General features: G+C 40.9%; 3 protein-coding genes across 7 annotated transcripts; 2 read left to right on the forward strand and 1 right to left on the reverse strand.

Moving 5' to 3' along the window:
- Nucleotides 1–2446: 2446 nt before the first annotated feature.
- taf11 (TAF11 RNA polymerase II, TATA box binding protein (TBP)-associated factor) lies at nt 2447–16178 on the forward strand. Its single transcript, XM_072563320.1, is given in 5 exon segments — nt 2447–2650; nt 2652–2837; nt 10950–11037; nt 12723–12819; nt 15013–16178. Coding segments are annotated over 5 exon segments (687 nt in total). The 5' UTR covers nt 2447–2465; the 3' UTR covers nt 15144–16178.
- A 558-nt stretch (nt 16179–16736) lies between these two features.
- On the reverse strand, nt 16737–141824 carry bltp3a (bridge-like lipid transfer protein family member 3A). 3 transcript variants are annotated; one of them, XM_072563302.1, is made up of 21 exons: nt 141645–141824; nt 108433–108595; nt 107708–107746; nt 106491–106582; nt 83670–83859; nt 80154–80291; nt 74395–74565; nt 64984–65161; nt 64067–64153; nt 63202–63372; nt 57610–57758; nt 56093–56234; nt 53602–53795; nt 48799–50351; nt 41080–41270; nt 36148–36323; nt 35659–35809; nt 33530–33786; nt 31350–31458; nt 28497–28663; nt 16737–23380 (listed from the first exon to the last, which is right to left on the reverse strand). In XM_072563302.1, the coding sequence occupies exons 1-21, from the start codon at nt 141686–141688 to the stop codon at nt 23264–23266; spliced, it is 4479 nt and encodes a 1492-aa protein (XP_072419403.1). In that variant the 5' UTR covers nt 141689–141824; the 3' UTR covers nt 16737–23263. The 3 variants fall into 3 exon arrangements, with proteins under 3 accessions (XP_072419403.1, XP_072419402.1, XP_072419404.1); XM_072563301.1 differs by having other exon boundaries at nt 16737–23383; XM_072563303.1 differs by lacking the exons at nt 16737–23380; nt 28497–28663; nt 31350–31458 and having other exon boundaries at nt 33584–33786; nt 35606–35809.
- Nucleotides 141825–206627: 64803 nt separating this feature from the next.
- ilrun (inflammation and lipid regulator with UBA-like and NBR1-like domains) lies at nt 206628–286429 on the forward strand. 3 transcript variants are annotated; one of them, XM_072563323.1, is made up of 6 exons: nt 206628–207020; nt 230614–230768; nt 240421–240618; nt 245957–246285; nt 258077–258178; nt 264399–264947. In XM_072563323.1, exons 1-6 carry the CDS (start codon nt 206866–206868, stop codon nt 264525–264527), a joined length of 1068 nt encoding a protein of 355 aa, XP_072419424.1. In that variant the 5' UTR covers nt 206628–206865; the 3' UTR covers nt 264528–264947. The 3 variants fall into 3 exon arrangements, with proteins under 3 accessions (XP_072419424.1, XP_072419422.1, XP_072419423.1); XM_072563321.1 differs by lacking the exon at nt 258077–258178 and having other exon boundaries at nt 206631–207020; nt 264401–264947; XM_072563322.1 differs by lacking the exons at nt 258077–258178; nt 264399–264947 and adding an exon at nt 286163–286429 and having other exon boundaries at nt 206779–207020.
- Nucleotides 286430–288358: the final 1929 nt, after the last annotated feature.

Raw genomic sequence — 288358 nt, forward strand, 5'->3', positions numbered from 1 at the left:
TCCTTCCGTCGTTAGCAAGACTCGATGTGCACAAATTTTCCACTTGACCTGAGGCTTCAGAACAACAAAACCCACAGAGCAATAGACCTTCCTTCACCGGTCTTAATGGTCTGATGAATTCTGAGGAGGCGGAGATGTGAATTAACAGCATTGAACCACAATAACCCTGCATGGTTAAGAACTATGAAGAAATCCATTTGAATTTTGATTTTTATCTAGAGCAGAAATGGAGATATACCTCAACACCAGGGTGTAATGTCCATAAATACTGCCCCATGAATCTTTGAAACCCTCCAAACGGCAGAAACATGACATTATCGATCACAAAGTATATTAGGTCAAGCAATTTACTGCAAACTTTGAAATAAAAACGCAAAACCAGCTTGATGTTCATCACGTCCAGCTATTTGTAGCATACAATATTTTACTTTATTTCAGTCCAAACAATGTGTGTTCATAGAATCCCTAGTGTGGAAACAGGCCATTTGGCCCAACAAGTCCACACTGACCCTCTGAAGACTATCCAATCCAGACCCATTCCCCTAACCTATACATCCCTGAAAACTATGGGTAATTTAGCATGGCCAATTCACACAACCTACCCATCTTTGGATTGTGGGAACAAACCCATGTCTATGAAGGGAGAATCTGCAAACTTCACACACAGTTGGCCGGAGGCAGGAATCGAACCCGGGTGCCTGGCACTGAGAGGGAGCAGTGCTAACTTAATAAAGCCAAAGCACAAAGGGATCTGGGAGTGCTAGTCGAGGATTCTCTAAAGGTAAACATGCAGGTTGAGTCTGTGATTAAGAAAGCGAATGCAATGTTGTCTCTTATCTCAAGAGGGTTGGAATATAAAAGCAGAGATGTACTACTAAGACTTTATAAAGCTCTGGTTAGGCCCCATTTGGAGTACTGTGTCCAGTTTTGGTCCCCACACCTCAGGAAGGACATACTGGCACTGGAACGTGTCCAGCGGAGATTCACACGGATGATCCCTGGAATGACAGGTCTAGCATATGAGGAATGGCTGAGGATACTGGGGTTGTATTCGTTGGAGTTTAGAAGATTAAGGGGAGATCTAATAGAGACGTACAAAATAATACATGGCTTTGAAAAGGTGGATGCTAGAAAATTGTTTCTGTTAGGCGAGGAGACTAGGACCCGTGGACACAGCCTTAGAATTAGAGGGGGTCATTTCAGAACGGAAATGCGGAGACATTTCTTCAGCCAGAGAGTGGTGGGCCTGTGGAATTCATTGCCACGGAGTGCAGTGGAAGCCGGGACGCTAAATGTCTTCAAGGCCGAGATTGATAGGTTCTTGTTGTCTAGAGGAATTAAGGGCTACGGGGAGAACGCTGGCAAGTGGAGCTGAAATGCGCATCAGCCATGATTGAATGGCGGAGTGGACTCGATGGGCCGAATAGCCTTACTTCCACTCCTATGTCTTATGGTCTAACTCCTGAGCCTCAATCTTAAACAGGGGGGAATGAGGTTGCAGGAGTTCTCTCTCAGAGTTCACTGACAGGAGGAGCCGTAAAACTGTTAACATTGGAGCCAGAGGAAGGAGCTGGAGCGGGGGATGGAATCGGGCTGAATGGCCTGGTCAGCTCCGGCCCTGGGGGGGGTCACAGGTTTTATTTGTAAAGGGCGGGCAGAGACCAGGCGCGGTTTTGAATTCGCGATTTGTGCCTCAGCGGCGACCCGTCCGCGGGCTCCCCCTCCCCCCCGCGGGCTCCCCCTTTCCCCCCCCCCCCTCCCCCCTCCCCCCTCCCCCCGCGGGCCCCCCCTCCCCCCTCCCCCCGCGGGCTCCCCCTCCCCCTCCCCCGCGGGCTCCCCCTTCCCCCCCCCTCCCCCCGCAGGCTCCCCCTCCCCCCCCCCCCCGGGCTCCCCCTCCCTCTCCCCCCGCGGGCTCCCCCTCCCCCCCCCCCCGCGGGCTCCCCCTCCCTCTCCCCCCGCGGGCTCCCCCTCCCCCCCCCCTCCCTCTCCCCCCCCCCCCGCGGGCTCCCCCTCCCCGCGGGCTCCCCTCCCCCCGGGCTCCCCTCCCCCTCCCCCCGCGGGCTCCCCCCCCGCGGGCTCCCCCTCCCCCCCCCCCCCCCCGCGGGCTCCCCCCCCGCGGGCTCCCCCTCCCCCTCCCCCTCCTCCCCCCCCCCCCGCGGGCTCCCCCTCCCCCCCGGCTCCCCTCCCCCCGCGGGCTCCCTCCCTCCCCCCCCTCCCCCCGCGGGGCTCCCCCCTCCCCCTCTCCCCCCGCGGGCTCCCCCTCCCCCCCCCCCCCCTCCCCCTCCCCCCGCGGGCTCCCCCTCCCCTCCCCCCCTCCCCCTCCCCCCGCGGGCTCCCCCTCCCCCCCCCCCCCCTCTCCCCCCCCCCCCCCTCTCCCCCCCCCCCCCCCCTCTCCCCCCGCGGGCTCCTCCTCCCCCCTCCCCTCCTCCCCCTCCCCCTCCCGCCTTCCCCGCGAGGCCGGCGCCATGGATCTGGAGCAAGAGCCGAAGGTGAAAGTGGCGGCGGCACCGGCCGAGCCGCCCAAGGCCGGAGAAGCGGCGGAGGGTGAGGTCAGCCCGCCGGACAGTACGGCCGAGCAGCCGGGGCCCAGCGGCGCGGAGCCGGCGGCGGTGAAGGAAGAGGGAGAGGAGGCGGAGGCCGGCGGCGGCGGACAGGCCCCAGGCCCAGGCCCAGGCGGACAAGAAGCCGGCGGCGCCTCGGGAAGGTGGTGCCGAGGAAGAGGAGGACGATGAGGAAGGAGACGCCGTCCATCAGGCCAAAAAACTGCGGGTGGAGCCCGCCAGAGACAAAAAGGACAAGAAGCAGAAGGTGGACGAGGACGAAATCCAGAAGATGCAGTGAGTGCGGGCCCGAGGAACAGCCCACTGTCCCCCTTGTTCCCTTCCTGTCCTGTCGGCTTCCAATGCATCCCACCCAATTTTCAAACATTTACACTTCTCATTAGCAATCCACCTAACAATTAACTCTTTGTGAGCTTATCAACCTCTCTGCCTATCCCTTCCCCCCCCCCCCACCTCTCCCACCTCTCCCACTCCCCCAACTCCCCCCACTCTCAGCTCCATCTCCATGTACTGTACTCTCTCCCCCAACTCCACCCTCTAAACAGATTAAATTCCACCCTTCCTCAGCTGCCTTCAGTTCGGACAAAGGGTCAATGAACTTGGAACATTTATTTTGTTTTCCATCTATAAACGTTGCTGACCTGCTTTATTCCTTCAGTACATTCTGGTACAGATCATCTGGTCTCAAAAAACAAATGTGCCAAAACATTAAAAAGCTTTTAGCACTGAAGTTGGCGAGGGTGAGGGATCAGATTATCTGGCAAATCAAACAGCAGATGATTCTGCTCAAGCTGTGCTGATCAAATGATCATAAAATAGTAACTTGGGTTCCAAGTTACCAGTTTTGGTATTAGTGTCGTGGGATTTGATGGATACTGCACTGCTTTATTGATCTTGACCTTTTCATCAATAATTCAATATTGATCATCTCATCCAATTTAAAAGCAAGATTGATACAAACATACAGAAGGAGCTGAAATGGGCCGTTCTGGTCTTTATTCTGCCATTCAACAAGATGACAGCTGATCTGTTTGAATTTCACATCCCTATCTGCCCCTGATAATCTTTGATTACCTTGCCTAACAAGAATCTGTCCACCTCCACTCAATGATACTTAATTTCCACCTCCTTCCTAGCTAGAGAGTTCCAAAGTCTCTCAACCTTAGAAAAAATATTCTCATCTGTGCTCTAAAAGATCAACTAAGTGTCTTAAACAATGGAGTGGATATCCTTCCCGTGTCAAGCTGTGAAGACCATTCAAGATTTTATAAACTTAATCTAAATTGCCCCTAAAGCTGAGTGAAAACATACCCAGCCTGTTCAATTTTTTTTAAAAAAGACACTCCTCCCTATCATCAACCTAGTAAACATTCTCTGAGCAACCTCCAGTGTATTTGCATTCTCCTTTAAACAAGGGCCCTCACTATTTGAGGTCTTATTTGTTTGTGGGAGCTTAATGACATTATCTGACCATGTCACATTTGGAAACTGCATTCTTGGAAGAGTGGGCAATATATGAAACAGAAGGAATGTTGGCACTACAAAATATTATTTGTTCTACTTGAACAATAGGAAACAATCTTAGGATTTTCCTTTGAGTCTGGTTGATAGACAGTGTCCAGAGGTTGGACATGATGTAGTTGACAATGATGACGATCACTGGAGCATCAGGACAGTAACTGACATTGATTGTATATTAACTGCCAGCCAGCAGATGGTGTTTTGTCATGCCAACAAGAGAGTATCTTCAGGTCAGATCATCTACATAGGAACAGAAGTAGGTCATTCAGCCTATTGGGATTGCTCCACTATTTGATCATAACTGATCTGTTTCTCCACTCCATTCTCCTGCCTTCTCCCCATAACCTTTGAACCCCTTATTAATCAAGAACCTATCTACTTCTGTCTTAACTATATTCAGTGATTTGGCCTTCTCAGCCTTCTGTGGCAATGAGTTCCCACAGATTCACCACCTTCTGGCTGAAGAAATTCTTCCTTACTCTGAGGCTGTGCTCTCCTACTAGCAGGAACATCTTCTCCACATACACTCCATGAGGGCTCTCAGTATTCTGAAAGTTTCATTGGGATTTCTCCCACTCCTTCTAAATTCCATCGAGTACAAACCCTGAACCTCAACCACTCCTCATAAGTCAAGCCTTTCATCCCCAGGATTGCCCAGTCTCCTCGCCTGTCCTTCTGCAGGCTCCTTGCTTCCTCAACATTACGTGTCATCTGCAAACTTAGCAATAATGCCCTCGGTTTTTTCATTCAGATTAATGTATAACATGAATAGAACAAAGAAAGTTTACAACCCAGAAACAGGCCCTTTGGCCCTCCAAGCCTGAGCGATCCAAATCCATTGTCTAAACCTATTGCCCAATTCCTAAGCATCTGTATCCCTCTGCTCCCCATCTATTCATGCATCTGTCCAGATGCATCTTAAATGAATCTACCGTGCCTGCCCCTACTACCTCTGCTGGCAACGCATTCCAGACACCTACCACCCTCTGTGTAAAGTACTTGCCACATCTATCCCCCTTAAACTTTTCACGTCTCACCTTGAAGACATGACCTCTCGTTACTGAATTCCTCACCCTGGGGAAAAAGCTCATCTCTATCCACCCTGTCTATACTCTTCATTATTTTGTAGACCTTAATCAGATCTCCCCTTCAATCTCCTTTTATCTAATGAAAACAATCCTAACCTACTCAACCTCTCTTCATAGCTAGCACTTTCCATACCAGGCAATATCCTCATAAACCTTCTTTGCACCCTCTCCAAGGTGTCCACATCCTTTTTGTAATATGGCAACCAGAACTGTACACAGTATTCTAAATGAAGTCCGATGATGGCAAACATACCATTTGCCGCCTTGACCACTCTATCCACCTGTGCAGTCACCTTCAGGGTACAGTGCACCTGAACTCCCAGATCTCTCTGCTCATCAACTTTTCCCGAGGCTCTTCTTTACAGTATAGTTCGCTCTAGAATTAGACTTCTGAAAATGCATCACCTCACATTTGCCTGGATTGAACTCCATCTGCCACTTCTCTGCCCAACTCTCCAGTCTATCAATATTCTCCTGTATTGTTTGACAGTTCCCTATGCTTTCTGCTACTTCACCAATCTTCGTGTTATCTGCAAACTTACTGCACTAAATTTTCTGGGCTGTAAACTTTCTTTGTTCTTTGTTCTATTCATGTTATACATCTGCAGATCAACAATGCCCTCTTCCAGATCATTTATATATACACAAACAACAGTGGCCCCAGCACTGTCCCCTGTGGAACACCACTGATCACCTTTCTCCATTTCAAGAAACTCCCTTCAACTACTACTCTCTGTCTCCTGTTGCTTAACCAGTTCTTCATCCACCTAGCTAGAATACCTTGCACACCATGTGACTTTACTTTCTCCATTAGTCTACCATGGGGAACCTTATCAAACGCCTTACTAAAGTCCATGTATATAACATATACAGCCCTTCCTTCATCTATCAACTTGGTCACTTCTTCAAAGAACTTTATTAAGTTGGTAAGGCATGATCTACCCGCACAGAACCATGTTGCCTATTACTGATAAGCCCATTCTTTTCTAAATACAAATAGATTTTATCCCTCAGTACCTTCTCCAGCAACTCTCCCACCACTGACGTCAGGCTCACTGGTTTGTAGTTGCCTGGAATATACCTACTATCCTTCTTTCTGGATTAGTGGTGCTGGAAGAGCACAGCAGTTCAGGCAGCATCCGAGGAGCAGCGAAATCGACATTTCGGGAAAAGCCCTTCAGGCTCTCTGCCTTTATTCCTGATGAAGCGTGGAGAGATAAGCTAGAGGAGGGTGGGGGTGGGGAGAAAGTAGCATAGAGTACAATAGGTGAGTGGGGGAGGGGATGAAGGTGATAGGTCAGGGAGGAGAGGGTGGAGTGGATAGGTGGAAAAGGAGATAGGCAGGTCGGACAAGTCTGGACAAGTCATGGGGACAGTGCTGAGCTGGAAGTTTGGAACTAGGGTGAGGTGGGGGAAGGGGAAATGAGGAAATTGTTGAAGTCCACATTGATGCCCTGGGGTTGAAGTGTTCCGAGGCGGAAGATGAGGCGTTCTTCCTCCAGGCGTCTGGTGGTGGGGGAGCGGCGGTGAAGGAGGCCGAGGACCTCCATGTCCTCGGCAGAGTGGGAGGGGGAGTTGAAATGTTGGGCCATGGGGCGGTGTGGTTGATTGGTTTGGGTGTCCCGGAGATGTCCCCTAAAGCGCTCTGCTAGGAGGCGCCCAGTCTCCCCAGTGTAGAGGAGACTGCATCAGGAGCAACGGATACAATAAATGATATTAGTGGATGTGCAGGTAAAACTTTGGATGTGGAAGGCTCCTTTAGTGCCTTGGATAGAGGTGAGCGAGGAGGTGTGGGCGCAGGTTTTACAGTTCCTGCGGTGGCAGGGGAAAGTGCCAGGATGGGAGGGTGGGTTATAGGGGAGCGTGGACCTGACCAGGTAGTCACGGAGGGAACGGTCTTTGCGGAAGGCGGAAAGAGGTGGGGAGGGAAATATATCCCTGGTGGTGGGGTCTTTTTGGAGGTGGCAGAAATGTCGGCGGATGACTTGGTTTATGCGAAGGTTGGTAGGGTGGAAGGTGAGCACCAGGGGCGTTCTGTCCTTGTTACGGTTGGAGGGGTGGGGTCTGAGGGCAGAGGTGCGGAATGTGGACGAGATGCGTTGGAGGGCATCTTTAACCACGTGGGAAGGGAAATTGTGGTCTCTAAAGAAGGAGGCCATCTGGTGTGTCCTATGGTGGAATTGGTCGTCCTGGGAGCAGACACGGTGGAGGCGGAGGAATTGGGAATACGGGATGGCAATTTTGCAAGAGGTAGGGTGGGAAGAGGTGTAATCCAGGTAGCTGTGGGAGTCGGTGGGTTTGTAAAAAATGTCAGTGTCAATTCGGTCGTCATTAATGGAGATGGAGAGGTCCAGGAAGGGGGGGGAGGTGTCAGAGATGTTCCAGGTAAATTTAAGGTCAGGGTGGAATGTGTTGGTGAAGTTGATGAATTGCTCAACCTCCTCGCGGGAGCACGAGGTGGCGCCAATGCAGTCATCAGTGTAGCAGAGGAAGAGGTGGGGAGTGGTGCCGGCGTAATTACGGAAGATTGTTCTACGTAGCCAACAAAGAGACAGGCATAGCTGGGGCCCATACGTGTGCCCATGGCTACCCCTTTGGTCTGGAGGAAGTGGGAGGATTCGTAGGAGAAATTGTTAAGGGTGAGGACCAGTTCAGCCAAACGAATGAGAGTGTCAGTGGAAGGGTACTGTTGGGGATGTCTGGAGAGGAAAAAATGGAGGGCTTGGAGGGCCTGGTCATGGCGGATGGAGGTGTAGAGGGATTGGATATCCATGGTGAAGATGAGGCGTTGGGAGCCAGGGAATCGGAAGTCTTGGAGGAGGTGGAGGGCGTGGGTGGTGTCTCGAACATATGTGGGGAGTTTCTGGACTAGGGGGGATAGGACAGTGTTGAGGTGCTCCTGATGCAGTCTCCTCTACATTGGGGAGACTGGACACCTCCTAGCAGAGCGCTTTAGGGAACATCTCCAGGACACCCGCACCAATCAACTACATCACCCCGTGGCCCAACATTTCAACTCCCCCTCCCATTCTGCCGAGGACATGGAGGTCATGGGCCTCCTTCACCGCCGCTCCCCCACCACCAGACGCCTGGAGGAAGAACGCCTCATCTTCTGCCTCGGAACACTTCAACCCCAGGGCATCAATGTGGACTTCAACAGTTTCCTCTTTTCCCCTTCCCCCACCTCACCCTAGTTCCAAACTTTCAGCTCAGCCCTGTCCCCATGACTTGGCCGGACTTGTCCAACCTGCCTATCTCCTTTTCCACCTATCCACACCACCCTCTCCTCCCTGACCTATCACCTTCATCCCCTCTCCCACTCACCTATTGTACTCCATGCTACTTTCTCCCTACCCCCACCTCCTCTAGCTTATCTCTCCACGCTTCAGGCTCTCTGCCTTTATTCCTGATTTTGCCCGAAACGTCGATTTCGCTGCTCCTCGGATGCTGCCTGAACTGCTGTGCTCTTCCAGCACCACTAATCCAGAATCTGGTTTCCAGCATCTGCAGTCATTTTTTTTAACCTACTATCCTTCTTGTAGAGGGGGACGACATGAGCAACCTTCCAGTCCTCCGGCATCTCACCTGTATTTAAGGATGCTCCAAAGATATCTGTCAGGGCCCCAGCTATTTCCTCTCTCGCCTCCCTCAGCAACCTGGGATAGATCCCATTCAGTCCTGGATTTGTCCACTTTAATATCCCTTAGCCATCTTCCCTCCTTATGTCAACGTGATCCAGATTAAACGAACCTCTATCTCTAATCTCAACATTCATCATGTCCCTCTCCTCAGTGAACACTGATACAAAGTAATCATTGAGAATCTCACCCAGTTTTTTCAGGTTCGACATACAACCTTCCTTCCTTATCCTTTAGTGGAATATTTGTAGTCCCAGCACTGATCCCTGCAGAACTCCATTAATCACTAGCTGCCATCCTGAAAAAGACTCCTTTATCCCGACTCTCTGCCTTCTGCCAGTCAGCCAATCCTTTATCAATGCCAGTAGCTTGCCCTTAACACCACGGGCTCTTATCTTATTTAACAACCTCCTGTGCAGCGTCTTGTCAAAGACCTTCTGGAAATCCAAATCGATCATCTCCACTGGTCTCCTTTATCTAACTTGCTTATTTCCTCCTCAAACAGTTCTAACAGATTTGTCGGGCATGACCTACCCTTGATCAAGCTGTGCTGACTCAGTCCTATTTTGTCATGCACTCCAAGTACTCAGCAATCTCATCTTTATTAATGGACTCAAATCTTACCAGCAACTGAGGTCAGCCTGAAGTTTCCTGACTTCTGCCTCCCTCCCTTCTTAAACAGTTGTATTACATTAGCCATTTTCCAGTCCTCATCTGCCCACATGACTCTCTTGAAGACCTGGTATGCTGTTGTCTTCCTTTATGAAAATGGATACAAAATATTTAGTCAGTACCTCTGCCATTTCTTTGTTTCCCATTACTGTTTCTCCAGCCTCACTCCTGTCTACTCCTGCCTCTCTTATATGGCTGGTTGATAACAGATTTATAACCTTCCTTTGTATTTCTAGTTAGCTTGCTCTCAGATTTTGTCCTCTCCTTGCTTATTGCTTTTCACAACACAATCTTGAGTTCAGTTTGCAAATCTCATCCAAAAAATATGGCATACTACATTGAGTGCTGAAAACGTAGTTACATGGTGGGTGGTTAAGAATGTGAATTTCTTTTGAGCTGCATTATGTCAAGGCACCCAAGTTTGATTCCCCTGGGGGTAATATTCTCCCTGTGTCTGTGTGGGTTTCCTCCAGGTGCCCCGGTGTCCCCCCTCAGTCCAGAGATGAGTGGGTTAGGTGGTGTAGCAGTGCTAAATTGCCAATAATGTCCAGGAATGTGCCGTGGGAAACGCAGGATTACAGGGATAGGGTAGGGGCGTGGGTCTGGGTGAGATGCTGTTCAGAGTGTTGGAATGAACTTGATGGGTTGAATGGCCTGCTTCCACGAGGGATTCTGAGTTCATAAATTTAAGTAAACTTTGTTTTTAAACAAACTGTAAAATAATTTGGGGAACAAGTAGTGCAGATAGTTTATATTTAGTATTACTGTGAACAATAACTATGGAATCAATGTCAGTGTTTCTCTTCACCAACTGGTGACAACTCTAACACACCATGCGTGCCACATTTTCAGGATCTTTTACCCTCCCTTTTGTTTAAACAACAGTTGGAAATCTTGCAACATCTCAATTGGTGTCACTAACTCATATGGCACATTGCAAGTCTTAGAAATGGGTTTGTGCAAATAAAAGTTTCTTGTTCCTATTCTTAATCTGTTGCTCCAGGATATTTACTTATTTTCTTCTCTCTGTATTACAAGCTTGATCCACAGCCGTAGCATTGCAAAACGTTACTACCTCATCTGATTGACATAAATCTTTGAAACCTCACTCCTACAGCAAACCAGATTAGGTAGCTAATTCCGTTAATGGATATTAAACGTCGATGAGTGAAAGGCCACAAGGCAAATGGATGTTGTGAACTAATTGGTCAGTTGTATTAAAATGTGTATGCAGGGGGCTGTTCCATGTTTCCTTTAAATTTGGTTCACTTTGACCAATTGTTTTACTAAAAGAATATTCAGAAAATATATAAAGCTGGATTCGCCAAAAGGTGTTTGGATTTTATAGTGCAGTTGGATGAAATAAAACTTAGGAGAAAGTGAGGACTGTAGATGCTGGAGATCACAATTGAGCGTGTGTTGCTGGAAAAGCACAACATGTATTTAAAAAAGTTCTTTTATTTGAACAGGATCTTGGTTTCATCCTTTTCAGAGGAGCAGTTAAACCGCTATGAGATGTATCGTCGTTCTGCCTTTCCCAAAGCTGCCATTAAAAGGGTTGGTTACTCTTCTTCAGTCTGCATTTGTTAGATTTGCTGTCACTGATTTTTAATTTTTAAAAATCCATTCAAATGAATTAGTTTCCATGCAAATACATGCCCATAATTAGAATATGAAGAATACTATCTAAACATTTCAGTGATTGGATTTTTTTCCTCCGACATCCAGTTTTAAAATGTTTAATTGAACCCTTCTTAAATTTGTGTGGCAGCAGAGAAACATTTAAACAAAAACAAAGGTAATTTTCTGTGCTAACCCAATTAATTCAAAGGATATTATTGATCTTGTCCTGGTTATTTTATGACTGGACAGTAAGATTGCAATGTAGAATCTGGGATGTGAATTTTTTCCAGATTTATTGGCTGAGGGAAGAGTAATTTTGTGAAGCAAAACAGATTAGCATAGTATAGACTAGGTATTTCGTTGCTGAGCACTCTGCCCCTTCATGTGGGACATGGATTCAGTTTCAGTCCAGACTTTTGTGTTTTACAGATACAGGGATGGTGATGGCGGAGTGGTATTATCCTATTAATACATGTTCTGGGGACTTAGGTTTGAATTATGCCAAGGCAGACTATAATGTTTGAATTCAATAAAAATCTGGAATTAAGAGTCAAATGATGACTGTCAATTATCAGAAAAAATGCTGTTACAGTAATATCTTTTAGGAAAGAATCTGCTGTCATGACCTGATTCAGCCCACATGTGACTCCAGACTCTCAGCAATGTGGTTGACTCTTGATTGGATTAGGGATAGGCAGTATATGCTGGTTTATCCAGCTGCACCCTGATCCAATGAATTTTTTTAAAAACATGGGTAACTTTATTTTATTGAGTGTGGACTAACTAGAAATATGAATTGGCACATACATGACTATGTCTGACATAAGTTGTACAGTCACACACCAAGAAAGCTGGCTTTGCTTAAAGTAGATTCTGTATTAGGATACCATTGGAATTAGGGGTTAGGGCTTTTTTTACGCTCCAGTGCTAATATCAGTGCATTGAGTTAACACTATGCTAAACATGTGGAGTGTGACCACCCTCAGAATGAGGAGAAAGATTGAGAGACAATCCGTATCTTGTACCTCTTTGCAATGTGCCAGGTCAGTTTCAGAGGCCATGAAGTTGTGCTAGGAGAAAGTGAGGACTGCAGGTGCTGGATATCAGTAAGAGTGTGGTGCTCCTTATACAACATATTTAATTATTTACTGGGAACTGTGTGGCTCCTTTTTAGGTTTATAAAACTAAAGGCCTAGACCAATTTGTCTTCATTTGAAACTAATACTTGGCCATTTTGTTTGTATATTATTGGTAAGTCAATAAAGCAGTTTGGAGTTTAGCATTTTTTGGATGGAATATTTGTTGCATTATTTGTTGCCCTACAGGCACAGGGCCAGATTCATTTATAGTGAGATTTAATATGCATAAAGTATTATCCTCTATTGTAACAAGAGTTCACCCATAGAAAGTGGATTGTAATATAAGGTTAAAGGAGCATTCAATTTGGAAAGAGTAACTGCAGCATTTTAGAAAGCATGCTGGAAGCAATTAGTTTTTAAATGTGTGCTCAAAATTAACTATTCTATGCAACAATAGATGTCTCTCTATAATGGATAATCTTAGACATACATCACATCTCCTAATCCAGTATTTGAGATTTTGCCTGTTCTCTCTTCTAGCTAATCCAGTCAATCACAGGCTGCTCAGTATCTCAAAATGTCGTGATTGCCATGTCCGGTATTTCCAAAGTGTTTGTGGGCGAAGTGATGGAAGAAGGTGAGTTCAAAGAGTAGAGGTTTTAAATGGATCAAGAGCAGACATAACAAGGCCAAATTTCAGAATTTATTTTTCAGTGGTTTGATGTCGGATAGTCCATATTCAAAGACCAGGTATGAGATTAGGTCAAATTTACTTATTCACTTCACTTTATTAATTGTACTGTTACAAAACTAATGCATCTATGATTATTGACGAGAGCATACAAAACCATATTTTTCCTCGATATAAAACATTGAAGGCTGGAAGCCCCAATCCAAAGTACATTATGCCAACTGTACCTGCTTGAATACTGAATTATGCTTGGCATATTCCAATGTTTGTTTGACAATTGTTTTAAGATCAGAGTATAATCTGTCAGGAAAATGTGATATTTGTTGGGAGAAATATATTTGTACATAAAGTCCTGGCTGACCATAGTCAGGTGGTCTGTTCCTCTGCTTATACTCGTGTTTGTGGCGGCTATTAAGTACATAACATGGTACAGGACCTCAGTTACTTGAATGTTCAAGAGGAGATTTAGTCTCCTGAACAAAGCTTTTAGCAAAAGTAAAACAAAGCTCATTATGATCTTCACTGCTTCTGTTGACGTTTTTGAATCAACCCATTCAGGCATGTTATTACACACTTTGAGTGGTATTTGAACCTGGGTGTCCTGGCTCAGAGACAGTGACATTACAAGAACCTTCCCTTCTGTAAACCTTTGAATGTATTTATAGCCCCAATGCCTGACTAATTAAAGAGCGGTGCAAGGATGAAACATGAAAATACTTTAAATATAATTGAAATCAGACGTATCTCAAACTCTGCTGTATTTTTAGAAACCACCTGTGTTTTTCTCTTCTTATGCCAAATTATGTATCATCTTATGAATGGAATGCTGCAGAATAATGGCATTTGTGGAGGAAAAGGTTCAACAGTTGAGTTGTTATTTCTTCAGAACTGAAAGGGGTTTGAAAACCTTTTTTTGCCTGATTCACAAATGCTGAGTTTCTCCAGCATCCTCAGTATTTTGCTTTGATAAGTAGAGAGTAGCATATTCATTCTAACTGCTGTAATGATTGGTTGCCAGAAAATGAATGCACTTCTCATTTTCAGACAGTGTGTTCAATTCCTAGGATTTTTCTCTTCCTAGGCAGAGAAGAAAAAGAGCTCCAGAAACCCGAAGTGCAGAGAGGTCATTTCTAGGAAATGCACTGCTGTATTCCTTTACAATATTCATTCAGGATGTCGGGTGTTGCTGGGGAGGCCAATTTTTACAACCCATTCCCTGAAACGTTTTTTTGTGAAATGAACTGTGATTAACTGAATAATTAAATGAATTTGCAAATGCCTTTCCTGGCTGTCTCCACAAATCTGCCTCTTACTGGGCACTGGTGTTATAAACTTCATTCTTGATGAAGGGCTTTTGCCCGAAATGTCGCTTTTTCCTGCTCAGATGCTGCATGACTAGCTGTACTTTTCCAGCACCACACTCTTGGCTGGGATTTTGAAGCATAGTTATGAAGGGATTACAACAATTGCTGAGCATCTTATTTTCAAAATGCCTTTCTTATTGCTTTAGGTTTTCAGTATCTTATGTGTCCAATTGTATACCACATATTACTAAGCAACACTTTTTTTGCCCCTGGCTATTGTTTGAGGACATAAATACATTTCAAAGGTCTACATTGCCTAATTGTGAGGAGTCTGTGTGGCTAAAGATGAACATCTATCAGCTCCATCTCCCAGCCTCACCTCTTTTCTCCTGTCGGACCACACCACCCCTGCAATTATTTCCATGTCAGTGCTAATTGGCAGCTTAGGAACATTGTATCAGCTCTTATGATTACAGTACTGATTCATAGATCCTAAACTTTCCAGCAAATGCAATCAGTAGAAACCAATAATGTGAGAGTGCTATCAGAGAGACATTGAATGTACAGGTGTAAGAATGACTAGATTGCAGGAAGGAGAGTTATATAAACATATCACTAAAAGGATGAGAAATAATTTTGCTTCGTCTGTGCCATAGAGTTAAAGTGGTATCTATAAAACTTAGTTGGAAAAAGTGAATTATGAATACCAGTTGAATTAATTTGACCGCTGAACTATTCAGGTTTTAGGCATCTATGAATCCTCTGGGATTCTGGATATGATCTACAGTAGAATGTTTTGTTTAAATTAATTGTTTTGACTTTCTTTTTGAAAAAGCTCTGGATGTCTGTGAAAAATGGGGAGAAACTCCACCTTTACAGCCAAAGCACATGCGGGAGGCAGTGAGAAGACTTAAGTTACGCGGACAGATTCCAAACACAAAGTACAAGAAGGTTACATTTTATTAACAAGAATCCACCATTCGTGAATATTCAAATCTATACATATTATGGCAATGTACATAGAATATTTTGACTTATTGGGGGGGGGGGGGGAGAAGCTGGTTTTCCTTCTCGATTGACCAATCTTAAGTACTCTTACTTGAAACAGATTTCAAATTATTACTTTACTCAATGTTTTCAAATTTGAATAGGAACCAGAACAAATTTTGTGGTAAGCAATTTTCTGGAGTCTATTAAATGTTCAGCAGGCTGTTGAATTTAGTATATTGAATCTAGTATATTGAATCACATTCCCATGCAGCAGACACTTAATCTCTCACCTATGCCCAATTGCCAGTGTCTACTCCTTTACACACAGCCACGGAACGAGATCCTAAAATCAGCTGTTTAATTTCTCTATTTAGATGGCTGAAAATTTGTAAGTTTGAAAACTACAAATTGGATATGATTGTACAAAAAAACTAAACTGCCAAGTGTTTTGGATAAAATCAGTTGAGTTACATATTTATGTACTGAAGTAACAAACAAGCTGTTTGGTGTTTGTTTCTCCTATAAGTCATGTATAGTATTTCATTGTTTGAGGTTTTGTACAGATAAGAAATCATCTTGATAATAAAGCTCATACAAAATTATCAATAATAGCATGAATATTAAGTATCTGCTGGATAATGTGTGCAATAATATTCATAATTTCCATCTAAGATGGATAATAAATGTGGAATAAAATTATAAATGCCTTGGATAGGCATTACACTCTTAAAAAAAAATTAAGAATTTTGTCTTTTTGTTCCAGGCTGCAATTATATTAAATACTTACTAATATCTACTTTAGATCAGTTTATATGAAGTGCATTTTAAATACTGTTATGACTAACCCAACACTTGTGAATAAATTTGAAGTACAGCACAGTTGCAGAAGGGAAAGTGGATAAGTTTTACTTAAATAGAAACAAAAAGTAGGCAGTTTGATTCCTTCATCCAACTTTCTTGTACATCTTTATAAAGAACTTTGTAAATTTGTCAAACAAAATCACTGACCCTACTTGATCATTTTACAATTTTCTAAACTTCTTGTTTTTGTTTCCTTAATTCCCTTCCTTTTCTTTTGTTCGCATGAACGAGTTGAACTGAAGGGTCTGTTTCCATGCTGTACAGCTTACAATATTACCATAATGGCTATCATACTAGTTTACTTCTGTTTTATCATTTCATCTAAACCAATATTACATGTAGAGAAATTGGTCTTTTAATCATTTTCTCTTCAGTGATTATTTGTTGGTGGATTCTTTTGTAATTTCTGTTCCTTCCTGTCAAACTATGGTTATTACCAAATCAGGCACATGTATTTCATCTTGTTCATTCCTTTTCTACTTTTCCTTCATTTGAAAAATTTAGCAGAATCTGTCATCTTTATGAAATAAAATGTAACAGGAAGCTTGTTTGACTAAATAAAATTGCATCAATCCAAAGATACCTTATGCAGTAAGAGCACTCCAGTTACATTTAATGAATACTAAAGAAGTTATTTCAACAACCAGAAACAAATGTATAGATGTTAATTTATTTCAAAAAATATTTAACAATACTGATTCACAGAACCAGCCAGCCGGTCAGTCATCAACATATATAATAATAATGACTGAAAATGTGGAACTGAAAATACAGAATTTCAACATAAATGCCTCAAACACACATTTTAAACCACTTTACTGGTAGTTTTACCACAGTGTTGCAATGCTCATGCATTCTTAACTGTACAATATGAAAATACTTTTGAGCAAGAAGTTGGGTGTGCCTTTCACTCAAGCATAAACGGTTTAATCAAGTTTCAGCTGTTTACATTACATTTAGTTGTGACTTCTAAAGACTTCTGTACATCAGTTAAATTACACAAATGAAACCTGGAATGATTAAAACAAGTTTTCATTACTACATTTGCTTGCACTAGACTAAGGCATTGGAAAAATTCAGTATTACAACAGTGAAGAGATGCTAGCTTCTGGTACTGACAAGAAATGATCATCAAAATACAAACAGCAGATCATCAATCCTTTCCACAATCACAGTAAAAGAGCACCAGAAAGATCAAAGGGGCAAGAAGTAAAATTGATCATACAAGTTCTATCTGCAGTTTTACAAATGTATGGCACAGGAATATTATTTTTAAATGTTCTAAATCTCAAAAAAAAATGAATGAGAGAAATTGACCTGAATTTAAAATGAATAATAAAAAGTTTGCAGTTGTCCCAGTGAAGTCATTACATTATTTAGCAAAATGAGAGAGATGGACAAAGAATAGATAGGAGAGGAGAAGAAAGTAACTGGAATTTAAAGTAAAATAATCACTTGAAACACATGCATATTTTGATTGGCATTTTAAGTTTAGAGTCTTGGGGTCAAGTTCTTCCACATGCTCAGAGCCAAGCTCAGTTTGAACATTTGGGCCACTGCACTGGAGGTTTGTATTTTGGTGCGGTTTTCAAAAAGCATGTCAAAATTACATAGTCTCTGAGAGGAGACACAAAATGTTTGCACATATTCGGTTTATTTCACTAAAATGTTTTTTGAAGTAGTTTGTGCCGCCTCAAACTTTCTGATGAAGTTCTAATTTAAATAAACTGCAATTTTAAAAGCAAAACAAAGTGTGGCACACATTAATAGTTGTACATATTGGAGAGGATTAACTAGACCAACAATTAATATGCAAGACATATAGAAGGAAAGTCAGAATTTAACACTTCAAATTTACTAAATCAATTGTGCTTTTGTATAGATAGCGCATAATATAGCATTGGATTACAAAAGTCAGTGGCAGTATTTAAAACAATTCTGCTAAATTTCAGTCCATGCACACAAGAAAATACTTCACTCAAGCAAATAGTAGAGTTCAGTCCTGGCTGTGACATTGTTTAGAAGACTTTTGACTGCCAGTAAATCAGTATAATAATCCATAAGTCCTTGACAAATTAGAGCAGGGTGGTATTACTAGGTCAGTGTATGGTGGCAGAATATGCTGGTGCATGGGATATATCCACTATTCTTCAATATTCAGTGTTCATGGGGAAATGTTGTTCCAAATTGAGGGAGGAACAAAAAGTTAAAAGAAAAAAGTAGCCAGTCGTGCCAGTGAGGGGAAAGAGGGTAAGTTGTAAGATCAGATGGATGGTAAGAGACATTTAGATCACAATAATTTGGCTTTGAGAGTTATTTTAAACAATTCAATATGAAGACTTGTGCATGTTTTGATGGAGATTAAAAAGTTACTTATGGACGCGTATTGCATTCAGAGACCCGTTTACAGAATATAACACCAGTAATGCTACAAAATGAAGTAGTGATGTGTTAAAGGCAGATTCATTATTTCTGGTCAAGGATGAGAATGTCTTACTTCACACCAAGCAATTAATGATTCATTAAGAGATCCACCAACAACTTTGTTTCACAAAGTGCAATAGTCAAGGATGTAAAGCTTTACATTGCACTGCAGGCGGGAAAGAAAAAACTAGTACAATGATATTTTACACTCTTAAATACCAAATACAGCGAGATGCTCTTTTGCCTCACATGGACTGTTGAAATGAAATCAGAAAAGAGTGACTCATATCCAAGTTGGGAATCAGCATTTCAAAGCCACTATAGTTAATAAATAGGAGTAAGTACTCACTTTACAAGTTGCTCAAAACAGAATAATTACGTATTCAAAGTTCGTGCTTTTTTAGTTACAAGTAGAAAAAGCTGGAAACAGATAAACTTCAAATTAACAAAAGGTCAAAGCCAAAAAATTGTGTTCAAAGAGATGAATTACAAAAATAGACGGTATTTGTATTCCACATCTGGGATTTAATCCAAGTAACAAAAGAATGGTTCAGTAATAAATTCAAGTTGGCAAGACTACTTTGTTATTTAACGTTTAAGATTTGAAACAGACACTCCTTTCTTACACAGTCAGTATTCAAATATGCTATCAGGCACAATGTAAACACAATGAAAAAAATTACTTTGTTCAGTGTTAATACAAAATCACTGGTTTAAACCAGGAGGTTCCAACCAGTGAAATTCCACTGGCTGCAAGTTACTGTGGTTAATACTGCTATTAGATTAGTTACTTATTCAGACAACAAACTGCAAGTGCATTTCAAAGTTAGCTGTTGCATCTTCCAATCCTGACTACATAGCTCTTGGTAGACAATGATGTCCATGTTTTTAAGCTTACTTCAATATATAGAAAACTGAATTTGCACAAAAGAAAAGAAATTCATAAATCTATTTATCAAATTAATTAGTTCTTTCAGTGTCACAGATTGAGCCTGATGAATGTAAATGGCAATTGCTATTTCCAACCTCATTTATGAGTAACAGGATAGAGAATGGTGGTTTATCCAGCTCAATTTTCAGATGAGAAGCAGATTTACAGTGTGGGAATGCAACTCAAATCTGAAGTGAAAAAAATGGCAAAACTGTGACAACTGGCTAACATCTAGTTAGAGATTTTGTCTCCTTTATTTACTACACTGCAGCAGTCAGGAGAGCACGCTACTTCAAATAGTGAGCTCAAGTAGTGACAGCTCAGTTCTAAAACACAATTTAGTTGTTCAAGATTCTTCACCTCAACAATGTAACAGAAAGCTGAGCTTTATAGAAGAGTACTGCATACCCCCCCCAAAAAAAGACAAGAAATTTGTATTCAGTATGGCCAAGCTGAAAAGTCCCACTTCTAAATCACAGTGGTTAGAAACAGCTTATTTGTGGAAGAATGGACAGTGGACAGCAACAAAGAAAATTAGAACATTGTTATCATTCCAAAATAGTGTTTTGCTCTGTAGTCACCTGAGCAATGAAATACACCCTAGGAATAGGAAAATGAGATCATGGGCTTAAGAGGTTTCCGCAAAGAGGAACAAAAACATAATCTAAAGTAGTTATTGTGCAACGTGAAAAAAACTTAACTTCCAACACATTCATAGCCAGCATGGCTACATAGGCACGGCATCCTTTCAGTCTTAATACAACACTATAACGTTCACACTATCCAAGCACAAACACCACATTCCCCCCAATACCAACCCAAACAGCCACTCATGTGAGCCAAGACATTACCTGTCAATAAGTTACTCAGCTTTTATGGAATCTTAGAGAAGCACACAGCACCCAACATCATCACGCACACACTTTCATTAGAGTCAAGCTGAGAAAGGAGTACACACTGGAGCTCATTTCTTTCTTTCCCCACCCAGTCAAAAATATGATGAAAATTCATCCGCAGTTTGCTAAATTGGTTCAGGTTACAAATTCTTCAACTTGTTTCATCGTAAACAATAAAAATATTTTGCCAATTCTGATTGTGATGTAACACGAATTAAGTTACAGTACCTGTTACAGTAGTACGAGAATGAAAATTAGGTAACAAAAAAAAAAATGGTCACTGTCTCTAACCCCCTCACATTTATTTTAATAGCGAATAGTGACTTTCCTCTTCTATTGTTCATCAGTTGGAAATTGATCCAAACATTTTGTTGGCACTTCAAATCTGAAGGAATGCTTCATCCTGGAACTTAATACTAATTGTGGAACAAAACAGTTTCGGTGAAGCTCTAATGTAATAAACTGACAAAAATAAAAAAGTCAATAATTACTGTAGTGAGAAGTTCAGTTGTTCCAAACTTGCTGAAAATATTTGTTGATTGTGTAATCAACCAACAGTCAATTGAAACAGAGCAGGCAGGAGCACCACAGAATATCTAGCTAGTCAGAAATCAAACATATCATAGTCTTGTGCTTCATAAGAGGGTGCCATTTTTTGGCAACACCTAATACACTTCAGGATAACTTTTAATCCAAGTATTGTCCATCTAAAGAGGCAGTTCACCCTACACTTACTATAGAACAAGTTTGAATAACTTTATTTCTACTTCAACTTGATGAAAGTGGAGAGATTCTGGTGTTCTGATTCTGGACAGGATATGGGGATACAGTAACTAGGCCAAGTCTCACTACCTGCAAGAATGAGTTCCCTATACAATTTGTTGGCCAGAGCAATTTTGACTCCCAGGATTTTGGAAACAGATAAAACCCAAAGCATCCTGGAGGAGGTTGGAGTGCTGCTGTATTTTCATAAAATGCTCAGGCAGCAATTAATGCTGATTTCAGAGATTCATAACTATTTAACTTGCCCACATTGGTAAAGAAACTAATCTACAAAGGTGATTAGTAGGTTTTTATCTTTGAAAAAAGATAAGTTGGTACTCCAACATGCACTGCTCTCAGAACCCCAAGGAAACAAAGAACAGTCTCATTTAACTCCATTGAACAGTTATGTTTTAAGATTACAGAAACAAAATCACAATTTGAGATGGCAACTTATTCTGGGAATAACTGTGGATATCAAAAAAAAGGGGGTTGGGTATGCACTGCAGTACCCAAAGTCAAGACTTGGCCATCGTGTATCAAACAAAAGATTCAGAGTAGCAAGTCAAGCTCAACATCTGTTATCACAATTCAACTACCGATTCAGAGTATCTAATGAGATGTAGGTTAAAAAGAACTTGCTTCCATGAAGAAATTTGGATCATGAGCAATAATGTTTAGAAAGATTATTAGTGAAGTGACTGAAGTAGGTTGAAAGTACCTAAATGTACAGTACAGTACATACATTTGCCTTTAACCATTTCCTATTTTACAATGTAAATGTTTACGCCCTTGTGTAAGGATAGCAAAAATTTGGACAGTAGTGTGCTATACCTCAGATAGCAAGCACAACATTTGTTCAGCACTGAGGTTAGAAATAAAATTATTTACACTAGCTTGCTGGTTTTACTTGGCAAGTGTTACAAGTAATTCAAAGTACCAATGTTGCATTTTGTCAAATTTAAATTTTAGCAGATTTTATCAAAGTACAAAAGATCATTTGCACCTAGAGTTTTTTTGGGGGCAAAAAAAATAGAAAGACCAAAAAAGGAGAAGACCAAGTAACAGTGTGAATGCTGGATTACACCAGAAACCTGATCAATGTTAAGCTACAACAAGTCAAGTTGTAGAGAAGCTGATTTCCCAAGATTTTCCATCATTGGTCCTACCCATGGTGGAGTGTGCAATGATCATTAACTAGATGGTGGATAAGAAAATTTGGCTGAAACGATTTATGATGAAGCAGTGCAAACCAATTTGCATAACAATTATTCAGTACCTTAAACATACTGCTGTCCAGCCCAAAAGGAAGCCCTTCACAAGGGATTCTCACCAAAGCAGATTAGTTATATTGTTGTCTACATCAACAGTTGCTCATAATTGGGAAGACTGGAACACTCAGAGATAACTCCAAAAGTTAACAATGTAAAGAGCTCAAAATATTCTTCTTTTTAAAAAAAAACTGTGTTTCAAATTCATTGGCTAGTTTTTATTTTGCTGGCAAAATTTGCAACAATAGCCAAGAGTACACCGGAACTGCTTCACAAGTTCTCCAAAAGCATACTTGCATGGCAGTTGTCAGAGGTTGCAAGTGATTTCAAAAGGACCTTATAAACCAGCTCTTATGTAAAATGTGATTAATATATACACAGAATATAAATTAGGGAGCACAAGGTCACAAAGATGCACCTTTAGTTAACTTGCTGGTCCTGAATTAACAATACTGGTATCATTCAGTTGCTTGTATCAGAGTAAACCAACATTCCCAGTCAGTTATACACGCTACTAATTCAACATTCCTCTCCATTCTTCATTCAAACACACCAACCAAAACTCTGCTGCTATCAGAGGCCTCAAGCAGTAATACTTGCAACCCATTTATTCCAGGCTTTTTTTTTAAAAAGGAAAGGTGGTCATCAATTTAACAATCTGAAGTTATAGTGCAATCTTATAACCACCATAATCACACTTCAAAAGTGCTGTGTGCAACAACCAAGATATTGCCATCTTGACAAATTAATACAAAATATCACTGGAACTCAAGAAAGGTCTCTTCTGCACAGATTGACAGACCTTGCTCTTGTAACCATTGCTGCTGGACTCACTCGGTAACTCAAGTTTTATGCTGATCTTTCCAACAATCAATCAGAAAATACTTTGTTCTTATCAGTGTGTGTTTGCCCTGTTAGCAGCAGCAACAGTATGCTGGGCTGTAGTCACTGTCAAAGCTTAAAGTCAGGATTCAGTTTCTTGACTTCTTGCAGCAATCTCTCCCGATCTTGATTTGCCTTGGTCAAAGCTTCCTTCATGCTGGCAAGTTCCTGCCTAAGGATTTCATTCTGCTTGAAACAGAAAAATACCCAGTAATGAGCACTATTAATCAACTTGGAAGAGTCAGAGCAACAGAAGTGTTAACATGCAACAAGTGTTAAAACCTTGCCCTCTAGAACAATGAAACAGTGTTAACAATCTACATTTTCTCAGGACATGGACTTTGCATAAACCACACTTGGTGTTGAGGCAAGCCATCACTGCACATTTGAACACCAAATTCCCTCTAGCTTGAATGTTAGTACTTGGAATTTTACTAACGGAAAAACAGAGCAGGCACACAGTCTTACCAGCATCAGGTTTGTCTTGTATGAAACAGAATTTCTGTTGTTATAGCCAGACAAATAGTCACACCTGCTCTTTCAATAACCTCTTAACATGTAAAATTGCCTATTGCTGTGAAAAGACATTTTGTTGGAGATCTTTGTCTTGTACTCCAGGCAATTAATAAGAAACATCAACTTAAGGGAAAAACTAACATTTATACTGCATGACAGGAAACTGATGATTGACCCCAGCAAGTGGGTTATAAATGAGAGAAGCATTACTGTGCAGAATGCATCCATGCAACGATTCACAGTTAACCTCCTGGTTTGTTTACATTTTAAACTAGCTAGTTAAAACTCTTTGCCCTGGAAAGCAAACCAATGTCCTGATCAATGAATAACTATCACTGATTAATTGCGTTGAGTTTTCAAACAAACCTAGCAGTTAACTGTCAATCAGTATTAACAAGAACAAAGGCAACACCTCAACCCATCACTTGCTGACCAATTAATATTCTCTTGTTATGCAGTATAGATATTGATTCATGACCGATAAACCTAAATGCCATTTTCCTGCACTATCCTCATATTTCTCATCTTTATTATCTACAAACCTAAATTTCCATGCTGCACATCAATGAGTGAGCTACAACAATCTTTAGCGAAAGACAATTCTAATCTATCATAAATCCATGTTGACTCTGGCCAGATTACCAACCCCCATCCAAGTGTCCAGTAAAAAGCAGATTTGAATATTCCCCCAATTACAGAATTCAGACTAACAGGTCTATGATTTACATTCTCCTCTCTCCCTCCTTTCTTAACTTGGAGATTACATTTTCCAGCAGGCATTATTCCAAAATTGACAGAATACTGGAAGATGAAAATTTTGATAGCTACCTTTCTCAACACTTTGGGGCATGGATCATTACATAATGTTTTTTAAACTAGCAAATTCTTTCACTTCATTTTTACAAGTCCCTTGGATCTCTGGGAGGTTCCTTGCATCTTCCTCTGTAAAGACGGAGCATAATTATTGTTATAAACTGGAGGTTAGCCTCCCTTCTGAGAACTAAAATCAAATCACCCAAAGGGGAGCACCTCACCCTGTAAACTGTTAAAACAGTGTGAGAAGGGGTGTAATCTGTTTAGTTAGCAACTCCTAGTAGGCAAGATTTGGAGATGCTAGTGTTGGACTGGGGTGTACAAAGTTAAAAATCTCACAACACCAGGTTATAGTCCAACAGGTTTAATTGGAAGCACACCAGCTTTAGGAGTGCCACAACCACCTGATAAAGGAGCAGCGCTCTGAAAGCTAGTGTGCTTCCAATTAAACCTGTCGGACTATAACCTGGTGTTGTGTGGTTTTTAACCTAGTACATAAGTAAGAGATCCCGGATGCTCATTTTACAACCCTCAAATGACAATTTATCCAACTCTAACAGTGAACAAATTAACTAAACTATTAACAGACTAAACAATCCCCCTCTAACTACTAACTATTCCCAAAGAACGCAAGATTCTAATAGCATGCTTTTCCAATTAATACAAGTTCCACTTATATAACAATAGAATTTAGCCCCTCAAAATTACAGCCAGATTACACAGCTTCTCAAACTTTGTGTCCTCTCCACTGATCCTTCCATCAGGAAGTTCTCTCTGTAGATTCTTCTTTCAGAATTTTAGATGGTGTGCCGCGGTGTACCATGGTAAAAAAGTGGTGCTTTCTCTAAGAGCAGAGAGCTGTTATCTCTTAACAGATGGCAGTTGGCCCTCTCCTAATTTTCCAAATACCCATTTATGCCCTTGATGACCTATCAATTTTTGGTTCTAGGCTGTCAAAACCATCAGACTTAAATTTAATAGGTTTTTAGTAGCCGGGGGCCTAATTTAAATTGGCTAAATTTAAAAAGACTATCTTGTTAAAAACTGCTACTTGGTCTTTCAATAAAAAATGTTTCAATACAGGCTCTCTCTGCTCCGACAAACTTTAAAGCAGTTCACAGACATTCATTTGAACTCTAATCACCGAAAAACCCCATCTTTTAAAGAGACCATGCAATGCTTTCCCCATTTTACAATTTCCCACACACCAACTTCGCAACATTATTTAGCCTCTCTACCACTTTCCTACTTTCCCAGCTATAAATATGTATACACAAAAGGAATGAGTCATGGTTAATGGGTCTGGGAGAATTAACATCAGTTAATGGTGACCATAATAAGTTGGCAAGTAGTTGGTTGTGATAGCCCACATGATGAAAAGGCCTGGTTTGTGGGAGTTGGGGCAAGGACATGGAAAGTGGTACTCAGGCCTGAAAAGTACTGCATTTTTGTATAAGGATATAAAAGAACCTAATACTGATTTATAGAGGCCTTACTATACTACTTACTGGACATGTTGCATGAACATTTCATCTAAACTGGTTTTATTTCTAAAGCCCATGTCAAGATTCAAGTCCCATGATTACTCTAACATCTTTACTGCAAATAGTTATAATAAAAAATAAAAGTTACTGAGGACAATGAATTACTTCCACTCATCTTTTCTGCCCTTTGTTATTGCTCACCCCACCCATACTGATGCTGTTCTTGCTGTTTTTAGCCAAGGTCCTTCCTCATGACTGTCATGTCATTCTTCAGAGTTAAGCACCAATCCCAAGTTCTCGACTTGTATCTCTTGTCAATGCATGGTATTCTGGAATAGCGAGATCCTAAACTCTGTTCACCACTCTAGTACATCTTCATAATTGTTACCAGATCCAACTTTTGTACCTCTATTGAGTCAATAATTAATCCATCTTGGTTAGAAAGACTTCCCACATTCAGATAACAGCACTGTCAATTTTAAGTTTATAACCACTTGATTTTATCCCAATCACCGATGCACTGTTCCTGTCACAGACTACATTTTGAAAAGAAAAATCAAATAACTATGTCGGTCTTACTATTTCTTTGGATTTTTAAATTCTCCCTCATCTGTTAAACTTAAGATCTTCTCTTCAGCTCAAGTTTGTCACTTTACCAAGGAACTGCTCTCAGTATGAAATAATGGAGCTCATTCCAACAAAGCAGCTCCCTCCCCCTTAAGTACTTTATTAGCATCCTTTGAGTCAAAGTGCTGTCTACTACAAGCCACAGAGTCAATTCTAATTTGTTTAGCACAATTAGCATGTTGCTCAAACAGCAATCCAGTCATGACCATCTTGGGAGCTCTTATTAAATTAGACACTGGCTCCTCAAAGTTCCTCGGCTATTCCTGGCTCCTGTTAGACCATAACAACTGGATCATGCCCCTCCCACTCCAAATTAATCTCCTCTAGGGAGGAGACATCCTTAATGCTGGTCAGGCATGCAACAAGAACGAACATGACTATCATCTAATATAAGCACTGTATTGGTTTATTCCTCTCTATTTTTGATTGTGGACCAAAATGAGAAGATAACTGGTTTAAAAGCCAAAGGCGGTTGAAGGATTACTGCAATTTTTTAAAACATTACCTGATACGGATTGTGAGCAATTAGTAAATGGTTGTTGGTTCATGCAGTGCGAAAAGCCTAGTTACAAACAAGCTGGAGCCAGAGGGCTGTGTGTGAATGGAAATTTAACTGATAACAAGCAGCTGAATGGTGTGTGAAATGGTGACCAATATTTGATGACAAAGTCCTACTGCAAAAATGTGATTGTCGCCCACAGTATCAGAGCAGCGTGGGGTGTAAATATTTGGGGCAGAAGCCATCAGACTTTTGAAATAAAAAGCATTGCCAAGCTTGAAGATAGTCTGTTTATTTCCCGTCATCAGTTGCTATGATTTTCAATTATTAAGTCAGAGACCTTTATAAAAATGTAAATGAGCCTTCTTGTGCCACATGTAAACAAGTACCTAGAGAAAAAAGTAAGTTTGAGATCCAGAGGTCTCATCAACAAAAGGATTATCTCAGCAAACCCTGTGAACACTGTCCACTGAAGCAGTCTTGCTGGTCTTTCCCTCACTTTGTAACACCCAGGATTTGACTGTCCATCTGAACCGGTCTGTATGTGCATAGGGAGGACATTTACTAAGTTGATTTATGTTTTAATTAGTGAAGTTAAACGCAGACAGTTCATACTTGTTTATCTGCAGTTCAAATCAACTTACTTGTAATAAAGTCATTTTAGTCAAATGCAGAAACCTGGTCCATGCTTTCTACTTACTTGGGTCTGAAAAACAACTAAATTTTGAATACTGTGTAGTTTTTAATAATTCATTAACTTTGGTAGTGACATCTCCAGGAGTAGCAGGACTTCATTTCCAATGCATGACCTCAGTGAAGCAGAACACTAATTTCCCATCACCTAGTAACCAGTGAGCAGAAAATTAACTGAGTCAGCCACACAAATGCTACAATTTCCAAGCATTGTACAGAGAGTGACCCACCTTCTCTCACCATCCAAAGGCATAAAACTGGCTGTGATGACATCTTTTCCACACGAGCAAAATTCCAACAATACAAGAATCTCAACTTCATTAGGACACTATCCACATTATAAATGTTTACTTTTACCAAAAAACACTGGGTCTCGCATGTACTATCCACAAGATGCATTGCAACAACTCACCAAGGACAGCAAACCCTTGAGGTTCCCCTTCATGTCTTTCCTAAGTGGAAATTTATTATTGTAAAACTTGGTCAAAATCCTACAAGATTGCAAAATCCATAGGAATAACTTCACGAAACAAAATGCATGCTTAGTGGCAGTGGCTCAGTAGCACCTTCTTAATGTAATAGAAGTTGAGTAAAAAGTGCTGGCTTGGGGAGCAATACCCACATCCTGTGAAAGAATTTAAAAAAACTAAATATGACTTCGTATCCATACCATGTCCTTGGTGGTGCTGATGCCCAGATCTGATGGACTCTGGCTCTCAGAGAGTGACTGCATTCCCCTATTTTTGATTGGTCCAAGTTGGGTCTGATGTGATCCAGTGGTGACCAAATAATTCTCCAATTTTGTCAATACTGGCTCATTTTGATCTGTCTGCAACGCTAACACAGGAAGTAACAACAAAAAAAAAAATCAGAACTACCAACACCACAAATTACAAACTAAATTTAATAATACTAGATGTTACAATATGGAGACAGATAGGTGAACCAAATCAGACGTTCTGCCTCTGCACTGGCAACACAGTAAAATTATAGCAAAGACCTCCCCAAATAGTTACTCCAACGGTTCATAACCAGAGTTTGCAAACAATTATGTTTCTAGACATTGGTTTTGTAGTTAAAGCATTTAACTACTTATTAAATACACACTAACTTTAGCAAAGTGAAAACCAAACATGACAAGCTGAAAGGTATCTTTGCTTTAAACCCATTAGCTCTCATTCAAAACAAAAGAAAGACAGGTAGATAAATAAATATACAGTTAGGGGACAAGCAAAACAACAAAACTGGCCAGATTACTCAATGGCTTTCACTAGTGTTGTTTAACATGCATATAAAAAAGGACTCCATGGCTGCTTTTCCCGAAATGTTGATCAAAGTTACCTTCAGTTCACCCAACAAAGGCAACAATACTTCAAACGCAGCTTTCTACTGAGTTGTCAGAACCTAATGTATCACATTAGGCAAGGAGCTTTCAACTTTTAATACAATTTCAGTAGCAGCTCAAAACTACTCAAAGTTGAAAAAGAAACTTAAAATTCTAGTTCCACTTTGATAGGCTGACCAACTCAATTACCATTCAACAACCACTGTCTGCTTGAATTATAGGGTCTCTTCCAGACTTGGAATCCATCCCCAGGAATTGATTTCATTAATAGCCAACTTCTTGAACATAATGCTTTTCCCAGGTTACTCTATATGTTAGAACTTTTCTGATCAAGGATCAGCTCGCAATTAGCTTCCAGGCCACGTCTCACAAACAAAGCTTGTTTGATCTGTTCTTCTCCTTTTACGAATTGTCCTAAAGTCCCCCAGTAATTTCCAGTTCATAATTCAAAACTGAAATAAGAATTAAACAATGAAAAATCATTGAGGGCTTTAACACAGGCTGCAGTGAATCGAATACGACTATTTCCCTGATCAACCATTTTTCTTTCAGTGAAAATAGGGAAAATGTTGATTAATTCACATTAAAGACCTCTAATAATTGGTAAGGTAAATACTAGTTAATGATACCACACAAATACCACAAGACTTCAAATTATAAAGGACTACAATTATTCTAATGTTCTAGTCATTGAAAGGTAGTGGATATTTGTGAATCATTGAAATATATCTCGCATGTGAAAGGAGGTTATGAATGTTTTTACATTAATCAATTCCTTATCACAACCAAGACGCTATTTGCTTACTATCTGAGAAGGCCAGCAATTTCTACTGGTCTCCTATCCTGAAGGCAACGATCAGTGACAAGAATAGCAATATCTAGGCTTTTCATCCGTTAACAATTCCTTGATATTAAGTAAAGATTCCCCCATTTCGAAAGAACAGTTTGACGCCTCTCTTTCAAAAACAAATACACCTTGATCTCCTCCATCATGCAGACAACCAGATTTCCAACCTACCCTTCTTTTCCAAACTGCTTCATGTTTTGACTGCAGCCCAACCCTCAAGACATGAACCCAGTTTCCCTTAAACGCCAACGTGATTCTCTCCAGTTTTTCACCAGAGTCAACACTGAAGTGACAACAAAGATCACAAATTGCAGTCCATCGTAAATGTAACAGCTACTCTCTTTTCTTGCAGCCCCCAACACAGTTGACCAAAGTATCCTTTAACACCACTCTGATACCATCCAGCTTGGCAACACTGCCCTCACTTGGCTCTACTCAGCAATTTGACTATAGCAAGAACATCTCTAGCGTAATACCTGCCAGCATTCTGAAAACAAAACCACTAGCCACAATAATCTGTTGGCACAATAGCCTGAAGCTTGCTTATGTATCCAGTTCCAAATCTCTGTATAATTAATTCTCAATGGTTCAACAGTTTCCACTATCAGGTTATGTGTTTATCTAACATTTGGTGTTTAATTCCCTACATGCAATATTACTGGATCAAAGCCACCACCTTCAGACTGCCATGACAATTTGTGTACATTTCTGACTGATAATATCAAACAGAAGCAGACTATTTTCACCTCAGCATTCTATTCCAAAATGAAGTTCCCCACTCCGATCCAGCACTGAGCTCACCTCTTTTCACCTCCATGTCCAACTATCCCTATAGTGTGGCCATTCAGTCCATCAAGTCCACAACAATTCTCTGAAGAGCCTCCCACCCAGACAGCACCCTCTCCCCTAACCCCACATTTACTGTGGCTAATCCATGTAGCCTGTCCATCCATGGGCAATTTAGCAAGGCCAATCCAGTTAACCTGCATATCTTTGGACTCTGGGAGGAAACCGAAACAGGTACAGGAAACCCATGCATATACAGGAAGAATGTTCAAACTCCTAATATTAAATTTCTCTGCTCGATGATTAAAATTGTTCATTGCATATCCTGTCAATCACAGCTCAAACATCTGCCTTTTTCTAAATTAACATTGCCACTTAAATGCACTTCTGAGAATACCAATACTTAATTAAGTTTTCACTTGTGTATACAAAAACCAAGTCCAATTCAATTGGACATTCTAGTAACTAATTCAAGTGTAGATAATAGGGATAGAGATGTAAAGATCTCAAGCACACAGACTAGATTCAAAAAGTTAACGACTTACCTCTTATACAAAAAGTCCCATCATCAATCCGCTGAACCATAAGGCGATCAACATCAAGATGCAGAGGTACAGGACCAGAAGATGTTGCATATATTCGTGGGCCATCATCCTTTTCATAAGAAGAGTTTAACGCAAGTAAGTATTTCATATTCCAATAATGCTCATTGGTTTAAATTTACAGAAAAAAGCAGATTGTAAAGCAGTACCAAGTATACATTGATTTTACTACAATTTTACTACAATTTCCTCATCGGATTAATAATCACTAGATAAAAAGGACAGTCAAACCTAGTGTTTATATTCCATGTGAGTGTTCTCCCATCCCTCTTCATCTAACTCCATCAACATAATATTCCACTTCTTTCTCCCTCACGAATTTAACTAATCTATCCTTAAAACACAACTTAAACTAATCACCACAACTACTCCGAAATATACACAGTGTCTTACAATCTAATCAAGGTCTGGGTGAAGAAGCTTTTCTTGATTTATCTTTATTGAATTTATCAGTGAGTAGTATCTATTCTCCCAGCTTTGAAATCACCAAGTAGAAACATCAAACTCTTCCAGAATCTAGATGAGACCCAGACAGTTCAATTTTTGCTGATGGGTATTCTCAATTCTTGTGGGAGCTTAATAAAGCCTTTCTTGCACTATTTCACAACTTTTCCATAAAATGGAGACTAAAATTTTCACTGTACTTGATGTGGTCCAAACCAAGGTTTGACAAAATCTTAAAATAATTTATCTGCTTTTCAACTCTGACACTCTGGAAATTCACTCCTGCTTAAGCAACAGGTCTTATTAATCTGGAATCACAACTTTGATTTGTGAATCTGTGTCCTAGAGGTTATTTACTGTAACTAAATTATACACTTATTTCCAAGGTCTGTGTGACCTTATTCTTTCTACTATCTTTCTTAGCTGTACTCAAGTCATTTGACAAATGCTTTAACTGATCAAGTTTAATGTCTTGCTCCATTTTATCACAGTCTTGACTACAACTCCTAATTTAGTGTCATCCGTAAAACCTTTTAAATCGTAACTTTTGGTCCTAGACTCTACATTCTTCATGTGAACAACAGTGGTTCCCATTCAGATTCCTATGAACATCACTTCAACTAATTGCCATTTGAGTAACAAGCTTTAGCCCCAACTGTCTTTTCTGTATTTTTAAAAACTTGTTATTTGCCCTTTGACTCATGTCTGATTCGTAGTTAGGAGTCCTTTTTGGAACTACTTTAAAAAGCCCAACTCTACTAGCTAAATTAGATTACATTTTGTTATTTTTCAAGAGAATTCAAAATAGAGCCAACTCCAATTTTCAATGCTCTGACCAATAAAGGAAAGCATACCAAACACCTTCTTCACTATCCTATCTGCCTGCGACTCCACTTTCAAGGAGCTTTGAACTTGCACTCCAAGGTCTCCTTGTTCGCCTAGCACTCCGCAGGACCTTAGCATTAAGGTGTATAAGTCCCACGAAGATTTGCTTTCCCAAAATGCAGCACCTCACATTTATCTAAATTAAACTCCATCTGCCACTCCTCAGCCCATTGGCCCATCTGATCAAGATCCCAATGTAATCGGAAGTAACCTTCTTCACTGTCCACTAAGCCTCCAATTTTGGTGTCATCTGCAACTTACTAACTATACCTCTTATGCTCACATCCAAATCATTTATATAAATGAAGGAAGTAGTGGACCCCGCACCGATTCTTGTGGCATGCCTGGTCACAGGCCTCCAGTCTGAAAAACAACTCCCCACCACCACCCTCTGTATTCTACCTTTGAGCCAGTTCTGTATCTGAATGGCTAGTTCTCCTTGTATTCCATGAGATCTAACCTTGCTAACCAGTCTCCCATGGGAAACCATGTTGAATGCCTTACTCAAGTCCATATAGATCACAGCCACCACTCTGCTCTCATCAATCCTCTTTGTTACTTTTCCAAAAAATTCAATCAAGTTTGTGAAACATGATTTCCCATGCACAACGATTAGCAAGGCAGAACCATTTTTTTTTGGGACGCTGATGACACTCAATACTTGCACCTGCTGGATGATTTTCTGTTGGAATTTTGATTATAGAATTCCATTATTTGTCGTGTAATGTCAAGTTGGAATCATTCTGATTCCCTTTCAAGTAAAATAAATAATTTAATTGATAACTGTCTCATACCTTCAGAGTTAATCTACAGTTAAAAAGTTCTATCTTCATTGGAATCACTTCTGGAATGGTCTCATCTTCCAAGAACGGGCCCAGATTTGTGAGAGATGACATCAGCAGCTCTGCATTGTAATTATTGATGTGGAATTCCAGAAATCCATTCTTGACAGCAAGGGGAGAGAGAACTGCTGAGTGGGGACCTGATTCAAATCTCAAACACACAGCAGGTTGGGTTCTCTTGGACTCCAGAGAGCACGCTTTCTGAAAACCTGTTTAAAAAAAAAGTTTTAAAAAATTGAAAAATCTCTCTGTAAAAAGGAATGCTTCAGAACTTTATTAGATTGAAGAGAGAGATGTTTAATAAAGCTAAAATAATCTGACCATCACTGTTTATGATGCAATGACCTGGAACTCTGATAGGAACATAGACTGGTGACTTCAAAAAGGAAATCAGATGACCACTTGAAGACTAACTTGTCAAGCTAGCAGGATAGAGCCAAGAACAAAAAAGGGACTAACTGATTTTCTGTATGGAAAGCCAGAATAAACATTTAGCTTAAATGATTGATAACAGCACTAAGAGTGATAATCACTGGATTTGACATTACTGATAATAGTTTGTATGTGTGCACCTTTAACTAATCTAAGAACTCTCCATGTCTCCCAAGGCACTAGCTCTGGCTAAGATCCCAGGACATGTGTCATAAGATCTCCTGGAAAGCTTGTCCTGCTTATAACATGAAAATACATATCTTTCCAAATGTGGAGTAGGCATAGACTTTAAATCACTGAAGTTGACATTAAAATCATATTTATTTAGTCACAAATCACGCAACACCAGGTTATAGTCCAACAGGTTTAATTGGAAGCACACTAGCTTTCGGAGCGATGCTCCTTCATCAGGTGGTAGCGGACACTAGGTGGCACTACCACCTGATGAAGGAGCGTCGCTCCGAAAGCTAGTGTGCTTCCAATTAAACCTGTTGGACTATAATCTGGTGTTACGTGATTTTTAACTTTGTACACCCCAGTCCAACACCGGCATCTCCAAATCATATTTAGTCACAGTAGCTAATTCACCTGAAAACAAGTGCAATAGATATACAAAAGATAATCATATTAACAATCAACATACTATCAACAAACATCCCCCTTCATTTATATGTGACATAATTTGATTAAATATTCAAAAATAATTCCAGAGTAAAATGAACAATTTGGATTGTGTGAAGTAATGCAACCTAAATAAAAGGAAATTAAAAATTAACCTTGTGTTGTGTTGTTTTGTAATAGGTTCTGGGTATTTTCAGTGTCAAGATCTTTTTCAGTTTCTGCGAGCTCTTTCTATAAAATGAGCAATTTAATGTGAACTACTTCTCCATAGCCAACAGCTTTATCCGAATGCCTAACAAATTTACCAAAAATTCATACCAAATAAGCAAATGTTTACTGTTGCTTTGCATGAAGTGGAATAGCAAAGAATAAGTGTTAAATGCCAAGTAAACAAACTATTCATTAAGAATTTTATGTTTAAGATTGATATTAAAAAAGTGCAATAACTGTTATGCCAGTAAAGAGATAGTTAGATTCACTCCTATTAAAGATGGTCAATGCTAGGCATTTGTATGGTGGGCATATCACTTGCCAGTTGCCAGTTTAAACCTGGATATTGTGCAGGTCGTGTTGCATTTGGATACAGACTGTTTCAATATCGGAGCCACCGTGAATGATGCTGAAAGTTATTGCAACAGTGAGCATCCCCACTTCTGACATGATAGCAGGAAGGACATTGATGAAGCAGCTGAAGATATAAAACTTCTTTGTGAAACTATTTCACTCTGCAGAAGATTTAGGAATTCAAGTGGTCACTTCAATTCAAAGAAGAAATGCAGAAGGAGGACCATCGACCTTCCATGTTGGGAATGAAGGTTTGTCCTTCCAACTACAATTATAAATGGCTTCATAGAAGATGAACAATGAATCTTTCAGTAAAACCCTGTCATTTTTTTTCCCTTTTGATTTAGCTCCTGAGTAGAATTGTAACTTAATCAAAAGAGCTCTAATAAAATTACTAGAAGATTGAGTTACCATAACTACTATTAATTGAATTATTAACAGCAACTCTGCTTCGTGCTTCTCACCAGTTGTACGGCTACTTAGAAACTGCTGCACTCCCAAGTTGCCCAGCTGATCAGGAATCACTTCTTTTGCTTGAACACCAATGAAAAGATCATCACCTTTTATGTCAATTCCACAATTCAAGTCAAATACCTTCAGCAACAATACAGAAGCCTGGAAAAAAAGCAACAAATCAGAGTGTGAATTTTAAAAATGTACATGAAGAACTTGAACCATGCACCAAGCAATTCTATATTCATTCCATTGTCAAAGGTTGCTAAGTATTCGGTCAGTGGTAGTTTAAGCATAGAATTATACATCACAGTAGGTGGCTACTTGGTCTGTTAAAAAGGATCCAATTTGCCACCTGTTTCTGCTATTTCCCTACAGTATGACCAAATTTTCAATATTTTCAACTTAAAAAAAAACTTAAATCCGCGATCATGACCAAGAACAAAACTTCAATCAAGATAAATACCAATGTAAAAAGTTGTATTGAAGTAGACCCACACCTGTTCAGCATTCGAATCATCCTCACTTTGAGTTGATGAGTTTGTCATTGTGGAAGGTTTATGAAAACCTTGTGCTCCATGTCCTCCATCTACACATTCTGGTAGACTCCGATTACTGCCCATTTCACATGCTGTATGAATATTGCTGTCTGGGGGAAGAGATTCCTGTCCAGATTCTAAGAATTAGAAATCCAACAATAAACACGACAGTGCAATTGAAGTATTATTATTTAACCTGTTACTCTAAATTTCAATGCAAATAAACAGCACAAACCATTAACAACACGTGATGCTTAACATTTTAGACTCAAGAGGATTTCTCTTCCATGAAATCAAAGTTCCAAAGGCTACAAACGTTTAGAGAACCTCAGCAAGAAAGTACCGCCATCCTTTGAATTTGAACAAACTGATGTTTTCAATTAACTCTTTAGACCATCTGCAAAATTCCAAGTCTCTCAAAATGAAGAGGAGATTTTTTTTTTTAAGAATGGTATAACAAAACTTCTTCTAATCAATTTGGATATAGCTACACACAAGTAGCCAAAACTGAGATTTTATGCAGCCAGGGAACCAATGTGAAGGAGTCAGCAATCCTATTGCAATTCTACATTCAAAAATATAGTTTTAATCACACATTAATAACTTAGTTATGTGAATGGTGAGCGAATAGGGATCATAAGATCCAATACGGTTACTCAAGTTTTGATGTCCTAAATGATTGTTCATTTATACTTGAAGGTCACGACAATAAAGAATGGTGGTGTAACGTCAGTAGACAAACATACTGAAAGGAGGCTCATAAAAAGGTGCCAGGTTGCAACAATGATCTGTATACAATTAGTGTAACTCAGCAGTGGAAGCGTAGGAGGGTATCATAATTGGGTAAAAACAATGACTGCAGATGCTGGAAACCAGATTCTGGATTAGTGGTGCTGGAAGAGCACAGCAGTTCAGGCAGCATCAGAGGAGCAGCAAAATCAACGTTTTGGGCAAAAGCCCTTCATCAGGAATAAATCCTGATGAAGGGCTTTTGCCCGAAACATTGGGTATCATAATTGATCTAGACATCCCGCACAAATAATACAGGACAAAGCTTCATTTTAAAAATCAACTGTGTATCCTAATACAGTTGTACCCAGTGATTCATGTTCAAAAATGCTCATGGAAATTAACAAAAGCATCAATCTTTCTGCAATGCCAACTTGAAGATCCCACTGAGATTTACTTTCTCAGCTCAGACACTGGCACTGAGTACTTGGCTAGTCAGGAAGGGCTGACAGAGGTTGTATAGCTGCCATGGTGTTGAGCTGAGGTAGGCCACACTGACAAAAATGGAGCATCAGCAATGTTTAGGCAAAGGCTGTCCACTTAAATCCACTTGGAAATTTTGATTAACTTCACGGAAATAAATTGTAACAATATGGCCCCTCTGAACTGGAATTATATATTCTACGTCCATATAATGGCAAAGCACAGCAAGAGGGGTTTAGGCTCAAACAGGCTGCACAAGTACAAGTATTCTCCTATTCCACTTCCAAAATCTCAGTGTGGCTTTGCTCTCATGTAATTGTTGTGTTTCCCTTTGGAAGTATCCAAGCAATTTGCTTCCACTTTTTCTTGTGGCACCAAGTTCAACATTCCAACTATTGACTGAAAATGTTTTTCACTTCCCTATTGGATTCAATGGTAATTACTTTTAACAAAACATTTGATAAGATACCACAAAGTGCCATTGTACAAGATTAGGGCTCACAGGATTAGAAAAAATATAATAGATTAAGGATTAGCTAATGGACTGAAAATAAATGTTTCAAATGTGAGGGTGTGACTCTTGAAGAGCTACAAGAATCAATATTTAACTGTGATAATTACAATATTGATACATGTCTGAGTTAAAGGAACTGAATGCACTGCATCCAAATATTAGGGGCGTGGAACGCACGGTCTGCAACAGTAGTAGACTCGCCAACGATACAGGCATTTAAGTGGTCATTGGACAGGCACATGGATGAGAATGAGTGTAGGTTAGATGGGCTTCGGATTGGTTTCACAGGGTAATGCAACATTGAGGGCTGAAGGGTCTATACTGCACAGTAATGTTCTATAAGTTTGCAGATGATCCAAAGCTGGGAGAAGGACACCTACACCAGAGGAATTTAGACCAATTCAGTGATCCAAGTGATTGGCAAGGAAGTGACATAAGTTTACAAGAGAATGTGAAGTTATCCATTTTGGCATGAAGACTAGAATCAGAGTATAAAGGAGATAGACAAGTAAACGTCAATGAAAGTTTCCAAAAATCCCACAGGTTAACAGGTGACTAAAGCAAGCAATTAAGATGCCAAATAGTATGTCATAGCCTTAAGTGCAAAAGTCAGGAAATCTTGTTGCAGTCACATGGTGTTTTACCGAGACCACATCTGGAATGCTCTGTACCTTTCTGGTCTCCTTCCCTAAGTAAGGATAAACTTGTTTAAAGAATTTGAATGTGTTGCACATGGATTCCTGGTCTGAGAGGTTTACCCAATCAGCAAACAATAACAATGGTCCTATATTATTTTGAGTTTAAAATCCCACAACACCAGTTTATTGTCCAACAGGTTTATTTGGAAGCATTAGCTTTCAGAGCACTGCTTTTTCACCAGTACCACCTGACGAAGGAGCAGATTTCAAAAGCTAGTGCCTCCACATAAACCTGTTGCACCGTAACCTAATGTTAGGGAATTTTAAACTTTGCCCACCCCAGTCCAACACCTGCCCCTCTAAATCTTTTGAGTTGAGAAGAATTAGAAGCGATCTCATGAGAAAATGCAGAAGTCACAGAAACCTTGGTGAGTCAATGCAGCAACGCTGCTTCTCTTGACTCAGAAGCCCTCACTAACTGACGCTGTCTGAAGATTATGCAGTGGACCCTCGGCTGAAACAAGTATATTGACCTTGCCAGTGAAGCTCACATTCCAAAACTCAAGGGATATTTTTTGACAGGGTGGCAGAAATGAGTTGATGCAGAAATTGAGCAGCACAGTGGCTCAGTGGTTAACCCTGCTGCCTGAAAACACCAGTGATCTGGGCTCGATTCCAGCCTTGGGTGACTGCTTGTGTGGAGTTTGCACATTCTTCCAGAGACTGCTTGGGTTTCTGAGGGGTTCTCCAATTTCTTCCCAAAGTCCAGAGATGTGCAGGTTAGGTGGAACGGCCATGATGTAGTGACTAGTGATTATACCGGCTAGGTGGATAAGCCATGGGAAAGGAGGGGTTTCTGTGATAGGATAGAGAGCTAGGCCTGGGTGGGATGGTCTTTGGATGGGCAGCACAGACTTAATGCGCCAAATGGCCTCTTTCTGCAGTGCAGCAATTCTGGTTCAGTTATGATATCTTGACAGGAAGTTCAAGCTCAAAAGGCTTCAGGTTCTTGCATAGCTTGTCTGGTTTCTGAAGAAAGTAGCAGGGCCCTGTTCAATCTTTTCCGATGCTGTTATTGGTTTTGGTACCATCCCAGTCAATCTTTTTTGTACTTTCTCCAACGCTTCAGATCACTAGAATCGCGTGCAGTCTGATTGAGCTCTGATCAACTTTAGCATAATCGCACATTTCTGCAACCTATATCTCAAGAAATAAATTCCAGTACTTTGTTATCAGTTGAATGGTTTTGTTCATTTGCAACACGAATTGTAATAATTTGTTCAGCTATATGCCAGATTCCTTTGGTCTATTTGATTCAATTTAATATTTTAAAACACTGGTGTTGTTTCCATTTTTCCTCCCTAAGCACACCACTTGCCATCCATGCTGTGGTTTATTTATCATTGAATTATTCTCTTGAATATTTCTACAGTTTTCACATCCTACGTTACAGTTGCCAAATTAGTTATATCCTAAGTGTGGTACAAACAACAAATTTTGCTTGTGAGTTACTTGATCCGAAGGCCAAACTGTTGAACTCACAATGGTTCCCATTATTGACCAAAATGGGACATCAATTTCAATACTTTTCTCATCTGAATAATTAACCTTTGCCTGGACCCGATGCATTCAAATTTTTTCAATTCATTTAAACATAGGAAGAATAGACCATTCACCTCTACAAGCATGTTCTGCCATTCCATGGGATCATGGCTGATCTGTGGCCTAACTCCATCCACCCACCTTGAGTGAATATCCCCTTAACAAAGAGTACCTATCGCAGATTTAAAACTAAGAACTGATCTACCACAACAACTGTTTGGAGAAGAAAATGCCAAACCTTCATCATCCTGTGTGTGTAAAAAGTGCTTCCTAATATCGGTCAACATGGGTACATTGAGCCAAAGGGCCTGTTCCGGTGTTGTACTGCTCCATGTTCTATGTAACATTTCACCTGGATGGTCTGGCCCTAAGTTTTAGACTATGCCCCCACTAGTTCAAGAATCCCCAACCAGTGGAAATAGTTTATCTTTATCCAATCTGTCTTTTCCTATTCATATCTTGAAGACTTGGATCACTCCTTAAACTACTAAATTTTGAAGAAAACTGGCATAATTTAGAAATTTCTCCTCAACCTAACCTCTGAAGTCCAGGTACCATTCTTGATTTGCCATCCATCCAGCTAAAATGTCCTTACTTCACATGGCCTAATCTAGATCATGAGTCAATAATGTGTAGCTTCTTAAAGGCCTTTTGCAGTGTCACTTTGGAGATAACAATGACAACTCAAAATTAACGACCCACTGAGAACCTTTGCATCTCTCTGATATATTTGATTCACAAAGTGACAATGGTGTTGTAATAAACAATTTTTTTCTGCTTTTGCTTAGAAATACTTCTTAGATACACTGATAACCTGCAATCCCAACAAAAATGCAAGTTAGTTTCACTGTCTATTTGTTAGTTAGTGCTGAAATCAATAAAACGTATGTTATTTTTCCTCTCTTAATTGAAATTAAAATGTTGTACCTGCTTCCAGGAGGATAACATACTTCTCACTGCCGTCACTATCCATAGATATGCGATCTTCTGTCAGGCTTCCATCAAGAGATGCAGTGTCAAGGGAATGCTGAGAGTTGGTACGCTTCATGTTTAAAAATCGCAGTTTAGTGCTGGATAATGAGGAGGATAAACCATCTTCTCCTTTTGACAGCTGTTCTCTTCAAAAACAAAATGCAAACTTGGATTTAGTCAGGAGCAGCAGCAAAACAAAGAAATGGTGTAACAAAATCCTGAAGTTAACATATAAAAGCAGTTTTTAAGAGAGCAGAATAACAGAGTCATATGGAACAGTGCTTCATTATATCAAAGATATATATAAACAGAAAGTTTAGTTATGAAACCATCGAGTGAAGAAGTTCACTTTGAAAAAGTATCATACGACCTCAGTCAACTTGTCACAGCTCTATTATCACTTAACTTGCTCAAAAAGGGATCAAAAAAAGAGATTATGTGCAGGGAGCACGGTTGAGGGATTAAAATATTTTGTTGCTCTTTTTACCAAGGAAGGTGATTCTGTGCAAATCTTGGCAAAAATAGATAGCTTACACAGTTGAAAGGTTTAAAAATTGGTAAGGAGATGGTAATTGACAGATTGTCTGTAGTTGAGTACTTAAAGTACTCAATCCAGAATTAAAATTGCAGAAGCACTACCCATAATATTGCAAACCTCCTTAGATTGAGGGGGGCAGCCGGAAGACAGGAGGATTGCAAATGTCAGTTTTAAAAAAAAAAAAATGTGCGTCAAGATATGACAGACCAATGATAACAGGAAGCTTTCAGAAACACAGTAATTTGGAACAAACGTAATTAACCTAGATTCATCCAAGTGACTAGCAAATTGTATGCTGATAAGCGTTCGGTGATTAATTTTGGTAGGAAGAACACAGACAATATACAATAATGGGGACAATTCTAATGGGCATTTGGGAGCAGAGGTACCTGGATGTAAATGCAGAAAAATCATTGAACATGGCAGGATAAGTTTAAGAGCACAGTCAATAGAAGCACAGACATCATAAGTAAGGTGTAGAACACAAAAGCAAGGAAGAATACAAAAACACTGGTTCAACTGCAACTGGAGTGGAGTGGTGTGAAAATTAAGGACATGTAAATCCTTTCTGCACTGTTTCTGTGCCTTTACAGGAGTCATTCCAGGGATGAGTGACTTCAATTATGTCGATACAAGGGAGAAACCACCAGGTTTAAAGGAGACTTGATAAAGGAATTCAAAATCACAAGGGCCTGGGCAAAATCAACACAGAAATAGAGAATCTGAAGTCATTCTTGGAAGGATTGAGAACCAAAAAAGCAACAGCAACGTGATGAAAAGCTTTTTCCATGTAATGATTAGTATATGGAATTGCCTGCCTGAGACTAGACGAAGGCAGGTTCAATCAATGCAGTCAAAGAGGACTAGATTATGAGCAAGGCCATCGGAAATAGGCAAGGGAGTAAGTTTTAGGTGCACTGTTCTTTCAGCAAGCCAGCACAAACAAACAGTGAGCCAAGTTGCCACCTTCTGTGCTATCTATGAAATAATGGATATAGTTTCTATCTACCTCATTGGTTTCCCTTTGTGCCTCTAATTGCAATCAAAACCTTCCTCCAACTTTTAATCTCAGTCCCTATGGGACACAAGCAACTACTGCCAACTAGAGTACCTGTCCATTACTTCTATTCTCTAGCTCCTGCTGCTCAGCCAGCCAAATAGGTTAATAATTTGCCCTCAATTCCATAACAGACAGAACTAAAGTTGATGCTTAAGAACTTTAAAATCAACAAATTCTGTACAACTTCAAGTTAATCAACCTCAATTTGACTGAAATCTGGGGTACTGTGTACAACACAAAAAATGGATTAAAAAATCAAAATGGTAACAAATGAATTCCCACCAGAATGGAAAATGCAAATCACACATTAATTGGAAAAAACATACTTCAAGTTGATATATTTAAAACTATTTCCCAAATGTCAACATAATGCTGAACCACAATTTTGAAGGAGGAAATGACTTCAACTGTTCTCAGTAAAAAAGCTCAACTCTTCCCTCAAGGGAAAGTCACAGAAAACGAAACAATAGTGATTCATTTGATTAGGTCATGTGTGTCACATGGCTCCAGACAGATTTCACGAGCAAATCATTTTCTGTGGTCCTTTCACATTGTTTATCGATCAATCCTTAAGCTGGATGTTTTGTGGGTCGTAATGAACTGCAGTATTGTTTTTCTGTTGAGAAGTTATGATCCTTCACCAGCTACATTTACTTGCAAACTGTAGACACTCATCAACTGGAAATTTTAGTTGGAATTTAGATTCATTTTGAAGATGCAACTTTTCTGACTGGTCGTTTCACATTCTTTTCCCCCCAGAATCTCAGTTACATATTTAATTCATAAAAAAACCTATATAGAGAGGAGGAAAAAAAGGAAAGAAAAGTTAGGTGTAGTAGTCATGGGGGATAACATTGTTCGGTTAAGTGATACTGTTCTCTGTCGCAAAACCAGAGTCCCCAAGGCGATGTTGCCTACCTGGTACCAAGGTTCAGGACATCCTTTCTAGGCTAGAGAGGAACCTGTAGTGGCAGCAAAAGGATCCAGTTGTCAAAGTTCACTTAGGTTACAACAACAATCGGTAGGACTGGGAAAGAGGTTCTGACTTCAAAGTTTGGGAGAAGATTTGTAGCTCGGGTGCTCATTGTGGTTCTGTTCGCCGAGCTGGGAATTTGTCTTGCAAACGTTTCGTCCCCTGCCTAGGTGACATCCTCAGTGCTTGGGAGCCTCCTGTGAAGCGCTTCTGTGCTGTTTCCTCCGGCATTTATAGTGGCCTGTCTCTGCCGCTTCCGGTTGTCAGTTCCAGCTGTCTGCTGTAGTGGCCGGTATATTGGGTCCAGGTCAATGTGTTTGTTGACAAGATGAGACACAGATGACAAGCAACATGAATTCGACTGGGACAACACTACCATTATAGGATAAGCCAAACAGAGAACAGCCAGGGAATTCCTAGAGGCACGGCACTCATCCACAGACTCTATCAACAAACACATCGACCTGGACCCAATATACCGGCCACTACAGCGGACAGCTGGAACTGACAACCTGAAGCGGCAGAGACAGGCCACTATAAATGCCGGAGGAAACAGCACAGAAGCGCTTCACAGGAGGCTCCCAAGCACTGAGGATGTCACCTAGACAGGGGACGAAACGTTTGCAAGACAAATTCCCAGCTCGGCGAACAGAACCACAACAACAGAGGTTCTGAGTGATTGCATGCAATTCTGGGCTGAGCTAAGCAGAATCACAAAGATAACTCCTCAGCCATATGCAAACTAGCGTAGCATAAATAAGATAAGGAGGGTAAATACATAGCTCAAAACATGGGTGTAGAAGAGATGAGTTCTGATTCACGGGGCATGGAACTAAGACTAGGGAAAGAGAGAGTGCAGTTCTGTTGGAACAGGCTTCAGCTGACAGATGCTGGCTCAACTGTCCTGAGGAATCATCTAATTAGAGTTGTAGACAGGGCTTTCAACAAATTATATGGATGTGGGGAGTGCACCTGAACAAAGAGTCCAAGGGGTGCAGGTGCATAGTTCCTTGAAAGCAGAGTCACAGGTAGACAGTGTAGGGAAGGCAGCATTTGGCTTGCTTGCCTTCGCTGGTCAGAACACTGAGTATAGGAGTTGAGACATCTTGTTGTGGCTGTACAGGACATTGCTCAATTTTAGTCACCCTTCTTTGATTTGATTTATTACTATTAAGAATATGGAGGTACAATGAAAAGTGTTGTCAGGCAGATCGTACTTGGCAAGTGAGAAATCAATATTAACAGTTAAGAGGTACATTTGTTAACCTTAGAGGATTTTGCTGGGATGTTGCTGGGACAGCAGGGGTTGGGTTATAGGAAGAGGCTAAATGGAGCATCGGAGGCAGAGGAGTGGCTTTATAGAGGTTTATAAAATCATGAGGGGCATGGATACAGTGAATAGCCAAAGTCTTTTTCTTAGGGCAAGTCCAAAATTAGAAGTTTAAGGAAAGAGGGGAAAGATTTGAAAAAGACCTGACGGGTAACCTTTTCACGTAGAGTGGTGTGTGAATGGAACAAGTTGCCAGAGGAAATGGTGGAGGCAGGTACAATTACAACATTTTTAAAAAGGCATCTGGATGGGTATATAAATAGGAAGGGTTTAGAGAGATATAGGGCAAATACTGGTAAATGGAACGAGGTCAGACTGGGATGTCTGTTCGGCATGGACAAGTTGGACCAAAGTGTGTGTTTCCATACAGTATGGATGCAAGTGATAATTTAACATTAACCACATGGTGGCACTGTTCGAGTTGGTGAAAAATGCTGAAGGATGCATCACATAAACTGCATCACTTCTTGCCGAGCTTGGGTATTGGTCACTGCTTCTTTCTGAAATGGAGGACAGGACAGGCAAGTCATCTCAAGTTTGTCAGTTTGCCAATGCAGTGAGAGCTTTAGAATAATTTACACAACTTTGTTACATTGGCTTCTCTACACTGATGGAAGATAAGGACATCTTGTATTCCTGGTTCATCTTTTTGACAGGTCTTCTGTCAGAATAAACAGTTTGATTGTTTGCGCAGACAGGAGGTGAGTGGGCTAATTTGGTAACGGGTCACTACCATTACCTGGGACACCTGTGCCAAAGTAGGTTTGCTTTGCAGTTTAGAATCATAGAATCCCTACATTGTGGAAACAGGCCCTTTGACCCAACAAGTCCACACAGAACCTCTGAAGAGTAATCCACCCAGACCTATAGGATAATATAGGATTCCTCAATTATCCTATATTTACCCCTGACTAATGCACCTAACCTACACAGTCCTGAACACGATGGTCAATTCGCCTAATCTGCACATCTCTGGACTATAGGAGGAAACCCACGCAGACACTGGGAGAATGTCGGTGTGGAGTTTGCAGTCGCCCGAGGCTGGAATAGAACCTGGGTCTCTGGCGCCGAGAGGCAGCAGTGCTAACCGCTAAGCCACCATGCCCCCCGTTTCTGTTCTGATGTCAGAAAGATCCACTTGGTTAATGTTCCTTTCATTGCTGCCTATTTGCGGGTTATATTTGCTAGATTTTGAAAATTTGATTTTCCACTGTCTTAGTCTGAATCAATGGGGAGAAATAGATTACTTGTTCTCAGAAAGTGTTACTGGACTCAAAACATGAACACTGATTTTCTCTCCAGATACTGTTTGAACTGATAAGTTTTTATAGCAGTTTGTTTTTATTTCAGATCTTCAGCATCTATAGTATTTTGCCTTAATTTGATATATCAATTAGGATCGGTATATATTTGTTATGTCATGACCCGTTCTGAGCTCATGAGCCAACGACTGAGAAGAGGCTCCCCTACAGAGTACATCTTTGTAGATTTATGATTCATAGAGAAGCACTGAATAACCTCGAAACCAAAGAGTCTGAAATTACTCGAGGAACTGAAGTATTCTGCTGCTGCCCTTAACCTGCAAACTAAACATTTGTTTCCGAACACTTTCCCTCTTCAATTTGACTGGATTACAACCAATGTTATTTCCTGCCAATTAAAGGGAGGTTCAGGAATTAGATACACAGGCAGTGGATAATGACAGTAAATTGTTCATATTTAGCAGATTCTGCCCTTGACACTGACAGCAAGCTAAATCTTTTTGTTTGCTGTGATAAAAGTTTGCTGATTAAAGCAGAGTTGTGTTCAGCTCAAGCAGAAAACATTGAAAATCATGAAATAATAGCATGAACTTCTATGGAAAATTTCAAGAAACAGAATTCAATTCTTTGATCAATCCTCAAATATTGTTTTTAGATAATCAGAAATTAAACAGAACTGAACAATGCCAAGCAAAAAAGTTACAGCGCCTCAAGATTAAAAATAAAACAATGACTAATTTTCAAAAGTCCACCTGTGGCATTTAGAGTGGGAGTGGAGTGAGTCACTCAAATGTACCAATTAACTAACCCAAGATAGTTCTACAATTAAAAAGTTTTCAGAGTGGAAAAGCAGGTACAATGGTTGTCCATTTAGTGGTCAAGGATAATACAATTACCACCTAAATGATCGTTAAATGCTACTGAACAGCAGAGCAGTTATTGGAGAGCAATAGACCCAGGTGTTGTCACTTATCAATTCACTATGCTTTGAAACAAGCTGTATGGTACAAAAGATCAGATAAGCCCAACTATTTAGCTTGAACCTTCTTGTGCAATATCACCTACACTGAATATTTAGGTTGTACTATTAAAATAAAAATATGTTCTCTTATTTTGCCAGAGCTTAGGATAAGAGACAGATTTTGATTCGATTTACTAATGAGAAAGGGAGACAGATGAAATCTCACACATGCACACATATGGATGGGACTCCAAGTTGCAAGTGGCAAGACCTTGGCAGACAGAAGTTTTGCCACCAACAGTGGGATAGAGCAAATGTGAAAAAACATCCAAGATCAGAATCAGAAGATTGAAAACTGGAGAAGTGAGAGCAGGGAGGTAGCAAAATTAAATGGATTAAAGCCAAGGATAAGTTGAAGACCAGCTTTTGGATTTTAAAAATTTGAAGAGCAGGGAACTGGTTTTGAACTTAAGTGAAGGCATTCAGTAGACCTAAAGTGCAATCATACAACCACTCCTCCCAAGTGTTGAATAATTTAAAATACCAGATAATCCATTTTATTTGAGCCGAAATTAACTGTACAATGTGAGTAGGTTAAAGGTTTAAATGGACACCAAAAGCAAAATCACTTGACCACCCTGAAATTTCAGGAATCCTAACAGCCACATGCCCAATTAAAAACAAAATATACGAAACCTTCTGTTTGCTCATCATAATAGACTATTATTCAGCCAAGAGCCTTCTTGAATAAAGAGGGTGTGGTAGCAGGATGGTACAGTCTTCAAACTGTAGTTCATTTCCTTGGAGCTGATTTCAAATAGTCTGTTAAGGCTTGGGTACAGGGCTCCACATACAAAAATCGGAGAATGAACTACAGAATATCACGCTGTGGGAAACAGTTATAGAAAGCACGCTGTAGAAGATCATGCTATGGAAAACTCAACCGTTCAGCAGAAAACTTGCATAATGCAAGCAACTTCCACAATTCAATTGCGTTATAGCCAATTAGTGCGGACACGAAGCTCTAACCCTACCTCTTCATCCTTACATGGTTGATGGGAAAGCAATCACTATTTGAAACTTCATTTTGAGGGGGAAAGGGAATAAATTGGTCATTCAACCGAACAGGTTCCAATCAGGAATAAAGAATTTGAAAATGCGTTACTCCAAAGCAGCATCACATTACCTCCTTTTAGTTTTGAAAGGTACATACATGTCATGAAGATTGGACAGGGTACGGAAGAAAAACTAAAAAAAAACAAACCCTCAAAATTTATTTTAAAAAAATGTTACAAGGTGTACTTGTTTCAACCATTCAGTTCCTACAGTTTGCATTACATTGCACAGATACAGTGAAAAATCAAACAACAATTCAAAAGAACTTGACAAAGAGGATGGAATTGGTGTCTGCTGGGCTCCCTGAAGTTAAGACTTTTGCAAAAAAGAAAAGCAATAAATGCCTTCGGTTTTATACTTAGATCAGTACTCAGAAATATTTATGTAAACCATTAAGATAAAATAATGACAGCTTGAAAACCATTTGAGCCTACCTAGAGGACGACAGAGAAAGCATCTTTTGCATTGTGCTCGCCATCTTTTCCTTGCTGAGACTGAAAGCATCCTTTGTAAGACAAACTGCTTCTTTCGTAAAATCCACAGTTATAAGCAGAGCTTCTTTGGCAACATCCTTTGTTACAGTCAATGGAGTTGAATCAACATCCTCAAATGGAACAGTATCAGCCGGGACATTGCCACCAGATGATCTGCTCTTTCTTTGTGGGTCTAAAATCAAAGATGTGCTTGTAGCTAAAGTGGGGTGAGAAGTAGAGTGATCAATGACATCTCCAGGACGTTCAACCTCTAGTGACTCCACTGCTTCAAATGCTTCCTCCACAAGTCCTTTTTCTAGTGTTTGAGTTGCCATCTCTTCACTGTTAGAAACAGGAGCACTGCTCGCAAGCATACCGTCTTGTGACAAAACACCAAGATCTAATGAGGTTGCAATACTTAAATCCCCATTGTGAATCCCACTGTCATCCATAGAAGTAATGGTATCGTCCAGTTGATCAGTTGTTGCTCTGTTCAAAGGCTTGAGCTCCATGGTCAGACTCTCTTTACTTCCAGAAGGTGAAAGTTCAGACTCAGCCAGACTTGTGCTTTCAGATTCCTGGGATTTGGCATCATCATGTCCAGTTGGTGCAGGGTGAAGCAGTAAAGCAATTTCTGCACTCTTTATCAACAGCCCTATGCAAGTACTGCCATATTTAACTGGGTTTTTAGTCCATCTTTCCACATCCTGATTGAGGTCCTCCTGTAGCTGAATGAGATACTCCTTCAGTCGGAGTAGAACAAGGTAATGGTAATGGTTTATATGTGCTTTTACATGGGCAGTGCTGTACACTAGAACATGTACATCTGCCTCAGAATCATCCTGTTTGCTGGCTTCTCTCAATTTCCCTTCCTCTCCAATCCCTTTAGAAGATCTCAGCAGTTCTGCACCCATAAAATCTTGCTTTGTATTAGCTTGCAATCCATTTCCAAGGGATTCTTTGCAGCTGGACAAATTCAATTTATGGCCCAAACTCGTGTTGCAATCCTCTAAATCAATGCGACATTCAGATGCTGAATGACTGGATAATTCCTTAGCTTTCTGAAACTTAGATGGTTGAGACACCCAAATGGAGAGGGGAAATGCATCCACAAAGTTCAAAGGCTTCCCCTTCGAACTCTCCATACCCTCAAAGTCCAACCAGAGCAGAGAAAAATGGAGCGACCAAATATCTGCAGCTGACAACGTCTTTAATACATCATAGTTGCAGGTTTTTTGAGTGTGTATTCTGTCCATATTGATTTGTTGTTCAAAAGCATGGTGAAAGAAAACATTTTGCAGCACATCAAAACTGTCTGCACATTTGGGGAACTCTTTATATGACACATGAAAGAATTCAAAGTCTTTGAAAGCTTTTAGCACCAGTTGGAGATCGGAGTGTGTGCAGTTTAGTGAGTGACGGGTGTTCGTAGCCACAACATCTGAAGTCTGAATGGTGAGGTATTGTGGTCTGTCTGGATGAGCAATTATCTTCTTGTCCACTGGAATAATGAACTGCAAAATATACAGAAAAAGTATATGATTAATTGTTTATGGATTAAATTATGAAGTCAAGCAAATTCTGAGCAATGGAGCACATTACCTTAATTTCTACTGTATTACAGAAAACTAGTCGTTTAATTATTTCAACTTCCCTCTTCAACAAAATCCTTCTATTCAGAGGGTAGAAAGTCTTGCTTTAAACTCTAGAGTTTTTTCATCTATTTTGAACTTTACAATAAACATGAAATTTTAATAGTGAAGCAAACAGCAAAGCAAAACTTTCCACTGGTAAATGTTCTGTTGGTAAACTCTCATTACAGTTCTGGCAAATTGTGATTTACTACCCATCCAAGCAAGTGAGAATGTTATGATCATTTAACCAAACTGCATCTTTTTAGTGATTTAAATCCAGAAAGCCCTTTGTTATACACTTTGGAGAATGTAATGTGGAAAAATGTGAGGCTTTGCACTTGGATAAGAAGAGGGCTAGAGTATTTTCTAAATGGGGTAAGGTGTCAGAAATGTGAAAACATAAAAGGGACTTGGGAGTCCTAGTTCAGGATTCTCAAGGTTCACATGCAGGTTCAGTTAGCAATTAGGAAGGCAAATGAAATGTAAACATTCATTTTGAGGAGGCATACAAGAGCCGGGATGTACGACTAAGGCTTTGATCAGACTGCATTTGGAATATCAGGAGCAGTTTTGGAGATGATGTTTCCACTATTAGGAGAGACGAGGATCCAAGGGTATTGCCTGAGTGAAGGGATGACCCTCTAGTCCCAAGAGCAAGAGAAACTTCTTCAGCCAGAGAGGTGTTAAGCAATGGAGCTTATCATCACATTGGCTTTGGAGTTAAAGTGATTGAGTGTAGCAAAAACAGACAGATAGGTTCTTGATTAGTAAGGGCATCAGGAGTTACAGGGAAAAGGCAAGAGAATCAGATTGAGAAATTCCTCATTCCTGATGAATTACTTATGTCCGAAACGTTGATTCTCCTACTCCTCAGATGCTGCCTGACCTGCTATGTTTTTCCAGCACCACACTCGCAACTCTGATCTCCAGCATTTGTAGTCCTCACCTTTTTCGTGAGAAACATATCAGCATTGATTAAATGGTGGACCAGACTTGATGGGGTGTGTGGCCTAATTCTGTTCCTATACCTTATCGATCCCTTAAGGAAAGAGTGTATTCTTAAAAGGTACAGTATCAGGGCTATAAAGAAAATTGCTGCCTATGTAGATTTCTCAGGAGAATGGATTGTGACTGAAATATGGTGAACAGTTGACCGAAGTGTTATTTAAAAATGTGAAGATAAAATTTTTGATTATGAACAAATGATCTTCAAACTTCGAGTGCCATGAAGCAATTAAGGTTAAGAATTGTAGGCTTTGAATCACTTATCAAGCAGGTTTTATCGTACAGTTGCTGGCAGTTACACCAGATCATGGCAAAAAAAAAAAATGACACTTCTCAGAATACAACACTTCAGCAATGATTCAAGAACCTACATTACACTGGGACCATGATATAGTGTAATGTATTGTAGTGTAGAAGTCAGTATACTATAGGTCTGTTCTGGACCCAGAAGTTTTATTTAAATTTCTCTTTGCAGAACATATTTAAAATACTACAGAAGTATAAATATTATCAAATGACAAAAACTGGCCAGATCATAGATTCACAACCAACAACACTGTAGTCTCATCATTAATTCAATTCACATTCAATAGCATATAAATACCAGTCAAACCTGCACTGATACCTACACATTCTCTAATACAAAAATACATGTACAAAACTGTAATAAAAAGTTTAGACCATGGTCCAGAAGGTGAAAATCATTGGTCAAGTCAAGGAAGCTTCTACATAAGTATTTATTTTGAAGAGCATGGGGACCACAGAATCATCCTTCATGGATGCTTGGACATATTGAGAAGAATATTCATAGAGATAGATAGGAATCTAGCAGAAAGAAATTCAAAATTTTGTTCTCATTTTGGGATTTGAAATTGGTTTGCTTATATCATTTCAAATAGTTCAACAGTCTTCTGATCCCTAGCAACAGACTCCATCCCTCTGAGATCAAGCCAATTTGTTTGCAACCTTGGTATTGCATGACTTTGGAGAGGAGCTTCTCTGTCATGTGTTTATAGTTCGCTGAAGACAAATATTTTGTCAAAGCATTTTAATCTTATAATCAGAATAGTTCACAAGAATACAAATTTAAGGGGAAATAAACTTTTATATTGCACGAGTGGACAATGCTGATTAGTTGACAGTGGACTCTACTTCGGAGAGACGTTTAAGAGAGACATTGTAATAGATAACGTACCAGTTAACAATAATTCACAGTTCACTGCCAGGCTGTGTCTATACTTTAAGTCAGGCATGTTGCCCTGACAAATAAACCAGTGAATGGCTGTCACCTATTTTATTAAGTTAAGTTAAAACAGGCAAGTACATAAACAAGTTCTTTTTGTTTGCAAAGAACAGGGCCCTGTGCATTAATATGTACCCTCCAGTATACGCAAGTTCATCACATTGCCAGTCCAACTGAAGATCTAACCTTCGTCACCAAAAGAACATTACGCTACAATCAGGTTATTTAGAAGTTGTACAATTATAGAACCAGATTAATTTTTGATACTGTTGAGTGTGTCTGGCTGGGTACCATCAGGGCCTTGCTTGCTGCAAAAAGTCAAAGGGATATGCCATTGGTAACAATCTGCCAGTTTTTTTGGGAAACATGGCCTCCATGCCTGGCATCACAGTCTTTGCATTTTCCTGTAATAATTCAACAACTAGTGACGGTCATTACTTGCTTATTCCTTGACTAGTCAAACAACTTAAACCAAGCTTGGCAGGTAACTGTTAATCATCATTAACTGGTCCATTTTCCCCAGCAATGCCTCACACCAGCCAATCTTCTGACCAATATAAATTGTGGTTTATCGTCAAACTAGTTTTCTTAATACCCAATGACAAGTGCAAAATATTTTTTGTTGATAACATTCAAGTGCTATACTTCAAAATGGTCAGGCTATATTGACTAAACCAAATCTAACATATGAAACAAATTTAAATAACATGTTAACAGAACTTGTGGAGTTAACCATAACAGAACTGAAAACTTACTCCCTCTATAACGGGCCTCAGCAACCCTTCCCCTCCACCCCAAATAAATCATATTCCTACAGGATTTCATAGCATATTCTTGTCAAGTTTTAAACACTAACTTGAAAAATCTTTGACAGCAACTAACCTTCAACATGAGTCCATTCATACAAAAGTCAACATGTTCATCCACTTTCACAGAATTATTCAGTTTATAGATGGCTTTAAACTGTTGTAGTGTCTGATACAAATCCAAAAAGAAGGAGTTCATCCACAGCATGCTGACTGGATCCAGTGTTAATTGCAAGGTATTGAGATTTACATAAAGATTAGGAGAAGGCACTGTAAATGGGACAAAAGGATATAAAAGAAAAGCAAAGAATAACATATTGCTTCAAGCTAACATGATGGTAAAATACAGAATCTAATGAAAACATACTGTCATATTCTGATAAAATGTCCATGACACTTAGTGCACCCAATAGTTGGTACGTAAACTGTTCCAGTAGACTAGTAAACAAATACTATCAAATACAGAACAATAAAAGGTGCCCAACATGTATGCACCATACAGGTATGCTTTTGTGTAAACTAATGTTTCATATCCACAATTGCCCTTAAGTCACAAATATTACAAGTTGCTGGCATAGCCTGTTTCATACATAGCCTGAATTTGAAATGTGAGACAAAGTTAAAACAGCTATTTCCAAATCAGTTTGCTCTCAAAACACTAAATCCTAATTTACACTGTAAGCGTAAATAAGAATAAGCATAATTAAGAAGAAATGTAAAAGGTTGATGGTTAAATTGAAGGGTCAGGATTATAACACATGGTCCTCAGAGGACAGCCAACATTTCAATGGGAGGATATTAAAAGGATATCCCTCAATAACCTACCCTCCGCACTACCTAAATATCCAGAATAATTAGATAGTTTCTATTGGCAGTCCAACCTTTGGGAGAAGATGGCAACATTTCCGTACAGATTATCAAAAATCAGTAGCCAGACAAAGACCAGTGTTAGAAGGCATAAAAACATTAGGGAGTGTTGTTGAACAAAGAGACCTTGGAGTGCAGGTTCATAGCTCCTTGAAAGTGGAGTCACAGGTAGATAGGATAGTGAAGGCGGTGTTTGGCATGCTTTCGTTTATTGGTCAGAGTGTTGAGTACAGGAGTTTGGGAGGTCATGTTGCAGCTGTACAGGACATTGGTTAGGTCACTGTTCGAATATTGTATGCAATTCTGGTCTCCTTCCTAATCGGAAAGATGTTGTGAAACTTGAAGAGTTCAGAAAAGATTTACAAGGATGTTGCCAGGGTTGGAGGATTTGAGCTATAGGGAGAGGTTAAATAGGCTGGGCCTGTTTTCCCTGGAGCGTTGGAGGCTGTGGGATGATCTCAGAGGTTATAAAATCAGGAGGGGAATGGATAGGATAAATCGACAACATCTTTTCCCTGGGGTGGGAGAGTCCAGAATTAGAGGGCACATGTTTAGGGTGAGGGGGGAAAAGATATAAAAAATACCCAAGAGGCAACTTTTTCACACAGAGTGGTACGTGTATGGAATAAGCTGCCAGAGGAAGTGGTGGAGGCTGGTACAATTGCAACATTTAAAAGGCATCTAGGGGACAGGTATATGAATAGGAAGGGTTTGGAGGGATATGGACAGTGTGCTGGCAGGTGGGACTATATTGGGTTGGATATCTGGTCAGCATGGACAATTTGGACTGAAGGGTCTGTTTCCGTGCTGTACATCTCTATGACTCTATGATTAGACAGAGAACACGGTTAACAGATGATCGCTCAAAACTAATTCACCCACACAAACTTGTCAGCTGTTGATGAATTATGTGTACAATCTTCAACCAGTATGATTTCCATGGAATATTTCCATTCTCTTCAAGACACTACCTCATAAAAAGGAAGCATCTTCAATAATTTAGTTTCTTAGGGACACTGCAGCATCTTTAGACTGGTCTAAAAATGGGGTGATGCAAGGCTAATGTAATTCACTGCTGAGAACTTACAATCTGGAACACACTGCCTATAAAAAATGATGGCAAAAACAGACTTACAAAACAGAATTACAAAACAGAATTGGATTTATGGTTGTAAAAGAACAAATGTGTATGGCTATGAGGAAAAGACAGAAATGAGATGAATTGGATAGCTCTTTCAAAAAGAGATAAGAGTTGAATTTCCTCCTGTGCCATTTCATGATTCTGTAAAATGCCTCAGAAATACAATCATGCAACAATTAACGTTGCACAGCTGGCAGATGAACAAACATCTTGAAAATATTTCTCCAGTTGCATGGTGCACACAAAATGGAGTGAAGCTGCTTGATCTGTTCACTTCAATTTGACGTGTAGAGAGGCATAATATTTATTCCTAATCCATTACAACTACAGTATGAAAATCAACACCAGCTTGTCCCATCACTGTCAATTTGTCAATCTCCGTTCTGTTTTTATTTCTGCGATAGGCATGTAACAAGATTGTAACCAAATTTTACCAAATATGCAGTGCAATTATAAAACAGGACATATTGTACATGACAAAGTGATGTCAAACGAGCGATGAACAAGATTGCCAAATTCACTATGTATTTGGTGATCTTACTATTTATAATAACCTTACCAGGAAATTCTTTACTGTCAGGAAAATAGTATTCAGTGAATTCAATATGAATTGCTGACATGCCAGCTGGAAGATGGTATGACGTCCTGTTGCAGGAAAGTAATGTTGTTGGCTTCTTACTGTGCTGACCTGCAGCTGAGACCTTAAATAAATTAAAGTATCAATATTCTATTAATCAAAATATCCAAATGGATCATCTTTTCTCTTTATTAAACCATTTCATTACAAAACCGTCTCCAGGATGGTGGTGATTTAATGAATCAATAAATGAGTGACATAGACAGACAGAAAGCATGATAACCAATGATATCAACAGATATCTTCCCAGAGTACAAGAACACAAATTCTTCCACTGATTAGATTCCAAATTTGATTGATGTGGAGCAACCTGGAAGGAAAGTCTGGATTGTAAACAAAAGTTTCACCACAACCCAAACTACTGCCCACCATTCAATCAAAATAGACAGTAGGGTGCTGGGAAAAAAAAAAAAAATGGAGTAACTCAAAAAAAAAGAGTATTTTCATCTGGTAGTCACCATCCAGTGCAGGTTCTAAATTACACTTGCACATCCTGGATCACACCACTGACTATATTGAGAAACACATCTAGGAGTGATAAGAGTTACTTCCTTTCATCACTTAAAACCGTCAACAGTTATGTACTTCTTTTCCCAGAAGATAATCAAAAACAGAGCTTAAAAATGTGTTGCTGGAAAAGCGCAGCAGGTCAGGCAGCATCAAAAGGAACAGGAGAATCGACGTTTTGGGCATAGAAGGGCTTATGCCTGAAACGTCGATTCTCCTGCCCCTTTGATGCTGCCTGACCTGCTGCGCTTTTCAAGCAACACATCTCAAAAATATTCAATGTCAGTTAACAAAATAGACAAGTAGATGCCAGTAGTATTAATGGAGATCTTCAAAATCAGGCACCAGCACCGAATAGAGCTTAACAAGCATGTAAAATGCAGTACAAGCCTATCACAATCCCAAAGTCACCACAATACTATCAACATACAAAATGTCTGGGATCATTACTTCTTCAGATTAATAACTCTTCAGGGAAAGACCTATTTCAAAACTTTAGGTCTTTGTGACATTAAGACTAGGCCAATATAACTAAAATGTTTTATCCATCAGCTGGAGTTTGCTATTAACTAAGGTTACCAGACAAAACAGAACTGGCAGCAATTACAATTTTCCATTTAAAGTCATTACCTAAGTCTCTTCTAACCTGTCCTTTGCTTCTGCATGGTCCTCTGAGGTCAGTCTATGGCAGGAAACTCCAAACTGGAAATTAATGCTGGCAATGACACCGCAGGGTACCGCAGTGCTATGTGGCTATGTGGTTGCATGGCAGAGGGGAAACGCCGGTCATTACTACCACAACAAAAATTAATAGAAAGGAAATGTTCCCTAATTTGAAAATTTAAGTAGCAATTCCCAAGCTCATACAACCAACAGACATGTTGGTGTCAGCAGCATTATACACAGATCAAAATCAAACACCCGCTCCTTACCTGATAAACATCCAGGTCATCAATGCGGATGACCACGCAGCTGGAGAGCAGCCTGTTCCATGGGGGTTGCCGAGAATCGGAATTAGCAACTGATGCCGACTGATCACTTGTACGTCTTTTGCCAGCATCTACCTTTCGTGTTGGTGACCCTGATGTCAAGGAAACAAGAGAGAACGGCAATTGCAATAAATCAGTATTTTATCCAGTGTCAAACAAAGTAAGTCATAATTGTTTTAATTGTTAGAGACGTTACAGAGCATTCTGTCAAGGTGCAGTTCAACATGATTAACTATCAAAGCTGTTCTGGATACAAGTTTTACTTTAATTGCATGTTTCTACTACCCATCCATGGATTACCAGTTAACATTCAATACTTCATAAAAAAATGCTAATCCTTTTGGATATCAGCTATTTACAATCATTCATTGCTGAATTCAGCACCCTGTGCCTCATTCATCTGAGGCCCTGCATCCAATCATGTAAAGCTATGGTGAGACCACACCTGGATTAGTGTTGGGTCCAAGGAGGAAATACTTGCAATTGAGGGGGTATGAAGATTGACTCAACTGATTCCTTGGAATTCTGGATTAGTGGTGCTGGAAGAGCACAGCAGTTCAGGCAGCATCCAACGAGCAGCGAAATCAACGTTTCGGGCAAAAGCCCTTCATCAGGAATAAAGGGCTTTTGCCCGAAACGTTGATTTCGCTGCTCGTTGGATGCTGCCTGAACTGCTGTGCTCTTCCAGCACCACTAATCCAGAATTTGATTTTCAGCATCTGCAGTCATTGTTTTTACCTTGTTGATTCCTTGGAATGCAAGGATTGTCCTGTGAGGGGAGACTGAATCTGCGCTCTAGCAGTTTAGCTGAATGAGAGGTCATGTACTTAAAAAATACTAAATTCTTATAAGGTGCAACCAGGTAGATGTTGAGAGGACATTTTTTGTGATTGAGGAGCCTAGAACTACGCCATCCGGTTTAATTCAAGCAGTCAGCCATTTAGAACGCCAATGCTTTACTGAAATACTCTCTTATTTCATAGGTCTGTGAAAGCTCAAATCTCTAACTTTATACAAGTGTTAGGATTCCAGCTGATATTAATCACTGTACATGGAGATCCCAGACTGAAATCTGGCTTCAAAAGATAGAATTTTGTTACCTATTTGATATCAGAATGCATTCATAATATGAGCAATGGTGAATTTTTGAGTATAGCATCCAAATAAAAATAGGTTCTTCCACCCTCTTAATACCAGAGCTGCCTTGTGTCAATGAGAATCACCTAATTTAGGTATATCCTCCAAGAATGCAAACTTTAGTCGGACAGTAACCAGTTGTAGAGTACAGTATCAATCTAGGAGCAAAATCAAATCCATGCTTCTCAGTTCTATTTATACTGCATTGAAAACTTTTAATACTTGGTGGGTGGGAAGGAAATGAACAATCTTGTTTGTTCAAGTTCTCAAAGTCATTAAGTTTCTTTTGATAGGGGAAAAAAGCCTTTGCTCAGACCACCTGAACTCAAATCAGTAAAACACTGGAAAGATGACAGTCTTGTGATCTGTCAAGACAAGCAGCTTCATTCATTTTTTAAAAAAACATACTGACATCTGAAACCCCAGTTATTTACTGAAACAGTGAAGCCCCAACATTTTGTATTTAAAACAAGAATTTTTAACAATGAAAAAAATCAAACAAAGCAAAGCAAACTTCAAATATTAGCTTTGATAACCACCTACACTCAGCTCAGAATCAACATATATTGAACATGAATTTGTAGGAAAATTCAGTTACTTGTACACAAGTTACACATTATAAATGAAACATGACTAAGATAAGTCTTGCCAATTAATTAGATAGTCCACTCTGCATATATATATATATATATATATCTGCAACCTCAGTCACAAAGTATTCAATTTGGATGTGAACATAGGAGGTATAGTTAGTAAGTTTGCAGACGACTCCAAAATCGGAGGTGTAGTGAACAACGAAGGAGGTTACCTCAGAGTACAATGGGATCAGTTGGGCCAATTAGCCGAGGAGTGGCAGATGTAATTTAATTTAGGTAGATGTGAGATGCTGCATTTTGGAAAGGCAAATCTGGGCAGGACTTAGACACTTAACGGAAAAGTCATGGGGAGTTTTGCTGAACAAAAAGAGACCTTGGAGTGCAGGTACATAGCTCCTTGAAAGTAGAGTCGCAGGTAGATAGGATAATGAAGGTGGTGTTTGGTATGCTTTCTTTTATTGGTCAGAGGATTGAGTATAGGAATTGGGAGGTTATGTTGCAGCTATACAGGACATTGGTTCGACCACTTTTGGAATATTGTGTGCAGTTCTGGTCTCCCTCCTGTAGGAAGGATATTGTGAAATTTGAAAGGGTTCAGAAAAGGTTCATTAGGATGTTGCGAGGGTTGGAGGATTTGAGCTATAGGGAGAGGCTAAATAGGCTGTGGCTGATTTCCCTGGAGCGTCTGAGGCTGAGGGGTAACCTTGTAGACGTTTATAAATTCATGTGGGGCATGGATAAGGTAAATAGACAAAATATTTTCCCTGGGGTGGGGGAGTCCAGAACTAGATGGCAGAAGTTTAGGGTGAGGTGAAAAATTTAAAAGGAACCTACGGGGCAACTTTTTCATGCAGAGGGTGATGTGTGTATGGAATGAGCTACGAGAGCACGTGGAGGAAGCTGGTACAATTGCAACATTTAAAAGGCATCTGGATGGGTATATGAATAGGAAGGGTTTAGAGGGATACGGGCCAAGTGCTGGCAAATGGCACTAGATCATTTTAGGATATCTGGTCAGCATGGACAAGTTGGACCGAAGGGTCTGTTTCCATGCTGTACACCTCAATGACTCTAATATCATTAAATGGAGAAAAACAACAAGTAGTCTTATGGCAGCATTTCAATTACATTGTCCCAGAAAGTGGCCAACATTTATTCTCCATCATTTGATAAAACGATTGATTTATATAATTCACCGTTTATGGAGCAATGTAGTATGCTCACTGGCTAACACATTTTCCAAAAGAACTGAAATTCATTGTGCTGTGTACAGAGAGCTCCTAAGATGAAAAGCCAAGTCTACTCCAGTTATTTTGAAGGAAGTTTTTTTAAATCAACAATTCATCCGTTCAAAATAGGAAAGCTAAGCAGCAGTAAAATAGTAATTTAATGCCAGTAAATTTAGTTTGTGCATGTGAATTGAATGCCTAATAATTAAGGGATTGCTGTGTAGAAGTGAGTTTCTTTTTCTGTATGCTTACTTATCCAAGGTTATCGAAGTAGTGGTCCTATTTACTTGTTTCAGTTCATCCCACAACTGTAAGATCCCAAAGCATTATCGATAATAGCAGAAAACGTGCTGAGTGTTCTGGGTAAAATTTCTTCAATCAATGTTAGGAAAAAAATAGACTTGATCAGTGAGCTTATTTGTGTGATCGTGCTAGCGTTAAATGTTGCTGTACCTACTTACTACACCCGTACAAATACTCGCTTTTTGTGATACGTTTCAGCTTCACCCACAAATTCCAATGATTGAAATATAACTTAACAAAAATTCAAAATCCAGTCCACAATATAAATTTCCTTTGTGTTACGTTGTTCAGTTTCCATAATAGGCAACACAATGGAATACAGTTAGATAAAGTCAAAATATAAACATAATTCACAATTACGTTACCTAGATTGAAACTTAAAAAGGTAGAGATACTAATCGAGCGTAAAAAAGTTTTAACCCATATTTCTCATTGATGTGCATACAAAACTGAGAACAGTGGAAGAAATTAAAATTATGAGAAATTAAGGGAAGACTCATATTTACACAGATGTCCTCTGGTCATGAAAGCTGCTAAAATGCTTTATGATCAAAAGTAGATTCAGAGACTAGTTACTGCTGCAATATTGGAAATGCAGTAGTCAAGTTGGGCAAAGTGAGGTACCATTAAAAGCAACGTGATAATAACCAGATGAGTTTTTTGTGCGAAGTTAATATAAATATAAATATTCACCATGACACTGGTGATAACTTACATGCTCTTTGAGACAATGCTCTCAGGTTTTCTATGCCTGCCTGAGGCAGCAAAAATGGGAGTCTCAACTTAACATCCCACCCAAAAAGATAGTAACATCACAGATAGCACCTGGCATTGCAGTACACTCTTCATCCTGTTCAGGAGTAAACCTCTGGCTTAACAAGTGGGTGAAATACCAATTTAGGATGGCTAACGCAGGCACCCATCTTGGACAGATTTTCATGCCTTCACCCTCTATTGTTACAGAAAACCTTTCTGACATTACCAAACTTTAACCTTTGTTTTGTCTGTAGAATCTGTTTGCAGTTCTTTTTCAATCACTGTACCAGGTTCACAGGTCATAGTAAAGCTATCGAGTTGTCATGAGCTCATGCTCACAAATGCTCTATCAACAGGCAGGCAGCCAAATATGCTGCAAAACTCCAACAGCATGATGAATTTGAATGAACAAGACCCAAAACAAATACATTATCTCTTTACTTTCATTAACAAAAACACTACATTATTTTAGACACGATGGAAAAGCAGAGTGAGACACTGAACACTGACCGACATCGTGGTCAAAGAAAGAGTGAGAGATAATACAAGTTAAATTTATAAAGGGAGTGCAATCATACCAAGTTTCAATAGTGCATCTGCATGAACCTTTGAAAGTAGGAGGACATAATAACAGGCCCTGAAGGCGGCACATGGGATCCTGGGTTTTAAATTTAATAGTTTTAATGCATGGGATTCTGCACTAGAATACACAAAAGCAAGGGTCATGTACTAAACCCACATAAAATATGAATCCTGCTCCAAATGGAGTATTGCAACCATTTCAGGAAAAACACGCAGGCTTTGTAGAGGATACAGTTATTGGCGTATTTCAGAGATGACAAATTAAGGTTACATGTTTTGGTTGGAGAATCTGAGATTGACATCTTCGTTTTGGAGGCCAAAGTAAAAATTACGGTATTTTATATAGCGTTTCCAGATCCTCAAGCACCATGAGCTAGAGATCACAGATTTAATATGATTGGCAAAGGAAGCTGAAGGGAGATGGATAAAAATTTTAACCAACAAGTGATCAAGGTGAAGAAGGAATTTGTAGAGATATGGGACACAGGACCAAAGAGACTGTTTAACAAAAGCTAAACAAAAATTGTGGTTTATCACACCACAACAGTGGCCTGGCTGACAAGTAGTTACTTAGTTGCAAAGCACTTAATGACAGCCTGAGATTGTGAAAACTGTTCTAGAAGTCCAAGTCACCATTTTCTTGGTTTGCATAAATATCATCCTGATGCAACTTGGGTTTGAACAGATAAGTTAAAATAGTCAAGTGAGCCACGAGAGGTGGGCAGTGGTGGGAGGGGCAAGAAGAGAAAGTAGTGAAAAAAAACTGGACTGAATTACTAATAAACTCATTTAAAAGCTTTGACCTCGACATCCCCTTCCCCTCTATTTAATTAAAAAGGTATGGATTATAAAAATACAACAGGATTGTTCAGAATTTCAGACCATTTTGGGAGTTCATTTAAGAAATCTAGCTTCAAAACAAAGTCACATACCCTTTCTTTTGCCAGGAGATTCTTTTGTTGGCGATCTGACAGCTGTTAGACCCTCATGATGATCTATTATTGTTTGCACTTTGGACTGAAACTCTTGAAGCAGGTCTTTAGCCCAGCGTGATCTCGCTTCCATTGTTTCACAATGTCGAACCCAATGTTTGCAACTATCATCTGCAAGCAGAATAAATTAGAATAATAAATTCATAATCACTTCAGACTGAAGCCTACAATGTCTGGAGTACTGCATATCACCTTCTAGGTCATGATAACGTCAGACTATGACTATCATTTGGAATCCTACCATCAAATCAGTACCATACCAGACCAAACCAACTTTGATATGAAAGCTCCTACACACGTTTGGCTAAAGTCACCTTGCATGACTACATGGCACAGGTAAACAGATCTTCAAAGTACATGTTTGCGTGCACATGCAACTACTTTTCATTTTTTTCATTTGTCCAGTTCTAATGTGGATAGTTAGAGCTAGGGAGGCTTAGTCCTGCTAAAACGTTTTAAAACTAGTGGGTAAATTCCACAACAAGTGTGTGTTAATGTATACGGCCTGGTACATACGCAAAGCAATGGCAATCTCAAACAAATTTTATACAAGCTCTTTCCTAACTCAGAGGCTCATTATACTCTTAAAATAAAAACAAATCTGAGCTATTCTCCATCTTGAATAGGATGAACAAAGCAGCAAAGGCTTCAATGACAATTTTCTCAAAGTTTTTTCATTTTGTTCCCATTTGAGCTTTTTCCCCCGATCCTGAACTACACCCGAATAGTGAGTTACAGCTCCAAAAGTCAAGTATCTAGTCACTTTAAATATACACCAGTTCTTGTAGCAATAGAACTCACTCACTTGCCCAGTGGAAGGGATAATAGTCGAAGCTCAGGTTTCTGAATGTTAACTGTATAGCTCCTCCAGCAATTCGATGTTTAGACCCTCCTGTGCAATAAAGGCAAAACATACGTAAAGAACCAACTGCAGAGATGGAAAGTTAATTGGACAGACTGAAGCAAGGACTAGCATACAAGATTAACAGGCATCTGGGAGGCACCTTACACCTCCAACATTTGCATTTTTTTCCCCTTTCTTCTCATCTCAAGCACTTGCGCACAACCATGTACACCACTTCACTCTCTACCAAATCATATCTTAAGGTCAAAAATAGCTTTTAACAAGATATCTTCAGCTAAAGTAAGGCTTTTTGAAAACAAAGCATTTGTCTTTTATCTCCTTTCATAGCACATGAATGTTAGATTAGATTAGATTACTTACAGTGTGGAAACAGGCCCTTTGGCCCAACAAGTCCACACCGACCCGCCGAAGCGCAACCTACCCATACCCCTACATCTACCCCTTACCTAACACTACAGGCAATTTAGCATGGCCAATTCACCTGACCTGCACATCTTTGGACTGTGGGAGGAAACCGGAGCACCCGGAGGAAACCCACGCAGACACGGGGAGAATGTGCAAACTCCACACAGTCAGTTACCTGAGGTGGGAATTGAACCCGGGTCTCTGGCGCTGTGAGGCAACAGTGCTAACCACTGTGCCACCGTGCCGCCCCCATTATAGATGTACTTGTAGTGCTTTGCATCCTTGAATGAAAGCTTGTCCTCCCCCAACCAAGAGTCAAACCGGAATCATAGTAATTCACTTTACCATTTCACCTACACTCAGAGTAACTTCTGGTATGCACAAATTACATAAATAGATCAGTAAAAAGTCATTTTCTTTCCCCAGGTGTAGGCATCAAAGATTGCTCATACCTTGTTCCATTGAGGCGCCATCATCACAAATGTGCAAATCCAGACGTGAGATCTGACTGTGATAGGATGATTCTTTCACATCATACATATCAAAATACTGACTAATGCTGTTCAAACTGTTGCTTGAGGAAGCTGGTTGCATTCGCGTCTGATGGACACTAGGCACTGATCCACTTGTCTGTAGAGAAGGCATTTACAAAAATAATTTTAAAAAAGGTGAAGTCAACTACAGGTAAACTTGCAGGACACCTGAAGTAGAGTCAGATTGCACAATGCTCAAAAGGTCTTAATTAAACAGCTTTATGTGAGACCTAATGAAATTCAATGAAATGTGTAAGAACAATAATTAACCTTTTAATTATCTCCTCCATTACCACTTACAGTCTTGCATGTATTAGCTATGTGTTGCATATTTAGGAAAAACCAAGACACCCCAAAGTCTGAAGCTAGAGCAAGGTTAAGAGTTCTCATATTTGGGTACAAATTCCATGCAACCTCAGGCAAGGCAAGACGGACAATTAAATACTAAAATGAAAATAGTTCTTTCAGACATACACTATTGGTATTTTGTCAAGATTAGAGTGGTACTGAAAAATCACAGCAGGCCAGCAGCATCAGAGGACCAGGAAAATCAACATTTCGGGCAGGAGCCCTTTCATCAGGATTTTCCTGCTCCTTGGATACTGCCTGACCTGCTACGCTTTTCCAGCACCACTCTAATCTAAACTCTGATCTCCAGCATCTGCAGTCCTCACTTTCGCCTGATTGATATTTTGTAGCTACTGTGAAGTTTCTGTCATGGTATGATAGATACTTCGGAAAAGTGAAGTTTCCATTTTAAGCCAGAGTATCCTTTAACAATGTTGTAATATTATGTAATGCTAGCCAACCACTTCTGCATTGAAAACAAATGTAGAGTTTTATCCCTTTGTTAATTCATGAGCAAAAGGTCCTTTTTATTTTATAATCTCAATCTAAACCTTTCACTCTTGCTCACCAATTTGACAGAGTTAATGATTCTGATTAACAATTCCTCCTCATATTAGAAATTTTCATATGCTTCAGTCTAATTAGTTAAGAAAATACACAACTTAGCTCAAGATTCCAGCTTGTGGAAAACTCCAGGCTGTTTTAATACTAGGCTTCCCATGCAAAACATTGCCAATACTGAAATGGGTGGGGCAAATTTAACAGCAGGCACAATTAAATTATTACTTTTACCACCCTTCAACTATTGATGTGCTTAAAGACTTCAGGATTGCACTGCATGCATGCTAAAAGCCAGTTCTTTGTTTAAAAAAAAATTCCTCGACTTCTCGGTTTTTTTTTTAAAAACCGCCTTTCTGTATTTGTTCTCAATTATATTTTCGATGCAACATGTTCTAAAACATCTACCTCCATCGGTCAACAGCTTGTTTGATTGACTTTGCACTTTTGAGGGAATATACCTTGACTGTGCCAAATTCATCTCTTCTTTGAAGGTTGCACAGTTCCAGTTTTACTCTGCTATCCAGTCTATCCTGCCCAGCACCAATCATAGAACATAGAATAGTACAAGCCCCTTTGGCCCACAATGTTGTGCCGAGCATTTATCTTAATTTTAAATCAACCTAACCTACACACCCTTCAATTTACTGCCATCTACATGCTTCTCCAGCAGTCGCTTAAAATGTCTCTGACTCTACCACCACCGCTGGCAGTGCATTCCACACACCCACCACTCAGTCAAGAACCTACCTCTGACATCTCCCCTCTACCTTCCTCCAATCACCTGGAAATTATGACCTCTCGTGACAGCCATTTCTGCCCTGAGGAAAGTCTCTGGCTATCTACTCTATTTATGCCTCTCATTACCTTGTATCAAGTCACTCCTCCTCCTCCTCTCCAATATGAGAGCCACTGGCTCACGCAACCTCTCTTCATAAGACAAGCCCTCCAATCCAGGCAGCATCCTTGTAAATCTCCTCTGCACCCTCTCTAAAGCATCTACATCCTTCCTGTAATGAGGCAACCAGAACTGGGCACAATATTCTAAGTGTGGTCTAACCATGGTTTTACAGAGCTGTAGCAAAACCTCGCGGCTCTTAAACTCCATCCCCCGCTAATGAAAGCCAAAACACCATTGCCTTAACAACACTATCAATGTGGGTGGCTACTTTGAGGGATCTAAGTATGTGAACCTCAAGGTCCCACTGTTCCTCCACACTGCTAAGAATCCTGTCTTTAACCATGTATTCAGCATTCAAATTTGACCTTCCAAAAGACATTTCACATTTATCCAAGTTGAACTCCATCTGCCACTTCCCAGTCCAGCTCTGCATCCTGTCAATGACTTATTGTAGTCTGGAACAGCCCTCAACACTACACATCATCAACCTTCGTGTCATCGACAAACTTACTAACCCATCCTTCCACTTCTTCATCCTTGTCATTTATAAAAACTACAAAGAGCAGAGGCCCAAGAACAGATCCCTGCAGGACACCACTGGTCACCAATCTCCAGGTGGAATGCTTTCCATCCACTACCACGACTACTTGCTGTCTTCTTTCAGCCAGCTAATTCTGTATCCAGACAGCTACATTTCTCTGTATCCGATACCTCCCAACTTTGAGTGAGCCTACTGTGGGGAACCTTATCAAATGACTTACTAAAATCCATATACATCACATTCAGTTGTCAACTTGTCTAGTCACTCAATAAGGCTTGTGAAGCAGGACCTGCCCCTCACAAAGCCATACTGACTACCTTTAATCAAACTATGATTTTCCTAAGTAGTCATAAATCCTCTCTGAATCTTTTCCAGCACCTTGCTTACCACAGACGCAAGACTGACTGGTCTATAATCCCCAGGGATTTCCCTATTCCCTTTCTTGAAGAGAGGAACAACATTCGCCTCCCTCCAATCAGCCGGCACTATTCCAGTGGAGAGTGAGGATGCAACGTTCATCACTGGAAGCGCAGCAATCTCATTCCTAGTTTCCTGTAGTAACCATGGATATATCTGGTCTGGCCCTGGGGACTTCTTTATTTGATACTTCCCAGAATTTCCAGCAATCCACTTCTTAATATCACTCTGTTCAAGCCTATTACCCTAGTCCAGTGTTCTCACTATCAACAAGGTCGCTCTCTCTGGTGAATACGGAAGCTAAAAACTCATTTAGGGCCTCCCCTACCTCTTCAGACTCAAGTTCCCTCTGTTATCCCTTATCATCCCTACCCTCTCTCTGATCATTTTCTAATTCCTCACACAAGTGTAGAACATCTTTGGGTTTTCCCTAATCTTTCCCACCAAGGCTTTCTCATGCCCCCTCCTAGATCCCCTCAGTCCATTTTTATGCTCTTTCCTCGCTACCCTGTAATCCTCTAAAGCTGTGCCAGATCCTTGCTTCCTCAACTTTAAGTCAGCTTCCTTCTTCCTCTTGATGAGAAGCTCCTCTTCCCTTGTCACCCCAGGCACCTTCACCTTAGCATTCCTTGCCTGTCTCAGTGGGACAAAGTGAGTGGGACAACACTCACAACATTAGATTAGATTACTTACAGTGTGGAAACAGGCCCTTCGGCCCAACAAGTCCACACCGCCCCGCCGAGGCGCAACCCACCCATACCCCTACATCTACCCCTTACCTAACACTACGGGCAATTTTAGCATGGCCAATTCACCTGACCTGCACATCTTTGGACTGTGGGAGAAAACCGGAGCACCCGGAGGAAACCCACGCAGACACGGGGAGAACGTGCAAACTCCACACAGTTAGTCGCCTGAGGCGGGAATTGAACCCGGGTCTCTGGCGCTGTGAGGCAGCAGTGCTAACCACTGTGCCACCGTGCCGCCCACAAATGTGCTCCTTAAATAGCCTTCACGATTCTGTTGTGCATTTCCCGTAGAACATTTGTTCCCAATTTATACTCCACAGTTCCTGCCTAATTGCAGTATAATTTTCCCTCCTCCAATTTAAGACCTTCCCATACTGCATGTTCCTATCGCTCTCCATGGCTATGGCAAAGGTGAGGCAGTTGTGCACTATAACTGAAATGCTCTCCCACCAAGAGATCGGACGCCTGCCCTGGCTCATTACCTACCACCAATATGGCTTCATCCCTAGTTGGCCTACATATTGAGTCAGGAATCCTTCCTGGACACAAGTGACAAAAATTGGCTCCATCCAGACGATCTGCATGAAGGAAGTTCCAATCAATATTGGGAAACTGAAGTCACCCATAACAACTGTTACATCTGCACCTTTCCAAGATCTGCTCTCCAACCTATTCTTCCATCTCTCTACTACTACTGGGGGAACTATAGAAAATACCCAATAAAGTGACTGCTCCTTTTCTGTTACTGAATTGCGCCCATACGGACTCAGTCGGCAAACCCTTCTCAACAACCTCCTTTTCTGCAGCTGTGATGCACTCTCCCTCTTTTTACCTCCCTCCTTATTCTTTTCAAAATATGTAAACCCTACCTATTCTTTTTAAAATATCTAAAAACTCTGGAACATCCAGCAAACATTCTTACCCTTGTGAAATCCATGTCTCCATTATGGCCACAACATCATCGTTCCAAGCACTGATCGATGGCCAAACCTTATTACTCTTATTCCTGACACTCCTTGCATTGAAACAGACACACTTTAACCCATCCCTTTGCCTTGTCAACCATGTACCCTTCCTTAGAGACTCTCTGCATTCTATTTCTGCCCATTCAACAACTACCCTCTCCTCTGATCTGTAACTCTGGTTCCCATCCCCCTGCCAAACTAGTTTAAACCCTCCCGAAGTGCTCTAGCAAATCTCCCACCCAGGACATTGGTTCCCCTCCACTTGAAGTGCAACCCATCCTTCATAGACAGGCCCTGCCCTCCCCAGAAGGTACCTCAATGATTGACATTACTGAAGTCCTCCCTCCTCCACCAGCCCTGTAGCCACACGTTTAGCTGTACTCTGTCGCTGTTCCTCGCCTCACTGGCATGTAGCACCTGTAGCAATCCAGAGATCACTACGTTACTCGTCCTGCTTTTTAGCTTCCAACCCAACTCCCTGAAGTCACATTTTAGATCCTTATCCCTTTTCCTAGCGATGTCATTGGTGCCAATGTGCACCACAACTTTTGGCTGCTTGCCCTCCCCCTTCAGAATCTCGTAGACTCTAATCAGAGACATCCCGGACCCTGGCACCCACGAGACAACATGCCCTCTGGAGTCCTGTCACGACCACAGAATCGCCCGTCTGTTCCTCTAACTAGAGAGAGTCTCCTACCACTAGTGCTTTTCTACTTTCCACCCCCCCTTCCCTTGTGAGCCACAGAGTCAAACTCAGTGCCAGAGACCTGGCCACTATGGCTTCCCCCAGTAGCCCCCACAAACAGTATCCAAAAACAGTATACTTATGATTGAGGTGAACTGCCACAGGGGATCCTTGCATTGTCTGCCTGTTCCCTTTGTGTCCCCTGATTGTAACCCATCTACCAGAGGTAAGACAACCTCCCTATAACTCCTCTGTTACCCCCTCCGCCTCTTGAACGATCTGAAGTTCATCCAGCTCCAGTTCCCTAACATGGTTTTCAATGGAGCTGGAATTGGGTGCACTTCCTGCAGATCAAGTCAATGGGGACACTAGTCTACCCTTCCCTCCCACATCCTACAGGAGGAGCATACAACTACCCTATCATCCATTCCCACTGTTCTGAATTCCAAAGTGACTATTGAAAAAAATACTAGGAACCATCCCAAATCTGCGCACACAACCGTTTGCTTTTTTAATTTAGAGAAGGATGGGTGGGAGACGCTACCTAAGTATCTAACTACCTTTTGAAGTGGGCTTTCCAGGTGACGGTGACTTTTTTTTCCAAAGATCAGAAAGCCAATTTGAACCACTAGTTCAAAAATCATTTCCAAGAAAGCATATTATGCAAGCAGGATAAACAGAAGAACTAAGTAGAATGTTAACTCATGAAACTGAAAGTTCAACTTTCATGACAAACAGAAAATCAGACATGGGCCGCATTCAGGTTTCAGTTGAGAAGTATGGTTTCGTACCAGCAAAAGGGCAACTCAGTTCATGCCAGACGTTGTTAAAATTGTTTTAGCTGTTTAGGTAGACAGGGGATATTGTTTTCCAAGTGCAGTTAGGAAATTTTGGTGAAGGAGCTGATGTCTCTCTATCTCAGAGAGACACAGTACTGGAAACAAACCCTCTAGTGAACATATGGTGTGATTAAACTGAGAGGTAGACATTATTTCTTGGAACTACAGTTCGACATATAGGTTATTCTGTGTGTTTGAACAAAACTATTAGCTTTTTCTAACAAAATACAACACCCATAACTCTAAGTGATACAAAGTTATTCAGAGGGCTTAGAGCAAGCAGGCTAGATTTGTCCAGTCTGAGCTGGGATGTTTTTGAAAAAACAGAAGCATGCATCAAGCTCTGAAGTGTTGAGAAGTCTTTCACTGGAGTAGCATGTGCTCAGCAACAGTCTGAAGAAATGAAATTTAAGGAAATTGAATCTTAGAAAAAAAAAGTATCCCAGACTAGACTGCTGTGATTATAGACAGTGGGAAAGAAGAGAAGTTAAGATTTTGAAGGTTTTTCTAAAAAAAAGCTGTGTCAGAGACAGTGGAGCACATGAAGGAGACAACGTCAAGAGCATAATAAGAAAGAAAGAGTTATATGATTTGAAATGGTGTTTTCAACATAAAATCAAAAGTATTAAACTAAATAGAAAAGACTCTCCCCCTTGGAAATGATCTAGCCTGTGTCTTGTTAGAGGTGCAGTACTAAATGTTCTTAGAATCTCAACATTTTTAAGCTGAGAGAGTGTGCATAGACCAGCCTTGTTCATTCTATCAAAAAAATGCTGGAGTTATTTTTACTCAGTGTTTAAATATCTTAGAACCTAATTTCTAATGCAATAGTATTTTCTAACAGAACAGAATGTTGTTTTAAAAATATCACTTCAGTAATAAAAAGTTTTAAAAATTATGATCTATCCAGCTTGGTTCCTTTTGGGCATCGGACTTGTCCGGCATCAACATCAAGCAGACATTCTCAACAAACTCATCAGTCAAGAAAGAAATCACAGTTAAGATAGGACTGATACTTCACAAAATTTAGTGTGCCTGTAAAGGATATTGCTGGAAAAGGGGTTGAATCTTCCTTTGTACTAAACACACAATCTTTGCTATTTGCTGTTGATAGTGTTCCTAATTTGTCATACATGTATCTTTGCTTTCTTATTTTTTTGTGCAATAAACTTGGAGGTCTTTTTGTTAAAAGTACATTTACAGTCTCATGTGATTATGTTCATTGACTAAGATTACCAAATTGCAAAAACAAAACTTATGATTATTAAGCTAGATTTCACGGAGATCTTACTCGTCCATTTGGGATCAGTATAGTATATTTTCCATGTAAAACAAAACATACATTATTTCTACTAAAGCACACATTTCATATTTTGGCGGTATAGGGATCAAACATATCCTCCAACACAATGTGCACATACAAAACAGCTGAAATCCCTTAAAAATCTTAAGGTCCATATAATATGCCTTCCTGCTGTATGTCAACCTTCAACTTGCTCTTACACTATGAATTTCATTTTTAACAAGATTTGCAAATGTAAACTCACTGCGTTCCCAAAAAAATATATCCATTTATTCTATTTTCCAACTGCTTCTGCGCCAACCTCATGCCACACAGCAGTGAAAGCTAGCAAAAAAGGCTCTCAAGAAAAGGTCAAATTATGGGTTTCCAAGGTTGACGTCAGGGAACTGGTGCGTCCATATTTAGTGCCCACCCACTAATCAAAAAGTGAATATTGCTGCCTAATCCTATAAATTTCTCAACAGCAGATTAACAGTGGCATGGCTATGTACAGTACTTTTAAAGTGTCTCGGTTGCAAGTAGATTCAAAACATGCCCTGGGATGATGAAAAAAATTATATTTAAACTGTATCCCTTCCTACTTGGTTGTCAGTACCGTTTTAGTTTTAGAAAATGTGACAATGGAGCCAAACTAGCTAACTCTTAAAACAGGAAATTCAGATTATTATATTACTTGGGGCTACACCTTCATTTTTAAAAAGGGGAGGGGTGACAAAACCAACATGCTGAACATAATGTCTTATTATAATGGTTTATACGCATTGTTGGTGCTGATACCTGAGAATTCAGCAGGATTGCCCAATTAGGCCAGATGTTTCTATTCTTGGCTAAATATTAAAAAGGTTGACATCGAAATCAGGCCAATTTGATTAAACAGCAGATGGCAAGAGTGTCATGGCTAAAATACTAGCAGTTAGTTTTTCTTTATAGAAAGTTACGTAGAAATGTGGAATTAAACAGCTTTATGTACAGGATATAAAGTCTAGTTAAATCAATGACGTGAGACTACAGTTTATATTTAATTTGTAGACCTGCTGTTAAATAAAGAAGCCTAAAATGATGGACAGGTGACCACATGATACAAAGTTCACATTTGTTCAGACTGTCTTCAAAAGGAGTTGACGTCTTACACAAGCGGAAAACTTCCAATGAGTTCAGGACACAAGAGGGCACTAGCCTGACATTCCTTACTCACAGTGTGGCAGTCTATTTTGCATGGTGGAAATTAAATCCTGGAGTAAGATGCCCTAACAAAAACTGAGCTCAAGGATGGGGGTATGTAGCAGACAACAATTATCATCAACCAAACTTCCAAAAAAAAATACCAACTTTAATTCTCGGACCTTTTCAGCTCAAACACAATGCTACAAAACTGAACACCATCTGAAATATGTTTAAAATTATAAAGTAACCAACCAGCACAACCTTCACTGTAATTCTCTTGACATTCTTTCCAGATCAATATCCTGTTTAGATGGCCAAGCATTTTGCCAGAGCAACTACATCTACTTAATGTTTATGCATGTTTAATTAAACCACATTAACCCACTTCCAGGATATTCCAGAACTTGCATAAAAGTTCTGCATTTTTAAAATAGCTTATTCAAAGCCACAAGCACGCAAGGTCCAGAAAGCGGCTTAGACATTTCTAATCTGCATAATCAGAGTTTTAAAATCAATAAATTCTGCTTCACAAAGCCAAACGAAATTCATTCAATCAGTCACAATACATATGGCAATGTTCAAAGAGACTATGACTATGTTTCTGTCTCGAAACAAGAATTAGTTATTCAAAGTGCTTGATAACACAACAGGGAAAAAAAACCCACATCATCTTGGCTTTGAGGGCATCACGAAAAAAAAGGATAAATATAGTTCGACCAGCGATCAAATTCCACTTGTCAGGAGACACGCAACTTGGAAATAAAAACACAAATTGGATTTACTGCAATGAGAAAAACTTAATTTCCCAAGTAATAACTGAACTAATCTAAATCAAGCTACTGGATTTCATTCGCACTCACCCCTTGAGCATCTGGAGCCATTCTCTTCCGCTGCTTGGCTGAATTCTCCATGGCCTCACTGAGTGACTGTGCATATTCAATCATCGCTTTCAGCTGGGAGTCAGTAAGAACCCATAGCAAGTCACCCAAAAGGAACATTAGCTTCGAGCCCACCACATTGCAATCTTTCACCTGAGTGTAAATCAAAAAAGTAGTAATGTCGATTGTTTAACGCCAGTTTGCAATTCTTTTAATTCCAATTCACCAAAAGAATTTCTTAAAAGCAATTTTAAAAACAGAATTACAGTTTTCATGAGAAAATTGTTGGTACTTCTTTTCCCCAGCTTGAGGGATTCCCCTTGCAAAACCCACCATGCAAACAATACTACATTACTGGACTACTATATGCATTGTAGCATTCAAACACATGCATCCAGTTTTATTTGGACTCCCATAACTATCTGAACTACACCTCCTTCCACCCAGTATCCTGCAAAAACTCCACCCCGTTTTCCCAACTCCCCTGTCTTTGTCGCAACTGGTCTGATAAGATGTTCCACTCCCAAACATCCCAGGTGTCCACCTACTTTAAACAACGTGCTTTTCCTCTGCCCATTTCATCCAGACAGCCGTCCACCGCACCGCCTCCATTCACCACTCCAATGCTCTTAACCTCGCCTTAAGACTGGGTCCCCCTTATCCTCACTTTCCACCCCATCAGTCTATGTATCAAATGTATCATCCTCAAACACTTCTGTCAACTCCAACTCTACCCCACCACAAAGAACATCTTCCCCTCCCCACCCTTCTCTGCCTTCTGCAAGGACTGTTCCCTTTGCTATGCCTTGGTTTGTGCCATTCTCCCCAATAATCACTCCTTGAACCCTCTTGTACCTCCCCTGCGATTGTGAGAGATGCAGAACCTGCCGAAAAACCACCCCCCTCACCTACACCCAGGGCCCCAAATAGCTCTTCCAGATGGGATAGAGGTTCTTCTGCTTCTCTCCCACCCTACTTTACTGTATCCGGTGCTCCCAATGTGGTCTTCTCTACATTGGTGAGACTAAATGTAAACTAAGGGCACATTTCACAGAGCATCTCAGCCAGGCCCATAAGGACAAGCATGACCTCCCAGTCACCACCCATTTTAATTGCCCCTACCACTCCCTCTCTGACATGTCTATCCCTGGTCTCGTCCATTGCCACACAGTGGAGCAGACCGCAGAATATGAGGAACAATATCCCTCATCTTCTGCCTGGGCACCCTACAACCTGGAGGACTCAACATAGAGTTCTCCATTTTCAAATAACATTCCCAACCATTCCACAACTCAATTTCCTGACTGCCTCCTTTCCATCCTTCTGACCAACACCTCCTTCCAGCTATTAACTGGATTCATTCCTATCAACCTACATGGCTGTACCTAACACCTATATTCACCTATCACTAACTCACTACTCCACCTCACTCCCCACCCATAACCCTTCCCTCCCTCCCCCACCCCACCCCACTTTTATTTGCAACTCAGCCAACCCCCACCTCCATTCCTGAAGAAGGGTTATACCTGAAACATCAAACTTCTCCACCTCCTGATACTGCCTGGCTCACTGTGCTCCTCCAGGCTCCTGCTTGTCTACTCAAGTTTTATTCACCCAACATCTTGGTTTGTTGAATTACACTGCTCACAGACCCAAAATGCTTGCATTTTAAGATTCTCATCTTTGTTTTTAAATTTCTTCCTCAGCCTTGCCATCTGTTACCTCATCCCATCCTCAGAACTTCTGCATACCTCCAATTCTGACCTCTTGAATGTTCCCAGTTTTAAATCACTTAATATTGGCTATGCCTTTAACTACCTAGACTGTAAGACATTGACTTCCATTTCTAAAGTTCTCCACCTCAGGATTTCAAGAAATTTCTTAGTTATCCTAATACCTCCTTATGTCACACAATGTTGACTATTCTTCAAAAATCCTGCTGTAAAGAACCATGGAATGTTTTATTATGTTAATGAGTTTGGATATTTCAACAGTGAATTGGTTTTACTAATACAAAACAAGTGGATATAAGCCAAGTTTAAAGAAATGAAAGACTCAAGCTCTTTTTACTCCATCATCATCAAATTAACATGTTTCATAACCAATCACTGAATTTATACAGTTAAACTGACAAGCCAGTGGGGGTCAATTTTTCAGAATTTGAATGCCTTTATATTACAATTCTCCGTCTGACAAGAAATATGTACCATAAAAGGATGCAGCCAAAATGCAACAGGATATGTACAGAAAATTCGACTGGACTACTGGTCAATGATGTTGCCATAAATAGATGGGTAACTGAAGTGCAAGTTGGCACAGAACAAGTCTCCTGCAAAGATTACTAACCTGGGCAGCTTAGCTGACACAGTGTAAATTTCAGAAACTAAGGGAAAACATAGCTTTAAAATGTAATTGGCAAAGTTATAATTCTCTATACATGCTGCCATATTCCCAGTTGAAATAGCACACAAGTAGAAAATTTCCTAATGGATTTACTGAATGCAGTGAAACAGCCAGAGTCACAGGTTTGTACATCATGACATTTACCTTCCTTCCAATTACTGAGTGACTTGGGTGATGGAAAACAATGAAATAATATCTATAGATTTTATGGCCAGTACAGCATTGGGTTCAAATGCATCCATCTGAAGGTCAAAACAATGGAAGTGATTGTTCACCATTATTTCTTTGCGCCAGGCAGCAGATACACACAAAACTATGAAATCAATCCCAATGACATGAAGCAGAATGATCATGTGACTGCTTTGTTACTGGAATGGCTCAGTGTAAAAAAGGTAAAAAGGTAGTAAAGCTGTGACAGACATTTCAGGAGATATTTCAGGAGATATTTCAGAGCTTTCAACAAAGACATACAATACTGACGAAACAACAGAAAACCAGAAAAATGCATCATTGGTGGCTATCAAAATCCAGGATGGAATCAAATGGAAAGAAAAAGGGATATAATGGTGTGAGAGATCAATGCAAGACCAAAAGATGGGAACATTTTAGGAATTTGCAAAGCATAATTCAGAAAAAAAAAGGGAACCAAGGGAATACAAAAAAATACTAGCAAAAATAAAAACCAGTAAAGTTCCTACAAATAAGAGTGACTTGGTCCCTTAGAGAATGAGACTGGGTAGTTAATAACGGGAAACAAAGAACTAGCAGAATATTTTCCATCAATCTTCACAGCAGTAGATGCAAAAAGGATAGTACAAAATCAAGTGGCTTAAAGGTGGCAGGAACGTAAAACCATCATCTTCAGAGAAAAATCAGAGGAACGCCAATATGACTAAAGGCTGACAATTCAGCTGAAATGGATGGGCTGCGTCCTCAATTCTTAAAGGAAGTGGCCGAAGATATAGTAATGCACTGGTTGTATCTTCTAAAATTCCCTAGATTATGGAAAGGTCCATAATAGCAAATGTATACACCACTAAATATAGCCTAACACATCATTGCAAAAAAGATAGATATTACTGAGATTAATATCAAGACATTTAGACTTTAGAACTTTGAGTTCTTTGTCCATGCAACAAGCAATGTGGATAAAGGGCAGGTGTTGAACATCTGAATCTCCAGAAGGAGTCAATGTGGACAGATTAAGAGGTGATCTCATTAAAGCATAAGTAGTTCTTATGGAGCTTGACAGAGATGCAGAAAGATGTCCAGCCAGGGAGTGGGGGAAAAAGGGTGGTGGTTTGAGAACCAGTGGGCAAACAGTTTCAGGATATGGGCAAGCCACTTATGATTGAGATCAGGAATGAGATCTCACTCAGAAGATGGCAAGCTTTCCCTAGCGGACAGCACTGTTGAAGCTCAATGATTGTAGCACTGAACACATTTAACCTAAAAATTTGTGGATCTCAAAAAGATCAAGGGATATGGGGATAGCAAGGAAAATGACATTCAGGTAGAAGATCACATGCGATTTAGTTCAATAGCAGAGCAAGTTCAAGCGGCTTAATGGTTTACTCTAAATCTTGTACATTTCTATGATTAACTTATTGGAAGGGAGGACAGGCATGAATGAGTCACTTTCAGAATGTCTAACTAGTGCAGTCCCAGAGATAAATGCCTGGGGCTAAATATATGTGATCCATGTTAATAACTTGGATGAAGGACTGGACTGCACTGTAGCTAAGTTTTTTGACAAACATATATAGTAAAGCAACTGGTGAAAAGGATGCAAGAGTGTGAAAAAGGAAACAAGGTAAGTTAATTGAGATAGCAAAAGTTCTGCAGATGGAGTATAATATGGGAATATGTGAAATTGTCCACTTTGGTGACATGAATAGAAAAGCAGATCATCCACATTACGAGAAACTGCAAAATGCTATGGTAGAGTGTGCCTGGGATCTTTGTACACAAACCCTATTAAGTTTACATACAGACACAGCAAATAATTAGGAAATCAAACAGGATGTTAGCCATAGGGGTGTGAAATGTTAAAGAAAGGAAGTCTTGTTACAGCTGTACAGGATACTGGAAAATGCAACATGTACAGCTTTGGTCACAGTAAAAAGGCACACAAGTTGTTACATTCAACAAAGATTCACTAAACTGCAGTTTGGCATGAGGGATCATTTGTATGAAGAAACATTTAGAAAGTGGCAGCTACATTCATTGGGGTTTATAAGTACAAGAGGTGATCTTACTGGAGCTCAGAGTTGGGAGGACTTGATAGAGTTGATGCTCGGACAATGTTTCTCTTCGTGGGAGGATCAATAAAAAGGGGGTACAGATCTAAAACAGGGAACCTCCCATTTAGCACGGAGACGACAGAATTTATTCTCTCAATGTCACTAACTTTAAGACTTTTCTTTCTCTGTGAGCAGTCAAAGCGAGATTATTGAGAATATTTGATTTACAAGGGATTTAAGGGTAATGAAGATAGGCAGGAAAAAGGTAGTTAACACCTCAAATCAGATCTGCTATGGTCTTACAGTCATAGAATCCCTAGTGAGGAACCAGGCCATTTAACCCATCAAATCCACACCACCCTTCCAAAGAGCATCCCACCCAGATCCACCTCCACAGTTCTATCCCTGCATTCCCTTGGCTAATCCATCTCACCCTACACATCCTAAGAGACTATGGGCAATTTAACATTGCTAATCCACCTAATCTGCATATTTTTGGACTGTGAGAGGAAACCTAAGCAGACACAAGAAGAATGTGCAAACTCCACTCAGACTTAAAACCCTGCTCAGCCCAGATAGGGCTTGAACCCACAATCTCTGACTTAAGAGGCCAATGTCTTATCCATTGAGCCACTGGGGAGCGTTGAAGAGAGACCTGGGGGTGCAGGTGCCTAATTCCTGGAAAGTGGAATTGCAGGTAGACAAGGGAGTGAAAAAAAGCATTTGGCATGCTTGCCTTCATTGCTCAGTGCATTAAGTTTAGGAGTTGGGAGGTCATGTCCTGTACAGTTGCAATATTAGTGATGCCACCATTACATACTCCGTTCATTTCTGGTCTCGTCTTTTTGAATGGCTGAACAGGTGCGATAGATAAAATGATCTATTTTTTTAAATTCATAAATTCACACAATATGCATGTTTTCCAGCTGCATGCAATCAAAACTTGGAAACCAAAAAAATGCCCAAACGCAAAGGCACCTCCTCTCTGTAATATTTAATACTACCACTGTTCATTCAAATACCCTTGTTGACTCATGACTATATCTATAAACAGCACAAGGTAAAAAGTACTAAAGGTTCTTGTACTGTACATACCCTTCTCTTGAGTACAAGTTTGATTTTCGACTGGTTGGTGATTAGTCTTAGGGGCGTACTGATAATGCTCTGATCGCCTGGGATTGCATCAGCTTCTATACGGAGTGTCTGCCAATTTATTTCCTTAAAAGTCAATACCTGTTAAAATACATAGAATTTTAATTAGACTCAAATAAAAAAGGCAAATTCCTAAGCTAACTGCTGTTATTTGATTCTCATATTTATGAACACAATACAGCCCAGGAAATTGCTCACCAAAACCTGTACATGTATTGACATGACAGGGAAAACAGAATTACATTAAATCAAAGCTCTGATTATATAGGACACAAAAATATTTTGCATACTGGTTCAGGGACTGCACCTTGTAAACATGTTATTTTGTATCTGTCTCCTTTACCAGTACCCAATGATTAGGTGCCATCCAGTCTGGGCCAGGGTCAATATTGCATGCGTAACTTTACAGTGTTCAATCTCCATACTTCAAACTAAATTAATAAAACAGACCTACATGTAGTGCTTTTAGAGTTTATTTTTGAATTGTTTGGTGGCTTATGGCTGCAATTGCAGAGTGAAAACATCTGTACCTTGGACACTCCAAATAATACAGACTTCCACCTATTTGAATGCAAAGTCTCTCAGAAAGAGTCAGAACAATTCAGAGGAACTTCCTGAACAATCTACTCTCATAATATTGAGTATCAACAGTTTCATGATTAGTTAAACAGCAAACTTTGTTCAAATATAAAGTGGAGAACTCCTATGTTCCAATGAGAAAAATCCAAGCTTATCCAGCCTCTCCTTATCATTCAAACCTTCCAGTCCCTGCAACGTCCTAGTGAATCTTTTCTGAACCCTCTCCTGTTCATTGCGTTGGAGTCTTACAGAAATTTTAAAGTTTTTGGAGTAGATTTGTAGCTCATGTTGTGGATCAGGTTATAAGTTTGCTCACTAAACTGGTGGATTTGTTCTCAGTCATTTTGTTAACATGCTAGCTAACATCAGTGAGCTTTCGGCAAAGCATTGGTGTTCTGACCCACTTGCTAGTTATCTGTCTCGGTTTGTTGTGGTAGGTGACGTAATTTCATATTCTGTTTCTGAGAAGTTGGTAAATGGGTTCCAAATCTACGTTTGTTAATGGAGTTCAGGTTTGAATGCCTCTAGGAATTCCCATGTTTTGTTTAGCCTATCCCAGTGTCAACCCGTTTCCCCCCCGCCTCAGTCGAAGCAAAATGCTCAGAGACAGTGTAGTTTTACTTCCTTCATCTTTATTCTGGGCCCTGGAGGAAGAGACAGAACAATCACACGTGCACAGGGACGAGTTCAGTCTTCTCGCTCGAACAGCAGTTTCTTAATGAATTATATAGTAGTTTTAAGGGAGGAACATCCCAGATAAGGCAACATACATATTAAATTAGATGACTATTACAATCAGTGAATGTCAATAGTGAAGATTAAACCATCTATTGTTACACAATGGATGCTCTCAACCTTAACTGGCATCACTAATGAATAAATTTCACCTTGTTAAACTGAACTTATATATTGAATGCTTCCAACATTGGGAAATGGCTCCACACAATGAATGCTTTTCCATCTTGTTAACCTGTTACCCTTACCTCCGGCACCGGATTGTTAACTGCAAGTTGTTATCTGATCAGAGTCATGCTCAGCTGAACCTCTTGTTTCACAAAACTCAACTTTAACTCTTTTCCTACCTGCTTATACCCAATACACATTCTCACCAGGTTGGATGTACTGCACCAGTTGAACTGGTGTCCCTTTTCACTTGTGTGTGTATGGCTACCAGTGATAATTGGTCATGTTTCTCGGTGGCTAGTTGATGCTCATGTATCCTGGTCCCTAGCTTCCTGCCCGTTTGTGTAATGTAATGTTTGTAGTAGCCCTTGCAGGATTTTTTGAATATGACTTTTGTTCTGCAGACTGCCAGTGTGCTGGTAGGTTTGTGAGCTACCATAGTGCCCTGCAAGGACTGTAACAAACATTACATTGGACAAATGGGCAGGAATCTCACCACCAGGATGCATGAGCACCAACTAGCCACCAAAAAGATGACCAACTATCACTGGTATCCATACAGACAAAGAGAGACACCAGTTCGACGAGCACAATACATCCATCTGGGATAGGCTTAACAAAGACACCAAAGGGAATTCCAAGAAACCTGGCATTCAAACCAGAACTCCATTAACTAACACAGATTTTGACTCCATTTACCAATCTTTCAGAAAAAGAACGGAACATGATATCACTTATCACAACAAACCGCGACAGATAACAGGACAGAATACCAATGTTTCACCAGAAGTTCACTGATGTTACCTAGCATGGGTGACGAAATGTCCGAGAACAAATCCACCAGCTCAGCGAGTAAACATACAACTAGAATATTATAAAGCAGACTGCAATTTGTTTAGCTCATTAGCTTTCTCTGCTCTAAATTCATAGTCACTAATAATATGCAATTGGATTTCCCACAACCATAAAGGTTTTTGGCCTACTTAAGTGTGGTAATAAGATTAGTTGCCAAATATATGGTTTATAACAAACACACCATTTGAAATGAAAGTCTAAGCCCGGATGTGAACAGAGGCATTAAAATATTATTCAGCTTAGGAAAAAACAAGCTGTACATTATGTTCACTGGTGTCCACTTTGACTCGGCTTCTTGATTTTAACAGAGATCCAGTGCTGACAAGGAAAAAAAAGAACAAGGTACATTGCCTTTTATGAATCCTCAATTCATGAACTTTATTCCCCAGGTATTCACCATCACAGTCCAGGTGCTAAGCTCAACTGTGTCAATAGCATTGTCAAGAAATTAATTGTTTCAGAGTAACACAAGCATTGAGGGGACAAAAGATGGACTACTTTTGTGCTTTTCTAGAACAGCTGCCTTTGCTCTGCAAGTGCAATTCAGCTCCCCAATGACAGGAAAAGGAATACATTAAGCATTTCCAAACCATGTCAATTGTACAACTGATCATACACCTGGCAACTTACCCATCTCCGTTAAATTCTATATTTGAGTACCAATATTACAACTTTCATCCATGGTCACGTAACCGCATCACCAGTTATAAATAACTTGGTTTGGAAACCAAAAATGCTCAGCTAACTATGGCTCATGCATAACCACCTGTTGACAAAACAAATTTTATACACGTCTACCAAGAGATTTTCATGCAATGTTTTTAATTTAAAGATGGCAAATCATTCAATTTGTAAAATGCTATTCATTCTGCAAATACAACAAATCAGCTAAAATCGCTCCCATTTTTCTTGCTACCGAAAACACTGCTATTATATGTAACAAGGTTGTACTGAACCACTAATGCTGAATCAATGGACTTCCTTAGATATAGATTTTGTCTACTGATAGTAGTTAGTTCATTCATAGGAGATCCCACTGCTTTTAAGACAGTGATTGGCATAGGAGTGATATGGCAAAATTAAGTGAAGAGCTGGAAAAATTGACTCCGAATACAATATTACCTCCCCTCGCTCTGGATCTGTAATTCTTGTGAATCGGAGATCACTCTGCTGCCACTTCGGATTCACACTGTAGCCTTGGAGTTGCCACAGTTCAAAGGAAGTATTGAAAGCTTTTGCTTCAATTTTAACTATAATGGAATTCACCACAATAGACATTCCTTCCACCACCTTTTCTGCAAAGCCATATTCACTGGAGACAAACAATAAGTAGGTTAGCATCATAAACAATGCTGCAGCTCAGATCACTTCAGGAACTTAAGACTGTATAAGCACATACAAATGAATTGAGAATAATGATATGCAACAGCATGAACGCACAGACACATCTTCACATGTGAAAAACAATGTGAAGGTATGTAAAAGTGCAACTTAGACACAATCTTATCAGTCTTGTCAAAGATTACTGTTTTTAAAAAGGTAAGCAAACAAAGTGAAGCAAAATTCTTGAAAGATTAATAAACACTATTGTTCAGATGACAGTTTGGGAATTAAATGCAAATAGAATGGAAAGAAAACAGCAAACATCACAGAGAAAGGAAGAAAAACAAAATGCTGGAAATACTCAGTAGGACTCAAGGTATCTGTGGAGAGGGGGTCAGAATTTGCCTTTCAGGTTGATGACTCTTTGCAAGAATTATTTTGATAAAGAACCTTTAATTTGAAGCATGAACTCAGCACAACATTGTTGTATGTCTTCAGACCTCACCGTATGCTACATTCCAACTATGGTCAAACCAATGTTTTAAAAAGTTCCAACAGAACCACCTAATGCTTCCTCACCTCAGTTAATCAAGCAGGTTACTCATAATGCCTTAACCACCTTATCTATCCGTTGAGCTACCTTCCTGCATCTGAAGGCATGCACTCCAAGATCTGTCCTTCCCCAGTTCTCAGTGACCAAAGAACACACCCGTGAACTAAACCCACTGATCAGAACTTTGGATCCAGTCCTTCAGAATTCCATATGCGCCCTCATCCCACGTACTTCTCGTCTAGGCGACTTCTACTGCCTTCCAAAGGTACACAAAGCCAACACACCAGACGTCCCATCGTGTCGGACAATGGGACCCTATGTGAGAATCTCTCCGGCTACCTGGAAGGCATCTTGAAACCTATTGTACAGGGGATCTCCAGATTCTGTCATGACACTACGAATTTCTTACAGAAACTCAGCGCCCAAGGACCAGTCAAACCGGAAACATTCCTCGTCACAAATGGACTTTTCCACACTCTACACCAGCATCCCCCACAATGATGGCATCACGGCAACAGCCTCAGTTACTCTACACCAACAACTGCCAAACACTATCCTACAACTCATCCGCTTTATTCTTGATCACAACATCTTCACCTTTGACAACCAGATCTTCATCCAGACACACTGAACAGCCATGGGGACCAAATTTTCACCCCAATATACAAACATTTTTACGCACAGGTTCGAAAAAGACTTCTTCTCTATGCAGGATCTCCAACCAACATTACACACCAGGTACATTGACGACATTTTCTTCCTCTGGACCGATGGCGAGGAGTCACTGATAAAACTACACAGTGACATCAAGTTTTATCCCACCAAACTCACCATGAACTACTCTCGACTATCTCATTCTTGAACACATGGACATCAAGGATGGACACCTCAGCACCACACTACCGCAAACCCACAGACAGCCTCACAATGCTACACTTCTCCAGCTTCCACCCAAAACATATTAAAACAGCCATCCCCTATGGACAAGCCCTATACCACATACACCGGATCTGCTCAGATGAGGGGGAAAGTGACGGACACCTGGAAGTACTCAAGGATGCCCTCACAAGAACAGAGTACAATGCACAACTCATCGACCGCCAGTTCCGACGTGCCACAGCAAGGAACCGTAATGACCTCCTCAGGAGACAGACACGTGCTGCAAGTGACAGGGTACCCTTCGTTGTTCAGTATTTCCCAGGAGCTGAAAAATTACGCCATGTTTTTCGTGACCTGCACCACATTATCAATGAAGATGAGCACCTCACCAAGACCTTCCCCACACCTCCTTTATTTGCCTTTAAACAACTGCCAAACCTCAAACAGATCATTGTTCGTAGCAAGCTGCCCGGCTCTCAGGACAACTCCATACAACCCTGTCACGGTCGACACTGCAAGACGTGTCAGAGTGTGGACACCGATACCACCATTACATGTGGGCACACCTCCCACCATGTACGTGGCAGGTACTCATGTGACTCAGCCAACGTGGTCTATCTTATACTCTGCAGGCAAGGATGCCCGGAGGCATGGAACATTGCTAAAGCCTTTGCTCGGTTTCCCCAATGGATGAATGGGCACCGCACAACAATCAGCAGACAGGAGTGTTCCCTCCCAGTTGGGGAACACTTCAGTGGTCCAGGGCATTCGACCTCAGACTTTTAGGTGACCATCCTCCAAGGCGGACTTTGGGACAGGCAGCAGCGAAAAGTGGCCAAGCAGAGGCTGATAGCTAAGTTTGGTACCTATAGGGAGGACCTTAACCGGGACCTTGGGTTCATGTCACATTACAGGTGACCACCATTGTGTGCGCATGCATGCGCACACACACGCACTCCTATGCGCACACCCATATACACAGACACACACACAAACCCCATCACAGACTTGAGACACTCTGCACACACTACACACACACACACACACACACACTCTATCCCCAACCCAGACAGACACACGCACACAGACAGACAAAGACCCACATGCACACATATCTTGTGGGGTGAATTTGTACTTGCAGGGTTACATTGTACTTTGCTCAAAAACTGCATGCATTCATGTAGAACTCCATTATCCCACTTTTTAAATTAGAATCAATCTAAACATCATGGCATAGACAGAGAACACTGGGGGCTAACACCTTCAACATATTCTGGATTAGTAGTGCTGGAAGAGCACAGCAGTTCAGGCAGCATCCAAGGAGCAGTGAAAGCGACGTTTCGGGCAAGAGCCCTTACCTTCAACATATTGTCTAGCTATCCCCATTGTTAACAGCTAACCTGAGAATGCAACTTTTTTAAAAAAGGTTTTGGTGATTTACACATGAAAGAAGGGAAATTATCACGGTATTCTAACAGATGATAGGCTTAACAGACAATCAATTTTTCAATGCATAATTTCAGTTACATCACACTAAATTTTTGCTATAAATTCTGTGTGTTAGGATTGAGCCCTCCATTACTATCTGATGAAGGAGCGATGCTCCGAAAGCTAGTGTGCTTCCAATTAAACCTGTTGGACTATAACGTGGTATTACATGATTTTTAACTTTGTACACCCCAGTCCAACACCGGTATCTCCAGATCATCACTTTCCCCCAATTGTCTGATTTCTTTCAGTTCTCGATTGAACACAATTACACCAACTACCTGCAAAGTCCATTTATAACTTCCTGCAATTATATCTTTATTCATTATAATCATATTTCTTGCACCATCTGCAAGCTTCTTAAATCATACCCTTACATTCAAATTCAAACCACTGACAATACTGTAAACTAAAGGGACTAAGTATTGAGCCCTTTGGAATTTCATTGAAAACAATCTTCCATTTGCAAGATCCACCCATTGATCATCAGCCTTGCTTCCTCCCTTGAAGCCAATTTGCTACTTGGTTTGGAGCCAGCAAGTTTTTAAAATTGTGACCAGTTGGTCATATGGGACTTTACAAAATGTACTGCTGAAATCCAAATACATTACATCACATGTATGATTAGAAAAGCTGAAAATTTTGATGCAACAATCGAAACGATTTTGAAAAACATCATGATAAGCCAGAATATTCCAAGCACGCACGTACTTTGAACTAAAACCAAGCAACATTTCAATAAAGGGAAATTCACAGTGTAAAAAGCCTTGGGAGTAAGAAAAAGTGGGAAAATCATTTGGCAAAGTAAGTATGCAAACAATCAAGTAATCAAAGTTAAATCAAATCATGTGTAAGATTTTGAGGCTTGTTTTAATTTGAAGCCCAGAATCAAATACCATTATAAATCAAACTGCAGCAGTCAAAGTTTACGAATCATGAATAGTTACAAGACCCATTTCAGGTACAATTATAAATTTCACAAACACAAGTACAAACAAGTAATATTTAACAAAAGGAGTAGTTTATCTAGTTGATGCACTATGGGACAACTGCACACAATGTTGGTTGACCGGGCATATGTTTCTGGTTGTCTTCTGTTGACTGAAGTTCTTGTCTTTGACCTTCCTTTTTTGCACACTGAGCCATGAAGCATCATTTACTAACCCTTACATACCTCCACACACAGTCAAAGACATCCTGAGGTCTCAAACAGTGTATGCCCAAATCCTAATGGCTTTCTTCACATGCAACAGTCATCTTGCTACCATCACTCTCTCCCATTTTCAGGTTCGCTCTTGGACATGCCAGACACAGATCATCCCTTTTAATAACAGCTTGCCTCTAAGTTTTCACATCTTTACTGACAACAGCACCAATGAATCCACGGTAGTGTCTGCTGAGGAATATACAATGACTCCCCCAAAGATTCAATGTAGATTAGATTAGATTAGATTAGATTAGATTACTTAGTGTGGAAACAGGCCCTTCGGCCCAACAAGTCCACACTGCCCCGCCGAAGCGCAACCCACCCATACCCCTACATTTACCCCTTACCTAACACTACGGGCAATTTAGCATGGCCAATTCACCTGACCTGCACATCTTTGGACTGTGGGAGGAAACCGGAGCACCCGGAGGAAACCCACGCAGACACGGGGAGAATGTGCAAACTCCACACAGTCAGTCGCCTGAGGCAGGAATTGAACCCAGGTCTCTGGCGCTGTGAGGCAGCAGTGCTAACCACTGTGCCACCGTGCCATCCAAATAATCTGAGTAGTATATCATCATATGCTTTAATTAAAAGAGCCATTTGCCAATGCAGGACCCAAGACAAGTCAACTGAAAATAAGAGGATGAGCTGATGCAGCATAAAAATCTACACAAACTGTATAAAATTAGTGCATAGAAATAATGAGTATATTAAAATTGAAGTACACATGAAATTGTCATGCTTGTATCAATAGATCTACAAAGGTCAAAACAAACAAAACCACATAACTGACAACTGACTGTGTGGAGTTTGCACATTCTCCCTGTGTCTGCATGGGTTTCCTCCAGGTGCTCTGGTTTCCTCCCACAATCCAAAAATGTGGAGGTTAGGCGAATTGGCCATGCTAAATTGCCCATTGTGTTCGGTGAAGGGGTAAATGTAAGGGAATGGGTCTGGGTGGATTGCGTTTCAGCGGGTCGGTGTGGATTTGTTGGGCCGAAGGGCCGGTTTCCACACTAATCTAATCATATCTCAAAATGTCTGTTGTTACTTTATTTGGATTGTAGCATAAACTGTTTTAAAACATAAATAATTTCTCAGGAAATGTTTTTTGCCTCAGAGCAATTCCACATTTGTCAGCCTAAATTTCCATTAGCTTCAGCCACACAAAAAAACAAAGCTGTAAACTCCGGACCTTACTTTTCTTACTGTTACATGGATAATCTTTCTTACAGATGCATCTAATCACAATTAAACTAAAAAGTGAAAACTGCCCTAGTTTAATCCAGTCAAAATTATAAATTGTTGAAGAATAACTCAAACCAACGCTTGTGCATTGGGAGAATTTCAGAAATGATTGACTAGGGTGTGTCTTTCATATTCTCACCAAGGCCAAGAATACTTGACAGCAATTTAGTTACTTTTGGACTGTTTTATACACCATCTGAGCCAGGACGATAGCTCATATGCAGAGCAAGATTCTGCATACTGCTTTTCTAACACAGTATGTAGAGTGTCCAACTCGAGGGGAGGCCATATTGGATTTGGTACTCGGTAATGAACCGGGACAAGTGGTGGGCTTGTTAGTGGATGAACATTTTGGTGATGGCGACCACAATTCTGTGACTTTCACCTTGGTTATGGAGAGAGATAGGTGCGCACAACAAGGAAGATTTTACAATTGGGGGAAGGGAAATTACGATGCTGTAAGACAGGATTTGAGGAGCATACGTTGGGAGCATAGGCGGTCAGGGAAGGATGTGGTGGAAATGTGGAACTTTTTCAAAGAGCAGATACAACGTGTCCTTGATATATATGTACCTGTCAGGCAGGAAAGAAATGGTCGTGTGAGGGAGCCTTGGTTGACGAGGGAGGTTGAATGTCTAGTCAAGAGGAAGAAGGAGGCTTACATAAGGTTGAGGAAACAGGGTTCAGACAGAGCAGTGGAGGGATACAGGATAGCCAGAAGGGACCTGAAGAAAGGGATTAGGAGAGCGAAGAGAGGGCATGAAAAATCCTTGGCGGATAGGATCAAGGATAACCCCAAGGCATTCTATGCGTATGTGAGAAACCTGAGAATGACGAGAACGAGGGTAGGTCCGATCAAGGACAGTAGTGGGAGACTGTGTATTGAGTCGGAAGAGATAGGAGAGGTCTTGAACAAGTACTTCTCTTCAGTATTTACGAACGAGAGGGACCGTATTGTTGAAGAGGAGAGTGTGAAACGGACTGACAAGCTAGAAGAGATACCTGTTAGGAAGGAAGATGTGTTGGACATTTTGAACAACTTGAGGATAGACAAGTCCCCCGGGCCTGACGGGATATATCCTAGGATTATGTGGGAAGCGAGAGAGGAAATTGCAGTACCTTTGGCAATGATCTTCTCGTCTTCACTGGCAACGGGGGTGGTACCAGGGGACTGGAGAGTAGCGAATGTTGTGCCCCTGTTCAAAAAAGGGAATAGGGATAACCCCGGGAATTACAGGCCAGTTAGTCTTACTTCTGTGGTAGGCAAAGTAATGGAAAGGGTACTGAGGGATAGGATTTACGAGTATCTGGAAAGACACTGCTTGATTAGGGACAGCCAGCACGGATTTGTGAAGGGTAGGTCTTGCCTTACAAGTCTTATTGAATTCTTCGAGGAGGTGACCAAGCATGTGGATGAGGGTAGAGCAGTGGATGTCGTGTACATGGATTTTAGTAAGGCATTTGATAAGGTTCCCCATGGTAGGCTTATGCGGAAAGTCAGGAGGCATGGGATAGAGGGAAATTTGGCCAATTGGATAGAAAACTGGCTAACCGGTCGAAGGCAGAGTGTGGTGGTAGATGGTAAATATTCAGCCTGGAGCCCAGTTACAAGTGGAGTTCCGCAGGGATCAGTTCTGGGTCCTCTGCTGTTTGTAATTTTTATTAATGACTTAGATGAGGGAGTCGAAGGGTGGGTCAGTAAATTTGCAGATGATACGAAGATAGGTGGAGTTGTGGACAGTGAGGAGGGCTGTTGTCGGCTGCAGAGGGACTTAGATAGGATGCAGAGCTGGGCTGAGGAGTGGCAGATGGAGTTCAACCCTGCCAAGTGTGAGGTTGTCCATTTTGGAAGAACAAATAAGAATGCGGAATACAGGGTTAATGGTAGGGTTCTTGGTCAGGTGGAGGAACAGAGGGATCTTGGGGTCTATGTACATAGATCTTTGAAGGTTGCCACTCAGGTGGATAGAGTTTGTAAGAAGGCCTATGGAGTATTATCGTTCATTAGCAGAGGGATTGAATTCAAGAGTCGTGAAGTGATGTTGCAGCTATACAGGACTTTGGTTAGGCCACAGTTGGAGTACTGTGTGCAGTTCTGGTCGCCTCACTTTAGGAAAGATGTGGAAGCTTTGGAGAGGGTGCAGAGAAGATTTACCAGGATGTTGCCTGGAATGGAGAGTAGGTCGTACGAGGATAGGTTGAGAGTTCTCGGCCTTTTCTCGTTGGAACGGCGAAGGATGAGGGGTGACTTGATAGAGGTTTATAAGATGATCAGAGGAATAGATAGAGTAGACAGTCAGAAACTTTTTCCCCGGGTACAACAGAGTGTTACAAGGGGACATAAATTTAAGGTGAAGGGTGGAAGGTATAGGGGAGATGTCAGGGGTGGGTTCTTTACCCAGAGAGTGGTGGGGGCATGGAATGCACTGCCCGTGGGAGTGGTAGAGTCAGAATCATTGGCGACCTTTAAGCGGCATTTGGATAGGTACATGGATGGGTGCTTAATCTAGGTTAGAAGTTCGGCACAACATCGTGGGCCAAAGGGCCTGTTCTGTGCTGTATTATTCTATGTTCTATGTTCTATGTTCAAAACAGGCCAGTTTGGTTTTGGAGTTGGAGAGTGAAACATCAGATAAAATGTGTTATTTTAAAAGCGCACTGGGATCTCCTACATGTAATCAAACAAATACATCCTGCATCACAAAACAGCACACCTCTAAAGCACACACTACAAAATCAACACCAAATCCATATCATTACGCACTCAAATCCAAATGTGGAGTTTGTACAAACAGCAACCATTGCTCAGTAGGAAGCACACATTGCATCACAAAGTCGAGGTTCAAGTGTCATTAGAGTTGCAGCACAAAAATCAAAGCAGTCTCTCACAGCGGAGCTCTGAGGGGGGAATTGTACTGTCTAAAGTGACAGCTTTCAGATGTGCTAAACCCATGACCCATCTGCCCTGGGAAATTATCGCCCAAAATAAAGGTAAATTGCAGGAAATAATCAGTGGTCTAGTTGCATCTTTGAAGAGTGAAACATTAATACCAAGTCAAATAGGTTTCTTTCAGAATTTCCAGTTAAGAGTTCAGTCTTGCCAATCAAACTCCTCTACCCACCTCAAAAGAAACAATGTGTTCACTCCGATATTGTTGCTGCAGGAATTTGCTGAACCCATATTCAGTGTGATCCTTACGGGATGACAATAATTACACTTCATTGGTTATTAAGCATTGAGATATCCTGTGGCCATTAATAGTGATGCATGAATGCAGGTGTTATTTTTAAGAATCCAGAATCCCTGATTTAAATGGTTGTTACTTTAAATAAAACTAAAAAGGATTGAGACCTTTGATCATAATGAATGGTGATGCTGGCTTGAAGGGCCAAATGGCCTACTCCTGCACCTATTGTCAATACCTCCGTATTACCAAAAGATGATGCATCACATTGTTATGAAGTCGAAAGCACGTATGTTCACTTTAAAATAGGAAGAATTTTCTGCATTTTGAAGTAAACTTAATGTGTAGGCTCAGCTGGCTGATTTGAGAAACTGGGAGACGAGTTGTTCAAAAATGGATACATGTAGCAAATGGCTGTTAATTGGATACCTGAGTTTTGATTGCTGTTTTGACAACCATTCAAATTTAACCAATACTTTAAATTATGTCAAGGATACCAGAAGCCAATGGAATTTGAATGTTTTCATACCTAGAAACCAACCAAATAATAAGAATTTAATGTATCATGGGGTATATACGAACCCAGCATTTTGAAAATTAGAGGGAGAACAACTGCCTTCGATCAGCGATAGAGCTAACTGCCCATCTAACATCTTGCTCTTAAAGAAATTAGAAAACACTATCAGAAGTACCTTTTCACATAAAACATACTTCCAGTAAAACAAAAGATGACGACGACCCAGGAAGATCAGCAGCTAGAAGATTAAAGACAGCAGAAAAAACAGACGGTGGGGTCTTGAGATTAAGTTAATGTAATGTTCAATAAGTGTGCTATTGGAATAGCATTTTTTTTAAAAATAGAGTTTGGGTCAGATAGTAAACAATTAAGAAAAGGGGGCATAGATTCGTGAATAGGTTTTGTGTAATGTTCACTATTAGATTTAGGAAGATAAATTGTAATTTTTCTTTAAATAGTGTAAGTTAGGAGTTCTGTCACTCACATTAACCGGTTACGAAGCAAGGTGAGCTTTTCTGGGCATTTGGTTTTAAATTAACACAGGGGTTCAACTTCTATGTCGCAACAACATATAGACAGGGTGGTTAAAAAGGCATTTGGCACCCTCTTCATTGCTTACTCTTTTGAGTCTAGGAGTTGAGAAGTCATGTTGAGGTTGTACAGAACATTGATGAGGCCTCTTCAGGAATACTATGACCAGTTCTGGTCACCAGTTATAGAGAGAATATCAAGTTGGACAGGGTTCAGAACATAGTTACTAGGATGTTGCCAGGTATGGAATGTTTGAGTTAAAGAAAGGCTAGATAGGCCGGGAATGTTTTCACTAGAGCATAGGAAGTTGAGAATCCACCTTATAGAAGTTTATGAAATAATGAGTATATATAGTTAATGGTAGGTGACTTTTCCCTAGGATGGGGGCTTTTAAGACTAGGAGGCACATTTTTAATGTGATAGGAAAGAGATTTAAAGACGACATGGGGGCAATTTTTTTTTAAATTGTAATTTTCTTTAAATAGTGGAAGTTAAAGTTCTGTCACTCACATTTTAAACAAATTATGAAACGGCGTGAGCTTTTTTGGGTGTTTGGTTTCAATTAACAATTTTACACAGAGGGTGGTTCATGTGTGGAATGAATTTCCAGAGGAAGTGGTGGATGTTTGTACAATTACATTTAAAAGACATTTAGATAAGTATCCAAATAGGAAAGATATATGTAGGGATACAGGTCAGGAGCAGGCAGATGGGTCTAGTTTAGTTTGTGATTGTGTTTGTACGCATTGGTTGGACTGAAAGTTCTGTTTCCATGCAGTATGACTATACCAGAGAGTTGCATAAAAAAATTTGCATCAGAACCTAATGACCATAACTTCAATAGCTTCAAGTTAACAAGAAACTTCCATTAGATAGATAAAATGGTTAAGGCAGCATTGGCATACTTGCCTTCATTAGCCAAGGCATAGAGTTTAAGAGCAGGGAGGCTTGCTGGAACTGCATTAAAAAAAAATTAGTTAGGCCACAGCTAGAGTATTGTGCACAGTTCTGCAAGCCACAACCTCAGAGGGATGTGACTGCACTGGAGAGGATGCAGAGGTGTTTAACCAGTATGTTGCCTGGGCTGGAGAGTTTTAATTATAGAGAGATTGGATGGACTGAGGTTGTTTGCATTGGAACAGAAGAGACTGAAAGGGGAACATGATTGAGAAGTATTAAATCACAAGGGGTACAGATAGGGTACACCAAAGGAGCTTTTCCCCTTGGTGGAGAGATTAGTGACAAGGGGGCATGGATTTAAGGTTTTAAGACAAGAAGGTTGGAGATGTGAGGAAATTTCTTTTTCACCCTGAAAGGGCTGGGAATCTGGAACTCACTGTCTGCAGAGATAGAAGAGGCAGAAATCTTCATAACATTTGGAAAGTATTTATGCTCATTTGGAATTCCAAGGTGCACAAGACTATGGTCCAAATGCTGGAAAATGGGAGGATAGTTACATGCTCATCTTAGATCAGCACATACTTGATAGGCTGAATGGCATTATTCTGTGCTTTAGATTTCTAGGACTATGATTCAGGTGTACTGAGAAGAGTATGGTCCTCTTATTTAAGAAAAGACATTGTTTCATTCGAGGCAGTTCAGAGAAGTTTCACCAGGATGACCCCTGGTATGAAGAGACTGTCTTATGAGCAAGGGCTAAACATGTTGGGAACCTACTCACTGGAGCTTAGAAGAACAAGAGATGATCATTGAGCCAGATGGGTTTTTTGATGGGCTTGACAGGGCAAATTCTCAGAGGATATTTCCCCTCACGGAGAGTGTCTCAGAATTAAGGATTGCCAATTTAAGACTGAGATGAGGAGGGATTTCTTAGAATAAAGAACAAAAACACAAAAAAAGCACAGGAACAGGCCCTTTGGCCTTCCAAGCCTGTACTGACACATTTAGCCCTTCCATACTAAAACTGCCTTCACTTATAGGATCCATAACCCTCCAATTCCCTTCCTATTCATGTATTCGTCTGGTGCATCTTGAATACTGCTTGTGTCTGCTTCCACCACCACCTCTGGCAGCATGTTCCAGACACTCCTTGTGACAAATTTGCCTCGCACATCTCTTTTAAACATCCACCCCAACTCCCACACAACTTGAACATGTGCCCCCTAGTAATTGATCCCTCCACCCTAGCAGAAAGCCTCACACTTTCATCTCTATCCATACTATTACCATTTTATAAACTTTTATCTGGACACCCCTCAACCTCTTATGTTTCAATGAAAACAAACCTAGTCTTCCCAACCTTTCTTCATAGCTAAAATGCCGCATGCCAGGCAAGATGCTGGTAAACTTTTTCTGTACCCTCTCCAAAGCAACCACATCCTTCTGGTAGTGCAGTGACCAGAACTGTATGCAAACATGTGGCCTAACTAAAGTTCTACAAAGCTGCAGCAAAACTTGTCTATCCTTATACTCGATGCCCCTTCCGATGGAGGCATGCATGCCGTGGGCATTTTATTTTTTTTAAACTACCTTATCTACCTGCACTGCCACTTTCAGTGATCTGTGGATCTGAACACACAGATCCCACTCCATAAATCAATACTCCTAAAAGGTTTCTGCTATTCTCTGTATAATCTCCTCCTCAATTTGACCTTCCAAAATGCATCACCTAACATCTGTCCAGATTAAATTCCATCTGCCATTTTTCTGCACGTGCCTCAAATGGATCTATCTCCTTCTGTATCCTCTGACAATCCTCCTCACTATCCAAGACTCCACCAATCTTCACATCACCTGCAAACTTACTAATTAGACAAGTCAAGATTTCCTCCAAATCATGTGTGTAAACTGCGAACAGCAAAAGGTCCAGTACTGATCACTTGTCACAACCTCCATTCCAAAAAGCATCCTTCCACCACTACCCTCTGTCTCCTATGACTAAGCCAGTTCTGTATCTATCTTGCCAGCTCACCCCCTGATACCAAACGACTAAGCCTTTTGTCCCAGTCTGCCCTGAGAGATCTTGTCAAAGACTTTATCAAAGTCTGTGTAGACAATATCAAGCGCTTTTTCCTCAATCACCTTAATCATCTCCTCAAAAACTCAAACAAGTTAGTGAGGTACAATCTTCTCCACACAAAACCATGCTGTCTACCTTGCTTCTAAATGTGTATAGACCTTGTCCTAGACAGTCTTTTCCAATAATTTTCCTACCACCAACATGAAGCTCAGAGGCCTATAATTTCCTGTATTTTACCGGGTACCTTCCTTAAACAATGGGACAATATTGGTTATTCTCCAGTACTCTGGGAGCTCACTTGTGGCCAAAAAAGATAGAAAGATGCCTGTCAATGCTCCAGCAATTTCTTTGAGTTTCTTGAAATTTCTTGCCACAGCTATGGGGGTACAGTCCTTGTGTATATTTAAGGCCGAGATAACTGGATTCTTGATTAGTAGGGGAAATAAAGGGTTATGAGGAAAGGGTAGAAAAGCAGACATGAAAAATATTGAATCAGCCATGATCTTATTGAATGATAAAGAGGGCTCAAGGGACTGAATGGCCTACTCCAGTTCCTGTTTCTTATGGTCTTATGGATTTACTGCCTCCATCTCTGTACCATTTTTGGTACTGTTGAGTCCTAACATTTCATCCTCTCTTAAATTTGGTAGCATAGGAACACCTTTTCCTTCACTTCCTTGCATCCAAATCACTTGGCTTGATTCAATTTCAAACCAACGTAACTGGATAAATTTGCTGGTGCTTCTCCCTCACCTCCCTTTAGACATGAAGGCCCTACTGTCACCAACACAGTAATTCCACTTAAGGGCATCATTTTTCATACAGCTGCACCTTAATTTTTAAGACTGGAAACTGAAAGTAATTTACATATTCATTACAGTGCAACCACAGTTTGTAGCAACTGAGTTTGAAGCAATTTGAATGAAAAATAAGTGATTCAGCTAGGAATTAAATGCCACCAAAACCTTTTAAAATATGCCATTAACAATTACGAACAACAGTTGACTAACATATCCTTTACACTTCCAATCACGAAAGATAGTAAAACTCAGTAGATGTTAAAACAAGTGCCTTCTCTACATTGTAAAAAAAAAAATCACTTCTTATCATAAGTCTGAGAATCACTAATGTACACGATTGTTTTTGATGCTGGGCTGGCCTCCATCATTCATGTTGCTACGAGTTCACAAGTCATGAAATAAGTGAAAGGTCAGGTACAACAATTGCGATAGAGGTTGACAATCCTTTATCCGAAATCCAAAGACTTTTCTTGAACTTTTTTTTCTATCAATAACCACGTTGTTTGGCGCACAAACAGTTAACTCAATTCCATTCCCACTCAACCCACACCACTCAGGCGTGACGTAACAGTGTAGCCCAGCACTGGCAGGCATCAATTTTGTCTCAGTGTTTGTAGTAATCACAGGTGCGCCTGCTGTTTGTTTTTTTTAAATTTTACAATGCAAATGTCATTTAATCCTTCATCCAAAAAATTCCAAAGTCCAAGAGACAGCTGATTGTGAGGGTTTCGGATAAAGGATTGTCTACCTGTATTTTGTTCTCATGTGATTCTGAAGAATGGAGGATCTCAACATGTTGATTACCTAAAACACTTGCCCTACATAAAGAGATTTGTCTACCATAATCATTTTTAAAAAAAAATAAACAGATTGCAGTGGTGTTTCTAAAGGGACATTGTGTAAATGTAAGGTTTTGAACTCAAATATTTGTTGTATAATAAGAACAGAGAAAAGTAACAGAAACTGACTAGATTGAAAGGACTCATGACTGAAATTATTGCAATGACAGAAGAAAACCCAAAGGAGGACAAATGATTGAAACTGAAACTAGTTATAAAAGGTGAGGAAGGAAATAGTAAACTTATCAATTTAAAAGTTATTTTAAACTCATCTACATTAACACAGGATTGTGGGAGTGGAGTGGAAACAGACTCACCCACTTCTTCCCTTTCATGTTGGTGTATAATGCATCAAATTAAGTCAAAAGATCATTAAGGAGCATCTCAAGACTAAGAGCTGCTGTGTACAGTTTCAAACCTTCAATAGAAGGCACATTTCTGGAGACAAGTGATTTTTTTTAGATTAGATTACTTACAGTGTGGAAACAGGCCCTTCGGCTCAACAAGTCCACACCACCCCGCCGAAGCGTACCCACCCATACCCCTAATGTACATCAACCCCTTACCTAACACTACGGGCAATTTAGCATGGCCAATTCACCTGGCCTGCACATCTTTGGACTGTGGGAGGAAACCGGAGCACCCGGAGGAAACCCAAGCAGACACGGGGAGAACGTGCAAACTCCACACAGACAGTCGCCTGAGGCGGGAAACATCTTCTGCATGTCCACTCTATCCAGCCCTCTTAGCATCCTGTAAGTCTTAACCAACTGACCCCTCCCCCCCCCCCCCCCCCCCCCCCCCACCCAGCCAAATCCTTCCAAAGTCCATAGAGTACTCATCCGCTCTTTATATGACAAGCCCTTTGTCCCAGGGATCATTCTTGTAAACCTTTTGACCCCCTCCAACACCAGCACGTTCACCCTTGTATACGGCTCATGATATTCCAAATGTGATCTGACTTACATTTCTGACTTACAAGAGCAGTACATCTCTGCTCTTGTATTCTATCCCTGGTAATGTGAAAGCTAACACTGCATTTGCATTCCTGTCACCTGATTTCAGATAACAGTTTTAATTTCCAAAAGAATTCAAGGTTAGTTTGCTGAAACAGATCATTCCACATTTCTAGATTTAAATTATGCTTTAACGTACATATGCATAGATTTGTTGTAATTTTAAGACTGCCTGACCTGGGAGGAAACAACAAACAAATATGGAGCACGATGCTTGCTAACAGAAAGAAAACATATCAAAGTGAGCAGGCAACATGTTCTGTTCTCATTACTTGCGTATTTTTGTTCCTGACTTCTGAACAGTTTTGGTTCTCAGTGGGGCTGAACAGAAAGTATAAAACTTCAAATCAAATATTTAATCTCTTGTTTCTTATTCAGTTTGGCTTATTTCCTGATATTGGAGGGCTAACTGTATGCAGACATAGAGTAAGAATTATAATATGCTCATACAGGTCGCCCAAGATTGCTGTCATGATGCATCAGATTCATTGCTGTTTGAACTAGATATTGCTAATTGATATTTCCTGGATTAGCAAACTGAAATGGTAGACTTTTGAGAAAATGGTCTGCAAACCCAAGGCTGAGAACCTAGTGCCTGATACATACCTTAACTCAGTTGGCTGGACAGCTGGTTTGCAAGGTAAAAACAATGACTGCAGATGCTGAAAATCAAATACTGGATTAGTGGTGCTGGAAGAGCACAGCAGTTCAGGCAGCATCCAACGAGCAGCAAAATCAACGTTTCGGGCAAAAGCCCTTCATCAGGAATAAAGGCAGTGAGCCTGAAGCATGGAGAGATAAGCTAGAGGAGGGTGGGGGTGGGGAGAGAGTAGCATAGAGTACAATGGGTGAGTGGGGGAGGGGATGAAGGTGATAGGTCAAGGAGGAGAGGGTGGAGCGGATAGGTGGAAAAGAAGATAGGCAGGTCGGACAAGTCAAGGAGGCAGTAACTGAGCTGGAAATTTGAAACTAAGATGAGGTGGGGGAAGGGGAAATGAGGAAGCTGAAGTCCACAATGATGCCCTGGGGTTGAAGTGTTCCGAGGCGGAAGATGAGGCGTTCTTCCTCCAGGCGTCTGGTGGTGAGGGAGCGGCGGTGAAGGAGGCCCAGGACCTCCATGTCCTCGGCAGAGTGGGAGGGGGAGTTGAAATGTTGGGCCACGGGGCGGTTTGGTTGATTGGTGCGGGTGTCTCGGAGATGTTCCCTAAAGCGCTCTGCTAGGAGGTGCCCAGTCTCCCCAATGTAGAGGAGACCGCATCAGGAGCAACGGATACAATAAATGATATTGGTGGATGTGCAGGTGAAACTTTGATGGATGTGGAAGGCTCCTTTAGGGCCTTGGATAGAGGCGAGGGAGGTGGTGTGGGCACAGGTTTTACAGTTCCTGCGGTGGCAGGGGAAAGTGCCAGAATGGGAGGGTGGGTCTTAGGGGGGTGTGGACCTGACCAGGTAGTCACGGAGGGTACGGTCTTTGCGGAAGGCGGAAAGGGGTGGGGAGGGAAATATATCCCTGGTGCTGGTTTTCAATGCAAATTGACACCAACAGCAGGGTTCAATTTCTGCACCAACCATGCTTGCTGTCTCAACCTTGCCAGCGGCATGGTGACCCTCAGGTTAAAACACACCACCAGTTGTCTCTCTCGAATAAGAAAGCCATCTTATGGCACTCAGACTACGACCTGTACATGCCTTCCAATGACGACACCCAAAGTCATGTGCAGCACATAACACATTTTTATTCTGGGTTCAAACACAATCAATTTTGCCTATACAGATAAATTTAATCAGTTTGCAAGTGGATAGGTGGATGGACAGGTCATGTTGAGAAGGCAGGGAGACTGCAAAAGGACTTGGTCACACTAGGAGAATGAGTGAATTGGTTGATTGAATTCAATGTGCAAAAGTGTGAGGTTATGCACTTCGGTACAAAGACAAGAAGCACAGACTATTTTCTAAATCGGCAAATGCTTCAGATATCAGAAGCACAAAGGGACTTGGGAGTAGTGGTTCAAGATTTCTTTTAGGTTTACATGCAGACTCAGGTGACAGGAATGCAAATGCAGTGTTAGCATTCACATTACCAGGGATAGAATATAAGAACAGAGATGTACTGCTCTTGTAAGTCAGAAATGTAAGTCAGATCACATTTGGAATATCATGAGCAGTATACAAGGGTGAACATGCTGGTGTTGGAGGGGGTCAAAAGGTTTACAAGAATGATCCCTGGGACAAAGGGCTTGTCATATGAAGAGCGGATGAGTACTCTATGGACTTTGGAAGGATTTGGCTGGGGTGGGGGGGGTGGGGGGGTTCAGTTGGTTAAGACTTACAGGATGCTAAGAGGGCTGGATAGGAGTGGACATGCAGAAGATGTTTCCACTAGGAGAGACTAAGATCCGAGGGCACAGCCTCAAAGTGAAGGGATGATCCTTTAGAATTGTGATGAGGAGGAATTTCTTCAGCCAAGAGGTAGAGGCCTGTGGAATGTATTATTGCAAAAAAGGTTGTGGAGGCCAAGTCATTGTACTTAAGACAGAGATAGATTGGTTCTTGATTATTAAGGGGATTGACGGTTATGGGGAGAAAGTAGGAGAATGAGATTCAGAAACATATCAGTCATTAACGAATAGCAGAGTGAACTCAATAAGCTGAATGGTCTAATTCTGTATCAATAACTTATGGACTCATGGAGAAGATTCAGTTTATGACCAGTATTTTAAATTTATTAAGGGCAACAATTGGGCATGAAAGCAGAACCAGCTGAAGTACGAGGTTTGGCAACACAATCATTCAAGAAACAACGTCAGACTTTAGGAGGTATTTCAAATCGAGATACACCAAGTATATTCCTACCAAAGAAAAATTCCAAGTGGAGGATCTAATTATCCTTCGTTAAATAAAAAGTTAAGCAAAGATCAAATGCAAGGAAAAAGTATAAAATTGCACAAAGTGAGTGGCAAATTTGATGACACCCTTCATATTTAGCTGTGACAATACTATAGCTTTAAGATTAGATTAGATTAGATTACTTACAGTGTGGAAACAGGCCCTTCGGCCCAACAAGTCCACACCGCCCCGCCGAAGCGTAACCCACCCATACCCCTACATCTACATCTACATTTACCCCTTACCTAACACTATGGGCAATTTAGCATGGCCAATTCACCTGGCCTGCACATCTTTGGACTGTGGGAGGAAACCGGAGCAAACCCACGCATACACGGGGAGAATGTGCAAACTCCACACAGTCACTCGCCTGAGGCGGGAATTGAACCCGGGTCTCAGGCGCTGTGAGGCAGCAGTGCTAACCACCGTGCCACCCACAAACGTGTAAGAGGTGTATTGTATCCTGAATCTTTTTTGAAGCAAAGTTTTGAGACAAAAAGATGCCGAATTTTTCTTCCAAGACAAGAAAGTAAAACAGCTCAAGGGGTGCTGGGATTTTGTCATATAAAAATTAAAACAATAGAAGCAGCACGAATGGGTGGAATCAGGCTTCCACAGAACTGTTTTAGTTTAATTTTCAGTTGCTGGGGAAGCGGTCATACATCTCTCTCTCTCTCTCTGCCAGAATTTTATCTTAGGAAACTGGAGAAACATTGCATGTGAGACAATCTATTTCACTGAATTTGCCTTTGCCAAGGGTGTGCATACAGAACGTTACTACATTGGAACTGCCAGTGTTTCGTAGTTAAATAATCTATTATTCTGTTAAGTTTTCCAATAGAGTTAAAGTTAGACCAATTCTGCTTTCTTTTGTTTGTATTTTAATTGTAGGTTAAGAATTAAAAAGTGTTTTGTTTGAAGCCAATAGTCTAACTAACTAACTCACATCTGGAACATAGTGCCTTATATTTGCCTGTAAATACGATAAAAAAGTTAGGATCTAGGCCATCCCCTTGATACATTTTCAGGGAGTTTGGTCTGATCTGTAAAATTAGCCAGGGAATGACAGTAACATCAGGAGAAAGAAATTAGACACAGATGGGGAACAACGAAGTGTAAAAATTGAATGCTTTATATATCCCTATGGAAACTATTACAATGAGCAAGTAAAACAAAGGTGTTGCTCCGAGAGAGAGAGAGAGAGAGAGAGAGAGAGAGAGAGAGAGAGAGAGAGAGAGAGAGAGAGAGAGAGAGAGAGAGAGAGAGAGAAAAGGAGTAAATCAGGAAATAGCACATGAAATTAACAAGTCACAATGGTAATGAGGAGGTGGAAAAGAGAGAGGAATTTAAATGAAATTTCAATCACAAGGCATGCAGTGCAGTCAAAAATCTATTTGCATGTACAGACTGACAAGTCTTCATGTCCACATGGACTTCACTCTAATGTCTTTAGAGGTGGCTAATGGAGAAAACAGACACATTGAAGTTAACATTCTAAACTTTACTAGATCTATAAAAGTTTCACTGAACTGGAAAGGAGCAAACACCTCTTTCCATTCAAGAAACAACAGGAAACTACAGGTGAGTTAACTTGATGTTGGTCATTGGGAAGGTGTCGGAATCAGTCATTAAGGAGATTAAATATGCACACTTACATAAATGCAAGATAATTGGGAAGGGCCAAATTCTGGCATATGGGTCAAGATTTATTTCAGATATAGGGCGGCATGGTGGCTCAGTGGTTAGCACTGCTGCCTCACAGCACCAGGGACTCAAGTTCAATTCCAGCCCGGGGGGGACTGTCTGTGTGGAGTTTGCACATTCTCCCAGTGTCTGCGTGGGTTTCCTCCGGGTGCTCCAGTTTCCTCCCACAGACCAAAGATGTGCAGGCCAAGTGAATTGGCCATGCTAAATAGCTCATAGTGTTAGCATTAATCAGAGGGAAATGGGTCTCGGTGGGTTACTCTTTGGAGGGTCAGTGTGGATCTGTGGGAACCAAAGGGCCTGTTTCCATACTGTAGGGAATCTGATCTCATATCTGGCGGTCATGGACAAGTCGGACCAAAAGGTCTATTCCCATGCTCAGTGAATAAGAGTCAATGTATTTTGTTTACTCTTTGAAAGAACTCCAACAAATATGTAACATGTACTGTGGACTACCAGGAACTTGTAGAGATACTGCACTGTATCTCCAGAAGGCATGCAATGAGGTATCACAAAAGATGATTGCACAAACTAGGACCTCATGGTGTAGGGGTAAAATATTAGCATGGATAGAAGTCTGACTGACTGGAAGAAAACTTGGTTTCAGTGCGATTGGCAGGATGCACTCAGTGGAACACTGAGGTCATTACTGAAACTTCAGCTGTTCACAATTATTGTCAATGACTTTGATAAGGGAAGCAAGATGCTCCTGTGGTGTAGTGGTAGTGTTCCTACCTCTTGACCAAGAGGGTGGTGTTCAAGTCTCAGCTGTTTGAGGGGTGTGTTATAAGATGTTTCAACAGGTTGAATAAAAAAAGCTAAATATGGGGAGCGAAGGCATGATAGCTAAATTCACAGATGTCGCAAAGATAGGTAGGAAATCATATTGAGAAAATAACAAAGGAAGCTGTAGAGAGATAAGGGTAGGTTGAGTGAATGGGCAAAAAGCTAGCAGACGGAGTAGAATATAGGAAAAATATGAAGTTGTTCACTTTGACACAAAGAATTTGAAAAGTGGAGTTTTGAACAGAAAACAACAGTAAAATTCAGGATGCAGAGGATTTGGATATTCTCATGCATAAGTTGTGAAATGTTAGGACGCAAACACAACTACTAAAAAGGAGAGTGGAATGTTATTCTTTGCTATAATATGATTTGAATGTAGATGTATGTAAATTATACTTCTATTACCCAAACCATTGGTGAAAACTCAAAACATTGTGCAGTTACTTTTTTTTATTGAAACAAAAATGTAAACACATTGGAGGCAGTCAGAATAGGTTTCATGGATTGATACCTGTAATGAGCAGGTTTTTTAATGTGGATAAGTTTGATAGGATGGGCGTGTTTCCATTTGGGTTTACAAGAGCAAGGGGTGACTTGATTAAAGTTTACAAAGATCTTAAATGGACTTGACAAGGTGGATATGGAAAGGATGATTCCTGTTGTGAATAATTCTAGAATCAAGGGTCAATGCTTATAACTGAGGAATTATGGTTTTCAGACAGAGATAAAGAAAAAGCTTTTTTTGTTATGTTTGTGCACACACTGCTTGAGAAGGCAGGTTCGTTGAATTTTCAAGGTAGATTTGATTCTCTTGCCTAATAATCAAAAGTTATTGGGTATAGATGGCAAATGTGGAACTCAAAGAAAACAGAGTAGCTATCATCTCAGGGAATGGCCTACTTCTGCTCCCAATTCCAATGTGCGCAAAAAATATTACAATTATTTGGTTAAACAGTTCTGGTGTCAACTGCCTGAGGTGTGATGTGAAGGTCAACTGATTAACATGTCTACATGAATGCCAAGGTATTTCATGTTGTTATGGGGAAGAGCAGACGGGAAGGCATCTTTCACTTCATGTTATAGGTTCGAAACACAGGCAGCTGTTCCAAGATTTCGGCAGGCAAAAGCAGTCAGTTTTTTTAAGATTAGATGCCCTACAGTGTGGAAACAGACCATTTGGCCCAAGTTCACATCGACCCTCAAAAGAGTAACCCACCGACACCCATTTCCCTCTGACTAATGCAACTAACTCATTTAGCATGTCCAATCCACCTGACCATCTTTGGAGTGTGGGAGAAAACACATGCAGACATGGGGAGAATATGCAAACTCCCCACAGACAGACAGTCGCAAGAGGCTGGAATTGAACCTGGGTCCCTGGCGCTGTGAGGCTATAGTGCTAACCACTGAGCCACCATGCAGCCCTTTGCAGCTAGATGCTGGAGGGAGATGGTTTCCAGTTAACGAAAACACATCTTGCTGCCATTCAAGGATGGCGAGATAAATTCTGGCAGAGGTGGGAGAAGAAAAAGAATCAGCTGAACAGGCTTGAATGCAGGCATTAGGTAGATTTGAGAAAATTTTTAAAATTAAAGGAAGCACTTGAAGATAATTGCTGAAAGTTATTACTCAGGAAAGCAGACATATGGGAGCCCACTAGAAATTGGAATAACTGTACTGTGTGCATGTCATAAAAGGACTGTAATTCAGTGGAGAGTGAAACGTGAGAGCTATATAAAGGGAATGCTTCTCTCTGTATTTCACAATTGTCAACAAAAAGAAATTCAGCCAAGAGTGTTTTGAATTACTGCATCTATTGTTCTAATAAAAAAGTCTTGAAACTGGAGATATTTGTGTCATTCGAAGTTCAAGTTCAGGAAATTCAAATCTCTTAAAACCAATGTGCCTGTAGTGATCTTAACTTTTGGTTTGAAAAATAAATTGATCACTTTTATAAATAGACTCCCATGTACTGTGGACCAAGTATAATGCACTGACCTTTGACCTGCTGTAATGGCAATTGGAGATGGTCCATTTGGAGGTCGAGGTTCCTCACAGGTTCTCATTTCTACCTCCACTTTATCAAGGAACTGGGGGAAACAGGTGGAGAGGTAAATATACACTTAAAATTGTGATTGAATGGCAATTACATGTTTTATCCTAAAAGTCCACAGGAATAATACATACAACTAAAACTCTCCATTAATCTGCAGTACATACACAGGGGTCAAAAATGTCCTTTTCATACTTGCAATCAGTAAGCAAAACTAATGGTTCAGATTCTGCATTTCCCGAACCACGGAAACAAGTGGGTTATTGCAGGAATACTTAATTGCATCATTACTATTCTGACCTCAATCCTGAAAAACTAAAACTCGATTTCTGACACGCAGATGCATTTAACATTAATCTTCCTCATTGGATCTCTCTTAATCTACCTCACTTAGAGGATTTTTAAAAAAAATATATAACTACTTAATACACTCGATCAAGCTGCATATCATTCAGCCCATTTTAATGATTTTACTGCCACACAAAAAAAAAAGAACTCCATTCGGGTACAAGAACGCAAAACACATTCCATAACTAAACTCTATGCTTGACTTGTCCAAATTTGATTTTAGCCATTGCATGCTGCCACAACGCTCAACATAACTAATATTTTAAGAACCAACCGCTGCTACTTAGAACACAATTAATCTTTATTTCAAGGGTCAAGGCATGCTGGAGGGCAGCAAACAAATCAAGGGCAACACTTTATATGAGAACTCTTATCAAACTAAAGTAGTACAGTAAATTAAAACCACTAGAAAATTTTTTATTCATGCAGACCAGAGATCACAAAAAAAGAGGAGGTGGTGGCATAGTGGATGAGTAACCCACAACCTCAGGCTCCTGGGGGCATGTTTGATTCCCACCCTGACAGATGGTGAAATTTGAATTCACTAAAATAGGGACCATGTAACCACTGCCTATTGCTCTAAAAACCCATTTGGCTTACTGATGGCCTTGAGGGAAAGAAATCTCATCCATAGCCAGTCCGGCATGTGTATTTGTCCTAACCACTTGCAAGGACTCCTGGCTACTCACTGGCTAATTCGGGATGGGCACTAAATGCTGGCCTCGGCAGGTACACTTATACCCCGTGAGCAAACAGAAAATGTTACAATCAGTGCTGGACAAAACAAATTTCTTAATTTGGAAATCTGACTTACCAGACAAATGGGGTGAGTCTTCAGCTTGGTCCATTGTATCTAAATAAAAGAACAAAGGTTTAACAATTGCATTTTAGATACATTACAATAAGGATCTATTTGCAGTTTTTGATCCTAAAAGGATAATATTACATTACTGTATACAGTATTACTGGCCATTTCATATTTTAAGCCAAGGTTGGAGGTGTGCATATCACAAATTGAAAATTGCTTCCAGTAAGAAGTGTTCATTTAAACTATCTTAACTATGTCAAGTTTTAAACCAAAAAAATGTATCAACCAAGATTCCTAATTAAACACAATTATTTATGACCAAAATAAAACTTATTCAATGAAGAAGCGATGATTGGTCAACTTACTTACAGTAAGGAACACATCATTAAAATGTTTAACGCTCAAAACAGCCCCAGGATGTTCTTGACTTCATCACACTGCTCACCCTATGGTCTGCAATGTTCTGCAACTACTTCAAAATAGCTTCAAGTCCATGTGAAATCACATGACAAATCCATGTTATTTGATGCTAAGAGTAAGTTCAGTTTATTTTTCCTGGTGTACAGCAGAAATGAACACACATACTTTGAGAATGGTATCATACTAAAATTTACTTCCCATCTCTCCCTACTCTGCCAAGAAACTTAGTGGATCATGTTCTTTGGAACATGCATTGTTGTAGCACAATACTAACACCAAGCTAAGTAAAAGCCTGAATATGCTCTACTTACTCTAATAGCTGCCCTGTTGCAGTATACCCTGGTAATAGCCAGCCAAGTGGGCAGATCCAGCACATTTTGCAGCACTTCCTCATCCAGTTCCAGGTTTGTCAGTTGACCTTCTCCTTTTAGTGTACTTACATTGATTTTGTCAGGTGAGAGATTCTTTGTAAACCTGAAAATATGAATTTAAGCTATTACTTTAACGGTTTTAAGAACTCTAAAAATATTCTAGTCTATTATTTAAAACATCCACTTGCAAAAGAAATGTGAGAATATTTCAGTAGCATTGTTCACACATTAAGAAAATCGACATGGAAGGGATGGATAAAGTGAAAGGGGAAAAAACCTTGGAGGAAATTTTAAAAAAAAACCACAAAGCCATGAAATGAAAATTCTGCTCTGGCTGATAACAAGCTTGGAGATTGGATGGGCATTTAACATGCAAACATAGAAAACTGAAGTAAAAGTTGGCCATGCAAGCCTGCTCCACCATTCAATGTGATCATGGCTGATCATCAAACTCTGTACATTATTTCCACTTTCTCACCATATCCTTTGATGCCTTTAGCCCCAAGTATAACTGACTCAATGAAACATTGAATTTTTGACCTCAACCAATGGCAGAGAACACCACAGGCTCACCACTCTCTGGGTCAAGAAATTTCTCATTTTAGTCCTAAATACCCTCCCCTGCATCCTTAAGACTGGTAACTCTTGGTTTTGATTTCTTCATTCATTGGGAATATCCTTTCTGCATTTCCCCTGTTCAATCTTAGACCATAAATAGGAAGAGGAGTAGCTGGTTTGGTCCATCAGTGGGATCACTGATGATCTGGCATTTTTGGCATCAACTTTCTTGCCCTTTCACCATTACCCTCAATTTCTCTCCCAAATCATGAACTTGTCTCAGCCTTAAGAAACACTCAGACTCTGCCTGCCCCAGTTCCCTGTGACAATGAATTCAAAGGCTTACAACCTTCAGGAAAAAAAATTCCTCCTTATCTTAATCTTAAATTCGCACACCCTTATTACAAGAATGTCCTCTGATTCTGGATTCTCCCAGGAAGGTAACAATGTCAGCATCTACCCTGTCAAGCCTGTTAAGGAGGCAAGGTGGGAGGTAAGCAGGGAGAGAGGTAGAGAAGGAGCGAGATTATATTTCTGAGATGAGATATGGTGGGTAATGGCATTAAACAGCTATGCAAATATGGCTTCAACTCCTTAATCATTTCCTGAAGACAAGACAATTTCCCAGTCTGCACAAAAGTGTAAAATTTAACCTACATCATTGAAATTGAATTCCAGAATTTGACAAAGTGGAAAGAAATGTTTTTCTTTTGCAGTCACCACTTCCCTCCCAGAAAGTGAATTAAAAAATACTAACAAATTCTTCTTAGCACTTTAAATTTAAATAGGAATTCAGATTTGTTCTGTGCAGAAGTTTTGTTATGAATTTAATCCTATTGCAGTTTGTTGATAAGAGTGATGTGAGCAAAGAGATCAATCTGAGACTGGTACAGTTGAGAAAAGGAGAGTGTCAAACAGTCAGGGCAGGCAGGGACAAAGCAGAGAACATGGTAGGACTGATAAATTAAACTGCATTTATTTCAATGCAAGAGGCCCTTACAGGGACGGCAGATGAACTCAGGGCATGGTTAGGGACATGGGACTGGGATACCATCGCAATTACAGAAACATGGCTCAGGGATGGACAGGAGTGGCAGTTTAATGTTCCAGGATACAAATGCTACAGGAAGGACAGAAAGGGAGGCAGGGGGAAGGGGAGTGGCGTTTTTGAGAAGGAATAGCATTGCAGCTGTACTAAGGAAGGATATTCCTGGAAATACATCCAGGGAAGTTATTTGGGTTAAACTGAGAAATAAGAAAGAGATGTTCACCTTATTGGGATTGTATTATAGACCCCCTTATAGTCAGAGGGAAATTGAGAAACAGATCTGCAAGAATAATAGGATGATTATGGTAGGGGATTTTAACTTTCCAAACATAGACTGGGACCACAGGTAGATAGGATAGTGAAGGAGGCATTTGGTATGCTGTCCTTTATTGGTCAGAGTATTGAGTACAGGAGTTGGGAGGTCATGCTGCAGCTGTACAGGTCATTGGTCAGGCCACTATTGGAATATTGCGTGCAATTCTGGTCTCCTTCCTATTGGAAAGATGTTGTGAAACTTGAAAGGGTTCAGAAAAGATTGACAAGGATGTTGCCAGGGTTGGAGGATTTGAGCTACAGGGAGAGGTTGAATAGGCTGGGGCTGTTTTCTCTGGAGCATCAGAGGCTGAGGTGTGACCTTATAGAAGTTCATAAAACCATGAGGGAAAAGATATCCTATCCATGCCCATGGGGTGGGCAAATCCAGAACTAGAGGGAAAAGATTTAGGGAGAGAGGAAAGATATTAAAAAAAAAAGAGACCCAAGGGGCAACTTTTTCATGCAGATGGTGGTAAGTGTATGGAATGAGCTGCCAAAGGAAGTGGCGAAGGCTGGTACAATTGCAGGGTATATGAGTAGGAAGGGTTTGGAGGGATATGGGCCAGGTGCTGGCAGGTGAAACCAGAATAGGTTGGGATATCTGGTCAGCATGGATGAGTTGGACTGAAGAGTCTATTTCTGTGCTGTAAATATCTATGACTCAGCAATCAATCTTGAACTGCAATTCAATGAATTGTTTATTTCAATCAATTATAAGTATGAAACGGAGTTGACAAATTAGAAACATTTCTCCAAAACAAAAAAGAACTTCTGTAGCATTTAACATGCCATGCAATCAGGTAGCAACATTCTAAGAGCTTAATGCTATTAGCATGCTGATTTGTCTTGGAGAATACATTCCCTGTTTACTCTGTACCAAGTACAGCATTATGAAAGACTGGAAACTTTTGTCATCAGTGCACGTGGGTGTTAGTCACAAGCGTACCCAGCAACCACCTTTATTTCAATTAAAGACCCATTGACAGTTTGGCTCTGATCAGATTATTCTCAGTCTGAAACACCATCCTTCACGCACGGCAAATTAATGCTGAAAATCCTGCAGCTGACATCTTACTCAGTGTAATGACAATCTTTGCTCACTAGACTAGACTGATGGAATCAAACAGGGTGGGTTTGAGAGTCATCACGTCTTGTACTCAGTCTGAACTGTCCAAATGTTAGATGATCAGTAATCAATGAGAACATAAGTAATGGAGCTAATTCTAAACCCTCAGATAAAACAGCCATAACAAAGTTGAAAAGTTGCTTTCCAATGCTAAAAACAGCTTCCAGAAGGAATTTGAACAGTTCTTGTTAAGATCAACTATTTTAGTGTCAATTCAAATCGATCCAGGGAGTGAACACCAAAATCCTCAGCATCTGCAGGAGTTAGGGGCATGGCCTTCCTGTAGATCACAAAAAAATGAGGAACCACTTATCGACCACAAAGGACCACGTGATCCGATCAGACAAGTCAAAGTCAGAGATGTCCAACGTAGAACCAGATCCATTGGACCAAATTGTTCATGCCAACCAAATATCCTGAAGTAATCCAATCCCATTTGCCACCCCTTGGCCCATATCTCTCTCAACTCTTCCTATTTATATAGCCATCCAGATGCCTTTTAAAAGTTGTAATTGTACCAGCTTCCACCACATCCTCTGGCAGCTCATTCCATATATGCACCACCTTCTGCATGAAAAGGTTGTCCCTTAGGTCCCTTTTATCTCCTTCCCACCTAACCCTCAATCCATGCCCTCTCGTTATGGACTTGCCCACTCCAGGGAAAAGACCTTATCTATTTATGCTATCCATGCCCCTCATGATTTTATAAACCTCTATAACGTCAACCCTCAGCCTCTGACACTCCAGGGAAAACAGCCCCAGCCTATTTAACCTCTCCCTATAGCTCAAACCCTCCAACCCTGGCAACATCCTTGTAACTCTTTTCTGAACCTTTTAAAGTTCAGCAACATTTTTCCTATATGAGTCAAATGGGGATTTTTAAAAAAAAAGCATCTGAGCTGACCTCAGAAGTACCTAGTACATAGGCAGCAATTCTGCAAATAGTGAGAAACATACATTGCAAAAAGCAAACATCACTGAGAACTATAGCTGGCTCGCACTATTTCATTTGCTCCGAAATCCAAATTGATACAAAAGCTGCTATATGAACTCACTTTATTCCACACAACCTTAACTAATCAGCACATCAACATGCCCCGGAACCAACTTGATCCCAATTAGAATTTCAAAACAAACATCTAAGACACATAAATAGTTCTGGAAATTCCGAGTAATAGAACATAGAACATTACAGCACAGTACAGGCCCTTCGGCCCTTGATGTTGTGCCGACCTATCATACCAATTTGAAGCCCATCTAACCTACACTATTCCACTTACGTCCATATGCTTGTCCAATGAAGACTTAAAGTTGGCAAATCTACTACTGTTGCAGGCAAAGCATTCCATACCCTTACTACTCTGAGTAAAGAAACTACCTCTGACATCTGCCCTATATCTCTCACCCCTCAATTTAAAGCTATGCCCCCTCGTGCTCACCGTCACCATATTTGGTGAAAGGCTCTCCCTGTCCACCCTATCTAACCCTCTGATTATCTTATATGTCTCTATTAAGTCACCTCTCAATCTTCTTCTCTCTAACAAAAACAGCCTCAAGTCCCTCAGCCTTTACTCGTACGACCTCCCCTCCATACCAGGCAACATCCTAGTAAATCTCCTCTGCACACTTTCCAAAGCTTCCACATCCTACTTATACTGCGGTAACCAGGACTGTACACAATACTCCAAGTGCGGCCGCACTAGAGTTTTGTACAGCTGTAGCATAACCTCATGGTTCTGGAACTCGATCCCTCTATTAAGGAAAGCTACAACACTGTATGCCTTCTCGACAACCCTGTCAACCTGGGTGGAAACTTTCAAGGATCTGTGTACCTGGACACAGATCTCTCTGCTCATCTACACTACCAAGAATCTTACCATTAGCCCAGTACTTTGCATTCCGGTTACTCCGACCAAAGCGAATCACCTCACATTTGTCTGCATTAAACTCCATTTGCCACCTCTCAGCCCAGCTCTGCAGCTTATCAATGTCTCTCTGTAACCTACCACATCCTTCGTCACTATCCACAACTCCACCGACCTTAGTGTCGTCTGCAAATGTACTAACCCACCTTTCTACGCCCTCATCCAGGTCGTTTATAAAAATGACGAACAGCAGCGGACCCAACACCGACCTTTGCGGTACACCACTGGTAACTGGACTCCAGGATGAACATTTCCCATCAACCAGCACCCTTTGTCTTCTTTCAGCAAGCCAATTACTGATCCAAACTGCTATGTCTCCCACAATCCCATTCCTCCACATTTTGTATAATAGCCTACTGTGGGGAACCTTATCGAATGCCTTGCTGAAATCTATATACACCACACCAACTGGTTTACTCTCATCTACCTATTTGGTCACTTTCTCAAAGAACTCAATAAGGTTTGTGAGGCACGACCTACCCTTCTCAAAAACGTGCTGACTATGCCTAATCAAATTATTCTTTTCTAGATGATTATAAATCCTCTCTCTTATAACCTTTTCCAACACTTTACCAACAACTGAAGTCAGGCTCACAGGTCTATAATTACCAGGATTGTCTCTACTCCCCTTCTTGAACAGGGGAACCACATTTGCTATCCTCCAGTCTTCTGGCACTATTCCTGTAGACAATGACGATTTAAAGATCAATGCCAAAGGCTCGGCAATCTCCTCCCTGGCTTCCCAGAGGATCCTAGGATAAATCCCATCCGGCCCAGGGGACTTATCTATTTTCACTCTGCAGGATTTCTAATACCTCTTCCCTGTGAACCTCATCACACCTAGTCTAGTAGCCTGTATCTCATTTATGTCCTCGATAATACTGTCATTTTCTAGAGTGAATACTGTTGAAAAATATTCATTTAGTGCTTTCCCTATCTCCTCTGACTCCACACACAACGTCCCACTACTATCCTTGATTGGCCCTAATCTTACTCTCGTCATTCTTTTATTCCTTAAATACCTATAGAAAGCCTTAGGGTTTACCCTGATCCTATCCGCCAACAATGTCTCATGTCTCCTCCTGGCACTTCTGAGCTTTCTTTAGGTCTTTCCTGGCTACCTTGTAACCCGCAAGCGCCCTAACTGAGCCTTCACATCTCATCCTAACATAGTTAAAAATCACACAACACCAGGTTATAGTCCAACAAGTTTAATTGGAAGCACACTAGCTTTTGGAGGGACGCTCCTTCATCAGGTGATTTGGAGCGTCGCTCTGAAAGCTAGTGTGCTTCCAATTAAACCTGTTGGACTATAACCTGGTGTTGTGTGATTTTTAACTTTGTACACCCCAGTCCAACACCGGCATCTCCGAATCATCCTAACATAAGCCTTCTTCTTTGTCTTGACCAGAGATTCCACTTCCTTCGTAAACCACAGCTCCCGCGCTCTACAGCTTCCTCCCTGCCTGACAGGTACATACTATCTAGGACACACAGTAGCTTTTCCTTGAATAAGCTCGACATTTCTAATGAGCCTATCCCCTGCAGTTTCCTTCCCCATCCTCTGCTTTCTAAATCTTGCCTAGTCGCATCTAATTGCCTTTTCCCCCAGCTGTAACTCTTGCCCACTGGTATACACCTATCCCTTTCTATTACTAAAGTAAACTTAACAGAATTGTAATCACTATCACCAAAGTGCTCACCTACTTCCCAGTCTAACACCTGGCCGGGCTCATTACCCAGTACAGAATCTAATGTGGCTTCGCCCCTTGTTGGCCTGTCTCCATACTGTGTCAGGACGCCCTCCTGCACACACTGGACAAAAACTGACCCATCTATAGTACTTGTAGTATAGTGTTCCCAGTCAATATTTGGAAAGTTGAAGTCCCCCATGACAACTACCCTGCCTCTCTCACTCTTATTGAGAATCATCTTTGCTATCTTTTCCTCTACACCTCGAACTATTCAGAGGCCTATAGAAAACTCCCAACAGGGTGACCTCTCCTTTCCTGTTTCTAACTTCAGCCCATACTACTTCAGTTGACGAGTCCCCAAACATCCTTTCTGCAACTGTAATACTGTCCTTGACCAACAATGCCACACCTTCCCCTGTTTTACCATCTTCTCTGTTCTTACTGAAACATCTAAATCCTGGAACCTGAAACAACCATTCCTGTCCCTGCTCTAACTATGTCTCTGAAATGGTCACAACAGCGAAGTTCCAGGTACCAACCATGCTGCAAGTTCACCTACCTTATTCCGGATGCTCCTGGCGTTGAAGTAGACACAGTCCAAACCAACTTCTCGCTTGCTGGTGCCATATTGTGTCCCTGAAACTTGATTTTGGACCTCCCCACTCTCAACCTTTTCTATACTCGAACTACAATTTTGGTTCCCATCTCCCTGCTGGATTAGTTTAAACCCACACCAATAGCCTTAGCGAACTTCCCCCCCCCCCCCCAGGATATTGGTACCTGTCTGGTTCAGATGAAGACCATCCTGCTTGTAGAGGTCTCACCTACCCCAGAAAGAGCCCCAATTATCCAAGAATCCAAAACCCTCCCTCCTGCACCATCGCTATGGCCACATGTTCAACTCCTCTCTCTCCCTATTCCTTGCCTAGCACGTGGCAAGGGCAACAAACCAGAGACAACAACTTTGTTCGTCCTAGCTCTAAGCTTCCATCCTAGCTCCCTGAATTTCTGCCTTAAATCCCCACCTCTCTTCCTACCTACGTCGTTGGTGCCTATGTGGACCACGATTTGGGGCTGCTCCCCCCCAAGGATCCCAAAAACACGATCAGAGACATCACGAACCCTGGCACCTGGGAGGCAACACACCAACCGCGAGTCTCTCGTCCACACAGAACCTCCTATCTGTCCCCCTAACTATAGAGTCCCCAATGACTACTGCTCTGCTCCTCTTCCCCCTTCCCTTCTGAGCAGCAGGGACAGACTTTGTGCCAGAGCCCTGTACCCCACTGCTTTCCCCTGGTAAGTCGCCCCCACCGGAATATTTATTGTTGAGGGGAATGGCCACAGGGGATCCCTGCACTGCCTGCCGGTTCCCTTTCCGTCCCCTGACTGTAACCCATTTGCCTTTTTCTTTTACCTTAGAAGTGACTACCTCCCTGTAACTCCTCTCAATAACCCACTCTGCCTCCTGAATGATCCAAAGTTCATCCAGCTCCAGCTCCAGTTCCCTAACGCGGTTTTCGAGGAGCTGGAGTTGGCTGCACGCCCCACAGATGTAGTCAGCAGGGACACTAGTGGTGACCCTTACCTCCCACATTCTGCAGGAGGAACATTCAACTGCTCTCACCTCCATTTCCACTATTCTAAATTCTCAAAGAGACTGTTGAAAAAAATAATTTTAAAAAACTCATTACCTTATCAATCTAGCGCACAGGTCTTTTATTTTGGTTAGAGGAGGAGGATGGGTGGGAGTAGTGTTTTGGGTAACGCAACCACACAAATATATGACTTCCCAGAAGCCCTTCGCTCCTCCCTCGCACCTCTCGGCAAATGGAGGCCCGACTCCCGAGGTAAGTCCCTTTTAATGCGGGAAAACTCACCCTTCCCGGCAGCCCTCGCGTCACCTCTCCCTCTCTCCTTGTCAGCTTCTTGCAACTCTGGCCTCCAAACAGTTCCATGTCTCCTTTACATAAATCAAGCCATTGGTGTTGTAACCAGAAACCTTGGATATTGGCACACCACAATTACTATCCCTTGACAAAATCTGGCAATATCATTAAATCCAGAGACCAAAAGAATATCACTACCAAAACGATGACCAGTGCAGATGATTGTTGGACAGAGTACCAGCTCATCCACTTGTCAAATACCACCAAAAGGTAGCTGAAGACAAATGCAACACTTCAGAAAAAAGCTCAATGTTGAATGTCTTAAGAGCCAAGCAGACTAGCAAACTTCCAAAAAAAAAACGTCTTCCCCAAAAGCTCCAAAAGGTAAGTTTAAATGGAGTGGAGAAAAATCTGGAAAAAGCTGTAGACTGGCATAATCACATTTCCGACAAGCCCAGGAAACCCCCAAGACCGGTTTGATGACAACGACCACATCATCCAAGAGGAGGAAAGATCTCTGCCTGGCAAAATGACATTGATTTGCTGGTAAGGAGGCCATCTCATCAAACAAAGGCAAACCTACAAAGAAGAACTAGGAAAAATTAAGGACATTTGGTGAATTCAGCATTAAAGGAGCGGAAACCTCTTGCTGAAGAGCCCCTGGGGTTTTCTTGCTTGTCACCAAGGCAACATAGTGACACAAAGATTTAAATAGCAGCCTGCAGGACAACTGTCTCACACAAATGGTGGTATGTAAATGGAAAGAACTGCCAGAGGAAGTGGCAGATGCAGGTATAGTTGCAATATTTAAAAGTCATTGGACAGATACATGACTAAGGAAAGGTTTAGTAGGATATAGCAGGCAAAATGGGACTAGTTTAATTTGGGAAACCTGGCCGGTATGGATGAGTTGGACCAAAGGGTCTGTTTCCGTGCTATATTATTCTACGACTCTGTGACAAGACACTTGGCCTCAAACCACTGCATAGCAAGGAGAGCAAGAGCGAGAGACAGAGACATAGAATAAACAGAGAACATGTTAAAAAGAACTCAAACTGTGATGCCATATTCAATGAAGACATGTTTGAGGGAATCCCCAACTCCCAAAGTTTATCATGGACTTTTACCTAGTGAGGCAGAAGTTGAAGCTGCCAATAGACATACGAAGAATAGAAAAGCCACAAGAGTCAAGGGGATTCCAACAAAGATTTTGAAGTAGGAGGAGCAGAACTTACATGACATCTCCATCAGCTGTTCCTGAAAATCTTGGAAAACAAAATCCCTGTCAATCTCAGGTATGCTGTCATCGCCACCATCTTCAAAAGGAGGGAGATAAACATGAACTGGGGTACCAAAAGGAAACTCCATCACCAGGAAGATCACCATCTGAATCCTGCCTAGGCATTTTCTCCCAGTTTGAGAGAAAATCTTTTAAATGCCAGTGTGACATCTAACCAAACTGGAACCACGAACATGATTTTTATTGGTCAGCAACTCCAAGAGAAATGACAAGAATACCAACCACTCTGTGCGGCCTTAATTGATTTGACCAAGGCTTTTGACTCAGGCAATCAAGAAGTATTGTGGCAGACCCTGTCAAAGGCTGGCTTTCCAGTGAAATTCATCAAAACTTTATTGTCTCCTCGTCAACACTGTCGACAATGATAAGAAAGCGATTGCTGATGATTTTGGATGGAAGTGGGATCAAACGTATACAATGTTCAGTGTGTTGCTTGAATTCTCTGTCACATGTAGTCGCCATTCGTCATGTGAGGTGGGTTATTTTGCATGTCTTGCAGACAGTTTGCTCAGGAAATGCCACCATGAGAAATTTTCCATGCACTTTCCAAAAAAAAAGGAACATATAGGTTTCACTCTGAACACAACAGGATTTGCTATTCAGCAAAGAGACACATGGCCAAGCAGGTTCCTCTCTAACTGAATGAGATAAAACAAGCACTTTCTAAAACCAGCCCCTGTTCCAAACAACCCAACAAAGTCACTTCCACCAGTCATATAAATGCTACGAAATCTGAATGCAAAAGACTTTCAATTATCTCTCAGGAAACCAGACCATTGCATTTCCAAAAAAAATAAACTTGAAATAAACCCACAATGCTTCAAAATGTCAATCTCAAGAAATATTAAATGTGAAGGATCGTCATAATTAGATCCAGACTAACTGATCCACACCACCATCAGCGAGGTAAACTATGGCAGGCAATGTTTCATTACCATTAGGATTGATAGGAACAAACTCAGAAGGCAGCAGCACCTTCCAAGAGATATCACAGAAACCAAGGTGAAGGATGAATTCTGACAGCTCAAAAGGAAAAAAAAACACAGCTAATTTTAAAATCTTGCTTAATTATTTGTGGTCTTCAAATCAAATTGATGGACTATCAAATGGATGAGGACGACCTGTACACAGTTGGGTGGCAATGACAAAATTTGAGGGTGAAAAAAAGACAACTGTCACATTGCAGTGTGAGCATTTGGAGGCACAGAGAAGCAAAAACAAGGCTTTATAACAGACAGTTAATACCATTGGTTTACTGTCTCAAGGCTGGAATGATTCAATTCTTGGTCAAGTTATAACTTCTCTATATTACAGCCAGAATACATTGGTTGTCAGGTACTTGGGAATTTCTGTGGGCCATAAAAGATGTTAAATAAATACAAATTCATTTTTCTTACCTAGATTAAACAGATTACATTGGCACTGGTCATGTCAGCTCTTTCCATTATTAATTACAGTGATTACATGGGTAATTCATGGAGTATTTAGGGAACGTCTGCCTTCATGATCTCTGGATTCAGAAGCAATTTAAAGTCAATGTAAAACTTACAACAATGTATGGATCCGCGTTTTTCGAAGCAGAATGAGATCATATTATCAAAAAAAAGGGTAGAATGCTTGTTTTAATGTCTCATTTGAAACAAAGTGCCTGAAGCAGGGCAATATATGCACAACTTCAAAATCTCATTACAACCACTTTCCAAGAACTGGCAAATGAAGCTGTGCAAGCAAATAATTTATTGGATGGAAGCAGCAAGAGGTCGCAATAAGATGTGAGAAAGACAAAAACTAACAGTACGCATGACCAGACCACTCAAAACATTGTTAAGCAAGCAGTCCCAGGCCACAAGTTAGCTAGGTTGACTACTAGATTTTAAAAAGAAAAAATTATTCACACAATTACACAATGAAACACAAAAAACAGAATGAAGAATGCCTCCAGAACTCAGTGCCTCTATACACAAGTCCTAAAACCCCTTTAAACACCAGTATAAATGGAACGCAGCTCCCTGTTGAACTTCTCACCAGTTCAAGACTGAACTAAAACCACTCCCCTTTCATTATACAGTCACTCCTAAAACATGACCACTTTGGCCCGAAGTCTCTTTGTTTACATATAAACAAAAGGCCTCAAAATCCTTTTCATCTCTATCAAAACAGACTGATTGGAGCCCGGCCTGGTTTACTGCCCCTCTGAAAAAAAATCAAGGACAGAGTCGCCTTGAGCCAAGGAACAGCTTTTAGAAAAAAAAAGGACTAGCTTTGTGTCACAGAGCGCAATTACAAGGTAACAACTCTCCATAGAGGAACATTGACTCAAACATTTTGCATTTGCAATTAAATTGTTACATTCAAGACAGTTAACCCAAAAACCAAAACAGAATCAAGCCTGTTTCACACCCCTGATTACACAGTCTATTGAAGATTCTGACCCCGGAGACCGTATGGAGCCAAGACTACTTCTGTAACAAATTACCCCACATTAAAAACCATTCATCTCGTTTCCAATGGTTAGAAAAGATATTAAGCTAATCAAGCCCACAAGGAAACATCAATGAAACAATAAGCCTGGAGACTGATGCAGAGGCTTGGGAAGCCCTGCAACTAGTTCAAGTATCGGCTCCAATCTTACGTCCAGGGACATGTGGATAGCACACTTCAGAGAGTCGAGATAAAGCAAGGATGATGAACCCCCTAAAGACATTGCAACCAACCATGCCAAGAAGATTACAAATCAGACTGTGCACTTCAGGCTGATGGTTGTCCTCGGGTAAGACAATGGTGGAGGGGTTGGCTTTTTAATCAACTTGTGGTGCACAGACATTGCAACCCTGGGCAGCCATTCTCCTCAAACCTTGAATTCCTCACCATCAAATGTTGACCCTTCTATCTACCACAGGAATTTACCACTGCTATACTAACTTGCTGTGTACATACCACCACAAGCAAAGGTAGAGGAAGCTCTGGATATGCTGTACTCCACCACGAACACTCTGGAGACAGAATACCCAGAGGCCTTGTTTATTGTAACTGGCAACTACAATCAAGCCAATCTAAGTGTTGCCGAAGTACCTCCAGAACATTACCAGCCCCACCAGGGGCCCGAATATTTTAGACTGCTACACCATTGTGAAAGATGTCTACCATTCCATCCCACACCCTCATTTCAGGAACTCCGACTACAATGGTGTGTTTTTTTTTCTTCTGGCTTATAGGCAAAAGCTCAAGCAGGAGATCCTCTCACGGATACAGGTCCTGCGTTGGTCCGAGGAGGCAGAGGATCAAATCCGGTGCTGTTTGGAGTCGGATGATTGGGCCATATTCAAACAGTCCGCAGGTACCTTGAATGAGTACGCCACTACCTTCACATCCTTTACCACCAAGTTTGTGGAGGACTGCATACCAAGGAAGTCAATCTGGGTGTTCCCCAATAGGAAACCCTGGATGAATCAGGACATATAGAACTTGCTAAAAAACAGACGTGAGGCCTTCAGATCAGGAGACCCAATCAAGTATGACCTTCCCAGAGTCATTAAGACAACCAAGGACCAATACCGATCCAAACTAGAGACCCAGACAGATAACCAGTGACTATGGCAAGGACTGAATGACATCACAGGTTTTAAAAAGAGACTGTGCAAGATAGCAGACGATGACATATCCCTCCCAGATCGTCTCAACACCTTCTACGCTCGGTTTGAGCAGAGTTTCTGTGGAGAGGTAACAAGCCTGACGAACCTATCCCAACACTGACTGCATCAGAGGTCAGATCAGTTTTCCTTCGCGTGAATCCAAGGAAAGCGATGGGACCAGACAGAGTACCAGGCTGTGTACTCAGAGCATGGCAGAGGTCTTCTCGGACATCTTCAACCTCTCCCTGCGGTAGGCTACTGTGCCTGCCTGTTTCAAGAGGGCCAACATCATCTCTGTGCCCAAGAAGGCTCATTCAGCAGGTCTCAATGACTACCGCCCAGTGGCTCTAACTTCAGTAGTCATGAAGTACTTTGAAAGGCTGGTCATGGCATTAATCAACTCCAGCCTCCCCAAAATTCTTGACGTACTTCAAGAGATCCATCTCAGATGCTATATCACTTACCCATCACTCCTCCAGAGAACATCTTGACTTCACGAACAGCTATGTAAGAATCCTACTCACTGACTACAGTTCAGCCTTCAACACTATTATCCCCTCGAGACTGATTACTAAACTTAGTGATCTCAGAAGAAGACCCACTCTCTGCAACTGGATCCTCAGTTTCCTGACCCACAGGCCACAGTGAAGACTGGGGACAATATTGCATCCACAACACTGGAGCCCCCCAGGGGTGAGTACAGTAGGGGGCTGAGTACGCACTGTATACCCATGACTGCGTCACCAAATACCAGACTAATGCTATTTACAAGTTCGCTGATGACACCAGCATATTCGACGAAACAGACTACAGATGGGAGGTGGAAGACCTGGAAAAATGGTGCACTGAGAACAACCTAGCTCTCAATGCCAACAAAACCAAGGAACTCATTAGTGACTTTCAACGGGATATTACTCATGGCCCCCCACACATTAACAGCACAGAGGTGGAACGAATGGAGAGTATCACGCCCCTGGGAGTGGGCATCCACAACAAGCTTTCTTGGACTCCATGTGGACATACTGGTTAAAAAGGCCCAACAACGTCTCTTCGTCCTCAGGCAGCTGAGGAAGTTTGGCATGACGCCAAATACCCTTGCCAACTTTTATAGGTGCACCATCGAGAGAGCATTCTTCTGGATGGATCACTACTTGGTATGGCAACTGTACCATTCAAGATTGGAGACGATTACAGAGAGTGGTGACCTCCGCCCAGACAATCACAAAGGCCAACCTCCCATCTATGGAATCCATCTACCAGGCCCGCTGTCAAGGAAAGGCCATCAGCATTCGCAAAGATCTATCCCACCCTGGCAATGTGTTTCTACAGAAAGGTAGAAACACAGACACACACACCAGCCGGTTTCCAATCAGTTCCTACTCTATTGTTGTTAGAATACCAAATGGACTCAAACTCTTAGCATTCACCTGCACCTGTGTTTTTGTTTTTGCTGCTGTTTACCTATTATTTACTATTTATGCTACTTTACTATGCGATCTGCCTGTATTGCTCACAAGACTAACAAACCCAAAAGACACAACAAGTCCTCAGGCAAAACAAAAGGTGATAACCAAGTTCGACAACCAAGCAGAAGAAAACCAAGCAGTCACCCAGTAAAACCCAGCACGCCTCTAACCATCAGCAGACTCGACCCAAATTAGTAGTCGTTCAGAAATAAGTCCCCTGTCACATTCGGGGTGTGGAGAGCCAGAACAACCACATCTAACAAACCTCAAAACCACATTTGGCTTCATGAGCATAACCTCAAGAGCAGGATGTGCTCTAACTTGTGTCAGCAGATTGTGCCCATACATGAGGTGATAGAACAGTACAGGTGGTTCTGCCCTTGATGTAGTGCTGATCTTTTATCCTACTCTAAGATCAAACTAACCGACATAACCTTAATTTTACTATCATTCATGTGCCAATCCAAGCGTTGCTTAAAATGTCCCTCGTGTATCTGACTCGACTACCACCGCTGACAGTGCATTCCACGCACCCACCTCTCTGTGTAAAGAGCCAATCTCTGACATCTGCCCTCACCCTTCCTCCAATCACCTTAAAATTATGCCCCTTTGTGATAGAGACTTTTTCCAGGGCAGAAATGGCTGACAATTCACTATCTACACCTCTCATCATCTTGTACAACTCTACCAAGTCGCCTCTCACCTTCTTTGCTCCAATGAGAGCAGCCCTAGCTCCTTCAACTTTTCTTCATCAGTCTAGACAGCATCTTGGTAAATCTCCTCTGCACCCTTTCTAAAGCTTCCATTTTCTTCCTATAATAAAAGGCAACCAGAAATGAACACAATATTTCAAGTGTGGTCTAACCAAGGCTCTATAGCATCACAACCTCACTGCTCTTAAACTCAACCCCCTCTGCTAATGAATGCCAACACACCATACTCCTCCTTCACAACCCTATCAACTTGGGTGGCAACTTTGAGGGATCTGTGGACATGGACCAAAGATCCTGCTGTTCCTCCACACTGCCAAGAATCCTGCCTTTAACCCAATAATCTGCATTCAAATTCGACTTTCCAAAATGAATCACTTCACATCTGCCCAGGCTGAACTCCATCTGCCACTTCTCAGCCCAGTTCTGCACCCTGTCAATGTCCCGTTGCAACTACAACAGCCCTCCACACTATCCATAACTCCACCAACATTCGTGTCATCAGCAAACTTACTAACCCATCCTTCCAATTCCTTATCCAAGTCTTTTATAAAAATCACAGAAAACAGAGGTCCCCGAACAGATCCCTGCAGAACACCACTAGTCACTGACCTCCAGACTGAATACTCAGACTGAATACTTCCCATCTACTACCACCTGGGTCTTCTATGGGCCAACCCTTCCTGTATCCAGAAAGCCAAATTTTCCTATATCCCATGCCTCCTTACTTTCTGAATGAGCCTACCATGGGGAACCTTATCAACACATCATGTTCTACCTTTAACAACATATTTTATCACATCCTCAAAAGATGTCAGTAAGGTTTGAGAGGCATGACCGGCCCCACACAAAGCCATGCCGACCATCTCTGATCAAACTACGATTTTCCGAATCATAAATCCAGTCTCAATTTTCTAAAATAATTTGCTCACTATAGATTCCTAGGATTATCCCTATTCCCTTTCTTAAATCAAGGAAATAATGTTTGCCACCCTCCAATCATTTGGTACTAATCCAGTGGACAGTGAGGATGCAAAGATCATGGCCAAAGGCGCAGCAATCTCTTCCTTTGCTTCCTGTAGTAACCTTGGGTATATTCCATCTGGCCCAGGGACTTAACTATTCTTATGTTTTTCAAAGTTTTCACCACATCTTTCTCAACATCAATTTGTTCGAACATATCAGCCTGGTTCACGCTGTCCTCATAAATAAGATCCCTCTCAATAGTGAACACTGAAGCAATGTATTCATTAAGCAAATCACCTATCTCCTCTAACTCCAGTCTTCCTGATTGGCCCGACCTTCACTCTGGCCATCCTAGTGTTCCCCACGCAAGTGTAGAATGCATTCGGGTCTTCCTTAATCCTAACCACTAAAGCTTTTTTATGTCCCTTCTAACTCTAAGTCCATTCAGTTCCTTCCTTCTAACTCTCTAGAGCCTTGTCTGATCCTTGCCTCCTCAACCATAAGCTAGTTCTTTCTTTCTCTTGACTGGATGTTCTATAATCCCTTGTCACCCAAAGCTCTTCACCGTACCATTCCTTCCTTGCCTCAGCGGGACAAACCTATCTAGCACTATCAGCAAGTACTTCCTAAACAATCTCCACATTTCTGTCATGCACTTTCCTGAGAACATCTGTTCCCAATTTAGGTGCCCCAGTTCCTGCCCAATAGCATTGTAATTCTACCACCCCCAATTAAATACTTTTCCATGCCATTTGCTCTTCTCTCTCTCCACGATGATAGTAAATGTCGGAGTTATGAACACTACCACCAAAATGCTCTCCCAACAGGAGATCTGACATCTGGCCTGGTTAATTGCCAAGCACCAAATCCAATATGACCACCCCTCTAGTGAGGCTATCTACATACTGAGTCAGGAATCCTTCCTGGACACACCTAACAAAAACTGCTCCATCCAAACTATTTGCACTAAGGAGGTTCTAGCCAAGTTAAAGCCACCCATGACAACAACCTTGTTACTTCTGCACCTTTCTAAAATCTGCCTCCCAATCTGCTTCTCCATGTCTCTGTTGTTACTGGGGAGTCTGTATGAAACTCACAATAAAAAAAGTGACTGCTCCTTTCCGATATCTGACTTCCACCCATTCTGACTCGACAGACAAACACTCCTCTATGAATTTCCTTTCTGCGAATATCCCCGAATGGCATTGCCACTCCTCCATCTCTTACCTTGCCCACCCCCACAACCCCCCATTTCTTTTGAAGCATCTGATCACTGGAATATCCAACAACCATCCCTGCCCCTGTGATATCCAAGTCTCTGTAATGGCAATAACATCATAGTTCCAAGTACTGATGCATGCTCTAAATTTCTCACCCTTATTCCTGATACTTCTTGCATTAAAATAGACACACTTCAACCCATAACACTGACTGTAACCTGGCCCTATCAGTTATCTGTACCTCCTCACAGACTCTCTGCATACTGTACCTAGCTGTTCACTAACTATTCTATCTTAACAGATGTATCTCCAGTTCCCAAAGCCCTGTTAAACGAGATTAAACCCTCCATAAGAGCTCTAGCAAGCCTCCTGCACAGGTTATTGATGTGTCTCCAGTTCAGGTGCAACCGATCTTTCCCAGAAGTTGTCCCTCTGATCCACATATCTGAAGCCCTCCTTCCTACACTAGTCCTACAGCCACGTGTTCATCTGCACTCACTCTATTCTTAGCCTCACCAGCCCATGGCACCAGTAGCAATCCTGAGATTACTGCTCTGCTCATCCTGCCTTTTAGCTTCCAATCTAACTCCCTATATTCACTTTTCAGGTCCTTACCCATTTATGTAGCTGTGCCATCGGCACTGATGTGTACCACAACTTCTGGCTGCTCTCTCTCCCCCCACTTAAAGAATCCTGTAGGTTCAGAGACATCCCCAACTGTGCCACCTAGGAGGCAGCATACTATCTGGGAATCTCGTTTGTGACCACTGAATCTCTTATCACTATCCTATTCGCTGCAGAGCCAGACTCAGTGCCAGAGACCTGGCTGCTGACATATCCAGTAGGTACCCCCACCCTCAACAGTATCCACCAAGGAATTCTTATTTTTGAGAGGGATGGCCACAGGGGGTTTTCGACACTATCTATTCCCTTCCCCTCTCCTGGCGGTCACCAAGCTACCGTTATCCTGTAACTCAGGTGTGACTGCCTCACTAGAACTCCTCTCCATAACCCCTCAACCTCCCGACTAATCCAAAGTTCATCCAGCTCCAGCTCCCAAACGCTGTGGTGACCCTCACCTTCCACATTCTGCAAGAGTATGCAACTCCATTGCAGCATCTTGCCGAGGTGATCCTCACTGAGGAAGAGCAGATGCTTCCAAAACCTGAGGAGTAAATTGTTCAGAAGGGGAAGAAAAAGGGTTTCCCAGAAGGAACTAAAGAAGCAGAAGTTTATGGCAGGGGATTAGATTTGACTCATTTAGCAGAAAATTCCATAATCAAACTATTGGAAAGAAAAATTACATGCAATTTAGAATCTCTCTGTTGCACTGTCTTGCTCCCATGTCAATGTGTACAAACGCTCAAAAATAAAATCAGCAAGATATTTGCCCCTTTCAGTGGAAGAGACCAGATAAAACCCAAATCTTAACATTAATTCTGAAAAGCTACAAGATTTTACTGAAGCAAATGCCCACAAACAGTAAATGTATTTCCACAAAATATATTGTCAACCTCAAATTCACTTGATAAAATTTGATTTTTAAAAATCCTGAGCAGCTAAAATTTGATTAAGTCTGGAGTTCAGGACAATTCCTCCAATGCAGATAGCAAGTGTGGCAATAAATGAATTTTGTGTAAAGCAATAACAAAACTAGGATACACCTGTGACCAGTGGTGTGCCACAAGAATTGGTTCTGGGTCCACTGCTTTTCATCATTTATACAAATAATTTAGATGTGAAAAATTGGAACTCTGGTTAGTAAGCTTGCAAATCACACCAAAATTGGAAGTGTAGCGGACAGCAAAGAATGTTACCTCAGATTACAACAGGAGCTTGATCAGATGGGGCCAATGGGCTGAGTGGCAGATGGAGTTTAATTCAGATAAATGCAAGGTGCTGCATTTTGGAAAGACCAATCAGGGCAGTACTTATACACTTAATGGTAAGTTCCTGGGGAGTGTTGCTGAACAAAGAGAACTTGGATTGCAGGTTCATAGTTCCTTGAAAACATGGAGTCACAGGCAGATAGGATAATGAAGGTAGCGTTTGGTATGCTTTTATTTATTGGTCAGTGCATGGATTACAGGAGTTGGGAGGTCACATTGCAGCTGTACATGACACTGGTGAGGCCCCTTTTGGAATATTGTGTGCAATTCTGGCCTCCCTCCTACAGGGAGGATGTTGTAAAACTTAGAGTCAGAGAGTCATAGAGACATACAGCATGGAAACAGACCCTTTGGTCCAACCCGTCCAAGTATCCCAATCCAATCTAGTCCCACCCGGCCCCAGGTTCAGAAAAGATCTAAAAGGATGTTGCCACGACTGAACTATAGGGAGAGACTGAATGGACTGGGGCTCAATTCGCTGGAGCATCAGAGGCTGAGGGATAACCTTCTAGAGGTTTATAAAATCTGAGGGGCATGGATAGGGTCTTTTCCCCGGGGGTGAAGAAGTCCAAAACTGGAGGGTAAGTTTAAGGTCAGAGGAGAAAGATTTAAAAAGTACCCAAGACTTTTTCCACACAGAGGGTGGTGAGTGTATGGAATAAACTGCCAGAGAAAGTGGTGGAGGCTGGTACAATTACAACATTTAAAAGGTATCTGGATGGATATATGAATAGGAAGGGTTTGTAGGGATATAGGCAGGGTGCTGGCAAATGGGACTGGATTAGGTTAGGATACCTGGTCAGCATGAACAAGTTGTGCCAAAGGCTGTTTCCATGCTGTACATCTCTAGGACTCTAAAAGGATGCTGCAAAAGAGAGTAGATACTTGGCCAAAGAACGGAGGGTATCAAGGCTGCAGCAGGTAGTGAGGAATGTAACAAGTGGGAAAAACATATTTGACTTCATCCTCAAAATCTGCCAATTGCAGATGCATTTGCCCATAACAGTATTGATAATACTGACCATCACACAGTCTTTGTGGAGATGGAAATCCTGTCTTCACATCGACAACATCCTCCATCATGCTAAGTGCCACTAACACCGTGCTGAAGCAGACTTCACAGATCTCGCAAACACCGTCATTCAAGCTATGTTAGCAACAGTCTTCCCTTCCTAATCCTGTAATCACTTACACATGGCATGGGCAGTACTATGGAAACTACTACTTGAAAAAAAAGTCTTGCTTGCTAACTTTCTACCTAACTTCCCAATTCAAATTTCAAGACAAAGCACTCCTACCTGCATTGTGAGCATGAATGTGAGCCATGATCTCTGGTTGTTAGTCCTCCAACAGAAGAGTGTTCTGCAGCTGAAGACATCTTTGACTAACACCAGGAGGCAACACACCATCCTGCAATTATGCTGATGCCTATCTACTCCACTTAATAAAGAATCCCCTATCAGTACTGTATTACGACTCTTCATTTTGCTGACCTGTACAGGTGCACCACCTGTTGTGCAATGGGCTTAGTTTTTCCAAATCAAGGATACATCACCTTTGCTAACCAATATCTGGAATGGAAAATATTCCAAGTGAACAGCTCCTCTGGTAACTCCTGCACTCAAATTGGCTTAAAACATTTAGATCAAGTGTGCAGAATGGCCAAATCACGTAAGACAGCCCAACAGTCTGTATCAAACTAATTTGATAGTCTGCAGCACATGATACAATCTGAGAAGTACATGCAGTCAATCTCCAACATTTGATTTTAAAAGTGATTGCTTTGTTCTGTAATGTGGTTCCCAGTACAGAGAGCATGTGCGCACACATGAGCATGGTCGAAGGGTAATTAACTGTTGAGGTGATTTCCAGCGGTAGTTTTCAAGCAAACAATTAACTTCTTTTTCTTGTGATCAGCATTTAGAGAATTGATTAAATTTCCAAGGAAGTGATACATAGAAAAGCAAAAATCTAAGAACCAAGATATTCTCCAAACAGACCCCACCACCAGGGATATATTTCCCTCCCCACCCCTATCAGCGTTCCGGAAAGATCACTCCCGCTGCGACTCCCTCGTCAGATCCACACCCCCCCCACCAACCCAACCTCCACTCCCGGCACCTTCCCCTGCAACTGCAAGAAATACAAAACTTGCGCCCACACCTCCCCCCTCACTTCCCTCCAAGGTCCCAAGAGATCCTTCCATATCCGTCAGAAATTCACCTGCACACACATCATTTACTGCATCTGCTGCACCCGATGTGGCCTCCTATACATTGGAGACAGGCCGCCTACTTGCGGAACGTTTCAGAGAACACCTCTGGGACATCTGCACTAACCAACCCAACCTCCCCGTGGCTGAACACTAACTCCCCCTCCCACTCCGCCAAGGACATGCAGGTTCTTGGCCTCCTCCATCGCCAGACCTCAGCAACACGACGCCTGGAGGAAGAGCGCCTCATCTTCCGCCTAGGTACCCTCCAACCACAAGGTATGAATGCAGATTTCTCCAGCTTTCTCATTTCCCCTCCCCTTTTCTCAGTCCCAACCCTCAGACTCAGCACCGCCTTCTTGACCTGCAATCTTCTTTCCGACTTCTCCGCCCCCGCGGCCTATCACCCCCACCTTCCAGCAACACATTTTTAGATTAGATTACTTACAGTGTGGAAACAGGCCCTTCGGCCCAACAAGTCCACACCGCCCCGCCGAAGCGTACCCACCCATACCCCTACATCTACATCGACCCCTTACCTAACACTACGGGCAATTTAGCATGGCCAATTCACCTGACCTGCACATCTTTGGACTGTGGGAGGAAACCGGAGCACCCGGAGGATACCCACGCAGACACGGGGAGAACGTGCAAACTCCACACAGTCAGTCGCCTGAGGCGGGAATTGAACCCAGGTCTCCGGCGCTGTGAGGCAGCAGTGCTAACCACTGTGCCACCGTGCCGCTCCGATCACCAGCATCTGCAGTCCTCACTTTCTCCACGATATTCTATGTCTAGAATTCTATTCCAAAAAGGAATTTTCTAAAGGTGCCATACAATAACTTAGCAGGTAATATAAGTATTCATGGATTGGAGATAGTAGCACAGATAGAGAACTGGTTAAATGGACAGGAAGCAAGCAGACCATTTTCAAACTGGCAGACAATGAAAAGAGAAGGAATGCAACAAGGATGAGGCCGGTACCTCAGCTATTTACAATCTGTACTGACTTGAATGAAAAAGATACAAGTAAAGATCATAGGATTGCTTTGCCATGAGAGAAAGACAATTGTGGGAGTTGAGCCAGAGGGTCACCATGTCTCAGACGAGGAAACAGAGTGAAAAGAGGAGTCCTTTGTGACAGTCTCAACTGGTGTAGAAAATGAAGCCATGCAAACCAGATATCTAGCCATTGAACTAACCAATCCCCTGGCCTCAGTGAAGAGACAGTGCCGGGTATCTGCATTTGATGTTCTAAAATCCATGTGAATAGATAAGCTGTGGGAGCTCACTGTGGTTGTAAAGAGACATTGAACGATTAACTGAATAAGCAACAAGATTGCATAATGTTACATAGACAGTTGAGATATTAGTCTTAAGAAACAAAATGTTTTCAAAAGGCATGACACTGGTATTCAATACATTGTTGATATGGAGACAGATTTGCATTTGCTCGTACAAGGCACAGTCAGTATACAGCTGCAGCCAATAATTAGTAAGGCAATTGGCATGTTGGCCTTCTTTGCAAGGGGAGTGGAATAGACAAATAAAGTCGTCTTGCTAAAATTATACAGTTGCTAAAAACATATGCAATGTAATGTTATAACTCACCCCATATTGAAATCACTTGACTCTAAAATTCAGCAACTGAAATACAGATCAATGTTTCCTCATTAAATTTTCCCTCACATTGTACCAGAATTAGAAGGGGTCTAATATACTGACAAGGAGATTTGCTAGAACTGCTCAGGAGGATTTAAACTAGTAAGATGGGGTGTTTGGGAACCTGGCCAATATGAGTAAAGAAATCAATCTGAGACTGGTATAGTTGGGAAAAGGCGCAAGTCAAACAGGCAGGAACAAAACAGAGAACAAGGGAAGACTGATAAAGTAAATTGCATTTATTTCAATGCAAGAGGCCTAACAGGGAAAGCAGATGAACTCAGGGCATGGTTAGGAACATGGTCCTGGGATATCATAGCAATTATGGAGACACAATTAGCAATTAGGGATTGACAGGACCAGCAGCTTAATATTACAGGATACAAATGCTATAGGAAGGATAGAAGGGGCGGGGGTCAAGATAGGAGGGGGTGTGAAGTTTTTGATAAGGGATAACAACACAGCTGTACTTGGGCAGAATATTCCTGGGATAACATCCCAGGAAGTTATTGGGTGGAATTGAGAAATAAGAAAGGGATAATCACCTTACTGATATGATACTATTGACCCCACAGTAGTCAGCACGAAATTGAAAAACAAATTTGCCAGGAGATCTCAGTTATCTGTAAGAATAACAGGGTGGTTATTGGAAGGGATTTTAACTTTCCAAACAGACCGGGACTGCCAATGTTCAGGAGTTAAATAGAAAGGAGTTTGAAATGTTCTGATTCAGTATGTGGATGTACCTACTAGAGAAGGTGCAAAACTTTACCTGCTCTTGGGAAATAAGGCAGGGCAGGTGACTGAGGTGTCAGTGGGGGAGCACTTTGGGGCCAGCGACCATAATTCTATTAGTTTCGACATAGTGATGAAAAAGGATAGACCAGATCTAAAAGTTGCAGTTCTAAATTGGAAGAAGGCCACTTTGACAGTATTAGGCAAGAACTTCCAAATGTTAATTGAGGATGGATGTTTGCAGGTAAAGGAACGGCTGGAAAATGGGAAGCCTTCAGAAATGAGATAAAGAGAGTCCAGGGACAGTCTGTTCCTGTTGGGTGAAAGGCGAAGCTGGTAGATGTAGGGAATGCTGGATGCCTGGAGAAACTGAGGTTTTGGTTAAGAAAAAGAATGAAGCATAAGTCACGCATAGACAACAGAGATCAAGTGAATCCTTATAACAGCATAATTACAATTGGAGTATACTTCAGGGAAACCAGGAGGGCAAAAAAAAAACAGAGACATGAGATAGATTTGGCAAATATGATTAAGAAGAAACCAAAGCGATCCTTTAAATACATTAATGATAACAGAACTAGGCAGAGAACAGGGCCCCTCCAACATTAGCAAGGCTGCCTTTATGTTGAACCACAGCAGATGAGAGAGATACGAAATGAGTATTTTGCATTACTGTTACTGCGAAGAAGCACATGGAAGAAAAACAATGTGGGGAAATAGATGGTGACAGCTTGAAAAACGTCCATATTACAGACGAGGTGATGCTGGATATCTTAAAATGCATAAAAGTGGAGAAATCCCCAGGACTTGATCAGGTGTATTCTAAAACTCCGTGGGAAGCTAGGGAAGTGATTGCTGCACCCCTTGCTGAGGTATTTTTATCCGAGAGTTCCAGCATCTTACCTGTGACTATCAAAGTTGGCTAACGTGGTGCCACTATGTAAGAAAGGTGGTAAGGAAAAGCTAGGGAACTACAGACTGGTGAGCCTGACATCAGTAATGGGCAGGTTGTTGGAGGGAATCCTGAGAAACAGGATTTACATGTATTTGGAAAGGTATTAGGGATAGTCAACATGACTTTGTATGTATTAAATCATGTCTCATTAACTTGGAGTTTTTTTGAAGTAGTAATGAAGAGGATTGACGAGGGCAGGGTGGTGGACGACATCTATATGGACTTCAGTAAGGCATTCGACAAGGTTCCTTACGGTAGGCTGGTAATCAAGGTTAGATCTCATGGAATACAAGCAGAACTGACTCAAAAGGCAGAGGGTGGTGGTGGAGGATTGCCTTTCAGACAGGAGGCCTGTGACCAGTGGTGTGCCACAATGATAACAAAATTGGAGGTGTAGTGGACAGTGAAGAAGATTATCTCAGAGTACAACAGGATCTTGATCACATGGGCCAATGGGCGGAGGAGTGACAGATGAAGTTTAATTTAAATAAATGTGAGGTTCTGCATTTTGGAAAGGCAAATCAAGGCAGGATTCGTACACTCAATGATAAGGTTTGGGAAGTGTTGCTGAACAAAGAGACCTTGGAGTGCAGGTTTGTAGTTCCTTAAAAGTGGAGCCATAGGTAGATAGGAAGTGAAGGCAATATTTGGCATGCTTCCCTTTGTTGGTCAGAGCACTGAGTGCAAGATTTGGGAGGCCTCATTGCTGCTGTACAGGACACTAGTTCGGCCCCTTTTGGAATAGTGTGTGCAATTCTGGTCTCCCTCCGATTGGCAGGATGTTGTGAAACTTGGAAGGGTTCAGAAAAGATTTACAAGGGATGTTGCCAGGGTTGGAGGATCTGAGCTCTTGGGAGAGGTTGGATAGGCTGGGGCTGTTTTCACTGGAGCGGAGGGGTGACGTTATAGAGGTTTATAAAATCATGAGGGGCATGGATAGGATAAATAGACAAAAGTCTTTTCTCTGGTGTGGGGGAGTCCAGCACTAGAGGGCATAGGTTTAGGGTGAGGGGGAAGAGATATAAAAAGGGACCTAAGGGGCAATTTTTTCACTCAGAGGGTAGTGCGTGTATGGAATGAGCTGCCACAGGAAGTAGTGGAGGCTAGTACAATTGCAACATTTAAAAGCCATTTGGATGGGTATACGAATAGGAAGGGCTTAGAAGGATATGACCAGGTGCAGCAAATGGGACTAGATTATGTTAGGATACCTGGTCGGCAAGGATGAGTTGGATCCAAGTGTCTATTTCTGTGCCTTACATCTCTATAACTCTACTAGCTATTTATTGTAAAATGCAAGCTAAATGTTGCAGCAGACAGTTCTGAAAATATGGGAAATAAAATGAACTATGGTCCCTTCAATCATCTACACAATATTCTTCAAAACCATGTACATGGTTTAGATAAAAATTAAAACTCTACTTGAAGTAACTGCTGTGCTGCAAATGCGCAAAACTCTCATGCCCGCTGGGTTTGGATTTCTCAGACATCTCAAATGTGACAAGTAACAAAGAATTTCACTAATTTCATTGAGACTACCAGTGTGAAAAGCACTCAAAACTGGTTAAAAAAAAGGACGTTTCAGCCCATAAGTTCCCACACAATTCTTCTGCTTAATGAATCATCCTCTAAAAAGAGCAATTTATTTGGGTTCTTGTCTACAAAATCCATGATCAAAATGTAAAATTGCACATTGTGGAACCTCCAAAAATTATATCAAACGTTATACCAGTAGACCGGAATAATTAGTGCCTGATATACCCATCTGTTCCAGATTTTTACTTTTCTTTCCTATCATGGCAATTCTCGAGTGAGTTGACTTAACATGGTGACAAAAAAAAAGGCCAGTTTAATTTCAGGTTAATTAAATGTATGGAAGGAGGTAGAATTTTGTTTCACTTTGAATCTATGTTATTCAGCTTTTCAGACAATGGCTATTCTCAAGCTTAGCAAAGATATTGAATTGAATCAATTCAGTTTGGCAGATGCCAGAAGTTGCAGTTTCATCTAAATTATGAAGCATGGCCAACTTAGTCTACTGCCTCAAAAAAGGTCTCAATATTTAAAAGTGCAGATCACTGGGCAATACATGGGTGTCTCAGTTAGACTTTAAAGCAGGGCAGGCACATGAAAAAGGACCATTAGTTTTTCAAAGGCAATGGAAATATTACTGAAAAGATTACAATTTAGAGAAATCCATATTTTTAACCAACAACTGGTAAAATTCTGCTTCCCTCCAAAAAAAAAAAGAGCTGCAATTCTTTTCTTCAAGAACTATTATCCCTATCTTTTAGATCATCTGGAATTTTAACCAGTGGAAATAAGCTATGCTATGCAGTCCTCAAAACAGTACAATCAGACTGACTTCAAAGAGCAAGATAGTTTACAACTCTTACACAGGGAAGTTAGGGTAATTCTTGAACATTTTGCAACCATTCATGATGGCACTCAATTTTAAATTCAGATTTGACCAGTTTCAAATGGCCAAGTTTTAACTTAATTGCTGTCTTTTCCTCATCATGAAGGACAAACAGGCAAGGGTAGACCATCCTATAATGAACAGCGTTTCAACTGTTAACTCAAAAGTGTCATGTTCTCAGCTGATGTTATTATTGAACAAGTCAGATTACAAAATGAGAACTAATTTAATTGACAAGAAGTTTTATTTTTGAAATTGGTTTACCCCATGGTGGTCAGTCACTGAAACTTCTCATGAGTTGCCAGTGTACTCTTAAAAGAAGAAACATTATAGTACACAAAGGAAAATTCACTAACATTATACTGTTGTCTTACTACAATAATCAGAAATGGAGACTCAACCATCTTACAAATATGCAAACCTCAGTGAATGGTCATATTGTCTCCACTTCTGACTCTTTGCTCAGTTTGCACAGCTGTTCCCAGAGTTCCTATTACCAATTTCTGAACAGTTTGAGAACTCACTCACAGGTTTCCCACACCCTCAGCTTCAAGCAGTTTGCTCCTTCTGGAGTTTTCTTCCAAGTCACTCAGGACTTCTTCCATCAGCTGACTGTTGAGACTACTAAAATTGACAGCACCTTGTCACTTTTTTTGAAGCTGTACATATGTCTGGCCTAATGGATGGCTCTGTCATTGCAATAGGTAATATCAGTATTATTCTTCTCTTCAAAAGCTTTGCTGTTAATTAAAACACCATAAGCTGAAAATTTTTAAGAATTTTTTTAGATGTATGTCATCAAAGTTTCAGATAATCTGATGCCATTCCAGGTTTTAGTTTCATATTTGTATTCCAAGTCCTCCCCTTCTCAACACAACATAGAAATGCAAATGCAACTTTAAGCTATACTGAACATGGTCCTGTTCATTTTCGCACCCAAGCCACCAAATAATCATTTTTTTGTGACAGGAGCACTCTTCCCTCGAAATCAGAAAGTTCCACCTTTCAGTTCCACTCCATAACCTGACCATATTACACAGACTGATATTTATGAGCTGTACTGGAGTAACATAGGACCTCCAGCAATGCAAATTTTTTGATAAAAGATGAAATCAAGGCCCTAGATGCTTATTTGTAGAGACCCAAGCACACAAATCCAAGCTGATTCAATGAAAATTCTTCTCAACCAAAGCTAAAAAAATCAATTTACTGACAATTCATCTCACTAACTTTAAGATTTTGATATGCACTAAAACTTTGTTTCTTTCCCCTAAATAGCTCAAGTTGAGAATTTCTTCAGCTATGATGCACTTGAGAATCCCCAAGGATGCAAATAACCTATTTTAATGCAAGTCTGTTCTCTCTTTACAACAGGAGATTGCACAGACAAAATGCAACATGTGGAGCAACTAAAAAAAAACCCAATAATTCCCCACTTGATGGGTTCCAGCTTTCAGTGGTACTATCACAAGCACCAAGCAGAAGTGTGACTTAGTTAAGCATTACAGAACGCATTCTGAACAGAGTATGAGAAAAACGCGTGATATGGGGTGTTCATGACACTTGAACCATACAGCACATCTGTTCATGGTCCAGTGTTTGGAATTCACATTTTTAAACAACAGTATGAATTAGGTTTCACTTCCTCCAGTATGATTCTTGAGAATTTTATAAGCACATTCATGTTTGTAGAAGCAGCAGCCACTAACTAGCACTAAAATTAACTTAGTAAATTGTACTTTGAGTTTACAAGACAATGGTTCCAATTTTCAATACACACACCATTAGAAACCCAACTGCAAAAAAAGTTCAGGTCACATGAGGATGATTATGCAGAACTGTTCGCTTGGCATAAAGCACATATAGGAAACACTGATATCAGTATGTCAGTGACACTTTAAAGTTTTGAAAGATGTCATCATTTCCTTGCTCTACCACCCATATTAAAATCTTATAACGAGTGGTCAGTTATGTTCAGTAGTTAAAACTGTCCTCACCTCCAACACTAAAGTACATGAAAAAGGATATCCATTCGGTGCAAAAATCAAAGGACTGCAGTCCTTGCACATGTGCTTTCAATGGACACATTAAACAGATTTTATTTCCTGCCAGTTCTGTTGGGACAGCATTAGAATTTAAGCTTCTGCAGAGACTTAAACTGATATCCAATACACAAGTCAGTTTGTGCAGGCAACCCTAAATTTCTTGCCAACTTAAACTAGACCTAAGCACCCATTAAGCCATGGAAACAGATCTGTTCCACATTATTGAATTACATCAAAGATTCACAACATGGGTCAGGTAAGGCACAGAAAGTATAATTATCCTAGGGCACTGGTGACGAAAATAATATCAGGAAGCTTTGGATTGTAAAATGTGCAATGAAGACATGTCATTAATAACCTTATGCAAAAAAGGAACTTATCAGAAAGTGACCATGATACATTTGAATGTTTTGAGACTTGGAAAACAATTTGGTGAACCTGAAACTTGATTGAATGATACAAATGACAGCATCTTAACAGAATGTCTGTTTTGTCTTCTGGAAAATTCTAGAATTAGTGGCACACTTTAAAAATCATGTTTCCATTTAAGACAGATGAGGAGAAATTTGTTCTCAGAGGGAAGAGTCTTTGGAACACGGCTCCTCAAAAAAGGCTGTGGAAATAGTTTTTGGGTATTTTTGAAGCACTGAGGAAATGCTACAAAAACCCAGCCTAGAAATAGTGTTCAAATGGCATAAGTCATGTGAGCTAAACGAAGAACACAGGGGAAAACATCCATCAATGTTGCAGCAGTTAAAAAGGCCACTTTTTGTCTATTTATTAATTTTTACTTTTCTAGAATTGAAGCTACTTGACTTCCCCCCACAATGAGTCAAAGACCCTTTTTGGTTAAATAGAGTGAAGAAAACTTTATTCTATTTAACCCGATGCTGTTGCCACTACAGGAGTGCTTGAAGTGGTGGTAGTGGTGGTGGACGGCAAGGGGCAAACATCCTGACTTTTTTGCTTCTATACTGTGTTTAAAACAGCAGAGGGTTGTTGTTCAGACTGGAGGCCCATGACCATTGGGTCCCCTGTTGTTTGCCATTTATATAAATGATTTGGATGAGAAGATATGAGACAGTTCGTAAGATTGTGGATGACACCAAAATTGGTGGTATAACAGACAATGAAGGTGGTTGTCAAACAGCATAACAGGACCTTGATCAACTAGGCCAGTGGAGCAAGGGATGGCAGATGGATTTTAATTTACCTCAATGAAAGGTGTTGCATTTTGCGAACACAAATCAGGGCAGGACATAGGGCACTTGGGAGTGTTGTCAAAGATACATCTCAGGATTGAGGTACATAGTTCCTTGAAAATGGTGTCATAAGTAAAAGGTGGTGAAGGCAGAATTTGGCACTCTTGCCCTCATTGTTCAGAGCACTGAATGCTGGAGTCATGTTGCAGCCGAACAAGACATTGGTGAGGCCACACTTGGAGTGTTGCATACAATTCTGGTCACCCTGCTATAAGGAGGACGTAACTAAACTGAAAAGGGTGCAAAGAGACTTCACAAGATTGTTATAAAGACTGGAAAGTTTTACTTACAAGGAAAGGCTGGATAGGCTAAGATTTGTTTTAGAAACAGGTTTAGAAACTGAATAGAGAGATGATGGGCCAGTCAACCACAAAGGGCAGAGTTTCTCCATTGAAAGTTATAACTTTGGCTGTTAAAGACCAAAGTTCCCTCATTTAACTTCTTCTGCAGAACTGAAACATTCGTGTAACCATTCAGGAGGAAGTGTGAAACCTGAAAGGATTCAGAAAAAGACTTACAAGGATGTTGCCAGGGTTGGAGGATTTGAGCTACAGGGAGAGGTTGAATAGGTTAGGGCTGTTTTGCCTGGAGCGTCAGAGGCTGAGGGGTGATCTTATAGAGGTTTATAAAATCATGAGGGGCATTGATAGGATAAATAGACAACAGATTTTCCATGGGGTGGGGAAGTCAAGGGGCATAGGTTTAGGGCGAGAGGGAAAAGATATAAGGGGCAACTTTTTCACTCAGAGGGTGGTATGCATACAGAATGAGCTGCCAGAGGAAATGGAGGAGGCTGGTACAAGAACAACATTTAAAATGCATCTGGATGGGTATATGAATAGGAAAAGTTTGGAGGGATATGGGCTGGGTGCTGGCAGTTGGGACTAGATTGGGTTGGGATATCTGGTTGGCATGGACAGGTTGAACCGCAGGGTCTGATTCCGTGCTGTGCATCTCTATGATTCTAAGTCTCTAAGTGGGTATTGCAGATACTGAAGATTAGATTCAAGATTAGAGGGGTGCAGGAAAAGCACAGCATCAGACAGCATCCGAGGAGCAGGAAAATCGACGTTTCGGGCAAAAGATCTTCCATCAGCAATGAGGCTTGTGCCCGAAACATCGATGTTCCTGCTCCTCGGATGCTGCCTGACCTGCTGTGCTTTTCCAGCACCCCTCTAAATCACGAAACTGGTCAGCCAGGTTTCTCTCAGTGACACGTTTTCACATCACGTCACTCGAATTTTAAACAAAAATTATTTCTCGTGGACCGATCAAAAGGTCTAAAACGAACACGGACAAAATAAAAATTCCCGCAATCATCCGCCACCAACTCAACCTTCGGAAACTTGTGAAAAGGGGAGAAACTATTGGCCATTCGAGCTCAGCGACCACGACCACAACGTGTTTGATTTTAATTTAAGCTGGATCAATGCTTGTGGAGTAAATGTGTAAGATTCCGAATCAAATATAAAGAGAATTGCAGCAGAGTGTAAGAAGTTTAAAGGTGGCACCGCCAATGGCGATGTTATCCTCAGGATCCATCTCCCCTCAACGGCGACAATTCGGGGTCGTCTCCGGAGCGAAGCTAAACCACAACCCGCTCCATAGAGCCGCCTTTCAGATCACAGACTGTCCGGGTCCCCCAGCTCCCACACACCCGTAACCCCGGGGGGAGGGTGGGAATGAGGGGGAGGGAAGGCGGGGGGGGGGGGGGGGGGGAAAGAGGGAAGGGGGGGAATGGGGGGGGGGGGGAAATGGGGGGGGGGGGAAATGGGGGGGGGGGGAAATGGGGGGGGGGTGAATGAGGGGGAGGGGGGAGGGAAGGCGGGGGGGGTGAATGAGGGTGAGGGGGAGGGGGAGGGGGGAGGGAAGGCGGGGGGGGGGTGAATGAGGGGGAGGGGGGGGAGGGGGGGGGGGAAGGGGGAGGGGGGGGGGAAGGGGGAGGGGGGGGGGGGAAGGGGGAGGGGAAGGGAGGGGGAAGGGGAGGGTGGGGGGGAAGGGGCGGCCGGCCGGCCGGCCCCCCGGCCCCCCGGCCCCCCGGCCCCGGCCCCCCGGCCCCCCGGCCCCCCGGCCCCCCGGCCCCGGCCCCCCGGCCCCGGCCCCGGCCCCGGCCCCGGCTCCTACCTGGACAGGTGCTTCAGGATTTGCTTCTTGATGAGGCCGGCCATGCTGCACTCAGCTCCGGGACCTCAGCGGGCCGGTCAGCTCTTTAAATAACGCCCGGCCATGCCTCGGCGGTGCCCAATGGCTGAGCCCGTGGTCAGCCCACCGCCGCCGCCTGCCTTCCCTTCACTCCTCCGCCGCGAAAAGGCCGCAGACTCCGGGCAAGATGGGCCGGCGGCGGGGGGGGGGGTCCTGGGAGCCGCACTGCGCCACCTGCTGCCCAGCGCTCGCTAAACATCCCAGTACATCGGGAGAAAACACCAGGGGCTTCTCTGAAACTCAATGTTTCCTAAACTTGGCTCAAACAGGTTGTGGCTGACACCTTTCACTCTTTTTGAGAGATCTGCTTTCGTAAGAAAAAAAACACATTTGACCTCACTCCTCCTCATGGATCTTACTCCATGCCGTGTCCTTCATTATAACTTGTCGTTCAAAATACGCAGGCTCCCTCAAGTGTTTAACCCAGGGAGTATTCTGAATGTGTGATCCCTGTGTCTTCAGAATATCCATGCTGGACGCTGACCATGTCCTCACAAAATATCCGACATCTGCAAACGTAGGATTCACAGCGAAGGCAGGAACCAAGGCTGAATTTGCCTTGCCAAGCTTTTGGAAGTTCTTCATTCACAAACAGACAACTAACACAACAAAGTTAAAACACCACTGAGTCTGATTCTTTCTTCTGAACTTAACGTGCGGTGGCACTGCAGGAGGACAAACATTTTTGTACAAGTGGAAAAAAGAAAGACTATTACCAGGCTGTTCTTTGGATATGTCTGTTTTTTACGCTGTGAGTTGCTGGTGATGATGACGATTGCTTTAAGTGTAGGAAAATACAGGGCGCTGTTGGTTCAGAGGAAAACAATTTCCTTGTTTCACTACGAGAATCTCTCCTAGTGAACAAGACATAGTTTATTGTATGTTAACAAATTGTTGCAGGTTATATTGACATGACAGACATTGTTCCAGAGACTTTGAGGAGGACCAGATGTTGGGTCTCATTCCCTTCGTATTGTCAGCTGTTCTCCCCCCAAGTCCAGAGGATATCATCATAATACCTATGATACTGTGCAATATTAAACCTTTGAGATTGATATGCCACACAGACTATTTGAGTCTTAAGTGGACACATACCTGGTATTGGTGGAAGCTATAAACAGGCCACTGACCTTCTAAAATACAGGATTTACTAAAGTATAAAAGAAAAAACGTTGGAACTAAAAATAGGATATACTGGAAATATTCAATAGACCAAACAGCTTTGTGAAGAGAGAAAAGCTTTTGATGATTCAGTTTGATGATCAGAGCAGGAAAAAGTGAAAGATGAGACTTACTTAAAGTAAGTATTAAAGGCTAGAAGGGAGGAGAGATTAGAACAAAGAGTCAATAATAGGCTAGAAGTCAGGACAGATTAAATAAGAAAAGGAATAATGGTGCACAGTGAATGATAAAGCAAGTAAAGAGAGAAAATATGTGTCCAGTTTTCCATTGAAATAGGAAGTTGTTACCAATGATGGCAGTCTGAAAAGTAAAATCAAAAATCACAACAAAATAGGAATGCAAAATTTTTGAATTCATTGTTGAGTCAAGAAGACTGCAGTGTCTAATCGTGAAGTGAAACTTTATTTCTCAAGCTCATGTTGAGCTTCATTGAAACAGGCGAATGAGGCTTAAGACAGAGGTTCAGAATGGGGGTGGAAGGGAAAATTCTAATGAAAGGAGAGGCTTGGGGTCATAAAAACAGAGTGAATAGATGTGTTTTGCAAAATGATCACTCAATTTACATTTTGATTCTTCAATGCACATAAAATGACATCAGCATTAGTTTCCTTACTACATTTTCTCTTGTAAAAGTTATACTTATTTACTCTCCTTTTTTTGTCCAATTCAATAATTTGATGAAGATTAGTGGGAAGCCAGAGGATATGTGGAGGGACAGGCAGTGTTGAGGATCTTACATTTCCTGCATGGGAGGTGCTATAAGAGGGGGTGTTGGGGGTGATAAAGGGTTGGATCTGGATATCATGTAGAAATAGTCCTTTTGGAACACTGAAAGGGGAGGACAATGGAAGATGTTATTGGTTGTGGCATCACAATGATGGAATTGAAAATGGCAAATGGTGTGATATGTTGAATACAGAGCTTCGTGGGTGGAAAGTGAGAATAAGGGGTACTGTACCCTTGCATTCAACATCATTTGCCATTTTCACATGAAGAAAAGGTTCTTGAAGAAGCTGGGGAAGAGCATGACTGCTCAGCTGGAGGTGGGGAGACCTCAATAGACTATTCATGCAGTTAGCTTCACTGTGCTGTGCCCCATATCTTTCATTGCAACTAGCAAAGAACCCCTCTCGTGCTTGTCTAATGTCCAGTACTGGGTGAGCAGAGGTTTCTTCCCAGTGAATATTAGAAAGATTAAGGAGGGAGAAAACCTGAAATAAATATCAATATGGACAGTAAAAGCTACTTTTGATATATAAAAGGAAGAGAGAGCCCAGAGTGAATAGAGACCCCCTTAGACAATGAGGCTGGGGAAATAATAATGGGGAACCAGGAAAACTAGTTGTTGATCAAACAACTAACTGATCAAAGGACATCATTACATCTCCCTCAAATAAATCACCCATGCAAGATATACCCCTAGCTGCCCAACATTTAAATCCTGAATCTATCATACCTGGTTTAAAACTCGGCATACCCACTAAAAGTGTAAACAAAGATGTTTTGCCAATATTACCTTCCCTCTGCCAAATTGCCCTCCATGCTTTAATAGTATTGATGACTATTGGGTTATGGCAATATTCCCCAACAGTCCTCACCTTGTCCAAAAACAGCAAACTGGTAAGGGGGCACCTTGCCTGGGAGACTTCGATATCTCGCCATATTGAAAGAGGGTCCCCACAAACCCAATCATTTACATAGGTCAAAAGTGAGCTTAATTGGTAATTTTTAATGACCGGAAGGTCTACTCCCCCCAATCTGTGAGGCAACTGCAGTTTGGCTAATTTAATGGGGAGCCATTTACAGTGCCAGATAAAGGAGCTGAACCAACTGTTCAGACTCCTGAGTGTTTGTTTATTGAAAATCAGGGGGAGCATCCGTATAGCAAACGAGGGAGAATATTCATCTTAATAAGCGCTATCCGACCCAACCATGAGACTAGAAGTGCCTCTCATCTTTGGAGATCTTGTTTAATTTTTTCAAATAATTGAGTAAAATTGGATTTGAACAGCCAATCCAGAACTGGAGTAATGAATATACCCAAATACACAAACCGCACTGCCCCCCCCCCTCACCCTGTGACTACCTAAATGGAATCTATAGTCACTCTCAAGAGTCAACTCTTTCATAAGACCACCCATAGGCATAGCCTCTGATTTAGCAAAATTAATCTTATACCCTGAAAAAGCAACAAAACGCGTGAATGCATTGTATCAGACAAGGCACTGAGACTGCTGGATTTGTCAAGAAAATTAGAACATCACCTGCATATGTAATTTTGACCCCACTTCTGGAGCTGATATATTGAGATCCCCATGAATGGTCTCTGCCAACAGTTCAATCACCAATGTAAAAAAGTAATGGTGAAAGGGGACAGCCCTGCCGGCTGCCCCTAGAAATATTAAAATTGATTGATCGTACCCCGTTGGTAATGACCGCTATGAGAGGTACACTGTAGAGAACCTTTATCCATCTTATGAAACCTTCGCCCAGACCAAACCGGTCTAGAGTATAGAAAAGGTACGGCCACTCAACTCAATCAAATGCCTTCTCTGCATCTAAAGAAATCACCAATCTCTGTATTGACTGCTGTTGACATGCTTGAATCATGTTAAGCAGCCTCCTAACGTTATTGGAGGATCTGCGACCCTTTATAAAGCCCGTCTGGTCCTCTTTAATAATAGAGGGTAACACAGTCTCCAGCCTTAAAGTAAGAGCCATAGTGAGGATCTTAAAGTCCACATTTAAGAGCGAGATGGATCTATATGAAGCACAGTCTTCCGGATCCTTCCCTTTTTTAAGGATAAGTGAAATATTGGCCTCACTCAGAGATGGTGGGAGACAAAGATGACTGTATGAATCATTAAACATATTCAACATCGGGCCTGACAGTATACTTATAAATTCCTTATAGAATTCACTGAGAAGTCCATCAGGACCAGGCGCCTTTCCACTCTGAAGCTGCCTCACAGCTCCCGGCACTTCTTGCTCTTATAATGGGGCATTGAGAAAGGACTGTTGTTCGGGAGTCACACCTGGGAGCTTCAGATCTCTAAAAAAGGATTCCATCTTGGCCTGCCCCTCCTCACAATTCTCAGACTGATATAACTTAGAGTAGAATCTCTGGAACACCACATTAATCTTTTTAGAATCATATGTTAGGTTCCTAGACCCTTCCTTAATCGCTGTAATGGTTTGTGGGGCACTTCTCTTTCTGGCAAGGTATGCTAAGTATTTGCCTGGCTTGTCACCATGCTCGTATAACCTTTGCTTTGCAAAAACCAGCTCCTTCTTTGCCATCTGCGTGAGCACGGAATTTCGTGCAGACCGCAGTGCCATAATCCTCTGTAGTTTGACCAACGAGGGTCTGTCAAAATAGACCTTCTCAGCTGCCTTCAACCGTGCTTCAAGGGGACATTGCTGCTCACCCTTCTGCCGCTTCCTACTTGTAGAATATGAAATAACTAACCCTCTGGCATAAGCTTTGGCAGTTTCCCAGAGAACAGATGAGCTATCAACCCAGCCTATGTTGATGTCTAGGAATGCCCAAAATTCCCTAGAGAAATACTCTACAAACTTGCTGTCCATGACAATAAAGGGATCCATTCGCTAGTACCTTGAATCCACTGTAACATCCTTAATTTTAACCATGAGGTATACTGGAGCATGATCAGAGATGGCAACATTACCAATCGTACGGGATGCCACCAGATTCAGGGTTACTGCAGGGGTCAGAATAAAATCAATCCTCGTCTGACATCTATGCGGATTGGAAAAAAACATGAAATCCCTACTGGTAGGGTAGAGACACCTCCAGACGTCCACCAACCCTAATTCCCCACACAAACCCAATAACTGTTTAGTTTGTGCAAGGGTATCGAGGGACCTTTAGGCATCCTGTCTACTGTGGGGTCCATGAGGCAGTTAAAATCTCCCCCTATAATGATGTGCCGAGATTTGAGACTTATCAGTTTAGAAAAAGGATCTACGAAGAATTTAAGAGGATGAGCTGGGGGCCAATAAACATTTAAAATACCATATTCTTCCCCATTTATCAAGGCTTTAAGAATTACAAACCTCTCGTATGTGTCATTAACACATTCCAACAATTTAAATGAGAGACTTTTCCTTACCAATATAGCCATTCCCCTACTTCTGGTATTAAATGATGAAAAATAAACTCGGTCAAAGCCATTCTGCTGTAATTTCAGATGCTCCTTGTCATCCAAATGTGTCTCCTGTAACAAAGTAATATCCACCTTCTCCTTTCTAAGACTCAAGAGTACCTTCTTCCTCTTAATTGGTGAGTCACTTCCCTTGATATTCCAGGTACACCCTTTAATCACATCATTAGCTATAATCTTCTGCAATTACATTTAAATTCCAGAGAGGAGAAACCCGAACCACAAATTGCTGAGCCTTAGTGTCACATGGTCCACCAAATATAAAAACTACATAAACTAAAACCACGACATTTAACAAACATAACAAACATATTAAAAATTAAAAAACAACAAAAACCAGAAAACAAACCGATATATAAAGCGCCAATAGCGCTGAGTAGGGGAACTCAACCCCTGCTCGGAGGGGGCAACCACCTTCATTTCTCCCAGCTCGAGCCGCATCGCAAGCACAAGCTTCTCCGATGTGTCAAAGAGATGCATGGATCCACCTAATGTGATCTGAAGCACTGCCAGATATCTCAGGGAGTACCGAATCCCAAGCTCCTTCAGTCTTCTCTTGACACCATCATACGATTTTCGTTTCTGGATCACCGCCGCTGAAAAGTCCTGAAAAAACATGATCTTAGACCCCTCGTAAATTAGGGCCTTTGGATCCTTTCCCCGGAGTCTGGAAGCCTTCATGACTCTCTCCTTATTCCAGTAATGATGGAACCGCAACAGGAAAGGACGAGAGCCTTGACCCAGACCCGACCTCCGCGCTGCGATCCGGTGAGCCCTCTCTATCCTCAATCCTCTCATGCTAGTCTCCAAGTCAAGGAATTTCGGAAGCCAATCTTCAACAAATTCCGCAGGCCGCTCACCTTCATTACCCTCAGGCAGACCGATGATCCGAATGTTTTTTCTCCTGCCCCTGTTTTCAAGATAATCCACTTGGTCACGCAAATTATGAACCTGCATCTTCAGGGCTTGGATCACATCCTTGAATGAACTGGCATCAGCTTCCACCACTGTGACCCTGTGCTCCACCTCATCCGTCCTCTTCTCCAGGTCTCCCAGCTGCTGCTCATGCTTCAGCAGCATGAGAGAGACTGGAGCCAGCTTCTCTTCAATCTGTCTCCCCAACATCTTGTGAGATTTTGAGAGCTGGTTCACCAGGTCCTGGAGAGTAATCTGCTCTGAGGCTGCTGCAGGCTGAGCTGCAGACCCGGCCTCAGATGCTCCTTCCTTTTTAGGCATTTCTGGACAGCTGAAAATACAAGTAAGTCAATTTTTAAATGTTTCTTGGGGCTCCATAATCTTTCCAACGCCCCAAGAAATCCCGATGGCCTGGGTTGGGTGGGTTAAAGAACCGTCCTGCTCCTGCTGCGATGCGAAGCTCTGCAGTGTGATCTTCTCAGATCACCGCCATCTTAGATCCCCCGGATCACAATAATTTAAGAGAAATATTGATGACCTGGATGAGGAAAGTGACCAAGTTTGGAAATTACACAAAATTAGGATTCTACAAATAGTCTGCAGAGTGGGATGCACAGGTTAAGCAAGAAGATACAGCAAGCTAGGAGAGGCAAGTGAACCTCCACTCTTCCCACCAACCCTCCTTAACCCCCGGTACCTTACCCTGCAACTGTAAAAGATGCAAAACCTGCCGGCACGCCACCACCCTCACCTCCATCCAGGGTTCCAAACAGTCCTTCCAGGCAAAATAGAGGATCATCTGCTTCTCCTCCAACCTAGTTTACTGTATGTGGTGCTCCCGATGTGGTCTTCTCGACATCAGTGAGACCAAACATAAACTGAGGGCATGTTTCACCAGCATCTCAGCAGGGCCCGGAGGGCCAAGTCTAACCTCCTAGTCATCAGCCATTTTAATTGCCCCTCCCACTTCCTTTCCGCCATGTCCACATGGCATCCTCCATTGCCACAGCGAATCAGACCACAAATTGGAGGAACAACACTTCATCTTCCACCTGGGCAGCCAACAGCCCAGAGGGCTTAACATTGAGTTCCCCAATTTCAAATAGCCTCCCTTCACTTCTTCTGGCTCCCTTTTCAGCCCCTCCCCTCCCTTCCATTCCTCTGATCAACCCTTCCTTCCAGCTACCAACTGGATTCATTCCTCCCATCAACCAACCAGGTTGAACCTCTTCCTGTGCTCACCTATCCCTACCTTACCATTCTGCCCCTCTCCCCACCCAAAACCCTCCACAACTCCCCCTCTAATTACAGCTCCCCTTACACTGACCCCTAGATCTGAAGAAGGGTTACACCCAAAACATTGACTTCTCTACCTCCTGATGCTTGCTGTATTCTTCCAGCCTCCTAGTTGTACACTAAATGAATAGAAAATCTGATGGGCTGCATGACCTATTCTGCTGTGACATAGAACATAGAACAGTACAGGCCCTTTGGCCCTTGATGTTGCGCCCCCTCAACCTTTTATTCCTACTCTTAGATCAAACTAACCTACATAGTTTTCATTTTACTATCATCCATATGCCTATCCAAGAATTGCTTAAAGGTACCTAATATATCTGACTCTACTACCACAGTGCATTCCACAAATCCACCACTCTGTGTAAAGAACCTACATCTAACATCTTCCATAAACCTTCCTCCAATCACCTTTAAATTATGCCCCCTCATGATAGCCGTTTCCACACACGGGAAAAAGTCTCTGGCTATCCAATCTATCTATGCCTTCTCAGCATTTGTACAACTCTATCAAAACTCTCTCATCCTTCTTTACTCCAATGAGAAAAGCCCGAGGTCCCTCAACCTTTCTTCATAAGACATGCCCTCCACTCCAGCCAACTTCCTCTGCACCCTCTCGGAAGCTTCCTCATCCTTCCTATAATGAGGCGATCAGAACTGAACATAATATTCTAAGTGTGGTCTAACCAGGGCTTAATAGAGCTGCAGCATAACCTCGCGGCTCTTAAACTCAATTCCCCTGCTAATGAAAGCCAACACATCATACGCCTTCTTAACAACCCTATCAACTTGGGTGACAACTTTGAGGGATCTATGGATGTGGACCCCAAGATCCCTCTATTTTAGTGATGTTATTGCCTTTGTTTTAACCAAAAACTCCTTCATCACTAAATCTCTTCCTCTCCCTGACAGTTATCTGTTTCTGAAGCAGACTGCTAACAAGGTTCAGTGTCACATTTAACCCAGTGATTAGCTTGTAAAACATATCTGTTTGAGAAATAATCTTATTTCCAGCTGCATGACATCATTCAATGCTCCATTACCTTGGTTAACTTTCAACTGTAAACTTGTCTATTTCAATGATCTTCTGGTAAGCACAAAATTAAGCTCATCAAAAACTGTTGCCTGTGTTCAAGTCAAGACCTACTTATCCATGAAACTTTAGCTTGCTGACCTATGTTGACCCCAGTCCAGGAACAGCTTGTTTTTAAAATCCTCACATTTGGTCATACATAACCTGAATATTCGTGATAAAAGTCCCATTTTGTCAAAACTTTTCACTTGCATTTATCCAGAATTTGCAAAAATACTAATAAAGAGGAAAGCCAACATTCATATTATTTGAGAGGCAAGTATTGATTGATTGGTATATTGACTCTGATTGGTTGCCGTGAAGAAGATAGCATTTAATGACAATTGATAGTTAACTGGTCAGCTTTGTTTATAGTTAATGTAACAAGGTCAACCAGCTATTCATCATAGAATATGAGTTCCCTGATTGGGGCTGTTAATCTGGTACAATCAGGGAGTCCTGGCTGACAGATAAAAAAGGAGGGATGTGAGAGTGACTGACTCTGATAGCTGACATGGAATGAGGTGGTACTGATGTCAAGGACTGTTCATATGTGAATAAAGGGTGGCTTGGTGACAGGATACTGTCCTCTGTGGAGTTATTTCATTGTTTCAACCTCAAACAAAGAAGATTGACTCTGATTAGTCAGGACATTGCCCTGACAAATGAACCAGTGAAGAACTGTCACCTATTTTGTTGAGATGAATCCAACCTGTTCCTGATGTTAGGTTCCCATGGGAAGGCAAAGGGGAAGGGGAAGTGTCCACAGGATGGAGTGCAGGTAGATGGTCAAATCATGAGTTGTGAGGGGCTGGAGGGGGTTATGGGTGAGGTGTTTGGCTACTTTGGGGTGTTAGATGTTGAACAGGATCAGGTTGGGCTCCTGGTGGTTCAGTGTCACTGATTAGGGGTGGTCAGTTTTATATTTATATAACCTATAAAATTCTAACAGGACTAAACAGGTTAGATGTAGGTCGAAAGTTCTTGATGGTTGGGAGTAGAGAACTAGAGTTCATAGTTTAAGGATAAGGGGTAAACTTTTTAGGACTGAGATGAGGATAAATTTCTTCAGGAAGTGGTTGAGTGCAAAACAGTATGTGTTTTCAGGAAGGAAGTGGATTTAGCTCTTGTGGCCAGAGGAATTAACGGATATGGAGGGAGGGCGGTATTGGAGTATTAAGCTCGATGATTAGCCATGGTCATAACAAATGGAGGAGTAGGCTTGATGGATTGAATGGTCTACTCCAACTCCTATCTTCAATTTTTGTATTAAGCTGGGTGGCAACCCCTGCCCAGGCTGGCATGGCCTATCTCATGACATCCACTGATCAGCCTGGGGGAGGAGAAGGCCCTGCTTTTGCAACACCCCGTTTTGTAGAACATCCAGGACATTGATTGCAAACTCTTGTGCTGATTTTTCCTGTCTGCCATCTATGGGACAATGTCAGGAACCATGCAGGGCAGCTCCAGACTGACAATGATTGTCCATTTGCTCAATGGCCTTTTAAAGAAGGCACAGGAATTGCTAGTGAATTCTGGGATATCCAGTGAGTCACATGTTGGTCTGGTAAAGGCTCATGGTAGCAAGGGGCAGAAATTGGCACTGAAAGATGACATGGGGTGAATTAGATAAACAATAAGGTGTGTTTGGTAAGGTGCAGTGAGAAAACCTGTGAGGTCTTGAGGCAAGAAACATACCAAAAACTTGAAAGTAAATGGGACTTTGCCAAAAAACGTGTTATGGACCAGGCCAGACCAGTAGATGTTCCAGGTGTGATGCAGCCAGCCAAAGTATTTGGCTTTAAGCAAAACAGAATTAATTTAAACACTACAATTGAAACACATACAAAAGAAAGCAGAATTTAGAATAACGTAACTTTAGGAAAACTTAATCAACCCGATACACCAACTATTACTAATTAACTGTTCCAATCCAGTAACATTCCATATACACCCCTTGGCAAAAAGATAAATTCAAACACGTTCTTACAGGCAGGAGGGAACAGCATCCAAAAAAAACATTTCAGAAGAAAGTCTGAAGCTTTACTGAAGCTTCTAACTCTCCTGGAGACACACATCTTGTGATTGCTCCAACTAAACCAAACTAGAAAAAACCTGAACTTGGACAACTGGCCATTTTCCCTCCATTGTTAAACTTGACCCTTTAGCTTCTCTGCCTTTACGACCTCTTAAAAAAAAAACAAGGACAAAATAACCTTTTTAAAGTGACATCATTCTCACAAACATAAGGTTCAGCTTTATGCCTTTTCAACAGAAAAAATCAAAAAACCCTGTGTGACCCACATGTGACTTCCCAAACTGTGTAGTGGAAATTTAATGCCCAAATGTGCCCTAGGAGCAGCTATATGCCTTACTATTATTAACTACAACCCAAGAAAGAACAAATTAAAAACAGGCATTAAGAAATAGGCCACATAGATGCTTGAATTTTTTGTTGTAAACTTTATGGAAGAAAGAGAAGAAATAATGAGGATAAGCAACAAAGCAGAAAGTATCGGTAGAGTGCACAAATAAATTATAATGGAATAAAGGAAGAAATGAGAGTTTTTCTGTACAATTTAGTTCAATTTTAGAATGGGAGAAGAATGCTGATGGGTATCAACTTGGCTCATTGATTGCACTCTTGCTTCTGTCATGATGTGGATTCACACATAATTTCAGGAATTTAAAGATGTAATCTGAGCAATTTGCCCAAAAACAGACAGTGATTTCTTCACTGATGGATATTGGAAGGTAGTTCCATAATACAAATTACATGCATCAAATCAATCTCAGTCATACACAACAGGGCAGTCTCTCAGTGTAACTGACAGATGAAACATCTCAAGGAAAAATGGTATCATCATATGTAGGTATTATTTTAATGTTGGAAATATGGCAGCCATTACATTAGAGTTTACACTGGTGTTCAAGGTCACACTGAGCTGAAAATGTGTTGCTAGAAAAGCGCAGCAGGTCAGGCAGCATCCAAGGAGCAGGAGAATCGACGTTTCGGGCATGAGCCCTTTTTCAGGAATGTTTCAAGGTCACACAACAACTGTGTAATCCTGAACAGACTTTTGCTGTAGTGGAAGTTGGATAGGTACAATTATTCAAGGAAAATAATGGGCAGAGCGAAAATAATTATATTAGAAAGCTCACTCAAATCTATTGTGCATTTATTCATCTGGCTTTAGTTATTGAAGAAAAAAGAACTTTCAACCTCTCGGGATACCCCAAAATATTTTGACTAGACCCGCATAATGAACATACCAACTTCAATATAGATAAGTCTAACATGATACATTTTGGTGGGAAGAATAAGGTGATCACATTCTATGTGGATTAAAAGATTCTAAATGGGTCCAGGAACAAAGGAATATGGAGGCTCAGATACACAAATTGCTAAAAGAAGTGGTACAGGTTATTAAGGACGAGAAGAAGAAACCAAAGTACATGTACGGAGGTAATTCCAGAGGGATAGAGTTGAAATTGGGGAAATTATATTAAACTTCCACTGCACCTTGGCTAAACCATATTTTAAATCTCGTACTGTGAACAGTTCTGGTTGCAATACTGTTAAAAAGTTACCGAGATACCAAGGAAGATTAAAAAAAGACTTCCTTGCTGATACTAGGAATCCAATATTTTGCCTTCTAAGCAAGATTAAACAGGCTGGGGATTTCTTTCTTTTGAAAAGGGGAGCTTGAGCAGTGAGTTGAAAGAAGTCTTGAAGATTGTGAAATGGTTCACAGAGAAAATGCAACATCGGAACAGTTCATGGGCAACCTCCTCCCAACTTTCCTCATCAAACACTTTGCATGCAACTTTCGATTCTCTTGTCTGTTATATACTTACCTGGCCTCCATTAATTGCATCAATGCAATTCACTTCTACCATAAAGCTGTTCTAATTTTGTGCTGTGCGGCACGGTGGCACAGTGGTTAGCACTGCTGCCTCACAGCGCTAGAGACCCGGGTTCAATTCCCGCCTCAGGCGACTCTCTGTGTGGAGTTTGCACATTCTCCCCATGTCTGTGTGGGTTTCCTCCGGGTGCTCCGGTTTCCTCCCACACTCCAAAGATATGCAGGTCAGGTGAATTGGCCATACTAAATTGCCCGTAGTGTCAGGTAAGGGGTAGATGTAGGGGTATGGGTGGGTTGCGCTTCGGTGGGGCAGTGTGGACTTGTTGGGCTGAAGGGCCTGTTTCCACACTGTAAGTAATCTAATTGCTGGTTTATTAATAGTTTCAGAATCAAACATCCTTTGGAAATTATAACCGTAATATTATAATTCAATGACAAATTTGAGTCATACCACAATTACATTTTTTTGTCAAGGCTGTGTGTATCCTTTCTGTTACAGAATAAGGAGACAACACAATCATGGTAGTATTTTCATCCAGATGTTTACAAGTACAGGCTTCTGCAGCTCTATAATAACAGAAAATAAGAATTTAGACTGTTGTGTGACGTTACCAATTTGTGCTTGGAATTCTGAGTTTTGGTGAACACTGTATAGTGATTCGTGATGGAGAAGAGGTTGCACTTGCTGTTTCTATAGTATTGAACATGTCTCTAGAGGTAGTTCATCATTTCAAGTTGTAACAACAAAGTTTGGTGTGTTTACAGTTTTATCATGTTGTTAATTTAATTCAGTGAGCTTGGTTTTAACAAATTTTGGAACCTGACATTGATTAATTCGCGTGAATATGTCAATGCTAAAGCAGTTATACTGAAGACTCCTTCATGCCTTTTTTAAACAACCTGTCCAACATTGTTGTAAGTGATTGGGAGAAAATGAGGGCTGCGTCAGCTGGAGAGTCAGAGTGGAAAAATGTGGTGCTGGAAATGCACAGCAGGTCAACAGGAATGTCCTTAATTGCCACACTTATCGACAACAGAGGCATAATGCAAGTTATCCTGTTTTTTTTATTATACTAGACTAGTGATAAGATAAATAAACTTTCAGGAACTCTAGCCTTTTGCAAGCTTAGAGTGATACAGTGCATTTAAAGACAATGTGGGCTGAACGATCCATGGAACACTTTAATTGGGTAAAGCCCAGTGTTCCAGGCATACACTAATCAAGTGTTTGCACTTACGGGTTTGTGCTACTGATAAGAAAGGGACAGTTCAAACTGACTTTAACAAAATATCTTTACAAACTTGTAAGTTTCAATGAAAGCAGAAAAAACATCTCAAACTTCAAAGATACTTGAGTATTATGATACTATAGAGATAAGCTTTTATCTGATTCTTCTATTCACTCTCATTGTGTACATTGTGCCACTATGAGTTTCCAAGAACCTTCCATTCTGAGTAACAACCTTGTAAATAATTTTTGCACCCTTTCCAGTTTAAACATCCTTCTGATAGCAGAGTATCAGAATTGTATGCAGTACTCCAAATTGGTCTGGCAAATATTTTAGCGGAAGTGGGTATTGCAGTTGTTGGAAATTAGAGTCAAAATTAAAGTGGTGCTGGAAAAGCACAGCAGGTCAGGCAGCATCCAAGGAGCAGGAAAATCGACGTTTTGGGCAAAACCCCTTCATCACGAATCACTCCTCAGCCCTTTGACCCAATTGATCAAGATCTCTCTGGATGAAGAAATTTCTCTGCATCTCAGTTCTAAATAGTTTTCAACATATCCTTAGACTGTCACTTGACTCTTGACTCCCCCACCATCAGAAACATCCTTCCTACATCTATCCTGTGAGTGAAGGAAACCCATACAGACACAGGGAGTACGTGCAAACTCCATACAGTCACCTAAAGCTGGAATTGAACCCAGATGTCTGGCACTCTGAGGTAGATGTGCTAACCACTGAACCACCATGCTACCCTATGAAATGATCATGTTGCTTGACTACTAACCCAAAGACTCAGGTGAATGTTTGAATCCAATTGTGACAGCTGGTGAAATTTGAATTAAGTTAACAGCTAGACTACTGGCTTGAATGTGAAATCATTGAAAACCCTAGCTGCCTCACTAATGTCATTTCAGGAAGGGAATCTGAAATATCCTTACCTGGTTTGGCCTTCAAGTGACTGCACACCCACAGCAATGTAGCTGACTCTCAAATAGTTGATTAAATTGCTCAACACAGTTTTTATTAAACATTACAACATATAAAGAAAGGAGTGAAACCAGACTGACCAATCAGAGTCAACAGAGACACCAGAAATAACTATGACAAACCAGCCCAGGTAACCCAGCAAATGTCTCCTAATTAACACTGGCACTTGTGCCTAAATTGTGAGAGCTGTCTCACAGACTAGTTATACAACTGCCTGATATAGTCACGCTCACATGCTGAGCTCATCCTTGCTGACCTATTCATTGCAGACTATCCATGACAAAGTCAGTAGGAATGACCACAGTACAGTTTTGTGGAGACAAAGTCCCATCTTCACTTTGAGGATACCTTCATCATGTGTGTGACATTACCACCATGCTAAACAGGATAGATTTTTATAGGATCTAGCAACTCAAAACTACACATCCATGAGGTGCTGTGAGCCAAAGGCAAAAGCAGAATTGCATTCAACTACAATCTGTAACCTCAGTGGTTCAGCATATCCCCAACTCAACCATTATCATTAAGCTGATTCAAACATCGTTTCAATAAAGAGTGCAGAGGGTATGCCAGGAGAAGCACTGGGCATATCTCAAAATGAATTATCAATCTGGTGAAGCTACAATCCAGGGTGAGTTGCATGCTAAATCGTGGAAGAAGCATTCAGGAACAGCACAAATTATCCTAAAACCAATCATCAGTTCTAACCTTTACAGAAAACAGTGGTGAACAATTAAACAATTGAAATGACGAGGAGGCTCCATAAATATCCCCACCATCAACAACTGGGGAACGAAGCACATATACAAAACTCTGGATAAGGAGATGGGGGGGGGGGGGAAGGAGGTGGAAGAATGTATACAACAATGCCCTCATCCAGATGACCACCTTTGTGTGTCGCTGCATCAAGCTGCGCATAGACCGTGTTCGACCTCTGGTGTAGACCTCATGTGTTGCCGACTGGCATATTTCAAGGTCCAGGACTATATGTTGAAGGACGCAGTAAAGCTTGGGGCAGCTGCCACCAAGACATAATGGGGAAAGACCACCATCCAAGGTCTTTCTACCAAAGTATATGAGGGTCCATTCAGTTATTGGACTCTCTCATTGCCTCAAAATGAATGAAATTAATGCCCTGCAAAGTAGGAAATGTCTTTGTTTGCAACTGCAGGGAATGTCAAATTACAATGTTTGTACTTTTTGTCTGTAAAGATTACAGACCTGCTTTAGTAATTAAAGATATTTTTTAATGAATGAAGTATATTTTTGAAATAAAAATGAACTACCACATGACCACACTGATTACCACAAAATCTATTGGTCTTGAGAACATTCTGGTAATAGTACTGAGGACTTGTGCTCCAAAACTAGCAATGTCCCTAGCCAAGTTGTTCCATTACAGCTACTACACTGGCATTTTCCAGTAATACAGAAAACTGTCCAGGTATGTCCTGTCTACAGAAATTCAAAAATTGGACAAATTCAACCTTGCCAATTACTGCTCGATCAGTCCACTCTTCATCTTTAGCAAAGTGATGGAAGTGAAGTCAATAATTTTATCAAACAGTACATGCTCAGAAATCAGCTGCTCACTGACATTCAATTAAAATTTCTTTGAGATCATTTAGCTCCTAACCTTATTACCTTTGTCTAAATTTAGACACAAGAGCTGAACTCAGGGTTGAGGTGAGAGTGACTGCCCTTGACATCATCGCAATATTTGACAGATTGTGGCACCAAGGAGGCCTTTCAAAATTGGAGTTAATGGGAATCAGGGGCAAGTTCTACTAGTTGATGTCATACCTGGCTCAAAGGAAGATGACTGAAGTTATTGGAGGCCTATCATTTTAGTCCCAGGACATCTCTGCGGGAGCTCCTCTTAAGCCAATCAACTTCTGCTGATTCATCATCATAAGAACAGAAAAAGGATGTTTCCTGATGATTGCACAATGTGAAGCTTAATTTGTCACTGCTCAGATGCTGTCACAGTCTATGTCTATACATAACGAGATCTAGGCACAACTCAGGTTTGGGCTGGTAAGTGGGAAATAACGCTCATGCTTCAGAAGGGTTAGGAAATAACCATCTTCAACAATGGAGAATCTTAAAATCTCCATTTTATGTTTAACAGTATTACCATCACGATCAACACCTTGTGGATTACCATTGACCATATTAACACTGTGGCTACAAGACCAGGTCAGAGGCTAGGAATTCTGCAGTCAGTAATTCACCTCCAGTCTCTCCAGTGACTTTCTGCCATCGATAAGGCTCAATTCAGGAGTGTAATGAAATACTCTTCATTTCCACGGATGGGTACAGCTCCAAGAACACTTAAAAAGCTCAACACCAGACAAGACAAAACAGCCCTCTGGAGTGGCATCCCATTGCCACCTTCAACACTAACTCCCTTCTCAATCAATACACAGTGGCAGCATTGCATACCATTGAGAAGATATGCTGCATTAATCCATTGTTAGAACCAGACATCAAGTGAGGTTGCAGTTGTTCCAGATAGGATACCCAAAACGTTAGGCACCTGGGTGAGGAGAGATGAACCAGGACCTCCCTTTGGTAATTTACCCAACCCCTCAGTTGATCATATCAAGGTTAATTGAGAAAGGATCTCTTCCATTGTGGGTACCTCTTCCCAGACTCAAAAGAACTTACGTTTTAAAATAAGCAAATTTAACCAGGCTTTTTTGAACTAACAAAAATGAAGAGTTTATTCACTAATAATTGTGATACATGAGCAAAGATTAGCAATAAGAGTTGAGTATACAAAGATAAAACAACAACAAATGCGAATCAGTCCCTGAATTATTCAAGAAGAGCAATTAACATGATGTTGTGGCTGTTATTGGATAGGTATTGGCATTAGCAGTTGAGCAGTAAGTTTCAGGATTCTAGGTTTTGCAGGGTAGTGGAAATGCTACTGTTCTGATGGCTTTCAATTGTACTGAATGCCAAAATTCTGGAAAAGAGAAAGTAATTCCCTTTGTTTTACTGACAGTGCAATGGTTTTTAACTCTCTTTTCTTTCGTATATTCCTGGTGTTATGACATGGGTAAACCTCCCTGCTTAATTTAAACCAGCAACACAAAGATTTATCTTGTGCAGAAATCTCTGAAAATTTGAGAGGCCAAGAATTATTTAAAGTAAAAATTAACAACTTTATTTCTCAAAGTATAACAGAGAATAATTAACTAACAACTATTTACAACTCCTTCCTCTAACCGATCTTTTACTTTCCCCTTCTACAATACTAGTCCGATAAAACCCCTGATTAAGATTTATTAAGATTCAAATTTCAAAACCAGCCAGCTGTCAACTCTTCTCTTCATATCTTCCTCTGTCTTCTTTTCTTCTTCTTATGAATTTCTGTTTCATAGATCACTGATCGATAAAGGTACCTTTAAGAGAGCTATTCTCCAGGCAGTCTGCATGTGATGGTGGCTTGGCAGTTCTCCCTCAACTGTTCAATTTTCCCTGGTCTTATACCCCAAAACATCAGATTGTGTCATTGGCTTTTAATATTGTCCATATATTACATTCAAACTTGATTGGAGTTTGATATTTTTCGCGGTATAATTTAAACTGATTTAGCCTAATTCAAATTTGTTTTTTTTTGTCTCCAGGCAACCAGCTACACTAACTGCTGGACCAAAAGTTTACACTGTATGTTGTATAGAACACTTGCTGCTGTCAGGTAGGTCTGATCGCTTTTAACTTTCTTAAAGGTACAGTCCACCCATATCTTCATAACACCTCCTCCTTTAAGAAAAAATGAACCATCATATTGAAAAGATGGCTTCACTATTTTTTATTCTTGAAGCACATTATCCTAATATACAGATAACCTTGCTATAAATTTATCTTAACTTCTTCCCATATACCTGTATAAATAACATTGCAGAAATCCAAATCGCATCTAAACTTTATCAATTAAAAATGCCATAACGTATCTGCAATTACACTCTTACAACACACAACATAGATGATTTTTAAATTAAAAGTCTGTAACATGAGACTCCAATGAAATAGTCCCATTTGTTGTCTTTGAAGCATTCTAAGAATGTAAGAGGATTGTGATCTGTGTACATCACCGTCTCTGACACATTGTTCGTGACATGCACATTAAAATGTTGTAATGGCAGTACCAAACTCAATAGTTCCTTTTTGATTGTGGAGTACTTCCTCTGGTGGATGTTGATCTTCTTTGAAAAGTGACCAACTGGCAGTTCAATCAAATCCTCATCTTCCTGGAGGAGTACAGCTCCAATTCCTATGTCACTAGCATCAATGGTGACTTTAAAAGTTTTTGAAATGTTTGGTGTAGCTAAAACTGGTTTGGTGGTTAATATTGATATCAAATGGTCGAATGCCTCCTGGCATTGTTCTGTCCACTGAAACTTTGTGTTCTTCTTCAGCAAATTGGTTAATGATGCCACTACACTCCTGAAGTTTGGAACAAACTTCCGTTAGAATCTGCTGACTCCTAAGAATCGAATCACCTCTTTCTTCGAGGTTGGTTGTGGAAATTCCTCAATGGCCTTTGTCTTCGCTTTCCGTGGGGTCAACCTTCCATGACAGATGTTATGTCCCAAGAACGTCATCTCTGCTTTCGTGAGTTCAGTTTCATTTAAATTTATCACTAATTTTGCTTCTTGTAGTCATTCAAAGAGCACTGCCAACTTATGCCAGGACTTATGGAAGATCACTACATCACCCAAATAGACTGCACAGTTTGTTAACCCAGCCACAACTCTGTTCGTGAGTCTATGGAATGTGGCAGGTGTATTCTTCATTCCAAAGGACATCACTTTAAACTGACATTGCCCATTTGGGGTTACAAATGCAGAAATTTCTTTTGCTGTCTCTGATAAAAGTACCTGCCAGTAACCATGCATTAAGTCCAACTTGTTGATGTAATTGGCTTGTCCAACTTGCTCAATACAGTCCTCCGATCTTTGACTGGAAATGAGTCCAATTTTATAATGGCGTTGACCTTCCAATAATCCATGCAGAATCGTTGAGTCCCACCCAGTTTGGGAACTAAGACAATTGGCGAATTCTGTTTGCTCTGGCTTGGTTCGATGATGCCCTCATCGAGCATGGCCTCCACCTCCATCTGGACCTGTCTGGCTTTGAAAGGATTAAGCCAATAGGGGTGTTGTTTTATCGGGGCAGTATTCTCTATGTCTATTTCATATACAATAGCATTGGTCCTCCCTATCTGATTCTTACATATACTGCAGTAACAAATCTTTCAACTGTGTTCTATACCTCTGCAATAGATAGCTCACTAACCTATCCCACTCCTCAAGGATGAGTTCACTTTCTCATCTATTTTGAGGCACATCAAAATCCACATCATCTGGATTTGATTCCTCACTCTGCGGGGCAGTAACCAACACTGTTTCTCCAGTTCTTTCTCTCTCGTGTAATACAGTTTCAATATGCTCACATGAAATACCCGCTACTTTTTTTTACTATCTGGCATCTTTACTGGATAATTCAATTGACTCAACTTTTTCTCAATTACTAGGGACCACTAAACTTGGCTTTGAAGGGATCTCCTATCACCAATAACAGTATTAACATGTCATACCCTCAGGAAAACATCCGAGTCTCAGAGCTTTTATCTGCCACCTGCTTCATTCTACACTGTGCCCTCTTTTGGTGCTGTTTAGCTAACTCATGTACTCTATTTAATATCTCCCTCACCTCCAATACATAATCTAAGTATGGATCATTGACTTTGGTCCTGTCAATTTTTCTTTTATTAAGTTCAAAGGGCCTCTCACTTCACGCCTAAATATTAACTCTAAGGGAATGAACTGAGTAGATTTGTTTGGGGCATGTCTAATGGCAAACAATTCAATGGGATACCTTTATCCCAATCAAATGGGTAGTCCTGACAGTATGCTCTTAACATGGTCTTCAAGGTCTGATGCCACCTTTCTAAAGCTCCCTGGGATTCAGGGTGATATGAACTGGATTTAAAGTGCTGTATACTAAGCTATCCATAACATCATTAAACAGCCTAGCAGTAAAATTTGACCCCTGGTCTGACTGAATCTCTCTGGGTTGCCCATGCCGTGTGAAGAAATCTATTAACTCCTCTACTATCCTCTTTGCCTTGATACTCCATAATGAAATTGTCTTTGGAAATCTGGTAGACACATCCATTATGGTTAACAAGTACTGGTTCCCACTTTTAGTTCTTGGGACCTACACTATCAATTATAAACCGCATGAAAGGTTCTTCAAGTGCAGAAATTGGGAACAAAGGTGTTGGTTTTATTACCGCCTGCGGCTCACCTACTATTTGGCATGTATGACACATACGGCAAAAGTGAACCACATCCTTGTGCATTCCAGGCCAATAAACATGTTTATGTAACTTAGCCTTAGTCTTTCAGGCCTCTAGGTGACCTCCTACAGGTAGTTCATGTGCTACCCTTAACGCTTCCTGTCTCTATGTGACTGGCGCACTTCGGCCCATTTCTCCTCTGCACTAACCTGCCATGGTCTTCATTTCTGTCTTAGGATTCAATCTTTCAGACAATAACCTTCTGGAATATTCTCTCCCTCCTTTTCAGAGTATGCATCCACATATATGTCTTTTAATGTCTTGTCTTGCTGTTGCAAGTCCCTTAGCCTTTCAGGACTAAATACTTCTGTCTGACCCTCTGTCTGTACACTTCTCCTGCACCATTACATCAAACAGGGTATCCACTAACTGAACCTCAACTGCTTCATCTTTCTCTTTACTTTTTGCTTCATGCTGTGACATGATAGTGGGATCTGGTTACTACACTGTCTGGGAAAATACTGGATAATTTTTGTTTTAACTCCTCAGTTTCTTGGTCTTCTTTGGGCTTCTCCACAACAAGGCTCGTCATTCCCACCTTGGATTCTGCCAAATTATTCCCAAAAGCAAACTGAATTCCTGGAACCGACGCTCTACAAATCACTCCCACTGTTATTTCCCCAGTCTTGAGTTGGTACTGCAACCTGATCTTACATAGAGGAACACTAAATTTCTGTCCATCTATCCCATCTTTTCTCCACTTTCGGATAACAGACCAAAAAGAATGCATATTCACTCATCTCTTACTATCAGTAACTGGTTAAATCCTGAATCTCTCAAAATTATAACTTCTTGTCCTTCTCCCCTTGTTCTTTCTGAGTAAACCCTACCGATGGAGGCAAATTCTTTGTAGAAATCAGGTACTAACTCCATACCCAGCCCCTGCGCAGGCTGTGCACTCTCCTGCAGCTCCTTAGCTCTTCTTGGGGTCTCCTCTACTACTTTCACTAATGCCACTGGTTTAGCTTATTTTACCACATCTTTTCCTAAAGTGCCTTTCTTTAACAACCAGCACTGTGAATTTACATGTCCCACTTTACTACAGTGGAAACACCACAAACCATTCACCTCCTGTCCACCCTCTTGGGGTTCTTTTTTATCCTGTGTTAAATTCTTACCAGTGCTCCCTACTCTTGGTTTCATAGTGTAGGATCTCCTTCCCCCAACGTCTATCTCTCATCAGACAAAATCCATGCTGCAAGCTTGTCTTATGCACCAACATGTAGTCATCTGCGAATTCTTCTGCCCTTCTCACTTCCTGAAATTTATGTTCCTCCACATGAATACTTACCATCTCTGGAACTGAGTTTTTAAACTTCTCCAGCAGAATAATTTCTCATAGAGTCCATAAAGTCTTATCTATTTTTAAAACACGTACCCTTCTATCAAAATGATTATATTTAATTCTTTCAAACTCAACATAAGTCTGACCTAGTTCCTTCTTTGTGTTTATGAACCGCTGTCTATATGCTACTGGTACCTATTCATAAGCATTTAAAATAGCCCGTTTAGCCTCTTCATAATCTCTTGACTCCTCATTTGACAGCATGGCAAATACCTCACTAGCTCTGCCTATCAGTTTAGTCTGAACTAGCTTTACCCACAAATCTTCGAACCACTCCTAGCCAATTTTTCAAATGAAGTAAAGCAACCTTCAACATCTTTCTTATCAAAATGTGACAGAATTTTGACATATTTATATATTGCACTACCTTCTATCTTAATCTCTAACCTGTTAACTTGACTTTGCGGACTAAATCACAACTTTTGAAGTTCAAATTCTCTTTTTATTCAGCTAAGAACCTTCTCTGTCTCTCTTTTTCCCCACTGTATCTCTCTCTTCTCTCTCTCTTGTTCTCTCTCTTCTCCCTTTCTTTCTCCCTTTCTTCTCTCTTGTTTTGCTCAGCTCAGAACCTTCTCTCTCTCTTTCCTCTCTCTCTCACTCTCTCTGTTTATCTCCAAACTCCATTTTCCTCAAATGTAACTTAAATTTTTCTAACTCTACTGCACTTGTCTGTTTCTTTGACACAGCTAAGTGTTGGAGTAACTCCCCTATAATTTCAGCTTTACTTCTGTCCTTGGTTAAACTCAAATCTAACTTTTTTGCTAATATTAAAAGTATGGCCTTTTTCCTTCTAAACTTTCTTGGCAAATTTGAGAATCATCTTCAAATCCCACAACCTCTTTACCAATTTTAAGAGCTATTTCTCTCACTTTTAAATTAATCAACTCCAAGTCACTGAAATTAAACAAATTGCCTCACCTATGTTTTACTTAAAGATCGAGGACACTTATCTGCAAATGTTTAAATCTGCTGGGAATTTTTTGTACACCCAAATGTATTCAAATCTGTCTAAACCATTTGAAATCTCAATGACAAGTGCCCAAACTGTTAAAATTGTGGATAAAAGCCCCCGAAACCATTCAAATCCTGACAACGAGCCCCCAAACTGTTACAACACAGGTAAACCTCCCTGCTTAATTTAAACCAGCAACACAGAAAGATTTATCCTGTGCAGTAATCTGTGAAAATTTGAAAGTCCAAAAATGATTTAAAACAAAAATTAACAACTTTATTTCTCAAAATATAACACAGAATAATTAACTAACAACGATTTACAACTCCTTCCCCTAACTGAGCTTTTACTTTCCATTTCTACAGTACTTGCCTGATAAAACCCCTGATTAAGATTTATCAAGATTCAAATTTCAAAACCAGCCAGCTGTTGAGTCTTCTCTTTATATCTTCCTCTGTCTTCTTTTCTTCTTCTTAGGGATTTCTGTTTCACAGGTCACTGATCGATAAAGGTACCTTTAAGAGAGCTATTCTCTAGGCAGTCTGCATGGGTTGGTGAATTGGCAGGTCTCCCTCAACTGTTCAATTTTTCCCGGTCTTATAACCCCAAAGCATCAGATTGCATCATTGGCTTTTAATATTGTCAATACACTAAATTTAAACTTTACTGGAGTTTGGTACTTTGTGGGATATAATTTAAACTGATGGCCTAATTTAAATTTGTTTTTTTTTGTCTCCAGGCAACCAGCTACACTAGCTGCTGGACCAAAAGGTTACATTGTATCTTGTACAGAACACTTGCTGCTGTCAGGTAGTTCTGCTCACTTTTAACTTGCTTAAAGGCACAGTACACCCACGTCTTCATAACACTAGAATCATAGAGTCACGCAACATGGAAACAGGCACTTTGGCCCAATTTGTCATTTATGAAACCTGGTCAGCGTGGACGTGTTGGTTAAAACATCCTATACACGGGGGATCCAAGATGGCGGCGACCCAGCAAGTCTGAGTCTATTGTGCTCCTCCCAAGACTTGGGTAAAGTGGGTCACCCACCCCCACCACACTCACCAAATCATTTATAATAGCTGTTTGATTTAATTAGTTGTTTAATATTAAATTGAAACAATCTAATATTTAGTAAAAATGACCAAAGGGAAGGGATCCCTCATCTCTCAGCAAGCAGGACCCCCTCCCCCACCCTCTCCAGCTGCAGCAGAGGAGTCCACAGCCGCCCCGGGGAACTTACCTACAGTGACAAGCCTTGTAGAAATGATCTCCAAACTGGATGCGAAGATCGACGCTTTTATTGAAGAATCCCGAAATCGATGGGACTCACTCTCGGCCGCGCTGCAGAAGCACGACCGAGACATCCAGGAAATTGAGCGCCGAGTCGGAGGGGCGGAGTTAAAGGCCGCGACCTCCGAAACTACAGCTCAATCAGCCGTGGATCAGGTCCGGACTCTCGAACAGCGAGTCCGGACCTTAGAGAATTACATTGACGACCTCGATAATCGAGGTCGTTGAAAAAATATTTGTTTGCTGGGCCTTCCCGAACGGGAAGAGGAAGGCCAGCTTACAGCATTCCTCGAACAGTGGCTGCCACAGCTTTTAAATCTGGAGGCTGGATCAGGCCAGGTAAGGGTAGAATGGGCCTACCGGGTCGCAATACGCGGGCCCGGCTTGAACCAGCGCCCACGCCCGGTCCTGTTCCGGCTGCAGAGCTATAGGGAGAGGCAGATACTCCTAGAAGCTTCTAGAAATCTTGGAAAAGACCCCCAAGCTATGATCTATAAAGGATCCAAGATCATGTTATTCCAGGACTTTTCTTCAGTTCTGGTCCGAAAGAGGAAGGCATTCGACGAGGCGAAGAAGCGTTTAAGGGACTTAAATATTCAGTACTCCTTACGCTACTCAGCGACGCTATGCTTTAATCATGAAGGATCCGTGTATAACTTTGGATCACCAGAAAAGGCTAAGGAATTCTTGGACTCTCTTAGATAAATTGTAAGAGATAATGGATGTTGGTTTGCCTTCCCCCCCACTTTGGTTTATATCCCCCTTTTTTTTTCTTTTTTCTTACCTTACAATTTAATATTATCATGGGGGGTGGGGAGAGGGATTTGATTTTCTTCCCCCCCTTTGGGTTGTTTTCTTTTATTATTTTATGTATATATGTGGGTATGTATGTATGTGTGTGTATATGTATGTTTGTGTGTGTATATGTATGTGTATATATGTATGTGTATGTATATCTGTATGTATATGTGTATGTATATAAGCTGGGGGGTTTGGTTGGTGTTGGTGGGGGGAGGTGGTTACCTTATTCTATTTTACCTCTGTCTTTAGAAGCGGGGTTGTTTCTCCCTTGTTATTTTGTATTATTATATTTAATTATTATTTGTTGAGGTTGTAATTTTAGAGTTATATGTTTATATATGGTATTAACATTACCAAATATATCCAGGTGTTGGTATGGGTGGGGGTAGGGTGCTCACTGTTAACTCTAGCTTTGTATTATATCGGAATTCTCCTTATTTTATTGCGGAGTGCCTGGGTCAAGGGTGGGGCATTGGTTGGGAGAGGATATGATGGACTTTTGGAGAGGAAGTGACACCCCCTGGGAACAAGGGGGAAAATCTCCACTTAGATACATTTTATATTTTTTTTATTTAGAAATAGTTTTTTATTATACTGTTGTGAGTGTATTAGAGAGCCTTTATTTTTGTAAATTTTATATACTCTATGCTCGGGATGTTTTGGATAGGGTTTCCCCTCCCGAGGGGTCTCGGATTTGCCCAGATGATTATGGTTGATCAGTCGGTTAAGTGGTGCACTGGAATGTCAAGGGGAGTAATTCGCCAGTCAAAAGGAAAAAATATTATCAAATCTCAAGAAAGAAAGAGTTGATATAGCTCTCCTACAGGAGACACACCTGTCGGATAAAGAACACTTGAAATTACGACAGGGTGGATTTGATCAGGCCTTTTTTTCTTCTTTTAGCTCAAAAAGCAGGGGAGTTGTTATTCTTGTTCGGAAGAATGTCCCTTTCAAAATCCTAAATCAGATAAAAGATGAATCTGGACGATATATTTTGATTAAAGCCCTCATAAATGGAGAGGAATATGGGATTTTAAATTTGTACTGCCCCCCCGGCACACCCCTTTAAATTTATAACGGAAGCCTTTTCAAAATTGATGGCTCTTGGTGCCCATCCTACAATTATAGGGGGAGACTTTAATTGTATTATGGATCCGGAAATAGATAGGTTTCCCAAGAGTAATGCAGGAGTATCTCCCAGATCTAGACAATTGGTGGATCTGAACAAAGAATTAGGATTAGTAGATGTATGGAGATGTCTTCATCCACAGGGCAGAGATTTTTCTTTCTACTCCAATCCACATAAATGTCATATCAGAATTGATAAGTTTTTTGCCCCCTCGATTTTTTAAAATTCCATATCATCCTATAAAATAGGTAGTATAGCAATTTCCGACCACGCTGCTGTATATATGGAAACTAAGGCGAGGAACAATGGGACATCCCCTCGGCATTGGCGTATGGACCCCTTCCTAATGAAAGATAGTAAATTTGTGAAGTACTTCTCTCAAAAATTTAAAACTTTTTTAGAAATTAATTCAGGTACGGCTAGCAACCCATCAATGATGTGGGAGACCATCAAAGCTTACACGCGAGGTTTGATCATCTCCTACTCAGCGACCCAGAAAAAATTGAAGGGAGAACAACAGCGTCTGCTTGAAGCTCGCTTAAAAGCAGCTGAAACAGCATACACTGATAGACCTTCTAATATTAAATTGCAAAGGATTATGGCTCTTAGGACAGCTCTAAACACTACGCTTACTCAAACAGCTAAGAGGGAAATATTATTTGCAAAACAAAGGTTATATGAATATGGCGACAAACCGGGTAGATACTTAGCATTTCTTGCAAAGATAAAAAAGGCCCCTCAGTCTATCAAGGAAAGTACGGGTATTTTGACTCATGATCATAAAAAGATTAATGCAATCTTTAGAGAATTTTATTCTGAGTTATATAAATCACAGGATTGTGAAGATAGGACTAGGAGGATGCAGTCATTTTTTAAAATTTGACCTTTCCGGGCCTAACTCCGGAACAGGTATCGGTCCTAAATGCTCCTCTAACAGTCCAAGAAATACTTGATGCAATCAGGCAACTTCAGAGCGGTAAGGCACCGGGCCCAGATGGTTTTCAAGCTGAATTCTATAAAGAATTTACAGAAATATTGGCTGGTCCACTTATGGACATGTATAACTATGCATATAGTCAGGGCTGTCTCCCGCCTTCACTGAAAGAGGCAAATATCTTTCTTATCCTTAAAAAAGGAAAGGATCCAGAAGATTGTATGTCATACCGACCAATATCCTTGCTAAATGTAGATTTTAAAATCTTTTCTAAAACGTTAGCACTGAGACTAGAAAGGCTACTGCCACATATTATAAAGGAGGATCAGACGGGGTTTAAGGGCCATAGAGCATCCAATAATATTAGAAGGGTTTTGAATATGATTCAAGCCTGTCATCAGGGAAAGATACCAGGAGTAGTAGTTTCATTAGACGCGGAAAAGGCATTTGATAGGGTTGATATTTGTTTTACACATTGGAAAGGTTTGGCATTGGACAGGTGTTTACCAAATGGGTCTCAACATTGTATAGTGATCCCAAAGCAGTTGTGGTTAACAATGGATTAGGTTCGGATAGCTTCAGTGTGGGTAGGGGCTGCCGTCAGGGATGTCCTCTCTCGCCATTGTTATTTACGCTAATAATTGAACCACTAGCAGAAGCTATACGAGCTGATCCTAATATAACAGCCCCAAGGTTAGTACAGGTAAACATAAAATTACCCTTTATGCAGATGATATTCTTCTATTCCTCAGTAATCCTCTGATGTCCGTACCTCGCCTAATCCAAGTTATTAATACATTTAGCGCATTCTCAGGCTATAAAATTAATTTTTCAAAATCGGAGGCTATGCCAATGGGTGGCCTTGCTATGATACCCCACTTAGTGGACGGATTCCTTTTTCCTTTTCGTTGGTCCCTGGAGGGCTTCTTATATTTAGGCATTTTTATTACTCCAGTATTTGGTCAGTTATACAAGGCTAATTTTGTGCATTTACTGGAAAGGATAAGGCAGGACCTCCAGCAATGGGGAGACCTTCCAATTTCCTGGTTGGGTAGAATAGCACTAATTAAAATGAGTGTCCTGCCCCGTCTCTTATATCCTATGAGAATGCTTCCGGTGATGCTGCCGAGGATGGCTCTACGTAAATTATATGGCTGGCTGGGTTCCTTTATCTGGAATCATAGACAGCCCCTCATTAAGCTGAAGAAGCTACAGCTTCCACAGACAAGGGGAGGATTGGACTTCCCAGATTTTAGGAAATATCAGTTAAGTTCCCTATTAAGTTAATAGCTGATTGGGTCTTGTCTGACCCACAATCAATCTGGCTGGACATCGAGGCCTCTCAAGTAAAATACCCACTTATTAACCTTTTATTTTCAGACAAGAGGAAAATCATTACAGATTACTGTAAAAACCCTATAATACTAAACACAATTAAGGCTTGGAATATAAGCGGGAAAATGAGGGTAATTCACATAAAACATCCCCCTATGCCCCGATAGTGGGAGCATGGGGATTCCAACCGGGGTTTACAGATGCCACTTTTAAACTCTGGAGATCCAGGGGTATCTCATGTCTAGGGGACCTATTTAAGGATGGGGTCTTGATGTCTTTTGAACAGCTGCGTCAGAAATTCGGATTACCCAATGGAGACCTCTTTCGATACTTCCAAATTCGAGACTATATACAGAAGAAGACTATGTTATTAGATAGTCTTTATAAATCAGATAGAGAATGTAGTGTCCTACGACCAGTGGGGGTATCTTCCGTCAGTACTATTTATCATTTACTACATGATGAAGTATCGGGAGATATGGACAATCTGCTTAAAACATGGGATCAGGATTTGGGACTAGAAATCTCTATAGAAACGTGGAATGATATTTGGGAAAACGCTAGAAGAATTACTATCTGTAACAGAACCCAGGCTATCCAATTGAAGATACTTCCTAGGGCCCATATAGCACCTGATCGATTGGCAAAATTTAAGGCAGGAGCATCTCCAATGTGTCCCAAATGCAAAATAGTGGGCACTCTTGTACATTGCCTATGGACCTGTCATAAGATCTGTAGATACTGGACTAAAGTAGCAAGTACCCTGAGGAAATTTTAGGAATGGAAATTAAAGTGGACCCTGTATCTCTCCTTTTGGGCTTTTTGAACTTTCCCTCCCTGGACATGTACGGGAAGAGACTATTTTCTATTCTCTCTTTCTGTGCAAGGAAAAATATTTTGGTGAACTGGGTGGCTGAGGGCCCCCCTGCACTTTCAAATTGGCACAGATTAATTATGGAATGTATTCCCCTTGACTTCCTTACAAATATGGTGCACCGAAAGACCGAATTATTTTATAAAATATGGCAGCCCTTCTTGAATTACATAAATACAGATATTTCGGCTATCCTAACAAGGGCTTTTATTTAATTGAGATTACAAACCTGGCTGGTCCAGGGCCCCTTAAGAGAGGAATCCCGCACGAATATGGGTTTTATTACATCTGATGTTAACACATTCCGAGCATGTAAGAGATTTAAATATACACTCTGGTTAGTTGTAGGTTAGATTAGTAGACAGTTGAGTTTTGTTTTTTTTTCTTTATTCGGTTTTTTTTTCTCTTTTGTTAAATTTTGGCTATTATATTTTTGATTTAATTGTATATCAATGTTTGTATATGAGAGTTTTGTTTATTTTTGTAAACTTGTAAAAATGTTAAATTTCTAATAAAAATATCTATAAACAAATCCTATACACAGTTTATTTTACTACCTAACTTAGTATTGTGAGCCAAGTTGTCTACAGGAAATTCAGTAACCCCCACCGAAGTTATATGGATTGGAAATAGCTGAGGCCCAAACACTGTTCTTCGTTTTACCCAGTTGGTTTAAACCAGCCTATTTATTCTTTCTCCCTGTTTCAATAAATCCAATGCAATAGTATTCGTGTTTATTTTTGCTCATCTCTTCCTTTTCACAGACTTATGTCTCTTGCTCATTTATACTCGTATTTTTTTTTCTCCCTTTCGCAATTTCTAGGCCATCCTTTATTGAATTCTAAAATCCTCCCAATCCTCAAGTTAACTATTATTTTTTGGCAAAATTATAAACATTTCATGTGTTCTATTTCTAACCTCTCTTTTTAATATTTCACATTAATGTTTAATTTTTAACATTAATAAATTGACATGAAGTTTGTTTTAATATTCCTAGTAGTCTCAACAATGAATGTCTGGGCTCACTCTTCTACCCATTTCTGATAATAGTCTCAGAGGGAGTTTGAACAAACACATAAACTGCATAAACATAGCTCTGAACCTAGTGAGGAATATTTCATAAGGTGATATGAGAATAAATGAGACACTTTCAAAACTTGAAAGAAAACAATATTTTCCAATGTTGAGCAGCTCTGGTTAAATTTGCAACTGTGTCAAGACTGTTACTGCTACCAAGTTCTGCATCATTTAAACTGGAAATTATGCAAGGTTCAAATTTGATAAATAAGTGAGATTGAAGTCCGTTCATAAGAAAAACAAAGAACAGAATTAATTTTGAATTGTTCCAGCAAAAAACAGTGCAGCTGTGATTGATTGAATAGCCATGGTCTGTACAATAAAAACGAGGTTGGCTGAAAGAATGTTCTGAGCCAAAAAATGTTTAAAGTTAACAGTCCAATAAATTGACAACTGCGTTGCGCAGTAACAAACATGTTTTCAAGGGTTCAGACCTCTGATTTTCAGAATTTCAAAGATGCATAGTACACACAAGTATGATACGTATCAACCCTGAGGGTACTCCTGAAAGAATGGGGATGTAACTCATCTCTACAAGTGTATTTTATAATGTTTCCTAACAAGCAAGTACTTTCAGACTTTTCAAAGCGTGTACACTCTAAGTAAGGATAATATAGTTACCTGTTTCTGCAACTAAAATATAACAAATCAGAGTTAGCTTTTGATCTTTCTCTGTTAATATGAAAATTCATATTAAAGTTACACCAAAGCTAACTTGCAGTTCAATTAGCAAACAAAACCCATCTCCTGGCCAGGATGTAGTGAACACTGAATGATGAGTTAATTTCTCCATGTCAGATCTTTGTGATAATTAACCTGAAGATTTTATCACCATCATTAAACAATACCTCCAAACTTCTTTTATTCTAAACTGAATCTATATAGTGACTTAGTTTTAAGTCAATGCTCTGATATCCAATCATTTTCATCAATTTAGTTTCTTTCCTTTGGATGCCATCATAAGCACCAAATGTTTTAGCATTTGTTAATTTTACGTTATGCTGCTCATCAAAAGATAACTGTTTGACCCAGTTTCTTAAGCTGTAATTTTATCAGAATCTCAGTTATTCAATATGCAATATAGTCCCAAAACCTGACTTTACCAGACATATCAAGCCAGGTTTTTCCAAACGAAGGAATGATTCTAATTTAAAAATGGGTCTTGGTTCGCTGTATCTTACGCTGATAAATAAGCACACTGTGTATATAAATATGGTGAAACATGTAAAAAGATTGCAGAGAACAATACCGTCCATATATCCCTGAATTGGCAGTCCTATATTTGGCTTATTTCAAGAAAATTCTGAATACATTCTGTACTTATTGGCATGAATCCACAAAGCAAAAAAAAACACACACAGAAATGGAGGTGGAGACTAATTGGTGCATTGAAATACAAGTGAAGTCATTTTGAGGTAAATCTCAGAAGGTACTACTGTGACACGTTATTTAAAATTTTCGGAGGGCATATACATAAAATGTTTAAATTTACACAAGCTGTGCTGGAAAATTTCAGACATTGAATTGAGTTGAAGGTGGCCATAACGTTTAGAAAGCTTGGAACACTGTGTGGAAGCTCTGGCTCAGTGGAACACTTCTTGCCTCTGGGTTCCCAGATTATGAGTGCAATTTCCCATGCTAGAGACTTTTGCACATAATCTAGACTGGCACTCCATTACGAAGGGAATGCTGCACTGTTGGCTCTGCTGTCTATTGGTATGATTTTAAACTAATGCCTCAACTATTGTCTCAGGTAAATCTAATAGATTCCATGGCATCATTCAAAGAAGAGCAGTGGATGTATCCCTCATATCTTGCTATTTCCCTGCCAACGCTCAAGCAACATCACTGAACACAGGTTGCCTGGTCACTATCACAGTGTTAGACCTGGCTGCATGCAAATCGAATGTGATTTAATAGGTAGTAAAGCGTGTTGAAAAATTCTGAAGTTGTGAACGGCATTATATAAATGCAAAACTTTCTTTGTAGATTTGTAAAATGAATACAGTACAGCATGTTTGAATTTGGGGAAGAAACAATGTTCTCGAGTTTACTAATCATCTCTAATTACAATGGGGCTGAATGGTCTCTACTCATAGAACATAGAACAGTACAGCACAGAAATGGGCCCTTCAGCTTATGATGTTGTGCCAAACATGATGCCAAATTAAACTAATCCCTTCTGCCTGCCCTTGGTTCATACCCTCTACTCCTTGCATATTAATGTGCTTATCTAAAAGTCTCTTAAATGCCCCTATCATGTCTGCCTCCACTACCACCCCTGGTAGCACGTTCCACACTCTTAACACTCCATGTAAAAAACATTTGCCCCTCACATCTCCTTTGAACTTTACCCCCGATCACCATGCCTTCTAGGTTTAGACATTTCAGCTCTGGGAAAAAAGATTCTGACGGTCAACCCTATCTATGCATCTCATGCCACGTCAGAGAAAACAACACAAGTTTTTCTATAATTTGGAGATGCCGGTGTTGGACTGGGGTGTACAAAGTTAAAAATCACACAACACCAGGTTATAGTCCAACAGATTTAATTGGAAGCACACTAGCTTTCGGAGAGTCACTCCTTCATCAGGTGGTAGTGGAGGGCTCAATCCTAATACACACAATTTATAGCAAAAATTTATAGTGTGAAACTTTCATGGTATTCAAACAGATGAAAGACTTAACAATCAATTTTTCAATGTATAATTTCAGTTACATCACACTGTAAATTTTTGCTATAAATTCTGTGTGTTAGGATTGAGCCCTCCACTATCACCTGATGAAGGAGCGATGCTCCGAAAGCTAGTGTGCTTCCAATTAAACCTGTTGGACTATAACCTGGTGTTGTGTGATTTTCAAGTTTTTCTAGCCTCTCCTTATAGTTCACACCCTCTTATCCAGGCAGCGTCCCAGTAAACTGCTTCTGCACCCTCTACAAAGCCTCCACGTCCTTCCTATAATGTGGTGTCCAAAATTGAATGCAGTACGCTTAAGTGTGACCTAACCAAATACTTATAAAACTGTAACATGACATCCTGACTCTTGTCAGAGAAGGTGAGGACTGCAGATGCTGCAGATTAGTGTTGACAAGTGTGGTGCTGGAAAAGCACAGACGATCAGGCAGCATCCGAGGAGCAGGAGAATTGACATTTCGAGTAAAAGCTCTTCATCAGGAATGAATAGGGCTGTGCTTTTCCAGTACCACACTTTTTGATCCGGACTCTTGTACTCAATTCCCTGACCAATAAAGGCAAGTATGACACATTCCTTCTTTACCACCCTATCAACTTGCATGGCCACTCTCAGGGATCTATGAACTCGAACCCCAAGATCCCTCTGTACAATAATGCTGTTCAGGGTCCTGCCATTAACTGTATACATTTCCTTAACATTTGATCGCCCAAAGTGCTGCAACTCACACTTACATGGATTAAACCGTATTTGCCATTTCTCCATCCATATCTGCAACTGATCTCCATCCCGCTGTACTCTTTGACAACCTTCTACACTATCCACAATTCCACCGATCTTTGTTCTGTCTGCAAACTTACTAACCCAGCCATCTACATTTTCATCCAGGTCATTTGTATATATCACAAACAGCAGAGGCCCCATACAGATCCCTGTGGAACACCACTCGTCACAGACCTTGAACAGAGGAACAACATTAACTACTTGCCAGTCCTCTGAGACCTCTCCAGTGGCTAATGAAGATACAAAGATCAAGGTCAAGGCCCCAGCAATTTCCTCTCTTGCCTCTCTCTCAAACCTGAGATATATACCATCAAGTCCTGGTGACTTTTCCACCTTAGTGCTCTTCAAGTGACCCAACACCACTTCTTTCTTGATCTCAAAATGGTGTTGCATATTAGCATGCTCCACACAAATCTCATTTTCCTCCATATCATTCTCCTCGGTAGATACTGATGTAAAGATCATTTAGGGTCTTAGCCACATCCTGTCACACCTGCCTGTGGCCATTTGATGTGAGCGTGACAGACTGCATTTGAAAATATGTGTCAATGTTGATTTTGGAGTACTCTGTTTGGTGTCTTTCAAACTTGTGCTTAAATCTGAAATCATTTATTTGCTTGTTAAACTGCTGTTGAAACACAGGAAGGAACATTTTACTATGGCAAGAATGCAAAACAGGGCTGAGTATATTGGTCGCACAAACAAAAACAGAAATTGCTGAAGAAACTCTGCAGAGATCTGGCGGCGTCTGGGGAGAGAAAACAGAGTTAGCGTTTTGAGTCCAGTGACCAGTCTTGAGGACCCTTGTTCAGAATATTGCCTACTCTCTATAAAATCTTTTCTTTGTATTGATGGAAATCAGACAGGGTGTACAAAAAGACACCAGACATCTACCATCCAGTTTACATCCTGTCAAAGATGGAAATTGAATCTAATATTTCTGTGTTTGAGTCAGAAATGTAATTTTGTTACATGCAATGGAGATTTGTTTTTTGTGTTATTTCGTACTTGTCTGAACAGCATTTGTTTCCTTCACTCTATTTATGAGTGTGCTTTCTCTGGCCATCTGATGTTTGTCTCCAGGAATGCACTGGCATTTGTTACTGGAAGAATGAAGCAAACTGCTTACTGATGAGTGACAGGCCTAAATTACTGGAAATTAAGATTTTAAAATCATGACTGGATTTGAATGGACCGGGACAATGGTCTTGGCATTAGAACCCGAACTGTTGCAAGTCGAAGATGAAAAAGGAGTTGGAGGAAATTGTGGAATGTCCTTATTTAGGTTTAGTCAGTATCCCAGAATTTATATACAGCCAGCTAAACAAACTCTGCCAAGGTCTACCAAGGTTAAAGAATTTTCGTGGACTTAGCCTACATCAAGTCCTGCTGAGGTTAGAAATGCTTTGACATTTGTTAACTCTAAATCAAGTGCCTACTTGGGACGAATGGCATGCCAAATCTAACTACAATTCAATCTTTACAGAGGGATGCCTCTGAATCTGATTGTACAGTTTGGAAGTTGATGGGGTGTTTGCACTCCTCGACACGAGACCTCTGGTTTACTCTGGTAGGTCAGGTTTGTATTCCTGATTCTTTACTGCCGGTGCTCATTGATTACTTGCATTCTTGTACTCATCTTGGCAAGGAGGAAATGATACAGCTATTTTTAAAAACCCGATGGCACCCAGATTTGAATACAGCAGCTCAAATGCAGCTAGTTCGATGCCTTATCTGCATGAAAAATAACAAAGGTATGGGCATTAAATGCCCTTCTGGGACTACCCCCTGCCAGATGGTCCTTTTGCCTGTATACAGCTTGATGTTATTGAATTACCGAAGGTACAATGCTGTAAAAACTGTTTAGTGATGATCAATGTATTTAGCAAATGGATTGAAGCCTACCTCACCACTAATTGTACTGCACATACAGTGGTGAGGATATTGTTGACTGAAGGTATTCCCCACTTTGTGTTGTCTAAAATGATAAGATCAGACAATACAGCATATTTTGTGGCTCGAATCAACACTGAGTTATATGACTCACTCTCAATTAAACAACAACTGTACTGTGTGTATCACTTCCAGGCAGCAGGGATTCTGGAGAGGGCCAACGGTACTTTAAAAGAGAAATTATCTAAATTAGTCAAAGAAACGGGTTAAATTGGCTCAGAGTATTACCCTTGGTACTATTTCACTAACGAGAGACACCACATTCGCGGACTGGAGTGTCAGCTGCAGAGATAGATTGTGGTCTGCCAATGAGGACTCCGTGAGATGCTCATGATAAACCCCTAGAGAGTGTAGACCTCCATGTATTGGGTGAGCAAATGCAGAACTACTTGAAACAGTTAACTTTTTCTCTGAAGTTTCTTCACTCGCAGATCAAACAGTTGCATTGCCCAGATGAGGAAGAAACAATTGCCTCCCAATATCCATGAGTAAACCCAGGGGATTACGTATTGGTCAAGAATTGGGAAAGAAAGAAACTAGGATAATGCTGGAACGGCCCCTTTCAAATCTTACTAACAACACCTACCTCAGTCAAAATTGAAGGGCACTTGAATTGGGTTCATCTATCTGATTGTAAGAAGATTATTCCTCGTCCAGGAGAGGACACAGCATGAACATCTTTTTGATACACTTTGGACTTTCAGAATTCTGTAACATAGGTGGACATTTGATATTGAAAAAGCGACCTACTCAGGAACTGCATGCAAACACCAATTTACATATGTCATGTATGTGTGCTGAAAAAATGAATGTAACTAAGGGTCGGGTTTGTATCAAGTTCCCATTCATTCAAGGGAAAAAATACCTCTCCAACTCCTCCCTTTCTATATAGAAGAAACAGTTGGGTGGATGATACCTTGGAATCACACAGGGATTAATGGGGATGTGAGAATATGGGAATCTGCAGGTTATGAGATTAAATGTTTGACATGATATCAGTCTGTATATAGGCACAACTCAGTTCCCCCTTTCTTATACAAGTCCTTTCGAATAATGTACAGGTTCCCTATGCTTGTAATAGTCAATGGACCTATTACACCTACAAACTTGGAAGACATTGGCTAATGATTTTACAGCTTATAATGGCACATACTTTATATACAGCACCAAAGCGTACCCATGGCTTCCTACCAGTTGGATAGGATCCTGCTGTCTGGATTATGTTCTGCCTTACATGCATCACCTGACCTCACTTAAGCACTACCACCAACAAGCCTAAAACCAGAACAGATCAGTTCCTCATGATGACCTTTCCACTATATGGAACGGTCCGGGCATCCAACAAATTGATTTACATGACCTCAGCATTGGAACACCTGGCAAATGAGACAGCTTTTGAAGCCAAGGCAACTGGACAGGCACTGGCTGAGGTCTCAGCTGAGCTGGTGGCTGTCCAGACTGTGGCATTACAAAATCGACTGGCTTTGGATTATCTGCTAGCCTTACAGGGAGGAATGTGCACTTTTGCAGGTCAGGAGTGTTGTACTTACATTCCAGATGCCTCTGAGGATATCACCAACCTGGCTGACCACATTCAGTGACATGCTGATCAAATACAAAAGATTGACAGGGAATTCCACGATTATAAACCACCGTGTTGGTTGGGTTGTTTGGGTCATGGAATGTTTGATTGGTTTTTTAAGGCCTTCTTACTGATATTACTATTGCTAGTAGGAACAGCTTTGCTTGTTTGCTTGTGCCCATGTATTTTCAATCGAATTGTTAATATATCTGTATAACTGGTTGTCACAATATGACAAAAGGAGGAAATGTGGAATTGCATGAAACAGATAGTTGCTTGATGGCAAAATTGGCAAACTCCTGATTGTAACACAACACAAGTTAACAAATACTTTCATCAGGATTCCTGATGAAGGGCTTTTGCCCTAAATGTTGATTTTCCTGCTCCTAGGATGCTGCCTGACCTGTTGTGGTTTTCCAGCACCACTCTAATCTTGACTCCGATCTCCAGCATCTGCAATCCTCACTTTCGACAAGTTAACAAAGGTCAATGCATTGCTAACCTCAGCAGGACTTGACCATAGGCTAAGTCCATGAAAATTCTTTAACCTCAGTAGACCTCAGCAAAGTTTGATTAACTGGCTCCAAATTCCAGAATTCTGGAAAAGTGACTAGTGTTATGAAGGTGTAGGTGTGTACTGTACTTTTAAGAGAGAGGAAGCTGGCAAGGCCTTAGAGAAGCACACAGTGTGCAGAAGGATTTAAAAATGTAACAGCTGGTTAACACAAATAGCTGGTCATGTGTGGTCATGGAACAAAAACAAATTCAAATTTGGCCAATCAGTTTAAATTCCAATCAAATTTGAATTTTACTGTATGGATGACATCAAACCAATGAAATGATCCGATATTTTGGGGTATAAGATCAGATATTTTCAACAGTTAGATTGGAGAACAGCAACAAGTGCCAACAAACAGACTGCTAGACAAATAGCTCTCTGAAAGTTATCTATCAATAAGAGATTTGTGCAGCAGAACACCAAAGTCGAACTAGAGAAATCTACAGAGTAACTTTGACATGCAAATACTATACCTGGGTTTCAAGTTAATTTTGCCGTAAATTTAAGAGGGAATTTTTCAGAACAGTATTGTTGAGGGGGAGATAAAAGATACGTTTAAGAGAAAAGATTTGTAAATAGTTGTTGTTTTCGTATTCTCTGTTGGACTTAAAGAATAAAATTGTTAATTTTAACTTTAAATAGTGACATCTGGGATAGTTCTTTGCCTCTCGAAATGTAACAGATGATGGTGCGTCGTGTTTAAATTAGCAGAGGGGTTTACATCATGTCATAACACTAAGCCTAGATAAGGACATTCCACAAAATCCTCTGAGCCCCCAACAAGGTCAGAGTATGAGATGACGTATGTGGCACGAAGTCAATATGATAAGCTGCGGAAATAATAACACAGATCATAATTCAGTAAAACGGTTGAATGGATGACTAATCTCTAGTGATAGTTATTGATTGGTTTTAAGTATAAAAATTCCTGCTCTTCTATCTGTAAGTGCCACCTTGAGGGGGAGACCCAGAACTGTGGTCGGTACTCTCTCATTTTCAAGTTCAGCCACTCTGCATGCAATTCCTTTCATAATAAAGATCGATTGTTTTGTCTGAATTTGTGTTGAATTTTTGTTTGAGTTTTGTTTAGCTCTTACAGTCTCACAGTCCTGTAGCTATTTTTAATCCATTTCTACAAAATGATCTGCTACCAAGGGAACAACTGAAAGTTGAGGCAGGGTGGAATGTAGCAAAGAGCTGAAAGACTGAAAGAGGTAGAAGCTATGATTGGAAGTTAGAAGTGCTGCCACTGAATTAAATGGATTTTAACAACAGATAGATTTACCTCACCTCATTTGCTGCTGAAATCGTCAAATATCCCTTTCCTAACTGTGGCGTCAACTCAAGCTTGGGCAGTATGCTCTACCTATTGGAAATTTCAAGTTCTGATTATCCATCATCCTCACTGAGCCAGATTGGCTCTTGGTTAAGCAAAACCTTAATTTTAAGATTCTCATTCCCTGTTTTCGAATTCCTCCATGGACTCACCTTTCCTTGGCTCACACTTGTTCAATATATACAATTCTTTGAGAACTGTGTTCCATGAATTCTGCCTCTTGTGTACCTCCAATTTTAAGTACACCACCATTGTCCAAGCTATTAAGACAAGGTATCCCACCTACTTGGACTAAGCTGTTGGCCATCTTGTCTAATAACTTCTGTGAGTTAATGACAATTTTGTTTTATAAAGCAGCTTGAGATGAAGTTTGATAACTTTAAAGGTGCTACACAAGTTATTGTAAAAGTTACCTGCAGAGGAGAAAAATGAGTAGAAAATGGAAGTTGTACTTGGACAATTTGCTGCAATGGAATGACTAAAAGGCAATGATGATGAATATCATGTTAATCTCAACAAGTATTATAAAATTACTCATTTGAAGTAATATATTAGGATCCCAGCTGATGATAACAATGGACAGGTCAGATCCTAGAATGAAACCTGGGCTAATAGAGCTCATAGTTAATTTCTGCCATTGGTTAATGCAGTGGATAGTCACTAAAATATATTCACATGAGGCTGTGGATGACTCCTTAACAACAGAATATCAGTTTATCATTCAAAAGATTAAATAAACAAACAAGAGCTGTATTTGATGTATGCATAAAGATCTTTTTAACTGTCTTCTAAACAATGTTTCAGTCTGTTTCTTAATCCATTGCAGAGATTCAAGGCTAGAGAAATTATACTGCTAGCTCAACTCTAAGTTTCTCCTTAACTGACTCTTTCCAATTTTGTTCTGGGGACTGCGGAGGCAATTTCACAATTCCTTTCCAAATCTGATAATAAGAACTTTTCAGAATTCTGAGGTCTAAACTTTGTCAGTTATTTACACTAAAGACTTCGATACACATTCTACCAGTTTGGAAACTCCACAGACTCGAAATATGCTGAGGCACAATTCTGCTGAAATAACTGGTTCCCCTGAACCAAACTGAAAAGTTCTGTTCTCCTTCCAGGAGAAAAGAAAAAATGTTCTCTTCTGAATGGAACTGAAAATCTCTTTCTGAAGTCAAACAAAACTAATAATTTTGTTCTGTTTACTCTCCCTGTCATAAACCCAACAGTATAAGCATCTGATCCATTTACACACAAGGATCTGTTACACTGAAGTAACATATGTTCCTAGCAATGATATATTTAGGTTGCTGTTCTAAAATGACTTTCTGAGTGTTCAAAAAACAACCTTACCACAATACACTAAAATTCGCCTGCCTGTATTTTAAAATCCAAGTTCCAAAAATGATAATACATGTATACTATAAAACTCTAATCAAAAATGCAATCAGTTATAACAAACCATAGGCCTTCATAGAATCAGTAAATTAAGCTTTAGTTCTCTTGACATCTATTAAATTTGTCCAAATAAAGAAATAGATATTTAGAAATATCTATTTAGAAATTTCATAATTCTTGAAATTTGCATTACAGATTGACAGTATGGTTAAGAAGGCATTGAGCATGCTTGCCTTCATTGGTCAGACCTTTGCGTATAGGAGTTGGGATGTCATGTTGAAGTTGTACAGGACACTGGTGAGGCCTCTTCTGGAGTACTGTGTACAGTTTTCATCAACGTGCTATAGGAAGGATAGTATTAAGTTGGAGAGTTTTCAGAAAGGATTCACTGGATGTTGCCAAGAATGGAAGTTTGAGTTATAAAGATAGGCTAGAACTTTTTTCACTGGAGCACAGAAGGTCGAGGGGTGACCTTATAGAGGTGACCTTATTGTAAAATAATGAAGAGCAGAGATAAGGTGAAGATAAGCTTTTTCCCAAAACTAGGGGGCATATTTTTAAGGAGTGAAAAGAAAGATTTGAAAAGGACATGAGAGGCAACCTTTTTACACAGATAGTTATTTGCATGTGGAATGAAAGAATAATTTCTTACATGTCATAAAGCTCCCAATCAAACAAAGTTAACAATTCCCTTCAAGCTGAGTAAACAGATCTCCACTGAGCTAACTATCACTTTAGGGTGGGAGACAAGCATTCATAATGAGATTGTCTATAAAAACAGATGCATGGCCATGTATTCCAACTGCTTCCATTGATATGATTGCAAAATGGTTTCATTATGAATGTTTGGTTGAGCTCCAAGTCTAATGAATGGTCTCAAACATGTTAGTATAAATAGAAAGTGCTGGAAAAACTGAGCAGCCTGATAGTATTTATGCAGACAGCTATAGAGTTAACAGTTTGAGTCTAGTGAGTTTTGAGAAGATTTGTAGCTGAGGTTGACAGTCTAGATGAAGGTTTGCTGCTGAGCTGGAAGGTTCATTTTCAGATGTTTCATCACCATACTAGGTAACATATTCAGTGAGCCTCTGGACGAAGCACTGCTGGTGTTTCCTGCTTTCTATTTATATGTTTGGGTTTCCTTGGGTTGGTGATGTCATTTTCCATGGTTATGTCATTTCCTGTTCTTTTTCTCATGGAACTCTATCAACAGACACATTGACCTGGATCCCATTTACCATCTCCTGCAAGAGGAATATTCTGGCTTGTTTCCTGACTATGTACTGACTAGGTCTCAAGCCCAACGAATGGGGCAAAAGTAAGAGAAATCCATGAAACAGTGTAGTGGCTTGGAAATTCAGTTAGTGAATAAAATTTTCAAGAAATTAACTGAAAAGAATGAAGTTCAAGAAAATGCAGCTGACATGCTTGGCTCATTTGCTTTCTTAGAAATGCAACAAATGGATTCAGAATTGAAATAGATATACTTGAAAGACGAAATACAAAGAAATGAAAACTACTTCAAATATCAGCTGATGAGGAATGGGCTGTGGTCCATCAAGTGTTGGGGCCTTCTGAGTCATGTAATTAAATTTCACCAGTGGCTCACAAAATGCCATTGGCAAGTCATTTAGGGATTCGAAAAACATAAGCTAAAATATTAAAACATCTTTATTTGCCAGGATTAGAGAAAGATATCGTCAAATTGTGTTAGTCATGTCAGAGAGTGGGAAGATCCCAACTATTGATGACACCTTTAATTCTGATATCAGGTTTCAACGACTGTTTAGTAGACCTTAATAGATTGTGTAAGTTCCCTACCTAAAACCAGGAATGGAAATCATATCTTTTAATGATTATGATTGTTTCAACAAGATTTCCTGAAGCAGTGTTTTTACTAGAAATTGTTGGGAAAATCGTAATAGAAAACTTTTCACAATTTTTCACAAAATACAGATAACCTAAAAAAAAACGATCAGATTAAAATTCAAATTTTATGTCACAAATGGATTCAAAATATTCAAATAAATGACAACTAATTTGGGAATAAAGCAATGTATATCCTTAACACCCACAATCTTAAGGTGCATTATCGAGATAGCATCAAGTTCATACTTAGAGCTTATTGTCAAGAATGTCTTAATGTTTGAGATAAAGGAATATGCCATGAGGGATGCTCATAATGAGTTCACAGGATTCTACCCTTTAGAACTGACATATGGACACAAGATGAGGGGATCACTTGAACTGATTTTAAAAAAATTAACAAACCAAAGTTCAAAGATTATACTTCCAGCCTATGTTTTGAGTTTTAGAAATAATCTTATCAAACACTAATTGAAAAAGAAATATTTGAAAAGTGCTCCACAAAGAGTGAAAATGAAAGGAGACCAGAATTAAAATTTTTGTTGCTAGAGACAAGGTATTGATATTGTTATTGGACTCTGGAGATCATTAAAAACAATGTTTACTGGACCATATCAGATTAAAAAAAAGAAACTCAGCTAGTGGAATGATTACTTCAGATGGGAAAGAATCAGCAAATATGACATGTTAATATCTTAAAGAGATATTACAACAGGGAAAATAGTTAGGAGTAAAATGTGTTTATGGCAACAAAATAGTGGGAGAAATGAAAATATCAGCAGAATCTTTTTCAATATTTGATCATGGGATGTAGGTGATTGCTGAATAGACCAGCATGTTTTCGAGTGGTGTTGGAAATGCACAGCAGGTCAGGCAACATCCAAGGAACAGGAAAATCGACGTTTTGGGCAGGAGCCCTTCATCAGGAATCATTCCTGAAGAAGGGTTCCTGCCCAAAATGTAATTTTCCTGCTTCTCGGATGCTTCCTGATCTGCTGTGCATTTCCAGCACCACTCTCATCTCCAGCATCTGCAGTCCTCACTTTTGCCTAGACCAGCATTTATTGTCCATCCCTAATTGCTGCTTGAACTGATTGGTTTGTTAGAGCCATTTCACAGGGCAGTAAACAGTCAACTGCATTACTGCAGGTCTGTAATCATATGTAACCAGGTGTATTTTTACAAAAATCAACGGTAGTTAGTTACATGGTTACTTTCAGGCTAGGTTTTCATTCCAGACTTACATTGACTCATGTCTGCCATGGTGGGATTCAAACCTATATCCCATAGCACTAGCCTGGGTCTCTGGATTACTCGTCCAGTGACAATACCAATATGCCACTGCCTCCCCATTTGGTCAGAAGTCACACAACACCAGGCTAATGTCCAATAGGTTTATTTGAAATGACAAACTTTTGGAGTGCTGCTCCTTCTTCAGATGAGGTGACACTTCTAACAAAGGAGCAGTGCTCTGAAAGTTTGTAATTTCAAATAAATCTGTTGGACTTTAACCAAGTGTCATGTGATTTCTCAACTTGCCCATCCCAGTACAACTCTGGCATCTCCCCATTTAGAGAATGAAACAGAAATTTAAAATTCAAGTTAATGGTGCAACAATCAAATTGAATAATAGAGGTGATTAAAAGTGAGTTGGCATAATATTTTATTGTTCATATATCTAGCAAAATTACTTACAAAGGTGATTACAAATACAGATCTGTATGAATATGCCAGGCAAAAACACCCTTGCCATTCATTATATTAATGTAGGGATGTTTTACAGACTCAATCCAGAAAAATTAACTCATGTAATGGAAGAAATTAAGTTCACAATTTACAAAGGCATCATTGAACTGAACCAGAGTAGCTGAGCACACTGTCATGATAATGCTGAAACTTGATGAGTCACAAAGATTCTGTACTGATTGTCAGAAAGATAATGTAAAAACAAAAGCGAACTCATATCCAATTCTACAATTGGTGTACTGCATTAAGAATTCAACATATATGATTTGTCACCAAACTTAACCTGCTAAATGTATACTGGTAATACCGATTGGCTGAGAGAGCCAAAGAAAATCAGTTTTTGTAATACCAAATTGACTTCTTCAATGCAAGGTCATCCCTTTGGAATAAAAAATGCACTGGCAACAATTAAATGATTGACCAATAAAGTCATTGTAGGGCCATATAACTCCATGGTTTACATTGATTACTTGGCTGATTTCAACCAAACTTGGGAATAACAGCTAAAACATTGAACTGGTTGATCAGCGACAAAAGGCCAATTTGGTTATAACTTTCGCTGAGTGAATTAGCATATATCACCAAAAATGTGGAAGGAACGGTCACTTATGTGAACCTGAATCCTTTGATATCTTTGGAAATTATAGTTGTTTCAATCTTAATCCTTCAGCAATACAATAATTCAGGTGCCAGGGAAACACGATGTGGAGGTGTTGGGGTGGACAACGTTAAAAATCACAACACCAGGTTATAGTCCAGCAAGTTTATTTGAAAGTACAAGTTTTCGGAGTGCTGCTCCTTCATCAGGTAGCTAGTGGGACAGGATCATAGGACACAGAATTTATAGTAAAAGATTAAAGTGTCATACAGCTGATGAGATGTATTGAACAAACCTAGATTGCTGTTAAGTCTTCAATCACTTGGAATGGGGATGCAGGTTTCAATTAATGTGTAAATCCCAGAACTTCTTTCAAGTCACAGTCCCGAGATAACTTAAGGTTTAACAGTATATAAAAATAGGGGACATCTCAGCTCAGACAATGTATTAAAGGGGAGAGGTTAGAGTCTGTCTGTATCTCAACTTTGAGTCAGACTGGTTCTATTTCCAAAGTAGGAATTCATAAAACGTCACATGGATTGACTGTCAACTGACGGTGTGTTTTTTGAACAATATCGAATGTATTTACAAATACAAATCTGCAAATGCAAATTCACCCCATAGACTATATATGTGTGTGTGTGTGTGTGTGTGTGTGTGCGTGTGTGTAAGCTTTCAGAGTGCTGCTCCTTCATCAGGTAGCTAGTGGGACAGGATACACAATGCAGAGTTGTCAAGCAGAGGCCAATAGCCAAATTTGGTAGCCATGAGGATGCCCTCAACTGGGATCTTGGGTTCATGCCACCCTACAGGTGACCCCAATGCACTACAAACACACACTCTTACACACGATCACACTCACACACCCTCTCTCATACACATGCTCTCTCTCTTGCTCTCTCACACATACACACACACACACCCTCTCACAGGCATGTACTCTCTCACACACAAATACACACACAGACATAAGTTTATGGGGTGAATTTGCGTTTACAGATTCATATTTGGGGATACATTCGATTTTGTTCAAAAAGCACACAATCTGTAAGCGGTCAGTCCATGCAACATTTTACAATTTCCTACTTTGGAGGTAAAACCAGTCTGACTCAAAGTTGGGATACAGACAGACTCTAACCCTCACACCTGTAAGACATTGTCTGAGATGAGATGTCACTTTTTTTATATACCGATAAAACCTTAATTTATCCCGGGACTGTGACTTGAAAGAAGTTCTGGGATTAATATATTCATCAATAAAAACCTGCATTTCCATTCTAAATGACTAAAGGCTTAACAGCAATCTAGGTTTGTTTAATACATCTCATCAGTTATATGACACTTTGATCTTTTACTGTAAATTCTGTGTCCTATGATCCTGTCCCACTAGCTGGCTGACGAAGGAGCAGCACTCCGAAGGCTTATACTTTCCAATAAACCTGTTGGACTATAACCTGTTGTTGTGTGATTTTTAGCAACATTATAACAGACTCTTTATAAGAGCAGATATGAAGGAAACTGAGTTCTGTAATGCAAATGGCCTTATGTAAAGTAAGGTTGCCAGGTAACTCATTGCATGTTAATGTTAATATATTATTACTGTTAATGTGACACAAATAGTGCTGGAATGAATTTCTGATGGGAAAGGAAAATGCCTCTTAAAGAAACATTTTCATCTTTTTTGGGAGCAGATGTGATAAATGTTTGTGATTTATACATATTAAAACTTTTGTTAAGATTTTGGATCATAAACTGGTGTCCTATAGATGCTGTTTATTTTTGCTCAGGGGTTAAAAGTTAATTTACCTCAGTCTTTCCAGAACCATAACTTTAAACAATATGTATCAGAGAGCAAATTATTGCAAGGCCTTGTGGAATGTTAATGGAAAGTTTTATTTTCAGGGATTGCAACCAGAGAGAGAAAGCATTAGTTTAGCAGAATCTGGAATCACCTTTTTTTAAAAGAAAAGTATACTTCAAAAGATTTAGTGTTCAACTTGAAGGAGACCTGAATGCGAAGCAATACTTCTTCTGAGAAAGGTTATTGTTTAGAACAGTTTAGGTAATAAGTGGACTCAATGAAAGAGTTTAGTTTGTGAAACTTCCAGATCAGGAGTATTTATTTAGAAACTTGCACTGTTAATTCAAAGCATAGAAAATCAAAAATCTTAGTTGTGTGAGTGAATAAAGGGTGACTTGGTGATGGGATACTGGCCTCTGTGGAGCTTCTCAGTGGTGATTAAAAAAAATAAACAGGTGCCAGAGATTTTGTTCACTGAGAAAAAAAACCAGGAGATTAATAGGTCCAGGCAGCGGGCCGTGGAGGGGGTCGTTAAGGCCAACGGCCTGCCTCTCTTCCGTGGTTACGTTAGAGCCTGGGTGTCTCTGGAAAAGGAGCATGCAGTATCCACCAACACCCTGGAGTTGTTCAGGGAGAGGTGGGTGCCGCAGGGAGTGGAGTGCATTACATTACATTATTTCTCCCTCCAGTTCTATTTTGATTTGATCCCTGCCCTCCCCTTCACTATTTGATCATACAGCATTGCCCTTTGATGTCAAGGACACTGCTTGTCACTGGCCACTTGGGTGTTTCCTTTTTTCCTGGTGGTGGAAATTTGAATAAAGATTCGTGCATCTTGTGTCTTTCACTGTGTCTCACACCTGCACACAAAAAAAAGTAACCAAGCATGTCAGACCATTCTGTTCACTCAGAGCTGACTCTTGAGTGTATGTATACAAGAACTCTCCTTGACTGTGTCAGAGGGGAGAGAGGACTGACTCTGGACCAGCTGCCCCACATCCAGTGACCTCTAAGGAAGGAAGGAAGAACGAACAGAACGAAAAAAAGGAGGAGGAAGAAGGGAAGGAGGAGGCAGAAGGAGGTGAGAGCTCTGAGTCCTGGAGCTGCAGCCTGGGCCTCACCTAGGTCAAGGGAGTGTTGCTGCTGCCTGGGGCCCACTTCTGGTCTCTGGAACCCCACCTGGACCTGCCTCTGTTGCTACTGCTTGGCACCTGCTTCACTGCTGGTGCCTGGGAATCACCTTGGGCCCCTCCCAGGACCTCCACCACTGCTGTTGCTAGAGGCCCACCTCCACCGCTACTGCCTGGGACTTGCTTTGGTGCTGCCTGGGACTTGCCTTGGGCCCCTCCCCAGGACCTCCACCACTGCTGCGACCAGAGGCCTACCTGGGACTCACCTTGGTGCAGCCTGGGTCTTGCCTTGGGACACTCTCAAGACCTCCACTGCGACCAGAGGCCTTGGCTGCTGCCTGGGGCCTGGGACCCCAACTAGACTCAAACCACACCTGGCTCCTGGGGCCTTTCTCCACCAGCAGCCGACAGCATAGCCATGGCAAGCCCAAAGACAGCAGGGCCCGGGGTAGCTGCTGCTTTAGGCTCGGCTGCTCCCGCCCCGGGTACAACCCCAACCACTTTTAGGGACTTCACTAAATACCTGAGGGTCAAGGCCTATCCCCACCCCAACATGTCCAACAAGGCCTGCAGTCAGGCCATGGCTAGTGTGGTCAGCCCATTGGCCATCATCACTGTGGCCAGGATGTATGGGAAGGCCATATTTTTCCTCAGGACCAAACAGGCGGTTCACCTGGCCATGGAGAGGGGGCTCACTGTGAGCAGGACACATCTGCCCATCGGCCCTTTGGAGGTTACAGCCCAGAGGGTCGTGATTTCCAACATCCCGCCCTTTATACCCAGTGAGCTCCTTCTTCCCCACCTCAATACCTTGGGGGAGATCCAGTCAGATGTTCAACCGCTCCTACTCAGCCTGAAGGGACCTGCCCTCTGGCATATATACTCCTTCCCTCACCAGGTGTTCATTTGCCTGGCCCAGGAGGAGGTCACCAAGGGCTCATGTACCCTCCTCCACAACAATGCCCATGTGGCATTGCCCTGGCACAGGAACCCTGACCCCCAGTCCTGGACCTAATCTGCACCCACTGACTCCACACCCAGCCCCCGCCTCATTACAAAAGCCCCTGGAGCATCAATGCAGCAGCTGTGTCTCTGGGCTCTCGGGCCCTATCCTACCCTACCTACCATCACCTGATAAACCAGGAGTGAGGCAGGAAGTGACATGGCTAGTCCTCCCCACCCTGGCCACACCCCTGCATTCCCCCAGCCAATAATATTCTGGGAGAAGCTGGCGGGGGGAGATCTTGGGCTCCATGACCACAAAGACAGGCGGGGAGGGGAAGGTCCATAAATGCCCCCCTGTCTCGCTGGGGAAGAAATGCTGGCCCTTGAAGAGAAGAGATTTTCTGGCAGCTCACCAGTGGTGCTGTCCCTCCCCCTCCCCGTCCTGCACAGTGGCCTAGCCTGCCTGAACCCCCGAGGGGTTGCAGCAGGTCCTTCTGCTGTCACAATTCCACTAGCCCCTGGGGATGACTTTTAAAAAACATGGGCTGCGGTGCGGGCGACAACAGCAAAATGTCCACTGGGTTGTTGAGCAGTGGGGGGGGGGGAGGAAGGGATGCCAGGGTTTTGAGGCCAGTTGGCGGTGCCGGACCAGCCTCCACCCTCTCGGTGGGGGAGGGTTTGGTGACCGAGGGAGACTTCCCCGACAAGGGTTCGGGATCGGTGGTGGACACTGGGGACGACGTGGAGTCTGTCTCCAGGGAGGTTTTTGAATTCCAGGTGCCTCCCACTGATCTCCCCCTCATCGCCCTTGAGGAACTCTGGGAGTTTGTCACAGAAACTCGGAGTCATCGGGATAGAGCCCAACCGGCGTTCAACTGCTGGGGCTCCTTTGAAAGAGTTTACTGGTTGGTTCACGCTGCTCGCCAGGCACCTGGGGTTGATGCAAACGAGTGAAAATGAGTCAGGAACTTCCTGGGGGCACTCCTGGTGAGGGAGAGGGACTTCTGTGCCCCTCCCTCGTCCTCCCAGTAAATGTACATAGTTTTTGACTGTATTGGTGGTGGTTGCACAATGCTTCTGACATGAAGACAACTATAGCCAGCCTCAACATCAACAACAGGGAGTCACAACGCAGATTCCAGACTCCCTCAGTCCTTAGGGACGGGAGGTATGTGGTGTGCTTCCTGCAAGAAACCCACACCACCTTGGGAGATGAAGAAACCTGGCTCCTGGAGTTGCAAGGGTGGGGGGGGGCGGGGGGGGGGGGGAGGGTCTACATGAGTCACCTCTCTCACAGATCTGGCGGGGTGGCTATCTTGTTGGCCCCGCATTTTCAGCCGGAGATCTTAGGGGTCTGGGAGCCTCTGTCAGGCCGCTTGCTTCACCTGACAGTTCGGCTGGGGGATGATGTGGTGCTTCACTTGGTGAACGTCTATGCTCCCTTGGCTGGGCTGTGGCAAGCGAGTTTCTTCGGAGAAGTGTCTGCTCATCTCGCCTCTATCGACGAGAGCCAGTGCGTTGCCCCCGGGGGAGATTTTAACTGCGTCCTCGAGGACAGGGACCACGGCGGTGCCCACACAGGTTGGGCGTCGGGGAAGAGGTTGGGGGACTTGGTCAAGTCCTTCGACCTGGTGGACGTCTGATGGAATGTCCATCCCGACTCCGTCGACTTCACCTTCGTGAGGCCTGGGGTCGGAGCGTCCAGAATTGACCGCCTGTACGTTTCGCGGGTGTACGCCTCTTGTTTTTCAATGGCCTCCACACGGCAGGTGTCGTGCACGAACCATCACCTGGTGTGGGCAGAACTCCTTCCATTTGGCGCCAGGCTCGGGTCCACGTTCTGGCACTTTAATAACCTGCTGCTGGAGAACGAGCAGTTCCGGAACTCGTTTCCATCGTTTCTGGGCTGGCTGGAGAAGGAAGCTGGGAAACTTCCCCTCCCTGAGGCTATGGTGGGAAGTGGGCAAGGCTCACGTCCGCGTCTTCTGTCAGGAGTACGCGAGGGGGTCGACAGAGATGGAAATCCAGGATCGAGGAGTTGGAGAAGGAGGTGCTCGACCTGGAGTCACGCCTTGGCCAGCCTGACGCAGACCCGGCCCTGCACAGGGTGTACAAAGAGAAGAAGGCCGCAAATTGGGACCTGCAGCTCATCGGGTCTCGGGGCGCGTACGTGAGGTCGAGGATCCAGCTCCTCCAGGACCTGGACCGTGGCTCCCCCTGCTCCTACTCGCTGGAAAAAAGGTGTGGCACACGCCAGCAGCTCCTTGTGCTGCTGGCCGATGACTGGTCCCTCTTCTCGGATCCGGAGGGCGTCAGGGCCCACGTCCGAACCCTATTATACGGCTCTGTTCTCTCCGGAACTGTCCAGCGATGATGTTCGCAGAGTTCTGTGGGAGGACCTGCTGCAGCTCAGCGCAGAGGATGCCGGAAGGCTCGACGCTCACTTTAGAGGAGCTGACTGGCGCTCTCGAGGGACAAGAACCTGGGGCTGGATGGGCTGACTGTGGAGTTCTTCAGGGCGTCCTGGGGAGCGACTGTGCAGAGGTCCTGAGGGAGTGTCTAAATGCCGGAGAGCTGCCCCTTTCTTGGCACAGGGCGGTCATCGTCCTGCTGCCAAAGAAGGGGGACCTTCATTCTCTAAAAAACTGGTGTCCGATCTCCCCCTCAGCACAGACTACAAAATCTTCACCAGGGTGTTGTCTTCTCACCTGGCTTCCGTGCTGGCCCACATGATTCACCCGGACCAGTCCTACACGGTCCCGGGTTGGAGGATACACGACAACATCCACCTGATCCATTTCTGTCGACGGGCTGGTCTGCCGAGCACCTTCCTGTCTCTCGACCAGGAGAAGGCGTTCGACAGGGTCGATATTGAGTATCTGCTCAGGACTCTGCAGGCATTCTGGTTCAGGACACAGTTTGTTGCCTGGATCCAACTCTTGTATGCCGCTGCAGTGTCTGGTTAAAATTAATGGGTCCCTGATGGCACCCCTTAACTTCGGGAGAGGGGTATATCAAGCCTGTCCCCTGTCCAGCCAGCTGTATTCCCTGTGCATGGAGCCTTTCCTGTGCCTCTTGCGGAGGAGGTTGTTGGGGCTGGTTCTGTGCAGCGCAGGCATGGGGGTGGTCTTCTCGGCCTACGCCGACGACGTGCTCCTCACTTTCACTGACCCGGCTGATCCCGGGGGAGGATGCGTGAGTGCCAGGCCGTGTACTCGGCAGCGTCTTCCACCAGGATCAACTGGGCCAAATGTTCCGGACTACTGGTCGGTCCATGGCAGGTGGACTCTCTGCCGGAGGAGTTACGGGGGTTCAGCTGGAGTACCACCCATCTCCTCTACCTGGGGGTCTACCTCAGCCCGGCTGAGGAATCCTGGCTGGCAAACTGGCAAGAGCTGGAGGCCAAAGTCTCGGCTCACCTAGGCCGCTGGACAGGACTGCTCCGAGTGCTATCTTACAGGAGTCGAGTGCTGGTCATAAACCAGCTGGTGGCTGCCATGCTATGGTACCAGCTGGTCACTTTGGTCCCTCCTCCTGATTTTGTTGCTGACATCCAGAGAACATTGGTCAACTTCTTCTGGGACAAAAAGATGCACTGGGTCGCTGCCCAGGTCCTGAGTCTTCCTATTGAGGAGTGCGGTCAGTCGCTGGTGTACGTCCACACCCAGGTCGTGACGTTCCGCCTGCAGACCTTGCGGCGATACCTTTACGTTGAGCCTCCTCCTAGGTGGTGCGCCCCGGCGATGTATTTTTTTCTGCCAGGTGCGTCACCTCAACTACGACATGCAGCTCCTGTTCTTCGACCGTGAGGCTTTGGAGGTCACCCTCAGGATGCTGTCTGTCTTTTACCAAGACCTGATCACTGTCTGGAACATGGTCGAATAGCGTCGCGCCTACCCTCCGGCAGGAGGAGCGGCTGTCGTCAAGGAGCCATTGCTCAGGAATGCGCACCTCCATACTCGCGGGTTTGAGTGACTGTCGGAGGGGAGGGCTGTGGCGGTGAGGGTGACCAGGGTCAGGGATGTGCTGGGTGGCAGGGGCCTGGGCTGGACAATGCCACAAGACATAGCGAGCAGGGCAGCAGTAGATAGAACATAGAACATAGAACATAGAACAATACAGCACAGAACAGGCCCTTCGGCCCACGATGTTGTGCCGAACTTCTATCCTAGATTAAGCACCCATCCATGTACCTATCCAAATGCCGCTTAAAGGTCGCCAATGAATCTGACTCTACCACTCCCACGGGCAGCGCATTCCATGCCCCCACCACTCTCTGGGTAAAGAACCCACCCCTGACATCTCCCCTATACCTTCCACCCTTCACCTTAAATTTATGTCCCCTTGTAACACTCTGTTGTACCCGGGGAAAAAGTTTCTGACTGTCTACTCTATCTATTCCTCTGATCATCTTATAAACCTCTATCAAGTCACCCCTCATCCTTCGCCGTTCCAACGAGAAAAGGCCGAGAACTCTCAACCTATCCTCGTACGACCTACTCTCCATTCCAGGCAACATCCTGGTAAATCTTCTCTGCACCCTCTCCAAAGCTTCCACATCTTTCCTAAAGTGAGGCGACCAGAACTGCACACAGTACTCCAAATGTGGCCTAACCAAAGTCCTGTACAGCTGCAACATCACTTCACGACTCTTGAATTCAATCTCTCCGCTAATGAACGATAATACTCCATAGGCCTTCTTACAAACTCTATCCACCTGAGTGGCAACCTTCAAAGATCTATGTACATAGAGCCCAAGATCCCTCTGTTCCTCCACCTGACCAAGAACCCTACCATTAACCCTGTATTCCGCATTCTTATTTGTTCTTCCAAAATGGACAACCTCACACTTGGCAGGGTTGAACTCCATCTGCCACTCCTCAGCCCAGCTCTGCATCATATCTAAGTCCCTCTGCAGCCGACAACAGCCCTCCTCACTGTCCACAACTCCACCTATCTTTGTATCATCTGCAAATTTACTGACCCGCCCTTCGACTCCCTCATCTAAGTCATTAATAAAAATTACAAACAGCAGAGGACCCAGAACTGATCCCTGCGGAACTCCACTTGTAACTGGACTCCATGCTGAATATTTACCATCTACCACCACTCTCTGACTTCGACCGGTTAGCCAGTTTTCTATCCAATTGGCCAAATTTCCCTCTATCCCATGCCTCCTGACTTTCCGCATAAGCCTACCATGGGGAACCTTATCAAATGCCTTACTAAAATCCATGTACACTACATCCACTGCTCTACCCTCATCCACATGTTTGGTCACCTCCTCGAAGAATTCAACAAGACTTGTAAGGCAAAACCTACCCTTCACAAGTCCGTGCTGGCTGTCCCTAATCAAGCAGTGTCTTTCCAGATACTCGTAAATCCTATCCCTCAGTACCCTTTCCATTACTTTGCCTACCACAGAAGTAAGACTAACTGGCCTGTAATTCCCGGGGTTATCCCTATTCCCTTTTTTGAACAGGGGCACAACATTCGCTACTCTCCAGTCCCCTGGTACCACCCCCGTTGCCAGTGAAGACGAGAAGATCATTGCCAACGGTACTGCAATTTCCTCTCTTGCTTCCCACATAATCCTAGGATATATCCCGTCAGGCCCGGGGGACTTGTCTATCCTCAAGTTGTTCAAAATGTCCAACACATCTTCCTTCCTAACAGGTATCTCTTCTAGCTTATCAGTCCGTTTCACACTCTCCTCTTCAACAATACGGTCCCTCTCGTTCGTAAATACTTAAGAGAAGTACTTGTTCAAGACCTCTCCTATCTCTTCCGACTCAATACACAGTCTCCCACCACTGTCCTTGATCGGACCTACCCTCGTTCTCGTCATTCTCAGGTTTCTCACATACGCATAGAATGCCTTGGGGTTATCCTTGATCCTATCCGCCAGGGATTTTTCATGCCCTCGCTTAGCTCTCCTAATCCCTTTCTTCAGGTCCCTTCTGGCTATCCTGTATCCCTCCACTGCTCTGTCTGAACCTTGTTTCCTCAACCTTATGTAAGCCTCCTTCTTCCTCTTTACTAGACATTCAACCTCCCTCGTCAACCAAGGCTCCCTCACACGACCATTTCTTTCCTGCCTGATCGGTACATACATATCAAGGACACGTCGTATATGCTCCTTGAAAAAGTTCCACATTTCCACCACATCCTTCCCTGACCGCCTATGCTCCCAACGTATGCTCCTCAAATCCTGTCTTACAGCATCGTAATTTCCCTTCCCCCAATTGTAAAAACTTCCTTGTTGTGCGCACCTATCTCTCTCCATAACCAAGGTGAAAGTCACAGAATTGTGGTCACCATCACCAAAATGTTCACCCACTAACAAGCCCACCACTTGTCCCGGTTCATTACCGAGTACCAAATCCAACATGGCCTCCCCTCTGGTTGGACAATCTACATACTGCGTTAGAAAAGCTTCCTGGACACACTGCACAAACACCGCCCCATCCAATCTACTTGATCTAAAGAGCTTCCAATCAATATTTGGGAAGTTGAAGTCGCCCATGACTACGACCCTGTGGCTTCTGCACCTTTCCAAAATCTGTTTCCCAATCTGTTTCTCCACATCTCTGCTGCTATTGGGGGGCCTATAATAAACACCCAACAAGGTGACTGCACCTTTCCTATTTCTGACTTCAGCCCATACTACCTCCAGAGGCAGATCCCCCTCAAACTTCCTTTCTGCAGCCGTTATACCATTTCTAATTAGCAATGCCACCCCCCCTCCTTTTTTACCACCCTCCCTAATCTTACTGAAACATCTGTAACCAGGAACCTCCAACAGCCATTCCTGTCCCTCATCTATCCATGTTTCCGTGATGGCCACAACATCGTAGTCCCAGGTACCGATCCACGCCTTAAGTTCACCCACCTTATTTCTGATACTCCTTGCATTGAAGTATACGCACTTGAGCCCATCTCTGTGTCCGCAAGTAGTCCCTGTCAGTGCTACCTTCTCCACAGCCTCCCTACAGTCTTGGACATCCTGACACACAGCTAGCTTACTTGCTGGACTACAAGTCCGGATCCCATCCCCCTGCCAAATTAGTTTAAACCCTCCCGAAGAGTGCTAGCAAACCTACCCCCCGGGATATTGGTGCCCTTCTGGTTCAGGTGCAACCCGTCCATGTTGGTACATGGCCACCGCCATCCAACGCCTTAAAACGGCGGTGCTTGGACCCGATATAGTGCACTCAGGTGTGCGGTGGAATCCCGTCCATGCTTACCCCTGCTCGGACGGAATTTCACATTGGCCCCAAGGTCCTGTAATTCTCATGGGAGCCTGTGCCCCACAACCTGAGCCACCTCTGGAATTTTAGTTTTGTCCCTTTTAAGGACATAAAAAGGCAGGCCCTGTATCAACTGCTGCTGCACAACGTCCACCTCTTCTCCCTCATCCACCACCCAGACATGCCTTGGTGTGCCCATTTGCCACCAGGTGGTGGAGATCCCTAGTGGAGGGCTCTCTATGTGGGAGTCCTTCCCCCTTTCTCTTGTGGATCTAGGATGGAGGGTGCAGCATGCAGCAGTCCCCTGCAACCGCAGATTGCGGTGGTTCACCGACTCCCAGCCCAACTGCTTCTTCTGGTGCTGTGGAGTCTGTGGACCATGTGTATATTGGGTGTGGACGTTTGCATTCCCTCTTTGATTTTCTCAAAAACCACCTTCTCTGCTTTTGGTTGCACTTCAGTCCCACGCTCCTGATCTTTGGGCACCGGCTACGGAGGGGGGAGGGCAGGTCTGAAGACCTCCTCGTGGGTCTGCTCCTGGGCCTGGCCAAACTGGCCATAAATAGGTCCAGATAGTGGGCCATGGAGGGGGTAATTAGGGCCGCCTGCCTGCCCCTCTTCCGTGGTTATGTTAGAGCCCGGGTGTCTCTGGAGAAGGAGCACGTGGTATCCACCATAACCCTGGAGTTGTTCAGGGAGAAGTGAGCACTGCAGGGACTGGAGTGCATTATTTCTCCCTCCAATTCTATTTTGATTTAATCCCTGCCCTTCCCTTCACTGTTTGATCACGCAGCATTGCCCTTTGATGTGAAGGGCACTGCCTGTCACTGGCCACTCGGGTGTTTCTCTTCTTTCTGATGGTGGAAACTGAATAAAGATTCATGCACCTTGTGTCTCACACACACACACACACCCCTACACACACCATAGGTGCTGGGGAAAAAATAAGCACTACTGCAGTTAGGCGGTAGTTTGAGGAAAGCAAAAAAATTTTTTAAAACCAGCAGATTAATCCTACAAAGAAAAATATAAACAGGAGATTCAGAAACTCCTCATTGTAGGGAGTGGCTGGTCAGAGCTTATGTACTCCGCACATATACATAAAGGGTGACTTGGTGACAGGATTCTGGCTTTTCTGCAGTTATTTCAAGATAGGAACTGAAAAGGTACAGTTAAGCCAACAGCACTGAGTCAAGAAGGAATGAACATTTCTCTGGGATTTTGATGAACTGTAAAGTGATAATGTTGGGGAGTAGATGAGACTTTGTTTTGCTGAGTGTTTTGAAATTTTTCAACCTGTATTGTGTATAGCTAGCTTGGTTTGTGCAATGTTTGTGTAATAAACTTCTGTTCTATTGTTAAAACCAAATCCATAGCCTTGTGTGTTTGTATTTTAGTCAAAGGATGCCTTGTTAATAAAAAAAATCAAATTATGACTTATCAAACCAAATTTAACTTTGAGAACTGATGTGTCCAGTGGTAACAGTGGGATCATGATGATGAAACCACAGAAAAGTAGCAGTGAAACAAGCCACTCAGTCTACCATTCCTTTGCTGACCGGGAACAAAAAACAACTTGCCCATTCTAAGCCCACATGTTTTTGTTTTGCCTTGAGACACTGGTCCAGATATTCCAATGGCCACAGATCAGTTGGAGCAGTGCAGATTGGTTGCACCTCAGAACTAAGTGGAATCCACAACATAGCTGATCGCATGGCAATTGACTGGGAAATTGAATTTTCAGCTGGCCAACTCCCCTGCATCTGGAATTCTCTAAATAGGTTCATTAAATTCAGAGAATTTGGAAGGTTCCAACTTGCTGATGCTTAATAATTACTCAGGAAATGCTCAAGGATTAAAAAGCTACTCTAACTCCTGGGTGAGTATTACATTGATGCTCCCTCATTTTACCACTAACCATCTCCACACCCCACAACCCCCAAACAACTCCACCTCTCCTCATATCAGACATTCACTCCACTCCCATCCGAACTCAACTCCTCTCAGCACCCTGTTATGACCCGCTGGACCTAACATCTTCTGACCCTGCTGCTTGGCCCCCCCAACTATGCTCAGAATAACATCTTTCCCCACCTTTGATCTGATCACCCCCAAGAAGTAACAACCTCTCCCACTTTGTTAAGAACTAATTCCTCCAACCAGTCCATGGCCTGACAGTTCATCAATTTCTGAACTGAACAATTTCCTGACCTCGAGTGATACTCTATCCATTGGTCTGATTTCTTCCCGACTTCGCAGACCCCAGGTGGGTGCCAATGCAAACCCTACCCCCTATCTTGGAACCAAAACCCCATACCCAATTGTTGGTTCTGACAAATGTGCCACTGGAGACTTCTGTCCAGATGTTTCCAATGTAGAAGGCGCCTAAAGGTAAGTGGGTAACTTTTCATCTGAGCAGATTCCGAAATGGGGTTTCTGACCCCGATCAAAATATCTGAGCTGCTATTTTGTTACCTCTACTCTCCCCAGAATCATTCCATACAGTTTAGCTGTTCTCCTTCAGGGTGGGGAGATACAAAATTCTATTAATGTGTGCCAAAGTAGTACACAACCCATTAAATTGGCACTGAAATGTAAAACAAAGTACAATAAAGCAGGAACAGACTTGTAGACATACTTTTCATGAGCTAAGCAACTGATTGGTGTTAATAATTGCAAGTTGTTTCACTATCCTAATGTGCATGGGAAAGAAGAGACAATTGTTCCCTGATATTTCAATGACTTGCTGCCAGTTAGTCACAACATCAGCAACAAAGTTGTTAGCAATCATACTGATAACCATAAAATGTAAATTTCAAACTCTGAATTGGTTGTGTGGGTTGACAAACATACAGAATCATGTTTAAAACCTTTACACATTTACCTGATATCCTGGGCAGCAGATGAGTGATGATCGAGTTGGTAAGCTTTGAAACAAAAGCTGTAAATTAACTGTGCTATGTGATTCAACACCAATCCTGTTTGCAGCCCACAAAATATAACTGAGTGATTCAGTATTCATGTTGCTCTTATATTGTTCTGTAACAAATAAACTGTTCTATCTTACAGTCTATTATAAATAAAATTAAAAGTTATGAAATAAAGCTTTCCACTCAAATATATGATAGTTCAAAGCTCAGTTCAATGGAATCTAGCTTCAAATTTTCTATCCATTTTGGCTGGTTCCTTTAACAAAACAGCCCTTGTCCAAACACCTTATTTTACTATTTGGCTCTAGGCAGCCCGATAGCCCTTATTTTCGATCTAATGACTTTGACAAAAACTAAACCCACTTTCTTTTAAAGATGGGGTTTGCAGCTTTTCTGGTGAACTTTGTTTCTTGGATAAGGGTTGGAACACAATGCTGACTTGTACCTTTGATGCTGATCTGCTTTTCATCCTCTCAGGTTTGTTGATATGTTTGCATCCTGTTTTTCATTCTTCTGTTTCTATTTGTCTCATCTCCTTCAGTCAGAACATGAACCCTGTAAATATCTTTAGTTTATTTGATTATCTTATTATGCACTGCATTAGAAGTAAAACTAAAGTTTTGCATTTATAGAGGGATACTCATGATGATCTCAAATCGTTTTATAGCAACAAAGTACTTTTCAATTGTTGTCACTGGTGATATTTTGGCAGCACAGTGGTCAGTATGTGTTTAACAAACTGATACAAACAGCAATTTGATCATGACCAGATAGTCTGTTTTTTATGTTTCTTGAGGGATAAATAATGGCCAAGACACTGGAGCTCCTGTTTTGCTTTGAAATTGTGCCACAGGAATTTTTATTCATTTATGGAATGAGGGCTTCTCTGGCTGAGCTAGCGCTTATTGATTATGCTTTTGCCGTTCAGATGATGGTGGTGAGTTGCATTCTTGAACTGCTTCATACAATGCAAAAAGTGAGAAGTTCCAAGATTTGTGCTAGTGAAGAAATGATGATATCTCCATTTTAGGATATTGAGAGTCTTGAGTTAAAACAACCTTTGCGCAATTACCATGTTAGGTCCCTTAAGAATCTTGTATGTTAATAAGGCCATCTCTCATTCTTCTATATTCCAATGACTACAGGCCCACTCCACTCAGTGTTTCATCATATGACAGTCTCTCCATACCTGGTATCAGCCTATTGAACCTTCTCTGGATGAATCCAACACCGGAATATCTTTCCGTAGACAAGGGGCCCAAAACTGGTCACAGTATTCCAGCTGTGGTCTGACTAGTGCTTTGTATAGTTTTACGAAAATTTCCTTACTTTTATACCTCATTCCTTTTGATCTTCTCTCCACTGCCCCCCCCCCCCCATTATTAGATCAGAACTGGGACTTTTGCAGATGATTGCACAATGGTAAGCACTATTTATGACTCTGCATGTACTGAAGCAGTCCATCTACAAATCTGGCAAGTATTAGACAATATCCAGGCTTGACCTGTTAAGTGGAAAGTTACATTCATGTCATACAAATGCTAGAAAATGACAATCTCCACTATGAGAGAATCTAACAAACCACTGCCCCTTGAAAATATTCATTGGTGAGCACCACACAATGAAAATCCTGGGGACTACCAGTCCAGAAGCTCAAATGGACTAGTCACATAAACATAGTGGTTAGAAGAACAGGTCAGAGGCTATGAATACTGCAATGATTAACTCACCTTTGGACTCTCGAAAGCCTGTCTATTATCTACAAGGCCCAAGTCAGGATGGAGTACTCCCCAATTACCTGGAAGGGTGCAGCTCCAACAACACTGAAGAAGCTTGACACCCACCTGGGACAAACCAGCCTGTTTGATTGGTACCATGGCCATAAGCATCCACTCCCACCACCGATACTCAGTGTGTACTATCTACAAGATGCCATACAGTAATTCACCAGAGGTCCTTAGATTGTGTTTTATGATCTCATAGGGAAGGTCACTGAGAAAATAGCTGAAGATGATTTGGTTGAGGACACTGCACTGAGGAATTCCTGCAGACATGTTCTGTAGCTGAGGTGACTAATTTGCAATAGCGTCAACCATTTTCCCTTGTGCTAAATATGACTTCAAAAAGTAGAATTTTCCTTCAGATTTTAACTAACTCTAGTTTTGCCAAGGCTCCTTGATACCACCCTCGGAATGGTTTTGGTAGAACCTGAACAAAGCATCAGTGAGCAGTTATTATGCTACAAATGTTGTTTGATAGCACTTGTTGATGAACCCTTTCATCACATTACTGATGATCAAGAATAGGACTGATATGGTGGGCACAGCTGGGTTCGATTTGTACAGGATATACTGGGGCAATTTTCCATTGTTGGGTAGTTTTCAGTGTTGTAACCCATATCGCATCAGCTTGGCTAGAACAGCTGTGGATTCTGGAGCATACCTTCAGTGCTATTGCTGGAATGTTATCAGGGCTCATTGCCTTCGCAGTATTCAGTGCATTCAGCCATATCTTGACATTAGGTGGAGTCAATTAAAATGGCAGACGACTGGCATCTCTGGTGCAGTGGACCTCTGAAGGAGGCAGGATGGATCATTCTTAACATTTTTTGTGAATGTACTGGGCCCACCCATCATCCAAAATGGGGATATTTGTAGAAACACCTCCTCCAGTGAGTTAACTGTTCACCAAAATTCAGACTACAAGTGGCAGGACGATAATGTTTAGATCTGATCTGTTGGGTGTGGAATCACTTACTCTTGCCTACCACTTGCTGCTTCTATTGTTTAGCATGCAAGTAATCCAATGTTGTCGCTTCACCAGGTTGTTAGCTCATTTTTAGGTTTGTCTAATGCTACTCCTTGTATGCCCTCTTGCACTCTCCTTTGAAATAGAATTGATTCCCTTAGTTTGATGCTAATGGTAGAGTGGGGTTATGCAAATCGAAGTTGCAGATTGTGTTGGAGTATAATGCTATTGATGGCCCCTAGTACCTCACGGAATTCCAGTCCTGAGTTGCTAGGTCTGTTCAAAGTCTGTCTGACTTAACACGGTGGATAGTGCCACACACCATAGAGGGGTATCCTCAATGTGAAGACAGGACTTTTTCTCCACTTCCCATAATAGTCATGGGCAGATGAGCCTGTGGCAGGCAAATTGATGAGGATGAGGTCAAGTCTGTATTCCATTCTTGCAGCTCCTTCACCACCTGCCACAGATCTGGTCTAGTGGCTTATGTCTTTTAGGACCTGACCAGCTTGACCAGTAGAGGTGCTGTCAAACCAACCATAGCAATGGATACTGACATCCACCATCCAGAGCATATTCAATGCCCAGGCAATATCAGTGCTTCCCCTGTGCTTTCAATATGAAAGAGTACTGATTTATCAGCCAAGGTGCTAGGTAGAAATCAGTAGGAAGTTTCCTTGCCTGTGTTTGACCTGATAACAAGAGACTTTGTAGGGTCATAAAGTCATAGGGATGTACAGCACAGAAATAGACCCTTCGGTCCAACTCGTCCATGCTGACCAGATGTCCTAAATTAATCGAGTCCTAGGTGCCAGCACTTGGCCCACATCCCTGTAAACCCTTTCTATTCATATACCTATCCAGATGCCTTATAAATGTTGTAGTTGTACCAGCCTCTACCAACTTCTCTGGCAGCTCATTTCACACTCACTAGAGTCAATGTTGAGGATTCCCAGAGTAACTCGATCATAACTGTATACTATTGCTGCCATGTCAGCTGGGTTGGATATGCAGTGGGACAGGACATGTCCGGGATGGTGGTGGTAACTGCGAAATGGTTTGCAAGGCCTATGGTTATGACTACTTCAGGCTGTTGCTTGGCTATTCTGTGAGACAGCTGTCCCAGTTTTGGCAATTTCCCAAATAAGTATCAAGAAGACTTTGCAGATTTCACAGAGTTAAATTTGTGGTTTCCATTGTTTAGGCCAGTGCCGCTGGTCCATTGGTTCCATCCTTTTTCTTTGTTAGAACCAGGCAGCTTGCAATATCATTTTAGAGGGCACTCAAGAGTCAATAGGTCTGGAGTTCCAGGGAGATCAGACAAGGTAAAAAAGAAAGATCTCCTTCCCTTAAGGATTGTGAACAAGATGGGTTTATGAGACAATCATTTCATCGTCATGAGATTCTTTTCACTTTTGCATTCAAACTCCATCATCCACTGTGATTTGAACCCAAACATTAGCTGAGTTCCTGGATTACTACAGCCACACAAGCAGGTAGATGGGATCTCAGTTTAATGCTGCCACTTTGGCAGGACAGCAAGATCTCAGTAACTCGTTGGAATTTTTGTACTTCAAGCCTTGCAGTAGAACTTGAAACCAGATACTTAAGGAAGGGAAGAGTGCTACTGAGTTGTGGTGAAAATCACCTGTCAGTATCATCTTTGCCATTTCATCAATGATTTCAACATAAGCACTTTATAGGCACTCTTCTCTGTGTACCCCCTATGGATCATACAGTCATGGAATCCCTACAGTGTGGGGGCAAGCTCTTCAGCCCATGGAGTCCACAGTGATTCTCTGAACAGCATCCCATCCAGACCCACACCCCTACCCTATCCCCACATTTCCTACAGCTAATCGATCTGGCCTGCGCATCCCTGGACACTACAGGCAATTTAGCAAGGCCAATCCCCCTAACCTGCACATCTTTGGACTGTGGAAGGAAACTAGAGCAACTGGAGGAAACCCACGCAGACATGGGGAGAATGTGCAAACTCCACAGAGACCTGAGATCAAAATTGAGTCTCTGGCACTGTGAGGGAGCAATGCTAACCGCTGAGCCAGCATGCCATCCCGGTGCAGTGCTCAATTGTCTGGGTTCTGAGTCCTGGAATGTGGCTGTTGTTGTTCTTTAAGTATCTAATTTAAAAAGATTATTTAACCAAGTCGCCGGTCACCTCCATAATAATCTACATTTTGCTTCTCTTCAATATTTTGAAGGACTCTCTGTAAAACAAACTTTAAGATATTTGTCCAAATTGAAAATGCATTTTTGTTTCACTATTCTTTGTATAACAAACATTGCTGTACAATAACTTTCAATTATAAGAAGCTCACACCTGAAATACAGACTCCTTTGTTCTTACTACACAGATTTATTCAGATTCTGCTTAGGCTTCTGACTTGGACATTTACTAGTAATATTTTGTTTTCACACAAGGTCTTACTATGTAAAAAGACAGGCCCTTACAACCACACCAACACAATGCACGCATTCTGTTCGACATGCCATTCGGTCCTGCACCTGTGTCAATCATAGATAGAAAGCACAGCCCAAACCACTGACGTCCTCCAGTGTGAGAAAGAAAGGGACGCCATCTTTAGCAGGCAGAGTGTGACATCAGAGCAAGGCGTGACGCATCGGATGTGTGACGTCAACTGTGGGGTGACGTTGGGTATGTGTGACATCAGAGCCCGGGGGTGACGCCGGGCGAGTGAGTGTGACTGGCGGGGAGGGTAGGTCTGGCTGTGCGCGCATGCGCATGGCCTGCGAGAGGGGGAGCGTGCGGTTGAAGCGGACGCCATCGGGACGAGGTAGCGACAATGTTGAAGGGGTAGGCCTCGGCCTCACCTTACACGTCACAGCGCGCCCGTACACAGCAAACTGAACGGGGGCCCCCCTCACCGACAGCCGGGCCCGGCGGCACTTCAAAGACACAAACGAGAAAAGAGAGAGATCAAGAAAGAGAAAAGCGATGGACGTGGATATGGACTTAGATCAGGACCTGATGCAGAAATTTAGCTGCATGGGAACCACCGATAAGGATGTGCTCATCTCCGAGTTTCAGAGGCTGCTAGGCTTCCAGCTCAACCCGGCCGGCTGTGCGTTCTTCCTGGACATGACCAATTGGTAAGCGGCAGGCCTCCCCAGGCCCTACCTTTCTTCCTCCTACTCCCTTTTGATAGGCCGATAGAGCTCACTCAGGGCCTTGTTGTTGTGCGTCTTTCCGCGGATTACATCAGCGGCTCCAGTGGGAGGGGGGACGCTACCATCAGCCTCCCTCCTCCGTTACCGAAGGGGTGATTGTTTGAGATTCGGGGAGGGGCCTCTGTTCCGGCCCTTTGCCACAAATGTACTTTTAACAGCAGCGCGCCTTTATCAAGTGTGCGCTCGGTCATTTTTTCTGTTGAGTCATTTTGCAGCGAGGCTGAAAGGTTGTGTGATAATCTCGTGTACGGCTGGCTGGCTGGTGTCTCTCACTAATTAACCATCTATTGATTTTTTTTCTCTCTCGATGTTCAGGCAAAAGAATTTATTTCTGATTGCACACTCGTGGAGAGTTGGAGTTGATGAGAGTTGTCTGTTTAATGACCTTCAGTACGATAATATTAGGAAATTATAACAATGTTCTTGATACATTGCTAGAAATTTCTACGTAGTTTGCAATATTTCTGCATTTTTATTTGAATGCACTGTCTCACTTTTCGAATGGATTGACAATGGAGTAGAATTGTAGAAATTCTTTGTAAGATTGAGGTTTAAAAACTTCAAACTGACCACGTTTTCTGAAAGTTTTTGCAGGTGGTGAAAGGATTGCAAATTTGCTTATTTTTCTTTTCATATTAGAACTGTTTGAGTGCATTTATATTTTATGTAACGTTGAATGCTAACTAGCAATGCTGAATGTGAACCAGGTTAAAAGTATAGTTTAAAGCTTGAAAGTACTGGGTTTTGTTCTGATCTTGATGTGATGTGATGTGATATGATTAGTCCTATGTTTAGTTGCTTGTATTTTGCAATTTAAAGTTCATAATATGTGTAATATTTTCATGTTGTGCATGATCTAATCAAATCCTTATTGCTTTACCACATATTTCATTGTTTTGGAAAGTAGGATGAAGGTGTTAGTTTCTTTTTCTTCTATCAAGTGCATTGGAATGCTGTTTTTGATTAAGGGTGCTATTATAAGTGCAAGCTCACTATTTATCAAGCTTAGAGTTGATCATGCTTTTGAGTCTTTTTTTTTACAAAACATCTCAAAAAGTGTTTCATAACCAATAAATCATTTTTAGTAGTACAACCTTTGTCATGTAGATAAATACTGTAGTCAGCTTATGCACAAGATTCAACAGCACTGTAAACAGGCTGTTATTTGTAATGCATATCGGGTATGATGGTGAATAAATGTTGGCAACGCTGTTAGCAGAAAATATCTTTTTTATTTCTCCAAAGAAAGTAAAGATAGCAAATACTTTGGAAAATTCAAATTTACTCAAAGCATTACAGTTGCTAGTTACACAGGAAGTATAATGGGTATAGTGGGTGAAAAATTATAATTTTAGGCGAGTCGATATCTCAAAACCTCACACAACCTCCTAAGCTTGAACATAGGTGATAAGAGTAGGATTTGCAAGATAAACTCCTTCTGGTGTGCTTTGATGCCTGAAGACAGAAATTTGAAAGAACTAAATCAATTACCTTTCATCTAGAATTATTTAATACAGAATATAATAATGATTTTAGTTGTGCCTTGTGTATTCATTTCCAACTGGTGTAGTTGTTGCAGGTATGCAGCAACAACAGCCACCTCCTTTATTTGTGCCTTTTAATGTCATCAAAGGTACAGAAACCTTGAGAAGAACATTAACTAAATAAAATATTGCATTGAGCCATTTGAAATATTACATACTTGTTTGACCAAGGTTTTATCATTTACCCTTTTGAGGTCTTGAAAAATCCCTTATATGCTATGTCGATGTGGGAATCTCCTCTGGGTGGCTGCTCATTTTGTTGTTTGCCCATGGGGTGTTCTGTTTGGAAATCTACATAGTCAGAGAGATGTAGAGCATGGAAGCGGACCAACTTGTCCACGCTGGTCAGATATCCTAAATAAGTGTTCTTCTAATTCATATACCCATCCTGATACCTTTTTTTAAATGTTATAATTGTACCTGCCTCCACCACTTTCTCTGGCAGCTAATTCCACACATACACCATGCTCTGCGTGAAGACGTTGCTCCTCCGATCACTCTTAAATCTTTCCCCTCTCACCTTTAAACCTATGCCCTCTAGTTTTAGACTCCCCCATCCCAGGGAAAAGACCTTGTCTATTTACCCTCTCCATGCCCCTTGTGATTTTACAAACCTCTATAAGGTCATCGCTCGGCCTCTGCTCCAGGGAAAACAGCCCAAGCCTACTCAGTGTCGCTCAAACCCTCCAACCTGGCAACATCCTTGTAAATCTTTTCTGAGCCCTTTCAAGTTTCATAACATTCTTTCTTTTGGAGGGAGACTAGAATTGCATGCAGCAATTCACAAGTGGCCTCATCAACGTCCTGTACAGCAGCAACATGACTTCCGAATTCCTGTACTCAATGCGTAGGCTATTAACGGCCAGAGGCCGCTTTCACTATCTTATCTGCCTGTGACTCCACTCTCATGGAACAATGAACCTGCACTCCAAGGTCTCTTTGTTCAGCAGTACTCCCCAGGACCTTATTTTTTTTTTTGCACGAATCTTTATTCAATTGTCACCACCAGGAAAATAGGAAAACACCCGAGTGGCCAGTGACAAGCACTGCCCTTCACATCAAAGGGCAATGCTGTGTGATCAAAACAGTAAAGGGGAGGGTAGGGACTAAATCAAAATAGAGTTGGAGGGAGAAATGATGCACTCCACTCCCTGCGGCACCCACCTCTCCCTGAACGACTCCAGGGTGTTGGTGGACACCGCGTGCTCCTTCTCCAAGGACACCCAGGCTCTAACGTAAGCGCGGAAGAGGGGCAGGCAGTCAGCCCTAACAACCCCCTCCACGGCCCGCTGCCTGGACCTGTGGATGGCCAATTTGGCCAGGCCCAGGAGCAGACCCACGAGGAGGTCTTCGGACCTGCCCTCCCTCCTCCGTACCGGGTGCCCGAAGATCAGGAGCGTGGGACTGAAGTGCAACCAAAAGCAGAGGAGGAGGTTTTTCAGAAAATCAAAAAGGGAGTGCAAATGCCCACACCCAATATACACGTGGTCCACGGACTCCACAGCGCCACAGAACAAGCAGTTGGGCTGGGAGTCCGTGAACCACCGCAACCTGCGATTGCAGGGGACTGCTGCATGCAGCACCCTCCACCCCAGATCCCAGAGAGAAATGGGGAGGACTCCCGCGTAGAGAGCCCTCCACTGGGGATCCCCACCGCCTGGTGGGAAATGGGCACGCCAAGGCGTGTCCTGACGGTGAATGAGGGAGAAGAGGTGGACGGTGTGCAGCAGCAGTCTATACAAGGCACCTTACTACTTTTTTTTTGTGTGTGCAGGTGTGAGACACAGTGAAAGACACAAAGTGCACGAATCTTTATTCAATTTCCACTACCAGGAAGATAGGAAAAACACCCGAGTGGCCAGTGACAAGCACTGCCCTTCACATCAAAGGGCAATGCTGTGTGAGCAAAACAGTGGAGGGGAGGGTAGGGACTAAATCAAAATAGAGTTGGAGGGGCACATAATGCACTCCACTCCCTGCGGCGCCCACCTCTCCCTGAACGACTCCAGGGTGTTGGTGGACACCGTGTGCTCCTTCTCCAAGGACACCCGGGCCCTAACGTAACCCCGGAAGAGGGGCAGGCAGTCGGCCCTAACGACCCCCTCCACGGCCCGCTGCCTGGACCTGTTGATGGCCAGTTTGGCCAGGCCCAGGAGCAGACCCACGAGGAGGTCTTCGGACCTGTCCTCCCTCCTCCGTACCGGGTGCCCGAAGATCAGGAGCGTGGGACTGAAGTGCAGCCAAAAGCAGAGGAGAAGGTTTCTAAGAAAATCAAAAAGGGAGTGCAAACGCCCACACCCAATATATACATGGTCCACGGACTCCATAGCACCACAGAACAAGCAGTTGGGCTGGGAGTCCGTGAACCATCGCAATCTGCGGTTACAGGGGACTGCTGCGTGCAGCACCCTCCACCCCAGATCCCCGAGAGAAAGGGGGAGGACTCCCGCGTAGAGAGCCCTCCACTGGGGATCTCCACCGCCCGGTGGCAAATGGGCACGCCAAGGCGTGTCCTGACGGTGGATGAGGGAGAAGAGGTGGACGGTGTGCAGCAGCAGTCTATACAGGGCACCTTACTATTAAGTGTCCAAGTCCTACCCTGATTGGCCTTTCCAAAATGCAGCACCTCATTTTTATCCAAATTGAACTCCATCTGCCATTTCTTGGCCTGTTGGCCTATCGGATCAAGATTCTGTTGTACTCTGAGGTAACCTTCCTTTCTGTTCATTCGCCCTCCAATTTTGTATCATCTGCAAACTTACTAACTTTACATCCATCGTGAACATCTTTGCGATGTAGTCATCTCGCCTGCTTGATTCTTTTTACCTGGATTCTTTCATAAGAGAAAACGTCTATCTTGTTGAGACCTTTTCTGAACTTCAAATATGTTTACATTTCCTGAAATAAGATGCATAATGCTATCCACAGTAAACAATACAAACATGTGAAATAGGAGCGGAAGTAGAGGTCATGTGTTTGCTTTGCTGTTCAGTAAGATCGTGGCTGGCATGTTTGTGTTTCGAATTTCACATTCCCGTCTACTACTCAAAATCTTTGTCGTCTTCATCAATAAAGAATCAATCCATCTCTGTCTTAAAAGTATTTGAACACCCTGACCATGACTACCTTTTTAAAGAAGAGAATTTACGTGTCTCAGATCTGGATGGGGTAACCCAGGTTTTAAGATAATACCCTTCGTTGTTTTGGATTAACGCACAAGAGGAAACATTCTATCCACATTCACTTTTGTCAAGATCATTTATACACTTGATCAAGTCACTGTTCTGAAGTCCAGTGAAAACAAGCCCAGCCTATCCTGGTGACACAACCTGCTCATTCTGGGTATCAGTTTAATGAACCTCCATGCATTAACATCCTTTCTTTAAAAAGGAAATCAAAGCTGCACACAGTATTCAAGATTTGGTCTCACCATTCCTTTTATAATGTTCTATTTTATTGGAATATTGGACAGTATATGGTTAGCTTTCTTGATTATGTGCTGTACACCAACTTGAGTACCATTGTTTTGTGACTCCTGCATCAGGACACTGAAATCCTTTTGTAGCTTTGAATATTGCGGTTAATTTCCATTAAATAATTCTTTTTTAATTTTCTGTCAGTGAACAACTTGATATGTTTCCACATTATACATGTGCTTAATTTTCGTCCGCTAGCTCAACCTGTTAAGTGTTTGCAAATTCCTTACACCTATCTTCTTCACAGTATACTTCCTACCTGACTTGGTGTCATCTGAAAAAGTAGCTATCATGCCTTGTCTTCTGTCATCTAAGTTATCAAGTTATTGTTTGTTAACATTGGAAGAGTGGGCAAATGTGCATGTGTGCTTAATTGGGAACATGCGTGTGCGTGGTTCGAGTCCCTGTATATCTTTACAATATGCACACAAACTGTTCTGCATGTGTACAGAATATGTGCGACATTGGAATGGAGTTAATGGGGGGGGGGGGTGTGCAGGAGAGAGAGATGGAGAGAACAGGCGGGGTGGGGAAGATGATTGCAGGGTTTCTTCCCTCAGCCCTCCGTTTTCTACCCCGTCCCACCCGTCTCTTCACGTGCATATTTGTGGCAAATACCATGCATGGCCTGCAGTGTCAGCAAACACAACCAAAGTTAGTAGAAATGTAATGATTGCTAATTACTAGGATATTTCAGAAATATATACAGAGTGTAAAGATTCTAAAGGGAGGACACTGCATCAAGGTTTAATGGAATTAAAGTAGTTAGAGAAAGCATTAAAAGTTAAGAAAAAAATACAGCTGTGTAGATATGCAGCAAGTCAGATCATTGGTCAGAATATACTGGATGGCAGAGGTAACTGAAAGGTCATCAGGAAGAAATCAGACTATGACAGGAAGGTAGGTAGGAATGTAAAAACTAAGTAAGACTTTCTACAAGTGTCTAAAAGGAATAGGGTAAACAAAACTTTTTTTTGGTGTCAAAAGGGAGTCAATTGTGGAAGATAAGCAAATGGTATGTGAGTATATATTTTACTTCTGACTTTGCTGTCGATAATACAAAAAAAATTTCAGCAATATCTGTGAATCAGAAAGTGGAAGGGAGAGCTGAACTTACAGAAATTACAAATACCAGGAAGTAGTACTGACTAAATTGATGGACGTTCAGGCTGATAAGTTTTCAAGTCAAGATTCCGTTGTCTTTGGGTCTTCGTAGATGCTGCAAATGAGAGAGCAGATGCCATGGTGATAATTTTCCAAAATTCCTAGATTCAGAAATGTGGGAATCTCGGAACTGAGCAAACATAACTAAATGACATAAACAAGAATGCATGTGTTAGAATCACTTGCTAAATGAATTACCTCCACAAACTCAAGGTAATTGGGAAGAGTGATTTCAGTGAAGGGAAAGCATATTTAATTAATTTATGAAAGTTCTGTGAAGCATTAACATGTGCTGTAGATAATGGGAAACCTGGAGACCTACTGTACTTAGATTTCCAGGTGGCATTTATTACAGTGCCACTTAGTCATAGAGATGTACAGCATGGAAACGGACCCTTTGGTCACCATTAACAAGTTAGACTAATGTCCAAAATTAATCTAGGCCCATTTGCCAGCATTTGGTCCATGTCCCTCTAAATCCTTCCTATTCATGTACTCATCTTGATGCCTTTTAAATGTTGTACCAATCTCCACCATTTCCTCTTGCAGTTCATTCCATACATGTACCACCCTTTGTGTGAAAACGTTCCCCCTTTAGATCCCTTTTAAATCTTTCCCCTCTCACCCTAAAGCTATGCCTTCTAGTTCAGGACTCCCCCACCACAAGGACAAGACCTTATCTGAAATTGAGAATTTGGTTTAAAAAAAAGAAGGAAGCATATGTCAGGTACAGACAGGATAGATCGAGTGAATCCTTAGAGTATAAAGAAAGTAGGAGTATACTTAAGAGGGAAATCAGGAGGGCAAAAAGGGGACATGAGATAGCTTTGGCAAATAGAATTAGGGAGAATCCAAAGGGTTTTTACAAATATATTAAGGACAAAAGGGTAACTAGGGAGAGAATAGGGCCCCTCAAAGATCAGGAAGGCGGCCTTTGTGTGGAGCCACAGAAAATGGGGGAGATACTAAATGAATATTGTGCATCAGTATTTACTGTGGAAAAGGATATGGAAGATATAGACTGTAGGGAAATAGATGGTGACATCTTGCAAAATGTCCAGATTACAGAGGAGGATGTGCTGAATGTATTGAAACGGTTAAAGGTGGATAAATCCCCAGGACCTGATCAGGTGTACCCAAGAACTCTGGGAAACTAGAGAAGTGATTGCTGGGCCTCTTGCTGAGATATTTGTATTATTGATAATCACAGGTGAGGTGCTGGAAGACTGGGGGTTGGCAAACATGGTGCCACTCTTTAAGAAGGGCGGTAAAGACAAGCCAGGGAACTGGTGAGCCTGACATTGGTGATGAGCAAGTTGTTGGAGGGAATCCTGAGGGACAGGATGTACATTTATTTGGAAAGGCAAGGACTGATTCGGGATAGTCAACATGGCTTTGTGCGTGGGAAATAACGTCTCACTAACATGATTGAGTTTTTTGAAGAAGTAACAAAGAATATTGATGGGGGCAGAGCAGTCGATGTGATCTATATGGACTTCAGTAAGGTGTTCGACAATTTTCCCCTGGGAGACTGGTGAGCAAGGTTCGATCTCACGGAATACATGGAAAACTAACCATTTGGATACAGAACTGGCTCAAAGGTAGACGACAGAGGGTGGTGGTGGTGGAGGGTTGTTTTTCAGGCTGGAGGCCTGTGACCAGTGGAGTGCCACAAGGATCAATGCTGGGCCCTCAATGTTTTGTCATTTACATAAATGATTTGAATGCGAGCATAAGAGGTACAGTTAGTAAGTTTGCAGATGACACCAAAATTGGAGGTGTAGTGGACAGCAAAGAGGGTTACCTCAGATTACAAAGGATCTGGACCAGATGGGCCAATGGACAGAGAAGTGGCAGATGGAGTTTAATTCAGATAAATGCGAGGTGCTGCAATTTGGTTAAGCAAATCTTAGCATGACTTATACACTTAATGGTAAGGTCCTAGGGAGTGTTGCTGGACAAAGAGACCTTGGCGTACAGGTCATAGCTCCTTGAAAGTGTAGTCGCAGGTACATAGAATAGTGAAGAAGGAGTTTGGTATGCTTTCCTTTATCGGTCAGAGTATTGAGTACAGGAATTGGGAGGTCATGTTGCGACTGTACAGGACATTGGTTAGGCCACTGTTGGAATATTGCATGCAATTCTGGTCTCCTTCCTATCGGAAGGATGTTGTGAAACTTGAAAGGGTTCAGAAAAGATTTACAAGGATGTTCCCAGGGTTGGAGGATCTGAGCTACAGGGAGAGGCTGAACAGGCTGGGGCTATTTTCCCTGGAGCGTCAGAGGCTGAGGGGTGACCTTATAGAGGTTTACAAAATTATGAGGGGCATGGATAGGATAAATAGACAAAGTCTTTTCCCTGGGGTTGGGGAGTCCAGAACTAGAGGACATAGGTTTAGGATGAGAAGGGAAAGATATAAAAGAGACCTAAGGGGCAACCTTTTCACGCAGAGGGTGGTACATGTTTGGAATGAGCTGCCAGAGGATGTGGTGGAGGCTCATACAATTGCAACATTTAAGAGGCATTTGGATGGGTATCTGAATAGGAAGGGTTTGGAGGGATATGGGCCGGGTGCTGGCAGGTGGGACTAGATTGGGTTGGGATATCTGGTCGGCATGGACGGGTTGGACCAAAGGGTCTTTCTATGCTGTACATCTCTATGACTCTACTTACACTATCTATGCCCCTTGGCTCCAGGGAAAACAGCCCCGGGCTATTCAGCCTCTCCCTATAGCTCAAACCCTCCACCTCTGGCAACATCCTTATAAATCTTTTCTGAACCCTTTCAGATTTGACAATATCCTTCCTATAGGGGTGAGCCCAGAATTGCACACAATATTCCAAAAGTGGCCTAACCAATATCCTGTACAGCTGCAACATGACCACTCAACTCCTATACGCAATGCTCTGACAATGAAAGAAAGTATACCAAACACCGCCTTCACTATCCTATATACCTGCGACTTCACTTTCATGGAGTTATGAACCTGCACTCCAAGGTCTCCTTGTTCAGCAACACTCCCCAGGACCTTACCATTATGTGTCTAAGTCCTGCTTTGATTTGCCTTTCCAAAATGCAGGACCTCACGTTTATCTAAAAAGCTCATTGTGCAGCTCATTACCCCCTGCACCCCCCCAAAAAAAAACTCTGGCAAGAATGTTACTGCAAAAATAAAAGCTCCATGGTAAAAGGGTAACATTTAGTTGGATAGAAGATCAGGTGGCTGACAGAAAAGAAGATAAATGAATGGACAGTTGTCTGATTGGCAGGATGTGATGAGTCGGGGCTCCTCGGAGGCCTCAACTGTTTACAATTTACGTTCATGACTGGATGCATTTGGTGACACCGTGGAGCACGAGCGTTATTTCCTGCAAGTATGTGCATGTGTATTAACGGATACAGCCGTGAATTTAGCGGAGGAGAGGGTTCTTGAGAATGGGCTGGATATTGGAGATTTGAACCACTCGCTCTCCTTGACAGACACTGGAGCAGGCTTAAAAGAAAGCAATGGATGGGATGAGGATGGAAGGGGAAGGTGATGGGCCGAAGATGGGGAATGGTTCGGGGTGAGGGTGTGAAAGGGAGAGAACAGACTGGGCCAACCTCTGAAGTCTGACTGTTTGAAAGGCCACAAAAGATTAGTAAAATCTGTAAGCTCAACTGGCTGATTGAGAACCTGGATACTGGTGAATCGTGCAGGATCTCGGCCCACAGTCATCTTCTGCAGTAAATTCAGCTAAGACTGCCATGCCATAGTATGGCTGTTGAGCCATATCGGAGTTGAACATGAGCGTTCTGCAGGACATGGAATACTGCGTGAATGCTAAGTGAGTGATTACCAGCGTTCCTCATCACCTCCCTAGCTGCACAGTGGTTTGACACTTATTTCATAGCAGCTAATGGTGCCATGCTTGTGCAGTCATCTTTTTAAAATATTTGTCAAGCAACAGCAGACTGTTTTAAAGGGATTATGTGTGTGTTGTGAAGGTATGAGCATAAAAAGGACACCTTGCCACCTTCTTGTGAAGTTACTACAGCTGGCTGGCTCAGATAATGGAAGGGACAGAATCTTGCGTCACATGTTCCAAGGATCATCCAAATGTGCAAGATCCAACATGCCCAGAGAGAGTTCAAAGGATTTACAGCTGTGGAAACACCAACTGCAACAGAAACTTTCAGTTTTCTTGATGTTCATGCTGATCGTGCATCGGACTTAAATCATGAAACGCAATGACCAAAATAAACTGTCAAGTGTCTAGCGTTAGAAGGAGTAAGAACAAATAAATGTCTTATCAAAGCTAAACTGTTGGAGGTGAGGGGTCGAAAACAGAATGATCCTTTGAGAGACTGCAAATAATTTATGTCGGTTCTCAATATCCAAGAAAAATACTAGGGGAATTGCTTGCTGTGTGGCAAATGTGGGCCAACTACATTACTGCAACATTTTTAGTCAGCCCTTGTATATATTTATTCATTCATAAAACAAACTCCTGTTTTCTCGTGATGCAGTATGTTTTTTCTCACTTTCTAACATGTGGAACAATGGAAGAGTTGGATCCATTATATACTGCATCATTTAAAAATTTAGAAAGAATCCTTTGGAGCTGATAGTTAATGTAAGTCTTTGATGTTTCCCTTTGCATTATTTAAGGTCAGTCAGATAACTATGTATTCAAAGTTTGTGAGAAGATTTGTAGCTCGGGTGCTCGTTGTGGTTCTGTTCGCCGAGCTGGGAATTTGTGTTGCAGATGTTTTGTCCCCTGTCTTGGTGATATCCTCAGTGCTTGGGAGCCTCCTGTGAAGTGCTTCAGTGATCTTTCTTCCGGCATTTGTAGTGGTTTGAATCTGCCACTTCCAGTTGTCAGTTCCAGCTGTCCGTTGCGATGGTCAGTATATTGGGTCCAGGTCGATGTGCTTATTGATTTGAATCTGTGGATGAGTGCCATGCCTCTAGGAATTCCCGAGCTGTTCTCTGTTTGGCTTGTCCTATAATAGTAGTGTTGTCCCAGTCGAATGCATGTTGCTTGTCATCTGCGTGTGTGGCTACTAAGGACAGCTGGTCATGTCCTTTCGTGGCTAGTTGGTGTTCGTGGATGCGGATCGTTAGCTGTCTTCCTGTGTATCCTATGTAGTGTTTTGAGCAGTCCTTGCATGGGATTTTGTACACTACATTGGTTATGCTCATGCTGGGTATCGGGTCCTTCGTTCTGGTGACTTGTTGTCTGAGAGTGGCTGTTGGTTTGTGTGCTGTTATGAGTCCGGTTGGTCGCAGTAGTCTGGTTACCATATATCAAGAGCATTTCCGAACTGACAGCCAGGATACTGCGACCACTCTGACTCATAACGGCACACAAACCAACAGCCACTCTCAGACAACAAGTCACCAGAACGAAGGACCCGATACCCAGCATGAGCATAACCAATGTAGTGTACAAAATCCCATGCAAGGACTGCACAAAACACTACATAGGACAAACAGGAAGACAGCTAACGATCCGCATCCATGAACACCAACTAGCCACGAAATGACACGACCAGCTATCCTTAGTAGCTACACACGCAGATGACAAGCAACATGCGTTCGACTGGGACAACACTACCAGTATAGGGCAAGCCAAACAGAGAACAGCCATGGAATTCCTAGAGGTATGGCACTCATCCACAGATCCAAATCAATAAGCACATCGACCTGGACCCAAGATACCGACCACCGCAACGGATAGCTGGAACTGACAACCAGAAGCGGCAGATTCAAACCGTTACAAATGCCGGAAGAAAGATCACAGAAGCACTTCACAGGAGGCTCCCAAGCACTGAGGATGTCACCTAGACAGGGGACAAAACGTCTGCAACACAAATTCCCAGCTTGGTGAACAGAACCACAACAGATAACTATGTATTTTAAATCTGAAAAAGGTAAAACATATTTTTTGAAAAAATACTGCGAGAAAATTAAGTATTTGGAGACTGCTTATCTTTTCTGTCAAGACATTTTGGTGTTCCAGTTCATGATTAGAACAGGTAAGCAGAGCTAATGATGCTGACTGAGTGACAAATTCTGCATATAACTATGTTTAGGAGCAATGGAGTAAAGTGAGCTGCTGCCTTAGAGGTAAAAATAAACGTGATGCCATTTTGGTGCTTTGAGTCTCAACTGGCGTAATTAGCTAGTAATAAAATGAAACTCCAGCAGCTTTGTGACTAGTTCAGAAAGATGTGCAATTTCTTGCAAGGTAAATGGTTATTTCTAAATTATCACCATTCTTCAATGTCTGAATATAAACCATATTCTAGCTGGAAAACACTGAGGGGGGAGGGTAGCAGATATGCACGCTTTCAGTCAGGGATCAAAGCCTTTATTTTTAATGAAGGGCTCTAGTTATCCTCCAGTTATTATAGATTGCCTGCCTTTGTTCTTTTCTATTTATTCACTCAATGTGTCATTGGAAAAGCCAACATTTGTTGGCCATACTGAATTGCCCATGAAAAGATGGCAGCAGCTGCTGCCTTGGGCACAGAAGTCTGTGTAGCAAAGGCACTCTCTGCTGTTTTGCAGCAAGTTCCAGGGTTTTAGCCTGGAGACAGTGATGGCAGTATGTTTGCTAGTGATGAGATTGAGATTTGAAAGGGAACATGGCAGCTGGCATTTTTTGATGTTTCTTCTGCCCTTGTCTTTTTAGGAATTGGGCATGGCAGATTTGAAAGATTCTGTTGAAACTCAACTCCAGTGCATCTGGTGGATAGTCTTTTGCCATGGTGCTGGAGGGAGTGAATGTTGAAAGTCTTCAAGGGGACTATATTGAGTTTAAGAATGACTGGCCTATTACTGAGACCACTCATTTCTTCCTCTGTCATATTACTTTACTTTGCCTTGGCTCAGCTCCACTGCTGTTGAAGCTCACCTTGTTATCTCCAGCCCTGACAATTCCAAGATAGCCCTGCCTGGTCTCCCACTGTAAAGTTAAGGTAATCCATAGCTGTTCTACCAATGCTTTAGATTATGCAAAATTTCCCTCCCCCTTGGTCTTTGTGCTTGATGATCTAATATGACTCTTGATCATACAGTGTCAATTTTCAGATTCTCATGCTTTCTTTCTCCATGGTGTCACTGCTCCTCATGTAGTCATCTTCATTACAATCCTCTGATCTGCACTCCTTAAATTTTGGTTTGTTGTGCATCCCCAGTTTTAATTTCTTAATTGCTGGTCTTGGTACCCATCTCTCCTTTGCCTTCATTTCCTCCTTTTAGGAAACTTTGTTTCATAATGCTTCCATGAAGTACTTTGGGACATGGTATTTACCAGTGACTATATAAATAAATATAACTTGTGAACAAACTGCTGAGTTGCAGAGGAATTGGCGACCTTAATAAATGATATGTTGAACTTTTTTGTAACCTTGGCGATTGATTAGAACAATGTGTAATTTGTAATTTTGTTGAACTCTATTGAGCCATAGAAAGGTTATGGAGCAATGTGCTGTGCCTCAAACTAATCATATCCTGTGCATTAAGGAATATATGGTTCAGACTGGGATTTGATATTTAAGCTGCGCTGCTTTTGGTGTTGAAGACCCACTAATGCTGCTTATTGTAGCAAAACTAGTTATAAATAAAATGTAACTGCAACCAATTTGGCATTCTGTTCTTAAATGCCATTTTAATAATGGTCCTCAATTTGGAAATGTTTTCTTAACATTGCATGGAAACCATATTTTGTTTGCCTTCTTGCAGAGGCTATCAATGTTTATTTATGATTGGTATAGAAAATCTGTTCTCAAAACCTACTATCATTTTTACTGAGATTTAAAAAAAAACGTCTGGTGACTGACCTGGAAACCTCTAATTTGAATCACACCACGTTGTGTAACATAAACAAAAATTTGCTGGAAAAGCTCAGCAGGACTGATAGCATCTGTGGAAAATGACCATTCCTCAGAACATTGTGTTCTGTGCTTGTGTTTATGGATGGTCTGCATGGTGTTGAAATAGTTTTTCATAGTAAATGGGCCGGGGATGTTCTTCTTTATACTATGTGGTGCCTGTTTCATTCTAGTTTTGGGTTTGGTATGAGAAATACACTGCTTGCCTCAAAAGTAATATTCTGTTTTAAGTTGACTCGAATGACCTAATTTAGTGTGGTGTTAACAAATAGAGTATGACGTTTTATGGCCTTTTACATATATATGAATGATTTGCTTTCTCTGCTTGTCTCCTTTTTAGAAAAGTTATTGCTGTTAAATGTAAAGCAATATTCAGTACCACTGGTACATTTGGAAGTAAGACCATGATCTTGGAGTAGAAGTAGGTCATTTGGCCCTTCAAGTCTGCTCTCTGCCGTTCAATGAAATCATGGTTGATCAGATAATCTTGGATACCCCATTCTTGCTTAATCCCTGTAACCCTTGATTCCCTATGTGATAGGCAGATTTGTAATCACTATTTTGAATATTCTTAACAAACCAGGCTGCTATGCTGCCGTCTGAGAGAAGAGCTTCCTCCTCCTCCGGAGTGCTAACTGGATGACCCCTTTCATTGAGATTTATGCCCTCTGGCCCTAGAATCTTCTGAAAGAGGAAATAAGTTCTTCACATCTATCATATCAAGCTCTCTAAGAATCTTACCTCAATAAGGTCGCCTCTCATCCTTCTTAAACATAATGTTTGTGCTGCAGGTTGCTCCCAAATTTGTGAGTCCTTGTTAGACAAATTTCACTTTAAGCCAGCACAGTTAGTTTATATTTTAGTACAAAGTTATCTAGAAAATCTCCTCGCTGTCTTGAGCTTTCTCAAGATAATAGTGAAGTTTTGAAATTTTAGTACAAGGTAAATTAAGCATAAGGCAAGTTGAATTAGGAATTAAGCAATTTATGGATGCACAATCGGGAACGCATTTGAATAGTCAACCTTCAAAGTTATGATTTGAGAATTTTCCAGCAAATGAGTTGAGAAAAGGGTGAAATTGGGCCATTTTACTTCGTAAAGAGTAGTGACTGAAAATGCTTTCAGATTTTTCAACATTAAATTTTGAAATATTTCTGCACATCAACTGTGAGATTGGGATAACTGGTCTGATTTGATTTAGCAGTAGTTGAGCGAGGTGGTAGTCAGATAAAAACTCGATGCCAATATGGAAACTGTCATTATGCCTTTCTGTATACAAATAATTTTCTGGTTACAGTTAGAGGGGCAAGAACTAACCACACGACGTCAGTCCCACCCAGATGAGATGACAGCAGAGAAACATTGAAGGGGAACGTGATGACAGCCATATCAAAAGGCTGCGGTTGGGGTGAGATAGATAAGCATGAAAAGGTTTTACCTTTGTCAAATCTGCACATGATGTCCTTTTTGATTAGAGCTATTTCGTTGGCTTTGAGAAGTGCTACTTTGGTACAGGGTATTGTGTTTTGGGGACCTGATTAGGGAGATTGAAATGTGGAATTTCAGGAAGGATGAGACTGATTTGGGGTAGATAGCACATTCAAGGAATTTGGAGCAGTAAGACATGTTGGAAATCAGACTGTGAATTGTATTGTTGTTGGGGTAAATAGTTAATTTTGTGTGTAGAGAAGTTATGATGCAGATTAAATGGTGTTTTGAACTCTTGACATGTTTAGTAAAAATGGAGACCAGTGAGGTGATCAACTTAATGTAAATAGGATTGAGGGAACAGGAGGTGAGTCTCATGGGCATGTTCAGGTCATATAAGGAATAAGGGAGAGGAAGGTGGTGGAGAAGGGCTTAAAGGTAGTTCACCAAAGTAGATTAATAGAATAATTGAAGTGAGAGGTGTGGTAGAGGCTGTTGATCAGAATGTCTCAGTCCCGATCGACATGTCCATGAATTCTTGTTGGAGGTGAGGGTGCAGGATACAAGGAAGAGGGATTTATGATCATCTCCAGTTAAGAAAAACAACCAGATTTTATATTTGCATTTCAGGGTTTTCTGAAAAATTGATGAGACTCAAATCCACTCATGTTTGACTTGGTCCCAATTTGGTGATGGATGGTTAAACAATTGACGGCTATTTCCTTTCAAGTTTGCATCCCTTGGACTTTCTAGTGAAAGTGAGAAAATTGCCAAATTGAGAGTATTGGTTTCACTGCAGACCAGGGCATCAAAAGTAGAGGTGAGTGTACGGTTGACTTAAATCAGGTGCAGAAATGTTGTAGTGAGCATGGGCCCAAAGGCTGGATAATTCGGATAGTTTAAGTGAGCTCTTCATTTGGGCTAGTATTTTTTCCCAAAGGATAAGTGGGGAAGGAAGTGGGTTCAGGGCATGGAAAAAGGCAATGTTAATGAGTGATATCAATAAGTGATTAGAGAGAGCTTTACCTGAAATTCATCAATTGGATCTACAAAGACCATGGTCATGAAAAAATTTTGATGGATTTATAAGGATGAATAGATTTGGAGACAATGGAAGAATCAGTAATTTGAGAAAGTGCAGGAGGAGTTTGAGAATGTGTATAGGATATAAGCAGGCAGGGCAAGAGTTAAAGTTCTGAGTTTTGTGAAACAAGAGGTTCAGCTGAGCATGAATCAGATCAGATAAGAACTTGCAATTAACAATGAAGTGCTGGAGGCAAGGATAATGGGATAACAAGGTGGAAAAGCAGTCATAATGTGGAGCAGTTTAACAATATTGGAAGCATTCAGTACGCAAGGTCAGCGAACAAGGGGAAAAGTATCCATTGTATGAATCCAGTTAACAAGGTTAAGAACATTCATTGTTTAACAGTAAAGGGCTTGGTCTCTGCTATTGGTCCTTGTTGATTTGTAACGGTCACTGAATTAATAAGTATGTTGCCTTATCTGGATGCCCCTCCCTATAAAATGACTATGTAGCTCATTGATAAATTGCTGTTCCAGAGGAGACCGTGAGCTCATATCCCTGTGCATATTGGCGATCGTTCTCTCTCCCTCCAGGGCCTGGAATAAAGATGGAGGTAAAACGGCACAGTTCAGAGGGTTTTGCTTCGATTGAGGGGATGAGGAGGGATGGCGGTGGGAATGGGACGACAATAAGTTAAGATAGAGGTTGAAACCAAGAATAAGAACTGTAGAGGCTGAAGAAAGCGAGTAGTGACAATGTATATCATGGCCTTAGGCATGCAGAATGCTAGTCAATCCGTGCTGTGATCTGAAGTGTTGGTGTTTCCAGGTTTTTTTTGTAAAACAGTAATTTTAGAACATACTTGGCAAAAACTCTGTTTGTACAGTAGTTGGATGTTTTCTTCAATACAAATCAACAATAAATTGTGTAAATTATCCAAAAGAAAAATCCACATATCCCATAACCAGAGTCTGTCTGGCACAGAAATTTAAAATAAAAGAGAAAGCTGACCTGACCATGGCCAGCAAGCGAAACTGTGGATAGTATTAAAACCAAGCAAGAGAAAAACACATCAGCCAAAAAATAAAAAAAAGCAAACATGAGTGTTCGGAGCAGATCAGGTTTCACCAAAGGAGGGACAAAGGGCTAGTTTGTATCTTGAGCAAAAGATTAGTGAAGACATATGTAGATCCTGTACAGTCAAAGGTAGAGGATATGACAGTAGTGAACAAAGAGGTAGCAGACCAATTAAATGTATATTTTGATCCTGCCTTCACAAAGGGGGATACAAATGACATCCCAAAATATTGGGGACGACAGGGTCTAGTGAGATTGGGAAATTGAAGGAAATCTATGTTTAGTAGGGACATGATGTGGGGCAATTCAAGGGCTTATAGACTGATAAATTCCCAGGACCCACATCTCAGAGGACTTAATGAAGTGACCCTAATGGATAAATGGTGGCCACCTTTGAAGATTAGCGAGTTTTGAGAAGATTTGTAGCTCAAGTTGAGGTTCTGAATGTAGGTTTGCTCGCTGAGCTGGAATGTTCATTTTCAGACGTTTTGTCACCATACTAGGTAATATCCTCAGTGAGCCTCTGGATGAAGCACTGCTGATGTTTCCTGCTTTCTATTTATATACTTTGGTTTCTTTGGTTTGATGTCATCACCACAGGAAATGACGTCACCACAGGAAACAGCAGTGCTTCATCCGGAGGCTCACTGAATGTTACCTAGTACGGTGATGAAATGTCAGAAAATGAACTGTCCAGCTCAGCGAGCAAACCTACATTCAGAGCCTTTTGAAGATTCTATAGACTTTGGAGTGACTCTTATGTATTTGCAGGTAGCTAATGTAATCTTACTGTTTTAAAAAGGAGGTTGACAGAAAACACAAGAATAGACTTCTTAGCCTGACATTGGTAATGTTAGAGTCCATTATAAAAATTAAATAGAAGTTCATATGGAAAGCAGTGCTGGGATTGGACAGTCATACCAGAATTATGAAAAAGGAATCCTGCTTGACAAATCTTCTGGAATTTTTCAAGGATGTAACTAGTCGACTTGGCAAATCAGTGGATGTGGTTTAATTGGACTTTGAGAAGGCTTTGGATAAGATCCCACATAATGCATTAGCATCTAAGATTCAAACATGTTGGATTGGGCTGGTGTCTTGAGAAGGATCAAGAATTGGTTGGCAGTCAGAGAACAAATATTAGGAATAGACGTGTCTTTTTTTCTGAGCAACCAATGACTAGTGGAGTACTTCAGGGATCAGTGCCTGAAACCTAGCTATTCTCGATACATACTCTTGATTTAGATGAGGGAAATAAAGTAATATCTACAAATTTGCAGAAAATGCAAAATGGGGTGGTAGGATGAAATGTGAAGAAGATGCGGAAATGCTGTAATGTAATTTGGTCAAGTTGTATGAGTGGACAAATCCAAGTTCGATGAAGTATAATGTAGGTAAACATAAACATCCACATTGGTCGCCAAAACAAAAAGGCAGATTATTTTCTGAATGAAAATAAATTGTGAAAGAGGGCGGTTGAAGCGAGACTTGTGTGTCCTTGTGAGAATGTGTATTGGGTATAAGTAGGCAGGGAAAGAGTTAAAGTTTGAGTTTTGCAAAACAAGAGGTTCAGCTGAGCATGACTCAGATGAGATAAGAACTTGCAGCTAACAATGGGATGCTGGAGGCAAGGGTAATGGGTTAATAATGTGAAAAAGCAGTCATTATATAGAGCCATTTAACAAAATGAGGTAGCATTTAATATGTAACGTCAATTAAGTATTCATTACGTGAAGTCATTTATTCATTGTGTAACAGCAGATAGCTTAAGCTCTACTATTGACACTTGTTGATTGTAATGGTCACATAATCAATAAATATGTTGCCTTATCTGAATGCTACTCTCTGGAAAATGACTACGTAGTTCATTGAGAAACTGCTGTTCCAGAGAAGACAGTGAACTCGTGTCTCTGTGCACATGGGTGATCGTTCTCTCTCTCTTCCACCAGGGCCTGGAATAAAGATGAAGGAGCTAAAACTATACTGTGTCTCTGGGAGTTTTGCTTTGACTGAACAGGGGCAACAGGACGACACCACAGGGGTTGGTGCTGGGGCCCTTGCTGTTGTGTACATTAATGATTTGGAATTAAATGTAGGTGGTGTTAACCAAAAACCTTGTAGATGGTGAGGGTCAGAGATAAAATAGACTAGAGAATCTGTTTCCCTTGGCAGAGGGTTTAAGGACCAGAAATCATAATTTCAAGCAAAACTGAGAAGGATTAGCGAGGTGAAGAAAACAGTCTTTACATTAAGGATGAGTGGGTGTCTGGAACTTGCTACCAGAGTTGGTGGAGGCAGTGACCTTTTACATAAATCTTTTACAGAAGATGAGGGAGTCCATAGCATGGGAGCATATTTTTTGAATGAGATCTATGGGGCAATGTTTTTTTTAAACAGTGGTTAGTGTGTGCAATGAACTTCCAGAGAAGATGGTGGATGCAGGTATAGTTAGAACATGTTAAAAGACATTTTGGATAAGCAGATGAATAGGAAAGGTTTGGAGGGATATGGGCTAAATGCAGGCAAGTGGGGCTACTTTAGTTTGGAAACATGGTCGGCATGAATTATTTGGACTGAAGGGTCTGTTGTGTAACTCTAATACGAAAATTGATAGAGTGGTAAGTCATGAGAGGATACTTGTGAACTGCAGGAGAATATGAATGAACTGTTTTGATGGGTAGATCAGTGACCAATGGAATTCAACCTGGAAAAGTGTGGTAATGCAGTGATGGAGGCTAACTAGTCAACATTCATTGCTTCAAGGTAAACAACTCCAGCCCATTCAATCTTTCTCCATATCTCATATCTTCCAGTCCATAGAGCATTCTGTATGAGATTGCGTTTGGAAGTGTAACATTGCAATCGAAGGGGCTCCTGATTTGCCAAATGCTGGAGATTTAAATAAAAACCAAATGGCGGGGAAGCTTCTAAAGAGAGAACATGAAGGTCCAATAATTTCATTAGAACTGTATAACCACATGAGAGTGCACATATTCTTTGAACAAGTGGGATGTTATAGGCTTTGGAAAAAGTACTTGCTAGCTACATTTGTTATCTGTTAATTTCAGAAATAGTGGTTCATTTTCCAGAATGTTGTTTTTGTATGGGCGGTTGTGCACTTTTTCAGTTTCCAGACTGTCATCTTCCCAGGCATATCCTGACATTTCTTCTTGCTGTCTGACAAGTTTAGTAAACTTCCTCTCACGAAAGGCTGATTTTGTAGGGTTCCTTGCCGTTAAGGTTTTGGGGTTACATGGAGCACTAATGAAGAGCCATTTATGGACATTCAGGTAGCATCTAATTTCTCCATCTTTTGGAAGAAATGTTTTCTGAGTTTAAGAGGTTGCAATACTAATTGCTTTCATTTAAGTGGGCAGCTTTGCACTTTGTTTTATCTCAGCTCTTTCTTTTCAATCTTGGGATACTTGTTACAGATGGAGGGGAAGGTTAGAGAAACTGCAAAGCAGAAGTATATTTCAATTAGTTTGACCGCAACCACTTAGATGTTTAGCAGTGCCCTCTGTAAAATGCACAATTATGAAATTGATTATTTGCCCATTGGATTTAGTGCTACCTTTGCTTGTGCAATTAGAAAACAAAATTAGCACTGTAAGTGATTAATTTGATTACAATATGTTTGTGATTACAAAATGGTGCAAGCTCCCTGATGATGTACTGCATCTATTTGTGATTTAATAGATCCACATACATGTAGTTTGTGTTTTGATCTCTAGTCTACACTGTGTTTGCTGTTCCTGTTGTGGGAAAGAGTTGTGGCAGAGGCTATAATGTTCGTTTCAAGAGTGTTCATGTGGGAGAAATAGATGGAAAACAATTTTTGCAGCTGGTGAGAGCCAGATCAGTCGTTGCTATAGTAGTTCTCCTGATGTATATGTTGAGTCTTGTAAACTTCGTGCCATTTGGGTCTGATGTTGAATTGTGTGAAGAAAAAAAGCTGGAAGTATAAAGTATAATCTGTGACTTGAATGTGCTGTTTAATCTTTCTCCATGCTACCATATTATCTAAATCAGCTTGCAAAACAAAAGTGACTCACTGGAAAATTTTAAAGAGGACAGTTAAAATGGCTTTAGCTCAGGTCTTTGCTGCAAATATTACCCTTAATGCACTTGAAATATTTAAGTTTGTATATGATGAACTCATTCCCAAATGGCTTAGTTCCTCTTAGTGGTTTCCTTGAAGCATGGCCATAGTTTGGAACTCTACCTGCCACTGAAAGTTGCCTTGCTTCAGTGCAATTGGTTGGAAATGTTGAGCATTTGACTTGGTGCTTCTATTCTATGATCCACATCAGGGTGACTGTGCTTACATTACTCTTGTAGTTTTCACACTTGCAGTTTCTGGATGGTTTCATTGCATGTTCTCCAAGGATTCATTCCAGGCTTCTTTCTGTTGCTGATCTTTATGCTAACCCTCTCTAATATCTGTGCTATCCCTCTATCATCTGTTTTCACGTGGTAAGCTCCTGTACACTTGCTGAAGACATTTGTTCTGTAACACTCCACCCTTCTTTGACCTAATTACCCATGAGGGCCTGTGTTGTCATAGTGCTGTTTGCTAATTGACAATTATTAGGAGACAGCAAGGTGAGAGTAAAGGTATGTATTCTGATCAGTAGAATATGTGTTCCCCTGGGATCTGCACTTGGGCTTCTCTGTTTCATAGTATTGATTGAGTTGGATAAAATAATAGAACTAAGTTTGCAAGTAACTCTAAATTATGAGACACAATGTTATACAAGTGGAAGAGGGAGTTCAAAAGGGCCATAAACGGATGGAATGGATACACCTGTGGTTGATGGAATTTAACTTGTGGAAGTGAGTTATTCACTTCAGTAAATCTGCTCTGTGGTAGGGCAAAAAAACACACTAAAAGTTTTTGTGTAGGTACAAAAAGAAATAAAATGGGCAAGTGGGGCTTGAAGATAGCAGGGAAGGAGTTGTGGTTTGGTTACACCTAGCCTAGAGAAGCCCCAACTGGTGCTCAGTTTTGAGAGCGATGTATGAGTCTTGTAGGGGGTTATGGTGTAGATTCACAAGAATTGGGTGTGGACACTTCAGCTTAAGCTGTGGGCAGAGGTGGCATAAGCTTGTCTTGCGTTCATTTGAGTTTACAAGATTGGTGAAGTAATTGGGAATGAGTGTCAGGAAATACGGAGTTGAGGATGCATTAGTGGTAGAGTTAAATGCTGAAGTAGGCTTGAGGGGCTAAATGGCTGACTCCTGATCCTATCATGTGTTGTGGATGAGCCAGGATTTCCTACAATTGAAAATCAGGATGTTCAAAGCCATTGACTCCATCTCCTTCCCTGGTTGGTTGCTCGCTCATGTTGAACCAGAGTGCTCGCATCCATGGCATCCAGGTAAACCCATATTTGGGCTTCAAACTCATCAATCACAAAGACTGTTTGCTCAGACCTCTGCCCCTGTCTTATCACCTCTATACCTCTATACCTCTCCTACCCTCACCAATGCCAAAATCCTGATGCAACTTTTATTATCTCGAGACCTAATTACGTAACTTTCTTCTTGTTCCAATATCCATCTGCAGTTGAAATCTACATGAACCCATTTCTATGACCAAATATCAGTCACCTCTCTGAAATCATTCATAAAGGCTTACAATTGCTCATTGAAGCATCATGGGGCATTTTTCTATGTTAATGGGTTTTATTGTGTTTGTGTGTGTAATACTGCATGTTGTGTGTTTTTGTTCTGCCTTGCAAGTTAACTCAAGTTTTTGCCCTTATTGCATGGGTAAGCCAATTTTTCAATGATGTTTTATGAATTCAGTTTTCAATGATGTTTTAAGTAAGTGATCCAGTTTGGTAACTCTAAACAAGTTCAAATATTTTCTTATTCAAGATAATTTATGAGTGACATTTTTTTTGTTTTTCAGGAATTTGCAGGCTGCCATTGGTGCTTATTATGACTTTGAGAGCCCAAATATAAATGCACCTTCTATGTCATTTGTAGAAGATGTTACAATAGGAGAAGGAGAGTCTGTTCCACCTGACACCCAGTTCACCAAAACATGGAGGATACAGAACACAGGTAATTGTCCATTCAGAATGAGATTTTGAAAGGCTATGGGGTTTGATCTTTTTAGAACTGAGATAATGCAAAATTGGTAGACTAAAGGTTTTAAATCTTGGGAATATTCTTCCTCAGAGGTTTGTTAATCTCCATTTTGAATACGCTTAAGGCTGGGATAGACAAAATCATTGTTTCAAGGAATCAAGATGTATCGGGAGCAAGTAGGAAAGTGGAAATTAATCCCAAAATTGTATTGAATGGAGGAGCAGGCCTAACCTGCTGTGATATCTATTCCTGCTCCTAATTCTTGTCCACACCATCCTGAGTGGAGGGTCACATCAGAAGATATCCCAGAGGAACATAAGACTAAAGTGGATACTGGTAATTGGACAAGGGCCCAGAAATGATACTCAAGCCCCTTTTATTTTAACTGTGAATTAACCTTTATAATGGGAGTATGTACATAACATATATGTGGGTTTCCATGTATAATGAAAGCTGCACTTGCAAGTTTGTCACAGTTTAATTGTACTCACTCGCATCTCCATAGCCTGTGTAGTCTAAAAAGTTTGTAATTATGGTACTGGTGATTTGACATTGAGTGAGGTCATGGGGAAAGTATAATGGAAAAATATTGGAAATGTTAATATTTAGTTAATAGGGCAAGAGAAAATTAAGAATGTAGGTAAAAGTAGAAATAGACCGATTGCCTCTGAACTGACTTTGCCATTGCATGTAATCATGGCTGATTTACCTCAACTGCACTATGATTGTCCCTTATCCTTTGATTAACTGAGATCTCTCCCTGCCTTGAATTTACTCAACATTTGTTCTCCCCAACTCTTTTAAAGCGTTTCAACTGTTTGAAAATAATTAACATTGAAATTTAAAAGAGAAAGTTTCTGAGATTAAGACAATTAATGAAAGCATTATAAGGCCAAGTTGATTGGAAAGGTGAAAATGGCAAAAAGGAAATATGAATAAAGGATAACGGGTAATATAAAAGGAAATTTTAAGTCTCTGGCAGTTCATTTCATATTCTAAATTAGAGATTTTAGCCACAAATCTTCTCATAAATCCGTATGCTCTACATACTGACTGTCCTATCAGTGGAAACAATGGATTGAGAGAAATAATTATCACCTCTGTTAACTGTTCTTTTAACCTCTGCATTCTGAAGAAGGCGATTTCAGCTAGTCTTCTCAGGAAACTGAAACCTTTCATCCCTGGTACCATTCTCCTGATTATTCTCAACATACCTGAAAATCCTTGACCATCTTTTTATAGTAGGAGAACTAGAATTGGGCCCGTTAAGCAATCTGACATTTCCCTTGTTCGTATAATTGAGGTCTTGCCACCACCTTGCCTTGGAATACGATTCTGTTTACAAAGCCAATGATCCCATATGTCTTTGTTATAACAGTCTAATCGCCTTCCCCTGCCACTTGCAAAGATTTTAAGCAGTTATCCATCGGTGTCTCTTTTCCCGCGCCTCCTTTTAAGATTGTATGATTTTTGATTGGTGTTGTCATTTCTCATTCCAAAATGTATCACTTTACAATAAAATTTAGTCTGTGTATTTCTCCAGTCACTCTGAACCGATCTTTGAAGGTATTCCCTGTACACACAAATCAAAATCATTAATATGCGTTCTTTTAGTTCATTCATGTGACGTGGACATTGCTGGCTAAGAGTCAGTGACATTGCTGTAGGTCTGGAGCCAGGTGTAGGTCAGCTTGGGCAAGGACAGCAGTTAGCTTCCCTAAAGGAAATTATGAACCAGATGAGTGTTTCCATTAATCGACAATAGTCATTAGCAGGCTATTGAATCCAGACTTTTTAAAAATTATTGAGTTCATATTCTACTATCTGTCATGTAGAATTTGAACCTGGATACCCAGAAAATTACATGGCTCTCTAGATTATTCACAGGCAAGTAAACTGCATACATTGCTTGAATTCTGAAGTAATTGATTCAAGCAAATAGCTTCCAGCAGACTTCCAAGGAATACCGAGGAACCTCGATTATCCAACGTTCGATTATCTGAATACCAGCTTATCTGGCAAGATCACAAGGTCCTGATGCTCGGCTAAGCTATGCTATCCGGCATTCGATTATCCGGAATTGGATTAACTAAACAAAATACTCCCCACCTGAGTGCTTTAGAGAATCCAGGTTCCTCTGTATTCACTTAGTATTTCCTTATATTCTTGGAACTTTTAATAAGTTGGTAACTGGCGGGTAATGAGAGCAACCAAATTCTGTCTAGCAGCTTTGGCATCCAAGCTGCCTTCTGCCTAACAAAAACAAGTTCAATGTGTGACTTCTATTTCAACATTCTCTTTGTTTGACTCAGCATCAGCCTCACTGTGATGGCCCTCTTAATATCTGTGCATTTGCTGGTGTTTGAACATAATGCATCTTAGGTACTTAAACATCTACAATGTTCCTGGAACCAAATTCAACCTGCAATTAACTTTCCAGGTCATTCCCCATAACCAAATATCAGCTTATTTGTTCTTTGCTTTGTTTTAAAACATACCGCTGCTCAAAGTTGAAAGGCCAACTCTCAACATCAGCTCCAAATTCCAAGCAAAAATGAGAAAAATAAATACCTATGGCGCCAAAACCATGAACTTCCCAGTTCCAGTTTTGCTCCCAATGACTTTGTGTGAAACTTCTACAACTTCTGGTTGCTTATGTTATCTTGCATACTGTTCCAAGAGAAGAAATATTTGTGATGCACTTGTCCTCGAGCGCAGCACTCCTAGATGCAAGAATGATGAAAAGCTTCACTTTGTTCACAGTTGAAGTACTGAGCCTTTGAGAGGTTGCTAATTTACCACTAGATCAGGGATGGCTGCAAAAACTGATCAAATAAGGGAAAAACTTCAATCTGTCAGCAAGGAATGGTCAATTGTTAAAGTCATTTGTAATTAAGAAAATGAGAATAAAATTAGGAGATCCTTTAGGCCATGATAAACAAAGCAATATTTCACTACAGGATGTTGAAGCAGAAGCAATTATCTTTTTAAAAAATAGTTTAAAATAGAGCAAGATAATGTGCTTCAGGAAATCTTAAGTTGTGGGGCAGTGGGTTGCAGTTTACCCAATTACAAATCTGAGATATGACATTCACTAATTGGAATGGTCAGCAATATTAAAGATATGAAATTAGCAGAAGAAGACATGTTTGAAAATCCTTGTATGCTCTTTTGCATTATAAAGCATCAATTCTGTCTGCATTTTCTTTAAATTCATCGCCTGAGCAGAAATCTTCTGTAGAATCAGTGGCTGCTGTATTTACAAATTGACCTATTGTTGTAGAATAATACTGCTGTTTCAACTTTGAGTGTTAAATTACATTAGGGTCCTCAGTATGATTTTTTTCAGTTATACAATACTTGCAGAAAACCTATTTACAGGATAAGATATTTGTCAAATTTATAAATCGTGGTGAGCCGTTAAGAAAAACACAAAACTTCACAGCGCCAGAGACCAGAGTTCGATTCCACCCTCTGGCAACTGTGTAAACTCCGCACAGACATTCTCCCGAAGTCTGTGTGGTTTTCCTCAGTGTGTTCCGGTTTCCTCCCAAGTCCAGAGATGTGTAGGTTAAGTGGATTGACCATGTTAAATTGCCCACTGTGTCCAGGGATGTGCAGACTAGGTAGATTAGCCATGAGAAATGTAGGGTTATAGGAATCGGGTAGAGGGATGAGTCTGAGTAGGATGCTTTTTGTAGGGACACTGTGGACTTGATGGGCCAAATGGCCTTTTTGCACACTGTAGCAAGTCTATTTTTTTTTTAAAAAAGAGACATTAGAGTATGTTGATCTAAATGTGTAGTGTCTGTGGCAGAGCTACAGCCAGGGACGACAGTTCAGGTACACGCAGATCTGCAGCTGCAGATATTAGTACTCTGGTCCAGTTGACAGGGGGCATGGACTTAGCCCAGCTCCGAATCCATTGGAGAGTTTCCAGATTGACGTTTTAAAACTAGCTTAAAGGGAAGGTGAAGCAAAGTGAAGTCAACACTTGAACAGTTTGATCATGTGTAATCATGCCATCACTCCTATGAGCCGTGGCTTGCAAACAACAGTTTCCATTGAAAATTTAATGTTGGTATGATCAACCACACAGAGGGGGAGAGGTTGTTATAGTTTTAACTGCAGGAGACAGTAATTGACAAGAAAAATGGGTGATGTTTACACTGAATTCATTGAATAAACTTCAGTAGGTGGATGGACAGCCTCATTGGTACAAGGGGTATGGTTAATGATCGAGCAAAGCATCTGTTTTATGGAAGGCCAATAATTGTACTGGAAATTTCTAGTTCTGGAATACTCTTCCGACTTTGCTTTCTGGGCTGGCGCCTGAACAGGGGTGGCATGGTGGCTCAGTGGTTAGCACTGCTGCCTCACAGTGCCAGGGACCTGGGTTTGGCTATGGCCTTGGGCAACTCTCCATGTGGAGTTTGTATATTTCCCTCCGTGTCTGTGTGGGTTTCCTCCCACAATCCAGAAAGATGTGCAGGTCAGGTGAATTGATCATACTACATTGCTCATCATGTTAGGTGCATTAGTTGGGGGGCAAGTATGGGGAAAGGGTCTGGGTGAATTACTCTGAGGGTTGTTGTGGACTTGTTGGGCTGAAGGGCCTGTTTCCATAGTGTAGGGAATCTAATCTAATACTATTATGAAACTGAGAGGTTCTGCTCTTAAAATGCTCTGGAATGATCTCAATCATTCCACTGATGACAACCTTGTAGTACCTACCAGTGTTCACGTTAAAGATAGGGCATCTGAACTTGTAATCATTGCATAGATCCATCATAAAATATAACCAAGCCATCAATCCAGGAGGCATCCATTGTACCTGATGTGCCTGCAATTGACAGAGCAATAGTTTGTACAAGCATAAAGTTTGGTTAACCTAGATTTAAAAATAAGTGGAGACGATTGAAGTCAGTAACTTGATGGCCAAAAAGAAAACACTGCCACACTGTAGTGTGAAATTTACAACCAAATCATGCTTCCATTTTTGCAGTACCAATTGAAAGCATATTTTGGAGCTTTTGTGAAGCATTTCATTTGTCATCTAATTTTGCTTACAATCAGAGTAAGGTGTTGTCCAGTTAGGTCAGAGATGAGGAGGAGTGTCGTGAATTTACTGAATTTTTAATGACCGAGGGCTGTAGAGGCTAGGCCATTTGATGTATTAAAGGCTTTTAATCAATAAGAGAATTGAGTGTTATCAGCATCCAATTTGTGATTGAGATCATAACTACCAGTTCTTTGAGGGAAAGGGGAGCAGATTTTCTTGTGCCACATTGACTTGAGTCAGAGAGTCACAGAGATGTATAGCATGGAAACACACCCTTTGGTCCAACCCGTCCATGCCGACCAGATATCTTAACCTAATCCAGTTCCATTTTCCAGTACTTGGCCCATATCCCTCTAAACCCTTCCTATTCATACACCCATCCAAATGCCTTTTAAATGCTGCAATCATACCAGCCCACTCCACTTCCTCTGGCAGCTTGTTCCATTCACGCATCACTGTTTGCTGGAAAAAGCTGCCCCTTAGGTAGGTCTCTTTTATGTTTTTCCCCTCTCACCGTAAACCGATGCCGTTTAGTTCTGGACTTCCCCACTCCAGGGAAAAGACCTTGTCTGTTTATCTATGCATACCCCTCATGATTTTATAAACCTCTGTAAGGTCACCCCTCAGCCTCTGACACTTCAGGTAAAACAGCCCAAGCCTATTCAGCCTCTCGCTGTAGCTCTAATCCTCCAACCCTGGCAACATCCTTGTAAATCTTTTCTGAGCCCTTTCAAGTTTCACAACATCCTTCCTCTAAGAAGGAGCCCAGAATTGCACATAATATTCCAACAGTGGCTTCACCAATGTCCTGTACAGTCGCAACATGACCTCCCAACTCCTGTACTCGATACACTGACCAATCAAGGAAAGCATACCAAACGCCGCCTTCACTATCCTATCTACCTGTGACTTCACTTTCAAGGAACTATGAACCTGCACTCCATGGTTGCTTTGTTCAGCAACATTCCCTAGGATTTTACCATTAAGTATATAAGTCCTGCTCTGATTTTTGCCTTTCCAAAATGTAGCACCTCACATTAACTAAATAAGCCACTCCTCAGCCCATTGACCCATCTGATCAAGATCCGTTGTACTCTGAGGTAACCTCCTTCGCTCTCGACTACACTTGCAGTTTTGGTGTCATCTGCAAATTTACTAACTATACCTCCTATGTTCACATCCAAATAATTTATATAAATCACAAAAAGTAGTGCACCGATCCTTGTGGCACACCACTGTTTACAAGCCTCTAGTCTGAAATGCAATCCTCCACCACTATCCTCTGTCTTCTACTTTGGAGCCAGTTCTGTATCCAAATGGTTAGTTCTCCCTCTATTCCATGTGATCTCACCTTGCGAACCAGTCTCCCATGAGGAATGTTGTCGAATGTCTTACTGACATCCATACAGATCACGTCTACTGCTCTGCTCTCATCAATCTTCTTCATTATTTCTTTAAAAAAACTCAATCATGTTCGTGAGGCATGATTTCCCAAACACAAAGCCATGCTGACTGTCTCTTATCAGTCCTTGCCTTTTCAAATACTTGTAAATTCTGACCCTCAGGATTCCCTCCAACAACTTGCCCACCAACGACATCAGACTTACTGGTCTATCGTTCCCTGGCTTGTCCTTACCACCCTTCTTAAACAATGGTACTATGTTAGGCAACCTCCAGTCTTCCGGCAACTCACCTGTGACTATCGATGATACAAATTTCTCAGCAAGAGGCCCAGCAATCACTTCCCTAGCTTCTCACAGAGTCCTGGGGATAAAAGACAAGATTCCAAAATGTTAATCATTTTAATTGTGTAATTATATCTAAATAAAAGTAAGATATATTATCTACACACTGTATCTTTTAATTCTTTGACAAATGTGTTAATGTTGCCGAGATTCATAATATGAGAGTAAATGGGACGGAAACGGAAGAATTTGGCGAGAAAGCTAAAGACGCTTACACATTCAAAATTTAATAAGTGTTTCAGTTAAGTGTGCCATTAAACCAGGCCATGATGATGTTGAACTGAGATTTTGCAGGATTTCAATAACATGTTCAACTTTCATACTGGTCTCTTGCTTTTAACTGATAATTACCTTTACCATAATTCATTGTGTTTTTCTTCTTTACCCGGGATTAGTTGAGCAATTAAATTGACTTTTACTAATAATATGGTATTTTGAACTGCCGCATGAATTTCAAGCCCTCTAAGCTTGTGCCCATGTACTAGGTGACCCCTACTTTCAGCTTTAAAAATTCTTCAAAATCCGACCAATACATGAGTATATGACCTATTTAACATCAACAAAATTACATTTGCTTTGAGAATAATTTGCTGCAAAACAATTGTTAGCATATGGTATGCAGCTATTGATGAAAACTGTCTTGGCACTTGATTTTTTTTAAACTTGTGGAAAAGGCAACTGTTTCATGCATTTAGTCTTCTGATTGAAAAGATAGGCATGAATGTGGCTTTATTCTGCCCTGCACCGCCCGTCGTTCCCCCCCCCCCCCCCGTCCCCGTCCCCAAAACTCTCAATTTCCAGAAGTACCACTATTACTGGCATTTTGTTGTAGGACTGTGAAGCTTGAGCTGTGCTCAGATTGATTTGTTTCATTACCTCAAATTTTGCTCATCACTGTCCCAACCTGTTGCTTCCTGTATTTGACTCTGTATAGTTGAGATTCTGTTTGATACAATTTAAAAGACAGAAACATATTCATTGGTATAAACCCATGTAGTGTACTCTGTTGCAATACTTCACTTACCAACGAAATGTTGTTCCTCCCATTCACGGTAGTTTGAATTTATTTGTCTAAATCTTGAGATCTCAGTATATAGTGAAGGGCATATGGCATTTTGACAGTATGTTCCTTTTGAACTGTGAAATATTGCTGTACAGTTACAGATTTTCCCTACTGAGATTGGGATGTTTTAAAGACCACTTTTAGCTAACAAATAGGGCTCAAGGACAAAAGGTCAGGCTTCCAAACTGTTCATGAATAAAACTTGGTGATATACAACTTGAGTATTGCTGGAAAAAAAATATACATTTTGGCGAAAGATTTTATCTCTACTCATCAGGACAATTCATAAGAAATACCAAATTAAAGGAAAAACAATATTTATATTCTAAGAGGAGAAAGTTGGTTGCTGTTGGGAATGCATTAGTTGATGATGAGTGGCATTTAATTGTCACCTGTTTTGATTTGAAATGTGCACATTGTGTGTACATCTTTGTCTGCACAGAACAGTGCTCAGTCTACCTGAGATTTCTCTAGAAGGTTATCTCAGAAGTTTGCAAAACAGTTAAAGCTAGTCGTTTCACACTGTAACTATGCAGTAGAATCGTGCATATTGTTTATTGCTAAAAGGATGCAGTCATCTCATCAAAAAGATTTTTTGCATGTCAAATAAATTAGCAATGTGGCACTGAAATTACCATACCAAAGTGGTGCTTGCTATGTCCTAAAGATAGATGGAGGAGTGCGTCAAACAACATATCCCTTTGATTGTAACAAAAAATGTACTACCCGTACACAAGACTGCACTTGCAAAACTTTGAAAAGCATCCAACATTAGCTGTAATTTTGTGTTTGGACAACATTGACTAAATAGTTTTGAGTGTTCAGATTATCAGTTGGACTTTGTGTGGTGCACATCAGTGTCCCTGAAGCTACAAATTTTTTAACATCCAGAGGCTTTCTTCTCAAGGTAGAAAGAATGTCTGCAAACATTGTGCCTGTCTCAACTCAACAAAATAGTGACAGTCATTGTCTGGTTCATTTCACGTGGCTGTGCTTTGACCAATCAGAGTCAACCTGCCTGTTTTAAAATTTAAGCTCAAGTTGCCAGTTAAGTTTCACTCTTCATTAACTGGTATCTTCTTCACTACAAGGCCTCCGTCAGTCAGACTCTATTACCAACCAATCAGAGCTCTCCTCATGGAGTAGAAATTTTGTTTTCCCTTTACTTTGATATTTCTTGCAAATTGTCCTGATGTGTGCAAGATGAAAAGCTTTGACCAAATCTGCCTTTTTTTCAGTAGTACGTAAGTACGTTTTATCATTTTAATGTATATCCATCAAACATCCGACAAACCTGACACAGCTGTCGTCAGGTCTCTTTCTGAATCAAAGTAAATTATTGGTAGTAATAAATGCCAAAGTTGAGGGAATTCAATAACTTAGTATATGGAAGCTTATTTATTTGAGTGCTATTTTACCCACAATAATACAGAAGTTCTGTCCAAATGAGATAAGATTGTGTTTGTCTTGTTGGGATTTTAAAGACAAAAATTATTTTCACAACATGTTGGATGAGAAGGGATTTGTTTTGTGCCAACTAAATCTTATTCTTTACTCAGCAGTTGTGCATTCTCCATTTCATTGTTATATTTCAGGATTAGTTTGCAGGATAAATGCTTTTTTGCTTATTTGGAAAGTTAGTTGTATTTTGGTAAGTGAGTAATTTTTCCAATTTGGGTTAAAACTTTGAACCACTTGAGTCGATATCTCTGGACAGACAGTACTGGTCCCCTTGTTTTCCCTTCTCCTTCCTAGGCACAGAGCAATGGCCTCCAGGTGTGTCCTTAAAATACGTGGGAGGTGACCAATTTGGGCACGTTAACATGGTGATGGTCCGGTCACTGGAACCTCAGGAAGTTACTGATGTCAGCGTTCAGATGCGAAGTCCAACAACGCCAGCAATGTACCAAGGACAGTGGCGTATGTGTACAGCTACTGGACTTTACTTTGGAGGTAATGTGATAAAATAGACCACAAATTTGAGAAGAATTAGGGCAAGTCATGTTTTATCCTATTTTATTTTGTCCAAGTAATAAATAATTTGACTATCTTCAGTGTATTAAAATTCCAATTACAATAATCAAATAAAAAGAAGAGGACTTTAATAAATATTCTGCATGGCTTATTAACCTGTGGTAATTAGCAAGTAAGTATGAAGTCTCAGTATAAAGAATGTTATGTTGTTAGTGGGTGGTCCTACATTAATGTTGATTTTTTTACATCTTTGGAACTGGGATTTTCAAACTACATTGAGTCAGTCATCGCCTATGAAGCCTGATAATTTGACCATGAAATTGAGATAGTTCGTTCTTTTTGTACTGCTGTTTCTTAAACATTAGCCTATGTAAACCTTTTGTCCTGAAAGGTTTGCAAAAGACCATTCTCAGTAATGTTGCCTAATGAGTGGATAAATCCCTTCATCGTGAGGGTAAAATGGTAGTATCAGCAGGTTGAGATGTATGTAGATTACCCAGGGATATTGTGACTCCTGAGACTCCATATATGCAACAACGCAGCCACATAGAGAAGAAACTTTCGTATGCTTTTAGAAAGATTCTGATTTTGCATCATTTCTGTAATTTTATCTCCTTTCTGTTTTAACAAGACTGATACTCAGCTTTAAGATGTCTGTGTGCTTTTAAATTTGGATGCTGTATTTGCTTTGCCCCCACATACTACTGTCCCTCCTAATTTGTGATTTTGAATAACAAAGCTTTAATTCATAAAAGTTTTTGATAAAGATTACCATGAAGTGGCAGTCTGGAAGGTTTATATTTTTTATTCATGTATTTCTGAAACATGCTGTTTGTGATGTTGTGTATGTTTCAATTAGGCTCACTCTTAAGTCCTTGTGTTTCTTCCACTTATGTTTATCTCTGCCGTTGTCCAACTCGTCAAAAATCTGAAGATGTTGAATAATCTATGTGCAAGAGGTTTACACAGAATTTTGAATATAGAAGATGGAGCTTATTTTATTTGGAATTTGTTCAGATTGGAGAAAATGATACTTTCTTTGCTGATATGCAGAAAGTTAGAGCTTTGTTGCACTAATTTATGTTAAAAATTATTTTATGTTTACAGTGGAGACACTCTAAATTGGCTTGAGATGAAAGCAGAATCTGCATAAACTTAGTTGATGCTATAGCTTAATAAGGCTATTAGCTCTTTAGTTCCTAATATTATCAAGGGTGCAATTCGTTACATAAGCATCACAGCCTAATAGACATTAATAGGATGATGAGTTAGAACCATGATTTTGTCATGTAACAAATTCATCCCCATGAGCGTTTTGTTTTTGAAGTATTGCTGACTGTGTGTGAATTTTATCCAGACAGCATGGAAACGATGTGATGAAAGTCATTTATCTGTGTTTATTACCCCTCACTGGTTATTGAGTGGTATTTGAGCCGAGAATAAGTTTTTCTGGGCACCTTTTAGTTGGGACCTGTGCGTGGAGTTGGAAGATAGGGGATTCTCGTGGAATGTTTTACTGCTCCATATTGTATATGTCAGGAAGTGAACTGATCTCTGATAAGTGATGGAAAGATGGCATCATTGGTAGGCAAAACCAGGTAGAAGGGGCTGCAGCAGAAGCTCTTATGTTTTAATGACTGTGTCCCTCTTTGCTAATCAAAGCAGCACTGTTATCGTGGAAGGTGACTTGACTTGAAAAGGACCTGAGAAAGCTCATGTAGGTGTACAAAATAGTATTTGGAGCTGGAATAGATTATTCAAAGCCTCCAGCCAAAGAAAACTAGATAGACTTGTTTTTTTCTCTCTCAAAGTAAAATATTGTAAAATTTGAAAGCTTTCAAAGAACAAGTTCGGCCACTGGTGGTGAGAGTGACTGGCTTTGACATTAAGGCAGCATTTGACTTGGCAATCAAGACCCTTTACAAAACTGGAGTCCAAGTGAGCCAGGGGAAAAGTAATGTGGTTGAGTCCTACTTAGTGTAGAGAAGGATGATTGTTGGGGTCATTCATCTGAATCCAAGGATCACATCACTACAGGAGTATCTCAGGGTAGCGTCCCAGTCCCAACTACCTTCAGCTGCTTCATCAATGACCTTCCCCTATCATAACGTCAGACATGAGGGTATTCAATGATTGTTGCATAATTTTAAGCACTTTTTGTACACCAAAACAGTTAATCCAAGTGCAGCAAGCCCTAGACAACATCCAAGCTTAGGAAGATAAGTAGTAAATAACCTTCATGCCACATAGGTGCCAGGAAATGACCATCACAAACAGAGGATCTGATCGCTTTAAGACATTTCTGTTGCTGAATCTCCCACTATCAACATCCTGGGTTCACTGCTGAACACAAACTGAACTACATCAGCTATATGTTTGGATTCAAGAACAGGTCCATGGCTGGGAATTCTGGAATGGGTAACTCCTCTTGAGTTGCAAATACCAGTCCATTGCATGCAAGGTATAAGTCAGGAGTGTGAGTGAATACCTTCCTCTTGTCTGGATGAGTGGAGCTCCAACAACAGTCCAGTCCAGCAGCTCAACAGCATCCAGGACAAAACAGCACACTTGATCCACATCCTAACCACCATGTTCCACATTTGCTTCCTCACTAAAGTGTAGCAGCAGTAATGTGTATCATTTACAAAATAGACAGCAGTGACTCGCCAAGGTTGCTCTGACAGCACTTTCCAAATCTCATGTGAAAGGACAAGGGCAGTGGATGCATGGAAACTACATTCAAATTCTGCTCCAAGTCATTCTCTTTCCTCACTGGGGGCGACATTGCTATCTTTCACTTGTTGAATAAAAATCTTGGAACTCGTGAACATCGCAAGACCTGTAGTGGTTCATGACAGCTCACCAGCGCTTGCGCTTCTCAAGTGCAATTATGTTTGAGCAACAAATTCTGGCAAAGCTAGTAATAACAATGTGCCTGAATAAACAAAGAATTATATGTTAGAGTTGTACAGCATGCTAAAAGGCCCTTTGCGTCTGCTTCGATCATCAAGCACTTATCTACTGTAGTCCCATTATCCAGCACTTAGCTGTGTGTGCAGTAACATTTGAAGTGTTATCTAAATACTACTTAATTGGTGTGATCATTCCCACCTCTACCACCCTTTCAGGCAGTGACCTCCAGATACCCATCATCTCTGGGTGAAACAATTCTTTCTTAAATCCCTTCTAAACCTCCTCCCTTTAGCCTTAAATCTATGGCTTCTTGCCCCTTAGTCAAGGGATCAATAACATGTTACTTCCTATCTACCATGTCTATCAGTATATAATCTGCTTGGGCAAGTGTGCTGATTTTTGGACTCCTCCACTCCCAGGGTTATATTATAAGTTAATGATTTGATTTAAGTACACAATCCCTAATTTACATCTGATGTAGTCAGGTTAATAGGAAATGTCCACTGGTTTCCTGTGCTGAACTGCTATTTATTTCAAGCAAAGTGTTCTGGCCACAGGTAAATAAAACTATCCAGTATCAGCATGTAACTCTACTAATTGAAACTCTAACCCTCTTTTAAAACCCTTAAACACAGAGGCAGACACAAAAAAATTGGGGTTGTTGGTGGAGAAAATAAAAACTCAGGAAAAAGAGTTCTCGAACACCAGTCACAAGGATTGATTGAGATGTTGCATTTGCTTCCCAAGCCTTTCTGTTCTTTTATTTACTTGCTGGTTTCTTTCACCACTTAGCAGAAAGCATTGGGTGATTGGTACATAATTAGAAAGTATCTTTCATACTTTGACATGCTCTGGCTTTTAATGGTTATTTTATCCCTTTCTTTTTAAAGAGAGATTGAACGAGAGGTCCCAAGCTGTCTGTAAGAAAGTAAACAGCTTGTATTGCCTTGGTGTTTTTTTTTTGGTGTTTTTTTTTAGTAATTTTAGAACAACAGAGATGGCGTGACCAGCTCTCTCAGAGCAGGCTTTCTATTTTGTTAGTTTTTAGGTCTAGCTTTAAGCAGTTGTTGTTGTGGGCTTGAAGTAGGAGCTATCTTTTCTCTCTCCTTGGTTACAGTTGGAAGCTGGGGTTTCTCTCTGCTGGGGTACCTGTGAAACAAATGTATTTTTCCAGATTTTCTTTTCGGCAGAGGGTGTGATTATGAGATGTTACCAGATTGGAAAAGATAATTCTTGAGGGTTACTGTATCTATTAATAAAGTTTTCCAACAGTTAAGTTATTGTAAATTCCTCATCCTTTGGTTGTAGTTTAATTATAGACATAGAAATGTACAGCACGGAAAGAGACCCTTCAGTCCAACTCACCCATGTGGACCTGATATCCCACCCTAATCTAGTCCTATTTGCCAGCACCTGGCCCACATTCCTTTAAACCCTCCCTATTCATATACCCATCCTGATGCCTTTTAAATGTTGCAATTGTAACAGCCTTCACCACTTGCTTTGATGTTTAAATATATTATTTCTTTGCTTAACTGTGAGTAGTTTGACCAGCTGCGTTGCCTGTGGAACAAGGCATTGACATTTACCTTTGAAAATGCCATGGTCTGTGCTACTTTAAAATGTTTTGATGGAGTCTGGTCTGGTCCAGAACACACATGGTTAAAGGCAACAGCTTACAACAACTGATGGGAGAACATAACTGGTTTTATTCAGGTACTTGTACTGAGAGAAATAGAGACACAATAACTGCTCTTCCAGCAAGCATGGAACTACTCGCCCTTGATTGTAAATCCACATGTTCTCAGTTCAGGTCATGATATAGGGTCTCCTGCCCGGAATCCAGTTAGAGAGTTGTTGTCAGGCTGTTGGCATTTGCTACTTGTTGCTGGCTGAATCACTGTCTGTGCACATACCCTGGTACATTATGGTCTTACCTCACCTCCCATACTGCTTGAAAAGCAACAGTGTAAACAGAATTAATAATGAGTATCCAGTAACTTGTTTTAACTGTAGCAAATCCTTTCCCAGTCCTTGATTTTTTTTTAATATAAACAACGCTATTCTCATTTTAATCCACCAATCAAAAATACAGAAAGTAAAAAGTTGTGGCATTTACACAGGTTGCACCTCAGCCGTCTCTGTTGTAAGGCGAATAATCCTGGCTATTTATACTGTAAATAGCTAAAACACTCTAGCCCAGGCAATTAAATCCTAATGAATCTCCTCTGCACTTTTTTTCGTGCAATCATATCAAGTTCATCTCAAGAAAATATTTGTGAGTGGAAAATATGTAAATGCAAGTTGTACTGAGTGCTGTGGTTATTAGGAACATAAGAACTTTAGCACTACAAGTTATAAATGCCAAACTAATCATAACTATGTACTTTTATGTCGCTCTCAGATGTGATTTGGGTGATTCTGAGTGTTGAAATCGGAGGCCTTTTAGGAGTTACGCAGCAGCTTTCTTCATTTGAAACAGAATTTTCTTCACAACCCTGTCGCAAGATTGAAGGCAATTTTAACCCTTTCGCTTCACCACAGAAAAACCGGCAATCAGAAGACAACAATATGAAGGACCCCGGGGGCCAAAGTACAAATCCAATTAGTAAAAATTCATGGGGCCCAACTGAAGACCAAAATGAACAAGATCAAAATGGACTGTCGCAGAACTCTGTAAATATCTCCCCTAACAGTCACTCTAGCAACTTATCTGTGGTGACTTACAGTCAGGTAAATACAGAATGATTTATTTTGTTTGTCCCTTTTTTATATTTTATATGCATGTGTGAATGAACTTATGAAGTCGAGGGATGTTAGTGTTGGGGGAGAACAATTTCCCATTTGTACTTTGAAACGCCATGAACTATCTCTAGCTCAAGTCGTGCTGTAGGTCTGATGTATTAGAAGCCTGATTTCATTTTAATTCTTGATAAAAGTAAACCTTAACTTCAGAAGCGATTGCAGGAATGGTGAGATTGTTAATATTTGAAGGTAACTTGTCTGTCTCACTTTGTATTGTAAAATTGGTTTGAACTACCCACATGAACCACCCTGACCATATGGAACAGTGAAAATTTCATTTGTTTTTTTTTCTTGGACTGTAATGATGCATTGTATTGGTAAGCTTTCTCTTCTCTCCTATTTATCCCCTGGATAACAGCAAATGTAGATGGCTGACTTATCTGCAACCTGCAATTTGACAAAATCCTTTGAGTGCAGTTTCCTTGACACTGGGAGGGAACCACATGTTGCATCCTTAGCTTCATAAGAGTATTTGAATGCTTACAGAGGCTGAAGAACACAAATGTACGTTAATAGTGTTCTGTAAATAAAAGGAAAAATCAGAACTTGTTTTATACTTCATTTTAACTTTCATTGTTTTGATTGTTAACTGTCTTGCCTAGTTTGCTATCTTATCCAATCTCTTAGTTTGCGCAGTTCCAGCTGCTTTTTCTGTCATGAGTGCAATACACTGTGCCCAAATCATCTGTAACTGTTTTTCATATTAATCCAGTATGGATGATCCTGGCTATTTCTTGCTTTGAGCATAGTGCCGTGTGTAGTTCCAAATTGGTGCAAGTGATTTGTCTGTTGCTTGCTGAAGATCCTTCAGCTGAGGATCCATGTTTGATTGCTGGTTACAATACAATGTACTGCGAATTTTTATTTGAAAAACAAAGCGTCTTCCTTTTTTTTATTGAGTGTTTGAAAGCCTGTTTGTGTGAAATTCAGAATCTGTATAATTCTAAAATGCTAGATTTAGAAACTAGGAAATCATACTCCTTAGCGTGTCATTTATTTGATGTGGAAAGTATTTGGAAATTTTACAGGTACAATTTTTAATTAGTGTATTTTCCTCCCTCTGCAAAACCTTTAATGTCACATTGTTGTACAAGAGAGAGACTTTATGTAACTTTTAATGTGTACCAGGTTAAATTGCTCATTTGGGTTACCTGTCAGTTTTGCGGCTTTGTTGAGCCAAAAGAGACTCTCCAAAATTAACTCTGTTCTCAGCCAATGGAAACAAAAATTTCTTGAGTTTGTGTTCCTAAGAGCATGAGTCAATAGCTCACACTGCAAGTATAATTAGAATGCTGAATGAAATTTGGGCCTATTCTGATGATGCTGCCCTCAATTGAAGAGTTTTATGCACGTTATTGTTGTGTGAGGTACAAGCGTCACTTGGTCTTCAGTCATTTTCCACTGTGAATCATAGCTAGTCAGGGCAGAGGAGTTTTAAGAGGCAAGCCCTTCAAAGATTGTTCTTTAATGTTTTAATTTTGAAAAGAAATGAACAGAATAAGCTAAAAGAAGATATTTTCTGCCTTCCGCATTCATCAATATAATTAAACTGAAAGTCTGAACTGGAATCCATGTTTTAGAAAGACATTGGATTGAGTACCTGCAATCATTCTTTTACTGAGGTAATGCACAGAGATGATTTGAGAGAGCTACGAATACTTTTTTTATCCACCAGTACTCTGGCACATTTTTGAAATACTTGCTAATGGCATTAGCAGTAAAATGAACTATGAACTGATTGGCCCAATGTTAGCGAGCACAGGAAATCTTCTGCAGAATGCTCATAGGTGAAAGAAAAGGTATCTGCTAGTGAAACTATTCTTGCAGTAGTATGATAAAGCAATGTGTTGAAAATAGTTTAAAATAATATTAATAATATTTGCTGGATTGTGAAATAATCTTGGATTTAATCGGGGTAAAATTGTAAGCAAGGATTCTGCTTTTTGTTTTAAATGGTGATGTACCAGTACTAAGTAAGATAACAAACTGAAGTCTCTTCATCTTCATGCCCAACTGCTCAAAGATCAGTTATTGCTAAAGTATTGTAGTATTTGATTTTTTACTGTAGGTGGCATACTGATATGGACCAACTGAAACGCTTACATTTTCAGTGCAAGTCGTTAATTACATCTAGTTGGTTTTAATTGTCTAATCTCAATGTAAAAATTGCCAGTGTCATTGTACTACAAGAAAGTCTGTCACCCCAAAGGACAACTGATCAAATTGTTTTGAGTTTGCCAGTTTGGGTAATTTACTAGATTAGTCCAATTGAAGCAAAATGCAGAGTGAGATCTATTTCTATTCAAATGTTGTTTCCTTGTAACAATTTATATTTAATTTTTGATGTTTGACGTTTTTCAATTCTAACATGGATTGGATTCTGCAAATTCATTTGGTCGTAGACTCTGCGACATGTACAACACGAAAACAGACCCTTCAGTCCAACCTGTTGATGCCGACCATATATACCAACCCAATCTAGTCCCATCTGCCAGCACCTGGCCCATATCCCTCCAAGCTCTGCCTATTCATATACCCATCCAAATGCCTTTTGAATGTTAAAATTGTGCTAGCCTCCACCACTTCCTCTGTCAGCTCATTCCATACATGTACCACCCTCTGTATGAAAAATGTGCCCCTTAGGTCGCTCTCATATCCTTTCCCCACTCACCCTAAATCTATGCCCTTTAGTTCTGGACTCCCCCCTACCCCAGAGAAAAGAATTTGTCTACTTAACCATGCCCCTCATAATTTTGTAAACCTCTATAAGGTCACCCGTCAACCTGTGACACTCCATGGAAAACAGCCTATTCAACCTCCCCCTAAAACTCAAATCCTCCAGCCCTGGCAACATCCTTGTAAATCTTTTCTGAACCCTTTCAAGTTTCACAACATCTTTCCAATAGTAACCAGACCAAAATTGCATGCAATATTCCAACAGTGGCCTAACAAATGTCCTGTACAGCCGCAACATGACCTCGCAACTCCTGTACTCAATACTCTGACCAATAAAGGAAAGCATACAAAATGCTTTCTTCACTATCCTATCTACCTGCACTCCAAGGTCTCTTTGTTCAGCAATACTCCCTCAGACCTTACCATTAAGTGTATAAGTCCTGCTAAGATTTGCTTGCCCAAAATGCAGCACCTCACAATTATCTGAATTAAACTCTATCTGCACTCGTCTGTCCATTGACTCATCTGATCAAGAACCAGTGTAATCCGAGGTAACCTTCTTTTGCTGTCCATTACACCTCCAATTTTGGTGTCATCTGCAAACTTTATTAACTATACCTCTTATGCTCAAATTCAAATCATTTATATAAATAATGAAAAGTAGTGAACCCACCACCGTTCCTTATGGCACTCCACTGGTCACCAGGCCTCCAGTCTGAAAAATAACGTTCCAACACCAACCTCTCCTTTCTACCTTTGAACCTGTTCTGTATCCAAATGGCTAGTTTTTCATGTATTCTATGAGATCTAACCTTGCTCACCAGTCTCCCATGGGGAACCTTGTCGAACGCCTTACTGAAGTCCATAGAGATCAGATCTACTGCTCTGCCCTCTTTGTTATTTCTTCAAAAAACTCAATCAAGTTTGTGAGACATGATTTCCCACACACAATCCCATGTTGACTATCCCGAATCGGCCCTTGCCTTTCCAAATACATGTACATCCTGTCCCTCAGGATTCCCTCCAAAAACTTGCCCACCAGCGATGTCAGGCTCACTGATTTATAGTTCCCTGGCTTGTTTTTACTGCCCTTCTTAAACAGTGGCACCACATTTGCCAATCTCCAGTCTTCCGGCACCTCACCTGTGACTATCGATGATACAGATATCTCAGCAAGAGGCCCAGCAATCACTTCCCTAGCTTCCCACAGAGTTGTAGGGTACACTTGGAGACTTATCCACCTTTACCCATTTCAAGACATCCAGCACTTTCTCCTCTGTGTAATATGGACATTTTTCAAGATGTCACTATCTACTTCCCTAAAGTCTATATCTTCCATATCTTTTTCCACAGTAAATACTGATGCAAGATACTCATTTAGTCACTCCCCCATTTTCTGTGGCTCCACACAAAGGCCGCCTTGCTGATCTTTGAGGGGCCCTATTCTCTCCGATGCATTTGTAAAAACTCTTTGGATTCTCCTTAATTCTATTTGCCAAAGCTATCTCATGTCCCCGTTTTGCCCTCCTGATCTCCCTCTTAAGTATACTCCTACTTACTTTATACTCTTTTCTAAGGATTCACTCGATCTATCCTGTCTATACCTAACATATGCTTCCTTCTTTTTCTTAACCAAACCCTCAATTTCTTTAGTCATCCAGCATTGTCTATACCTACCAGCCTTTCCTTTCACCCTAGCTGGAATATACTTTTTCTGGATTCTTGTTATCTCATTTCTGAAGGCTTCTCGTTTTCCAGCTGTCCCTTTACCTGCGAACATCTGCCCCCAGTGAGCTTTTGAAAGTTGTTGCATCATACCGTCAAAATTGTTTCCAGTTTAGAACTTCAACTTTTAGATCTGCTCTATCCTTTTCCATCGCTACTTTATTTTAACTAATAGAATTATGGTCTCTGGCCTCAAAGTGCTCCTCCAGTGACACCTCAGTCACCTGCCCTACCTTATTCGCAAGAGTAGGTCAGGTTTTGCACCTTCTTTTGTAGATACATCCACATACTGAATCAGAAGGTTTTCTTGTACAAGCTTAAAAAATTCCTCTCATCTGAACCCTTAACACTGTGGCAGTCCCAATCTATGTCTGGAAAGTTAAAATCCCCTACCAATTAACCACCCTATTATTCTTACAGATAACAGATCTCCTTACAAATTTGTTTCTCAATTTCCCTCTATTAGGGGTCTATAATACAATCCCAATAAGGTGATCATCTCTCTCTTATTTCTTGGTTCAACCCAAATAACTTCCCTGGATGTATTTCCGGGAATATCCTCCCTCAGCACAGCTGTAATGCTATTCCTTATCAAAAACGCCAGTCCCCCTCCTCTCTTGCCTCCCTTTCTATCCATCCTGTAGCATTTGTATCCTGGAACATTAAGCTGCCAGTTCTGCCCATCCCCGAGCCATGTTTCTGTAATTACGATGATATCCCAGTCCCATGTTCCTAACCATTCCCGGAGTTCATCTGCCTTCCCTGTTAAGCCCCTTGCATTAAAATAATTGCAGTTTAATTTACCAGTCCTATTGTTGTGGTTCTGTTTGCTGAGCTGGGAATTTGTGTTGTAGACATTTCGTCCTCTGTCTAGGTGGCATCCTCAGTGCTTGGGAGCCTCCTGTGAAGCGCTTCTGTGATGTTTCCTCTGGCATTTGTAGTGGTTTGAATCTGCTGCTTCCGGTTGTCAGTTCCAGCTGTCCGCTGCAGTGGCTGGTATATTGGGTCCAGGTCGATGTGCTTATTGATTTGAATCTGTGGAGGAGTGCCATGCTTCTAGGAATTCCCTGGCTGTTCTCTGTTTGGCTTGTCCTATAATAGTAGTGTTGTCCCAGTCGAACGCATGTTACTTGTCATCTGAAATGTGTGGCGACTAAGGACAGGGGACGAAATGTCTGCAACACAAATTCCCAGCTCGGCGAACAGAACCACAACAACAACGAGCACCTGAGCTACAAATCTTCTCCCAAACTTTATCAGTCCTACCTTGTTCTCTGCTTTGTCCCTGCCTGCCCTGACTGTTTGACTCACTTCTGTTCTCAACTGTACCTGTCTCAGATAGATCTCTTTCCTCACTATCTTTCCTCACTATCTCCCTGAGTTCTTACCCCCCCCCCCCCGCCGCCCTTACGAGTTTAAATCCTCATGAGCAGCTCTAGCAAATCTCCCTGCCAGTATATTCGTCCCCTTCTAATTTCGGTGCAATCTGTTCTTGTTCAGGTCACTTCCACCCCAAGAGAGATTCCAGTGGTCCAAAAATGTGAATCCTCCCATACATCAGCTCCTTAGCCATGCATTCATCTGCTCTATGCTCCTATTCCTGCCCTCACTAGCTCGTAGCAGCGGGAGTAATCCAGATATTACTACTCTCGAGGGCCTCCTTTTTAAATTCCTGCCTAACTCTCTGTAATCTCCATTCAGAATCTCAACTTTTCCCTTCCTATGTCACTGGTTCCAATGTGGACAATGATCTCCTGCTGGCCCCTTTCCCACTTGAGAACATTCTGCACCCTCTCTGAGACATCCTTGATCCCAGCACCAAGGAAGCAACGCACCATTCTGATATTTCGCTGCTGGTCACAGAAACGTCTGTCTGTACAGTGAGTCCCCTAACACAATTGATCTCTTGGAACCCGACATACCCCTCATTGCATTAGAGCCAGTCTCCATACCAGAAACTTGGCTGTTTTGTGCTACGTTCCCCTGAGAATCTATCACCCCCTACATTTTCCAAAACCGCATACTTGTTTGAAATGGGGAAAGCGACAGAAAAATCCTGCACTAACTGCCTACATCTTTTATCTTTCCTGGAGTTAACCCATCTATATGATTGTATCTGTGACTTCCCCCTTCCTGTAACTGCCATACATCACATCCCCCTGCTCCTGTAAATTCCTCATTGCCTCTAACTGTCTCTACAACTGATCCATTTGATCTGATAGGATTCACAATGAATGGCATTCATTGCAGATATAATCCGCAGTAACCCATAAACTCCCTTTTTTCACTTTATAGCTGTATTGGACATAATGCCATTGAGCGTTGACTTAAAAAAACTGTATTCTATTTAATAAGGGAACATGAATTGATGGAGTATGGCAAACATCCGCCTGTCTAATTGCAGGACCAAATCTTGTCAAGAGACTGGGCACAGTTGTGTTGATGATAAACAGTAATATTATGACAAAATATTCTCCATAATAGTCTTGTCCTATCACCATGTAAGCTGTAAATCCTGAAATGTTTGCAGGGCTGGTACAAAGAAGAATATCTTGAGTTAAGCTGTTGGAGTTTCAATACTGATAATTTGGCAGCAGCTACAATTAGAATCCTTTTAAGATCATGGCTTTTACTTTTCCTCCCCGCATTCCCTTCCTTTGCTCAGGAGCTTTACTTTGTTTAATTGGGCCACTTGCATAAACTACAAAAGGCAACCAGCTGGAGGCCCTCTGTGCTTAGTATGGTTTAAGTTTAGTTCAGTTTATAAAGAGGTCACTAAAACTCAAAAACATTTTAAGTGGAAAATTATGGCAAACCAATTATAACAATCACTGCATTTTTGATAAAAGGTCAACTGCAATTTTGAACTGACATAATTCATATTCATCTGTCACTGCTAATTTCATACAGTTAATAGTATTAAAGTTCCATGTGGTGACTTTCTGTAATGTAATCATATGCAGGTTTGTGCCTGTGATCTTTGCTTGGTTAATTCCTATTGAATTGTAGCAAAACATCTGGGATCCAGGGAATAAAGAAGGGTAACTTAGAGGGTAATTAGTTTTTCAACTCCCCAATTAAGAATTCTTCAGAATAAGCTTCCAATACACTTGAGAATAATGCCTGAAGCTAGAATGCTTAAAAGGCAGGAACCCATTGTCAGGATTATAGCAATTTATTCATTTCCTTGGTCTGAATAAATGATTGATTGTGGATTGGGAATTTTTCAATATTCTGTACAATACTAGCTCTGTATTTGAATTTGGAGGTGGAGAAGTTGACGTTTTGGTTGTAACCCTTCTTCAGGCCTTGAAGAAAGGTTGTACCCGAAACATCATCTTCTCCACTACCTAATGCTGCCGGGCTTGCTGTGTTTAGCCTCATTCCTGATGAAGTGTTTTTGCCAGAAACTTCGATTATCCTGCTCCTCTGATGCTGCGTGACCTGCTGTGCTTTTCCAGCACCACATGCTTGACTGTGTTCTTCTAGCCTCCTGCCTGTCTGCTTTGGATTCCAGCATCTGCAATTTTTATTTTGTCTCTATATTTGAATTTGGCAGGTTAAAAACCTTTCTGAATTTTTATTTATGCATGGACAACTGACATGTTGAATTATTGAATTTCATGATGTTGCAAGTAAACGCTTTTTTTGCTGTGCTTTGACCCCAGATGAGATTATGCAGTTTGTTATGATTCCAAATTGTTGAGCTCTCAGATGAGAAAAGATGAACTGGTTCCCCTTGGTTATTACTCATGCCCTTGGTTTCAATAACATTAATTTAGAAAGGGCCCCTTCTCTTACAAATGCCTTGCTCTGAGACTCGAATAAACTTTTGCTTTAGAATAAGCCAATTTCTTTCTTCCAGCTTCTTAGCCGATCATTGCTCTTCATTTGTCCCGGCATTAAAAGTTTGCTCGTGCTATCTCCCAACTTGTGCCTCTGCCATGACTGTTGCTTCTCACTATCCTGCCACCTCTCCCGGTTTGAATGCTGCTACTTAAATAAAATTCTCAGCTTCTTTTGTTAGCTTTTCCAATGGGCCTTCCTTGAAAGCAACTGTTACAGCTCCTGCATTCTTCTAATGTCTAATTTTGTTAACCTTCCTGTCAATCACCACATTACTGCTGACTCATTGGTGTGCAGAGTCTGCCTGTCTCCATACATTCCACCAGCATTCCATCCATTGGAAGCTGTATTAATATTATCCTCCTTTTTATTAAGGATGATTTTCTTGAAATCAAGTGATCGGCAGAAATTAGATTAGATTAGATTACTTACAGTGTGGAAACAGGCCCTTCGGCCCAACAAGTCCACACCGCCCCGCTGAAGCGTAACCCACCCATACCCCTACATCTACATCTACCCCTTACCTAACACTACGGGCAATTTAGCATGGCCAATTCACCTGACCTGCACATCTTTGGACTGTGGGAGGAAACCGGAGCACCCGGAGGAAACCCACGCAGACACGGGGAGAACGTGCAAACTCCACACAGTCAGTCGCCTGAGGCGGGAATTGAACCCGGGTCTCTGGCGCTGTGAGGCAGCAGTGCTAACCACTGTGCCACCGTGCCGCCCACAAATCTTGAGTGTTGGATGCTTTTCTACATGTTGAAGTTATTGCAGCCACAACCTGCTACTGATACACGATCCTAATTGTTTTATTTCACCTTGATGTCATCCACTCTTCTCAGTTCATCTATCTCCTTTTGGGCAATTGCCATTTTGCAAACCTTGCAGCTCTCCTTAAACAAATTTATCCTTGATTCACCCAAATTTCTCATTAAAATTGGGAAGAAAGACATGAGGCATAGACTCTGCTAAATATCTTCTTATCCTTAGTAATTTCAATCAACTTCCATGTTTTGGAAAGGAAATAATGTTTAACTAATTGTTTTCAGTTTTTTGAGAAAGTGGTCAAGTGAATAACAAAGAACTTCTACTCTTGGATTTAGAGGGCAGGGGACGCTTTAATGTTAAAGTTTGTGAGGAAAGAGAATATCCCCACAGTTAAGTGAGAATTTCTTCCTGAAAACAACCTAAACTAGAAAAGAAGCATTAATAAAGTTGCCCACCATTTTGAGCATCTCTGAGAGGCCAAGGTGGAGGCCAGACTCTTCAGTGAAAGGACTGTGTGAAAACTCCTGAGCATCCCAACCATCTGCCTCATGAAACATCACCTATTACACCTGTAGTTGGGTATTCAGATTCAGCAACGAGCTACTTATTCACCTCAGGATGCACAGCTATGGGGTGGAAGAATGTGGGGGGAGGGTGATGGAGGTGCTCACTTTGAAGATTGAAGTCAGGAGAATTTTTCTTTGAGAGATGTTGGTATGTGGAATTGTCATCCCTAGAAAACAATGGATGCTGTACATGAAATTTATTCAAGGGAGAGTTATACTTTTTAATCAAAATGGGAGTTATGTTTTGTAGGACTCAGACAGGAAAGTGAAGTTGAGATCACAACGAGATAAGCCATGATTTTATTGATTGGCAGAGCAGATTTTATGGGTCAAATGGCTTATTACTCTGACTCATGAGTTCCATGCTCCAGTATTTCAATTTGATTTCTTTTCTGTGTGCACTATCTTTTCCTCCATTTTTAATATTTTTCTCCATTTTAAACTGTCTTCTGCTTAATTATGGCCTTACCATTTTGTACAAGGTGTGCATCTTTTGAGCTCTGAACTGAATTGCTGAACACTTGACCATCCTTCCCAGGCTTTATGGCATGTGGTTAGCACTGCTGCCTCGTAGCACCAGGGACTTGGGTTTGACTTTAGCTTTGGGTAACTCTGGAGTTTGCATGTTCTCCCTGCGTTTGCCTGGATTTCCTCCAGGTGATCCAGATTCCTCCCTCAGTCCAAAGATGTGCAGATAAGGTGGATTAGCCATGCTAAATTGCCCCATGGTGTCCGAGGATGTGCAGGCAAAGTGGACTAGCCATGGTAAATTGTGGGAATATGGGGTAGGGTCAGGGATTAGACTGGGTGGGATGCTCTTTGGAGGGTTGGTGCAGACTTGCTGGGCCAAATATTCTCTTTCAGCACTCCAGGGATTCTAATATTCTGTGATTATGCTAGTTGACATGGCACATGTTTCCCTCTCCTTGGATACTGTCTTTCCTCCTTTCAAAACTGCCATAATTACCTCCCTCCTTGACATCACTGTTCTTTGAAATAATTATCCCATCTTCAGTCTTCCATTTGAAGCCCTTGAGCATTTTTGTTGCTTTTCTAAAATACTCCCAAGTGTTTGAATCTCTCAGATAAGATTTGCATGTCTCATAAACTTGAGCTGTTTGTAACCAAGAAGATTGACAAGAGCAGAGCAGTGATATTGTTTACTTGGACTTTGGTAAAGCCTTTGACAAGGTTCCACATAGTAGACTAATGTGCTGAAGAATAGCAGATGAAATTTAACTTGGACAAATGCATGATATTACGTTTGGAAAAACAAAGGCAGTTACAAGTCGGTCCTTGGGTAGTCTTATGAATGAGAAATCTAGGGGTTCAGGTTCGTAATTCTTTTGTATCACATTCAGGTAGGGTGGTTAAGGTGTTTATCATGCTTGTCTTTATTGCTCAGGTCTTTGAGTATAGGAGTTGTCACGTTATGTTGAGGTTGTACAGGACGTGGAGGAGTACCGTGTCTAGTTCTGGTCTCCCTGAGTAAGGATATTGAGCAGGTCAAGGTTCAGAAGAGATGTGCATGGGATATTGCCGGAAATGGAGTTATAAGGAGAGGGTGGATAGACTAGGACATTTTTCACTAGAATGTGAGAGGTTAAGGGGTGATTGTACAGAGGTTTGTAAAATAATGAGTGATATAGATAAGGTGAATCGCAGGTGTCTTTTTCCGAGGTTGGAGGGTTGCAATACGAGGGGGCATATTTTTCAGGTGAGAGGAGAAAGATTTAAAAAATGATGAGGGGCAGCTTTTTCACAGAGACTGTTCATTCCACATATGAACCAATCAGAGGAAGTGGTGGATGCAGTTAGAGTTGTAATGTTTAAAAGACATTTGGATAAATGCATGAGAAATGTTCGGAGTGAAATGGGCCAAACGTAGGCAGGTGGGACTAGTTATGTTTGGGATTACAGTCAGCATGGAAGTTGAACTGAAGGATCTGTTTCCATGCAGTATAATTCTATGACTCTATCCGTGTGCTGTGCCTCACCAACCTGAACTCCAACACGTGCTTGAAGCAGATCGAAAGTCTTATTTGCTTCAGCTTATGCATTAAGGGTGGTAGTGAATGCAAAGTGTCAGGAGTGAAAAGCTCTGAAGGTTTGCTGCAAATTTGTCACAACAGATGTTGGGGGAAGCACAAATGACTGAAGTAGTTCAAGAATGGAACATATCTGCAAAATTTGAGGCAGATTTGGAGTTTCGATGGATGTGCTCTAAAGTTCAAAGTTATTTATACTTGTTGGCTAAGTATATACAAAATATGTTTAGGAAACTGTTGAATGTCATGAGTGAGGATGGTGAGCTTAAAGTGGATGCTTGTTGAAGGTACAAAACTAGATTATCCACTCTGATAAATGTTTAAAATGTGCTCTTCAAACAACGTTTCTGTGGATTTGGAGTCACATACAGGCCAGACCAGGTAAAGAAGGCAGATTACTGAGCTGAAAAGCATGTTAGTGAACCAGATACATTTTTATGACAATCCACAATGGGTACATAGTTGCTATTAGACTAGCTATTTTTAATTCCAGATTTTGGTGAATTCATATTTTACTCATTGCCTTGGTGCGATTTCAAACCCATCTCCCCCAGAGCTTTAACCTGAGGGTTTGGATGACCAATCCAGTGATATTACCCCTTCCCTACTGCCTCTATCATGGCATGAATTAAATTATGTTGCGATAGCGCTGTCAATCACTTATTCTGTGCTGGAAAGTTGTAGCACATGAAAAACATTTTGTGTTGCCATCTTGAAATGGATGACTGTCAATTTCCTTCCATTAAACATCAGATGGTTTGAATAATTATTTTCAAACGTCCCTTTGCCCCCAACCTGTGATAGGCCTTATTGCCATGCCACTAATTCCATCTTTTCCCCAGCCACTACTACCTCAACTGAGCCAGACTGCTTGCAGCATTGAGTTTTGAACCTTGCACCTCTCCTCGTCTGGCCTCTTGTGCAATGTCCAGTCTTTCACCATAGTTTTGGCAGACTTGCCGTGTGCTAATCAGGGCTTCAGGTCCAAAGTTCCCTCCATAAACCTACCTGTCATTCCACCTCCTATCTTTTCTTTTAAGGTCGTTCTTAAAAAGCACTTCTTTGAGCAAGTTTGTAGTCCACCTGAGTGTCTTCTCCTCAACTTCACCAGTTTAAATAATCAAACTTGAAGTGTTTTGGATGATTTTCTCTACTTAGGTGAAAGTTGACACAATTCGGGGCAAGGAAAGCACCAAGTGCTAACAACACTGAACATAATTCTGTTTCTAAATCCTTTAATCCTTGTTATGAGGCACTGTATTAGTTGCGTATTAAATGTACTAAAGAGTTTTAATTCCATACTTATCAGGCACTTCTCCATTGAACAGAAAATCCCTATTTATTAACTATTGTCACTGATTATCAGAGTTCAAAACTCTGAAGCTAACAGTAACAAGGAGTAGATGACATAGATGATATGCATAAATGTAGTAGATGTGCTGCTTTAAAATTAAAGTTAAGGCATATTACTGGTTAAACTAAGTGTTCCTCTTATCTGGCATGCACTGCAACTAAGTTAGAGTGTTTGTTCAGGGTAATGGGAGTACAAATATGTGTTCAATTATTCAGTGTTAATTCTTGGCAATTTAAATTGTCAAATTTTTCCAGAGTATCTAATGTCTGGGCCGAATCACCTCTACACCTTGCTTGGAAAGATTGATGCATTTGCTAAGGTATTAATAGTACAGTCTGGGAATGATATCAGTCATCAGTGATAGAAACTAAATATGCATGTACTTAATCAATATAATAGAAGAAACGTGGAAAAATTGAAAATAATTTAAAACCAAATACAGCAAGATAAAATGGGGGAGTGAAATGTTAGGGTGAGACAGAGGAATTTGGTTAGCATCACACTGCTAAAGCCACTTATGCCTGAAAAGACAAGGCTACTATAATGAGTTTAGTTTTTATCTGCCACACAGTCAAAGCAACCTCATGATATTTAATGCGTGCCATTGGTGGGACAGATAGCAATGCTATTTGAAAACTCAGGCAAAGCAATATAATTATGACAGGTTTTAGATTGGCCTGTAACAACACTTCTGTTTTTCCCAACATAGCTGTACATGAATTATGGTGAGTACTATTAGTAAATCATGACACATTTTTCTCTTCTTTTGTCCCACAAGTGGTAATACGGGTATATAGTTCAGCGGTAGTTCATCAAAGTGGCAATTTTTATCTGTAAGTGTATAAGACTATTAAGGTTACGCATAGCCTGAGGAAATCAGTACTTGGTTGGGGAGGTTTGCACCATGGCGAACCAGGAATAGATGTTGTATTTAGATGCTTGCATTTGCTAGAAGGGGCAACTGGATTGCAGTCAGAAATTGGCACACATGCTGATCTATTTCTTCCCTTACTTTCTGCTCCATGAAATTGTCCAGGGATTCTGAGACCTGCCCCTTATTACTTGACTGTGCAGAGATCAATCAACCAAACCACAGAATAGGAATTGAAGCTGGCTTTTGTAAATTTTCTTTACTGGGTAAGCTGTAAGTGCTCAGGATGAAACTTGAGATATCAAATTTCTGTTTACAAACCTGTAACTTCAGAGACTCAAAAAAAATTCAGGTGCCCCAACAAAAGCTAGGTTGGTTTGCCGTAAGATGCATTGAAGTTTTGAAGTTTCCCTGGGTTTTTATTCTGACATAAACAGCTCTTCGGTTTTCTGAGCATTGTAGTGAACCATTTATCAACTTGTCATCATTGGAAGATCTTTGATGTTTTGACATCTTTCAGATATCCCAAAATTGCCTACGTACCAGAAGCAATTTCAGCAGTTATTTTGCTTGTAACATGATGCCATCAACAGCAAATAAGGGAAGTGACTTGTGAATCTAACCTGGTAGCATTGGTTGAATTGGTCAGGTTACAAGGAAACCCCACTCGCTGTGAATAGTTTCATCGAACTCTGCATATTCTAACAAATAGGACCTCAGTCTGAACTCTCATTAAACCTTTTGACAATGAAACTTGCCCTCAATAGTGTCCTGAAGTATCAGTGTGGATTGGATGTTCAAATGCTAGGGCTTTAACTTAGTACTTTTGAGTCCCTTTAGTCTGCTGTCTAATTTTGTAAGTAACCAGAGAGCATTGTATTGAAATAAGAATTGTAGCATAAGTATAAAAATACACAATAAATTCAGTCTGATTTAACTTGCCAAAACTGTTGTTTTTTTTGTGTTGGGCCTATCTTTGTTCTTCTACTTAAGCTTATTTCTTGAGTCTAGCTCCCTTTAATGAAGTAAAAGCATACAAGTAGAAAACTCTGAAAATGGCTAATGTGTACTTTTATCATCCATGTTCCCAAGAATGCACCTGAGTCAATGTGCTTGTCAGTTTAATGAATGTGAATTAAAACTGTTGATTTCTCCTTGTTGATGAGGCAAATGAGCAGAAAGCAATGGTCAGTTATTTTGTTAAAATCTGATATCATAAAGTCATACCTCATTTTCTGATGGATACACAAAATCTTTTTCTCTTATACTTCTCTGACCTGAAATTAGGCAAAGTAGAATTATCAATGTCTGCCAAGTTATGAGGGAAGGAAATGACAAAAACATTTCTATGATGCCTGACACTGGCTTAACTCTTGATAATCTAATAAGAATCCACAGAGCCTTGCAGGTGGCCATGATGCACCACTATTTCAGCTATTGTTTCATGTGGACTTGTTATAGCCATAGTATTGAAAAAATTCTGCACTATGTATTTTAGACTGTTCAACCCGCTGTCCCATCTGCCTTCTCATGTTGAGATGAAAATGCCATGATCATAGATTCTTCTAGTGTTCTGTCCAAGTTTTCTATTATATTCAAACTTGGTCATCTGATTCACTTGATATTTATGGAACATTCCCATGTCAAGATGAGCTGTTGCCTTTACCTACATGATGATAGCCATATTTCAAAGATAAGTCCATTGATTGTGACTAACTTTTAGACCTCCCTTAACTTCATGCAGAATAAACCATTTCACATTTTCAATATGGTACCTAAACTGGTATTTGTTGGCCGTCTGCCATAGTTGTAACACTATGTACAAAAGTATAAATGTGCGTTGGACATTTTAAAATGTATTATCAGTAGAAACAGGACACTTGGACAGAGACCTCTGAGTTGGCATTAGACTAGTTTTGGAATTATAAGCATGTTTATTTGTTTGCTAGATAGAGAGTTGAAAACTGCTTCAGATAATTGTAAAAATATTGAAAATACTTTTGATTTCCCAGTATTTTCTTTGCCTTTGAAGGTAAAGAACATGTACTGCTTGTATTATTAATTTTATATTAACAACCGAATGTCCGAATATTGCAAAAAATAAGAATATGGTCTGATTTTCTTTTTAACTATCTTGCTGTCAGACCATATGACATCCGATTCTTTAGTGATCTCTCAAAATATACCAAGAAACTGGATAGAATTTTTTGAAGTTGAGATGTTGCCAGGTAAGTTGTCAAGTGAGGTAGTTGGCTTAGATTGTAGGAGCTTTTAATACAAGTTAAACTTAGTCGGCACTGTGAGTGTCAATTGTACAAAATAAATTGATATCTGGCTGTTGGGATTTCCTAGTCCTGCATTCAGTTCTGTGAATTTTTCTAAGGTGACTTGTTTTTTATTAGAATCCTCAACTTTTCTTTGTGTCTTTGGACCGTAATGTTGTGTGTGCTTGACTTTACAGAATGCCAAAGAGAAATGTTAATTTTGTAAATGCCACAGCATCCAAATAGGAAATTGGAATAGCTTCAGCTGTATGAGGTGATGGATGACTGGCAGAAGGATACAAGGCACAAATCAAATAGATGGATTCTAATATCATAAATCTGTATGAGTGAAGCTTCAACAATTTTTGGAGTGATTTATAAGTTGCTGCCTTATGCTTCTCTGAGCCATAATGTCTGTTTACTAAATGTAAAGCACCTTTTAACTATTAAAGCTTTGAATTCATAACGTAGGTTTAATATTAGATCATTGAGCAGTGCAAGTTGTAAGGAGTACTTCAACACATGTATAAGAATGTGAATTTGGACTAGAAGAACCCTACATTATGTGGCTGGTGTGACATTATTAGTTTTTCTCTGGCTCAGTCTGAGGTGGTTGAATTAGGATGATAATTTGCTCTTGAAAGTTCATAACTAACTGTCTTTGCTCCACTTTTATCTTGTATGGGCAATGGGTTGGAGACGTGTAAATTATCCTTTGCAAATCATGTCAAGTAATTGTTTAATGGATGACCTGTCAAAGTGGAACAAGTCTACTGACACTAATTCTTGTTTCAACTTGCTGTTTGAGGAAGCTACAGTGCCTATCTTTTTTTTATAGACTAGATTTTAGACTAGATTCCCTACAGTGTGGAAACAGGCCCTTCGGCCCAACTAGTCCACACCGATCCTCCGAAGAGTAACCCGTCCAGACCCATTCTCCTTAACTAATGCACCTAACTCTACAGGTAATTTTGCATGACCAATTCACCTAACCTGCACCTCTTTGGCCTGTGGGAGGAAACCCATGCTGACACTGGGAGAATGTGCAAACTCCACACGGACAGTTGCCCAAGGTTGGAATTGAACCCGGGTTCCTGGCGCTGTGAGGCAGCAGCCTTCTGATGATATAGTTGAAAAATAAGCTTCACCTTATGGTAACGCGACTGGCTTACAGTGTTTTGGAGCTTCACAAACCTATATTCGTGTGTCCTTGCCTACAATATCCCTTTTTTTCCCCTATCACCCTAGGAGGCTGTTCTAACTTCCTGTTGTGATGACGGAAATAAAGTTATTGACTTTTTTTGTTATGTAATTCAGAATTTTATTTGTCTGAGTCTATGTGTTAGTAGTACAGAAGGTTGCATGGATGTGGAGTAATTGTCCCAGGCTAGAGCAGTAACGAAGCCTTTTTAAAATATCACCACCTGAATTATTGACAGGACGCTTTGCAACTCTTTTGGACAATTAAGTCATTTCTATCCAGATGTTGCTCCACCTAATTAGGAATTTCAATTTTGCATCCAATTATGCTGTGAATTTTCCATTCATTCCAAAATGTCACGAAACTGAGCCCGCTAAAATTGGCCAATTTCTGGTCACTTGAACCTGGACTTGAACTGAAGCCACCCAGCTGGGAATTTTTCCAGTTGGTCTATTCTGTCCACTTTTGATTGAAAGTGGAAAGTTGAAGTGAGTAAGGGAGAATGAGGGGGAAAGAAAAAGATAAAAATGGAAGTTGAAATGAGAGCTTGGCAGATTGATATTTTGCTTTCAAGCTAATGAAGTATCATGCCAATTCTTGAGGCTTCGTTACAGCCCTACTTTAAACTAAGTGGAGATTGATACTAACACACTACTCCCATGAAATTCTGATCTGTTGCTAAGAGAAACATTTTCACTCTTCTTTTTTTTCTTTTCAGGGTTTCCATGGCCCTTATCCTTTTGGTCAGTCTTAAAACGGGTATTGCCATTGTCCAGCAGCCTCTGTGGGTCTTGGTGTCACTCTGCAATTTTGCAATGGCCCCATCCCCTTTGACCCAACACTGAAAAATGATGGCTGGTTGTTTCTAAACAATGTATGCATGTGTGAATGCTAAATTAAAGAGTGCTGTAATTGTTTAAAAAATGGATTTTTTAGATGACATTGTCAGAATAATTATGTAGTTAAACACAAAGCCATGTTCAAATTATTTTGCCTACTGAGCGACTGTAGTTTAAGCAAAAGATAAAAAAAATTATTTTGTATTCGTTTGTTCAAAGCATCTTAATTGTTGGATTTTTCCTGTGCGAGTGGGAGTTTGTTCTGTAACCTACAGAGTACGACATGGAGAATGCATGAGTGGAGTAGGATTGGATGCAAGATGAGTATAACTCACTTTAGAATGGGAGCAGTTGATGACAGCACAATCAATTGGAGACTTTTCCATACTGTACAAATGAAGTTTATTAAATTAACACTGAAAAGTCTCTAATCAAACTTGTGTCTAATTTTAGAAGTCACGTTCTCAATTACAGTGGATACCAACTCATGATAAACTTTCAATTTGTTGAGAATGTTTTATTCCAGACTCCAGTTGATTGCAAATATATTATTGTGCACTGATGGATTTTTGCTGTGTGTGGATGATCTACTGATTGGATGATTTCATGTTCACCCAAACACCCAAAAATCACATCAATTACTTATTCGTTTGTTGAAACAACTGATGTCTCTTACATATGATGTGGGTTTGTTAAATATCCAATACCATCAATGCAACTACATTGCCTAACCTGAGAAATATCTCTTTTGTTCTCACATCTATTTTTTCGTAGAAGATTTGCTAATGGTTCTGTGTATTCCAAGCAAACATTTCCTGCCCTATGCTCGCAGTTTAACAAAAAAATTATCTTAGAGCTGCTAGCCTTGTAATGTGCTTTTTGGAACTATTTTGCATCACTTGATTGGTTAAGCACTGATGTTCACCTGCATATGGTGCTTTGTCTGTAACCATATTGATGCTTCTTAATAATACACAATTGATGTAACTTTTATACCTGTTGCAGAAGATGGATCATAGTATGTTAGTTGAGAATACTGATTGTACAGTGGTTTTGGTGCACCTTCTGTCTCAAGGAGTAGTCGAGCATGTTTGTACTTGGAATTCAACGACATTTATGTTCCTGCTTCTATCCAGACTATGAACAATACAGAATGAAAGTAAGGGCTCTCTCAAACAGGAAAAATTAAGAAAACTGTCATAATTGTTTCTTTATGCTTGCTATAGCTGATTCTAAAACTGCTGAGACGTGGGAGCAGCTGTCTTTGCAGCAGTGATGGAGTATTTGGGAGAAATCCAGTGAGGTTGAACTTGTAAAGTAATGGATCAGCACTGAAATTTTACTGTGTAGCCAGTGGTTATTGCACATATGTTGAATTGCTTGGAATTTAGTAAAACGCACATTTTCCTCCTAAAAGCCCTTCCAAAGAATGAGTAACTTAGACATTCGATGCCATGTTTCCCAAAGTTGGAAGCACAGTACAGTTTTTATAAAATGCATTTCATTCTGGAACTACCCCAAGTTGTTCACAATACTTGTAAACACTTTTAAAATTCTTACACTTTGGTGAGATATACCATTGCATATAGAATACAGTAGATGAAAAGGATGCATTTCGGATAGGTTTGGTCTTAGGCATAGGACAAGGGCACTTAACCATGTAGGAAGAAGTAAGATCATAAACAGCAAGCCAAGGTGAAATGGTTCTGCAACTCTAAGCATAATTACTATTCATAAGATACTTTTTATTTAATTTCTGTTCAGTGCTAATGTTTTTGCTTGGGCCTCATTTCCTATTTTGTGAAGTCTTCACAAAAAGAACTGTACAAAGGAGCATCAGATTGAAGGAAGCACTGGTGGTATTTTCCTTATTGGTACTTCAACACTGTGTATCAATTGCTTTCCAAATGGTATGAATATTCTGCATCCTGAGGATGAGGGCAACTGTTAATGAAGATGTGTGCTGTAGCCAAATACTACTTGAAGACTTCTGCGTTAACCTGTTCTGTAACACTTCTAGGAAGAAAGCCATTTGAATTGTCCAAATACTAAATAAATAAATTGGTGGTGACTGAATGTTTATTTTTTAAACTTGTGATAAAATACTAAAATCAGTAGTAAGTAGTGACATGGAGGTCTGAGCCTTTGCATATTTGGAGAGACTGCTTTAAAAATTAAGATTCTGAATTATGAATTTTGAAGTGTAACAAGTGGAGCAGTGTTATGTTGCACTGACTGGTGAAATGCTGTATATTTCATTCTCTTCATATGCTGCTCAATTTTCATATAATTGTCTTATTATCAGTTGAAGTCATGGACTTACTTCATGGCTCAGCATTTCGCATGTGAGTTTCCTGTGTGAACTGAGAGTTACAAAAGATTTGCATTTGTTTGCAGAATTGGCCATTGCACCAATCACTTTATTTTTTTTTACATTTGCAGTTCAGTCTATCAAATATGAAAGTCTGTACAGACCCCAAGATGTTCTGCAAAAGAGACTCATGTATGACAACTAAGTTGAAAATTTAACCTCCCCACCTTAGTGGTCAACAGTTGAACAAAATTGGACAATAAAGTACAAAACTGAGGATAAACTCCAAAGTTGTCATTAAAACTGCACAAAACCTCTAGTACTTGTTGAAAATTGTTTTAATCTGTGCATTCTTTTAACTGCTTGATATTCTTGAGTCACCATCAATCGAAAAGTATAATCAACTGATTATGTATGCATTGGTAGACTTTTGAAAATGTTTGAAAACTGATGTATGTACATGGCTAATTGCTGCACTGAACTGATCCTCACAAGAGCACTTGGAAATGGTTTAAATTAAAGAAATGCCAATTTATAACTTGTGTGAATAATTTTACATCCAGTTTAAGATTATATACTCATACAAATATTTCAAGTATTTTTTTCTCAGTGTTGTAAAGGTTTTAGGATTATAAAAATGTAATTTCATGCTTTAAGTAATTTTATGATCTTATCAAGATTTCATACAGTTTAGGTGTAGTGTAGATTACATCTTTGTAATTGTATTGCACAGTAAATATATATAGAAGCTATCTACATATGAAATCTATTTCTTGTGAATCAACTGTTGTTTCTGTGATGGACAATCTTGACCATACATGAATCCAGATTGTTAGTTCTTTTATTTTATCACTTATTGATAGCATTATGATGAATTTATTATTGTGTATGTTGTAACGCAGCATTAACAATTGGCTGTGAGATTCTCCCTACGCGAACCAAATGCACTATTGACATTTTGAAAGTCTAACTATAATGTTATAGATTTCACACTGTTAATTTAAATGATCTTAATCATAGAAAATGGGAATATAAACAAAAAATGCTAGAAATTTCTAACCGCTCTGAGAAATGCATTTCAGGTCGATAACCTTTCATCAGAACTGGGAAGAATAGAAATGTAATAGGTTTTAAGCAGATCAAATGGAGGTGGATGGGAAAAGAACAAACAAGGAATGTGTGATCATGTGGGATTTGGGCAACATTAAATGATTAACAGAACAGTAATGAAACAAGTAAAGAAAACAAAACGTGTTCAGATGTGGCTAAGCACTAGCAGCCCACTGTGTGAATAAATTTATCCGAAGCGCACTACTCATGGTCTTTTTTTTTACTTGATAGCCCCACTCGTTGTCACTGACTCCCTGCATTTGCTAAATCTTCTAATGGCAGAAAGTCCTACAATCTTAACTTAATACTGCTAGTGACTTCACATAGTATGCTATCTTAATTTGAATTGTTTTCATTACTTTATTACCTAAAGCACAACATAGTTATGAATTAACTAATCTTTTGCACAAATATACCATTACATAAAAGTATAATTGAAAGTTCATGTATTTTGAGCAAAGGGAGCTTTTACTTGGGATGCTTGGTGAGACTTTAAGAAGTAAATACAATCTCTGCTAAGGTTTGAATATTTTTTTTAAATATTGCCAGAATGGTGAGATGCTGATGTGATTTTCAGTATGACAAAATTTAATGTTTCACCTTCACTTTTGTGATTAATATTAGGAATCACTTTTCAAAAAATCTTTGTTATGACACATTCTTGAAGTAAGTTGGACTTGAATCCAGGCCTTTTGGTCCATAGGTAGGCACACTGCCACTGCGTCACGTGAGCCCCTTGGAAACACTTGTAAACTTGACCTAATTGACTGAAGAGTAATTCCTCCAACAATATAAGCTTTCTAATAAATTATTCAGTTGGTAACTACTTTTAAACTTAATTGATTGAAGAGTAATTCCTCTGACAATATAAGTATTCTAATATATTATTCAACTGGTTAGAAGATCTTTGTGGTCAGAATTTGCCAGTAGAGCATCGTTAAAGTAGGAATTTCACAAAATATACAGGATGAAGATACTATCCAGTCCAAAGATAATTCAAAATAATTTATTGTGAATGCTATGTTAGAAACATCAGTAGTGCAAAATTAAAATCTCATCATTGGACCCAAGGAACTAACTCTAACCAGTGACCTGAATAGGCAGCATGATGGTACCATTCTTTCCTTGTAAACTAATTTGAAACTGTGAAATTTATTGCAATTTTAAACCTTTGATTCCCACAAGGGCAATTATGTTGCCTTCCAGTTCTTTGAGTTTAACTTTCACTAAACTTAATTCTAGATTTTTTTCATGAAAATGAGAACCAGCTGATAAAGTTTGGGAGCTGCAAGTGAGATGTTGAGCGCATGCAGCTCTGGAACTGCAGTTTACCCCGGCCTTTATCATATCATCTACCTGCTGTAATAAGCAAGTAACCAATTTCTAAATCTCCAAGCCTGATAATTTTGATACAGTTTTTGGAATAAATGTGTGAATAAAGCAGGCTGAATAGCCCTCAGATTTGACCTCTTGTGAAGGAACCGAGCATCCATTTCACAATCCGTGTTCTTTCCACTATTCTTGTACCAAGGATCTTAGAATTGGAAAGAAATAGCTGGATTTTCACGGTGTGAATTTTTCTTGGAAAGAGTCCCTAATTATGTGTTAAATGTGCTGCAGTAGGACTTTTAATATCCATGCTTCAATTACTTTGCAAAGATTGGAAGCATTTGTCAACTGAAAAATTTTAATGTTTCAATTTCTGATGAAAGGTCATCAACTTTGCATTCATATTTTGAACCTGTGTCTTGTTCACCTGTATTCTCAGCATTTAATGTGACTCCATTTTTGTCCTTAATAGATGAAAGCAGTGGGGTTTGGAATTTGTAGCTTGTCTTTATTATTTGGATTCCAAATCTTACAAAACCAACTTTAGTGAAAAGACCTGCTTTCTTCCCCCAACTGCTTTCCCAGGTCGAACAGTTTCTGCTGGGTGGAATTCGCTGAAGCATAGCCTGTATCAGTAATGGAGTTCTCAATCTAGTGACTGCATCAGCTTGATCCAATTATTGTTTAATATATTGTTTACATTTGCAGCTTGACAGTGTTATCAACTAATTTACTTGACTATCACTGAAGTGAACACTGCATTATAATCTAATATCCACAACTCTGTAGGTATCCCCAGTATTTCCTTTCTAACAATCTTGTCTGCGCATTGTTAAGTTTCTTAGAGTTGCTACTCCATATTTTTCACACCATAGATGATGAATGGAAGAGAAAATAAACCAGGTAAGAACATGCTTTTGAATTTTTCCTCAAGACTGAAGAGTTCAGGTAAGATCAATTGGAGCAGAATTTAATGGAGAATGAAGAAGAAGAATTGGGTATTTTTGTTTTAATAATGTTAAGCTTCTTCTCTGACTGGAACAATCCATGATAAAGACTTCATAGACTTTTAGACTTCAGTTTCTGGATTATGCTTTTGGGATTTTTAATATATCAACATTAAAATGAATCCTTCAATACTTTCTGTAAGTCTCCCTGCACTAACTTTGCTTTACAAGAAATATGTAATACTTTAGTCAATATTGAATTTAGTTTAATTGACCAATTGTCAAACTTGATCTAAATTCTTCAAATTATAAATGTTTTGAGCACTATTGCTCTTAATGACTTTTTTTCTTTGCAAACTTAAGATTAAACTTGTACTTTTCCTCATCCACTTTACTTAGGCACGTGAGTATGAGACTAAGTGATGCCTTGTAGTATTTGGCTGTTGGACTTTGACTGCTCTAACACAACTTTTTTTTATATGGTATTCCATTTCCTGCTATTTCAGTCTAATTTCTTTTTAATCATCTGTGCTGTATTTAATATTCTGTCCTGTATTGCCACATGGGTTGGACTTTTCCAGATGCTTTCTAAGATTCAAACACATTGCATCCCAAGCACTTTCATTGTTGAGTTTGTAAATTCATGAAAGAAGTTAAGGTTTTAGTATAACCAGAGACCTGGTTGTTTTGTAGTGCTTAGATCTTTAATTTTGTTTGTTTGTTTGTCATATAATCATCTGTACACTTCAGGGCTGTCTCCCATTAAAAACGTTGGAAAGTCATAGAGATGTACAGCATGGAAGCAGACTCTTCGGTCCAACTTGTTCATGCCAACCAAATATCCTAAACTAATCTAGTCCTGTTTGCCAGCATTTGGTCCATATCTCTAAACCCGTCCTATTCATATATCCACACAGATGCCTTTTAAATGTTGTAATTGTACCAGCCTCTACCACTTCCTCTGGCAGCTTGTTCCATACATGCACCACCCTCTCTGTGAAAACGTTGCCCCTTAGATCCCTTTTAAATTTTTCTCCTCTCACCTTAAGTCTATGCTGCCTAGCTTTGGATTCCCCTTTCCTGGGGAAAGACTTCAGCTGTTCACCCTAACTATGCCACTCATGATTTTATAAACCTCTAAGGTCAACCCTCAGTCTCCACTCCAGGGGAAATAGCTCAACCATTTCAGCCTCTCCCTATAGCTTAAACCCTCCAACCCTGGCATTATCCTTGTAAATTTTTACTGAATCCTTTCAAGTTTCACAACATCTTTCCTATAGCTGGGAGACCAGAACTGAATACAATATTCCAAAAGTGGCCTAACCAATGTCCTGTTCAGCCACAACATGACCTCCCAACTCCTATACTCAATGCACTGATCATTGATGGCAAACGCTGACTCTTAATGTTTTTCGCTAGGTGTTGCCAAGTTTTGCCAAGTATTTTTCGAGGTTTGCACATTGTGATGTTTGGAGACATCTAGCACCTTATTTTATAAAACCTGCCTGATTTATTATCTGTCCCACCCTTTGGTACCCCTCTCTCGCATTCTAACACCATGTGCCATTTCCAAAACAATGCACCATTCCTGACTCTCTCAATTTACCAACATTTGTGGTGCAGCACCTTCTTTAAAAAGATATCGTGCACCCACAGAAGAGCTGTCAGTCTGGAGGTGCCCTGCATTATTCCTCACTTTGGCCCTGGATGTGGCAGACAATTACCAGGAAAATAGCCTCTTTCTGGGCAGAGACATGGAGATGCTGCTGCTAGGGATGGAGTAATGCAGACGCAGGAGATCCTTTCTCCCTGGCCAACAGTGGACAGCATTCTACTGGAACAGTGCCCACCTGGTTACCATCCAGGCCAGTGCCGTCTCAACCATCTGAAGGAATGCACAGAATGTAGGAAGAAAATCAATGACCTTCTACACTTTGCCAGTGAAAGTGCCACCATCTTCTGGTTGATACTTCACACTCACTTCATCTCTGCTGCTGTACCCACCATTTCCTGCAATACCATCCTCACTCACACTCATGCTCACTAGCCCTGAATCTCTTCTGCACAGCCTACTCACCCATTCAGGACATTCCACACATGCACCAAAAGTAAGTGTGCTACCCACCTTTTGCTCCTTCATGTACTGTATGCGGGGTTTCCTGACTGTGACCACCCTGAGTAGCTGACTGATCATGCCCAAGCCCCTTTGCTGATTTTGGTTTTTTTTTGCAGTTGGTTACTCTAGTGATCAGATTAGAGTGGTGCTGGAAAAGCACAGCAGGTCAGGCAGATCCTGCTCCTCGGATGTTGCCTGACCTGCTGTACTTTTCCAGCACCACTCTAACCTAGATTCTGGTTTCCAGCATCTGCAGTCCATGTTTTTACCTACTATAGTGATTAGTCACTGAAACAGATTCACATGAGTCTGCAGATATTCTTTAACATCTAAGCATTTTATTAAACAAAAAGAAAAAAAGCTCTGAATACAAGTAACAGAGCCAAGTTTCAAACTGCTCCTCAACACTATATTTTACTGTTAGTCAATTCCAGTGAAATTTCACTCTTAGATTACTCCCAGCTTCTTGTCCTCAGGTTGTGGACACAAACATTTCACAATACCTTTCACGAAGTTCTTCATGAGAAAGCACACAAACTGACTGATCATGTGACACCGACACGGAGTCAGTCCTCGCACACCTAATGCTGATGGTAAGAATCCCATAACAGCGAACAGGAGTTCACTTGAAAAAAAGTTGGCAATTCACAAATCACATTATAAACAAATCACAATTAATAAACCCACGTTATAGGAGAACTACTTATATACATTGCATTTATGCTGAGAGGATGAGGAAGACTATATCGAAAGGTAAGTAATCTTCCTTAAGAATTTTTATTGGTACTGCTTAATATGAATTAATAAGTTAGCTCATAGTAAGCAATTTAGCATCTAGTGTTTTTGTACTTTGGTCAAAACTACTTATCTATTTTCCAAGATATTTAAAATAAATGATACACTTTTCGTATCCTGGGAGAATTTTGGTGCTAAAAGGAAAAAGAAGTTGTTAAAATTACAGATCTCTTGAAATTATCAGAGTCTCTTTTTTGTTTATTTTTACCTTACACAATTTGTAAGCCTTTGTTCGATCCCTGGGTATCCGAGGAAGTAGAAATTTCTATTAGAAAGAAATAATGTACTTAGGACAGGTGTAAGGCATTAAATATAGAAATATGGAAATGAAGAGGAGTTGGCCATTCAGCTACTCGAGCATGCTCCAATATTTGTAATGATCATGGCTGATCATCAAGCTAAATAGTATCATCTTGTCGCCTTCAAAATAAAAGGCCTGACCCCTTTACCACAGGTTTTTATGTACCACCTTTTTGAAAACACAAAATGTTTTGGCCTCGATCACTTTCTGAGAGAGTGAATTCCACAGGCTCACCATTCTCAGATGAAGAACTTTCTCCTTATCTCAGTCCTATAAGATTTACCCCTTATCCTTAAACTGTGAACCTTAGTTCAAAATGACTCAATCCTTTGAACAACCATCTTGCATGTAAGCTGTGTAGTTGTCTTAGAATTCTCATAGAAACTTATAAAATTCTAACTGTGAACCCACCCCCACCACCACCACCGCTCTGCTTATTATTATAAAACTGACTCAATCTCTCCTGTTGCGTCAGACCTGCCATCCCAGGAATCAATTTGGTAAAGTTTCACTGCACTCTCTATAGCAAGAATGTCCTTCCCCGGATAAAGAGATAAACACTGCATAAACCAGTGTCCTCTATAAATGAAGCAAGTCATGCCTGTTCAGGTCCTCCAAATCATCTTCTATGCAGGCCAACATAGATTGCCTTCTTTACTGCCTGCACTTCACTTCAGTAATGAGTTAATGAGGACACCCAGGTTTTGCTGAACATTTTCCCTTTAATTTATAGCCATTCAATTAATTATCTGCCTTCATATTTTTGCTATCAAAGTGCATGATGTCATTTAGCAACATTATACTCCATCTGCCATGCATTTGTTCACTCACTCAGCCTGTCACAGTCACAATACAATATCCTTGCATCCTCCTCACCACTCACCCTTCTATCAGCTTTGCCAGAAGACTAGAGAATTGCAAAAATTATGGCCTTCAAGAAAAGTAGTAAGGGTAATCCCAGCAATTACCGACCAATTAGTGTAACTTTGGTGATGGGGAAACTTATGGAAACAATTATTCAGGAAAAAATTAGTAGTCACATGGAAAAAGGTGGGTTGATGAAGAAAACAAACTTGGAGTTTTTTGAAGAGGTAACAGAAAGGGTTGATGAGATAACATTATTGATGTAGTATGCATGAACCTCCAGGCGTTTGATAGAGTCCTATTCCACACTGAGAAAAGTTGAAGGTCATGGCATAAAAGGGCAGTAGCAACGTGGATATGAAATATGAACTGAGTGATAGGAAACCAAAAGAAATAGTCAATAGATATTTTTTGGGCTGGAAGAAAGTTTGTTGTGAAGTTTCTCAGCAGTTGGCATAGGCCTTTTTCTTTTCCTGATGTATAATAATGATCTAGATCTTAGTGTATAGGGGACAATTTCAGAGTGAGCTGATAGGTGGCAGATTAGGTTCAGTGTAGAAAAGTGAGGTGATGTGCTTTGGTCAGATGTATATTGAAAAACACTACAAAATAGGGGGTACGTTTCTAAAGTGTGTCCAGGAGTTGAGAAACCCAGATGTGAATGTGCACAGATCATTGGAGGTGGCAAGGCAGGTGGAGGGAGCAGTTAAAACAGTGTTCATTGCTTTATTAATGGGTTATAGAGTACAAGGGTCGAGGACGTGATGTTGAACTTTTACAAGATGCATATTGGACATCAGCTGGAGTATTCTCTACAGTTGTGTGCACTGCATAATAGGAAAGGTGGGAATGCATTGGAGAGAATGCAAAAGGGATTTACAAGAAGAACTTGGGACTGTTCTTGGAGAGAAGAAGGCTGTGGGACGATCTGATAGAGTTTTTCAAAATGGAGCAGGCTGGGCGGAGAAGGTGAAACTGTTCCCACTCATAAAAGAAAGACAAGAGAGGTTATAGATTTGAAATGATGTGCAAATGAAGCAAGGGTGATGTGAAAGTGTTTTCAGACAGCGAGGAGTTAGGAACTGGAATACAGTGCATAGAGGCAGGTTCAGTTGAGCGATTCAAGAGGACTTTGGATGATTATTTGAATAGAAATTGTCTGCAGTGATATGGGGAAAAAGGCAGGAGATTGGCGCAGGTGGACAACCCTTTATCCAAAATCCTGAAATCCAAAAAGCTCCAAAATCTGAAGGGTTTTTTTTTGTGAAGTTTTTAATCTCATTAACAAGGTTGTTTGGCATGCAAACAGTTAACCCAACTCCACACCCGTTCGATGTGTATCACTTAGATGTGACATGGGGGGGTGCGTGGCCCAGCACTGGCTGACCTCAATTCTTTCTCATGGCCCGTTACTCACAATAAGTCTGCTGTTAGTTAATTTTTAAAAAAATTTCACTGTTGAACTGTCACTTATTCCGAAATTCGAACAATTCCGAAAACCAGCTGGTTCCAAGCTTTTCAGATAAAGCATTGTGTACCTGTACTAGCTAATAGAACTGGTGCAAGTGCAGTGGGCCAAATGACCTCTTTCTGCTCATTACAATTCTGAGACTCTGTAAATGTACACTTTCCTCTCGGTAGCTTCAACGTTCTTCTGTTGTGTAAAACATACCTTACTACAGTTTTACATAAGCGTTGCATATGTTCATACCTTAAACTTTATTTTGTGCTTCATGCAAACAATATTCAGTTAGCTCTTAAATGACATTGTTTACTTGAAGGGCTCCTTTTAAAGGTTGTGAACCTGAGCCGCCTCATCCTTGTCATATTTCATATCACCCAACTATCCCTGAAAGTATAATCATTTTTATTTTTATAGCCAGTCTATTGAATAGATCATGAAAAAAAAATAGCATGGACCACCATCACCTAATGCATAACTGACTCAACTTTTAGCAGGAAGTATCTAGCTATTGTGGCGAACTGCACAAGTTTTACATATACAGTATGTCTCCGCAAAGCATTGATTTTGATACAGTGAAAAGTGTTTTGCATACTAAAGAGGCAGATCATATCATAGAAGATACATCAGGGTAGCAGAACAGAGTGCAGAATACAGTGTTACATCTGCAGATGTGCACAGAGAGAGATCAGAATTAACATTTGAGTGATCTAATCAAAAGTCAAATAACACCGGGAAGAAGTCCTTGAAACTGTTCATACGTGTATTCAAACTTTTATATGTTGTGCCTGACAGAAGAGGGTGGAAGAAAGTATGACAGGTGAGAGGGGTCTCTCATTATGTTGCTTGCTTTCTCAAGGCACTGGGAACTATAGATTGAGTCAATGGATGGAAAGCTGTTTTGGGTGATGGACTCTAGTCTCTAGTTTCTAGAGAAACTAGTTTCTAGTTTCTAGTTTCACGACTCTAGTTTCATGCGGTCTTGGGAAGAGCAGTTGCCATACCAAGCAGTAATGCATCCAGATTAGGATGCTTTCTACAGTGTATCTACAAAAGTTGGTATGAGTCCTTGAGGACATACTGAATTTCCTGTTTTGGGTCTTGTCATTGTTTGAGATCCAACCTACAATCTTGGTGTTGTCAGAAAACTTGTAAATGGATTTGAGGCAGAAATAGGCCCCACAGTTGTTAGTGTGTACAGGATGTGGTTGGGGACAAACTATACAGCCTAGTGGGGCATCCCTGTGATTTGGGTGGACGAGGAGGTGTTGTCTATCCTTACTGGTTTAATGTACAGTGCTTTCTTTCATACAATATTTTTCTTCCCAAGTAAAATGAAGGTCATTAAATATAGGTGTGCACAACTACCAAGAAGATATTTATAACAAGTTTTGCCTATTTTCTGTGTCAATTAAGTTATACTTTCAAAAAGCATTTTCCTGTCTCTCTTTTCTCTCAAAACTTTTGAATCTTCTTGTCCATAGGACTCTTATGAAATACTTTGTTCTTCTAACTGTGGATGAGGGTTAAGATATGAAAATAAGCAAAATATACAAAGCTTGGGTGATATCCTGATTGAAGAGTTTGTGCTCGAAACATGACTGCTGCTCCTCGGATGCTGCCTGACCAGCTGTGCTTTTCCAGCACCACACTTTGATTCTGATCTCCAGCATCTGCAGTCCTCACTTTCTTCAAATATCTCCTAACAGTGACAACTAAAGTTTGATTTGCTCAATTTCAATTGTATTTATATTGCTGATATGGGAGGTCATTAGAAGAAAGATCCATATTAATGCAAAAGTCTTCAAAGGCGATATATCTGTAACAAGTAAAAACATTGTGACTAAATTAAGAGTTTAATGAATGATATTTAGTTCAATATTCCATCAAGTTCTGTTATGTCTATGTTTTCTTAATATCAAAAAAATGAAAATAATAAATCATTTTGCTATGGAACAGTAAGACCTTCGCCTTGAATTTTCAAAGGTCACAGGGATGCCTTAAAAATAACTTAAATTTTCATTCTTTTAGGTTGAATTGCTCTCTTGAAATTAAAATTTTCTTTAATATCTCTATGTCAGGTATTATGAAATTTTGCTAATTCATAACATTAATTCCTTCTGTCTTTTAGGAATTTGGCTTTGAATTAAGACACCATAATGCAGTTTCCAAGTATTCAAGACAGAACAATTGTGTTCAAATCTATGGCATTTGATAGTGAACAAAGCAAGAAACGTTTGGCCAAAATCAGGCTAACCCTGCACAGCAGGAGCCAAGGAATTTAATACATGACTTATTAACTGTGAAGTGATTGTAATGTTTAGATGCTTCATGGTCCTTCAATTAAATTTTTCCTCCCACAGCCCAAACCAAAGTAAGGAATTGCCCTGTATTGGTGTAAGAGAAAGTAAGCGGCTATTTTGCGTATTTTGAGTAAACTTGAAATTCTGTTTTGTCAGTGTGTAGGAACAGACTTATTAAATGAACCATACAGCACTGGAAACAAAGTTGCTTGGACAGTAACTAAAATATATTTGAGCTTGTCTCTAATTAAAAATCCTGAAGTTGTCCTTTCTCAGTGTAGTTTTTCAATTTCATATTAATTCTAGTAATATTAAAGACACTAAGTGAAGCCTTTGTAAATAAAATCAGTGATATAATATTTTAATCCACATGATATAATTCAAGTTATACAAAATGCAGATTGGCATATGTCTAGATATATTAATAGTAATGAGGCCTCTAGCCATTATCTTGGATGATTACTATTAAAACATGATCACAAAATACCTGGTGGAACTATCATTCATAGTAACTTATTTGATTTACTGAAATTTCTTCCCCACCCACCCTCATGAGGTGAAGCAAATGTTATTTTCCATCATGCTATGAATTGTTGGCACGATGCGCATTGCTTTTATTCTCCCACCCAGACAGTTCCATCACCAAGTATTGCCAGATTACATGTAGATGCAGGACTGAGCTCCTGGTCTAAATTTTAACCTCTAAGGGTAACTCCATGAAACCAATGTGGTATTGTCATTTGCTGCATTATGTGGTTCATTAGGATTTTATTGCAAATTTTTGTATGATCATAGGTAGTGGCATTCCATAAACTTTGATCTGAATTCCAACTGCTAATTGACTTTACCTACCATTTGAGGGTTTCACATTAAAAAAGAAGCTCTGTCATCTGTTGACTCAATTTGAAACTCCAGGAATTCAAGATTTTGCTCTTATTTTACCACTTGTCCTTTAACCTAGATAGTTAAAGAGCATTTGGCATAAATTAGAAGCTTGAGTGATTTAGTAGTGGTTTAAACTGGGTGTAGATGTGATAATTTTTTGTGATTTGACAAATGCAAGCTTTACAAGTGTTCTTTTTAAAAAGGTTTGTAATATGCAGCATTACCAAGCACAGACGGACTGTCTTATGAGAAGTGGTTGATTTAGTTGGGGGCTGTAACGATTGGAATTTAGAACAATGAGTCAACCTTATTGAAACATACAAGACTTGACAGAGTAGAAATGGAAGTGTTCCGCTTTTGTGGGACAGTCTCAGACAGAGGGCTAATTTCAGCCCTCTGAAATGTGTTTAAGATAGAGGTGAGGAATTTCTTATCTCAGAAGGTCGTGAATCTTTGGAATTACTTACAGCAAAGAGCTGTTGAGGCTGGGTTGCTAAGTATATTCATGACTGAGACAGACAGTTTTTTTTTAATCAGTAAGGGAATCCAGGATTATGGGAAAGGCAGGAAAGTGGAGTTGAAGATTAATCAGATCACCCATGATATCATTTAAATGGTGGAATAGGCCTATGGACTGAATGGACTTCTACTGTCATGTTTAAATCTGGTGTGCATCACACCAGATCATTATAGGTCAACTCATTTGTAGAATAAATGGGCCAAGAGTGAACAGTTAGTGTATGGTTTACTTAATTAATCTTTATTTGGCTGACTGCTACTTGTTCATGGCAGCTGTTCATAGAGCCTACGTGAAACTGGCTCTTGATCAAATTGACCACTGCCACTGGGAGATTATGGTGGCAGGTCTGAGTACTGGAGCTGATGGATTTTGATGTTGAATTAACAGTGAGTCAGAAGCCCACTGTTTAAAAATCTGCTACAGCAGGCATTTGGAGCAATGGGTTTGAGAATCCCTGTCTGTTACATATAATAGTAAGTTCCACCTTACAACTCTTGAGTAAAAATGTTACCCCTGAATTCCTTACAGGATTTATTGGTGACTGTCTTAAGGTGAGGTCATTAGGGACCATATGTACAAGTGCAAGCATACCCAAGTCTATCCTGTTAAGGCCTCCATAAATTCCAAGACATCACCTCTCAAATTTCTTTTTTTCTAGAGAAAAGTGCTCAAGATTGTTCAGTTTTTAAAGATCATTATGACTTCACAGTCCAGGTGTCACCATTGTAAACTTATTTTGTACCTAAGTCAGTGCTCTACATCCTTACTGTAAACATGGTGATCAGAGCGAAGCAAAACGTGGTCTAGCCAGTTTACTTAACTTTTGATAATCTGCACTTGGTTGGAAAGGAAATTTATTGTATTTACCCATCTCCGGTTTTGGATGTCATTGTGTCCACCAACCATCCCATTGGTTATATATTTGAATTTAATAATCAGCGCTTGTGATAATCAAGGGATATTTCAGAAATATATTACATCTGTTCTCCTTGTGGAAACGGTTACTATCAATTTGTACCGGGTCAGGCAGTTTAAGAAGGTATCTGATGTGTGTTGTCTGACCTCGGCTGCAGCAGCAAGTGTTCAAAACTTGCTTCAACAGGACAAGTCTTGGAAATGAAAACAAATAAATATATTGCTATTTCTGATAGGATAGGTTCACATTAAGCAAGGTAATTCCTGATGAAGGGCTTTTGCCCGAAACGTTGATTTCGCTGCTCGCTGGATGCTGCCTGAACTGCTGTGCTCTTCCAGCACCACTAATCCAGTATCACATTAAGCAATGCCACATGGAAAGTATGCCATGAAAAGGCTGTTGACATTTGCAGAATTATGAAATGGAATGGGTTACTGTATTCAGGACAGTGTGCCAAAACAGAGGAACATTTTGTTTCTGGGTGATTGGGAGGGTGGGAGAGGAGTTGGTGAGGTTGTAGAAACTTCTGTTGATTTGATACCATTTCCTATTGTACAATTTCAGTGTCATTATAACTGTAGTTAAAAATCTCTCAACACCAGCCCAGTTACCTGATGAAGGAGCATCGCCCCAAAAGCTAGTGCTCCGATAACCTGGTGTTGTCTGATTTTTAACTTTGCCCACCCCAGTCTAACACCGGCACCTCCACATCATGGCTGCCATTATAACTGTAGAGTAACATATTTGCCTTGGAGTCAGAAAGTTGTGAATTGAAGATGTAATTCAGAGATTTCAAAGCAAAAACCTAGGTGGTTGGCAATGCCAAAGAAGTTCTGCACTACTGAAGGTCTCATCTGCTTTAAGGTGAGTGTAAAAGATTCTGTGACAATTTTTTTTTAAAAAGAATAAGGACATTATCCTTTGTGGTTGGCCAATATTTATCCAACAGTCAACATCATGTAAACAGATGATCTGGTTGTTTTAATGCTATTGTGGGATCTTGCTAAGGTGAGATTGGTTATCATGTTTCCTACATTACAACAGTGACTGCACTTGCAAAGGTTAGCTGTAATATATTTTGGAATATTCTGAAGCTGTGAAAAGTGCTCTGAATCGGAGAGTATTTTTGAGATCTTGTTGGGGAGGGGCAGGATACTTTATTAGAACTGCAGCATTTAAGAGCAAAGATTTTGCAGCAAGATTTAAAGTAAACCTGAGTGGCTCAGTCTTTTAAAATACAAGACTGGATAATGTTTTTCAGATGCATTACATTTCTATCTCCAGGTCTGAATGGCCTCCATCAAACCGTCATGACAGCACTTCTTAAAATGGCAGCAAACTTCTGCATAAGTGGTTTCCGTGCAGATAAAGAAAATTTAACCTGCGATTGCAGATTTTAAATAAAAAAGCTGTACGTAAAATAGCATCTGTTAACTGGAGAAGCTTTTTTTTAGCCTGTAACTCTTATTTGAAAGCAGAACTTAAATAGAAGAGGAGATATTTGTCCTGGCGAGATATTTGTCCTGGCGAGATATTTGTCCTGGCGAGATATTTGTCCTGGCGAGATATTTGTCCTGGCGAGATATTTGTCCTGGCGAGATATTTGTCCTGGCGAGATATTTGTCCTGGCGAGATATTTGTCCTGGCGAGATATTTGATGTCAGCATCAAATGTTTCCAGCATTGGATACCTGCCTATGAAATTTCCTCGACTCAATGCATCAGCTAGAAGGTGCAAACCCACATTAGTGTAAATATGACAGTGTGGTTGTTAGGTAAGATTGCCAATTCAGTAACATGAGCCAGTATTTATGAGCAACTATGTCAGGCTCATTAAATGAAAGATCTTCACAGTTGAGAACATCAACTTCCATCTCAAAATACTTGGTTGAGTTTTGATCCTAGTCCCAGATATTAAGGTCTGTTCATCATTTGCAACATCAAGTTAGTTTGATCATTTCCACAAGTTATTTTTAACTTTTGAGCACTTAATTTTAGCCAAAACTTAAGTGCATATTATGTCAACATGCCCAAGATAATAAAAAAACAGTAGCCTAAAGAACTGCGGATGCTGTAAAACAAATTGTCGGAAGAATAATTATTGGGTCAAGAACAATTTTGAGGAAGGGGCAGTTGATCCAAAACATTAACTCTGATTTCTCTCCACAAATGCTGCCAGATCTACTGAGCTTTACCAGCAATTTCTGGTTTTGTTCTTAAGAAATAAGTGCAGGAAATGGGCATCTTGGGCCAACATTACAATTATTGTTGATCATAATTTGTAAACTTGCGCTTAAATATATTCAATTACACAGCCTTCACTTTTGGTTTAAGGAAATTCTAAGGCTAACAACCCTCTGAGGCAGAATCTCACGTCTCCATTTAAAATAGAAGACTTCATAGTTTTAAACTATGCCCCTTTGTAGGTTCCTATGAGGAGAAAAGTTTTGTCAGTATCTACCCTGCCAAGTCCCTCAGATTTTGCATGTTTCAATAAGATCATCTGAGTGTTAATGTCAGTTATTGCACCAACTGACAGAGCTAATCAACCCATGTTCCAAATGCTTTCTGCAAACTGCTACAGACACAATTTCTAATCAATCTGTTCTGACATGTTGGGACATATTATTTACATCTATGGAACAGGTATTGAATCCCAGTGATAGAAACACTTACCACTTAATGAGCAAATATATCCTTTCCTAAATAAAGTTAACAAAACAACACAAAACAAAGCAGTATTCTAGTTGCAGTCTCACCAATGTTCTGTACAGTTGAAACAAGATTTCCCTACTCAAAGTTTGGGAGAAGATTTGTAGCTCGGGTGCTCATTATCGTGGTTCTGTTCGCCGAGCTGGGAATTTGTGTTGCAGATGTTTCGTCCCCTGCCTAGGTGATATTCTCAGTGCTTGGGAGCCTCCTGTGAAGCACTTATGTGATGTTTCCTCTGGCATTTGTAATGGTTTGTATCTGCCGCTTCCAGTTGTCAGTTCCAGCTGTCCACTGCAGTGGCCGGTATATTGGGTCCAGGTCGATGTGCTTATTGATTTGAATCTGTGGATGAATGCCATGCTCCTAGGAATTCCCTGGCTGTTCTCTGTTTGGCTTGTCCTATAATAGTAGTGTTGTCCCAGTTGAATTCATGTTGCTTGTCATCTGAGATTTCCCTACTTTTGTACTCTTACCCCCCCCCCCCCCCCCCCCCCCGCCTTGAATTTCAAAACATCTGTTTTCTGTGGAATTAAGTATCTCTCAGAATTACAGAAGTGATACTTCTGAAATCTCAAGTTTTGCTGCTTGCTGTTAAAATACATCCTTTATTATTAGATCAACAACTGTCAGTTCTAAACTAAATTATTTCAATGTCCTTTTAGCCGGCTTCCTCTACTCTATGCTTCATGAACTTAGCTCATCCTTATAACTAATTCTACCCTGCAACAATTTCCATTCACCCACGTATCTTGTGCCTGCTGGTGTTTATTGGCTAAAAAGCTTTCATTGTTTCAAGACTAATATTTTCTTCATGTTGAAATGCTTTCATGACAACAGATTTGTCCCCCACCCCCTCACTCCAAACACTCATCACTAGTTTTCTGGCCCAATCTGCAATGCCAAACAACTTTGTTCCTCTTGTACCATTTGTTCATCCTGGAGTCACTTTGTCCCATATTCAGAAGCTCTGGAGTATCCTTAACACTTATTCACCACCTCTGCCCTAGAGCTCACCTCTTTAAAGGAACATTTGTCATTCTTCCCAATTCTCCTGCATCTCAGTGTTTGTTTCTGTAAATTACTTTGAAGCCATAAGATATAGGAGCAGAATTGCTAAACAATATCTTGTAATTGCTAAAGGCACCACATAAATGTAAAATTGCTTCAGATAGGAAATTAGTTTGAGAGGGGGTGATGCCCTAGTAGCATTCTCGTTAGCCAACTAATCAGAGATCTGGTAATGTGCTGGAGAAACAGTGGAATTTGAAGTCAATAAATATCTGGAATTTGGAGTCTAATATCATTCAGCCATTGTTGATTATCCAAAAAAGCCCAACTGGTTCACTAATGTCCTTTAGGGAAGGAAACTATTGTGCTTACCTGATCTGGCCTACACTTTGACTCCACAGGCACAGCAATGTGGAAGACCGATTAATGTATACCGGTAACTGCCTTCTGGGCAATTAGAGATGGGTGATAAATGCTGGCCTAGCCAGTGATGTCCACATCCCATGAATTAATTACTTGTGAAACTTTTTTAGGAAGTCTGTTTTTGCACGATTTAAAATTGTTCCATGTGTTTTCTCTGTTAAATTTTGATTAGCATTAGAATCTAAATTCAATTTTGCTACCTTCCAATATTCCATGGTATTAGATTTTGGGGCTTTGTTACCACAATTAACGTGGGCAAATGACCATTTGTCAGATATTTGCAGTTGGTTAAGAAACAACAGTTTAGATATGACAAATAGCACACAAGTGTTTGGGAAGGAATTCACCCTGGGTTTTGTCTCAATTCCTTCTGGTCCATCTTCCAGTTGAAGAAAACGGTTCCCTCAAAACATCGCCCTCTGTGATGATTGCTGGCAAGGACTCCGATACTTTTTTGATATATACTATATTTCCAGAGACTGGTAGTTTATCTTTGATCACCCATGTGAATCCTTTTAGCCAGTGGAAATCTGACTGTTGCTCATGACGTAAGGATAACAGTTTCCAGCTCCCATTTTCATTTTTACAAGAATAAAACTTCTTAATTTCCCAAACACTGCATTGGTAATGTGCTCATAACGCTAGATAATGTTTTGACAATTCAATGAACCATTGTAACCTCTAGAATCCTGGTGATTCTTCTCACCTTTCTTGCACCTTTTTTTAAAATTTGCTAGAAATTTGTTTATGCTCAGGCAATGATAGTTGCAGGGCAGGAGCTGTTATATCAGGGCACTTTGGTACACAAGAAGAATTGAAATTTAAAAGCAGCCTAGTTTCCATACAAATCGGTACCATACAAATGACAAAAGACCCTAATAATTTAAAGTTTTGTTTTTGATGCACATATTTTCACGGGTGTAATGATCAGTTAATTCACTCAAATTACTTGCTTAAAATAATCTTGTATCTGCTTTCTGATCTGGTGATTTTATTTTATAATTCTGCTTGCGGGTTTCTCCAATATCTGTAAAATTGAGCTGTCAATTTAGGTTTAGTTCTGAATCAAATGGACTTTTTACTTCCTGTGTGCAAGACCGGTGTAATAGGTGTGAAATATTATGTATTTCACAGGTTGACAAGTTAACTAGCATGGTTTAAAGACCAAATTTTGTGACTTACTGTCCTGTGACCTGGGACATACCTTTCTTCCTGCAATTTCCTGTCTTGTTAATAACCTTCGAGCAGCATTTGTCTCCAATGCTTTGTTTCCAAGTCCCATGTCCAGTTTTGTAAAGCTATTCTGCCAAAAGGTATTTTCAACAGCTCTTTCTGTTAGTATGCTAAAGGAAACCAAAGGTGTTTCCAGTATAGAATGCAGACAAACTAATTAGTTATTTATTACTTTGTTGTGGAAAAGGCAGCTTCCAGTTATTGTATTGTAAACACCTTTCATCTTTGAAATTATACTCCAGTATCAAACAAAATTGAGAAACACGCCCCTCTAATCAAACTTCAAATTCAAAGATACTCAAAACGATTTTATTGTTTATTGCATGACTAATAAGATTTTGGTTTCTGATATTCTTGAAGCATTTCACAAAATTTAATGGCGATTACTTTGTTTTTTTAAAACATAGATTGAACCCAGCTGCAAGACCATGGATGTGACCTATTTCCAGTGTACCAATGGTGCTCTGGAGGAGGAACTCGAAAGTGAACCAAGTGATGTAGATTGCAAATCTTTGAAAAACTAAACATTTAACCCAGCGCTTGGCTATACTTGTCGAGCACAGACACAAACCTGGATCCTACACCAGTTTGGCAAAATGCATTAGTATTAAAGCAACATCAGCCAACTCTGTCTTGCCTATTTCTGTACAATAAGCTACATGAAGCCTTTAAGAACATAAAGCATGGAATAAACAAATATTGTATTGCCTATCAATTTTGTTCTACATGAAGTTTGTACAGAGATCTAAAATGGTATAAATTCTATCAAAAAGTGAAGCTGTACAGGTTAGCACTAAGCACGAAGTTGAGGAACAGGAAATGTAGCATGAGCTTGAAAGGAGGGTTGGGGGAGAGTAGTAGAGAACTAGAAGGGAGGGAATGAAAGAAATGGATGAGTCATGGAGGGAAGAGCTAATCAGCTGGAGTTCAAGACTGAAATAAATGGAAAATGGCAGGAAATGAAATGCATGTTGGATATTCAATTAACATAATATGTTCATCCTCAATTGAGTAACAATGGTCCAGTTGGCACTAATCCAACATTGAGTATCACTATTTTTGCATCTCCTGACATTACTAGCTGTATATGCCAAACAGAACAAATACATGTAACAAACATCAAGAATACACCATTACATACACTAGTATTTATGGAAGTTGAGAAAATGTATTTCCTGTGCCAAGATTCTAATGGATTTGAAATTCCACCCTTTTCAACATAGCTTCTGGTTCTACCCATTACTCCCTTATTTGTGAATGTAAGCCTATATGACCATCTTATCTATAATAGAAAATAGCTTGAAGCAGATCAAAACTATAGAATCTAACCACTTTTGCATTCATATTTTACATTCCTGTCTGACATCAGATTTGATCTTCAAACATTTATTTAATAAATAATGGTCTTTACTCAAATTCCATAAATGCACAATATCCTGTATAAAATTTTCCTTTAACTATTTTGCATTTAGTCTTACTTGCATTGTTCTAGAATCCTGGAAAATAATGCAGCCGATAGAACCAGACTATAATTTATTAATATTGATTTTGGTTTGAACAGGCATTTAATGTTAATAATCTTTGTTCTGAATTTTACAAGAAAAGCAACAGACGTCTTAGCCTTTTTTTGGCATTTGAACCCAGGCCTCTGGCTCAGAGGCAGAGTCTTAACGATCCAGTGCTATTTATTGCATATTAGCAAAAACTGCAAATAAAATTAATGAAGTAGGCAGCATTACAAAGGCTATCAGGAGCTAAAGATGTTTGTCTCAATTGGGACCTAATTCTTGCTTACCATTCTCCATTAAGACTGTGTGTCATTACCAAATTGGGTGGAGCTTAATGCAGTTTCCTGTATTAACTTTCTCAGAGTCATAACCTTATGCAACACCATGGCTGTGCATTCAATTCATATGCATGCAACAGTCAACAATGATCCCAGAACTTAATGCTGTTGTACGCTCCCCAATGACTGAGAAACTGGTCTTTCCTCCTTTATAGTAGCTTTTAATCTGCATTGCTATTATTACCCTCATTCCATTGCCTTTAACCATCAACAATCCTCTGTTTTGTGGTAACTTGTCGAAGGCTTTCTGAATGTGGAGAATTCATCTATTACATTTACCCCATTTGCCGTATTTGATTTGTCTGAAGATCTCCATGAAGATTGTCAAACGTGCTCACTGAAATCAATGTTGATGGTACCTAATTAATTTTGTTAATCTTGATATTTAGTAACTTCACCTTTAAAGCTTCCCATTTTTTCTTTTTTACCGTAGACATTAAAGTGAGGAGTCTGACTTTACTTGAATAAATGCAGTCTCAACATTTGAAAGTATATACAGTATTGTTCACGTCAGTGCTCTGCTACATATTTCCAATGGAATTCTGTAATATAATTAATAAGACCTCTACAATGTGTTTGCTGTTTTCCTTTAGGATCAAGATTAGGATGCCTGTATCCACACAATGAGCGTCCTGTCTTGTAATTTGCCATACTTTCATGTTTATTATAATATCTAAAAACAGAATTTATCTATACCAAAGTCCTCTTTTGACAGCATTGAAGTAACTTGTTGAATTTACATCAATCCTGATTCACT

This window comes from Chiloscyllium punctatum, chromosome 45 (assembly GCF_047496795.1).
Source record: "Chiloscyllium punctatum isolate Juve2018m chromosome 45, sChiPun1.3, whole genome shotgun sequence".
In the NCBI taxonomy this organism is placed as follows: domain Eukaryota; kingdom Metazoa; phylum Chordata; class Chondrichthyes; order Orectolobiformes; family Hemiscylliidae; genus Chiloscyllium; species Chiloscyllium punctatum.

Coding starts and splice junctions, on each gene's coding strand:
- bltp3a (XM_072563301.1), bottom strand. CDS start 141,688: ATGGCCGGCCTCATCAAGAAGCAAATCCTGAAGCACCTGTCCAG. Junction 83,860..106,490: donor GCCATTACAGCAGGTCAAAG/GTCAGTGCATTA, acceptor GTTTGTCTCCAG/TGAATATGGCTTTGCAGAAA. Junction 28,664..31,349: donor TGGGACTTTTTGTATAAGAG/GTAAGTCGTTAA, acceptor TTCCTGTGTTAG/CGTTGCAGACAGATCAAAAT.
- ilrun (XM_072563323.1), top strand. CDS start 206,866: ATGGACGTGGATATGGACTTAGATCAGGACCTGATGCAGAAATTTAGC. Junction 207,021..230,613: donor TTCCTGGACATGACCAATTG/GTAAGCGGCAGG, acceptor TTTGTTTTTCAG/GAATTTGCAGGCTGCCATTG. Junction 230,769..240,420: donor ATGGAGGATACAGAACACAG/GTAATTGTCCAT, acceptor TCTCCTTCCTAG/GCACAGAGCAATGGCCTCCA.